The sequence below is a fragment of the Neoarius graeffei genome, chromosome 18, assembly GCF_027579695.1.
Source record: "Neoarius graeffei isolate fNeoGra1 chromosome 18, fNeoGra1.pri, whole genome shotgun sequence".
Classification (NCBI taxonomy): domain Eukaryota; kingdom Metazoa; phylum Chordata; class Actinopteri; order Siluriformes; family Ariidae; genus Neoarius; species Neoarius graeffei.
Window position 1 is genome coordinate 44,873,312 of NC_083586.1, and position 224,847 is coordinate 45,098,158.

The 224,847-nt window shown below is 42.0% G+C and overlaps 3 protein-coding genes and 1 long non-coding RNA gene across 12 annotated transcripts; 2 read left to right on the forward strand and 2 right to left on the reverse strand.

Annotated features, from left to right (window-relative positions):
- Positions 1 to 12,406: 12,406 nt before the first annotated feature.
- pkn1a (protein kinase N1a) lies at positions 12,407 to 133,734 on the reverse strand. 3 transcript variants are annotated; one of them, XM_060898885.1, is made up of 22 exons: positions 132,959 to 133,734; positions 57,043 to 57,343; positions 54,967 to 55,115; positions 52,716 to 52,836; positions 46,007 to 46,152; positions 43,888 to 44,101; positions 43,510 to 43,704; positions 42,220 to 42,329; positions 36,060 to 36,203; positions 35,137 to 35,212; positions 34,334 to 34,466; positions 30,577 to 30,679; positions 29,758 to 29,837; positions 29,521 to 29,596; positions 29,323 to 29,414; positions 26,312 to 26,488; positions 26,149 to 26,211; positions 25,961 to 26,037; positions 25,740 to 25,882; positions 20,054 to 20,161; positions 18,374 to 18,454; positions 12,407 to 15,177 (listed from the first exon to the last, which is right to left on the reverse strand). In XM_060898885.1, exons 1-22 carry the CDS (start codon positions 132,977 to 132,979, stop codon positions 14,974 to 14,976), a joined length of 2,814 nt encoding a protein of 937 aa, XP_060754868.1. In that variant the 5' UTR covers positions 132,980 to 133,734; the 3' UTR covers positions 12,407 to 14,973. The 3 variants fall into 3 exon arrangements, with proteins under 3 accessions (XP_060754868.1, XP_060754866.1, XP_060754867.1); XM_060898883.1 differs by lacking the exon at positions 132,959 to 133,734 and adding an exon at positions 70,573 to 70,844; XM_060898884.1 differs by lacking the exon at positions 132,959 to 133,734 and adding an exon at positions 61,226 to 61,373.
- On the forward strand, positions 75,305 to 77,194 carry LOC132866748 (uncharacterized). The gene is made up of 3 exons (XR_009650620.1): positions 75,305 to 75,442; positions 76,029 to 76,174; positions 76,719 to 77,194. It is a non-coding gene; the product is annotated as an uncharacterized LOC132866748 (long non-coding RNA).
- A 4,176-nt stretch (positions 133,735 to 137,910) lies between the features above and the next one.
- c18h19orf67 (chromosome 18 C19orf67 homolog) lies at positions 137,911 to 168,327 on the forward strand. The gene is made up of 7 exons (XM_060899530.1): positions 137,911 to 138,018; positions 138,118 to 138,295; positions 143,039 to 143,183; positions 143,639 to 143,739; positions 153,453 to 153,713; positions 163,703 to 163,861; positions 168,143 to 168,327. The coding sequence occupies exons 1-7, from the start codon at positions 137,928 to 137,930 to the stop codon at positions 168,291 to 168,293; spliced, it is 1,086 nt and encodes a 361-aa protein (XP_060755513.1). The 5' UTR covers positions 137,911 to 137,927; the 3' UTR covers positions 168,294 to 168,327.
- Positions 168,328 to 168,498: 171 nt separating this feature from the next.
- Positions 168,499 to 209,840, reverse strand: prr36a (proline rich 36a). 7 transcript variants are annotated; one of them, XR_009650554.1, is made up of 8 exons: positions 209,561 to 209,840; positions 183,926 to 184,707; positions 183,763 to 183,844; positions 177,832 to 177,998; positions 175,137 to 177,668; positions 172,165 to 173,181; positions 170,228 to 170,377; positions 168,499 to 169,996 (listed from the first exon to the last, which is right to left on the reverse strand). XR_009650554.1 is itself a non-coding variant. In XM_060898887.1 (7 exons), exons 2-6 carry the CDS (start codon positions 184,608 to 184,610, stop codon positions 172,196 to 172,198), a joined length of 4,452 nt encoding a protein of 1,483 aa, XP_060754870.1. In that variant the 5' UTR covers positions 184,611 to 184,707; positions 209,561 to 209,840; the 3' UTR covers positions 170,128 to 170,377; positions 172,165 to 172,195. The 7 variants fall into 7 exon arrangements, 5 of the variants coding, with proteins under 5 accessions (XP_060754870.1, XP_060754871.1, XP_060754872.1 ...); XR_009650553.1 differs by having other exon boundaries at positions 168,499 to 170,071; XM_060898887.1 differs by lacking the exon at positions 168,499 to 169,996 and having other exon boundaries at positions 170,128 to 170,377.
- Between the last annotated feature and the right edge of the window lie 15,007 nt (positions 209,841 to 224,847).

The following is a 224,847-nucleotide window of genomic DNA, read 5'->3' on the forward strand; positions in this document are numbered from 1 at the left end:
TTTACTGAGACAGAGGAAGAGAAAAAGGAACAGAATTTGGAGCCGAGAACACTTCCTTCTGAGAGAAACCCGTGGTGAATTTCACCGAACATTCTATAATCTGCTTGACAATCCCGATGAAGAACTATTTTTCAATTATCTCATTCTCATCTCATTATCTCTAGCCGCTTTATCCTTCTACAGGGTCGCAGGCAAGCTGGAGCCTATCCCAGCTGACTACGGGCGAAAGGCGGGGTACACCCTGGACAAGTCGCCAGGTCATCACAGGGCTGACACATAGACACAGACAACCATTCACACTCACATTCACACCTACAGTATGGTCAATTTAGAGTCACCAGTTAACCTAACCTGCATGTCTTTGGACTGTGGGGGAAACCGGAGCACCCGGAGGAAACCCACGAGGACACGGGGAGAACATGCAAACTCCGCACAGAAAGGCCCTCGCCGGCCCCGGGGCTCGAACCCAGGACCTTCTTGCTGTGAGGCGACAGCGCTAACCACTACACCACCGTGCCGCCATTTTTCAATTATACCATTCAATTATATTTTTTCTGAAGTTTTCCCCTGAAAGCATAGAGTTATCTCCCTAGACCCGTTCTGATTGGCTGGTGCGGCGGTGACCGCATGCATTGACTGGAATTTCCGTCTTCACGCCTAGAAAAAAGTGTGCATGTTCATTTCACGCTTCACGCGTGAAGTGTGCAGCGTGCAACGTGAACGCCGTTCTATGGCCCAGAGCAAGTCATGCTACGTTTGTCCACTTTTCTTTACACGCGTGTAGCGTGCAGCGTGAACCTTCTATGGCCCAGCTGCCTAACACAATCTAAAAGTAGACATACCATCACACTGCCCTGGCACTGTGTACAGTTTACCTTCTATGGTTTGTGCACTCACTATTTGCCATTACTTTCTCCAACCGTTGTTACAGATTACAGGGAACGGCCTGGATTTAAGAGACAAATACATGTTCCTCTTATTTTGAACACTTATTTGTAGGCAGTGCTTAATTTGTAAAGTGGGAGGTCCCGGAGCGCAGAGGATGAGCGGCTCCGGTGCGGGAAAAAAAGAGGGGGGCGTGGGCGTTGCGCTTCTGGGCATGTTTTGTAATAACACTGCAAATTAAGTTCATCTGCAGATATTTTGTGGATGTCATTTCATGAGAGAAATCACCAACAAGACAGATATCAAAATCAGACATTAACACTAAATAAACTTGCATTTTTTATTTAATTATTTGTTTTTGGGGTTTTTTTGTTACATAGTCAAAAGAGGTGTCGGATCACCGGATCCAGTGTAAATAGCTGCCGGAGCCAACGCCCGAGGTTCCGGAGCGCGCTCCGGCTTGCTCCCCCTCAAATTAAGCGCTGTTTGTAGGACACTGCCTCTGATCTGTCCTACAGTCTACCAACAGCAAAGGAACACAACGCTAGCTAATGTCGTTAGCTAATAGCTACTACAGAAGAACAAAGAGGTTACAATGGGTTATTTTAGCCTATTTGGTTACACACTCGCCGCCACAGAATGTTAACAGCAATGTAATGCCTTTTCTGGCTAATTTTATTCGTCTTACCTCCAACAAAGTGGTCACTACACAAGCGTTGGTATGCCGCTATCCATCTTCTCCGTCGGTCAGCATCTACCGGGATCCGATAAAATGATAACCCTTGCCTTGTTTGTTGATGGTTACTACATCCAGGTGCACAACAATATAGTGGCATGATGGAAGTCTTGCTGAAAATAAACACTTTCTTTGCTGCCGTTCCTCAATGCTGGCTGTGGTAAACTACTGGTAGTACACGTCCAAAATGGCGGCCGCGTTTGTCGTGACATCACGTGAAAAGGGTCTATATGTTTGTTTGCCATTTTAAAAATATGTGACATACTGCCTCACCGTTTTATGAATTTGTCGGAATTTATGTCTTAATTAAAACACTAAAGCACCGGAAGATCGGCTTTTTGCATTGTGAAGGTATAATTAATTTGTTATTGGGGTCCAACCGGACCCCAGAGTAAAGTTTATCTCATCTCATTATCTCTAGCCGCTTTATCCTTCTACAGGGTCGCAGGCAAGCTGGAGCCTATCCCAGCTGACTACGGGCGAAAGGCGGGGTACACCCTGGACAAGTCGCCAGGTCATCACAGGGCTGACACATAGACACAGACAACCATTCACACCTATGCTCAATTTAGAGTCACCAGTTAACCTAACCTGCATGTCTTTGGACTGTGGGGGGAAACCGGAGCACCCGGAGGAAACCCACGCGGACAACATGCAAACTCCGCACAGAAAGGCCCTCGCCTGCCCCGGGGCTCGAACCCAGGACCTTCTTGCTGTGAGGCGACAGCGCTAACCACTACACCACCGTGCCGCCAGTAAAGTTTATCTGTCTTTCATTTTATAATTGAATAGCACACTGAAAGTTAACTTCTTTTATTTCTTTTATGTTCCATAATGAACCTACCAAGGCATTCCTTCTTGGGGTCCGTGTGGACCCCACTGCTGCAATAAGCACAGGCTGCAAAACAAAAGCCCTAAATTATTTTACAATTACTTTTTTGTTTTAAATTCTGTAAGAAAAGACCTAAGTTGTAATCCAGAATGTTTTACAGCTGCATGAGCTGCAAAAATCATGTATATAATGCCAATTTTTTTTGTGGCGCTATAATTTGCTACATGTATGCTACATGTATTATAAATGCAATAACATTGCAATATTATTGCAATGTTATTGCATTTATAATACATCATTGATATTCAGCCATAGTGGATTTTGTTCTTCAATAAAGTTATGTCTGTTTGCTGCATTGAATTGGTTCTTACTGCATTGATTTCAAGGTATTCCCTCCTGGGGTCCATACGGACCCCGCCTGGTAGTTTATGTATGTAAAATTGGCTGGTAGGATGAAGGTTAAGTGTGTTCTTTATGCCTTGGGCCCTTTAGTGTATTGCTGTTATTAATACAAGATGTTCTGAACAAAACTTATCTGGTGATTTTGTCTTTATAAGCTTTAATTTTAAAGAAAAATATTGGGGTCCAAACGGACCCCACATGGTAAGATTAAGGTGTAAAATAGCATGGTAGGATGAGGGTTAAAGTGCCATTCCACCATTGGATGTATTTTTTTGGCATAAAATACAATATATTTTATGACAACATGACTAGACAGAGAAATCTTTTAGCTTCAAAATGATATATCAAACAATTTTTTGACCACGACAAGTACATTAATTTTGCGACCAAAGTCACCTACCCTTTTAATTTCCGCGCGGTAGTGAAACGTGATGTCATCAGCAGGTTCCCCTTCTTGTGCACCACGTCACGTGTGATGTGGCACAGATTATCAGCAATGGCGGATAGAACGCGATTGTCAGCTTCGGAAAAGAAGCGAAGGAAAATAGCAAGTGATGCCCAAAGGAGACGGTCGATGGTGAATATCGGCACAGCAATCGACAAGTGGAAATCGCGTTCTATCCGCCATTGCTGATAATCTGTGCCACGTCACACGTGACGTGGTACACAAGAAGGGGAACCTGCCGATGACATCACGTTTCACTACCGCGCGGAAATTAAAAGGGTAGGTGACTTTGGTCGCAAAATTAATATACTTGTCGTTGTCAAAAAATTATGTTTGATATATCATTTTGAAGCTAAAAGATTTCTCTGTCTAGTCATGTTGTCATAAAATATATTGTATTTTATGCCAAAGAATACATCCAATGGTGGAATGGCACTTTAAAGGTCGATTTTTTTTTTCTTACCAATAATACCGATCGATACTCTGGGAAAAATATGGAGAACATGATTTAAGCTGTGACTTCAGGATAATTTTCATATTGTCATTAAATTTATACCATTAATTCTGTTCACACTGCAACATACTTTCTGGATTGCCACTGTCTTTTCTTAGATAGCTTTAGCTTATATATATATATATATTTTTAAAGTTTATATCTTTTACCAAGGGGCGGCACGGTGGTGTAGTGGTTAGCGCTGTCGCCTCACAGCGAGAAGATCCGGGTTCAAGCCCCGTGGCCGGCGAGGGCCTTTCTGTGCAGAGTTTGCATGTTCTCCCCGTGTCCGCGTGGGTTTCCTCCGGGTGCTCCGGTTTCCCCCACAGTCCAAAGACATGCAGGTTAGGTTAACTGGTGACTCTAAATTGACCGTAGGTGTGAATGTGAGTGTGAATGGTTATGTGTCAGCCCTGTGATGACCTGGCGACTTGTCCAGGGTGTACCCCGCCTTTCGCCCGTAGTCAGCTGGGATAGGCTCCAGCTTGCCTGTGACCCTGTAGAATACGATAAAGCGGCTAGAGATAATGAGATGAGATGAGATGTTTGTTACTGTTTGCACCGCGGACAAGAGGGAAACGCAATTTCAATTCTCTGTATGTCCTGCACATATGGCATTATTGATAATAAGGTTAACTTGAACTTGAATAATAATATGACTTGGCTGCAAAATCGCAATACTGTCTGGAAAGTTGTGATGAACACAAATGAGTGGAAAAAAGATTCATTATTCTTAACTGTAGGCGGCGCGGTGGTGTAGCAAGAAGGTCCTGCGTTCGAGGCCGGCGAAGGCCTTTCTGTGCGGAGTTTGCATGTTCTCCCCGTGTCTGCACGGGTTTCCTCCGGGTGCTCCGGTTTCCCCCACAGTCCAAAGACATGCAGGTTAGGTTAACTGGTGACTCTAAATTGATCGTAGGTGTGAATGGTTGTTTGTCTCTATGTGTCAGCCCTGCGATAACCTGCTGACTTATCCAGGGTGTACCCCACTTCTCACCTATAGTCAGCTGGGATAGGATCCAGCTTGCCTGTGACCCTGTAGAACAGGATAAGCACCTACAGATAATGGATGTATGGATGTTTAACACAGTGTACACTAGCACTGTGCACACTATTGGTAAAAAAAAAATGTCATAGAAGAATCCATCCATCCATCCATTATCTGGAGCTGCTTATCCTGTTCTACAGGGTCACAGGCAAGCTGGAGCCTATCCCAGCTGACTATGGGTGAGAGGCTGGGTACACCCTGGACAAGTCGCCAGGTCATCGCAGGAAGAATCCATCCCATCCATTATCTGTAGCCGTTTATCCTGTTCTACAGGGTCGCAGGCAAGCTGGAGCATATCCCATAGTCAGCTGTCCAAGTCACTACCAAGTCACTACCAAGACATGGCACCTAAACTGACAGAGTGAGCAAGGAGAGCACTGGTCAGAGAAGCAGCCAAGAGGCCCATGATCACTCTGGAGGAGCTGCAGAAATCCACAGCTCAGGTGGGAGAATCTGTGCACAGGACAACTATAAGTCGTACACTCCACAAATCTGGCCTTTTTGGAAGAGTGGCAAGAAGAAAGCCATTGTTGAAAGACAGGCATAAGAAGCCATGTAGGGGACACAGCAAACATGTGGAAGAAGGTGCTTTGGTCAGATGAGACCAAAGTTGAACGTTTTGGCCTAAATGCAAAGCACTATGTGTGGTGGAAAACTAACACTGCTCATCACCCTGCACACACCATCCCCACTGTGAAACATGGTGGTGGCAGCATCATGCTATGGGGATGCTTTTCTTCAGCAGGGACAGGGAAGCTGGTTAGAGTTGATGGGAAGATGGATGGAGCTAAATACAGGGCAATCCTGGAAGAAAACCTGTTGGAGGCTGCAAAAGACTTGAGACTGGGAAGGAGATTCACCTTCCAGCAAGACAATGACCTTAAACATACAGCCAGAGCTACAATGGCATGGTTTAGATCAAAGAATATTCATGTGTTAGAATGGCCCAGTCAAAGTCCAGACCTAAATCCCATTGAGCATCTGTGGCAAGACTTGAATATTGCTGTTCACAGACGCTCTCCATCCAATCTGGCTGAGCTTGAGCTATTTTGCAAAGAAGAATGGGCAAAAATTTCAGTGTCTAGATGTGCAAAGCTGGTAGAGACATACCACAAAAGACTTGCAGCTGTAATTGCAACAAAAGGTGGCTCTACAAAGTATTGACGCAGGGGGGCTGAATACTAATGCACATCACATTTTTCAGATTTTTATTTGTTTAAAATTTTGAAGACCATTTATCATTTTCGTTTCACTTCACAATTATGTGCTACTCTGTGTTGGTCGATCACATAAAATCTCAATAAAAAACTTTTAAGTTTGTGATTGTAAGGTGGAAAAATGTGAAAAAGTTCAAGGGGTATGAATACTTTTGCAAGGCACCGTACACCCTGGACAAGTCACCAGGTCATCACAGGGCTGACACAGACAACCATTCACACTCACATTCACACCTACGGTCAATTTAGGCTACATCCACACGACAACGGCAACGAGATTTTTTTTTTTAAATATCGCGTCCACATGGGCAACGGATCAGTAAAATATCAGGTTCATATGGCAACGCAACGCTTGCTGAAAACGATACAATACACATGCCACACCTCTACGTGCGCTGTAAGACGGTCCCATCGGAGACACCAGAACAATAGAAGTAGACGACGCATGCGCATAAACCCCTTCTTCTGTAGCATTAGCCACATAAAGTTTTGATTATTAATCAGTAGCGTAAAACAAAAGACGCAGAAAGAGGAATGAATGGGGGTAGATGGAAGCTGGTACGCCAACATTCTGATATCCTCCAGAATTCTTTAATGGTCCGGAATAAATTGAATGCTACACATTGATGGATTACTTTGTTCTTCTACGCCCTTTTTGAAGAATGTATTGTCGGACTTAAACCAACATCTGAAGAGGTGAGATCGCTCCTTTTTTTCCCTATTTTTGCTGGCGGGATTGTTTTTGTTTTTGGAAAGCAGTGAAAATATTTTGTAAGCGCGTTTCATGAACCAAGTTATAGGATTTGCTGACAACTCGCATCGAGTTCGTTACACTTCTACCCAGCATGAAGCACTGACAGTCGTGGTTGTGACGTCATCGTAAACAAATCCGTCCTACTCATCCAGACGACTTCGCAACGGTGCCGTTGCCAGATTTTTCCACTCTGGAACCCGTTCTCAAAAGATTTCGTTTTGGGGTACCCAAAACGCCGGTGCCTTGTGGACGCCAGGCCGAAACAATAAACAATTTTATCAGATTCACTTGAATCTGTTGCCGTGTGGACAGGGCCTTGCTCCAGCTTACTAAAAGGAGCAGTGTATGTGTTCTTAACCATATGATGAACATTCATTTTCGGGAGATCCTGCAGACACTGGGTGCTAATGTTGGAGCTGATACTGGAGCCTAAAAAACCTCAAAACCTCAAAAGAAAGAAAAATATCACCGTAAAGGTATATGAATAAGTATGAGCTAAATTTTGCATATTTATAATGTTATAATTTGGCTTTTAAGCAGTTGAATGTCTTGGAGTGCTGATGTACTTGAATATCAGCGTGGCTATGATTCGGTCATAGCTAATCACAGCTGTGCTGATATTTAGTACAACCCCAATTCCAAAAAAGTTGGGACACTGCGTAAACTGTAAATAAAAACAGAATGCGATAATTTGCAAATCATAGAAACCCTATATTTCATTGAAAATAGTACAAAGACAACATATCAAATGTTGAAACTGAGAAATGGTATTGTTTTTTGAAAAGTATATGCTCATTTTGAATTTGATATCAGCAACACGTTTCAAAAAAGTTGGGACAGGGGAATGTTTACCACGGTGTTGCATCACCTCTACATTTAACAACACTCTGTAAATGTTTGGGAACTGAGGAGACCAACTGCTGTAGGTTTGAAAGAGAAATCTTGTCCCGTTCTCGCCTGATATACAATTTCAGTTGTTCAGCAGTTCAGGGTCTCCTGTCATATTTTGTGCTCCATAATGCACCAAATGTTTTAAATGGGAGACAGGTCTGGACTGCAGGCAGGCCAGTTTAGCACCCAGACTCTTACTACGGAGCCATGCAGTTTTAATATGTGCAGAAAGTGGTTTGGCATTGTCTTGCTGAAAGAAGGAAGGCCTTCCCTGAAAAAGATTTTGTCTGGATGGCAGCATATTGCTCTGAAACGTGTATATATCATTCAGCATTAATGATGCCTTCTCAGATGTACAAGCTACCCATGTCATGTGCACTAATGCACCCTCATACCATCACAGGTGCTGGCTTTTGAACTGTGCACTGATGACAAGCCGGATGGTCCCTCTCCTCTTTAGCCTGGAGGACGTAGTGTCCATGATTTCTAAAAATAATTTCTACTTTTGATTCATCAGACCTCGGGACAATTTTCCACTTCGCCTCAGTCCATCATAAAAGAGCTCGGGCCCAGAGAAGGTGGCGGTGTTTCTGGATATTGTTTATATATGATTTTAACTTGCATTTCTGGATGCAGTAATGAACTGTTTTCACAGACGATGGTTTTCTGAAGTGTTCCTGGGCCCATACAGTGATTTCCACTACAGACACGTTTGCTTTTAATGCAGTGTCTCCTGAGGGCCTGAAGATCACAGGCATCCAGTGTCAGTGTTCAGCCTTGTCTCTTGCACACAGAGATTTCTCCAGATTCTCTGAATCTTTTAATGATATTATGGACCATAGATGACGTGATCCCCAAATTCTTTGCAATTTTACACTGAGGAACGTTATTCTTAAACTGTTGCACTGTTTGCCCACGCAGTCTGTTTTTATTTATGTTTTACACAGCATCCCAACTTTTTTGGAATTGGGGTTGTATAACAGCTTTACCTTGATTGCGATATTGCTTTTATACAACAGTTCTATAAACAAGAAATTAACACAACATGGCCAAATGTTCCATTTATTTGTTCTATTCCGTTTCTACAAACGGGAATAGATCCTGAAGAAGCCAGCCTAACTTTACAATACGTTGGACAGCTGACTAGCTAACTCAAATTGATTTGTACATTCCCATTAAAGGTGCTTCTGGTAAAATTGGCGTCTCTTCTTCCTTTTCATCATCTGACCAGCTTTCGTATTTTAAGTCAAGAGGTGTATTCCTGAAAAGTATCATTTGCCATGTCCTCTGATGATGTCACGCCCATAGTATGGTAGGTACACTATGGTAGTAACCATTTCGAAGGAGGAAGCGGAACTTTATGTGGACAAGCGGAGTGATACACATATTGAAACGTCCCAGTCCTGTTATAGTGAAATATCAGTAATCTTGGAATGCAGCTCGACCAAACAGATTCATGGACCAAAACTAACTGTTGTAGAATTCTGGCTGAATTGGCATAGGATCTGGAGCTTTGTGTACATGGGCAGGAAAGTAGGAATGGGGCTCCAGAAGTACAGTAGAAAAATCATTCCAATACAAAAAAAAAAAAACACCTAATAACCCCAAAACAAAACAATAACTAGATAAAATCACACTGAAGTCACAGTAATGTGTGTTAGCTGACCTTTGTCAGTTGAAGGTTAAGGTAAAGGTCATTTTGCTGAAAAAAAAAAACCTGATTGAAAAAAATAATGAAAATTGACAGTTATAAGTGATTGAAAAAAAAAATCCTGTTTTTCATGGATCATTTCGGTTTGGTGATCCAGATCACCACCAAAAGTCATAGCAACGTAATTCAGTCCAGAGGTATTCTTCATGTGAAATTTGGTGATGATTGGTTGAAAACTGAGGGAGAAATAGCGTCCTAAAAAACGTTAGGAGGAGAATAAGAAGAAGAAGAAGAGAAGAATAAAGTAGAAAGATCCTGAGTGAGAGTCACAATTTGCGCTAGCGCTGCTTGCGCAAATTAATAATAATAATAATAATAATAATAATAAACAGTACTGTACAAAAGTCTTAGGCATGCTATTTTTTTAGTGCAAACTTTGTTATAGATTTTTATTTTATGACTTCTACATTATCGAGATTAGATTTCCAAACATGAGTTTTCCAGCACAAAATTACATTACAGAAAAATTATGTCAATAAAGAAAGCAGCATATTATGGAAGAGACACACTTTCAGATCAAGGATATAATGAAGGCTGTTGAGTTTTGCTGCAAAAATAAGCAAGTATGAGTCAAAGTCTCTAGAAGAACCGGGGCTGGTTTTACAAGACACTAATTTCAGCTAATTTCCTCATAAAACTGCAAAAACTGTACCCGAGACAACTATTTTTATGTAGAAACATTTCATTTTATTATTTTTAAAGGCATCTTTGCTCTACAGGATTTCTTTACATGTGCATAAGACTTTTGCACAATATTAGGTATATGCACTCACCGGCCACTTCAATAGGAACTAGTTCTTGACTGGCAGGAGTGGAACCCAATGTGATCTTCTGCTGTTGCGTGCTGAGATGCTTTTCTGCTCAGCACGGTTGTAAAGAGTTGCTATGAGTTGCGGTATCCTTCCTGGCAGCTCGAACCAATCTGGCCATTTTTCCTCTGACCTCTCTTATCAACAAGGCGTTTGTTTCCACCCACAGAACCGTCGCTCACTCATTGAGTGTTTTTTGTTTTTTCGCACCATTCTGTGTAAACTCTAGAGACTGTTGTGTGTGCAAGCCCCAGGAGATCAGCAGCTTCTGAAATACTCAAACCAGTCCATCTGGATCAAACCAACACCCATGCTACAGTGAAAGTCACACTTTGAGATCACATTTTCTCCCATTCTGATGTTTGAAGTGAATATTAAGTGAAGCTCTTGATTTGTATCTGCGTGATTTTATGCATCAAGGGATTGGCTGATTAGAGAACTGCATCAAACGACAGGTGGGTGGGTGTTCCTAATAAAGTAGCCGGCGAGTGTATACGTAAAATTTTTTTTATTATTATTTATATAGACAAGCACAAAGGTTTTGTACAACACATCTTTATAAATAGAGCTCATCTCAAACGTTTACACTGGACAGACAGGATTGATACTGACCTCCAGGTCACTGGAAACCAGAAGCAGAGTGGAGTCTGATGGACTGTCCGAACATTGTGATGGCTGATGCACAGACAGGAAAAAGGTCTACTAAGAAACTGTGCCACAAGTTTGTCACAGTGTATTCATATCTGTGTGCGATGCAAAAGTAACTCCATTTTGCACATAAAAACCTTTACATTACACAAGCCAGTGATTCCAAAACGGGGAAGTACAAAATGGGTTTAAATTTAACAATACAGGATCAGGATTATTTAAAAAAAAAAAGAAGAATTTGCTACATATTCCCAGCTAAAACAAGAACTAAAAACTCATCCTTCATTAAGAAAAAAAAAAACAACAAATATGCCAAGAACTTTGAACAATTTTGGACCCAAACCAGTTCATTCTTTCCTAATAATTTTAGAGGTGTTCTTCTTACTCTGTTTTTTTTAAATCCCAAACTGTTCTTAGATAAAAGTACATTTGTATGTACTAAAGAAATGGGTATAACGATGGGACGATTTGCATCAATGCATCAATTTAAACTCTAAAAACTACTGAAATTAACTGGGGTTACTACCACAAATCAGTAATTCTGAATTTTTAATTGATTATGAATCAGACAGAGAACTAGAGTGAAAAAAAAAATCACTTATTTTTTAAACTAATGTGTACAGTGCCTTGCAAAAGTATTCATCCCCCTTGGTGTTTGTCCTGTTTTGTCGCATTACAAGCTGGAATTAAAATGGATTTTTGGGGGGTTAGCACCATTTGATTTACACAACATGCCTACCACTTTAAAAGGTGTTTTTTTTTTTTTTGGTGACACAAACCATAATGGGGCGGCACGGTGGTGTAGTGGTTAGCGCTGTCGCCTCACAGCAAGAAGGTCCTGGGTTCGAGCCCCGTGGCCGGCGAGGGCCTTTCTGTGTGGAGTTTGCATGTTCTCCCCGTGTCCGCGTGGGTTTCCTCCGGGTGCTCCGGTTTCCCCCACAGTCCAAAGACATGCAGGTTAGGTTAACTGGTGACTCTAAATTGACCGTAGGTGTGAATGTGAGTGTGAATGGTTGTCTGTGTCTATGTGTCAGCCCTGTGATGACCTGGCGACTTGTCCAGGGTGTACCCCGCCTTTCGCCCGTAGTCAGCTGGGATAGACTCCAGCTTGCCTGCGACCCTGTAGAAGGATAAAGCGGCTACAGATAATGAGATGAGAATGAACTAGAGTGAAAAAAAAATCACTTATTTTTTAAACTAATGTGTACAGTGCCTTGCAAAAGTATTCATCCCCCTTGGTGTTTGTCCTGTTTTGTCGCATTACAAGCTGGAATTAAAATGGATTTTTGGGGGGTTAGCACCATTTGATTTACACAACATGCCTACCACTTTAAAAGGTGTTTTTTTTTTTTTGGTGACATAATGGGGCGGCACCGTGGTGTAGTGGTTAGCGCTGTCGCCTCACAGCAAGAAGGTCCTGGGTTCAAGCCCCGTGGCCGGCGAGGGCCTTTCTGTGTGGAGTTTGCATGTTCTCCCCGTGTCCGCGTGGGTTTCCTCCGGGTGCTCCGGTTTCCCCCACAGTCCAAAGACATGCAGGTTAGGTTAACTGGTGACTCTAAATTGACCGTAGGTGTGAATGTGAGTGTGAATGGTTGTCTGTGTCTATGTGTCAGCCCTGTGATGACCTGGTGACTTGTCCAGGGTGTACCCCGCCTTTCGCCCGTAGTCAGCTGGGATAGGCTCCAGCTTGCCTGCGACCCTGTAGAACAGGACAAAGCGGCTACAGATAATGAGATGAGATGAGAGACAAACCATAATTAAGATGAAAAAAAAAACAGAAATCTGGAGTGTGCATAGGCATTCACTCCCTTTTGTATGAAACCCCTAAATAAGAGCTGGTCCAACCAATTCACTTCAATTAGTTGATTAAGATCCACCTGTGTGCAATCAAAGTGTCACATGATCTGTCACATGATGTCTGTATAAATCAACCTGTTCTGGAAGGACCCTGACTCTGCAACACTACTCAGCAAGCAACATGAAAACCACGGAGCCTCCAAACAGGTCAGAGACAAAGTTGTGGAGAAGTATAGATCAGGGAAAACACGTTTGGAGTTCGCCCAACAGCATGTGGCAGACTCTCCAAACACATGGAAGAAGATTCTCTGGTCAGATGAGACTAAAATTGAACTTTTTGGCCATCATGAGAAATGCCATGTGTGGCGCAAACCCAACACTCTGAGAACACCATTCCTACAGTGAAGCATGGTGGTGGCAGCATCATGCTGTGGGGATGCTTTTCATTTGCAGGGACAGGAAAGCTGGTCAGGACTGAAGGAAAGATGGATGGCACTAAATATACAGCAATTCTGGAGGAAAACCTGTTTGAGTCAGCCAGAGGTTTGAGACTGGGATGACCCTAAACATACTGCTAAAGCTACACTGGAATGGTTTAAAAGGGAAACATTTAAATGTCTTGGAATGGCTTCATCAAAGCCCAGATCTCGATCCAATTGAGAATCTGTGGCATAACTTGAAGATTGCTGTACACCAACACAACCCATCTAACTTGAAGGAGTTACAGCAGTTTTGCCTTGAGGAACGGGCAAAAATTCCAGTGGCTAGATGTGCTAAGCTAATAGAGACATACTCCAAGAGACTTGCAGCTGTAACTGCAGCAAAAGGTGGCGCTACAAAGTATTGACTTGGGGGGGGGATGTGAATACCTAGGCACACTCCAGATTTCTGTTTTTTCATCTTTAATTATTGTTTGTGTCTCAATAAAAAAAATTTTCTCGGTTTTAAAGTGGTAGGCATGTTGTGTAAATCAAATGGTGCTCACGCCCCAAAAATCAATTTTAATTCCAGCTTGTAATGTGACAAAACAGGACAAACACTACTTTTGCAAGACACTGTAAATAGGCTTATCAAGTTGATCTTCCCCAAACTCTGATATTTAAGAGTGTCCTTCTCTTATCGTCATCATCATCATCATTATTTGCCAATTAATGTTAGGAGTACCCCAGATCCTCAACAAAGTTTGTGACACATCAGTCGGAGGCTAAACTGAATTGTAGAGTATCGTAGCAGACTCAGGAGTATCGTAAAATATTGTATCAAGAATCTGAATCACATTGAATCATGTGGCAGCCTGAAATCTACAACCCTAGCGAAAGCATCATCGGTTCTGTGATTCTGAGAGGCTTAATAAGCCCTTATTTTAGATTTTTGAATTACATTTAGCTCACGATCAGATTTTGCTGTTAATTTAAACTCGTTTTGGTCTTAAAACCTTTTGTTTTTCAGATATTAGTTAAAAAGGTGTGGGTATAATGCCACGTGCAGGATGTTCTAACTGTAGTACAACATTGAGTTTGATTTATATCTGGAGTAGTTGATGCATTATCCAACACACACTATGCCTTGGTGCTTTACCGTTTACGCTCTTTTCAGCTTTCATGATGTCATATACAGTGTGTAGCATTATATAAAATCGAGTGAACGTCATGATTCTTGCATCACAGTTTCATTTCTTTCAACTAACATTCTTACAAGACATATAGACTAGAAGATTCTAAAGGGACAGCGTACAAAGTTAAGGCATGCCCGTGGTATTTGAGAATGTAAAAGAGTTTCACTGGGTCCAAACACCTTGTCAGGTAAGAAAGGAAGAGGATATTCTGTTCCTGAATGGCTGTGAGGTGAAAGTCAACGATAGAGAGACAATAAAGACTACATTTAACTTGTTTCAAATGGGCAGTGGTAGCTCAGTGGGTAGGACTCTGTACTCGTGGCTGGAAAGTTAGAAGTTCAAATCCCAAGGACTGTCCGAGAGCCACTGCTGTGTCCCCTAACCTTGCTTTAGCTGTGTACTTGGACTGGATTCTTGCTCATTCATTGGTCGCTCTGGATAAAAGCATCTGGCAGATGAATAAATTTTATATTTGAAGAAAAGTCTTGTGCCACTTTCGTTCTCCATCACAGTATAAAACTCCACGCACTCTCTCGAACACACGAGCCATCCTAAACAGCAGCCCTTCATCTTCTCTGAGTCACAGTGTAGTGGTTATGACCGTCTTTTTGTATAATATCACATTGGGGAAAATTAAACAATCCGAGACCACTCTTGTGTGACCTCTGACCTCTCCGAGACTGTAACAGGAGCTCAGCAGAGGTCAGAGACATAGTCAAAGTCACGGAAGCTGTCCTGATCCTTGCGCGAGAGCACGCGGGGTTCTCGCGGTGGCGTGAGGGTGGGTGCCTCCGTTGTGAATTCTTCATCGAAGTTACTCACGTCCTCTCTGTCTCCGATAGTGGGAACAAATGGAGGAGGAAGTTTACGCAGGAGGAGAGCCTCCCAGTCCATATTCTATAAGAAAGAGAGAAGGAAGACCAAAAAAAAATAATAATAATAATCATGTTTACAAACTCTGGGCTGTAGTCAGAAATGAGTTTAGTACATCTAGTGAGGATTTAATTGTGAAATTATGCATATCACACATCAGATATAATTGCAAATTGAATTGCTATTCGGGCGGCACAGTGGTGTAGTGGTTAGCGCTGTCGCCTCACAGCAAGAAGGTCCTGGGTTCGAGCCCCGGGGCCGGCGAGGGCCTTTCTGTGTGGAGTTTGCATGTTCTCCCCGTGTCCGCGTGGGTTTCCTCCGGGTGCTCCGGTTTCCCCCACAGTCCAAAGACATGCAGGTTAGGTTAACTGGTGACTCTAAATTGACCGTAGGTGTGAATGTGAGTGTGAATGGTTGTCTGTGTCTATGTGTCAGCCCTGTGATGACCTGGCGACTTGTCCAGGGTGTACCCCGCCTTTCGCCCGTAGTCAGCTGGGATAGGCTCCAGCTTGCCTGCGACCCTGTAGAAGGATAAAGCGGCTACAGATAATGAGATGAGATGAGATGAATTGCTATTCATGCAAAAACAATAAATAAAATAAGATGCGCTGGATCAAGTGCAGACTTGAAGTTTTCTTCTTAGTTGGGGGGAAAAAAAACGACCGTTTGGATCAATATTATTGACTTGAATTGAATAACATGTTGGGCTGAGTAATCTTTATTGATTCATGGTCAAAATAATTTTGGACGTCATGGCTCGAATCAGTTTGAATGCGAGGAAGGCGACAAACGAAAAACATAAAAGAAAAAGGAGCGAGATGCAGAAAACACCTTCACTATCCAGCGACGTAGGGCATTTACAGGGCGAGCAGAGGGAGAGGTATTTGCAAAAATTGAGGTTAGCAGGCTTAGAGAACGACGTTTACCTGCTTCCACCAGGATTGTTCACTGACGTACGGAAGTACACGAAGCCCTCGTCTTTACCTGACTTCGGCCCACGTGATCTGTATACCTATGTCGTTAAAAACCCATCGCCATACACAGGTATTGACCTGAAAGCGTATAAGAGTTTGGATGCCTACAAATATTTTGTATCAGGCTGGGTAACATGCCTACATCAGCGGGTCGTCCCTGGAGCCGGTGGTCGCCATCTTATTACAGCTAAGGTTTGTTCACATTTTCATTTATTTTCGGTCCTCAGGATAAACAAAATGTTATTAAATGTCATTGAAATAACTTCTTAGTCTGTTGAGACATGGCCCGTTATAAATTTGCTGTTACCAGGCAATGACCAAGAACTGTATTATTAGGGTCGGTGTCTGTGTTGTAGCAGTGTACTAGCAGCTAGCTGTTAGCACTAGCTAATGTCAACAACACAGTAGCTGGTATGTTACTGTAGCAATGTTTACGTTCAGTCATTTGGATGACTGTTAAAACCTTTCAGTCTCAAGTTTTTCCTTTACTATATTTACTAGTTTACTGTAATTATGATCTGGTAGCTATTTACACCGGATCCAGTGTAAATAGTTGCCGGAGCGCGCTCCGGCTTGCTCCCCCTCAAATTAAGCAGCACGCTCTGGCTTGCTCCCGGAGCACGCTGCTTAATTTGAGGGGGAGCAAGCCGGAGCGCGCTGCTTAATTTGAGGGGGAGCAAGCCGGAGCGCGCTCCGGCAGCTATTTACATTGGATCCGGTGTAAATAGCTGCCGGATCATAATTACAGTAAACTAGTAAATCCAGTAAAGGAAAAACTTGAGACTGAAAGGTTTTAACAGTCATCCAAATGACTGAACGTAAACATTGCTACAGTAACATACCAGCTATGATGTTGTTGACATTAGCTAGCTTGACCTTCAAAATGGCGGACACCGGGGCGTCACGTGACCCTGTGACGTCAGGTGAAAAACCTCAATTGTGACATGCAGCAACTGTGGGTTTGAGTGCTTGTTCCTTTAAATGATAATGAGCGACTGCTCACTCCACCCTCTCTTCCGCCCGCCGGCCAACCTGGTCATACTTTCTTCATGAATATTCATTTGAAAAGGCAGTTCGCAAGCTATGAGTGGAGATACTCAGATGAGGGGGCGAGATAATTCTAATGAGCTACTTGTGACATAGAAAGTGGAGTCAAATCTGAACGGCTTGTTGAAGCTCATGTTTTCTGTAACAGGCAGCGCAAAAGAAACTGACGGAGTTGTCTTATTTTATTTTGTAGGTTGGTAGACTCCAGATACCCAAATGTATGTGCACAAGCACTGAAAAGTGAGTTTTTCATCTTATGTACTCTTTAAATGTAAAACATTTGTAATAGATAGACCAGTTATGGGTTGTTTTACAATCAGGGTACAAAGTTTGTGTCACAGGGGTCCAAAATTCAAATTGGTTCTTGTACCAGTTTTTAAGTGAAGGACAAGTTAAAGAACAGATTTCAGGTAATTTTTTGACGTGTGTATGGTAGTTTTGTGTAATCTGCTATAAGATGGGAGAAACAAATGAAGTGATTCTCGGAGAGGACTTTTTTTTTTTGACAATTCAGAATCCACGACTTCCATAGTGCTTTTAAATATAAGCCTGTAAGCTTTGTGTTAGTTGTCTCTAATATTTATGTCCCAATATCTTGACCACATTTTAGGATGAAAATAATCATTTTAGATATGTTATTTTATATTGAAAAACTAGCTGTCTCGGAGAGGACATTTTTTTGACACAATTACGGTACATCCTAATTTGATCAAAATAGTCTGAGAACTTACTGGCATTCAACATTAAAACTTAACTATGTTTCCAATGATATGGAACCATATATTTGTTTTATGGTATAAAGAATGATGCAAGTGCATCCCTTTTGGAGCTACCTGTGGTCAAAAAAGCACTTTTTCTAAATGACACGAGTAATTTTGCTAAATATGACACATATTGCCATACATTCACCAAAAATAACGTTATCACCAAATTTTTTTTTGCATGGTAAATAGAGCGATCACAGGGCTACAATAAACAACCAAGTTTATTTAGTCAAGCCTTTTGATATTGAAGATAAGTGTTAAATGTGATTTTTAGCTTGTGTACCCTGATTGTAAAACAACCCTTATAACAATATGTCCTGAGTGCTTTCTGCTTCAAAAAGGAAATTACATGCATGTGAAATAAAAAGTGTGAAACAGTAGCAACTCCTGTTTCATCGTTTTCACCCTAAAAGGCAAGATCTTTCTCTCACTTACTCTGAAGAAAGGTTGCTTCTTAACTTCTTCAGCATCCTTCTCTCCAGAACCCAGCCTCCTCTCCGGATTCCTCCTCAACAGCTGTCAACCAACACAAAACAAACCTTCAGAATCCAGTCTTCATTCGATCATTCTTACATAGACTATGTTTCAAATATCGCAACAGCAATTTAGCACCAGATGTCATTCATTCACCATGTACATGTCTGCTGTTACTTCTTGTATCTTATAATTTATGGATCTGGTCAAATTCAGAACAGCACAAACAATGTACAAAGCGAGAAATAATCTATTGCCAAAAATATACAAGGAATGTTTAGTGAGAGAGAGGGGGGATATAATCTAAGGGGAGACCCAAATTTTAAAAAAACCAAAGGTTCGAACAAATATGAAAAGCATGTGCATATCGAGCTGTGGGGTGACTTTATGGAACAGGCTGGAGACAGAAATAAAACAAAGTGCAAATATAAATCTGTATAAAAAAGGTACAAAAAATATTTTTAAACAAGTATATGGAAGAGGAAGTATGTTAACGGAGGATGATGAGGGATAAATAGAATAGGGTTGATTGTTATATTAGAACTAACTTAGTATATGGTATATACGGTATATATTTATTTATGGGGATAGTTTATATCTTCATATTTACAGGGATAGGTATGTAGTAGATATTTATTTTTGTAATTATATATTTATATAGATATTTATGAAGTGTATATATGGTGTATATATACACGTGTGTGTGTGTGTGTGTGTAGTAATTATATATTTATATAGATATTTATGAAGTGTATATATGGTGTATATATATATATATATATATGTGTGTGTGTGTGTGTGTGTGTGTGTATATATATATATATATATATATATATATATATAGTAATTATATATTTATATAGATATTTATGAAGTGTATATATGGTATGTAGTATATATTTATTTTTGTAATTATACATTTATATAGATATTTATGAAGTGTGTGTGTGTGTGTGTGTATGTGTGTGTGTGTATATATATAAAAAATTATATATTTATGAAGTGTATATATGGTATATGTAATTATATATTTATATAGATATTTATGAAGTGTATATATGGTATGTAGTATATATTTATTTTTGTAATTATACATTTATATAGATATTTATGAAGTGTGTGTGTGTGTGTGTGTGTGTATAAAATTATATATTTATATAGATATTTATGAAATGTAGTATATATTTATTTTTGTAATTATACATTTATATAGATATTTATGAAGTGTGTGTGTATATAAAATTATATATTTATATAGATATTTATGAAGTGTATATATGTAATTAATGTAATGTAATATGCATTGTAATTATATATTTATATAGATATTCATGAAGTGTATATATGGTATATATTTTTATAGGTGTATTAATGTAGTTAGGATTTCGGGGCAGTTAAAAAGGGGTGGGAAATTAAAAAAGTATTGTACTTCTTCCCACTCCTTTTTCGAACAATGTGCGGTGCTTTGTAATGTCTTAGCTCTTTATGTTATTTTTTTTTTCAATTTCTTGTTTTCTTTCTTTTGTATGTACAAATAGTTACATACATTTTTTTTATACATGTTCGAAATAAAAATAAATTCAATTCAATAATCAGGTTACAAAGTCTGTGTGCTTGTGTTCATGCGTGTAGGGAACCCACCCTCCTCATAATGCCGATCGCTTCTGACGACAGGAATCGTGGGTAACGGACTTCATCATTCACTATGCTGTCAAACACCTCCTCCTCGTCATCTCCTGGAAACGGAGACTAGAAACAGAGGAAGAAAAGAACATATGGCACAGAAGGAAGTAAACCTTATCCCCTTTCACATACGAAATCTGTTCATGTATGAGGTAAAAACAACACGGAAAATATAACAAATTTTCATTCCTGCTCAGTGTATTCCCACCTGAGTGTATTTAACAGAATGCTACGCAGCACCAACCACGCGAGGCCTGATATGACGTATAATACACGAGGTGGCAAGTCCATTGTTGTGAAAAGCCCAAGCTGACATTAGGTAGTTAGCAACATGGCACAAGTAGAGCTGTATCACGTCTCTGCTGAGAGAGTTCTCTTCCTGTTTCACAATGTTGAACATTTGTTGTGTTCAAGCAAAGGCCGTTTACAACATTTTTGATTATACAGTGGGACTGCTGTATCTATTGACTCGCTCAAGCATACAAGCGTGACCTGTTGAACTACGCACCCAGAATGCGATGCACCAGGACGCACACTTACGGTCACTTTTTTTTCCCCCCCACTTATCGCCTTATTCAAACCCCGGCTTCTGTTAGTTTGTCTTGCATTTGTTTTTATTCTCCATACTGATGTGCATCGTGTTCCTCTCTTGCATCCATCTCAGCACCTCAACCAGGATAAAAATATTAAAAGTACACTGCCTTTCAGATTTTTCAAGTGTAGGTCATAAAAAGAATTTTCCTAGACACCCAATTATTTTTGTTTATGGCCCTTTTCCACTACCCTTTTTCAGCTCGCTTCAGCCCGACACGGCTCGCGTTTCGACTACCAAAGAACAGCACGACTCGGCTCGCTTCAGCCCTGCTTAGCCCCTAAAACTCGCACCGTTTTGGAGTGGGGCTGAAGCAAGCCAAACCGAGCCGAGTGAGGCTGGAGGCGTGAGCAGACACTCCCCTGTGCACTGATTGGTGAGGAGGAGTGTCCTCACACGCCCACACACGCCCCGCGAGCACGCTGGGATCTGTAAACACTGTAAACCCGGAAGAATAATAATTACGAATTACGAGAATTTCTGAAGCCTTATGCGCCTCGCCTCATCTATACGCTCTTGCCAGTATCTGTTGGCGTTGTCGGTGACAACAAGCCACAGCACCAAGACCAGCAACACTAACGACTCCATGTTTATTGTTTACTAATCGGGTCGTGAGACTACCGCTTAAAAGGTCACTGATGTCACTGTTTGTGCTGCTTAATGTAACGGTGTAAATAATAAGTTTTCTTTCCCTTGTTTATTTTTTTCTTTTGAAACTTCACCAATTCCTGATTTGTCTCTTTAATGTTGTCTAAATGAATACACTGAGAATGTGAACCTGTACTGCCCCTTTAAGGAAATTATTTTCGTTTTCTTGTTCCCATGGTTTTTCCTCAGTCTGTGATTGCTGTGCTGAGGAAAGGTATGCTTGTTTCGTTGATGAATCATAAAAGTACATATTCTTAGTGTTAAACTCTTACAGTTCGTTTATAAGGTCAAAATTAACATGTAGATAATGATAGTGGACATGCAGCTTAGTATACATACGATGTGAGTTTGTGTTTCTTTTATTTTGTAAGATGGTTTTCAGAAAGTTTTTCTCTGCTACAGGCTACTCCCGTATGAAGATTGCATGTCAGCCTTTTCTTTTCTTTTGCTACGTACAGGTATGGTGAACTCAGTGTATGTTCACTTTACTTAATGTTTACTTTTGTTGACGATGTTTAGCGTATAGCAGCACTCTTATACTGTATGTTGAGTGAAGTTTCCGTCTGTATTTGCATACAGACCTAGTGTGTACAAGCCAGTGAAATATACTGTTGCTCAGTCTGTGATTGCTGTGCTGAGGAAAGGCTACTCCCGTATGAAGATTGCATGTCAGCCTTTTCTTTTCTTTTGCTACGTACAGATACCGTTTTACGCTAAATAAAGCAACCAGTGAGAGAATCAGTGACCGGCCATTCCCTGCCTAGTTCACAGCACAGCCACTACCAGACAGAACACAACGCAACACACAGTCCCGTTACATTAACGACATCACGTGACGTCCACCCACTTTCGCTAACTCCACCCAATGTGTCCACCCACTTCCAGCCAGCACGGTTCAGCGCGGTTGTAGTCGAAATGCAACTCCAACAGCCCCGCTCAGCTCGACTCAGCCCAACTCAGCACGGCACGGCTCAGCCCGACTCAGCCGCGTTTGTAGTGGAAAAGCGGCATTAGTGGACCGAAAGCTACTGAATTCAAATCACAGACTTCCAATTTTATTAGTTTTTTTAATAGAACAATTAATGAATTTAGGGCCACATGGCCCTAAATTCTCCGCTATTTTTTCCTGCTTCACCATGACACAATTCAAAATACTACATCATGCATCACGCGGTGGGCTTTCCCCGTTTGCACAAGGCATCGTGGGATACAAATTTGAAACAGGAGAGAAAAATGAAGGACGCGAGTGTGCGAATGAAACATAAAAGACTGACTACAGTAACGGAAAGCGAGAAGAAAAGAAAACGCAGGACCAAACTAATAAATATCGGCGGTCAGCGAGCACCTCGGTGTGATCAGCTGTTCATTTAGTGACAGAATGATGGAACTGTCAGTGCACGGTCAAAGGTAAAGCTGTAGATGGCAGTAATGCAACACTGTGGATGCCAACTGCCATAAAACCCAAAAGAAGAAGGAGGTAAACCTGAGCACACGGACTTCCTCTGTCTGCCTGACTGTGCGAAGTGAGCAATTTCATGCACATTATTTGCTTGGGAATCCCCTCAAATTAAATAACTTCCCAGCTACAGAATGGCCGGGTTTTTTTTTTTTTGAGATATTACAGAAATAAACATACATCACAATGACCAAATTTCAGATGGAACTAAAGTTCACTGATTTTATGAAATCAAAAGGCCATCTAGCTTTAAGTGGAAATATCAGTATCCAGAGAGAGAGAGAGAGAGAGAGACAGCACATTCACATACCTTTTGTTATAGTATATTGTTTTATTTTATATTAGTTACTGTTGTTTGTCATATTGTGTGTAGTTTATAAATGAAACTTTATCATAGGTATGTATGTCCATGAAAAACAAGCTTTAAATATGGTTCGCGCCTATCCATGGTTTTGGCTATCCGCGTTAGATCTTGGAACGTATTCCTCATGGATATAGCACCCTTACTGTATCTGCTGATGTTTGCTTGTTGGTTTGAGTATGTCAACTGTTCATTCCAAAAACGCTGGGACGGGGGCAATTTAGGGTGAGTAATAAAATAAAACAATTAAATAATGGTGTGATTTGAAACAGGTGATTGTAATCATGATTTGGACAAAATCAGTATCCAGGAAAAGCCTAGTCTTTGAGGAGCAAAGATGGGCTGAGGATCTCCAGTTTGTCAACCGGTGCATGAGAAAAGGATTGAAGTGTTTAAAAACAATGTTCCTCAAAGTTATGAAGGGATTTGGATATATTTCACCCTCTATAGTGCATAATATCATTAAATGGTTCAAGAAATCGGGAGGAATTTTGGTGCAAAAAGGGCAAGGGCCCAAGCCTAAGCTGAACACCATTGATCACCGATCCCTCAGATGGCACTGTATCAAGAACCGTCTTTCATCCATAGCTGATATAACCACATGGGCTCGGGATTAACTTTGGCAAACTTTTTTGTCAAGCACTACAATACAGAGTTACATCCACAAATGCCAGTTAAAACTTTACTGAGCAAAAAGGGGCCTTATGTTAACTGTGTCCAAAAGTGCTGTCAACTTCTTTGGGCTTGGAGGCATCTGGGATGGACCATCACACAGTGGAAATGTGTATTGTGGTCAGACGAATCAGTATTCCAGGTCTTTTTTGGAAGAAATGGATGCTGTTTGCTCTGTATCAAAGACGAAAAAGACCATCCAGACTGTTACCAGCAACAAGTCCAAAAGCTCCAGGGTGTCATGGTATGGGGTTGTGTCAGTGCCCTTGGCAAAGGTAACTTACCCTTCTGTGATGGAGCATTAATGCAGAAAAGTACACTGAGATTTTGGAGCAACATATGCTGCCTTCAAGACATCTTTTCCAGGGATATTTCAACAAGACAATGCAAAACCACATTCTGCGCACATTACAAAGGCATGGCTGAGGAAGAAGAGGGTGCCTGTCCCCTCTGTCTCCAATAGTGAACGTGGAGAATTTTGAAATAAAAAAATATGGCAACAGCGACCCCGTACTGTTACACACCTTAAAGGAACAGTCCACCGTACTTCCATAATGAAATATGCTCTTATCTGAATTGAGACGAGCTGCTCCGTACCTCTCCGAGCTTTGCGCGACCTCCCAGTCAGTCAGACGCAGTCAGACGCGCTGTCACTCCTGTTAGCAATGTAGCTAGGCTCAGCATGGCCAATGGTATTTTTTGGGGCTGTAGTTAGATGCGACCAAACTCTTCCGCGTTTTTCCTGTTTACATAGGTTTATATGACCAGTGATATGAAACAAGTTCAGTTACACAAATTGAAACGTGGCGATTTTCTATGCTGTGGAAAGTCCGCACTATAATGACAGGCGTACTAACACCTTCTGCGCGCTTCGGCAGCGCGTTGATACGGAGCTCAGATATCAATGCGCTGCCGAAGCGCGCAGAAGGTGTTAGTACGCCTGTCATTATAGTGCGGACTTTCCATAGCATAGAAAATCGCTACGTTTCAATTTGTGTAACTGAACTTGTTTCATATCACTGGTCATATAAACCTATGTAAACAGGAAAAACGCGGAAGAGTTTGGTCGCATCTAACTACAGCCCCCAAAAAATACCATTGGCCATACTGAGCCTAGCTACATTGCTAACAGGAGTGACAGCGCGTCTGACTGCGTCTGACTGACTGGGAGGTCGCGCAAAGCTCAGACAGGTACGGAGCAGCTCGTCTCAATTCAGGTAAGAGCATATTTCATTATGGAAGTACGGTGGACTGTTCCTTTAAGATCTGTTTGCGGGAAGAACGGGACAAAATAACACCTGAAACACTTCATCACTTGGTGTCTTCAGTCCCTAAACATCTTTTAAGTGTTGTGAGAAGGAATGGAAACATTATAAAATGGCAAATGCTTTACTGTCTGAACTTTTTGGAAATGTGTTGCAAGAATCAAAATTGAAATGTGTTTATTTTGAAAAAAAAAAAAAAATCATGAGGTAAAACATCAAATAATGTGCCGTTGTATTGTTTTGAGTGCAATACATGTCAAATATTATTTACAAATCATTTCCGGTTTTAATTTCCATTTCAACATACTGCCCCAACTTTTTCTGATTTTGGGGTCGTAAGAATTTTAGCATGCTACCTGTTCTGATAAAAGAACAGAAAAGCTATTTACTCAAAAGCCACTTATAATAGAAGTCTAAAGGCAGTTGTTATGGCCTTTAATAAATACATACAGGAAAATCTCATCTCATTATCTCTAGCCGCTTTATCCTGTTCTACAGGGTCGCAGGCAAGCTGGAGCCTATCCCAGCTGACTACGGGCGAAAGGCGGGGTACACCCTGGACAAGTCGCCAGGTCATCGCACGGCTGAGTCAGAGATATCTACAAGTTAATAATTTACATTTACACAACCACAGAATCTCACTCTCTTACCTCTCCAACAAGCATCTCGTAGATCAGGACTCCGAGTCCCCACCAGTCCACCGCCCGCGTGTAGCACGTGTCTGTCAGAACCTCCGGAGCCAGAAACTCTGGTGTGCCACAGAACGTACTCGTCCTGTCCCCAAAGCCCATACCTGAGAAAAAAAACAAAAGGTTATTGATAAGAAAATGTTTTTTAATCTCAGTTCTAATGCTCATATTACACATCCCACCTTCTTTACACAGTCCAAAGTCAGCTATTTTCACATATCCTTCTGTATCGAGCAGCAGATTGTCCAATTTTAGGTCCCTGAATATTAAAGGAAGGTGAAGGTGAGGTCAATCTCAGATTCCACAGATCTAACAGATAATACTGACAGGATACAAAGAAGAAAGCATACACAAGGGGTAGGTTTCATACCGATATACAATCTTGTTGTTGTGTAAAAACTGAAGGCCAAGGACCACACAAGCAGCATAGAACCTGCAAACAGACACAAGCATCATGATGCACCTTCAATCCCGCCCACCACAAGTCCATCAGGCACATAAGTAACGTACATCAGCACACACGCTCTACATACACAGCCCGCGGTTCGGTGAATACATCGGCGTGGATGTGCATCATGAGATCTCCACCTGCTGTGTACTCCATGACAAAACATACATGCTCTGGTGTCTGGAAACAAGCGAACAGGTTCACCAGGAACGGGTGCTGAGAGCTGTTCACTATCTCAAAGATTCGCTTCTCACACATCAGGCTGACAAAGTGAAGGAGACACAAGCAACAAGAATAATAAGGACGGTTATGCAGTGCATTAAAATTACAATTCCGTTCACTACATCATGTCATCATGCAATTTTGTTTTGTAGATTACAGTCGGGCTTTCACTGGACAGTTCCACACCACACCACCAGGGGTCATCACTGCCTGAATACTAACCACTTCTACATCACCAACACTCTTCTGTAGCTTACTTCTCTTTATTTCCACTGCTATAAAATAGCCATGTTGCGAAGTCTTGCCATCCTTTGAATCGCATTACTAAGCCTTCTTTTAATTTATTTCCCTCAATTTCATCATTTACCAATTCCCACCCTCTATCACACAACAGCTACTAATTGGGGAGGGCATGGATGAGCATATGTTTCCTCCAAGACGTGAAGCTGGCCATAACATTTTTTCAAACTGCTGCATAACATGACAGTGCAACACACTCGGAGTTGGAGGAACGCGCTATCTGCCCTGTTCCACATACATTATAGTTAACTAATGTTGATTATTCTATCCACATTCACTGGATATGAGTAATCGCACACTGATTGACTACTACTAGGATATCAGCTCATATACGGTGAATAGAGAAAAACAAAATGGCAGCGCGATAAAAGAATATATTCCCCCCCCAATATCACCTGTTCCACACTCCAGCCCAGTCAGTGGTAGGGCTGCGTACCGGTACTGTGTACCGGTACTGTACCATGAAAATCGATTCGATACAGGTCCAAAATACCGGATCATGAAGTACCGGTACTGTACCGATACAAATTTACACCAAGTATATGCTTATTTTGTGACTGAAGATGCGTAAATCCTACCACAAAGATGAAAATCTAGCACTGGAAAAGACGTAAAATACCGCGCTGAAACTTGAAATCAGAGCGATCTTTGATTTGAGATCCTCTCGCCACAGTCTCACGAGACATTGCGAGAGCCTGGCTGATCCAGCGTTCTGATTGGTCAAAAAGACTCAAACAGGACACCGAGTGAAGCGGATCGGCAGCTGGTGTACAGATGGACGAGCGCTGACATGTCTGCCAACCACCATAGTTGCCTCCTGAAGCAGTTGGACCAGCAGCGACGCCAGGAGCTGTTCTGTGACTGCAACGTCCTGGTAGGTGGACGCCTTTTCCAAACACACCGCAATGTCCTATTTGGGAGCAGCGGTTACTTCCGCATGCTGCTGTCTCAGGGTGCACGGGACAGCCTGGAACCTGCAAGGGCCTCATTCGACGCCTTCACCCCCGATACCTTCGCCACCATCCTAGACTTTGTGTACTCTGGTCACCTGGCTCTGGGCAGTGCCAACGTGATCGAGGTGATGTCTGCAGCCAGCTACCTGCAGATAGACAATGTCATCGCCTACTGCAAGGCCTTCATCGAGTCCTCGCTGGAGATCAGTGCCAAGGAGGCAACCGAGGACATTCTGCCTCCTCAGAGCATCCTGTGGGAACACCAGGATGACTGCAACGACAAGGACGCGTATGAGACAGAGGTGACGAACGAACAGAGCCCACAGTGCCAGCAGGTTCTGGAGACGGGCTTGAAGGAGGAGCAAATGGGGCAGTTCGAGGCAGTTTCTGAACCCAGGAGGAGAGGAACCAGGTCAGCCATTTTTCCTTTGCTGGCATTGGCGGCCTTTGTTGCTTTGTGTAATTTTGCCGCGTAAGTTAAAGGCCGCGGACTGCGCGTAGTCTGTAGTACTCTAGTGTAGTCACTTCTCGCTGTGAGACAACTTATGACTTTTTGTCCCAAGTTAACTATAGGGTGACTGAGAAGTGAGGCAGGAAACCTAGTTATGTTCGGTTTTCTTTGAATAAAGATACTGACAAGTTGTCAACAGTTTATTAATGTTTCTGTCATTATTGAAGAAGTTCAGAAGAATTTGTCAAATTGTTCGGGTACAGGTCCGGACCTGTACCTAAACCTCTGTACCGGTACCTGATGTTACGTTTAGGTACGCAGCCCTAGTCAGTGGCAGTAATGCACCTTTAAGTTGGTTTGACAACCACCAAAAAAACCCTAAAGAAGGAAAAAAAAAAAAAAAAAAACTGGTGGAGTGTGTCGCTAAACCAATCGAGGAGGAAATAAAAACTCTACTAGAAAACAACCCCCCCCCAAAATACAAAAAAGCAACAAAATATGGAATAAAAGTATTTGATGGTAAGAACGTATCTTTTTTAAATTTTTCAAGAATTATTATTCCAGCATTTTTCACAAATTGCTCCTGTCATTTCGCCAGTTTGTTTACATTCTAAGCAGACATGATTTTGTCGGACGTTTTATATAAAAGTTTTTATTTATCAAAATTTGCAAAAAATAAAAATTAAAAAAACGCTCCGTTTCTCAAAATCCAGTGAATGTGGATAAAATAAAAACAGTTATTCCACTCAATTTCATTGTATATGGCTTATAGCCAACTCGGCATCAGCTCATGTACGACTTGATTTTGTGGAATAACTGTTAAATAAACAGGGAACATGGGCAAGTATCTAGACTCCCAGCCACAGATGGCTACGGCACAATAGGGACTTGAACTTACAAGCTCCTGACAATTGAGTAGACGCTTTTCTGCTGCTATTGAGCCGTGTTTACTCCCATACGTGTCTCTGTTCAACTCTTTAGATCGTTTTCTTAGGTTTTTCACACATCGCCTGCCTAGTCAACTGTCAGTTTTTGGAACTGAATTTTTGATCTTGCCCTTTCGACCTGGCTTATTGATTTCTGATCCTATGATTTATTAAACTCAGCACTGGGATGCAACCAATCGCCATGCTGTGAGTTACACATTACATAACACTGATGCAGACTTGCCTCTCCACTTCATCTCTGGCCACAATGTCTCCTTTCTTCAGTGCTTTGATAGCATACATCGAGCCTGATTTCTTATATTCCGCCAGCAATACCTGGAAAAGCGATTTCCAGAAGTAAATTTACCATAAAACATGCACAAGTCCAGAAAAGGAAAAAAAAAACCACTAAAAAATTGAAAAAATAAGGGACAAAGTTCACCTTGCCAAAATGACCTCTACCCAGCACGGCGATCAACCTGAAATCTTGAAGCCCCAAAGGAGTTTTCTTCTGTTTACTGTAAAAGACCAGACACACACACACACACACACACACACACACAGTAACATAAAGGGCAAAATAGAGCAATTATGTGTAAATCTTTGTGTGCGCGCGTGTGTGTGTGTGTGTGTGTGTGTGTGTGTGTGTGTGTGTGTGTGTGTGTGTGTGTGTGTGTACCTGCTGAGCGAGTGTGTTCTGTTGGGTCGTTGAGGTGTTGAGTCCTGAGGAGAGCAGAGCTCAGTGACATGTGGTCTCTCCTGAAATCATGAAATAAAATAGACAAAGAACACATTCCTGACAAAAGAATGAGGGTAAAGACAGTATATAGCCTTCTAGACTGAAGTTCAGACTGTGAATGTTCTAGAAATAATATCATGATGTGTTAATGTGACATCACCATTCTCATCCACACATTCAGGCCACACCAATTTAATTAGTTGGTTCTCGGAATCGCCGCTTGAAAAAAATGCAAAATGAAAAAAAAAAAAAAATCGAAATCAAACTCCCGCCAACAGAAAAGGTCACGCCGAAAACCAATCAAATCGCCCCTTTCACTTTAGATAAAGACTTGTGGAAGAAACATGCCTGTGGAGGGGAATCCTGCAAAGCCTGTGTTTGTGATTGTTAGGATATTCAGCGAACAGAAGCGTAAAATCTTTGACAGGTATGTTGAAATTCTGTTTACTGGTTTGCCTGTATTGTTTTTTTCTATTTCCACCGCTAATTTTACCATGAGAGCATTTTTTTAATTTTATTTTTATTTCGCCTGCTCGCTTCATATTTTTCCTGAAAAAAATCCGAGAACCAACTAATTAAATTGGTGTGGCCTCAGGTACATATAAAAAAAAAAAAAAAATGAGGGAAAAAAAAAAAACAGTCAACTCATCCTCTGAGAATCTTAGAATGGAGGATGGACACAAATACGTTCTTAGAAAACATCCTCATAAAAGCACGTTGTTCAAAAACAGCTTAAGCAAGATACTTGGAGCCACTGACCTCTGTTTCTCTCAGCGGTGTCTGTCCATCTGTCATGTCTCTCCTGAGTTCCACTTTCATGGGGGAATCGGAGTCCAGGCTCAGTTTCTCGACAGAGATCTCCCTGCATCATACATACATATCCATCCACACACACACACACACACACACACACACACACACACACACACACACACACACACACGTGCATAAAGAGAGAGGCCTACACTTTGATAGACTAGAAACATAAACTTAACACAGGGAGTTAGTTTTAGCAAAGTTTTACAATACAAGCTTGACAAAATAAAAATAATCCCAAACGTGCAGAGCGAGGTGTTTCTGCAGAAAAAAGACGTTTTTTAACCAATAAATATTTCACATTTACAAAAAGAAGGAATGAACATGAAAGCCTGAACACCAGAGAGCTAGAATAGCAACAGTTTCATATCACATTTAAAAATCTGATTGGGAATGTAGTAAATATCAGTATTTATTCTGTCCACGTTCACTAGATATGAGCAATCGCACACTGATTGGCTACTCTACTACTAGGCCATCAGCTCATATACCATGAGGAGAGAAAAACAAAATGGCGGCGCATGTTGCTGAACCAACCGAGGATGAAATAAAAACTCTACTCGAAAACAAAACCCCAAAAAATACAAAAACAAGAAGACAGTGTCATCTATATTCCCCGCCCTATATACCAACTATATACCAAGTTTCAGTATACAGGGTGGGCGGCACGGTGGTGTAGTGGTTAGCGCTGTCTCCTCACAGCAAGAAGGTCCTGGGTTCGAGTCCCGTGGCCGGCGAGGGCCTTTCTGTGCGGAGTTTGCATGTTCTCCCCGTGTCCGCGTGGGTTTCCTCCGGGTGCTCCGGTTTCCCCCACAGTCCAAAGACATGCAGGTTAGGTTAACTGGTGACTCTAAATTGACCGTAGGTGTGAATGTGAGTGTGAATGGTTGTCTGTGTCTATGTGTCAGCCCTGTGATGACCTGGCGACTTGTCCAGGGTGTACCCCGCCTTTCGCCCGTAGTCAGCTGGGATAGGCTCCAGCTTCCTGCGACCCTGTAGAACAGGATAAAGCAGCTAGAGATAATGAGATGAGATCATTTTGACTAACCCTGTATTATTGGTCACATTTTTCAAGCTCCGCTGCAGGAAACCAACCCTACCTCTTTACACTGACCTCAGCAGCCCATGGCATAAACCCACCGGACCTTTGGTCCAGGTGAGCTAAAAATTAAAATTTCTCATATTTCTTAGTATCAAAAGGCACATATACATTACTTAATCAACACATATACCAACTTTCAAGCACACACCACTCAGTTTTCAAGTTCTGCTCCAGAAACAAAACCTACCCCTAAGACTAACCCGAGAGACCAAGTCTGAAATTGTTTCCATGGAAACTTGAAAATTAAAATTTCTCAAATTTCTTAGTGGGGTGGCACGGTGGTGTAGTGGTTAGCGCTGTCGCCTCACAGCAAGAAGGTCCTGGGTTCGAGCCCCGGGGCCGGCGAGGGCCTTTCTGTGCGGAGTTTGCATGTTCTCCCCGTGTCCGCGTGGGTTTCCTCCGGGTGCTCCAGTTTCACCCACAGTCCAAAGACATGCAGGTTAGGTTAACTGGTGACTCTAAATTGACCGTAGGTGTGAATGTGAGTGTGAATGGTTGTCTGTGTCTATGTGTCGGCCCTGTGATGACCTGGCGACTTGTCCAGGGTGTACCCCGCCTTTCGCCCGTAGTCAGCTGGGATAGGCTCCAGCTTGCCTGCGACCCTGTAGAACAGGATAAAGCAGCTACAGATAATGAGATGAGACCTTACCGTCAAATACTTTTATTCCATATTCTGTTGCTTTTTTTTAATGCTTTTATATTATTAGATATAGAAACGGGTTCTGTCTATCCGTCGGTTGCCTTTTCGTTTCCGGGCCATATCTTTAAAACTACTGAAGAGATCTTCATGAAACTTTGCATACATATCAAGCAACATGTGAACTGGTACCTTTTGCTAATTTGGATTTTTAAAAAAAAGTATTTTTCAAATTTTTACATAAAAAATAGATTTTGACTTAGTTTCTAAGAGCAATGTTCGTTTCCGGAGCATATATCCAAAACTATTCATGATACTGTCACGCTTCCAGGCTCACCCTCCATCTGCCCCAACACTCAGGACTCCATTTCCCATAATCCCCCTCACACACCACTCACTACCACGTGCACTCCGTCAGCCAACCCGGAACCACTTCCTAGGAGTGGTTCCCCCAAGTTCTAATCGCCATCACCTGTACCTTTTTGTTTACATCTGTATTTATACCCCTTTGTTTGTTTTGTTCTTTGCACAGTATTGCCTCTACTTTTCGTGAGCCTACTGAGTGTTATTGTACTGATTTGTTTACTCGTGTATGACCCTTTTTGCCTTCTGTTTTTTTTCCCGTTTCGCCTAGCCCTTGTGTTTTGATTGCCCATTTCTCTTGTTTCCCGGTTTCTCGATCCTCACCTATTCTCTAATCACGATTTGCTTAGCCCTTGTGTTTAGATTGCCCGTGTCTACTGATTCCTGGTTCTTGGACTATTGCCTGTTTCCTGACCATGATTTGTCTAGCCCTCGTCACTGTTTTGGATCTCTCGGTATTGACCTGGCCTGGCTTTTGTACATTGTCTTTGATTACACTGTTCTCATTAAAGCCTTGTGTTCACTTATAATCTGCGAGCGTCTGGTCTGTCACAGCCGTATTACAGATACGGATTTGAAACTTGGTATACATGTTAACAAGGTGATGTAGATGTGCCTTTTCATACTAAGAAATTTCTCATTCTCATTTCATTATCTCTAGCCGCTTTATCCTTCTACAGGGTCGCAGGCAAGCTGGAGCCTATCCCAGCTGACTACGGGCGAAAGGCGGGGTACACCCTGGACAAGTCGCCAGGTCATCACAGGGCTGACACATAGACACAGACAACCATTCACACTCACATTCACACCTACGGTCAATTTAGAGTCACCAGTTAACCTAACCTGCATGTCTTTGGACCGTGGGGGAAACCGGAGCACCCGGAGGAAACCCACGCGGACACGGGGAGAACATGCAAACTCCGCACAGAAAGGCCCTTGCCGGCCACGGGGCTCGAACCCGGACCTTCTTGCTGTGAGGCGACAGCGCTAACCACTACACCACCGTGCCGCCCGGTAAGAAGGTATCATTTTTTATTTTTCAACAATCATTATTAGCACATTTTTCACAAATTGCTCCTGTAATTTCGCCAGTTTGTTTGCATTCTAAGCAGAAATGATTTTGTCAGACGTTTTGTACAAAGTTTTTATTTATCAAATTTGCAAAAAATAAAAATAAAAATGTTCTGTTTCTCAAAATTCAGTGAATGTGGATAGAATAAAACAGTTATTCCACTCAATCTCATCGTACATGGCTTATAGCCAACTCGGTGGTATGTGCCTCGTCGGCTATCAGCTCACGTCCGACTCGATTTTGTGGAATAACTTAATTGCTTCTAGAAATTTTACAAGCAGAGTTGCAGGATGTGGGATTTATCTGGGGTTCAATGGTGCCACACACAAAACACTGAGAAACGGTTTTGGGTTTTTTTTCCTGTAGGGAAACCATGTCCATAAAAATTGTTTGTTTTATCTTATATCAATTGCATCATGTGTAAAAATATGATGTAAAATTTCAGCTGTATTACCCACCTCTTCTACATCTGCACTATATTTTGCATAAATGTGTGTATTAGCGTTATTATTAGTGTGTGTATTACCCAGTCTGTATTGTGTGAGCTGCACTGGGACTGTAGGTTCCTGTGTTGTTACCAGTTGGAATGGCATTCCTTAACAGCCGCACCCACGTGCCGATATCCACGTTCATCTGGCGAGCACGCAGGAAAGCTTTACCTGTCGATAAACACACAAGAAATAACATACCCTTAACACACAATACAGCAAAACTTTATTTGCCCACTGTAAGATATTTCTGAGAGCTCTTATTTACTGATATCCATCCAAGCTTGTTTTATTCGTCCCTTTCATCGCCTAATCCTCTTCTCTTTTAGGTTGTGTATTTTTGTACATGGTTATATAAAGTCTACATCCATAAATGACCAAAAGAGAGTGTGAACTGGAGGGGTGTTTGATCAACCATTAGCATATCCAGACAGTCAGACAGATCAAAGCAGATGAGGTGCAGATGTGGAAAATATGCACCTACATGTTTACAACCACACTGTCTCTCACATCAGTAAGTTTGCACAACGATACAGATGAACAAAACGCGGCTAAAGGCACATCTCGATTGAATGTCTACTACATTTAGGGTTAAAGGAAAGCTTTTTTCTGGGCTGATGGATCACTCTCAGAAAATAAAGTGCATTATTGTACCTTTACGGGGACAACAGCTGGTCACTGGGGCCTTTATATACTGCTTGGGAACATATATGCACCTTTGTGGCCTAAAAAGGTCCACATAGTTACCTTGAGGTCCAATAATGAGCCCCAGGGGGTACTTGGGAGACAGAAACAGACCCCTACTGTACCCTTATTTCTGACAGTGTTGTTGTGGCTTTACCCTGTTGCTTAGAGAATACTTTCTTCTGTCTCTTAAGGCGTGGAACCCTTTCGATGACCGGGTTAAAGAATGTCACCTGGAACACACACACACACACACACACACACACAAGTTGAAAGATGGGACTAACAGCAACAACATCTTTATAAATGGGATATATAAGTAGGGCTACGTGTGAGCATGTGTGTGTGTGTGTGTGTGTGTGTGTACACACACACACACACACACACACACACAACCGTTCAAAAGTTTGGGGTCACCCAGACGATTTTGTGTTTTCCATGAAAAGTCACACTTTTATTTACCACCATAAGTTGTAAAATGAATAGGAAATATAGTCAAGACATTTTTCTGAGCATTTAATCGACCCCACAAATGTGATGCTCCAGAAACTCAATCTGCTCAAAGGAAGGTCAGTTTTATAGCTTCTCTAAAGAGCTCAACTGTTTTCAGCTGTGCTAACATGATTGTACAAGGGTTTTCTAATCATCCATTAGCCTTCTGAGGCAATGAGCAAACACATTGTACCATTAGAACACTGGAGTGAGAGTTGCTGGAAATGGGCCTCTATACACCTATGGAGATATTGCACCAAAAACCAGACATTTGCAGCTAGAATAGTCATTTACCACATTAGCAATGTATAGAGTGGATTTCTGATTAGTTTAAAGTGATCTTCATTGAAAAGAACAGTGCTTTTCTTTCAAAAATAAGGACATTTCAAAGTGACCCCAAATGTTTGAACGGTAGTGTGTGTGTGTGTGTGTGTGTGCGCGCGCGTCTGTATGTGCATGTGTGTCTGTGCATGTGTGTGTGTGTGTGTGTGTGTGTGTGTGTGTCTGTGTGCCCGTGCGTGTGTGCGCGTGTGTGTGTGTGTGTGTCTGTGTGCCCGTGCGTGTGTGTGTGTGCATGCGTGTGTGTACCTCAGCCAGCAGCAGGCCCTGTGGTTCCAGCTCCAGCTTAACTGTGTGTTTCTGGTTATCCAGGAAATCCTCCAGCTTCAGGAATTTCAGTGCACACAGAGAGCGATAGTCCTTCCAATACACTGCTATCTCCATTTCTCGAGACTACACACACACACACACAAAAAGGAATGTTTAAAATAATAAGCAACTAAGTTAACATTCTACAAACAGCTTTTTAATTGAAGATTAAAACACATCGGATAGTGCTGTTATCGGAAAATAATCAACGACAGGGCGATGTGATTCATCCTAAAGCAAAGCAAAACTGATTACTTTTCGATAAGAATACATTCCAAAGTGTTTTGTACCTCATATACCAAAACATTTTTTTTTTACTTTATTAAAGAACAATGTGTCATACATAGAATATTGTGGAACATCCATCAAACAAGTTAGTTCCTGTTATCACCGGTTCCTGTCATGTGACAGCTTTAAACAGGTGTTCATTCACCACCCTGTGGTTTTTATTTATTATTTTTTTTTGCTCTACTGAAGCTAATTAAAAAAAAAAAATAGTCTTGTTAGTGAGAAACTGCAAATCACCAGCTTCTCTATCCTGAAGACTTTCCTGTCATGGAAAATTTAAAGTTACAGCTTTACCTGATTGTTACAAAGTGCTGACACTGGGGACTCCTTCTAAAAATGGTAACTAAATGTCTCCTCACAGAAAACCTCACCATATTAACAGTTATTATACATACAGGACACTTTTTCGATGGAATAAAAACATGCAGTCTATGTATTGGTTCGCTAGCATGCAATATTGTTAGCATATCGCTTATCCTACGTGTATTACGTCACTCTACCCAATGGAGAATGAGCGGTGAATATGGTTTACGATATCGCATGGTTATCAAGACAATATGACGTCACACGTCGAAGATATAAAACTTCCGCACTGGTGAGCGACTGTGACAATTTGTCAACAAACATGGCTGCCAGGTTTGCCTCATTAAATACAGAAGATTTTGAGAAAATTTTGACATGTTGAAGACCTGAAAGGAATGTATAATAATAATAATAATAATAATAATAATAGCTTTTTTGTGTTATATCAGATATATTCCATTCAGCTAGCATGATATTAAACTCATCTTCAACTCATTCAGTATCATGCTAGCTGAATGGAATATATCTGATATACCACTCAATGCCAGCCAGTATTATTTAATTATTATACATACAGGCCATTTTTCCATGGAATAAAAACAATTTTTTCGCGGTGCGGTTCCATCAAATCCTGCGCTCTGATTGGCTGGCGAGTGGGTCCGTATCCTACGATACGGACCCCAGTTACGGACCCCGGTTACGGACCTCTGGCGACTTGCTCGTTCACAACAATAACAACAACAAACATAGTAGAATTTTTTTTGTCAACATTTATCTTTTTTTTTTTACAAGATTTATTTATAAGCTTATCAAAAATCTTATAAATTTTTGCCAGCATTTCTCAGGAGAATAGCATTAATTTTATATCATGGATAGCAATAACAACAGTCTTCACAGCGAAAGCGAGTTTTACTACCCTGAGGAAGAAGAAATAAAAGAAAACATTTCAGGAGAAAGCTAAAAACCTCTAACTTGCTAACGCCGAGCAAAAACATGGCTGAATCCTGAATGACTCAATTTTGTATAAATAGGGGACTACATAGGTGGCAAAATGTAGTTTTTTTCCTGCCATGGAAGTGCACTTATATACCAAGAAGGAAGCAATTTGCATTACAGCCATGAATGAGGATTCAAAATGGCGGCTTGCCTCGGTTTTCCCTTTCGGGCGCTCTCGTTTTCTGTTAGAATTTGGTCAAGAAAAAAATAAATATATTATTTACCAGCTTAAGGTCGGTCCATATGGTGAAATACCATGACCTCGGCCTTAAATACTGACCCCGGCCCAGAGGGCCTCGCTCAGTACTTTCAAGACCTCGGTCACGGTATTTCACGATATGGACCTCCCAGCTGGTAAATAACATATGTATTCTATTCCCTTCTAGTGGGTTTACTGATGGCATGCAATGTTGTTATCATATTGCTTATCCTCCATGTATTATGCCACTCTCCCCAATGGAGAACGAGTGTGCAATATTGTTATAATATTGCACGTTGTCAAGACAACACGACGTCACATGTCGGAGCTCATGCGAAGATCCATGACAAAACTTTTCAGCTGCGCATGCACACAATCATTTCTTTATCCACTGGGAAAGAGAGAAGACGAGGCTAATCCAGTGCTACTGCTAGGTTTAAGCACAAAATAAATAAACTGAAAACTGCAACCAAAGATGCGCTGAACACCCGAAAGGCTACCAAAACTTCATTATATATTCTTTATGCAGATTTACAAGAGAAAAACATACCAACTGACATCGAAAAACTGGAAAAGAGACATCAGAAATGTAAAACTTCCACACTAGGGAGTGACTGACAATTCGTAAACAAACATGGCTGGAAGGTTTGTTTTGTTAAAAGCGGAAGATTTTGAGAGGATTTTGCCTGCCAGGTCGCACCGTTGTGGGTAGCTGTCAATGTTGACTTTAAAAGTAACTAAGTAAATTACACAGGGAAAATAATAATAATATTTGGCTTGATTGTGCTAGCATTGGCCTGCGTTAACACTACACCAGCTGGAAGTAACTGCACTGCCGCGCTAACAGCACTGAGTCGTAGGTAAGCTAGCGTTGGCCTTCGCTAACACTACTGCTATGCTGGCTGGAAGGTAACTGGACTGCTGCACTAACAACACCGACTTGCAGGTAAGCTAGCACTGGCCTTCAAGAATGTTGATATGAAGAGTGTGTATGTACAATATAATAATAATAATAATAATAATAATAATAATAATAACTCGTCTTCAACTTGTTCAATATCATGCTAGCTGAATGGAATATATCTGATAGACCACTCAAAGTGAGCCAATATTATTTAAATATTCAAGTGTTTTAATCCGTTAATGTGGAACATCCACCATACAAGTCCCATATCAACACTTTCTGACCAATCAGAATCGAGAATTCAATAGCACTATGGTAAAAAGTAGAATAATGTACATCAGAGTAACAGGAATTAAAATCAGTGCTGTACTCAAAGTCCTTGCTGTACCAGGACCCGGTCTTCCCAGGCAGTCTCCTGTCCTAGTACTAACCAGGCCCTTAAGGCGCATTGGGCGGCACCGATCTCCATTTTTATAGCCTTCAGCCTCTCACCCATTACATAGCCAGGGTTACAATGGGGGGCCAGTTCTTTGGAAGCTCCTCTGAGAACTACATACTTTCAAGGGCGTTTTTTTTTTTCTGTTTGCATTCACACCAGCAATCGGAATGCTTAAGAGACATACGTTAGCGGACAGTTGCTATAGCGATGTCACTAGTTTGTTCTTTTCATATGAATGTGCGCCAATGTTCTTGTTTTGCTGTGAAAACAGCAAACTAGCAACACTAGGATTTAAACTTGTCCACTTTCATGCGTCGTGTTTTGGTCGCACATTTTTATAGAAATGGACCGTTCCACTGCACCATACAATAGGGAAGACCAGTATAGTTAGACAGTTAGTGATTACTTAAAATATGTTTGCTTTAGGCGGCACAGTGGTGTAGTGGTTAGCGCTGTCGCCTCACAGCAAGAAGGTCCGGGTTCGAGGGCCTTTCTGTGTGGAGTTTGCATGTTCTCCCCGTGTCCGCGTGGGTTTCCTCCGGGTGCTCCGATTTCCCCCACAGTCCAAAGACATGCAGGTTAGGTTAACTGGTGACTCTAAATTGAGCGTAGGTGTGAATGTGAGTGTGAATGGTTGTCTGTGTCTATGTGTCAGCCCTGTGATGACCTGGCGACTTGTCCAGGGTGTACCCCGCCTTTCGCCCGTAGTCAGCTGGGATAGGCTCCAGCTTGCCTGCGACCCTGTAGAAGGATAAAGCAGCTAGAGATAATGAGATGCGATGTTTGCTTTATGTCAGTGTGAATTATTATTTTATAGGCTACGGGTTTTCTTACGCGATAGCTAAAATACCAGTGGACAAGAACATTTAGTTTAATTAAGATTTTTATACCGTATTTCACTTAGGGTAGCATGGTGGTCTAGTGGTTAGGACTGTCGCCTCACAGCAAGAAGGTTCTGGGTTCGAGCCCAGTAGCTGGCGAGGGCTTTTCTGTGTGGAGTTTGCATGTTCTCCCTGTGTCTACGTGGGTTTGCTCCGGTTTCCCCCACAGTCCAAAGACATGCAGGTTAGGTTAACTGGTGACTCTAAATTGACCGTAGGTGTGAATGTGAGTGTGAATGGTTGTCTGTGTCTATGTGTCAGCCCTGTGATGACCTGGCGACTTGTCCAGGGTGTACCCCGCCTCTCACCCATACTCAGCTGGGATAGGCTCCAGCTTGCCTGTGACCCTGTAGGGCAGGATAAGTGGCTACAGATAATGGATGGATATTTCACTTAGGTGCATCAAAATTGTTGTATGTCCCCCATCGTATATAGGCGCAATAAAGCCTCGACTTCACTTGCCCATGTTTTTTTTTTTTTTTTTTCCCCATTTTATTAACCCTGACATTTTACATGGATTTTTAAAACTGACGGTTGCTGGTGCTGCATAATGCAGTCTGGATCACTGTATGATGAGTTCCGTCACTCATGGTTCCTAGTGCTGGGAGAGTACGTACCTACCCTGAAGTAGGAGTGAAAAATTCCCTCAAAACAGTGTTCTAAGAACTATGATCGTCCTCATTTCCTGTAGTGCGGACATGCAAAAAAATTCCTCCAACTAAGAACTATGAAAAAGTTCCTCCGGTCCTTAAGGTTTTCAGTTCTTTTCACATGGCAGGGAAACTTGCTCAAAACATTGTCATACATTTAATAATAAAAATCCATAAATCTGCTTTACCCCATCTGTACAATATAGCCAGAAGCTATGATCTGTTAACAGGGCTTTCCCCAGAAAAACAAGACCAACGTATCCCCCCCCACTCTCACTTACATCAGAATGCAAGCAATTGAAGGAATAGGACACTTATTATGAAGGTTGACTTCAGCAAATAATTAACCCTGAAACAAGTAAGTAAAGAGCCGTGTCTCTCCCCAGGGATTTCAAATAGCATCCTGGTAAACTGTGGTTTTGAAACAGCATTTTGTTTCTTGAAATAGCGTCAAAATCCACCCTGTATGTTTCGTAAATACATTCAGTCGGTAAACAGGAAGTCGATGTGCGACAGACCTGAAAATAGTATACATGGTACAGAACCCCAAACTGAAGCTCAGTACCAAATATCAAGCAGTTGTGATTTGTAGTTCCTAAGAAAAGTGTTATGAAAACTGTAAATCCACGCTACATGTTTTGTGAATACATTCAGTCGGTAAACAGGAAGTTGATGTGCAACAGACCTGAAAGCGGTATACACGTTATAGAAGCTGAAGCTTGGTACCAAGTGGCTATGATTTATGGTTGCTGAGAAAAAGGGTGTTTCGGATGGACGGAAATACAGAGATACAGACAGATGGATGGACAGAGGTAAAAAACCAAAAAAAACCCAAACCAGTATTCCCCCCCCCCCTTTGGAGTGAGGGTATAAAAATATCAGAGCAGTGCTACTGATGTGGAGCCCAACCTGTAAGGACTGGTTCAGCCCAGAGGGTCCCGAAGGCTGCTGGGGGGTCTGGGGGCATGCTACCCAAGACAATTTTGAAATTAGACACTTCAAATGGTGCATTCTGGTGGCATCTATGGCGGAGTTAGGCACAATTCAACATTATTAAATTTGCTGTTTTTCACCTTGTCAAATATGCAAGGGGCAAAATTAGATTTGAAATGAAAACACCTCGTAGCACGCCTCTTCATTTTACAGTTCCAGGATGCCAGGAACAGAATCGAGGTCAAATCATGCAACAGTGCCATCTAGCAATCAGCGCCTAGAACGTGGTTTTATGTAAGTTATTGCTCATTTTCAGAGGGCAACAGGATATATTTAGGTGCGGAAAGTACTCTGCATTGTTCAGTTTATGGTATTGATTTTTTTGGTGAGCAAGTGACAGTGCGGCACTGACGTTACACAATGCGGCGGAGCACAGCATATCTGCGCTTTGGGGAAAGCCCTGGTTAATTAGAAAAAAACAGTTGTGTTATTGTTCTTAATGCTCACCCTTTCCAGCTCTATAGTGAACGTCTGGTCCCAGGTATGTTCTCCGACTGTCTTCCACGCTGTCTGACCCACCACAGTATTATCCAGCTTCAGTACAGCACTCACCTCCGCTGTACACACACACACACACATCATATCCAGTTAAATCAATAAAAAAAAAAAAAATCTAACACCTGATGCTACACCATACACCAAATATAGTCTCTTCTGCTGTGAAGAGAAAGTCTGACCCAAAAGTTTTTCTGTAAACCCATGCCAAAATCTTTATAGACTTGCTTCAAACATCATTCTACATATCTAATTATGGTTCAAAGTACAAATGTCATACAAGATCTGACTTTCTAATAAATTATTTTAGAAAATAACAGAGATTCTGTATCAGGGCGGCACGGTGGTGTAGTGGTTAGCACTGTCGCCTCACAGCAAGAAGGTTATGGGTTTGAGCCTAGTGGCCTACAAGGGCCTTTCTGTATGGAGCTTGCATGTTCTCCCCATGTCTGCATGGGTTTCCTCCGGGTGCTCCGGTTTCCCCCACATGCAGGTTAGGTTAACTGGTGACTCTAAATTGACTGTAGGTGTGAATGTGAGTGTGAATGGTTGTTTGTCTCTATGAGTCAGCCCTGCGATGATCTGGCGACTTGTCCAGGGTGTACCCCGCCTCTCACCCAGTCAGCTGGGATAGGCTCCAGCTCGCCTGTGACCCTGCACAGGATAAGCGGTTACGGATAATGGATGGAGTCTGTATCAACAAACTGAAGATTTAAATTCACATCACTTCCAGCTATTTAGTTCAAACCAGTGACTAAAAAACACGGGCGGTGTGGCTCTATGCCCTTCTGTTCTACAAAAATTAAGCCAAAATTCCTCCGCCATTTTCTTGTCAAATTTGGAGCACAGTAGAGAAGACAGCCAAAGTCAGGTACTCATTTGGTAGCCCCGCCTCTTTCTCCTAATACCAAGATCCCGCACAACGCCAAAGCTTTCAATCATTTCATTCCCAAGTGTATCCATGCCTTCTTACGATGTAGTAGAATAACATTTGAAAATGTTTTCTGTAACATTTAATTTTGTGCTGGAAAATGAATGAACGTTTGGAACTCTAAAATGTTTTTGTACTGATTTGATAATGTAGAAATCATAAAATAGAAATCTATAACAAAAGTTTGTATGAAAAAAAAAACCTAGGGTGCCTAAGACTTTTGCACAGTACTGTACAAATGTTACTTTTATTATTAGACCCTATGAGGATACTGTACATATAACGGAACACACACACACACACACACTCACAGGAGAGCTCATCTGTTTTCAGTGTGCTCTTTCCACTGACGCTGCCACTGCGGCTGTAAAGGCCTTTCCCACTGCGCATGAAGGAGCGAGCCTCGCCGGGACTGTGGCACGGTAACACCACAGGGTTGCCACGGCTACGACCCGGAACCACCTCCAACAAGCTCACGCAGCCGAGTAACTTCACCTGTAGCATGCCTGTCTCACACACACACACACACACACACACACACACACACACACACACACACACACACACACGATTAACTGTAACAATATGACACAGTACAGTTATTAGAACCATCTGAACACTTTTCACAGTTTCAATACTATTTGCATTATCATAATATTTATAAAAATCTTTAAGATCTTAAACGTTACCAGTGAGTGGAGAGGGTTTGGACAGTGTGCTGTACTGGTTGTGCAGGTAGGGGGTGCCGTGACGTGAACTGAAAGTGGGTGAGGAGGCCAGAACCAGCTCTTCTTTGATCAGACAGGCTTTGGGATGATCCTCAGGCAGATCGGCCAGGCGCTGGTCTAAAGAGACCTTCAGCAGATCCAGCCTCTGAGAGGACTCGCTCAGACGACATTGAGCCTAGAGAGAGAGAGAGAGAGAGAGAGAGAGAGAGAGAGAGAGAGAAGGGTAAACTTCAACATGAGACGCTCAACAAGTTATTTAAATAATTTGCATAAAAATTTTATTTGTTGTAGCTTTGTTCCCAGGTGATTTTAACTGTTGTGAATTCAAGTACATTGAAATGAATGACAATAAGAGACAAATCATGAAAGGATGATGTCAAAGTAATAGAGAATGGGAGAGAGCAAAAATATGGACACCCTTACAAAAAAGAGAGCTTAAAGCAGATACGCAGAACCTTTATTTTTAAATACATTTCTGAGTGGATAGTATCTCCATCCTTGACTCTTGTATGCTGCATAAATGGGAATAAAAAAAATATATATATATGTTTGAGAGTTAAACTCGACCGCAAAGTTGGCATTCGAGCTGCCCCGCTGAGCCAGCCAGCCCTGAGTGCGTGACGTCACAGCGGGAACCGGTTTTAAGGCCGAGGCCTTTCACAGCTATAGACCAAAGTCATATCAATAAAACATTTGTGGTGAAAGTAAGAAATGGCGTTACTGACTTGCTCAACTAAGACTGATTGGACTGCATTGATTGTGGGTTGACTCTCATTAAAACAGGATAGGCGTTATAACTTGTGCAACATACATGTACATGCATGCATTTTCACTGATAAAACGTAAAAGGCTCATTAAATAATCAGATGAACTGAAACGATCACATTCTGAAGCAAATTAAATAATCTTATACCGGTAACTTAAACACACAATACAAGTTACATGGATTAATCTAAAATGCAGGTAAACAACGTGTTGTTTTGTATCCAAATGAGAGTCGGAGCTTACCCATCTGTGTTCTCACTTCTTGAAGGCCGACCTTGTGGCCGATTACTTTGAAACAATCTGACTTTCAGTTCTTCGTTCAGTTCTCCATTCATTCGCTTCTTCCATGTAAGGGCGAGATGGCAGCAATATCCAGTTTAGAAATAAGACGGCTGCTCCACTCATTCTCTGTTTTCTCCATACTGAGTACTCCGCCATTACTGCTCGGCTCAGGCAATTACTAAAACCCGGGACGGAACGGAACGTCACCGGTTTTAGCAACAACCACGGGGAGGTCACTGCCCGAGCGATATGTCACGTCTCATTCCATCCCAGGTTTTAGAAACAACCCTCGGCTCACTCTGGGAGAACTGGTGCAACTGAACTTTGCTTTTTAAAAAAATAAATCAATAAAATAAATACTTTCCTTTGCTTGTAGTTTTCTTTTCCTTTAATTGTTGGTACTGCACCCTCTTTCAATACGGGCTTATAGCCAACGCTCCTCAACAGATCAGAGGTCTCGTACGAGTCTTCAGTAAAATGTGCAGAGCAGAGGAGAGACCACTTCACAGGCGCCCAAAGTGCCCGTGAACTTCTCGCAAAACGCGTCCAAATCTTTGCAGTTTGAACATTCTTGGGCCATGAATGCAACGTAAATCCACCTTCTGTCATGTTGCTGCACCTGCCAGCAACACATCTACGTGGCATGGTGATAAATTAGCTCAAAATAGAGGATCAGAGTTGCAGTCAGTTCTGTGTTTTAGTATAGCGGAAATGGTGATGAAACTGATAGACTTCCTGCTGTGATGTAACGGATGTCGAGGTCATTCACTCAGACCGCTATCTATATGAATCCCTTTAATCGTAAAAATTACTATATTAGATTTATTGTTAACGCTTAAAACTATTCCTGTGCCATTCTTGAGGTCTCAAGGCATTTATAAACGAAAGTGAGGCCATGGCTCTGCGTATATGCTTTAAGGGTAGATGAAAATAATCAGTGATGCAGAGGAATCCAAGTGAAAATCAAATACAAGCGTGTATGCGTTGCATTATTTTTAATGACTATAATAATTTGGTTGATGGTGCTGTATACCTCTGACATGGCTTTTTTGTCTTGCACTTTGTTGGCTCCTAACAGTCTCAGAACATTTTTGGCTCCCTCTGCAACAGCGTGCTCCACTCGGTAGTGGTGCCTCAGCTCCTCGATCCTCAGCTCTATCCCACACGGGTCAGGCTTCCCTGTCAAACAAACAGTCAAGGTTTTCAGCCACTTTTCACAACCAATTAAATTTCTAACGCTTGCTCCTTTAGATCACATTTTCACACACACACGGGAATTTAACAGCACTCTACTGAGACAACACCTAGTAACTATTCTAAAGAAAAAAAAAATTCAGAAGGTCTCGTGTGAACGGAGAAGGAAGACAAGGTGACGTCTTGATAATCCTTTCCAGTAGGTTGATAAGAAACATTAGCACAGCGAAGCAACAACAAGAGGAAAAACCAAAAAAATTGACAAAAAAAGAACAATAAGAGAAATGTCTGGAAGCTGGAGTGACTCAGAGATGAAATAGCTGATGGAAATTAGATTTGAGACCATAATTCTTTGCCATGGCAATGACAATCAAATACAAGAGAGTGAAAAACCCAAAGCCTACATATAACCACTGAAACTTTGCCAATAATGTCTGATTTTAGTGTAAAAATACTTAAAATACATCAACTGTAATTATGTTCTATGCATATACCTGCAACCATAGACATATAAACATAGACGCCGCCTTCTGCGTAGAATCATACGTCATCCTCGCCGCCATATTGGATGTGGCAAAGTGGAAATTCTTCACCCGTCTCTGGTATAGCGTCTAGACAGTAGCCGAGAATAAAAGATGCCTCATTCACGTGCTGCGTTTAACTGTACCAACAGGTTTACCGTCCAAATGAGATCACATGGGATTACCTTTCACAGGTGAGACTGGAAAAATACTTTTCATTGTATTTGGTCATTATAACGTAATTTTACAAACAGATTTTTCTGACTTTGTGGCTAATATGAAGTCTCGCGCATAATAGCCGCTCGGTGAAACCTGTCTCCAAACAACGAAGTATTTCCTTCGTAACTACGCTGATTGTTGTTAGTTGCTTAGCTAACTTTTCACATACTACGTAGGTTTCCCAAAAATAAAGACATGAAAAAGCAGTGGGAGACAGCTGTGCGACGGGAAGGGTTTTCTGCTACTCCGTCATCCATGCTCTGCAGTGAACACTTCAGAACGGAGGATTTTGACAGAACAGGTCAGACAGTCAGGATCAGAGAGGGAGCTGTTCCTTCAGTCTTCAGTTTCCCAGCTCATCTCCACCGGGTAGGTGTAGAGTTATAAGCAGTGAGAATTAGAGAATACAGTGCCACACTATGATGAACGTTTTTGAATGCATGATGAATGTTTTTAACCTTTCTGAATGTGAAGCAATCACATGGAGCAATCCCATTGTAATATGGTTTAATTGAATTTTTTTCCATATAGCACTGTATATTGCAAAAATTGTTTTTGGAGACATTTTATAGCCTATCTGCACGGCATTTAATGAAAGTGATGCGGAGACGGCACGGCTTCAGCAGCGTAAGCACAGCACATTATTCTACACGGTCCCCGCTGAGCTCCAAAACATGCCTTGATGTGTAGATATCGTTAGTAGCCTACGATAGTAGCAGCGGAATAAAAAATAAAAATAAAAAAAAACAAGTTTCTGATAGCTTGATTCCGGTATAGGCCTGCTGCATGTTGAGGAAATTTAGGTCACACCTCCCACGGAATATTGACGGGTATTTCGCACACTATTTATAACCATCACATTAAAAGTTACAGGTATACATGTTGTTTTGATGCCTGTTTGTTTCCCAAATATATACGTGTGTGTCTTAATGGGTGAATAAAAGGCATCGAGTTAAATATTATCGTAGAAAGGGGCTTTATGAAGTTCAGTCCATTTACTTGCATTGGTTTACGGGGAAGATTTGCCACATCCAATATGGCGGACACTCTGACGTATCCCAGCAACGGGGCCACCAGCTCAATGCGGCGTCTATGTTTATATGTCTATGCCTGCAACTCTGACAATATTATTTTCAGTGATGATAAAATGGTTTTGAAAGTTCCTACTTTTAAGACATTTTTGATATGGTAATTTTCTTTAAGAGATTTCATTTACAACATGTCTCTGACAGCTCAAAATGTATTTCCAGGCATTTAAAAACTCCAGAGCTTCCAGGGGCCTCTGGTGGCCCTTGGACCCCGGCCTTGCTGGGTTGACGCATTCATTTTCCTAGATCCACCCCTGAGAAGGTGTTGATTAAATTCTATAACAGCAGCTCTGACAGTAGTAGTGAGCTGTAAGGCAAGTCACAGGTTTATACAAACATGCTCATTCTATAGTTATCATTTCTTGTATTTTGGATGTGCTACGGGGCGGCACGGTGGTGTAGTGGTTAGCACTGTTGCCTCACAGCAAGAAGGTTCTGGGTTCGAGCCCAGTGGCCGACAGGGGCCTTTCTGTGTGGAGTTTGCCTGCATGGGTTTCCTCCGGGTGCTCCGGTTTCCCCCACAGTCCAAAGACATGCAGGTTAGGCTAACTGGTGACTCTAAATTGACTGTAGGTGTGATTGTGAGTGTGAATGGTTGTTTGTCTCTGTGTATCAGCCCTGTGATGACCTGGCAACTTGTCCAGGGCGTACCCCGCCTCTCGCCCATTGTCAGTTGAGATAGGCTCCAGCTTGCCTGCGACCCTGTACAGGATACAGTAAGTAGTTACGGATAATGGATGGATGGGTAGATGGATGTGCAACATAATCTAGCCTTGTGTCTCAAATTCGAGTATTTCCGTTAGTACACTGCATACACCATGTACTTACCTGCATAGTGCATGAATTTCTCCAGGGTAGTGTTGTCTCAAATCAACCACGACAAGTTCTACACTTTCCGGAACTGATCATTGCAACATTTGACCATGATTGTTGCATCACCCACCAAAAAATATCTACTAACTTTTTTTTGGGTCGCCTCTTAAAATGAACGTATTTTTAATTTTCCTTGCATGTGTTCTCAAATATATCTCGGCCTCAACAACATACATCCAACTGGCCGAAAATAGATTAGTGGTCCCTCCCCTTCTGTTACGTAGCCAAGATGGTGATCACTGAGGGTTAGAAGGGTTGATAAACTTGTGATTTTAACTTGCTATTTAACAAAGGAAATGTATGATCACTAATATCTTGAGATGTTTAACATTTTTGAAGGAGCCAGCACTTTCTAATGGTTAGAGGTAACACTGGAAAGACTTTGCACTTCACAGTTTCTAGGTAACAAGCTGGTAAGGGACCGAATGTTTATTTCTGCGATAATGAAAGTGACAAGAAGAACCAACTTGTTTAGTGGGTGTTCCACAACATTAAAGGGGAACTGAAGGCAAATTTTTTATTATCAAAATTCTATTTATTTATCTCATTTTATTAAATATAGGAATGCATTTCTGACAGCTATTTTGTCACTGCTATAGCAAGTTGAGTGTTTGAAATATGTTCTGTAATATATCAGTCCATATGTCAAAGCAATGGCCGTAAACTAGATTCGTTGAGACCTGTGCGAGACATCGTAGGACGGAAGTAAAACGTACAGCGGAAATCAAAGCGACCAACATCTGCCAACGTCATCAAAAGACGCGCGCGCCCTCTTTCGAATGCTGATGTAATCAAGCCAGAAGTTTTGTTTGTTTTGATAGCAATCAGAAAAGTTTGAAAAAAGTAGGCAGTAATCATTATTTAAACTCGTTTTTGCGCAATATTTCATTTGGAAAACAGTTTTCAAAACGGCGGCACTGACACCTGGCTGACACTTCACGTTTCGAAGTCTCGCACAAGTCTCGTGAAGATCGCGCGGATAAGCGACGCCTGCCGTGGACCAAACGAACTAAATTCAACATGGCTAAAAACCGAATAGGCCGATAAATACAATATTTAATTGCAATTAGTTGCCAATACAAGTCACGATATAAGGTTACTAAAACCGAAAACGTAATTGAATAACACGTTAATTAAGAAATAAAGCAAGTTTAAAAATCACTTCAGTTCTCCTTTAAATCTAACTGTAAATGAATAAAAAGTATAACGTGTCATTATTAAACAAATAAAAATCCAATTGTTGGCAATTTGCCATTGTATAAGAGGAATAAAACACTTGGAGATGTGCTGTTAGAGGAAAATAATCAACTTCAGACTGCTTTCCATTGTTGGTCAGGCCGCATCACAACCCCGTCATTGATTATCTTCCTATTACGTGTTTTTATTTCCTATATACAATATATTCCCAGCACAAGCTGCACAAGAAATCAGGAACAGCTTTGCTTCCACTTCATCATTCTGAAGTGTGAACAAACCAAAATTACGGCTGTTACCCAAAATGTTCTTTCATTGTACGAAAAAAAAAGGCTTGCCTGTTCAACTCTTGAATATTAGTGAACATTTTTGATGTGTCATAATGTTCTGGTATGTAAACACAGATACGTGCTGCATGTATGACAAATTGTGCAAGTGAGAGTTTAGAGTAGACGGCACGGTGGTGTAGTGGTTGGCACTGCCACCTCACAGCAAAAAGGTTCTGGGTTCGAGCCCAGTGTAGAGTTTGCATGTTCTCCCCATGTCTGTGTGGGTTTCCTCCGGGTGCTGAACATGTGAATGTGAGTGTGAATGGTCGTTTGTCTCTGTGTGTCAGCCCTGTGATGACCTGGCGACTTGTCCAGGGTGTACCCCGCCTCTCACCCATAGTCAGCTGGGATAGGCTCCAGCTCGCCCATGACCCTGCACAGGATAAGTGGTTACGGATAATGGATGGATGGAGTTTAGAGTATCTTGGCATATGTCTCTCGCTAAGGACAAATCTGCAGCACGAGGGGGTTGAGACCAAGAGTTTGTGGGGTGTGTGTATGAAAGAGAGAGGAATAGAATGTGTGAGGACTATACAGGGGGTGGAGAGACTGTTCAGTGGGTGAGCAGAGATGCTTTTATGTCCTAATAAGGCATCAGACTCTGGATACCTTGTAGACAGCTATGCAACCAGAAGCACGTCTGTGTGTGTGTGTGTGTGTGTGTGTGTGTGTGTGTGTGTGTGTGTGTGTGTGTGTGTGTGTTGCAGAAGTGTAACTGCATGTGTATACATGCTGAGCTAATAAAACAGCAGTGGATTTTTTCCTCTGTTCTCTGGCAGGTGAGTGATGTAATGCAGTAGAGTGCACATAATAGCATTACACACAAACAGCCTTTTAATACTTTCTACTGTCTCTGAGCTGGACACCCAATTACTGCTGACTGTGTGTGTGTGTGTGTGTGTGTGTGTGTGTGTGTGTGTGTTACCCGTCAAAAGTTTGTACACCCCTTCTCATTCATAGGGTTTTCTGTATTTGGACTATTTTCTACATTGTAGAACAATACTGAAGACATCAACACTATGAAATAACACATGGAACATATATGGAATTACATAGTAAACACAAAGTATTAAACAAACAAAATATGTGTTTCATATTTTAGATTCTTCAAAATAGCCAGCGTTTACCTTGATGACGCTTTTCACACTATTGGCGTTATCTTAACCAGCTTCATGAGGTAGTCACCTGGAATGCTTTTCAATTAATAGGTGCCTCATCAAAAGTTAATTAGTGCAATTTCTTGCCTTCTTAATGTTCTTGAGTTCAAACAGTAAATAATAATAATAATAATAATAATAATAATAATAATACAGTAAATAGCCCTATTCCATCCACAACTGTACTAATCCATATTTTGTCAAGAACTGTTCAACTAAGTAAAGAGAAATGACATCCATCATTACTTTAAGACACGAAGTGTCTTTTAATTAATTAATTAAAAATAAATTTAAAAACACTGAACTGAAGGCGTTTCCAAACTTTTGACTGATACTATATAGTTGTGTATGTTACATTATAATAATTATATTATAATAATAGTTATAATAACTAACAATATAGCCTAATGCCGACACTGGAGACTCCTTCCATAAATGTTAAAAAAAAAAAAAAAACACTTCACCATATCAGTGATTATACAGTATGTTTTTCTCTTGATCTGCTTATTATTAGGTTCAGATTACAAAATACAAATTCCTGTGAATTAGCTGGCACGACAGAACTGATAACCAAATCAGAATCAAGAATTAAACAGCTCTGTTGTATAAATATATTTTAAAAAATGAACAAAGAACATGTCCTAAAAAATTTGATGTTTAACAATTTAAATGAATCTAAATTATTTTGCCCAACAGATGGGCAATTGAGATTTGGTCACGGAAAATATCATACACAATGGAGGTTTGGGGGTGGAGTTTGACAGAAACACACAATACACTAAATATCCATGACAAGACAGTGTTTGTGTGTCAAGAAATAAAAACATAGATAAAATCATTATAGTTTATGATTCACCTTTAGTTTATATATTATATATAAAAGAATGAGCTGAGGTTCATTCTGTCTGTGTGAGGTTATAATCTCATTAAATATTCAAATACATTCAAATACCAAGCTTTTAAAATAAATTAAATTAAAAGTCACATTTTTAAATAACCCTACTTGTAATACGTGCAATGCTTTTCTGATTAAAAAAAAAAAACTGTGGGATTAAAGAGAGACTATTTTTAGGTTGTAAATATAACAGGATAATTTAAATGTACCACTGAGCATGTTTTCCTCCAATATCAACAAACCCATGCTCCACCATAAGTACACACACACACCTTGTACGTCCTCATTGTGTTCGTAAGCCTGTACTGCTTTGCGGATCTGCATACGAATGATGTCGATCTTGGTTTTGCTGTCCTGGAGCATCTGCTGGGCAGTCTGCAACATCTTCTTATCCTGAGACAAACACGTAAACAATCCATCATATACTTTATTTATTATAAATAAGAGAAGGTCTTACAAAGATCTGCCTCACTGTCATCACCGATTTGCTGTTGAATCTATAGGAAAACTGATTATGCCATATTTGGTGGTGGAGCTGTCACTTTTTTGTCAAAAACACAATGCTTAACATAAATTTACCAACAAAAGAAACCTACAGTGCAGCGGAGTCTCTTAATGTGAACATAACGCACATGTTTGTTTGGTATCTTTGATTATAGGGTTGTGGATTATCATTTCCTTGGCAACCGATGTTGACCTCAGATGCTGGCTTCAGTCCAATTTGTGTACCTGTGTTCTAACTAGGATGTTTATATAAATTTTTATACAATTAATGCATTAATTCTGTCTCCCAATTTGACAAAAATGCAGCAACATGCAATAATACAGTGCAATAACAGATACCTGGCCAGATACTCCTATCATTTGTGCTTGTTTAGGAGCGGCAATTTCTTTCTCTCTCTCTTTTTAGAAATGACAGAAATATTGTTTGTTCAGAAAAGGCAGAAACAACCTAAGAAAGAAGAATAAGCCATTATATCAAAGTAGACCATAAAGGTCCACTGGCCACTAGCCATTTATGTTCATGTGTGTAATATTAAGTCCAAGGTCCATAAAATGCTATGCAATTTGAATTCAGTTCTATTCAAGTTCAAAGTCCTGAAATTGCTACTCAAATGAAGTTCAAGTCCAAAATTCTTAAGCTGCTACTCAAGTGAATTTAAGTCCTCAGCTACAGTTGAGTTCAAGACAGGTCCAAAGTCCAAAACCTGCTACTTAAATTGAGTTTAAGTCAAGACCAAAGTCCTTTTAGACTCCTACTCAAATTGAGTTCAAGTCAAGTTCAAATTGAGTTCAAGTCAAGTCCAAAGCCCTTTTAGACTCCTACTCAGATTAAGTCCCTAAGCTGCTACTCAAATTAACTCCTGAATGAGGCCTCAGTGATGGAGAGGCAACTCTCACTGAACAAAACGCATAGGTTGTAGTAGTGTAGTAACCTGAATAGTTATCATAGAAGGAAAACAGATTTAGATCAGGGTTCTTCAACCTTCTCCAGAAAGGGTTGGTGTGGCTGCAGCCTTTCCTTCCAGCCAAACTGGAGGCACACTTGATAGTCAATTGGAAACCAAAATTAACTGCTTTATCAAGTGGAATCGGGTGTGGCTCCTGATTAGTTGGAATAAAAGCCTGCAGTCACACAAGCCGTTTGTGGATAAGACCCAAGACCATGATTTAGATTTACCCATGGAGGATTCTGAAAAATCTTTCCGATCCAAGTCACAGTTTGAACCTCATAAAATGAAGTCCAAGTGGAGTCTCAGGTAATAAATGAATCTATGTTAACCCCTTCAGTGCCCTTGGACGAGTCAGGTACATCATGAAGTTTTTTACTGCTGTGCCTTATGACGTACACTACTCGTCATAAACACCTCCTTTTATGTACCTTACATGGCACATTACTTTTACTTCACAGTGGCACACTACTGCGAGTTGGCCGAGTGATTAGCGTGTCTACCTCTCAATTGGGAGATTGCGAGTTCTATTCACGGTCGGGCCGTACCAAAGACCATCATAAAAATGGTACCCAGTTACTTGGTGTACATTATGTTTTCAAGTACTAGTAATTCATGTTTATGGACAGGTTCTCATTGACAAGACCCATTGTCTTGGATGTTTTTGATTACTAAAGTTATTTTTACTCTACAACAGTGTTTTTTTTGTGATTTTTCTATACAAATATTAAAAAACAAAGTTCTGAACAAGTTAGAGAAAGATTATCAAAAATCCCAATTTTGACCTATTTTTGTCCTATATGCCCGGCACATTACAATTAATTATGGGTGGCAGCCAAGGGGTTAAAGTACAAGTGGTGTCATGACTAAAGTCAAATTTGTTTGTCCTAATGCATTTATTTGTCTGTACAAACTTTTACACTTTTGCAGAATGCTCTACTATACAATATACACCACTACGCTTTTTCTTTGGCACTCAGTACATTTTTTTATTGCATCCTAAACTGGAATGAAAACTCCCAGTCAGTACAGATAGAGAGAGACGGACAGTGTGCACATCAGTGCAGGTTACCTTGGTAGAGCCATTGGCGTAGATTGGGATCATGTTCTCAGCCCCCTGCTTGACTTTGAGCTCTATGTTCAGCTGCCTCTCCAGGGCGGCGATGCGTTCCTGATGGGCCGACGCCCTGCTCTCTGTGCCAGGAGACCGAGGCACATCATCTGGGGGGGGGGGGGGGGGGGGGGGGGGGGCAGAGGTCACAGTTAGGATTTTCCAACTAACTGTCAGAATCTACTGTAACGTGGAGTTAAAGCCTAAGATTTGAGTTGGAATAAATATCAGTAAGCGATTATGCAAAACGTCTAATCCAGGGGTTTTCAAAGTGTGGGAGAGTCAGCCCCCCTTCGGAGAGCAAATAAACAACCGCGCCCCCCCCCTTACAATTTTTGTTGTTGCTATACTTAATGTTCCATTCGTATTTTTAAAAAATGGTTGTTGTACACATCATTTTTTTCTTTTTCACATTTTAAACATCTGTGCTTTTTAAAACATCTTGTTTTACACATTTTAAACATCTCATAGCATCGTTAGCTAGAACCTCTTGGCAGACAACACACTGTGGCAGTGGAGCATCTTCAGATCCAGTCCATGAAAATCCAAACTTTAAATAATCATGGTCATACTTCCTTCTTTTTTCAGTCCCCCCAGGATTTCGCGGGCCTTTTTTGTGATTGTTGAGGGCTAAAATGTCTGATGTTGCAAGGGGTTTCCAAAAAAATTGCGATGAAAGTTGCGGTGTTTTTTAGGTTTTTGTTGCGATTACATTGCGGGAGGAAGTGAAAGTTGCGAGAAATTGTTGCGATTTTCTCTTTTTGTGATTAAAATTGAGTGATATGTTAAATATTAAGTTATTACTGAAAAACTATTGATTAAAAAAAACAAAGACATTGAGAAATGGTCCTATAAACAACTTTACCAATATAAAAGATTACCAGGACTACAAAAATGCAGAAAAATAGGCTTTACTTATCCAAATGCTCCTGTTGGTTCTAAAGTTAAAGTGCAGAGAACCTCACAGCACAACATGAAGTTACCTTAAAATATAATATAAATGCCTCAGCTTTCATATAAGAAAAAAAACTATTAATACTAGTACTGTGTGCAGGCAGTCTCTCCTGAAGACTAAATTAAACAATAATTATAAACTAATTAAATAAATGGCTCAGGCTTCATAGAAGAGAAAAAAAACAATTTGAACAGAATCTCACAGTATGATGCTGAAGCTGCCTAAACAATGGAAAATAAAATACCATTTTGGCAAAAATGTTGGCATCCATTAATTTCTTGTATTAAGTAAAAAAAAAATAAAGTGCACACAGTCCTTCACTGTAAACATAACACACTTTCAGTTGCCAGATACTGCTGACGTTTTCCAGTCCAAAATATGTTCAAAACCCGCCAAAATGCACTTGAAACCTCCCAATCTGGCAACACTGCGCGCATGCTGCTTCTCTTGAACACACGGAAGTAAGGCGGAAGGTAGTTTATCGACGTCACCTCAAGACGACGCCAATGATTGGTCAAATTTGCGGGAAAGTTGCGGTGATTGGATATAATTGCAACACTGCCCTGAATTCGCGGGGATTGGTTGAATTTGCGCTGAAGTTGCAAATCGCAACATCCTGGAGGCTCTGTTTTTTTGCTTGGCCCAGACTTTGTCTCCTCACTCACTGTAGCTTTAGGTACTAAAAATCGATCCATTTTGTCTCTCACGTTGCGCCCCCCCCGAAGAACTCTGGCACCCCCCGGGGGGGCGCGCCCCACACTTTGAAAAGCCCTGGACTAATCAATTTTGAGTCACCACCTGGGTCTTTGTGTGCATTTATCCGAGTTAAATATTCATGCACAATGGATGTGTATCCAACAATGAGCACAATCAAAACTTAAGTGATTACTGGGGTACGAAAGCTTTTAATTTAAACATTTAGCTTCAAAGCAAGTATATTTAGCCAGTTTCACTACAGAAAATCTCCACAGATGGTACTAATGAATGACTCAAAACCCACTGAGGCATGTGTTCCCATTCTGACATTAATATAACATGCAAGATCAACAACTTCTGTTCTGTGCTTTAACTGTTGGACTAACCGCGAGCTTCATCTGTGCCCTTGACAACAATATGGGCGTCAAGCTCCTGAAGCTGGGCATGGAGCGAGTGGAGACGCCGGTTAGAGGAGCGCAGCTGGTTGTCCACTTGCTGGGCATTGCGTTTATCAGTAGTTGCACGTCGCAGGTTCTCTGCTCCTTCCTTAATCTTCAACTCCTTGCGGATTTCACGCCGGATCTTCTCACGCTCCTCATCCAGCCGTTGCTGCACGCTTGAATCTGAAAAGTCCGAGCCGTGGTCCAGACCCAGCTGTTCCAGCACGGACAACCCACCTGGATCACTCTGGAGACAAAAGTGGGAGAGATTTAAAGCATTAATAATGGCAATAAAATTAAGCTCTCTGATTTGTAGATACTGAACCTGAGTTAGGGATGGACACATTCACATTGCCTGCTATACACAATATGGCCAGAAGTATGTGGACACCTGACACCTTCACACCTATATGTGGTTCTTCCCCAAACTGGTGCCACAATTAATAATGGCAATAAAATTAAGCTCTCTGATTTGTAGATACTGAACCTGAGTTAGGGATGGACACATTCACATTGCCTGCTATACACAATATGGCCAGAAGTACAGTATGTGGACACCTGACACCTTCACACCTATGTGGTTCTTCCCCAAACTGGCGCCACAAAGTTGGAAGTACACTATTGTATATGATGTCTTTCTATGCTGTCGTCTTAAGATTTCCCTTCATTGGAACCAAGAGGCCCCAAACTTCTTCCAGCATGACAATGCACCTGTGCACAAAGTAAGACATGGTTTGCCAAGGTTAGAACTCAAATGGCCTGCACAGAGCTTCAACACCACTGAACACCTTTGGGATGAACATTCACTACGCCCCAGGCCTCCTCACCCTACATCAGTGCCTGATCTCACTAATGCTCTGGTGGTAGAATGGGCAAATCACCATGGCACATGTTCAAAAATCTAGTGCAAAGCTTTCCCAGAAGACTGGAGGTTACTATAACAGCAAGGTGATCCTGGAATGTGATGTTCAACAAGCACTTATGGTGTGATTGGGCAGGTGTTTACATACTTTTGGGCATATGCTGTATATCTTAACTTATTTTTGCTCAGGTTTTGGCTAACGTTGCATACATATTACGGCAGTAGGTGGAAGACGCCAACATTAACCCTGTTTTTCAAAGAAGCAGCAACGGAAAACTGTGCCAATGCCAGCAACAACTACACAATACCACAAAGCCCAGTGGAACATTCCATCATGTGTTCAATGTCCCTGACTTCTGCCATCATGTCATCGCAGTAAAACAAACCGGATATCAATTTTATTGAATACATAGTTTAATTTTGGAAAAAAAAAATTAGTTTTGAAAAACTACACAATTATCAAGTCAACATGAAAATACAATATAGATTATACAAGGTGGCTGACCATCATCCTTAACCTACTGTCTCAAAGAACAATCTGCTCATCTATAAATATGCTTATGTTAGATAACTAGATTAGTGAACCATTTAAGCACCAAGAGTGGTCCCCTAGTACAAATCATAACTTATGATAAAAAAAAAAAAAACTGACTTGACGTAACTAGCTGTGCCAATTTGTTATACACCATAACATAAGTAGTGCTCTGCTACATGTGAAATTATTTTCCTGCAGTTGTCATGTTAGTTGTGTGGTATAGGGTGCAAGACATGATACTATCACAATGGCAACATTTACAGTGGTGCTTGAAAGTTTGTGAACCCTTTAGAATTTTCTAGATTTCTTCATAAATATGACCTAAAACATCATCAGATTTTCACACAAGTCCTAAAAGTAGATAAAGAGAACCCAGTTAAACAAATGAGACAAAAATATTATACTTGGTCATTTATTTATTGAGGAAAATGATGCAGTATTACATGTCTGTGAGTGGCAAAAGTATGTGAACCTTTGCTTTCAGTATCTGGTGTGACCCCCTTGTGCAGCAATAACTGCAACTAAACGTTTCCAGTAACTGTTGATCAGTCCTGCACACCGGCTTGGAGGAATTTTAGCCCATTCCTCCGTACAGAACAGCTTGAACTCTGGGATGTTGGTGGGTTTCCTCACATGAACTGCTCGCTTCAGGTCCTTCCACAACATTTCGATTGGATTAAGGTCAGGACTTTGACTTGGCCATTCCAAAACATTAACTTTATTCTTCTTTAACCATTCTTTGGTAGAACAACTTGTGTGCTTAGGGTTGTTGTCTTGCTGCATGACCCACCTTCTCTTGAGATTCAGTTCATGGACGGATGTCCTGACATTTTCCTTTAGAATTCACTGGTATAATTCAGAATTCATTGTTCCATCAATGATGGCAAGCCGTCCTGGCCCAGATGCAGCAAAACAGACCCAAACCATGATACTACCACCACCATGTTTCACAGATGGGATAGGGTTCTTATGCTGGAATGCAGTGTTTTCCTTTCTCCAAACATAACGCTTCTCATTTAAACCAAATAAGTTCTATTTTGGTCTCATTCGTCCACAAAACATTTTTCCAATAGCCTTCTGGCTCGTCCACGTGATCTTTAGCAAACTGCAGACGAGCAGCAATGTTCTTTTTGGACAGTAGCAACCCTGCCATGTACACCATTGTTGTTCAGTGTTCTCCTGATGGTGGACTCATGAACATTAGCCAATGTGAGAGAGGCTTTCAGTTGCTTAGAAGTTACCCTGGGGTCCTTTGTGATCTCGCCGACTATTACACGCCTTGCTCTTGGAATGATCTTTGTTGGGCGACCACTCCTGAGGAGGGTAACAATGGTCTTGAATTTCCTCCATTTGTACACAATCTGTCTGACTGTGTATTGGTGGAGTCCAAACTCTTTAGAGATGGTTTTGTAACCTTTTCCAGCCTGATGAGCATCAACAACACTTTTTCTGAGGTCCTCAGAAATCTCCTTTGTTCATGCCATGATACACTTCCACAAACATGTGTTGTGAAGATCAGACTTTGATAGATCCCTGTTCTTTAAATAAAACAGGGTGCCCACTCACACCTGATTGTCATCCCACTGATTGAAAACGCCTGACTCGAATTTCACCTTTAAATTAACTGCTAATCCTAGAGGTTCACATACTTTTGCCACTCACAGATATGTAATATTGGATCATTTTCCTCAATAAATAAATGACCAAGTATAATATTTTTGTCTCATTTGTTTAACTGGGTTCTCTTGATCTACTTTTAGGACTTGTGTGAAAATCTGATATTGTTTTAGGTCATATTTATGCAGAAATATAGAAAATTCTAAAGGGTTCATAAACTTTCAAGTGCCACTGTATATGGCTACGTGCTGCAATCTCTTGCACACGATTTAATGTATATCGGTTTATCTTAATTCTGCAATGAGGCATGGACATTTTTTTTCCCAATGCAAAATGCCAACAAAATCACTGTTGCTGTAACAAAGAAGAAGTTGCTCCTGATGATGATACACCACTCTTTCAAAAAAACTGAAAATATATTGCCCTATCCCAATTTCAGGATAAAAAGCAGGGGTAGGGTTTTTTTTAAAATCTCTAAACCTTTTTTTTTTTTTTTACTAATTATCTACTCGAAGATTGTACTGTGAATGGAATTTTAACAACGTTCAGGTGACATTTTTCAGCACATGCTTCATATAGACTCAAAAAAGTCGAGAAACTGTTTATAAACCCTTTCCCACAGTGTTTTAATGCTGCTTCAAAGACAGCTTCAAAGTCTTCTGAGGTCAACACAGATCAAATTCTCTCCTAAAAGAGATGCTTTAAAAAGCATAGAAATATAGAAGTGGTTATGACTGAGGTTATGCCCCAAGACCAAACAACCAGCGACACGAAAAAACAACGAACTGCAAAAAGAAAAACAACTGCTAAAGCATAGCAATAATAAATACAACTAGATCAGAGACATAAAATACACAAATCAGCTCGAGAAGACGCTACAGGGTCTTCATTATCATTCAAAACTGGCGGCGCTTAAATCCCTTTGACAAAAAAAATCGAATCGCTGTAGTTCTTGCAAGTCAGGAAGTTGTGCTTGACAGCATTGCAAACCACCTCATTCCACAAAACGCAATGGTATTAGCGCTCCAGTAACCACCGAAGTCAAGTCTGTTAGTCCTACTCACTCTTGCCGTTCAAGACAAAATTCATGCAGAACTACAGCGACGGCACTCCACCTGTGTGTCCAGGTATTCCCAGCGGTCCCAGTGGTCCCATTCCCCCGACCAGCACATGCTGTTTACTCCAGCTCTCCTATCCAACCTCTAACTGAGACATATAGCGAGACGGAGAGAAACGGAGAGACAGAAAGGAAGGGAAAGCCATGGTTAGGGTCGCCCTCCCTGAGCAGGATATCCGGGTGAGCCTCAGCACGGTCACTTCCTGTTTCCTGTGAAGTTGTGCCTGGCCCAAACCAGTGCCTGGATTTCAGTTTGTTTGCTTTCCATAGAAATTTGCAATACTGTCCATAGCTAACGTGTGATCTCTATAACGTCAAACTGCATTTTGCTTTTTTTTTGTATTCTATGAGTGCGCACTTGTATGAATACGGTTCCCTCTGTAAACACAGAGCGCAAAAGAGCAACACTATACTAGCTAGAGACAGAGAGAGAACAGTGACATCACTAGCTCATGTTACAGGATGTGAATAGAAGCTCAGCAGTGGCCCTTCCTGCGCTACATCCAGTTCAGATTCCTTGAATGCAGCACCAGTTAAACAAATACACTGTCAAGAAACGTTTAAAGGAATACACCAGCACTTTCATCCTAATCTCTCGTTACATCTGTCGTGATGTGTGATTACCATACACCAAAAGTTTGACCAAAATGTTCGATTGTACTGATAAAAGAACAGAAAATTCGCAAAATACTCAAAGTTAAATTATAATAAAAGTTGGAGCGGTCAAAATCCTTCATGCAAAGGTATTGTTAAGGTATAATCAGTGATTTTGGGAGAACGCTTTTACAGCTTCAATGTTCCTTCAAAACACATGCCCGAACTTGACTAATAAAGCCATGTCCTAATGGTTAGAGAAGCAGCTTTGGGACCAAAAGGTTGCCAGTTTGATTCCCTGGAACAGCAGGGATGACTGAAGTGCCCTTGAGCAAGGAACCTAACCCCCAGGCTGCTCTGGGTATGCTGTACATCTGATCAGGGCGTCTGATAAATGCCACTAAGGTAATGTAAATGTAATAGTGCAAGATGATGAGCTTTCTGAATTGACAGACATGACTGAGTGATGCCTCCTTGTCATCCAGATCATCTGTCTTTCTCTTAAATACAGAGCCCCTCTGAGCAAATGGCACGGTGGTGTAGTGGTTAGCACGGTCGCCTCACAGCAAGAAGGTTCTGGGTTCAAGCCCAGTGGCCGGCAGGGGCCTTTATGTGTAGAGTTTGCATGTGTCTGCGTGGGTTTCCTCCGGGTGCTCCGGTTTCCCCCACAGTCCAAAGACATGTGGTTAGGCTAATATGGGACGGCCTTGGGCTGAGGTGCCCTTGAGCGAGGCACCTAACTCCCAACTGCTCCCCGGGCGCTGTTAGCATGGCTGCCCACTGCTCTGGGTACGTGTGTGCATGTGTATGTTCACTGCTTCAGATGGGTTAAATGCAGAGAGGAATTTCACAAGTGTGTGATGAATAAAGTTGTGCTTTCTTTCTGTCTGAATGTGACAACACCAAAGTATTTACTGAAGTATTCTGATTTCTAGCTCGAAACCTGTATGATTAGTCCTTTCAGAGGATCTTTATGACTAAATCTTGGGTTTTCCAAGAATTTTGATTTGCTTTAGTTGTATTCTCCGTCCTGTCTTTTAGCTAAGGTTAAACTAAGGTTCACGTATAAATTTCTACCATTAACTCCATCCTTTTGAGCCTAATTACTATATATGCCTCTGAAAACTCCTCTGACTGTAAAATTACTGGTCAATCATACCGGTTCTTGCAGATATTCTTGACAAATCTTCCTTATTTCCGCAGAGCATCTGAGCTTTCCTGCCCATTACTGCAGTTTGTGGTTTGTACCCGCCGTCTGTATTTGAGTCTATTTGAGTCCATTTTAAACCACAGCGACCCTCATCAGGATAAAAGGGCTACTAAACGAATAATAAAAAGTCATCTTTGGAACACATTTTTTTTTAGAAGAAGCCAAGAAGCCTTTATTTGTCACACGTACACTCAAGCACAGAGTGAAATTCCTCCTCTGCATTTAACCCATCTGAAGCAGTGAACACACATGCAAACAATGAGCACACACACCCATATACCCAGAGCAGTGGGCAGCTATGCTACAGTGCCCAGGGAGTAGTTGGGGGTTAGGGGCCTTGCTCAAGGGCACTTCAGCCCAACCTCAGGCCACGGCTGCCCCATTTTCACCTAACTGCATGTCTTTGGACTGTGGGGGAAACCAGAGCACCTGTAGGAAACCCACACAGACATGGGGAGAACGTGCAAACTCCACACAGAAAGGCCCCTATCAGCCACTGGGTTCAAACCCAGAACCTTCTTGCTCTGAGGCAACAGCACTAACCACTACACCACCATGCTGCACCCTTGTGTTCCTCCTCTTTTTTTCTTAAAAATATGTCTCCAGTTTAGTTTCTAGCTTGGATAAATCATCCCCTGGTCATTTAAATCAAATACTAATTAATCTTCCAAGCGACTGACTTCCCTGATTTAACCTGACCTGATTAAGCCTAGCCTACCAAGGATAAGATATAAAATATTGCGATTGCTGTGAATTAGGTTTTGTTTGAGGTTAGTGGAAATCTTTGTGTCTCTTTGTGTCAGTGAGTGACTACATCCGAATACTCAGTATGTACAGTATGGTTAAGTACTTACTACACGACCATAACTGTAGTATGTTCTGTAATTATGCAAGCGAGTATTAAAGGAACAGTCCACCGTACTTCCACAATGAAATATGCTCTTATCTGAATTGAGACGAGCTGCTCCGTACCTGTCCGAGCTTTGCGCGACCTCCCAGTCAGTCAGACGCGCTGTCACTCCTGTTAGCAATGTAGCTAGGCTCAGTATGGCCAATGGTATTTTTTGGGACTGTAGTTAGATGCGACCAAACCCTTCCACGTTTTTCCTGTTTACATAGGTTTATATGACCAGTGACATGAAACAAGTTCAGTTACACAAATTGAAACGTAGCGATTTTCTATGCTATGGAAAGTCCGCACTATAATGACAGGCGTACTAACACCTTCTGTGCGCTTCGGCAGCGCATTGATATCTGAGCTCCGTATCAATGCGCTGCCGAAGCACGCAGAAGGTGTTAGTACGCCTGTCATTATAGTGCGGACTTTCCATAGCATAGAAAATCACTACGTTTCAATTTGTGTAACTGAACTTGTTTCATATCACTGGTCATATAAACCTATGTAAACAGGAAAAACGTGGAAGAGTTTGGTCGCATCTAACTACAGCCCCAAAAAATACAATTGGCCATGCTGAGCCTAGCTTCATTGCTAACAGGAGTGACAGCGCGTCTGACTGACTGGGAGGTCGCGCAAAGCTCGGAGAGGTACGGAGCAGCTCGTCTCAATTCAGATAAGAGCATATTTCATTATGGAAGTACGGTGGACTGTTCCTTTAAGGACGCAATTCAGACGTACTTATCCACCATCTTTCCTGTCCTCGAACCTGGATGTCCACAAATTGCATATACCCATGTATGCTGTAAAATTAAAAAAAATAAAATAAAATACATATACATTTCTTAACAGCAGAAATGTTTAAACGACTCCTTATACCGTTGTATGCTGCTACAACAACTGGCTTTGCTTTGGACAACCATCTTATTTATATTTTTCCAAGTGGAATTTTTCTTATTTGGTTATTCAGAGCCTCCAACTGAATTATGGGATGTCATAGTGAAGCATAGTGTCGTACGTTTGCATACTATGGATGTAGTAGATCATCTAGCTACTGTTCGACTACTATTAAATGCCTACTGAGTATTTAGACGCCTGACATACTGCTTTTTGAGTACTAATAGTATGGAAGTATGAGTATTCAGATGCAGCCAGCGTCATGTCTGACTCCATGTAAAAACGTGTCGTAATTTATTTTTTTTTTTGTTAGGTTTCACAGGTTCTCAGTTCAGCTGTATGAATGAGTGTTACCGGATTTCTCAGGGAACTCACACCAGCTCAGGAGCAGATTTGAATTTGACAAAAAAAATAAAAAAATCTTATGCACCGGGTGGCATGGTGGTGCAGCGTGTAGCGTTGACGCTTCACAGCTCCTGAGCTCGGGTTACTGTCTGGGTGGTGTTGCACATGCTAGCTTCTTGTCCACGTGGGTTTCCTCCAGAGAGTCCGATTTCCTCCCCGTATTAAGTTGCTTATTGAAGGAGTATGCGCATGCGTGTGCGTGTGTGGCCTTCGACAGACCGGAGTCTTATTGAGGGTGTATGATCTTGGGCTGTTTTCCCAAGCTCTAGTATGACTCTGACCAGGAAATAGTGGTCATTGTTGTTGAATGAATGATTCTTGTACATTACACAGGCATGTAACAATTCAGCCAATTCACAGTTCGGTTTGATTCATAATATTTCATTCATGATTCAATTTTCCCATGATATTTTTGGGAAAAAAATAAATGAAGGAAATTTTATTATTTCCTATTCTTTATCAACTTAAATATCAACAATAATAATGTATAAACATTTGTAAAGGTTGGACCAAAATATCGTAGACTATTAAATAAAATATTCCTTTTATTAAAAATGAAAATGTAAATAACAAATAGCACTTTTCTTAGCAACCATTTATAAGCATTTGTGAAGGCTGTAGTCCAGATTAAACATAAAACAGCTACCTCCATTTGCTTCTCTTTTCTTTTGCTTTTGGTGATCTGAAAGAAAGCTCCAATTTTTTGTTAAATCTATTTGTAAAAATCACACAACAGCTCCTTCCTATTTTAGATCTGGGATTTTTTCGTGAGTGTTTTCGTGGCATTTGAGCTGTGTTACTTCCACCTGCGGTGACATCACATGCATCCCCTCTATCAGTGGCGAACTGTTACTACAGTATTAGAGCTGGGACTCCGGCTCAGCCAAAACTTAGCCAGACACACCAAAACAAAAAAGCAACAGGGCAAAGGATTTTGTAAGGGATTAGCGGCAAGCTGCCAGGTAGTGCCGTTGTGTGTAGTTGTCAATGTTGATTTTAAAAGTAACTCAGTAAATTAGACAGGGAAATGAATACTTAAGTCTGAGTGAAAAATACTGTAGCGAGCGTGTGTGGAAGAAGAGTCTGGAGACAGGAATCTTAGTTTCTCGGTCGTTAGTCTGTGCTACTTGCTCTCGATAGAACTGGCTTGACTCCTTTATTAGCATTCGCTAAGACTACTGATGAACGCTACACCGGCTGGAAGGTGACTTCACTGCTGTGCTGATGGCGCCGACTCACGGTTAAGCTAGCGTTGGCCTTTGAGAAGGCCGAGGGCGATACATCTTTGATCACGCCCACTATAAATCAAAACCTGATTGGCTAATTCATCTGTCACTTCCTACATAAACATACACTGCCACGGCCTTCTGTCCTGGCAATGATGTCCTAACCAATGACTGAACCAGCTCTAAACTCTTCTCTGCCAACAAACAAAACAAATCTCTTTGGATAACTCGATTTTAATGTTTTCAAGGCAGTAACCCTTTCATCTCTGAAGCAAATTTGATAGAAAATGAGGCCGAATTAGAATTAGAAGAGAATAATTATAATGAAATTATGAAAGAATGAAAGAAATTAAATATAACATTTGAAATGCTGATATGTTTGGGCCTTCTCTGAAGGCCTAGAAGGCCCTAACGGTTCCCCTCTGCCCTCTATTGTACATTATTTCAACCTGTGCTCTCTAACCAATGCAATAACAGCTAGGAAAAAGAAAAAAGGTTACACAGTCTTATAATAATCTTTTTTTTTCCTTGAACCGAATCATTATAAATTTGTACTGTGGTTTATCATTGCGCAATATATTGTGACATGCCTAGCATTATTAGCTTTAATATTTGTTCATAAAACTGTGTATTTATTGCTCACACTTGGTACGAAGTATAATAGTCAACATTATTATGTGGCGAACAGTTTCTGGTTTGTGTGCTTGTATAGTGCATCTTTTTAAAACTGTACAGTTTCAGTAGACGTAGGTTAACAGTCAAGATGATTATCTTCCATGCTGCAAACGCATGTGTGCATGCGTATGTTTGTTTTTGCTTCCTACAGTGTGTTTCTGTTGACATCGTCAGATCTGCACATCCTGGTAACTAATGAGCAAGTGGTTAAGATTACTGTTACTGTACTCACGCGCGCACACACACACCCTAAACAAGTCATTAGGACTTAAAGCCATTTAGGTTGCATACATATAAAATAATCCTACAAAACAGCAACATGTAATACCTGCTTCAGCCCCTGATTACCTTATACACACACTCACACACCCACACATGCACATGTATACACCAAAACACAAAAGCATGGTAGTGACTAAGCGATAGCTAAGCCATAAACAATGGCGGTAGCTGTAGCCTGTTCAAAAACAGATGAGTCATTTACAGTAAGCGCGGATGAGAGCGCTAGAGAGAGAGAGAGAGAGAGAGAGAGAGAGAGAGAGAGAGAGAGAGAGAGAGAGAGAGCACTAGTGGGGGAATTTACTACGAAAGTGGACTTGTAGGTTGGGAAGCTAAATTCCAGCCCAACTTGTATGCCATTTAATCATAACATTGCCTTTGAGTCCAACCTAATAATTAAGCTTAGCTTCTTAAAATGAAGTCTAGCCTGGTTACACATTCTTAATCTGTGGTCTTATATCTAAACAGATCCAGATGTAAAGGCTGACTTGTGGTTTGTAGTGACGAAGCAAAAATACATGCTTGGTAAACAGTTGCACTTGGTTTCTCCTGCTACTTCTACTACGCATCAAAAATACGTTTAGCGCTTTTCTATCTTTATCATAACTTAGAACAACACTGTTTGAGCAACAAGAGAGAAATCTACATTACAGGCATTTAGCAGACACTCTTATCCACAGTGATGTACAGCATACCCAGAGCAGCCTGGGGAGTAGGTGCCTTGCTCAAGGGCACTTCAGCCATTCCTGCTGGTACAGGGAATCAAACCAGCAATCTTTTGGTCCCAAAGCTGCTTCTCTAACCATTAGGTCATGGCTTCTCCATGTGTACTTCATATGGTAGAAGTAGAAATCTGTACTTCACATGGTTTCTTTAGAGAAAAAAAAAAATCCTAATTCTCCAAGCTGCACAAACTCACAGATGGAGTGACATCAGATCAAAATGTTGTTCACACTGAAGTAAATCCATCCATCCATTATCTGTAGCCACTTATCCTGTGCAGGGTCGCAGGCAAGCTGGAGCCTATCCCAGCTGACTATGGGCGAAAGGCAGGGCTGGACAAGTCACCAGGTCATCACAGGGCTGATACATAGACACAACCATTCATGTTCACACCTATGGACAATTTAGAGCCACCAGTTAGCCTAACCTGCACGTCTTTGGACTGTGGGGGAAACCGGAGCACCCGGAGGAAACCCACACGGACACGGGGAGAACATGCAAACTCCACACAGAAAGGCCCTCGCCGGCCACGGGGCTCGAACCCAGTACCTTCTTGCTGTGAGGCGACAGTGCTAACCACTACACCACTATGCCGCCCCTCATTTAAATCATACTTTTAAATTAGTTTATATCAATATTGCTTTTAGATCAGTTGATATTCAGAGAATACTTGGTTAAATCTACAACATAGACCATACCAATCACTGTTTTGAGAAGGTAATCAACAGCATTCGAGCTACCACTAATGTTACCGTGCTGCAGTTTCAGTCCAAAATGTTGCATGAATGCTTGAAGTTCACCAGAGCAGAAAAGAACCAATGGTAACTCAGGCCTGTAACTGTAAAAGTGCTGATAAAGTAGCTTTTAATGAGCTTTGCATGCAAATGACCACTTACCGGTACAAAACATCAAGAATGCACATTTATTTTCTGCCTTTTCCTACTTTTACCACAAGTAAACCTTCTTTGTTTCTTTGTTAAAGAGCACATTTAACCATTTACAATCATGGTTAATGTTGTTAAATATTCATCCATACTATTACTTTTTATTCTATCCACATTCACTGGATATAAGCAATCGCATGCTCTGATTGGCAACTCTATTCCTAGGCTATCAGCTCATATACCGTGAGTAGAGAAAAACAAAATGGTGGAGCGTGTCATTGAACCAACCGAGGATGAAATAAAAACTCTACTTGAAAACAAAACCTGAAAAAATAATTTTAAAAAAAGCAACAAAATATGGAATGAAAATATTTGATGGTAAGAACATATTTTCTTTTTTTATTTTTCAATAATAATAATAATAATTATTATTATTATAGCATTTTTCACAAATTGCTACTGCCATTTCGCTGGTTTGTTTCCATTTTAAGCGGAAATTATTTTGTCTGACGTTTTGTATAAAGTTTTTATTTATCGAATTTGCAAAAGATAAAAATGCTCCGTTTCTCAAAATCCAGTGAAAGTGGATAGAATAAAACAGTTATTCCACTCAATCTCGTCATACATGGCTTATAGCCAACTCAGCGCTGTGTGCCTCGTCAGTGATCAGCTCATGTACGACTCGATTTCGTGGAGTAACTGTTAAATATAAAGCAACTATAAGCAAAGCAACTATAAACAGCCAACCCCTCACATGAACCACAGAGCATCTAATATCTTTTGTACTCTTTTCTGGTAAAAGTTCTATAGTGTGAAAATGCTTGTGAAAAGAAAAATTCACCAGCTCTATAAACAACCAGAGTGCGAAGAACGCCACTGCTATTTAAAAAAGGCTTGGGGGGAAGGGGGTCATGTAAATCTCATGCAACTCCTACATAACATGTCTCTATTGCTGAGGCATCGGTGTACCTCTCCCCAGGACTGGCCCATGTTCCAACAGGAGAACGCAAACACTCAAACACAAACCTCATACGCCTCGACTTCAAATACCAGCAGCAGAGATGAAAACACGGATGTGCAAGAGTGCAAAAAGAGGCAGAATATATCAAAAAGAGAAGCTCAGAACTGCTCTACTTCCTGTCTGCAAAGGCATGTGAATGTATACTAGAGGAAACATGGATATACCAAAACCTGGTGTATATACTAAACACACAAGCATAGTTTCTCCCAACCTCCATGAATAAAAGGAAATAATGCCATTAGTACCCCAAAAAATGAAGAGATAGAAGACTTGTATGAAAGAATGATGAAAGGAAGAAAGGAACAGGCTTTGTAGAGAAAAGACGATATCTGAGGCAATGTTGCAAAGATGTCAACCATAATGGAAGGGGCCAAAAAGTTAAGACAAACTAAGCCATAACAAAAGAAACACCCCAATTTCTACATAAACAGGGTGAACAAGGACCTCAAAAGTTGAACTTATATGACTGACAGATCTTTAAAACCCATTCGAATCTACACTGGACCATATGGAAATCCATGATGGGTAAAGCCTACCCCTTGAGTGGTGCTGCCCGGTTCTGGGAGGCTGCCCATATCTTGTATCTCCATTAGAGCGTCTCCACCCATTTCTTCTGTGGCCATGATGGCGGTTGAAACAAAACCACTTCTTGCAATATCTTCCCCCATTCAGACTCCTCGACCCCCTGAGTTAAATCCAAATTGTAGGGCTGGATTCTCACTCAAGACACAACAACAACAGCAACACTGAAAAAGCAAACAACTGTCTTTGGACGAAGAAAGATGCAAAAAATAAAAGAGAAAGAAGAAGGAGGCCAGGGCTCCACCCACCAACTTCCTGAAAAGAAGGAGCTCACGAGCATGCAGCATACTGTACACACCATGCATGCATACAGAAGTCGTATGTGTCATATGACTGCTGCTATTGCATGACTTTGTGGAGGAAAGCAGCTGAGATGCTACAGATTACCAAGCCTCAGATAAAGGCAAGAATGATCATGTGCAAGTGACTATGATACTTTTTTCCAGTTCAATTACTGAGATCTAATTACTTGAACATACAGCTTCAAGAAAACTTCTACTAAATTGGAGACTGGAGACTTTCCAGTCATCGTCATTCTCTAGGCTGAGAAGAGTTTAGAGCTGGCTCACTCATTGGTTAGGACTTCAATTCCGGGACAGAAGGCCATGGCAGTGTGCGTGTTTATATAGGAAGTGACAGATGAATCAACCAATCAGATTTTGAGTTATAATGGGAGGGACCAAAAATGTATCACTCTTGGCCTTCTCGAAGGCCAACGTTAGCTTAACCATGAGTCAGCGCCTTCAATGCAGCAGTGAAGCCACCTTCCAGCCGGTGTAGCGTTCATCAGTAGTATTAGCAAATGCTAATAAAGCGGTCAAGCCAGTGCTATCGAGAGAAAGTAGCACAGGCTAACGACCGAGAAACTAAGATTTCTGTCTCCAGACTCTTTTTGCACGCTCACTACAGTATTTTTCACTTGGACTTAAGTATTCATTTCCCTGTGTAATTTACTTAGTTACTTTTAAAATCAACATTGACAACTACACACAACAGAGCGACCTGGCACCCTGCCGCTAATCCCTTACAAAATCATTTGCCCTGTTGCTTTTTTGGTGCATCTGGCTAAGTTTTGGCTGAGCTGAAGTCCCAGATCTAATAGTAACGGTTCATCACTGCTATAGATTTAAAATGTTTTAGAATTTAAGGTTACAAAACATCAAGTACGTTCTCGAGTTTATAGTTACAGCTGTACCTCTGAGTATGATAAAGCACTGATACTGGAGACTCCTTCCATCAAATGAACATCTCTTTACACGAAGTGTCACCATTTCAATTATGTTTTTTCTTTGTTAAATAACATTTTTTTATTAGTTTATTATTAGGTTTATTAATTTGTCATACAAGTCCCTGTGAATTAGCCGTTACTATTGAAATGAAGCTGTATTAGAACCATATTATAAACCTATTATTTGAATTATTACCTTAGAAGTATTATAAAGATTTGCCTTTTAGAAAATGAATCAACAACTTCTGACCAATCAGAATTGAGAATTTAACAGCACTGGGGTATATTCAGTTTATTTCACACCGAGTCTTGGAAATCATTGTACCCATTAGATCCTCATGAGTTGTTTTTGATAGAAAGCACTATAATAAACCCCATTAGGAAATGAAAATGCATTTTCAGTGATTCCAGAGACCGACAGCTTGTCATCATGAGTCCTGAAATGATCCTAGGAAGCAAAGCATTAGCAAGCCGGACTCAAATGAACTGCAGATGGATCAATTCCATCTCACTCATTTTGTCAATAACAGTCTGATTGACAGGTCTATTGTCTCTGGTACTGGGTCCTGTTAGTACCATGTAAACTGCTCAGAATGAAGCAATGCACTCATGTTGGATGATCTGATCATCAGTGGAGCAGTTACTATCTAGGGTTACAACATCTGGGACAGAGTCAGGGAGTGCACATCTGCCTCATAAATGAAGAACAGATTATGACCAGGAGTGTTGTAAAATGTCTGAGGCATCAAGGCGTTGCATTTGAGTGGAAACAGCACACGTTAGCATGGAAGACAGTGGGTGTAGAACTTAATTTATTATCTAGTTCACAAGGCATGTGAAAGCTCCAAGGTACTTGCCAAGTCCCTTGTTTTGTTTGCCAAAAAAATACAGCTAAAAACTAGTCGTCTTCTTGTTTCAGCTGCTCCCGTTAGGGGTTGCCACAGTGGATCTGTTCCACATATTTGATTTGGCATAGGTTTTACACCGGATGCCCTTCCTGATGCAACCGTACCCAGTCTACCCAGGCTTGGGGCTGGCACTAAGTATGCACTGGCTTGTGCAACCCCAGATTTTACCTAATCTGCATGTCTTTGGACTGTGGGGGAAACCGGAACACCCAGAGGAAACCCATACAGACATGGGGAGAACATGTAAACTCCACACAGAAAGGCCCCTGTTGGCTGTGAGGTTCAAACCACTGCACTACTGTGTCACCCATACATATAAACTAATAGCTAACATAATTTAACCCCAAAATATGATAAGCTAGGGCTGTAGGATGCAAATCTGGTTTTAGATTTGAGTCTGGTCAAGATGTTTTCTGTACTGACTTGGACTTGCCTCAGACTTATTGGCTTTTGTAGCTGGACTTTGTCTTGGTCTTTGGTCTGGCTGAATACTGTTTTGGTCTTGACTGCGAGTTTTTAAAATATAAATGTTTATTTAGTCTTTTTTTACATGCACAAATTTTGACAAAATGTAAATCCTTCTTCTAGAAAACAACCTAAACATTGGCACAATGCACAAATCAATCCAACTAGTTGAAGTAAATCTTAACTTGATTCAGTCTCACGTTCATTTGGACTTGATCTTGACTTGGCCTCAGCCCTCCTTGGTCTTGACTCAATCACAGCTAGTCCTGGTCTTGAACTAGACAATGGCGGTCTTGACTATAATCTCATAACCAGCTCGTTAGAGAATCGAGTTAATAAGTGCATTAATACAGACTAAGAAACGAGTACTGAAATTCCCAGGGAGGTGATGATTCTGCAGAGCCATAGTCCTTATTTCATTTTAATAATGAACAGTAAATATTTTTTTTGCGTCCTCAAGAAAATACCAGCAAGTCTTTTGGCTATAAGCTTAAGTTTTCTCTTCTCACATCACACCGTTATTGGAGTCTGGCTACATATGTATTTTCGCTCAACATCGTATCAAAGACATTTGAAGGTTTTAAGCTGCACTGTGGGCAGCACGGTGGTGTAGTGGTTAGCGCTGTTGCCTCACAGCAAGAAGGTCCGGGTTCGAGCCCCGTGGACGGCGAGGGCCTTTCTGTGCGGAGTTTGCATGTTCTCCCCGTGTCCGTGTGGGTTTCCTCCGGGTGCTCCGGTTTCCCCCACAGTCCAAAGACATGCAGGTTAGGTTAACTGGTGACTCTAAATTGACCGTAGGTGTGAATGTGAGTGTGAATGGTTGTCTGTGTCTATGTGTCAGCCCTGTGATGACCTGGCGACTTGTCCAGGGTGTACCCCACCTTTCGCCTGTAGTCAGCTGGGATAGGCTCCAGCTTGCCTGCGACCCTGTAGAACAGGATAAAGCAGCTACAGATAATGAGATGAGATGAGAAGCTGCACTGTTTAGTATTTTGGTCGATTTGATCATTTTACAGGTCTTTCACATTTCTAATTAAAAAAAAAAAATTTGTGTCACAGAGCCATCCATCCATCAACAATACTGCTTATCCTTCAGGGTTACAGAGGAAGCTGAAGCCAATCCCAGCTGACTTCATGTGAGACATCATGGACAGGTCAAAGAAGCCACTTTATTTGACGACTAATCTTATGGCCAGAGTACATCCTCAGTTTTGTGTATTTTCATAGGTGGCAGAATTCATAAAATACATGAACTAACTAGGTAATTTTACATTTAACTGTCCATATCAATTAAAACATGGCTTTGCGAAAGTCCATCCCATCAGGGTCGCGGGCAAGCTGGAGCCTATCCCAGCTGACTACGGGCGAAAGGCGGGGTACACCCTGGACAAGTCGCCAGGTCATCACAGGGCTGACACATAGACACAGACAACCATTCACACTCACATTCACACCTACGCTCAATTTAGAGTCACCAGTTAACCTAACCTGCATGTCTTTGGACTGTGGAGGAAACCAGAGCACCCAGAGGAAACCCATGCAGACAAGGGGAGAACATGCAAAGTCCACACAGAAAGGCCCTCGAACCCAGGACCTTCTTGCTGTGAGGTGACAATGCTAACCACTACACTATCGTGCCGCCCTTTGTATAGCGTTTGTTAGTAAAATAAAAATAAATACATAATTAAAATATTATCTTACACAATGAAATAATGAGGTATGTGAATACTTATGTTCAGATGGGTTCTGTGAAATAAATTTGCAGATAAAGAAGTCTCTAAATGGTGACAAAAGAGAACCACTGGCTTACTGAACCTAGCATGAATAATATCTGAATAAAAGTACAAGTAATAGTCTGCACATGAGACTCAAACACCACTGTTAAGCCAGGTCTAGGTTTAACTTAAAAAAAAAAAAAAAAACCTGTTGCACTTCCCTCATAATACACAAGGGGACGTTTCAGTTAGAATGCTCTCTTGGCCTTTTTGTGGTATCAGCAGGACATTATCACGACATTGTTTTCATTAATAACTGCGTGAGTAAGAACATAACACAAGCAACACACGTCATACAGGAAAGAGGAACATGCAAGAGGAAAAAGTCTGAAAGCAGGAGGTGGTAGAAAACAGGTGCTTTCAAGACCAAATCCATACAAAGAATAAAACTTTCACATGGAGGGAAAAAACAGCCATGTTGGCAGGGATGACAAAACCAGAACAAACAGTGAGTTACTCTGCTTTGACTTGGCATGAGTGTGTTGCAGCTGGGATTTTTGGGTGGGGGTCTATGGGTGTTTTAATGTTCACGCACCCTCTTTGTCCCCAAACTCTCCTAAATCGACCTGAACGAGCACTTACACACACAAACGCGCACACACACATCAGTCAGGTTAAGCGAGTCTGCAGAAAACGCCTCAAAATGCCTGGCTTTAATGAAGATTTAATAGTGCAGTGACGTGGCTGGCTATAAATACCCTGGAACACTATTGACGTGTGTGTGTGTGTGTGTGTGTGTGTGTGTGTGTGTGTAACCAGACATGCAGACCCATTTACACACAAACACACTCATACAGAATGCCTTTCAGAAAAGTTCTCATAAAAAGCTTTTCATGAGAAGTTAAGACTCAAGACATAGTAATCGTATTAAATGTGGTGTATAATAGTGTGAGAAACACAGAGCCAAATATTTAGCATTTAATATTCAGACTTTACGTGGGTTCACCGAGTGTTCATTCCCAGCTCTACGTTACGCAGACGACGGTTCTGTATTCAATTCAGACTTTCTTTATAACTCTGTCTCTTTCTCACAGATGGAGCTCTATTCAGTTACTGTGACTCGTGAGAATGCCAGCGATCCTGGAGTTCGTTTAAACCCCTGGGGGACAAACTGAAGAAGAGGGAAAGAACAGCGGGAGAGCGAAAAAGAAAGAACGCACTGGAGACACATACATGAAAGGTAAAAATAACAGACAAGGAATACGGGATTTTTTTTTTCCCCCCACCGGCGGCACGTAGAAAGGAACGGAGTGGATACAGACAAAAGCTTTCTTAATGCACTAAGAGACACATTTCCATATTGAAATTTCCATATTTATGTTTAAGACAAGATGTTCTACTTTTAGTCTCCTAACACAAGTCTTTTTTTTTTTTATTTAACCTCCTAAGACCCAAGCTGTTTTTTTACATGCATTTTTTATTTCTTTTTGCTATTTGGGCTCATTAGAACCTGATTAGAATAAAAACTAAGCATCATCTTTAATAAGATGTACTTTTTGAGAAAAAGTATGTCCACATATGTGGATTCTTGTTCTGAATTTCTAAAAAGTGCTGTCCACAGATGTGACCGCTAGGCCCTAGGAGGTTAAAGTAGTTTCCAAAATTGACATGCACAGGAATAGGACTTTGAATAAAGGCACATCATTTATAACTTTTTTTCTTTTTTCAAAACATATAAACGTGTCCTAAACGTGACCTTACATGTGAGTACTTTATTTCACCAGAGTCCTTTTTTGTGGCTGAATCTCAAATGGCGTTTTATTGGACATGAAAGGGTGCGTCCTGATACTCCAGTATTAATGCATCTGCCATCTTTGAGCTCAGTTCTTTAAAAGCACTTCGAGAAATCGAGGAAAAAGGAAGTGCGGATGCTTCCAGATCAAGGACACACAGATGCTTCCTACACAGAAGTTATGCCATGTGACACGACTGTGCAACAAGTCATTCTACAACAAACTAGGGCATCTGATGTGATGTATACAGATGTCGTTGATTCCCTGTTTCATTTCCTTGTGTCCTCAGAAAGAGGACTTAAGACATGATGAAGGCCAACAAGGATACATATGGACATGAGTGTTTTACTGGGAAATATGCCACTCATATTTTTCATACCAGCTACATCCGGGACACTGAGAACCAAAACCGTGAAGTATTTCTCTATATGTCACTCATGAGGAAATTGATGAATTGTTTTGATAAATTTTGGTGTACTTTCTGTTTGTGAATTTGTCTATATAATAAAAAGAAAATAACACTTTGTCTTGAAGATATGAAGTTTATCTTCTCATCTCATTATCTCTAGCCGCTTTATCCTTCTACAGGGTCGCAGGCAAGCTGGAGCCTATCCCAGCTGACTACGGGCGAAAGGCGGGGTACACCCTGGACAAGTCGCCAGGTCATCACAGGGCTGACACATAGACACAGACAACCATTCACACTCACATTCACACCTACGCTCAATTTAGAGTCACCAGTTAACCTAACCTGCATGTCTTTGGACTGTGGGGGAAACCGGAGCACCCGGAGGAAACCCACGCGGACACGGGGAGAACATGCAAACTCCACACAGAAAGGCCCTCGTCGGCCACGGGGATCGAACCCGGACCTTCTTGCTGTGAGGCGACAGCGCTAACCACTACACCACCGTGCCACCCCACATCGCGGATCTGAGTGACATAGTTAAATAATATTGGCTGGCTTTTTTCGTGGTATATCAGATATATTCCATTCAGCTACAGTGGTGCTTGAAAGTTTGTGAACCCTTTAGAATTTTCTATGTTTCTGCATAAATATGACCTAAAATATCATCAGATTTTCACACAAGTCCAAAAAGTAGATAAAGAGAACCCGGTTAAACAAATGAGACAAAAATATTATACTTAGTCATTTATTTGAGGAAAATGATCCAATATTACATATCTGTGAGTGGCAAAAGTATGTGAACCTCTAGGATTAGCAGTTAATTTGAAGATGAAATTTGAGTCAGGTGTTTTCAATCAATGGGATGACAATCAGGTGTGAGTGGGCACCCTGTTTTATTTAAAGAACAGGGATCTATCAAAGTCTAATCTTCACAACACATGTTTGTGGAAGTGTGTCATTGCACAAAGGAGATTTCTGAGGACCTCAGAAAAAGCGTTGTTGATGCTCATCAGGCTGGAAAAGGTTACAAAACCATCTCTAAAGAGTTTGGACTCTTTCCAATCTACAGTCAGACAGATTTTGTACAAATGGAGGAAATTCAAGACCATTGTTACCCTCCCCAGGAGTGGTTGACCAACAAAAATCACTCCAAGGGCAAGGCGTGTAATAGTCAGCGAGGTCACAAAGGACCCCAGGGTAACTTCTAAGCAACTGAAGGCCTCTCTCACATTGGCTAATGTTAATGTTCATGAGTCCACCATCAGGAGAACACTGAACAACAATGGACATCTGTCCATGAACTGAATCTCAAGAGAAGGTGGATCATACAGCAAGACGACGACCCTAAGCACACAAGTTGTTCTACCAAAGAATGGTTAAAGAAGAATAAAGTTAATGTTTTGGAATGGCCAAGTCAAAGTCCTGACCTTAATCCAATCAAAATGTTGTGGAAGGACCTGAAGCGAGCAGTTCATGTGAGGAAACCCACCAACATCCCAGAGTTGAAGCTGTTCTGTACGGAGGAATGGGCTAAAATTCCTCCAAGCCGGTGTGCAGGACTGATCAACAGTTACCGCAAACGTTTAGTTGCAGTTATTGCTGCACAAGGGGGTCACACCAGATACTGAAAGCAAACATTCACATACTTTTGCCACTCACAGATATGTAATATTGGATCATTTTACTCAATAAAAATAGATGACCAAGTATAATATTTTTGTCTCATTTCTTTAACTGGGTTCTCTTCATCTACTTTTCGGACTTGTGTGAAAATCAGATGATATTTTAGGTCATATTTATGAAGAAATATAGAAAATTCTAAAGAGTTCACAAACTTTCAAGCACCACTGTAGCTGAATGGAATATATCTGATACACCACGAAAAAGCCATTATTATTATTATTATTATTATTATGCATACACATTCAATGGAACAATAAAAGATTTTACAAAAATTTAAGAACAGGGGGCTTACTTAACAATATCCAATGCTGATTCTGATCCAATGTGTAATATGTATCTTATGGCATTTTCAATGCACTGCAACAGTTTACTGCGGGCACTGCCGGCGAACAAAATGCTTCTGCAAATGTGCAGCAGAAAACTCGCTCATTGAATATTCAGCTCTGACGTGTGAAGTCATGTTGTCTTGACAACCATGCGATATTGTAAACCACATTCAATGCTCATTCTCCATTGGGTAGAGTGACGTAATACACGTAGGATAAGCGATATGCTAACAACACTGCATGCTATCAAACCAAATAAATGAAACCCGCTAGAAGGGAATAGAACACGTTTTTATTCCATTGAAAAAAAAAAAAAAAAAGTGTCCTATATGTACATGATAATTCTCTATATTTCACTCTGACGACGTCACTCCCAGTGTTTTCCGGCTGTTAAAATGATTTTGATTAAACTTGCTTATTTTTGTGTAGATGTGTCCATATAACAAAGAACATTACACGGCTGTGTGAAGATATGAAGTTTATTTTCTCGTGTTGAAAATATTTTCACTCATTCGCTTCGCTCACTCGTGAACATGTCCACCACTTGAAGATAAACTTCACGGATCTCTACAACGTGAAAAGTGTTGGCATGGTGATTACGATTGCATCCATGTGGCTTAAATGTGAAAACACATTTTTCATTTCAATCTCGAATCGTCTACGAAACCACCTCATGCGAACGTGTAAACTCTTTTGCGATATTTGGAGGTGTTTTTTTTTTTCAAAATTCAAGTGTTTCCATTATTCGTTTTTAGTTTGCAATTGAAACCCGCCTTGTGTAGACAGCGTTCACTAATCTGGATGAAAATTTCATACAACTTGAACTCTACACCAATGACAGCAACAGGGATTCCTCTGCCACAAGCTAGTCTAGTCCTTGTTACCGATTTGCATGCCAGAACTAACCTTAAAATATACTTCAAACATGAAGAAAGCTATTGAACAACTCTTTCAGACAACTGATGTGCTGTGACCTTGACTTGGTTTGGATCAATTCTAAAACCTAATCTGTTCATCTGCTGGTTACAATAATCAAATCAAAGTCCTTCCCATGCCATGTGGCGCATAGGGCGGCACCGATCGCCGTTTCCGTAGCCCTCGGCCTCTCGCCTATTACATAGCTAGGGTTACAGTGGGGGGCTAGTCCTCTGGTAACCACGAGAGTTTGACTCCCCATTCACATCTCTATTGCAGTGTGCCTTGCCAGTAGGTACCATTTTTACGACGGTCTTTGGTATGACCTGACCGTGAGTAGAACTCCCGATCTCCCGATCGAGAGGCAGACATGCTAACCACTAGGCCAACTCGCGGTTGGGTACAATGACGTGAGACGTCTGCCATCACTTCAGCGCTGACTTTGTCTATGTATTTTTATGTTACAGTTTATGTAGTGAAAATAGTGACTATAAAGCCTAATTTAAATATAAACTGCCATGTAAGAAATGTAAATCAAGCCACATTTCAGTGATAAAAACCCCACCGTGATAAGCTGTGATAAATTTCTGGAAAAATTGTGACGTTACCTTGTTGCAATCGAATTAATTTCTTTTCTTAAGGAAATTACCACAACTTTGCGTTTTGTGATTCGAAAACATCGTGTGGCACGGCTACAGTATACGACGAGATGCTCATTAATATTCAAATGCATTTGAATACAAGTCATTTAAATTTGAATGAAATTTGAAAGCCATCTTTTGAATACATGCGGGCTGGGGGGCAAGAAAACATTGTCATTGAAATCAACAGCTGAATCTGTTTTTCGGCAAACTGAAAAAGTGGTTGATGGAACTTTGAAAATGAATGAGTCCTTTAGATAAAAGGGGGGAAAAAGAAAGAAAGGGAAAAGCTTCCAGGAAAGGGAACTCCCACTGCTGGCCTCATGTCCTTTTCTGAACATATCCTTCTTTCCACAACACACATGAGAGAGACAGAGAGAGAAACATCTGGAGGATTCTTTACATTCTTGTGTGGTGACAGTAGATGCTGTCCAGTAGGTGGACACACCTCAAACAGGAAACGAGAAGATAGATAGAGGAATATGTTAAATGTTCACATTTATGAGTCACATATATATATATGTAGACACAGAACAACATGGGGGGGGGGGACCCTGGGACATTTGCAAATGAAATTCTACTGGTCAGTATTTTAATATAACCACAGACGCACAGAGACGCACGGATACACAAGCAGACATAAACAAACTGCACTGACCAAGCGTACTAGACAGCAAACAAACGTGTTTTGATCCCGAGTGAAAACACACACAGCATGAGGCTTGTGCATGCTGGTGAAAAGGATCCGTGTGTGTGTGTGTGAAAGCGAGAGAGAGGGTATGGACAGAGTTCATTATAGAGTTCAGTGTGCAAAGAGCCAATTCGACCACTGGTCACCAGAGGCTCTGCAGTGTGTGTGTGTGTGTGTGTGTGTGTGTGTGTAAAATCCTTATGAGTAAAAAATGAATAGTGTCATTGTAGCATAGTCAAAGATAGAGAGAGGTGGGAAGGACTAAGACTTCACTAGCCTCCATTGTTCACATGCAAATGCATGCACACACACACACACACACACACGAATAAACATCACTAGAGTGTGATAATGCACACGCTTAACAATATAAAACTATCAATTTAATCATGTAAATAGTTCACCTCATGGGTAATCTTGGTTTGGTGAACAGCTACTGCTAACACTAGCTAGCCTGTTTTTTTGTTTTTGCAAATGAGACAAATATATTATTTCAGACATAACAGACCACAGCCCATGATTTAAATTGGCTCACATTTCCAAGATTTGGGATGCTTAATTTCATCAATTTTAGAAGATTTTAGTGAAAATGAACAGCTACTCGGAGATGATTCCTTTTTCATGTTTCTTCTTCTCCTGGCTGTTCCCATTCATTCGGAGTCACCAGAGCAGGTCTGTTCCGCATATTTGATTTGGCATAGGTTTTACACCGGATGCCCTTCCTGATTCAACCCTCCCCAATCTATTCAGGTTTGGGACTGGCACTAAGTATGCACTGTCTTGTACAACCCCAGTGGCTGGGTATTCTACCTAATCTTGGAAACCTGAGCACCCGGAGGAAACTCACGCAGACACGGGGAGAACATGCAAACTCCACACAGAAAGGCCTCCGTCGCCCGTGAGGTTTGAACCTGGAACCTTCTTGCGGTGAGGCAACAGTGCTAACCACTACACCACCATGCTGCCCCCTTCTTTCATGTTTCTGTGTGCCTGATGTGAAAAGTCTCCCCCAAATTCATCGCTTCGGACTTCGAGTCAAATGTCAAATGATCTTGACATGAGATTTCAGACACCAGTATATCTCTAGCAGTTAGTATTCTCTACCAATGCTCTTTTAATTTGTACTACAGCACTGTCCTTGGATATCTCATCTCATCATCTGTAGCCGCTTTATCCTGTTCTACAGGGTCGCAGGCAAGCTGGAGCCTATCCCAGCTGACTACGGGCGAAAGGCGGGGTACACCCTGGACAAGTCGCCAGGTCATCACAGGGCTGACACACAGACACAACCATTCACACTCCCATTCACACCTACGGTCAATTTAGAGTCACCAGTTAACCTAACCTGCATGTCTTTGGACTGTGGGGGAAACCGGAGCACCCGGAGGAAACCCACGCGGACACGGGGAGAACATGCAAGCTCCGCACAGAAAGACCCTCGCCAGCCACGGGGCTCGAACCCGGACCTTCTTGCTGTGAGGCGACAGCGCTAACCACTACACCACCGTGCCGCCCCTCCTTGGATATTAATCTCTTAAAAATCTCAGCTTAAGTACCCTTCCTTAATTCATCTTATGAATCAAGCCTGTCATTCTGTAATTACAGTCAAGCTTACAGAAAAACCATAGTTAGGAGAGTAAGGAATGTAAGTCTGGGAGTTGAACAGATTAAATATGATCCCAATTTTATCATTTATTACTCATCCCAAACCAGAATTAATGTGTGTAGGTGGAAAAAGTGGCTTACAGATTCACCGCTATACAGTGTATCCTCCCTGATATACCTGTTCTAACAAAGAGTGTCTGAGAAATAGGGACTCTGTTTCCTGTTTATCAGGAAACTCCAGGTCCACATGGAGCCACAACGATTCTCCTTAATTTACGTCATCTTGCTGATTATAGATGACGTAGGATCAGGGATTAAATGGCGAGAATATCAAATGTGAATGACACAAATTGGACTATTTCTGCTTTATCTCTGGATTCCAGCCGCTACTAAGTAAACTTCAACACTATTGTCATCGACGTCTCCAAAGATTAACCAAAAACACTGTCGCCGTGTACATACACCGTGTTACTCATCATAGTAACAAAACAATTACCCTGGAAATTCAGCTGGAATGTCAGAATGAGTCATTTTCCCATCCGTACGTTTAACAGAAATATTTGTTTTTGCAATGGTTCTACCCTGAGCGCTGGCAGACTTCAAGTAATTCAAGTTTTATGAGGCACTTATGGGAAATAATTGTAATAGCTCTGTGTTCTGTATTCATAGTCATTACACCAAGTCAATATTGATATTGATATTGTGCGTGCATGTGTGTGTATGTGTAATTTGAGATAAGACACACTATAATGGAAAGAACAGCCTGATAATCTACACAGTGTGTTAGTTTTATTCTATTTGTACATCTTTATTTATAGATCACCACAGGATCAGAGCAGTATCTTGGGCTGCGTAGATTCATATAGAAATTCAAGGTATGAGAAGACAATATAGTCGCTACTCTTTTACTATTACAATTCTTCAGCAAGTGCTTTGGGAATAAAGCAGTTATGCTTGTTCAACAGAGTCCTATAATTAGACTAAAATGGTAGTGTCATGAAAATAGCTAACAATTCAAGCCAAGCACTGGTTATGAATAGGGGAGGCGTTATAGAGCAGTGTTTCTCAACCACTGAGCCGTGGCCATCTAGTGGGCTGAGAATTTTTTTCAAGTTTGAAGCCAAATAATAAACAGGTCAGGATGTCGTTGTGTCCCAAATCCGGTAGCTGGTTTGCTGTACACTTTTCAAGTGGAATAAATACATTTGTGGGTAAATTAAGAAGAACAAGCCTTTATTTTGACACATTCCTCCTCTACATTTAACCCATGCTGTGCACACACACAGAGAGAGAGAGAGAGAGAGAGAGAGAGAGAGAGAGAGCGCGCGAGTGCAGTGGGCTGAATAAATAAATATATTTGTGGGCAAATTATATGGTTCTGTGATGCCTGCTGGAAGAGAAGAGCAGGGAGGATTGGGAATCGAACAGCTGTACCTGATCCTAAAACTTGTAGCGTCCTTTACACCTGATCCTAAAACTTGTAGCGTCCTAGCAACCATCGCAAAGACGCAAACAAAAAGCCCAGAAACTCCTATTTACCCAGGCAAAAACAATATAGGATTAATCTTGTAGTGTCCTGATCACCAGATCTTTAACCCAGCCACATATATAAAAAGTTGTTCACCTCCATGCTCTTCCAGGTTTACATCTGTGTGTCCGTGTAGAACGATGTCTGCAGCATCAGGTAGTTTGAGATGTCAGGGAACTCAGTGGATGGATAATTTTTCAACTCATAATGAATGAATGAATGAATGAATGAATAACTTTATTTAAACACGATAAGTTGATCAGCAGAGCTGATGGGGTCGTGTACAGATAAATAATTACAAATACAAAAGACTAAAAATATACACAATCTTTAAAAAAACTTATTTGATTATCTGTTAATTAGCTTCACATTAAAGTTAATTAATAGTATGCATAACTATTGTCTTTGTATTTAGTTACGGCTACAATTGGATCAAAATTTATTCTACTAATGTCAAATTAGCCGGCGGCACGGTGGTGTAGTGGTTAGCACTGTCGCCTCACAGCAAGAAGGTCCGGGTTCGAGCCCCATGGCCGGCGAGGGCCTTTCTGTGTGGAGTTTGCATGTTCTCCCCGTGTCCGCGTGGGTTTCCTCCGGGTGCTCCGGTTTCCCCCACAGTCCAAAGACATGCAGGTTAGGTTAACTGGTGACTCTAAATTGACCGTAGGTGTGAATGTGAGTGTGAATGGTTGTCTGTGTCAGCCCTGTGATGACCTGGCGACTTGTCCAGGGTGTACCCCGCCTTTCACCCGTAGTTGGCTGGGATAGGCTCCAGCTTGCCTGCAACCCTGTAGAACAGGATAAAGCAGCTAGAGATAATGAGATGAGATGTCAAATTAAGCTAGTACATTTTTCTTTCATAGGAAAAATCCTTGGCGGCACGGTGGTGTAGTGGTTAGCGCTGTCGCCTCACAGCAAGAAGGTCCTGGGTTCGAGCCCTGGGGCCGGCGAGGGCCTTTCTGTGTGGAGTTTGCATGTTCTCCCCGTGTCCGCGTGGGTTTCCTCCGGGTGCTCCGGTTTCCCCCACAGTCCAAAGACATGCAGGTTAGGTTAACTGGTGACTCTAAATTGACCGTAGGTGTGAATGTGAGTGTGAATGGTTGTCTGTGTCTATGTGTCAGCCCTGTGATGACCTGGCGACTTGTCCAGGGTGTACCCCGCCTTTCGCCCGTAGTGAGCTGGGATAGGCTCCAGCTTGCCTGCGACCCTGTAGAAGGATAAAGCGGCTAGAGATAATGAGATGAGATGAGGAAAAATCCTTCTTTGTTAGCGTGTAAGGCTCTAATCAATGAGTGGTTTCTATATCCACTTCTTTTGAGTGCACTTCTTGGTTTTAATAACCTGCTTGTTTGCTGAACACAAACATGGCAATAAGTTCTTGTGTTAATGTACCAGACTCCACTTTTGGATAATTAATCCCTTTTGACTGAGAACGCCCTGCATGCATTGTTTGGCTTCTGGCACATCCATACAGTTTTAAATACAATACCTATAATTAAAAAATAGTTTTTATTGCATTTATTTAAGTCCTGGGCTCCCATCTGTAACAGGGAGTGATGTTGCATCCCATTAATACACTTTACAATAGATTATTAGATTCTATTAAAATAAATGAGCCAAAATAATTGGGGATCTTTGTTAATGGGCCCCGACTCGTTACAAGTATGAATAGGTGGGCCTTACAGTAGAAAAGGTTGAGAACCCTTGTTATAGAGAATGAGTGAGTGTTTACACTTGTGTATGGTTAATGAGCAGCTCACAACATCTCAGTCTCAGGTTTCGGCACCACTGTAACACCCTGCAGATGACAGTTACCCCTTTTCCACCAAATCAGTTCCAGGGCTGGTTCAGGGCCAGTGCTGGTGCTGGTTCACAACTCGTTCAACTTGCGAGCCAGCTGAGAACCAGTTTGCTTTTCCATAGCTCACGGTGCTAAGGGAAGCCACGTCATTACGTCGCTGTATACGTCAGTTACGTCGCTGTATACGTCAGTTACGTCGCTACGTTTGCATAAACCTTGGCGCGAATATTGAAGCAAAAACAACATGGAAGAAGCAGCAACAACAACAATAATAATGGATGACTTCGCGTTTGTACAGCTGCTGCTTCTCGTCGCTTAAAAGTGTCGATCTTTCGCGGTCTTGTTATTGTTGTTGGTCTTAACAACTCGGCCCCCCCGCTGACGTAAGCGGTTCTTTCCTCTGGCCCAGCAGAGAGTTGGTGCTAGCCTGGAACCGGTTTTTCTCGCCCCAGAGCCAGTTCTTTGTCAGTGGAAACAGAAAACCTGGTTCCAAACTAAGCACTGGCCCCGAACCAGCCCTGGAACTGCTTTGGTGGAAAAGGGGCAAATGAGAACTGTGGAGGCAGAGTAATTTGAAGAAATGCTTCACTCAAATTGAAATCACTGATTAATACACATGCAGCATTAACACTGTCCAATTTAGGTCATCATTTGAGGAAGCAACAGCAGCTCTTTCTCTCTCTGATAATCGACACCTCACTGAAAACATGAGCATCTAAATAAACTTCTTATTAACCATAGACAGACAGGTGTACCTACTTATTCTGCAAGACTCCTCCTCCTTTTAACAGCCACACCCTCTTACAAGACGGCCACACAAATTTAAATATGAATGTACAGAAGTTCGAATAAATGCAAATAATCTCTTAAAATCTTGCATGAAGAAAGTCAACATTGTTTCAATTAACTGGCTCTCAGCCAGGAAAACCGGATCCACCAACTCTTTGCTGGTCTAGAATCAAGAACCGCTCATGTCAGGGGCTACGGATGCGATTATTGTGACCAACAAGACTAGCTAAAACATTATGACCGCCATTAAAAACAAACAAACAAACAAACAAACAGCTAGTGTAGCGTCTAGTCTGACTAATCCAAATGAATAAGAGATGATGTAGTCTGCCATTGTTGTTGTGCTTGGCTAGTGGTGCTAGTGCAGCAGGCCTAGTGACATTAGCAGCTAGGAAAGCGGAGATGTATATAGTGACAATGGCGTGGCTCTATGGTGGCTCTCTAGTCTGTGGAAAAGCAAACCGGTTCTTACAAGGTTCTCAAGTTGAACCAGCTCCAAACCACCACTAGCATCAGCCCAGAACTACCACTTGGTTTGCGTTGGTGGAAAGGGGGTAAATTATGGGAAGGATGGTGTACTCTCTCTCCCCTGTCAATCACAGCGGCTCTAGCCAATCATGGGTGTTTGTGAGCTCATGTATGAGAAAGAAGGCAGAAAGCACGTTCCTCTGAGTGTGTTAAAGTGCATATTCTGGACCAATTTCGGGGTTTTTTTATATGAAAGTATGTCCCTTTACACACTCATCCAGAAGGGTAATTTTGCACAAGGCCATCTGTCTACAGCAGAAAAAAATAAAATAACAAAACTCGTCTGGAAAAATCCCAAGGGAGTCTGGAGCCAGATTCGTGACGTCACCTGCGGAAGCGCCAGCAGGCTGCGTGAGATTGCACAGTTTCAGTGCACAGCCTGTGTAGGCCAAGCGCTCCCATTTCTCTCTCATTGTTCAGTCTTTTGGAAAACGATGAGTACTAATCCCATCAAGATTGGTGTTGCTACACCCTCCTACGATACATCTGTTAGCCATTTTAATAATTACGTGATAACGTTGAAGAAATTTGCAGAAAACCACCAGGTCGTTTTCTCAAACAAACCAGCGCTGACGTAGGGTTCAGAGGGAGGCGTCCCGCACGCGACGTCACGAAAATCAACGTTTCCCGGGAAATCCAAATGCCAAGTTTTTTCAGAGGCAGACCAATTTGCTTCAAATGGCTTGATTTCAACTGAATTTTTCTGGTATTGTGCAAGGTAAAAAAAATTGCACAAAATGTGACAGATATTTGACCAAAGTTTAATATAAAATAGGAGAATTACATTGATCTTGCTTCTGAATTTACCCGTGATATGCACTTTAAGTTATACTATGAAGTAGCATGAGCAGCAGTGCTGGCAGGTGACCAAATTGAGGAGAAAATGGAGTAAAATAATCCCCCATTCATCTAAATGTAAGCCTGATTTTAATTTACACCAAAGCAAATCAGTTTCTTTAAAAATTCAAATCATATTTCCATATTAAATCATAATCTATTTATAGGCTAACTAATTACGGACTGACTCAAAAGTCAACGATGTCAGGAAGAAGAACAGATTATGTTAGAACCAGCCACCCTGGGGACAGTTCTTCCTAACCATCTCATCCACATTTCCTTATCAGAGTGGCAGAGATAAACTATTTAAACCAGACACTGTTTAAACCAGCATGTTTATCTCACTAATTAAAGAGGGAACGGATCAGCTCTTCCTCCAGGAAAATCATGTTTGACATCATCAAGCAATGATGCCATGGCAACTGTTGTCAAGGACACAAAGCCTGCACACCTGACTCGCCCCATCACAGGTGGCCATGCCTCTGCTTTATCCTAAACAGAACAGCATACAGATATGAGTGATAGCGCAGATGGTATGTAAAAAGTGTGAGTGCATAAGGACGAGTGTCAACATTATGCAAACTGTAACAGCTAAGATCACTACTATCAATATATTTGTGATTGTTTTCATATGTTTATAATAGTTTTCTAATCCAGTCGAGTACAATAACTGGCCACATGAATTGAATCAAGTTTAATGACGCCATTGAAACTAATATGGTTTGGTTAATTTCATAAACTTAATCAAAAGCTTAATAACTTGAACCATAATGTCAGCTTGAGCCAAGCTTATGTAATTTCAGTAAAACTAAGAAAAGTACTGCTTACTGGATATAGTGTCTTGCAAAAGTATTCCCCCCTTGGTGTTTGTCTTGTTTTGTTGCATTACAAGCTGAAATTAAAATGGATTTTTGGAGGGAGGGTTAGCACCAATTAATTTACACAACATGCCTACAACTTTAAAGGTGAAAATTGTTGTTTTATTGTGGCACAAACAATAATTAAGATGAAAAAAACAGAAATCTGGAGTGTGCATAGGTATTCACCCCCTTTCGTATGAAACCCCTAAATAACAGCTGGTCCAACCAATTCACTTCATACTGTAAGTCACATAATTAGTTGATTAAGAGCCACCTGTGTGAAATCAACATGTCACATGATGTCTGTATAAATCAACCTGTTCTGGAAGGACCCTGACTCTACAACACTACTAAGCAAGCAACATGAAAACCAAGGAGCACTCCAAACAGGTCAGAGACAAAAGTTGTGGAGAAGTATAGATCAGGGTTGGGTCATAAAAAATATCCCAAACTTTGAATATCCCAGGGAGCACCATTACATCCATTATAGCAAAATGGAAAGAATATGGCAGCACTACAAACCTGACAAGAGAAGGCCGCCCACCAAAACTCACAGACCAGGCAAGGAGGGCATTAATCAGAGATGCAACAAAGACACCAAAGATAACACTGAAGGAGCTGCAAAGATCCACAGCAGAGATGGGAGTATCTGTCCATAGGACCACTTTAAGCCATACACTCCACAGAGTGGGGATTTATGGAAGAGTGGCCAGAAAAAAGGAATTGCTTAAGAAAACACATTTGGAGTTTGCCCAGCAGCATGTGGCAGACTCCACAAACACATGGAAGAAGATTCTCTGGTCAAATGAGACTAAAATTGATCTTTTTGGCCATCATGGGAAATGCCATGTGTGGTACAAACCCAACACCCTGAGAACACCATTCCTACAGTGAAGCATGGTGGTGGCAGCATCATGCTGTGGGGATATTTTTCATCTGCAGGGACAGGAAAGCTGGTCAGGACTGAAGGAAAGATGGATGGCACTAAATACAGGGTAATTCTGGAGGAAAACCTGTTTTAGTCAGCCAGAGGTTTGCCACTGGCACGAAGGTTCACATTCCAGCAGGACAATGACCCTAAACATACTGCTAAAGCTACACTGGAGTGGTTTAATGGGAAACATTTAAATGTCTTGGAATGGTCTAGTCAAAGCCCAGACCTCAATCCAATTGAGAATCTGTGGCATAACTTGAAGATTGCTGTACACCAACACAACCCATCTAACTTGAAGGAGTTGGAGCAGTTTTGCCTTGAAGAATGGGCAAAAATCCCAGTGGCTAGATGTGCTAAGCTAATAGAGACATACCCCAAGAGACTTGCAGCTGTAATTGCAGCAAAAGGTGGCTCTGCAAAGTACTGATTTTTTTTTTTTTTTGGGGGGGGGATACCTATGCACGCTCCAGATTTCTGTTTTTTCATCTTAATTATTGTTTGTGTCAAAATAAAACAAGTTTCACCTTCAAAGTGGTAGGCATGTTGTATAAATCAAATGGTGCTAACCCTTCCATTACAAGATGGAATTAAAATCCATTTTAATTCCATCTTGTAATGCGACAAAACAGGGCAAACACAAAGGGGGGTGAATACTTTTGCAAGGCACTGTAATACAAAATGCTTCAATTTTTTTAAAATACAGTGGAACTGAGTTTGGTTCAGCAGGCAAAAAGGTCAGGAATGAAAAGCTCAAACCTTCAAAAAGTAACTATGATGATAGATTTGCTCAAGATGATTAGCATTTGAAGAGTTACATTATGCAAATAAAAATGTACTTGGGTACAAATATAAAGCCAAAAACTCTTAGCACCTCCCTAGGAATTTTATTGCTTTTATACCACAGCAATTTGACAGTACTAACAATTTTTAATTTATTGAAGAATGACATTGTACTTTTTTCCATTAATAGTTATGTTTAATATTGCAGAAAGTCCATGAAACAAGTTACACTTATATTACGACTGGGTCCCAAGAGCACGTACAGCTCACTCTGAAGGATCCCCGAATGTAAATACACTTTTTAAGTCTTGGGGAAGGTTAGGCTATGCTGAGCCGCTGTGGTGTTGAGGCTCCCACAAGCATTGGGGACATGGATTCGAGACAAATACATCTCAAGAGCCTCGAGGAAGGTTCCCCAAGCTTTGGGAAGTATTCCCAAACCCATCTGTGAGTATTCGCCGCTTAGTTTGCCAATGAAAACTTCGCCACCAAATTTCAATGCATGCACTGAAATTTTTCACGTTTTTGGCCGCTCACAAGGCGGAGACACACCAAAAAACAACTTGCGCAGCTCGGAGAACATTTGCCGTGCATCGCACAATTGGTGGCGATGCTACCAATTTTTCATCGCAAACCCATCACGAGCTGTCATGTGACCAGGGCCTTATAAAAGCTATTGTATCAGCAGTTATTTTCTAACCAACTCGGTCTTAACAAGACAGAAAATGAATCCTGTCCTGAAAACTTTCCTATGGTAGTTACAAAACGTTGACCCTGGAGACGCCGTCCCAAAATACAAAATTCATCGAAAGCTTCACAATATCGGCGGCATGGTGGTGTAGTGGTTAGCACTGTCGCCTCACAGCAAGAAGGTCCGGGTTCGAGCCCCGTGGCCGGCGAGGGCCTTTCTGTGTGGAGTTTGCATGTTCTCCCCGTGTCCGCGTGGGTTTCCTCCGGGTGCTCCGGTTTCCCCCACAGTCCAAAGACATGCAGGTTAGGTTAACTGGTGACTCTAAATTGACCGTAGGTGTGAATGTGAGTGTGAATGGTTGTCTGTGTCTGTGTGTCAGCCCTGTGATGACCTGGCGACTTGTCCAGGGTGTACCCCGCCTTTCGCCCGTAGTCAGCTGGGATAGGCTCCAGCTTGCCTGCGACCCTGTAGAACAGGATAAAGCGGCTACAGATAATGAGATGACTTCACAATATCAATTATGCACACTTTTAAATTTGATTATTTGGAGTGCTCACCATATACAGTAAAGCTACTATCACACTGTCTCGTATCTTGCCATGTAAGCAGTGTGTGGGTCAAACACCAAGAAAAGAGGCGTATTTTGTCCAAAATTAAAATCCTGTAACGTACACAGCATACGTGTGACGTTGCTGTGGCATTCCTGTGGCGTATCTGGGGTTTGTATGGGGTTCAAGGAACGTAAAGTTATGGCGTACTGAGGCGCATGTGTGCCGTATGATGTGTTGCCGCGGCGTGACCGTTTCGTTGCTTTCGTTGGCGTGGTGTTTCTTATGTGTGACATTGCTGCTGCATACCTGTGGTATATCTGTGGCATTCGCAGGTGGGTATAAAAGGGGGCCTCATGCTGCATTTGTTGTCATTCTTCACAGTCAAGAAAGCATCATGCCAGCAAAGAAGTGAGGACCCAACGCTTTGTACGCCACAGTTACGTCGCATGTCAACTAAAGCGTTCGCACGGCATAATAGGTGTTGAAGCAACGTTCCTACTGTGTCACTGCTGCATAGCTTTTGTTTTCACGGCGTACACATGACGTATCAAAGCTGATACGTACGTGCTACGGATTTTTAAGTGCGGACTTAAAAATACGCCAGACCCTGGCATACAAGGAGATCGTGTTACGCATCCTAGAGTATTAGCTACGTAAGCTGGCGATGCTGTGATGTTCCTTTCATACTGCCATGTATTCTGATACATCGTACAAACGCAAGGCTGAAACGCCAATGTGTGAACCAAACACAAGTCTCCATGTAAGAAATAACGTACTTGATTGAGCGCATTAATATACAGTAATCCTGTGATTTGAATTGCAGCCAAAACTACTGTCAGAGCTGCTGTTATGGAAAATTAATCACCACCTTCTGACCAATCGGAATCAGGAATTCAACAGTGCTGTGCTATAAATGCAATTAATCATCAGCTAAAAGGATATACATAACTAACGGGCCTAGAACAATATGTTAATTGTAGTACGATTGTAGGCGATTATGTTTTAATATGAAATGCCGATTTTATCCGGTTCAAAAGATCAACTGGAGAGAGGAAGAAAGAGTGTATAATCTTTCCATTTCATCATCTAACTCATCTCATCACCTATTTATGAGCAGCGCTATCGCTCTGATCACTGACTGAGCCAAAGAGGAAACTCGGTTCTTCCTGAAGCGGCTCGTTTACACATGGCTTATTTTACTGTGTTATCACCCATCCATCGACAGCTGTGTGAGAATATTTACATTCATTCATACACCCTACCACCCAAAACACACCACACCCTTACACAGTCTGGGGACTACAGTGAGACTGGGGCACACACACACACACACACACACACACACACACACACACAGGCAAACATGCCCCCCCCACCACCCAAAAAAGCTTCTCCTTATTGAGTATACACACACACACACACACATATGCAGCTCACTTCTTAGTAGTTCTTTGGAAGGCCTGCCTTTCTTCTCACACACCAACAAGAACACACGCACACACACACACACAATTTCTTCATCTCTCTCTCACACACATAACTACTTCCTCTTCTCTCACTGTGATGAACAATAGCTAAATCTGCTTAATCCTCTACATGCTTCAGTTCATTTGAACAGTACATCACACCCCCCCACAAACACACACTTTACTGCAAAAGGTCACAGTTATAACATTCAGAAGAACTGAGGTATTTCACCTGACGTCACAGGGTCACGTGACGCCCCGGTGTCCGCCATTTTGAACGTCAAGCTAGCTAATGTCAACAACAGTAGCTAGTATGTTACTGTAGCAATGTTTACGTTCAGTCATTTGGATGACTGTTAAAACCTTTCAGTCTCAAGTTTTTCCTTTACTGGATTTACTAGTTTACTGAGCTAGCGCGCTCGGGCAAGCTGGGAGCTAGCGCGCTCGGGCAAGCTCAGTAAACTAGTAAATCCAGTAAAGGAAAAACTTGAGACTGAAAGGTTTTAACAGTCATCCAAATGACTGAACGTAAACATTGCTACAGTAACATACCAGCTACTGTTGTTGACATTAGCTAGTGCTAACAGCTAGCTGCTAGTGCACTGCTACAACTACACCGACCCTAATAATACAGTTCTTGGTCATTGCCTGGTAACAGCAAATTTATAACGGGCCATGTCTCAACAGACTAAGAAGTTATTTCAATGACATTTAATAACATTTTGTTTATCCTGAGGACCGAAAGTAAATGAAAATGTGAACAAACCTTAGCTGTAATAAGATGGCGACCACCGGCTCCAGGGACGACCCGCTGATGTAGGCATGTTACCCAGCCTGACAAAATATTTGTAGGCATCCAAACTCTTATACGCTTTCAGATCAATACCTGTGTATGGCGATGGGTTTTTAACGACATAGGTATACAGATCATGTGGGCCGAAGTCAGGTAAAGACGAGGGCTTCGTGTACTTCCGTACGTCAGTGAACAATCCTGGTGGAAGCAGGTAAACGTTGTTCTCTAAGCCTGCTAACCTCAATTTTTGCAAATACCTCTCCCTCTGCTCGCCCTGTAAATGCCCTACGTCGCTGGATAGTGAAGGTGTTTTCTGCATCTCGCTCCTTTTTCTTTTATGTTTTTCGTTTGTCGCCTTCCTCGCATTCAAACTGATTCGAGCTGTGCCGTCCAAAATGGCAGCATCACATGACTTGGTCACGTGAGTGAAATACCTCAATAGCAGGAAAAAAGGTGTTGGACCACAACAAGCAGCCCAAAATGCTTTGTCTTTGCTTCTACACTGCTCTGGAACTGTACTGGAGAGATAAATATTCTTCCAAAAAAGTATTCCCTCAGTTACTCTTTTGATAATGGCAGTCTAATATTTGAGGCGAATTGGTGACTGGGAAGACCATGGTACATGATTGACATTTTCATCCTCATCAAACCATTCAGTGAGCTCTCGTACCCTGTGGATGGGTCATCCTGGAAGAAACCACGCCCATCAGGGTAGAAAAGTTTCGTATTGACTTGCCATGAACCTTCCTTACAATGCATACAGAGATGATCACGGTTTTGTGCTTCGCTCACCCTGAAGGTAGTTGTGGCAATGTGTGGATTAGCAGTGTGTGGATTAGCTCCACCCATGTTTGGTTACCGTTGCTAAGTAGTTCAAGCTTCTGAAAAAAAAAAAAAATAGAGTCATTGCGTTAACGCCAATGAGTACCTCAAGCATGACTAATGTCATGCTTGAGGCCACACTGGTGCGTCTGCTTAAGTGATGAAACATTGACCAAAATACAATGCCTTTGAAAAGTATTTACACCCCGACCCCACCCCCTTTGAAGTTCCCTTTATTTTGTTACAATCTGGAACTGAAATGGAATGAACGTGGATTATATTTCATAAATCTGCACAAAATCACTCAAGTTTGCAAATTTATTTACAGATAAAAATGTAAAAGATGTGATTAAGTATTCATCCCTGTTGCTGTGAAATCTATGCATGTATTACTGCAGGGCATTCCCCAAAGCGCAGATATGTGGTACTTTGATGCGCTATGTGACGTCAGCGCTGCGCTGTCACTTCCACACCAAAAAAATAAAAATCAATACCATGAATTGAACAATGCAGAGTACTTTCCACACCTAAATATCGCCTATTCCCCTCTGAAAATGAGTAATAACTATAGAAATAGGAAGGCATTACAAGTTCACAAGTAGTTGTGAACCGAAAAGCAGCTATAGCATCCGTCCTCTCTTGCCAGTCATAACCTCTCCTTACCCAAGACTCCTACATGGCCTCCCTGCTGGCCACCCTGGTAATGTGGGTTTCACGACCCAAAGTTGGCACGTAGGGGATCTCAGAGCAACAAGCGGCCCCAGAGGTGGAGTATGCATGACCCACCACCGTGTGGACACGCTCTGGTACTCACCAACGTTTGTCCCAGCTACAGTATGGGTCAAATAGCCAGGGAGATAACCCGGTTAAAAATCAGGAGTGGAGCCTCACAGGCGGTCGGCTGGCTACGTTTACGGTCAACCTTTTGGCAGTTCCTGCATTCCTGCTCATTCGCAGTTGTCTCGACTCTGTCCTGCCACTGGATCTGGATGAGCAGGGACAAGAGGGTGAGGCTGATGACACATGATTCTTCCTCACCTAAATCAACTATAGCAGCACAAATCATGACTTCAAGAGTCCTGTGACAATGACAGAGTGGCGAACCACCAAGTGCGGATTACACTCAAGCTGCAGTCACAAACCTGCACAGACATGTGGTCGTCTTCTACTGGACCGAGGCAGCAGTGGAACCTGGCAGCCCCCTGAGCGACTGAGCAGCCCTTTTCAGGATCGCTCTGCTTGCCTCCGGGAGATGTTGTAATATATAGGTCTAGACTATCCTGGTGTAGTGGTTAGCACTGTCACCTCACAGCAAGAAGGTTCTGGGTTCGAGCCCAGCGGCTGACAGGGTGCCTTTCTGTGTGGAGCTTGCATGTTCTCCCCGTGTCAGCATGGGTTTCCTCCGGGTGCTCCAGTTTCCCCCACAGTCCAAAGGCATGTAGTTAGGTTAACATGGGGCGACCTTGGGCTGAAGTGCCCTTGAGCAAGGTACTTAATCCCTGACTGCTCCCCGGGTGCTGTAGTATGGCTGCCCACTGCTCTGGGTATGTGTGTGTGCTCACTTGTATGGGAGTGTGTTCACCGCTTCAGATGGGTTAAATGCAGAGGATGAGTTTCACTGTGCTTGAGTGTGCATGTGACAAATAAAGGCTTCTTCTTCTCAACCCAGAAGTGAAAATAAAGGGTTTTGCTGCGTGCACTGACTGCCATTCGCAACCTTACATAAGACCATGTTCTAGGCGCTGGTCGCTACATGGCGCTGTTGCGTGATTTGACCTCGATTCTGTTCCTGGGATTCTGGAATTGGAAAACGAAGAGGCATGCTACGAAGTGTCTCGTCTCATTATCTCTAGCCGCTTTATCCTGTTCTACAGGGTCGCAGGCAAGCTGGAGCCTATCCCAGCTGACTACGGGCGAAAGGCAGGGTACACCCTGGACAAGTCACCAGGTCATCACAGGTTTGACAGACACAGACAACCATTCACACTCACATTTCACACCTACAGTCAATTTAGAGTCACCAGTTAACCTAACCTGCATGTCTTTGGACTGTGGGGGAAACCGGAGCACCCGGAGGAAACCCACGCAGACATGGGGAGAACATGCAAACTCCACACAGAAAGGCCCTCGCCGGCCACGGGGCTTGAACCCGGACCTTCTTGCTGTGAGGCGACAGCGCTAACCACTACACCACTGTGCCACCCGCTACGAAGTGTTTTCATTTCAAATCTAATTTTGCTCTTTAAATTTTGTCCCTTGTATATTTACCAAGGTAAAAAAAACCCCAGCTAATTTAATAATGATGAATTGTGCCTAAATCAGCTCTAGATGCCACCAGAATGCACCATTTGAAGTCTCCAATTTCAAAATTTTCTGGTGGAGCATGTCCCCGGACCCCCCCCCCCAGCAGCTTTCAGGGCCCTCTGAGCCAGGCTCTGCATCAGTAGCACCACTCTGATATTTTTTTTTTCTGGGGAAAGCCTTGACTGTAGTTCTGGTGCAGTCAGTTTGCATCAGAAGTCACATGATTAGTTTAATAGAATCAATCAATCAATCAATCAATCAATGTACAATTAAACAAACTAAACGAACATCATTAAATTCCATCATCACGGAAATTTCTTTTTCAACCAAACCCTGATTTCTACTTTTCCAGAATTTTGTTTCAGACATGTTTTGGTAGCATCTTGCCCTGTGTCCGAAATCACTCCCTACTCACTATATAGTGGACTATATATTGAGTTCGCCATTTTGTAGTGCTGTCCGAATGTATAGTGAGCATTATTACACCCTATACAGTGCACTCAAAGTATCCCACAATGCATCACGAAAAGTAGAATACAAGTAGTGATGGTCACTAACCAAGCAATATATACCATCATGCATTGTGGTTGCGCTGAAAAAGAAAAAAAAAAAAAAAAAGGGCAGATGACCGAGAAGAGCAACCAGTGCAGCAATGAGAGAATATGTATAAATGTAAGTAAATTTCCATTTGGCTTCTGATATGCTGAATATTTTGAATTTTGTTTAACTGTTTTTAAATGTAGTAAACATTACGCTATTATGGCAGAAAGCACAGCTAGTGATCTGGCACGTTTTAATTGTGCGACAGTAATGACGGAAATAAAGGCACGACAGAATAGTGTCCGAAAGTGTTTTTTTCATGAGCTCACTATATAGTCCTCTATATAGTAATTCCCGATATAGTGAGTGATTTCGGACACAGGGTTGGTCTTCATGATGCACTTTGTTTAGGTATGTTCTCTAACAACTCTGGGACCTACCATGAACAGATGTATTACAGCAGCATGGTGGTGTAGTGGTTAGCACGATCACCTCACAGCAAGAAGGTTCCGGGTTCGAACCCAGCGGCTGGCGAGGGCCTTTCTGTGTGGAGTTTGCATGTTCTCCCCGTGTCTGCGTGGGTTTCCTCCAGGTGCTCCGGTTTCCCCCACAATCCAAAGACATGCAGTTAGGTTGACGTGGGGCGGCCTTGGGCTGAGGTGTCCTTGAGCAAGGTACCTGACCCCTGACTGCTCCCCGGGTGCTCTGGTGTGGCTGCCCACTGCTCTGAGTGTGTGTGTGTGTGTGTGTGTGTGTGTGTGTTCACTGCTTCAGATGGGTTAAATGCAGAGGATGAATTTCACTGTGCTTGAAGTGTGCATGTGATAAATAAAGGTTTCTTCTTCTATTTATAATGAGACCACATGACATTTTAATTGTACACAAGTAGACTCCAAGTGGAGTGAATACTTAAGGATATGATGAAGGGTTGATGATATGACAAAAATATCATATCATGATGATTGAAGAGGTTTCTTTGACACATGACATGCATCATAAAAACCTTTTTATAGCCAGAGATATTTTATTTACTCGACATAAATACTTTTTTTTTTTGTATCTCATTATCCATGATATCTCAGGAAAGCGTATGATCACATGGCCCAGCCCTAATGCAATCGCAATCTTTACCTTTTTTTATTTGCATATAATTCTGCAGCCTATATTGTTTTTTCCCCCCTTATCTTCAATATTTTAGGCTATTTTGTGTAGATTCCTGAAAAGTTACAGGGAGTACTGCAAGTATCAATACTTGCAGTAGTGATAGCATCCATCGCTCAGCATTAAAGAACTGAAGTGATTTTTAAACTTGCTTTATTTCTTAATTAACGTGTTATTCAATTACGCTTTCGGTTTTAGTAACCTTATATCGTGACTCATATTGGCAACTAATTGCAATTAAATATTATACTTATCGGCCTATTCGGTTTTTAGCCATGTTGAATTTAGTTCGTTTGGTCCACGGCAGGCGTCGCTTATCCGCGCGATCTTCACGAGACTTGTGCGAGACTTCGAAATGTCAAGTGTCAGCCAGGTGTCAGTGCCGCCATTTTGAAAACTGTTTTCCAAACGAAATCTTGCACAAAAACGAGTTTAAATGACGATTACTGCCTGCTTTTTTCAAACTTTCCTGATTGCCATCAAAACAAACAGAACTTCCGGCTTGATTACATCAGCATTCGAAGGAGGGCGCACGCGTCTTTTGAAAACGTTGGCAGATGTTGGTCACTTTGATTTCCACTGGACATTTTACTTCCATCCTACGATGTCTCGCACAGGTCTCAACGAATCTCGTTTACGGCCATTGCTTTGACATATGGACTGATATATTACAGAGCATATTTCAAACACTCATAACTTGCTATAGCAGTGACAAAATAGCTATCAAAAATGCATTCTTATATATTTAATAAAATGAGAGAAATAGAATTTTGATAATAAAAAAAATTTGCCTTCAGTTCCCCTTTAACTGACCGGCCAGAAACTAATGCAGTGATCGGATTGGTCAAGATGGCTTTTGGCTATCTTTTTCCCCATTACCTTTTATCCCAATCATGAACAGTGAGCTCACTGTCTACAGAGCGAATGCTTCAATCCCAAATTGAGCATGGAAAACTTAGAGCCCAGGGAGTGCAGAAGGAATGGTGTGTGAAAGTGTGTGTGTGTGGAAAGGGAAAGGGAGGGAGATTTAGGGGATTTTTAGAGGGAAGGAAGGGGGTCCCATGGGAGAGGCTGAGCAGGTGGTGACATTACTGAGTAGAGAGAGAGAGAGAGAGAGAGAGAGAGAGAGAGAGAGAGATGGGGAAGTGGAACAGGAGTCAGTGAAGCTCGATGGATCAGTTTACACCACCCAAACTGCTGTTTCTCTCTCAAAGTGCTACACGTTAGCAGAGGAGGGATGCAGAATGGGTCTATGCCTATAGACAAGATACTGACCTGCCTCCATTAAATATTTATTATGTAATGGTTTTGTTAATGGAGTTCAATCAACTCTATGATCAGATTATGCAGCAATCAGCTGTTTAAACTTTTTTTTTTTTTAAGCGCCCACATTACTTTCACTCTCAAAGTGTAGGGACTATTGTATTGCATCAGGCCACCATTATCTTCCACTATCAAATCACTGCACCTGATGTTAGTAAAATATTGTACGCCAGGGCTCTCAAATTTCTTTAAAAATCACAACGTATAATGGTATACTGCCAGAGCGATAGCTGTATATGATAAACCACATTACATAAACCAGATTAACTGAAAATGGCTTCACTTTCTTTCACAAGGAAGAATATGAGGAGACTAAACCCCATGTCCGAAACCGCTCACTGCTCCCTGTATAGGGAATTACTATATAGAGGACTATATCGTGAGCTCATTGGTAAAATGAAAAAAAAAAAAAAAAAACCCCGCTTTCAGACACTAGTCCGTCGCGCTGGTATTTACGTCATTACTGTCGCACAATTAAAACATGCCAGATCAGTCGGCTGGTGGGTTTTCAAAATAATAAATACATGCGTGTTTTTGTGCTAAATCAACATTATACTGAGCACATAATTTCCCCACATTAATCAATACAAAGTAGCTGCATCTTTCAGTTCTTTTAAATCAAGGCTGAATACTTTCTTCTTTGCCGCTGCCTTTTATTAAATCAAATTTGAGACTTTTAATTTGATTTCTTTCAGCGCGACCGCAATGCATGATGGGATATATTGCTTTGGTTAGTGACCATTGGTTGTACACTACTTTTCGTGATGCATTGTGGGATACCTTGAGTGCACTATATAGGGTGTAAATAATCCTCACTAAGGTTTCAGACAGCACTACAAAATGGTGTCCTCACTATATAGTGCCCTATATAGTGAATAGGGAGCGATTTCGGACACAGGGTGTCATTCATTTAACATTCTTTTTCTTGCCTTACAAAAATCTTTATTTTTTTTTTAAGCCTCACCCCAAACGGCTTCCTATCCACTTTGCATGCTCCCTACATAGATGCATTTGAGATTCAGAGTGACTCCAATAATGGCCCTTTTCCACTACCCTTTTTCAGCTCACTTCAGCTCGCTTCAGCTCACTTCAGCCCGACACGGCTCGCGTTTCGACTACCAAAAACCAGCACGACTCCGCTCGCTTCAGCCCTGCTTAGCCCCTAAAACTCGCACCGTTTTGGAGTGGGGCTGAAGCGAGCCAAACTGAGCCGAGTGAGGCTGGGGGCGTGAGCAGACACTCCCCTGTGCACTGATTGGTGAGCAGGAGTGTCCTCACATGCCCACACACGCCCCGCGAGCGCGCTGGGATCTGTAAACACCGCAAACCCGGAAGAAGAATAATTACGAATTACGAGAATTTCTGAAGCCTTATGCGCCTCGCCTCATCTATACGCTCTTGCCAGTATCTGTCCGTGTTGTCGGTGACAACAAGCCACAGCACCAAGACCAGCAACACTAACGACTCCATGTCCTCCATGTTTATTGTTTACTATTCGGGTCGTGAGACTACCGCTTAAAAGCTCACTGATGTCACTGTTTGCGCCGCTTAACGACATCACCTGACGTCCACCCACTTTCGCTAACTCCACCCAATGTGTCCACCCACTTCCAGCCAGCACGGTTCAGCGCGGTTGTAGTCGAAATGCAACTCCAACAGCCCCGCTCAGCCTGACTCAGCACGGCACGGCTCAGCCCGACTCAGCCGCGTTTGTAGTGGAAAAGCGGCATAAGTGTCTGTTGAAAATTATTATATGTGTACGTAATATCACGTTTATAGAACTTCATGTTCATCCAACACAATTGTGGCTGGAACCAAGAAAGCCAATCTAAATACATGCTCCAAGAATAGGCTACTCCAGTGTAGAAATCTGAAGTAGCAGGCTAAAAAAAAAAAAAAAAGTAGTAAGCGGCTAATGCTAATACACTATTGCCGCTTTTCCACTACAAACGCGGCTGAGCCGTGCCGTGCCGAGTCGAGCTGAGTCGAGCTGAGCGGGGCTGTTGGAGTTGCATTTCGACTACAACCGCGCTGAACCGTGCTGGCTGGAAGTGGGTGGACACATTGGGTGGAGTTAGCGAAAGTGGGTGGACGTCACGTGATGTCGTTAAGCAGCGCAAACAGTGACATCAGTGACAGTGGCGGAACAAGTCAGAGCCGGGCCGGGGGCGGGGCAAATGACCGGGCCCTTTATTAAAGCTTATCATAACATCATTTTAGGCTACAAAATGTCCGCAACTGCGGTGTTTACCAATTTCAACACTACCGGGTGCAACTATATGTTATTTAGTACATCAAGTCCTTCAAACGAACATGTAACTCAGAAACAAAAAACATTAGGATACTGTACATGGCTCATAATAAAACATCAATAGCCTATACTGCGCACATTATTTGAAGGGCATACGAATGAGCGCTCAGAGTGGTGACAGGAAGAGTCAGAAATAAAAGGAGGGCGGTGCAAACCTCACTGAATGCACTGTGTTTACCAATTTCAACACTACGGGGTGCAACTATGTTATTTTGTACATTAAGTCCTTCAAACGAACATGTAACTCAGAAACAAAAAAACATTAGGCGACATACTGTACATGGCTCATAATAAAACATCAATAGCCTACTGCGCGCATTATTTGAAGGGCATACGACGAGCCTTGCGCTCCGCGAACTCGTGCACGATGCTCTGTATGTCACTGATTCAGTGAGCTTTTAAGCGGTAGTCTCACGACCCGGATAGTAAACAATAAACATGGAGGACATGGAGTCGTTAGTGTTGCTGGTCTTGGTGCTGTGGCTTGTTGTCACCGACAACGCGGACAGATACTGGCAAGAGCGTATAGATGAGGCGAGGCGCATAAGGCTTCAGAAATTCTCGTAATTCATAATTATTCTCCTTCCGGGTTTGCGGTGTTTACAGATCCCAGCGCGCTCGCGGGGCGTGTGTGGGCATGTGAGGACACGCCTCCTCACCAATCAGTGCACAGGGGAGTGTCTGCTCACGCCCCCAACCTCAGTCGGCACGGTTTGGCTCGCTTCAGCCCCACTCCAAAACGGTGCGAGTTTTAGGGGCTAAGCAGGGCTGAAACGAGCTGAGTCGTGCTGGTTTTTGGTAGTCGAAACGCGAGCCGTGTCGGGCTGAAGTGAGCTGAAGCGAGCTGAAGTGAGCTGAAAAAGGGTAGTGGAAAAGGGCCATAATGCTAGGGGGGCCTGGCGGCACGTGCCCCCCAAAATTTTGAAATTTACATGCCTTCTTGTGGCTTCTGGTGCATTCTAGGCGAATAAATTATTAACCATTCCCCTGTAAAATACTTGCAAAATATGTATGAAATTTCCCTCCAGATGTGTGTGCTTGGCTTTCTCAGTTACCCTCTGTAGTACGCTGCCTGGCTCTGTAACATAACTACATACGCTACGGTTTGGTCACATGGTTCGGCTCAGTCAAGAGACTCGATCAACAAATATGATGTCGCTTCTGGTCTTGCTAGACCCGAATCGAAGACCATTTCATGGTGGAATAATTGGATTTGCAGCAAATTACGGGCAGCGGAGATGATATAAATAAAAGGTGTCAGAACATAAAGCGTGGAAATGACAGACAAAGTGGGACAGAGAGATAAACAGATAAAGAGAAGCAGAATAAAGGATTGTGTGTGGGATGTAAAAAGTCATTTATGGTAAGATTGATCCATGTGGCCTGGAAGTGTGGATGTGGCCTGAAGCAGCACACTAATGAAGACCAGAGTTTTGTTAATGGGTCTGTTTTGCACGTTGTTAGAACATTACTACACAAGGGAGGAGACAAGTACATGCTTTCTGATAGTTCTCTATACCGATACCTACGTAGTATTAAAGGGGACATATGAAAAACTTACATTTTCAGTGCTTGTGCACATACAGTATGTTTGGGTATCTGGAGCTTACCAACAAACAAACTCTGAAATAAGACACTGATACCCCTTTTCCACCAAATCAGTTCCAGGGCTGGTTTGGGGCCAGTGCTGGTGCTGGTTCACAACTCATTCAACTTGCGAGACAGCTGAGAACCAGTTTGCTTTTCCATAGCTCGGGGTGCTAAGGGGAGCCACGTCATTACATTGCTGTATACGTCAGTTACGTCGCTGCGTTTGCATAAACCTTGGTGCGAACATCGAAGCAGCAACAACAACAACACGGAGAAGAAGCAGCAACAACAACAACAATAATGGAGGACTTCGCGTTTGAACAGCTGCTGCTTCTTGTCGCTTAAAAATGGCGACCTTTCGCAGTCTTGCTATTGTTGTTGGTCTTAACAACTCCGGCCCCCCGCTGACGTAAGTGGTTCTTTCCTCTGGCCCAGCAAAGAGTTGGTGCTAGCCTGGAACCGGTTTTTCTGGCCCCAGAGCCAGTTCTTTGTCAGTGGAAACAGAAAACCCGGTTCAAAACTAAGCACTGACCCCGAACCAGCCCTGGAACTGATTTGGTGGAAAAGGGGCACCAGTCAATTTCTTCTGAGCTGCCTATTTCAGAAAACACGTGCTTTAACAAGACGTTCAGATTTGGCTCTACTTTTGATGTCACAAGTGGAGCTCATTAGAATTATCCCGCCCACTCATCTGAGTACCTCTACTCATGGCTCGAGAACTGCCTTTTCGAACTAATATTCATGAAGAAAGCGCTACCTGAGTGGCTGGAAGAAGAGGGGGGTGGGGGTCAGCAGTGGCTCGTTATCATTTAAAGGAACAGGCAATTAAATTGACCATTCTGAACAGGGCTGTTTCAGACAGAGTGAGAAGGGAGCTGTGGTGTTTTATCCTTGAGGTATTTTGACCAAAGCAATGCACAGACATTTTATTAAGACCTCAGGGAACTGTGTTAACTTGTCGAAAAGAAGTATAATGTGTCACCTTTAAGCAAACAAAGATATGCAACATTTAGTCTAGATCTGGTTATGCCAGTTTCTCCACCTGCCTGCAGAATGCATTCGCCGGCTTTCCTGCTGCAATGCTCGCCGCAAGCCACGTCGGAGGCGGCGGGGTAAGCGCGGAGGTTTCCAAGTGAAGGTCAGGGGATGGGCTCGCGCTATCTCAAAGCAATGGCCAGGCCCTCGCTGCTGTCGCCTACTCCATGAAGGACGAGAGGATCTCTTCCTGGCGCGGCGATCCTGGGATCTGAATTACTCCTGCCACATCCCTATAATCCCACAACTATCCTCAGAACTTGCCATTTTCAACCGGCCAAGATTTCGCATCTGCAGCGGTGGGGTAAACCCCGGGAACATTCGGCTGCTAGAATACTCACACTGCTCGCAGGCAGTGACATGCACCAAGGCTAAAGCGGCACTGGTCAACAGCAGATCAGTGTTAAACAAGACCTTCATACTCAATGACCTTTTCTCCCGTCATGAATTGGATTTGTTATTTCTGACTGAGACTTGGATTTCTGCCGGAGTTGGTGAGTCTTCTGCCTTCGGCGAACTATGCCCTGCGAACTGCTTGTTCATCAGCACTCCAAGGCGCGTTGGACGAGGTGGTGGAGTGGCTTTCATTTTTAATAACGCTTTAAAAATCCAGAGGCTTTCCTTGAGCACATATTCCACTTTTGAACTGCAATGTGTGACTGTGGAGTCTAAACAAAGCCCGCTGTTGTGTGCACTAATTTATAGACCCCCCAAACCAGATAAAGACTTTATTTCAGAATTTTCATTTTTTCTATCTCAGACGGTCTCTACATATGACCGTTTACTGCTGGTGGGTGATTTCAATATTCATGTCTGCTGTCCAGATAAACCCATGGTTAAAGAGTTCTGCAATGTATTGGATGCATTTGGTTTCACTCAACATATAGACCAAGCCACTCACATACTGGGCCATACTCTTGATTTAGGTTTTATCCTACTGCTTCTCTGTTGAGAATATATCAATGGACAATGCCACTTTCTCTGATCATAAGCCTATATTTTTTAACATCAGCATTCCAAACCCTGTGCAGACAGCCAAAGCCCCTGGACAGTTTTCCCGTCGCCTGAACCCTGAGACTATTGCTCAGTTTGTAGAGCATTTTTTAAGTAAGGATGTTTTTTCAACCATGTCCACAGCAGGAGCCGCCTCATGCAGTCCTGATGACTTGGTTACTTTATTCAACTCTTCCTGCTCGGGGATTCTTGATGTAGTGGCTCCGCTCCGTTACAAACGTTCTAATTTTAAATCCAAGGTGTGCCTGGATGAAGACACTCGCTCACTCAGGCAGGCCTGCCGCAGAGCTGAACAGAGATGGAAGAAAGATCGCCTCACTGTCTCCTTTGAAATTTTTAAGTCTACCCTGTCATCTTTCCAGTCAGCCGCCAAAGCAGCCAGAGTCAAAGATTTTTCAGATATAATTAACCAGCATTCCAATAGACCCAAAATTCTTTTTAACACTGTAAACTCCATCATAAACCCACCTCTCTCACCAGTTCCCATCACAACTTCGCATACTTGTGAGGAATTCTTGAATTTCTTCACTAATAAAATTGAGAATATCAGAGCTACTTTCCCCTACTTGACTGCCCTAAATGACATTGTCAGGCATATGAAAACCACCTCCTCTCCTGGTGATGATCAAATCAAATCAAGTTTATTTGTATAGCGCTTTTGACAATAAACATTGTCGCAAAGCAGCTTTACAGAATTTGAACGACTTAAAACATGAGCTAATTTTATCCCTAATCTATCCCCAATGAGCAAGCCTGTGGCGACGGTGGCAAGGAAAAACTCCCTCAGACGACATGAGGAAGAAACCTCGAGAGAAACCAGACTCAAAAGGGAACCCATCCTCATTTGGGCAACAACAGACAGCCTGACTATAATATTAACAGTTTTAACAGGTATAACCCTCAACTGTCCTCATGGGGCCGTCCTTCACAGGAGCGGTGCGATAAAACTCCAACCAGACACAGGGCACCAGGACGGACCAAGCAGGTCCGAGGGGCAGAAGAGGCCAGCATCTCAATCCCAGGATCAACATGTAACTCAGAGGGACAGATTGGGGGGGGGGGGGGGGGGGGGGGGGGAGAAAGAAAACACAATGTCCCCACAATGATGATGTCCTCACTCTCATTTTAAAGGAAGCTCTTGATGTTCTAGGCCCTTCCCTACAACTGATTATCAATGCCTGGCTGACATCAGGTGTTGTCCCAGCCTGCTTTAAGCATGCAGTCGTCCAGCCACTGCTTAAAAAACACAACCTGGACCCCAAATGTCTAAACAACTATAGGCCTATTTCTAAGCTGCCCTTTATTTCCAAGGTTCTGGAAAAAGCTGTTCTTGCCCAACTGTTCCCCTACCTGTCCCAAAACACAGTCCCAGAGCCTTTTCAATCCGGTTTTAGATCTTTCCATAGCACTGAGACTGCACTGCTGAAGGTTACAAATGACCTACCTCTCACTCTGGACTCGGGTGAGAATGCAGTCCTGGTTCTGTTGGATCTTAATGCGGCCTTCGACACAGTGGACCACAACATCCTCCTTAACCGCCTCGAGGGGTGGGTGGGCATCCGTGGCACAGCACTACTCTGGTTTAAATCATATCTACTACACAGAACTTTCTCAGTCTCTATCGACCACTCTTCCTCTCCCTCAGCCCCGGTCTCATATGGTGTCCCACAAGGTTCCATTTTGGGCCCAGTGCTCTTCTGTTTATATATGCTCCCCCTAGGTGACATAATTCGCTAACACAATGTTTCATTTCATTTTTATGCAGATGACACTCAGTTATACATACTATTAACATCAAAGGATTCCACCCAGTGTTTGTTGGACTGCCTGACCAAGAACTTTCTCCAACTCAACGATTCTAAGACTGAGGTTATCATTTTTGGTTCCCCCAAATCAATCCCCTCTGTGACTTCTAGTTTATCTACCCTCTCACCTTTTGTGAAACCATACGCCAAAAGCCTCGGGGTCATCTTTGACTCCGAACTTTGTTTTAAGAGACAGATAAACTCTGTCATTAAAAACAGCTATCACCAACTCAGAGTCATTACCCGCCTTAAGCCCTCCCTATCATTCCAGGATTTAGAAACCATTATACATGCCTTTGTAACATCTCGCCTCGACTACTGTAACGCCCTATATTTTGGCCTCCCCCAGTCCCAGATAGCACACTTACAGCTAGTGCAGAATGCTGCTGCTAGACTTTTAACTGGTACTAGGAAGCATGATCACATCACCCCTGTCCTCTCCTCTCTGCACTGGCTCCCCATATGTTTTAGAATCCAATTCAAAATACTTCTTTTAGTTTTTAAGTTTTTACATGGTCAGGCCCCTTCCTACATTTCAGACATGCTGCGACACCACTCTGCACCCAGGTCTCTCAGATCCACTAACCAAGGCCTCCTCCATGTTCCCCGGTCCCGTCTTATACATAAAGGTGACCGAGCCTTTGCAGTGGCAGCCCCACGTCTTTGGAATAGTCTGCCTCCAGACATCAGCATTCCATCGTAAGCTCTTAGAGCTTGATTGGTATTCTTTAACAAACAATGATGATTTCGAAACAGCAGTGGAATCCGTCCATTCTACCATCACGAACTTAATGGATGAATGCTTCCCCGCCAAAACTGTGTGTATGTCCTCGAGAGATCCCCCCTGGATGAGCCCGTTACTAAAATTTATCTCATCTCATCTCATTATCTCTAGCCGCTTTATCCTTCTACAGGGTCGCAGGCAAGCTGGAGCCTATCCCAGCTGACTACGGGCGAAAGGCGGGGTACACCCTGGACAAGTCGCCAGGTTATCACAGGGCTGACACATAGACACAGACAACCATTCACACTCACATTCACACCTACGGTCAATTTAGAGTCACCAGTTAACCTAACCTGCATGTCTTTGGACTGTGGGGGAAACCGGAGCACCCGGAGGAAACCCACGCGGACACGGGGAGAACATGCAAACTCCACACAGAAAGGCCCTCGCCGGACCCGGGGTTCGAACCCAGGACCTTCTTGCTGTGAGGCGACAGCGCTAACCACTACACCACCGTGCCGCCCACTAAAATTTATTTTAAAGAAAAAGGCAAGATCGCAAAGAAATGGAGGAAGGGACTTGGAAAAATGGTCTAGGAAGGCTGCACAATTAATTGCAGAAAATCGCCGCGCTCTGGTCTCAGGCCCCCTTGGATCACGTGCTTGGTGGAGAAAGGTTGATTGTCTTAGCAGTAGAAAGGAAAACAACCACAGCTCAAGTTTAGATCAAGAGTTTGTAAGGGGAATGAATGACTACTTTGGAGAGCTTTGTTCAGATCAGAACTACATCACCCCGATTCCAGCTGAAACGGGTGATGCCTCGATCCCACAGCTTTCAACAAGGCAGGTTTTCCAGGCTCTGTCTAAGATAAAGCGCACAGCCACTGGCCCTGATGGCATCCCCTATTGGGTGTGGCAGGATCATGCGGCAATATTTACACCTGTAGTTGAAGCGCTTTGGAACTCATCCCTTAGTCTGCACTCATGGCCCAAGATATGGAAAGAGGCGGATATTAGCCCTATTCCCAAGGTCGATATCCCAGAGGTAAAGGCGGACTTTAGAGGTATAAATGTTACACCTGTAATTGCTAGGTCTTTTGAAAGAAGTTTACGAGGCTTTTAACAAGAAACATGTGGAGGAATTTTTAAGTGATTCTCAGTTTGCCTACCGTGAAGGTGGCAGTTGTGTAGATGCATTATTGAAGTTGCAATATGTAAGCTTAAAAGCCCTAGATAAGAGGGAAAATGCAGCGGTTAGGCTATTTACTATGGACTTTTCTAAGGCATTCGATAATGTGAGACATGACCTATTGGTTGAAAAACTTAAGCTTTGTCTGCTTAATCCTCACATGATTAATTGGTATATTAGCTTTTTAGCTGATAGGAAACAACGGGTTGCCTATAATAATATAATATGCGAGTGGAAATCGGTAAATAAGGGCACAACACAAGGAAGTGTGAGTGGGCCTTATTTATTTAATTTATTTTTAAATGATTTAGATATAGAGCACCCGGAAATTACTTTAGGGCAATTCCATGTAAATGTCAACCTCACCATGCAAAAATAAAGCAACATGTAATACATCAAAACCACTCCCAGAGATATCACCTAGGCCTGTATTTTACAGATGTGAATAAGTTGAACCAATTTGTAACCAACCTAATATGTCACTGTCAGTCTTTCTTTCTTATAATGTAAAACCCAAGCTAAAACCAACTTTGATCATGTACAATTCTATATTATTGCCACAAGCCACAGAAATGTATGCTAAAATCCACAAAACAGCAAAACAATAGCCATCCTAAATATTATTTAAGAACTTTGATAGTTTTAGCTGATATTTAGAGAGTTTTTCAAAGGGTTATGGTGGTTAAATTGCTGATTTTCTAAACATATGCCATGTCTATTTCAGACGCGTCACATCCATAACGGAATTTCGTCACATCCATAACGCTGACTTTTCCTTTCGAAACTCTGCATGAAATACAAAGTATTTTAAACAAAGATTTTTTAATATCCACCTTGGACCCCTCTATCAAATGGATATCTCCATTTCGACATTAGGTTTACAATTTCACAGAGTTTGATAAAAATGTACAGTCACCCAAGAAAAGTGATACTTTTTCTGTCACATCCATAACGCATCTTTTATTGGCATTTTCTGGCATGCCCTAGATGTACTATGGGAATTGTTCTTGTTCTATCACTTCTCCAGTATGGTACAGCCTTAAAATACGCAACACCTGTTTAAATACTGGGAGACAATAAAACATGCACTGGGTCATTTGTTGCCATTTTGAGTTCAAGTGTCACGTCCATAACGCTGGAATTGCTCTTTAATTAAGTATGCGGACGATACCACAATTGTAGTAGAGGTCCCAAGAGACCAATTAGATAAATCGAATTTAGCTTTGGAACAGTTTTTTAATTGGACTGTAAATAATGGAATGAGCTGTGATACAGCCAAATGCAAAGAGCTGGTTTTTAGGAAAAAAGGCAACAGTGTCTATCCAGCCATTAGCAACATAAAGCGGCATCAGAGTATAAAGCTTTTGGGTGTAACTTTTCAGGAAAATTCTAAATTTAGTGTACACATTGGGTCTAAGTTAAGTGAGGCTAATAAATGCCTGTATGTGATTAGAAGTCTCCGTAAAGAGGGTTACACTCAAGAGGAAGTGGACCATTTTTTTAAGGCCATCGTTATGCCTAAGATTATCTATGGCCTGCCCGTCTACGGAGCTAGTCCATCGGATCTTAATGTAGTACAGCAATTTTTGAGAAGGTGTTTCAAGAGGCGCTACACATCGATACTTTATAACATACATGAATTACTGCAACATCATGATCAGCGCCTCTTTGATAAGATAAGTGTAAATACGCATCCTCTTCATAGATTTCTTACACCTTACTCTATATATTCAACACAGCGCCTCCGCAGTAAACATATTGTAAGACCTATCACCAACACAGAACGTTTTAAGAACTGCTATTTTAATAGGCTTATTTTTAGATATAACTTGGGAGTATGATATATGTAAATAGCCACTTGTATATTTCTTGCCTAGCGCAGATGTTTTTTTTTGTCTTATTAATTTAACTGTTATTTGTAACGCTTGAAATGTATTTTTTATCTTGCGAATAAAGACACAATCAATCAATCAATCAGACTCGCTCCCACTATCACTACTTTTAAATTTAGACTGAAAACACACTTTTACACCTTAGCCTTTGCTTCTTAGTTTTTAGCTTTCTTCTCTCCCTTAAGCCACTGTCCTTTAACACCTTTTATGTATCTAAATTGCTTTTTAACACTTCTCATCTCATCTCATTATCTCTAGCCGCTTTATCCTTCTACAGGGTTGCAGGCAAGCTGGAGCCTATCCCAGCTGACTACGGGCGAAAGGCGGGGTACACCCTGGACAAGTCGCCAGGTCATCACAGGGCTGACACATAGACACAGACAACCATTCACACTCACATTCACACCTACGGTCAATTTAGAGTCACCAGTTAACCTAACCTGCATGTCTTTGGACTGGGGGGGAAACCGGAGCACCCGGAGGAAACCCACGCGGACACGGGGAGAACATGCAAACTCCACACAGAAAGGCCCTCGCCGGCCCCGGGGCTCGAACCCAGGACCTTCTTGCTGTGAGGCGACAGCGCTAACCACTACACCACCGTGCTGCCCCGCTTTTTAACACTTATGTATCATAATTATTTTATGCTTCATTTTCTTTTACTATGTGTTGGTCAATGCTGTCAGTGTTTTGCCACTGTACACTGCGCCCAATTGTCTTTGTCTCTTGGAATGCTGCTGAAATGTTTTCTTACCATATGTTACTAATATGCTTTAATTTTCTTTTATTGTTTTAGCCAGACACTGTACAGCACTTTGGTCAGTTTGCACTGTTTTTAAACGTGCTTTATAAATAAAATTTACTTTATGCCGATTGCTGGCGTGTACTGCTAGCAATTAACTCCTCAGGCTGCTCAGGTTTTGTGTTTAAACAGGACCTTTAACAGAGAACGTGAAGCTGGCCGACATGATCGGACAGAGCAGTGGTCGTTAAAAATGTGTGCAAAGTGCAATAAATTGCACCTTGATTTGCATATTTCAGTGCTCAGTGCTCGCACAACTGAACTGCTCTTACTCTCACCAACATTTCCTTTGCACTCTAGTTTCACAGCTCCATGCTTGGTAATATCTTTGTGTACACACAATTCCAAGCATTGTACACTCATTTTAATCGCCTGCTCACTGATATTGCTCTCTGAGCTCAAGTCAACCGCCCTCACTCTCTCTTAGAGACACTGTTTCAATGTCATAAGATGCTTTATCTGGTAGGAAAATGAGGCAGTTCTTCCTCTTGATATTTCAACAGAGCACTTACAATGTACACTCGGCTTATGTCATACAGAATCATGTGGTAGCAGATGATGGTATCACAGCTTTGTCTGCTAATACAAGGATGAGTAAATGAGCAGAGTATTATATACCAGGTCTGAATGTGGCAGTGGGGCTTGGCCTTGTGAGGTCATGAGAAAACACAGCTGTTTGACACTTGAGGCAGGACCAAATCACAAAAGCCTGTCTTGGCATTAACACAGCTGTTCATTTATTTCGACACAGAAAGAAATACACCATGGGTCAGAAATGCAGTTTGTGTACGAATATCACTTGGATTCGTACAGATAAATAAAAATGGGACAATACTAATGTTATATAGGAAATTAATATACAGGACACTTTTTCCATGGAATAAAAACATGTATTCTATTCCCTTCTAGCGGGTCTCATTCATTTGGTTTGATAGCATACAATATTGTGAGCATATCGCTTATCTTACATATATTACGTCACTCTACCCAATGGAGAATGAGCACTGAATATGGTTTACTATATTGCATGGTTGTCAAGACATCACGTCACGTCGGAGCTGATGCGAATATCCAATGAGAAAGTTTTCTGCTGCGCATGCGCACAAGCATTTCTTTATTCGCCAGGAAAGAGAAAGACACGTTGAACACCCGAAAGGCTACCAAAACTTCATTAGATATTCTTCATGCATATTTACAAGAGAAAAACAAGAGTTTTTGGAGTTGGACTTGTACCATTTTTATTGTTAGAACTTTGACTTTGTACATGTACATTGGATTGACAAAACATTTAATTACATTGGATCAGAATCAGCATTGGATATTGGCAAGTTACCCCCCTGTTCTTAACTTTTTGTAAAATCTACAATTGTCTCATCTCATTATCTGTAGCCGCTTTATCCTGTTCTACAGGGTCGCAGGCAAGCTGGAGCCTATCCCAGCTGACTACGGGTGAAAGGCGGGGTACACCCTGGACAAGTCGCCAGGTCATCACAGGGCTGACACATAGACACAGGCAACCATTCACACTCACATTCACACCTACGGTCAATTTAGAGTCACCAGTTAACCTAACCTGCATGTCTTTGGACTGTGGGGGAAACCGGAGCACCCGGAGGAAACCCACGCGGACACGGGGAGAACATGCAAACTCCACACAGAAAGGCCCTCGTCGGCCACGGGGCTCGAACCCGGACCTTCTCGCTGTGAGGTGACAGCGCTAACCACTACACCACAGTGCCGTCCTTATAATAATAATAATAATAATAATAATAATAATAATAATAATGGCTGTCTTTTTTTTGTGGTATTTCAGATATATTCCATCCAGCTACTCGTCTTCGACTCGTTCAATATCATGCTAGCTGAATGGAATATATATGATATACCATTCAAAGCCAGCCATTATTATTTAAATATCATTGATAAAGGTAATGCCATCTCGAACAACCTTCAAATCTATTGTACATAGCTCGAGGTCACAACTCATTAGTAGAATGAGACCCTTTTTTAAAGGTACGCTGCCTTTCAGATTTTTCAAGTGCAGGTCATAAAAAGAATTTTCCTGACACCCAATTATTTTTGTTTAGTGGACCAAAAGCTACTGAATTTGAATCACAGACTTCCAATTTTATTATTATTATATTTTTTTAATAGAACAATTAATGAATTTAGGGCCACGTGGCCGTAAATTATCTGCTATTTTTTCCTGCTTTACCATGACCCAATACAAGATACTACGTCATGCATCACGTGGTGGGCTTTCCCCGTTCGTGCAAGGCATTGTACAAATTTGAGACAGGAGAGAAAAATGGAGGACGTGAGTGTGCAAACGAAAAGTGAAAAACCGACTACAGTAACGGAAAGTGAGAAGAAAAGATGTTATGTTGTGAAGGAAAGGAAACGCAGGACCAAACTAATAAATATCGGCGGTCAGCGAGCACCTCGGGGTGATCAGCTGTTCGTTTAGCAACAGAATGATGGAACTGTCAGTGTACGGTCAAAGGTAAACCTGTAGATGGCAGTAATGCAACACTGTGGATGCCAGTTGCCGGAAAACCCAAAAGAAGAAGGTAAACCTGCGCATGTGCACACGGACTTCCTCTGTCTGCTTGATTACGCGAACCAAGCGATATCATGCACATTATTTGCTCGGGAATCCCCTCAAATTAAATAACTTCCCAGCTACAGAATGGCCTGGGTTGTTTTTTTTTTTGGAGATATTACAGAAATAAACATGTATCACAATGAGCAAATTTCAGATGGAACTAAATTTCACCAGTTTTATGAAATCGAAAGGCTGTCTAGCTTTAACTGTGGTTATTTTTATGTTAATTTGTAAGTTGTAACGATTCTCTCTCTCTCTCAAATGGTTGTGACCCCTACCATGCCATGAACAAACACACGACAGTGCAAACAAGCATTAAAGTGAAGTACAAACACTCAACCTATCAGTTTTAACATTTTACAAAAAAAAGACTGAATACAAGCATGGCCACTCACATCCCTCTACACACACACGCACACACAGAGGAAACTACCACTTAAACCTAAGCAAATGTGAAAGCTTTGGCAGCCACATCCAGCTAACCCCGGATCCTCAGCACCAGCTCTCTCTGTGTTTTTCTCTCTTACACACACACACACACACACACACACACACTCCCTTGGCTCTTTGCACGGGGTCAGTGAATAGGCCGAGGGTGTGGCGAGACATTAGGGAAGCGATGAATCTGATCTAGTGCAGCACTTACACAAAGAACATCATTGTGCCCTCCATTTAATCTTGTGCCTTACTGATCCCTTTCAAAACTACATTGTCAGCCAGCAAGTGGCAGTCCACTACAAACCTCCTTTTCCCACAGAAACACAACATTCTGTACTAGGATCGCTGGAGCTTACTATTGTAATATAGAACACAACACGAAAGAGAAACCTGCACCAATACCAACAATGGAAATCAGTATCGTTAGAACAAAGTTTACTGAAATTACCCACAACAAGGTCCAATGTGACATTTCAGAAGCCATTCTTGGATTTACTTGGATATGGCCCTTTGGCACTTCGCTCAAAAATCACTCTAATTCAACTCCAGTTCACGCCAACATTTTCAAAGCGCGAATAATATGTGACATAGTAAAGCCATGACTCACTAGTTCCAATGAAGAAGCTGCGAGCTATCTGCATATCTCAATGGAGGACCAGCTATATATTTGCATATATTAATATCCAAAGTTATTTCCCCCATTTTCTCCCAAATTTGGTCATGGGAGACCATTAAAGAATTCCCAGTCACCAGCTGGGTCTCTGCTATCATACAACATCTACCAAACTGCGTGGGTAACACAAGCTTCCTCAGAGACATGCGAAGCCTGGGGATCACATCTTTTTGATTTACTGCTCATGCTGCATCACAGGGCAGTGTAACACATCACATTACATTATATTAATGGCATTTAGCAGAAGCTCTTATCCAGAGCAATGTACAACATACCCAGAGCAGTCTGGGGAGCAGTTAGGGGTTAGGTGCCTTACCCAAGGGCACTTCAGTCATTCTTGCTGGTCCAGAGAGCCAGTACCCTTTTGGTCCCAAAGCTGCTTCTCTAACCTGAAGGCCATGGCTTCCCCCTTGGTGGAAAGTGCTATCTACCCTCTTCCACATACATGAACTCGCAGACAACTATAAATGCCTAATCTTTCTGCGATCCCATTTCTCCCACTCGAAGTGCATGGCCAATTTTGCTCTCTTAGATCTCTGGCCACTGTAAGCTGGCCTAGTGGTTAGCGTGTCCGCCTCTCGATCGGGAGATCATAGTCGGGTCATACCAGAGACCATCATGAAAATGGTACCTAATGCCATCTGGCAAGGCAGGTTGCAATACAGATGCGAGGGGCGTCAAACTCTTGCGGTTACCAGAGGACTAGCCCCCTTGCTGTATAGTTGAGAGGCTGGGGGCTATAGAAACAGAGATTGGTGCTACCCAATGCACTTTAAGGGCCTGGTTAGTACTGGGTCGGGAGACTGCCTGGGAAGACCAGGTGCTGGCATAGAAAGGACTTTGACTCGACTTGGACCCCTAGCCATGGATAACTGTTGCATCATTGGGATTCAAACTCATGATTTCCCAGTCAAAGTTGTTTAATCTAATCTGAAATGCAAATCAAGAAAAAAGTGAAGTGTGGCAAAATGTCAGCGCAGAAACAGGAATATCAGGTTTGTGATATGTCAACAAGGCTGGTCTGTTAGCCAGGTTAGGCAGATGCAAAGACATACAGGATGTCTCATCTCATCTCATTATCTCTAGATGCTTTATCCTGTTCTACAGGGTCGCAGGCAAGCTGGAGCCTATCCCAGCTGACTACGGGCGAAAGGTGGGGTACACCCTGGACAAGTCGCCAGGTCATCACAGGGCTGACACATAGACACAGACAACCATTCACACTCACATTCACACCTACGGTCAATTTAGAGTCACCAGTTAACCTAACCTGCATGTCTTTGGACTGTGGGGGAAACCGGAGCACCCAGAGGAAACCCACGTGGAGAACATGCAAACTCCACACAGAAAGGCCCTCGCTGGCCACGAGGCTCAAACCCGGACCTTCTTGCTGTGAGGCGACAGCGCTAACCACTACACCACCGTGCCGCCCCATTATTATTATTATTATTATTATTATACTAATGAACACTTTGGCTGAATGGCTCTGTATTTCATTATAGGAATTACAGCATGTTTGAAAACTGCTGGAAGCCATCAGGACAGAATCAATGGGAAGTGTTTATATCTGGGGCTCTCAAGGTCTGTGTTTCTTTGTGTCTTGAGTATGCGAAAGAAAAAGGAGGTTGAAGATGGTTTGGAATCTTAGTACCTGAAGAACATGGGGGAAAAAAAAAAAGGAAAGCAGTACAAGAAATATGAATTGTGGCTTGTGTCCAGTGTAATGTGAGCTGAAGCACAGAGCATAAACAATACCCTCCTACATCTACAGTACGATGGCTTCTCCCTGTATTTCTCCTTCAACCTCAGGGAAAGAGCTTCCTATCTCTTTACATTCTTACTGTGCTTAACATGAAATGTAGCAGAAAGACTGTCACTACGTGATAAGTGTGTGGTGCAAGAGACTTTATGCATGTCTCGAAACACATTCCCTGTGCCCGAAATCACTCCCTACTCACTATATAGGGCACTACATAGCGAGGACGCCATTTTATAGTGCTGTCCGAAACCTTAGCGAGGATTATTTACACTCTATATAGTGCACTCAAAGTATCCCACAATGCATCACGAAAAGTAGTGTACAACGATGGTCACTAACCAAAGCAATATATCCCATCATGCATTGCGGTCACGCTGAAAGAAATCAAATTAAAAGTCTCAAATTTGATTTAATAAAAGGCAGCAGCAAAGAAGAAAGTATTCAGCCTTGATTTAAAAGAACTGAAAGATGCAGGTACTTTGTATTGATTAATGTGGGAAATTATACGCTCAGTATAATATGGATTTATCACAAAAATACATGCATGTATTTATTATTTTGAAAACCCACCAGCCGACTGATCTGGCACGTTTTAATTGTGCGACAGTAATGACGTAAATACCAGCGCGACGGACTAGTGTCCAAAAGGGTTTTTTTCATTTTACCAATGAGCTCACGATATAGTCCTCTATATAGTAATTCCCTATATAGGGAGTAGGGAGCAGTGAACGAGTGAGCGAATGCGGACACAGGGATTTTTTCATACGTCACCAATAAATAAGGAATAAAACATGACAGGCCATTATTTGGTTATTTTAAAACAACAAGTCCAGATGTGTTTTATTTCTCTTATACCACAGCAATTTACCAATAATTACCATTTTTTTAAAAGATTTTTGGGGGGGCTTTTTGCACTTTTATTGGATAGGACAGTGTAGAGACAGGAAATGAGCGGGAGAGAGAGACGGGGAGGGATCAGGAAATGACCTCGGGCCGGAATCGAACCCGGGTCCCCGGATTTATGGTATGGCGCCTTATCCACCTGAGCCACAACGCCCCCAATAATTACCATTTTAACTTATTTAAGAACATACTTTTAATCTGCTTATGATTACAATTAACATTAAAGTAAGTGTCCATATAGCGTTTTAATCTTAGCGCCAGCATCTTTTTTTCAATTGTTTCCAATGCAGAGAGAGTGTAAAAGCATGTTTTTCACAGAGCTCCGCTGTTTTAGGTGTTTCTAGTTGAAAATCTAACTTTTCAGAAAGGTGTCACCACTGCCGCTCCTGTTCAGGCAACCAGCCATACAGTGGTTAGAGTGTTGACATGTTTCAAAATATTTTTGTCATAGAAACAAAACCGATGCACAATACGAGAGTGCTTTTTTGGTGAAGCGCTGGGATGAAGTGCTCCCCAGTGTCCTGCTAGCAATTTTCTGTCAGAGAAAAATGCTATATGGACACACACTTTTATGGAACTTCTACAGAACTTGTGTTATGATAGTTATAAAAACACATTTTCTCGTGTCAGAAGACATAAAGTTACAGCTTTACCACTGACTGTTACAAAACACTGACACTGAAGACTCCTTCCAAAAATGTTCAATAAATATTTCATTGCAGAAACGTTCACCATATGAAAATTTCATATTTTTAAAATCTACTTATATTGACCGTTCACCATAGAAGTTCACCATAACTATAGAAATTATAATTTGCTAAAAGAAGCACGTTAATATAAACCTGTAATCTGCCTTGCAACTTAAACTGATTTCTGCTCTGACGTTACAGAAAATGAGTCGACACCTTCCGACCAATCAGAATCGAGAATTCAATGATGTTGTGGGATAAAGTATATTATTATACATACAGGACACTTTTTCGATGGAATAAAAACACGTGTTCTATTCCCTTCTAGTGGGTTTCATTCATTTGGTTTGACAGCATGCAATATTGTTAGCATATTGCTTATCCTATGTGTATTACGTCACTCTACCAAATGGAGAATAAGCGTTGAATATGGTTTACGATATTGCATGGTTATCAAGACAACATGACGTCGCATGACGGAGACATAAAACACGCACGAGCTCACAAGCAACTGTGATAATTTGTAAACAAACATGGCCGCCAGGTTTGCTTCATTAAATATGGAAGATTTTGAGAGAATTTTGAAAGAGAAAGACACATTAAACACCTGAAAGGAATGTGTATGTATAACGAGACCGTCAATGATGGCGTAGCTCATTCCGGCCCTGTCTAGTCCAGAAAGAACAAGCTAAAGCGGGCCACCTTGCGCAATAAATGTTGCAAGCTATATACACTATATACAAGTGATATACAGAAACTATATACACCCTAGGAATACCTACCTATTTGCCAGAAAGAATCCAAAACGGTGAGGAATTGACTAAGAAGAGATTTTTGTTGAACTGCTCATTAAGGCTTAATTAGTCCATAACTTCATTAGTAACTGTAATTAAGCAAATCTGGGTAGAAGTTATATGCACCCTAGGTACCCCTACCTTCATGCCAGAAAATCAAAATCGGTGAAGAATTGAGGGAGAAGAAGCGATTTGTGTGGAAATTGCTCGTTAGGGCTTAATTACTCCATATCTTCATTATTAATTGCAATTATGCAAATTTGGGTAGAAGCTATATGCACCCCAGGCAAACCAACCTTCCTGCCAAAAAGAATTTAAAAAAAAAAAAAAAAACGGTGAAGAATTCAAAGAGAAGTGATTTTTGTGAAATACAGATGACACCAGATGATGGACACCACATGATGGTATAAGGTCATCACCTGTTGGCTGGATGAGATAATAATAATAATAATAATAATAATAATAATAATAATAATAATGGGGCGGCACGGTGGTGTAGTGGTTAGCGCTGTCGCCTCACAGCAAGAAGGTCCGGGTTCGAGCCCCGTGGCCAACGAGGGCCTTTCTGTGCGGAGTTTGCATGTTCTCGCCGTGTCCGCGTGGGTTTCCTCCGGGTGCTCCGGTTTCCCCCACAGTCCAAAGACATGCAGGTTAGGTTAACTGGTGACTCTAAATTGACCGTAGGTGAGAGTGTGAATGGTTGTCTGTGTCTATGTGTCAGCCCTGTGATGACCTGGCGACTTGTCCAGGGTGTACCCCGCCTTTCGCCCGTAGTCAGCTGGGATAGGCTCCAGCTTGCCTGCGACCCTGCAGAACAGGATAAAGTGGCTAGAGATGATGAGATGAGATATCAGATATATTCCATTCACCTAGCTAACTCATCTTCAACTAGTTCAGTATCATGCTAGCTGAATGGAATATATCTGATATATGTACCACTCAATGCCAGCCAATATTATTTAAATATTAAGCAATAATATTATATCTTGTTTCTCTACCCACCCAAAACTCTCTGGTATCATTAAGCAAAAATGTTTCTTCATATCATAGAAGAAAAATTATATTATGATATCAGTTCCACATAGATTTCAAAGAGCCAAAGGATTCACACTGCTCTTTTATCTGTCCTGTCAAGCTTAGCCACTTGATAAAGAGCACCCAAATCCCATAAAATCAGCATCAGCTCAACACAAAAGTGCATTTAAAAATGCTGCCTAGGGAATCAGCCACCAGGCATTCCCATCACTCAACTAGATCCTTCTCTCTTATGCTCTCTGCACTCGCAGTACTCCGTGTCCTCTTTAATCCCACTTTTATCTGGGCTGTTTATCCTTCTTTTTCTATTTCTACTTACATTAATATGGATTGGGTTAACTATGACTGGCTACTCCCAATGCCGAAGTCTTCCACTCCACCACTGGCACTGATGATTAAATCAAACTGGGACCAACACATTAAATTGTCTTGTTGTTGGAAGTCGAAGCAACTGTACTTAAGGGACAATCTACAAGTGAGCTAGAATGAGTAGCAAAACATCTTAAAGATATCCCAAGTCCAATCACTTTGCCTCACGAATCGACATTTCCACCGTTATGGCTGTGACATCTGAACTCATACTGATGAGACAGTTTGTATATCTTGTCATGTGACCTTTCAGGGAACGTGCACACAAATATTCAAATGTAAGCTATTCATTTACATATTAATATTTTGCGCATTTAGTCAAGGTTATGGAGTTGGTTTTGGGAGAGTACAGTGGTGCTTGAAAGTTTGTGTACCCTTTAGAATTTTCTATATTTCTGCATAAATATGACCTAAAACATCAGATTTTCACACAAGTCCTAAAAGTAGATAAACAGAACCCAGTTAAACAAATGAGACAAAAATATTATACTTGGTCATTTATTTATTGAGGAAAATGATCCAATATTACATATCTGTGAGTGGCAAAAGTATGTGAACCTTTGCTTTCAGTATCTGGTGTGACCCCCTTGTGCAGCAATAACTGCAACTAAACGTTTGCGGTAACTGTTGATCAGTCCTGCACACCGGCTTGGAGGAATTTTAGCCCATTCCTCCGTACAGAACAGCTTCAACTCTGGGATGTTGGTGGGTTTCCTCACATGAACTGATCGCTTCAGGTCCTTCCACAACATTTCGATTGGATTAAGGTCAGGACTTTGACTTGGCCATTCCAAAACATTAACTTTATTATTCTTTAACCATTCTTTGGTAGAACGACTTGTGTGCTTAGGATCGTTGTCTTGCTGCATGACCCATCTTCTCTTGAGATTCAGTTCATGGACAGATGTCCTGACATTTTCCTTTAGAATTCGCTGGTATAATTCAGAATTCATTGTTCCATCAATGATGGCAAGCCGTCCTAGCCCAGATGCAGCAAAACAGGCCCAAACCATGATACTACCACCACCATGTTTCACAGATGGGATAAGGTTCTTATGCTGGAATGCAGTGTTTTCCTTGCTCCAAACATAACGCTTCTCATTTAAACCAAAAGTTCTATTTTGGTCTCCTCCGTCCACAAAACATTGTTCCAATAGCCTTCTGGCTTGTGCACGTGCTCTTTAGCAAACTGCAGATGAGCAGCAATGTTCTTTTTGGAGAGCAGTGGCTTTCTCCTTGCAACTCTGTCATGCACACCATTGTTGTTCAGTGTTCTCCGGATGGTGGACTCATGAACATGAACATTAGTCAATGTGAGAGAGGCCTTCAGTTGCTTAGAAGTTACCCCGGGGTCCTTTGTGACCTCGCCGACTATTACACGCCTTACTCTTGGAGTGATCTTTGTTGGTCGACCACTCCTGGGGAGGGTAACAATGGACTTGAATTTCCTCCATTTGTACACAATCTGTCTGACTGTGGATTGGTGGAGTCCAAACTCTTTAGAGATGGTTTTGTAACCTTTTCCAGCCTGATGAGCATCAACAACGCTTTTTCTGAGGTCCTCAGAAATCTCCTTTGTTCGTGCCATGATACACTTCCACAAACGTGTTGTGAAGATCAGACTTTGATAGATCCCTGTTCTTTAAATAAAACAGGGTGCCCACTCACACCTGATTGTCATCCCATTGATTGAAAACACCTGACTCTAATTTCACCTTCAAATTGACTGCTAATCCTAGAGGTTCACATACTTTTGCCACTCACAGATATGTAATATCGGATCATTTTCCTCAATAAATAAATGACCAAGTATAATATTTTTGTCTCATTTGTTTAACTGGGTTCTGTTTATCTACTTTTAGGACTTGTGTGAAAATCTGATGATGTTTTAGGTCATATTTATGCAGAAATATAGAAAATTCTAAAGGGTTCACAAACTTTCAAGCACCACTGTATACTCTGTGAATTTTAAAGAAAACACACGGATCTGAAAATATATGGATCTGAAATTTGTAATAATGAAATAGATTCACTAAGGACAAAAAAAGAAACCGGTGGATGGGTGAAACTGCTCTGCCCTGTATATTATCTAATGATAGTTTCATTTTCTCAAAAGTTCACTTTAAAGCTAGACTGCCTTTCAATTTCATAAAATCGGTGAAATTTCGTTCCCTCTGAAATTTGGTCATTGTGACGTGTTTATTTCTGTAATATCTTTAAAAAAAAAAAAAACCTAGACCATTCTGTGGCTGGGAAGTTATTTAATTTGAGGGGATTCCTGAGCAAATAATGTGCATGAAATCGCTCGTTTCGCGCAGTCAAGCAGACAGAGGAAGTCCGTGTGCGCATGCGCATGTTTACCTTCTTCTTCTTTTGGGTTTTCCGGCAGCTGGCATCCACAGTGTTGCATTACTGCCATCTACAGGTTTACCTTGACCGTGCACTGACAGTTCCATCATTCTGTCGCTAAACGAACAGCTGATCACACCGAGGTGCTCGCTGACCGCCGATATTTATTAGTTTGTTCCTGCGTTTCCTTTCCTTCGCAACATAATGTCTTTTCTCCTCCCTTTCCGTTACTGTAGTTGGTCTTTCACATTTCATTTGCACACTCACATCCTCCATTGCCCTTTCCTGTTTCAAATTTGTATCCCACAATGCCTTGCGCGAACAGGGAAAGCCCACCACATGATGCATGACATAGTATCTTGTATTGGGTCATGGTGAAGCAAAAAAAAAAAAAAAAAAAATAGTGGAGAATTTAGGGCCACATGGCACTAAATTCATTAATTGTTCTATTTAAAAAAAAACTAATAAAATTGGAGGTCTGAGATTTGAATTCAGTAGCTTTCGGTCCACTAAACAAAAATAATTGGGTGTCGGGAAAATTCTTTTTAAGACCTACACTTGAAAAATCGGAAAGGCGGTCTACCTTTAAAGCTGTAATGCATTAGCTATACCGGTATATAAATCCAGAGAATAAAGACGCTATACTAAGTTTGAACAATATTTTTTAAAACAGGTACAGTAGACCACATTACTGGATATAACAGTACAGTATGAGTAAAAGATCACACTCAAAGCGTCCTGATAGCGAGATGCCGACAAAGAATGACAGACATCTCATTTACACCATGACCTCTTACCAGCATGTGTATATGATTTTCCTACTTGTTACTGAATGACACAAACAAATCAAACTTATTGTAAAATGTAATAAATAATTGAGGAAATCAGGTGGTAAAATGGACTGAAGAACAATAAATAGGTCAACATCTGTAACAGATTTGAATCAATGTCCACCTGTTTTTTTTTTTTTTTAGCATTTCACAAGCTCAAACAGGCAAACAGCCTGGGAAATCATTACAATCAAGTTCAAGTTCAATGTTGCTTTTGAAATTTGATAGTGATGTCTGACTTTTTTGTTATGATTACCATTGGTTGTCCTTGACTTCACTGCAGACTGTAAGACATGATGTGGCTGGAGCCTCGTTCAGGATTCTCTAGTGCACAGTTTGGTCTCTCCAAACAAATTAAATAAAGCTGATGTGATATCTGCTCATTGTTATAGTGACACTGCAACTTAGATCCGTAGTACGTATTATATCCCTCATCAAAAAAATCCCGTGCAGGGATTGGCCAAGGATGGCTCACGTGACATAAAATAGTTCCACCATTAATTAAGCAATGTATCTTGTGACGTCAAAAAAAAAAGGGATATGGTGAGAGTCAGTCATGGTATATCCTGGATATACCATGAACTGACGTTTCAATTTCAAGCTATACGACCGACTTGAGTCACAGCTGTGGCTCCGTGAGCATTTTTGAGTGTGTAGATCTATGGATCATGATAATGCCTGGCGAAGTAGGCGAAAGCATGGTACATTGCACATGTGCAGGTCGAAGGTTGCTCTGATGTAAACAACAAACATGGCTGCCTCCATTGAGTTTATGCCGAGGTTCAGTCTTAACACCTAGTTTGGAATTTTTTGATGAGGGATGTAAATCTAATATATCATGCACTGAGAGGCTTTGGGAATTATGGATTCTCTTCAGTGACTGACATAGTACTATTTTTTTTTTAACTTCAGGGCTGCTTCCCTCACAAAATAGTACTATGCCAGTCACCTCAGAGAATCCATAATTTCAACCGGAACCTCTCAATGCATGATATATTTGATTATTATGAGCACCAATTTAGAGAGCCAGCCAGAGAGGAGTACTTTACATGACAGTGGTGTAAGGCAGGGAAACTAGACTAAGGCCCTGTCCACACGGCAACGGATTCAGGTGACTCCGATACAATTGCTTATCGTTTAGGCCTGACGTCCACACGGCACCGGCGTTTTGGGTGCCCAAAACGCAATCTTTTTGAGAACGGGTTCCAGAGTGGAAAGATCTGGCAACGTTGCCGTTGTGAAGTCGTCTGGATGAGTAGAACGGATTTGTTTACGATGATGTCACAACCACATGACTGTGAGTGCTTCACGCCGGGTAGAAGTGTAACGAATATCACCAGGAAAAAGCCTTACAGAGCACTAGTGAGAGTGAAACACGAGCTTGGATATTATTATTATTATGTTCAGTGTTAGTTCACAGTAGTAATGCAAGAAGCAGAATAGTGACTAATAGTGAAGCAAAAACATGCAATTGTACAAACACTGCAGCTCTACAGCAAAATATTCATTTATGAAATGGTCTGATTCTTAACACCAGTAGTGCCAATGATCTCATTGCGATGCGATGCGAGTTGTCAACAAATCCTATAACTTGGTTCATGAAACGCGCTTACAAAATATTTTCACTGTGAATATTTATTGTGTAATAGTGCAAAGTGAGAGAGAGAGAGAGAGAGAGAGACTCTGCCCTTAGGGCAGAGTCAATCCCGCCAGCAAAAATAGGGGAAAAAAAAGGAGCGATCTCACCTCTTCAGATGTTGGTTTTAGTCCTACAATACATTCCTCAAAAAGGGCGTAGAGGAGCAAATTAATCCATCAACGTGTAGCATTCAATTTATTCCGGACCATTAAAGACGCCGCCTTCCGCGTAGAATCATATGTCATCCTCGCCGCCATATTGGATAGGTCAAAGCGGAGAATAAAGATTCATGCGCTGCCTTTAACTGTACCAACAGGTTTACCGTCCAAACGAGATCACATGGGATTACCTTTCACAGGTGAGAAACAACAAATTAATCCATCAACGTGTAGTATTCAATTTATTCCGGACCATTAAAGACGCCGTCTTCCGCGTAGAATCATACGTCATCCTCACCGCCATATTGGATAGGTCAAAGCGGAGAATAAAGATTAGCTGCGTTTAACTGTACCAACAGGTTTGCCGTCCAAACGAGATCACATGGGATTACCTTTCACAGGTGAGACTGGAAAAATACTTTTCATTGTATTTGGTCATTATAATGTAATTTTACGAACAGATTTTCCTGACTTTGTGGCTAATATGAAGTCTCGCGTATAATAGTTTATGCGCATGCGTCCTTACTTCTATTGTTCTGGTGTCTCCGAAGGGACCGTCTTACAGCGCCCCTAGAGGTGTGGCATGTGTATTGCATCGTTTTCAGCAAGCGTTGCGTTGCCATATGGACCTGATATTTTACTGATCGTTGCCCATTTGGACGCGATATATTTTTAAATAACATCTCGTTGCCGTTGTCGTGTGGATGTAGCCTAAAATTTGTAATGTCCAGGGAGATAATAGTCCATGCTTACAAATGTCCAGATAAGCAACTAACATGATTGAATGGCAACAAATTTCCCTTTTAATGCTTAGCCATTAGTTATTAGGTTACGGCTACAGTGGTGCTTGAAAGTTTGTGAACCCTTTAGAATTTTCTATATTTCTGCATAAATATGACCTAAAACATCATCAGATTTTCACACAAGTCCTAAAAGTAGATAAAGAGAACCCAGTTAAACAAATGAGACAAGAATATTATACTTGGTCATTTATTTATTGAGGAAAATGATCCGATATTACATATCTGTGAGTGGCAAAAGTATGTGAACCTCTAGGATTAGCAGTCAATTTGAAGGTGAAATTAGAGTCAGGTGTTTTCAATCAATGGGATGACAATCAGGTGTGAGTGGGCACCCTGTTTTATTTAAAGAACAGGGATCTATCAAAGTCTGATCTTCACAACACGTTTGTGGAAGTGTGTCATGGCACGAACAAAGGAGATTTCTGAGGACCTCAGAAAAAGCGTTGTTGATGCTCATCAGGCTGGAAAAGGTTACAAAACCATCTCTAAAGAGTTTGGACTCCACCAATCCACAGTCAGACAGATTGTGTACAAATGGAGGAAATTCAAGACCATTGTTACCCTCCCCAGGAGTGGTCGACCAACAAAGATCACTCCAAGAGCAAGGCGTGTAATAGTCGGCAAGGTCACAAAGGACCCCAGAGTAACTTCTAAGCAACTGAAGGCCTCTCTCACATTGGCTAATGTTCATGAGTCCACCATCAGGAGAACACTGAACAACAATGGTGTGCATGGCAGGGTTGCAAGGAGAAAGCCACTGCTCTCCAAAAAGAACATTGCTGCTCATCTGCAGTTTGCTAAAGATCACGTGGACAAGCCAGAAGGCTATTGGAAAAATGTTTTGTGGATGGATGAGAGCAAAATAGAACTTTTTGGTTTAAATGAGAAGCGTTATGTTTGGAGAAAGGAAAACACTGCATTCCAGCATAAGAACCTTATCCCATCTGTGAAACATGGTGGTGGTAGTATCATGGCTTGGGCCTGTTTTGCTGCATCTGGGCCAGGACGGCTTGCCATCACTGATGGAACAACGAATTCTGAATTATACCAGCAAATTCTAAAGGAAAATGTCAGGACATCTGTTCATGAACTGAATCTCAAGAGAAGGTGGGTCATGCAGCAAGACAACGACCCTAAGCACACAATTTGTTCTACCAAAGAATGGTTAAAGAAGAATCAAGTTAAATGTTTTGGAATGGCCAAGTCAAAGTCCTGACCTTAATCCAATCGAAATGTCGTGGAAAGACCTGAAGCGAGCAGTTCATGTGAGGAAACCCACCAACATCCCAGAGTTGAAGCTGTTCTGTACAGAGGAATGGGCTAAAATTCCTCCAAGCCGGTGTGCAGGACTGATCAACAGTTACCGCAAACATTTAGTTGCAGTTATTGCTGCACAAGGGGGTCACACCAGATACTGAAAGCAAAGGTTCACATACTTTTGCCACTCACAGATATGTAATATTGGATCATTTTCCTCAATAAATAAATGACCAAGTATAATATTTTTGTCTCATTTGTTTAACTGGGTTCTCTTTATCTCCTTTTTGGACTTGTGTGAAAATCTGATGTTTTAGATCATATATTTGTGCAGAAATCTAGAAAATTCTAAAGGGTTCACAAACTTAAGCACCACTGTGTAAATAAGACAATTCAAGCAAAGCGGTGGTTTTGTTTTGTACTGGTGCTTAACATTACCACTTCAAGGATTTCTGAACAGATGAGATACATCTGTTTTGAAAGTGGCGCAGTGAATACAATACTTCTGTCTTGTTTTTTGTCCACAATTTTAAACAAGCCGTGTACTCAGTTTGCTAATTGAAGCAGAGAGGGTAAATAATAATGAAAAAAAAATTATATATATATATATATATATATATATATATATATAGATAGATAGATAGATAGATAGATAGATAGATAGATAGATAGATAGATAGATGAAAGTTTGTGAAAACTTTCCCCTTTTTGACCGAATGTCTCTCGCCCTGTAGCTAGTCTCTGGTACAATGAGCTGAATTCAGACAAATAATTTATAATAAATGCACGTGATTGGACAAACTGCTATCAGAGGTTCATGCCAAAGAAGCCAAGCTGGTTCATGCTTAGAAAACTAGAGTCGCTGAACTAAAGCCAGGTTTTTTAAAAAAAAAAAATTATATGTTTATCTGTTCTGTTACAGTATTTTACAAGTATTCAGTTCAGTCCACAGAAATACATTCTTGGATCCGCATCCACATTCACTGGATATGAGCAATCACACGCTCTGATTGGCTACTCTACTACTAGGATATCAGCTCATATACCGTGCGTAGAGAAAAACAAAATGCTGGAGTGTGCTGCTAAACCAACCGAGGACTAGCACTACGTTCACACTGCAAGGCTTAATGCTCAATTCCGATTTTTTTGTGAAATCCGATTTTTTTGTGAGGTCGTTCACATTAACAAATATATGCGACTTGTATGTGATCCTCAGTATGAACGAAAAGCGACCTAAAAGTGTTCCGCATGCGCATTGCAGGATACGACGACATCACACGCAGTGAGCATGGCCAGTGTTTACGGAAGTAACCTAAAGTTTCCTGTGTATGACAGTAGCCAGCATGGAGTACCTGGGGATGATGCAGTTGTTGTTGCGACGGAGCCAGAACATGCACAATAGCCTGATGTTAAGGAGGAGGTTGAGAAGGAAGAGGGCAAGGGTTTTGGCTCAGGCGTTCTGCGGGGTAGTGACTGCAACCTCCGTTCAAAGGAACATCAAAGCCATGTTGTTGTAACTTTTTTTGAGAGACCCGCCGCCTACTTCAGCGCAGAATAGTGACGTTTGTGGCTTGCTGATGACGTGTAAGTCGGATGAATGCGACCTGGCGGTTCAGACTGAAGTCACATATGAAAAGAGCGGATAGGAATCGGAATTAGGACCACATATCCAAACAGCCTGGGTCGGATTTGAAAAAAATCGGATCTGTGTCGTTCATATTGTCAATAAAAGATCGGATACAAGTCACATATGGGCGAAAAAATCGGATTTGAGTCACTTCAGCCTGCAGTGTGAACGTAGTGAAAATAAAGACTCTACTCAAAAACAAAACCTCAAAAATTATCAAGTATTTAAAAAAAAAATTGCTAAAAGAATATAGGGTTGTTGTTTTTTTCCCCAATATCGCCTGTTTCACACTCCAGCCCAGTCAGTGGCGGTAATGCACCTTTAAGTTGATTTGTCAACCGCCAAAAAAAAAAACCCTCAAGAAGAAGAAAACTCCCAAAATAAAAAAAGATAAGTTTTTGTCACTGTCACTTTTTCAAAAGTACAACGAAATTGAAGGTGCTGTTGACTCATGAGTTATATATTCCAACAAAATATGGAATAAAAGTATTTCATGGTAAGAACATATCTTTTTTTATTTTTCAAGAATTATTTTTATTGCATTTTTCACAAGTTGCTACTGTCATTGCGCCGGTTTGTTTACATTCTAAGTGGAAATGATTTTGGCCGACGTTTTGTATAAAAGTTTTTATTTATCGAATTTGCAAAAAATAAAAATGCTCTGTTTCTCAAAATCCAGTAAATGTGGACATAATAAAACAGTTATTCCACTCAATCTTGTCATACATGGCTTATGGCCGACTTGGTGCTACGCGCCTCGTCAGCTATCAGCTCATGTACGACTCGATTTCATAGAATAGCAGTATTACCACCTTCATATTTACAACATGATGCAAGTAACCCAAGACAGCTGTAATAATGCAGGATAGAAAGACACTATGTTGTAGAAGGTAATTGGACAATGGAAAATAATGATTTTTCACCAATGGGTAAAAATGGGAAAGTACTTTGGACAGGCTGTGAACTGTTACCATCTTATAAGATCACACAAATAGGTGCTGAGACATAAATATTGGATACAGACAGTACACACACACACACACACACACACACACACAGCTGTGGATCAGTGTCTGGTCCTCTTCAGACCTGAAGAACATCACAAACACAGTTGTGCTTTGATAGTCATGTACAAATGATTGTGCCATGCGTTATGAATCTAGACATGAGACACATGCACTTGGAAAAAGAATATTTTGTTCTTACTTTATTACCTTCACCAACTTTGTTGGAGAAGGTTTTCACCTCTGTTTGTTTGTTCCCAACATAACTCAAAAAGTAGTGAACAGGTTTTGATGAAATTTTGAGGAAAGGTGAGCCATGGGCCAAGGAACAATTGATTAGATTTTGATGTAAATCTGGATATGTCTGTGGATCCAGGATTCTTTTGTCTTTTCCCAGCATAACTCAAAACGTAGGGAACAGATTTTGAAATTTGGTGGACAGCTTTAGTATTATCCCAGGTATGAGTGATTTGATTTTGACGTTGATAATACATTACGTGGCTTGGTGGAGGAGGGACGCACTCTACCGGTTTCCCTTCTAGATATAATAAAAGGCTGCATTTTGTTGAGATAAACCCTGTCCCATTCATAAAGGAAAGACAAGACAGTTTGTGGTTATTTTGGATACCTTTGAAGAAAGATCAGACTAGTGACTGAAGACGCATACTGTGAATACATGATGAACATGTCTGAGTTATCATGAGATGGTAATACTGTATGTCTGAGCAAATGATTCCTCTTCAGACTTTAAATGTAATGTTTCATTCAGTGGATTTGCTTGTCTTAAATGTCCAAAGCAAAAATCTCAGTGACCTACATGTTTTAATGTGCAGCTTGGCCACAGGGCGTTCACAACATTGAGTCACCAGATTATTGGAGCAATTCTGCTTTAACAATAGGATAAATCGGTTATTTTTGAAAACATGTGACGCCAAAAACAAACAAAAACACTTCACTTACTTGAATTGAGTCATTGGCCATTCTGTGCTGGTTGAAAAACAGCGTTAATGAGAATGAAAGCACCACCGGCGTGTCAGCAGCAACAGTTTGTTTCCCTTCTCGCAGATATTTACCGATGGCTAACAACAAAGAGGTCCTGGATGTCCCTTTGTGTACAAAAGTAACACTAACATCCAGAAAACCGTCAGATGAACATATAGAGCAACATCAAAGAGAACGCGTCTCTGCGATCCATCCCAAATGAAAGAAGGATCTTTCCTAAAGAAAGTCACGACAGGACTGTCGGGACGACTTCAAAGCGGAAAATAGTTCAAAAATCATCTTCAAAGGCGAATCATTGACGGTTCTGGGACACCGGTAAAGACCTGCACAAAAACAACAAGGGAAAGATTCCTTCCAGGAAAATAATAAACGGTAAAGCAAAACGAACGATGGTGCGAGTGGTACCGGTTACAGCCAGCTAGAGAGACCGTGGAGAGTTTAGTACCCGTCGTGTCTTTCTTTCCATTCAGTAGCCCACATCTCTCACCGACTCACTCCTTTATTTGTTTGTTCCGCGTCCGAGCGCGGAAATCCGTCCATCCGGCTCACGGTGGGACCCAGAGCCCAGCTCGCTCACGCGCTACACAGCACAACACGACATGCATGTAGAATAATAATAATAATAGTAATAATAATAATAGTAATAATAATAATAAACAGCAGATTTCTTTCTTTTTTGTTTTTCTGGCAGTGAAAAAGCTTGCCCTCGTTCCAGCCTCGGTTCTGTAATGATGGTGATGATGATGGTCCGAGAGGGAGGATCCGACGTGTCCCCGGGTGGTCACGTGACCACACGATTGGCGAGACAATGCATCCCGACCTGGCTCACTTCAAATCCAAGCATTACTGAATTCTCATCAATTTTCTTACTATAATTTTTTTTACTATATATATTTCGATCTAACAGCACGATATTGTATTGTTTTAATTAACATTCCCATTTATGATGATGATGATGATGATGATGATGAATGGTTTTGTGTTGTGGGGTTTTTATTGTTGATGATTCTCTTGTGTCTTTTTCATAACAACAACAACAAATCTAACCCTTTGTAAGCTCTTTAATAATCATGTTTTCTTCTTCCCCTGCCCATAGCCTACCCTTAACAAAGACAGCCCTGAGAATGGTCCTGCCAAGAAGGGGTTTGTTTGTTTGTTTGTAAATAAATAAATAAATAAATAAATAAATGTCCTCATCCAAGCATCCTATTTTTACCTTAAGTCATGTTAGCCAGCCCTGAGCTTTGGTACCCCCAGATAGATAGATAGATAGATAGATAGATCTATCTATCTATCTATCTATCTATCTATCTATCTATCTATCCAGGGCAGTTAGGCTACTGGCCTTTCTTGTGCCTTTTTCACAACAACAACAAATCTAACCCTTTGTAAGCTCTTTAATAATCATGTTTTCTTCTTCCCCTGCCCATAGCCTACCCTTAACAAAGACAGCCCTGAGAATGGTCCTGCCAAGAAGGAAGGAGGTGGGGTTTGTTTGTTTGTATGTAAGTAAGCAAGTAAATAAATAAATAAATAAATAAATGTCCTCATCCAAGCATCCTATTTTTATGTGAAGTCATGTTAGCCAGCCCTGAGCTTTGGTACCCATAGATAGATAGATAGATAGATAGATAGATAGATAGATAGATAGATAGATAGATAGATAGATAGATAGTTTGTCTATCTATCTATCTATCTATCTATCTATCTATCTATCTATCTATCTATCTATCTATCTATCTAGGGCAGTTAGGCTACTGGCCTCATTCTTGTATTTAGAGGAATAAAGGATTATGTACCATCAACTACTGCACCTGTTATTATGTCTTTGTCTTTGTTATTATGTCTATGTGAAAGTCAGAAACTCGTACCAAAATTTCAGTAAGCACTTGAAGGCTGCATGAGCAAGCAATTTAGTGATTTTAATGACAAAATGGGGCGGCACGGTGGTGTAGTGGTTAGCGCTGTCGCCTCACAACAAGAAGGTCCTGGGTTCGAGCCCCGGGGCCGGCGAGGGCCTTTCTGTGTGGAGTTTGCATGTTCTCCCCGTGTCCGTGTGGGTTTCCTCCGGGTGCTCCGGTTTCCCCCACAGTCCAAAGACATGCAGGTTAGGTTAACTGGTGACTCTAAATTGACCGTAGGTGTGAATGGTTGTCTGTGTCTATGTGTCAGCCCTGTGATGACCTGGCAACTTGTCCAGGGTGTACCCCGCCTCTCGCCCGTAGTCAGCTGGGATAGGCTCCAGCTTGCCTGCGACCCTGTAGAAGGATAAAGCGGCTAGAGATAATGAGATGAGATGATAAAATGTCTGTGTAATTGTTTTAAACCCAAAAACATGCACTAGATCTGTTATTAGTAATAATAGCCATTGCCTAGCTGATGTTGAACTATTTCAAACAGGCTGTGGAATAATAACAGTCTTTAAATCTTTATCTGATTTAATTCCCACATAATTTCACCCTATCAAATCATGTCCTCAGAATGGTCCTGATTCTCACTTGCAATACAAGTGCACCGCAAAACATAGCTATTTAGATAACCTGGTCTGTTTTATGGTTTCTTAACAGTTCCCTAACATTACTAATATTTCCATTGTTATGTAAAAATTTTGCATAATGCATCAAATATTTCATATTTAAATATATAAGTCTAGATGTAAGTAAAAAAAAAAAAAGGACCGGCTATGGAAACAGTCCCCTGTTAGGATGAAAGAGTAAAGATCAGTAACAAAGCATCAACACGGGTAGTATAAATAGTTTAAAAAGAGACTTGAATTCAATCTTAAAGTGCCATTCCACCATTGGATGTATTCTTTGGCATAAAATACAATATATTTTATGACAACATGACTAGACAGAGAAATCTTTTAGCTTCAAAATGATATATCAAACTTAATTTTTTGACAATGACAAGTATATTAATTTTGCGACCAAAGTCACCTACCCTTTTAATTTCTGCGCGGTAGTGAAACGTGATGTCATCGGCAGGTTCCCCTTCTTGTGTACCACGTCAGATTATCAGCAATGGCGGATAGAACGCGATTTCCACTTGTCGATTGCTGTGCCGATATTCACCATCGACCGTCTCCTTTGGGCATTACTTGCTATTTTCCTTCGCTTCTTTTCCGAAGCTGACAATCACGTTCTATCCGCCATTGCTGATAATCTGTGCCACGTCACACAAGAAGGGGAACCTGCCGATGACATCACGTTTCACTACCGCGCGGAAATTAAAAGGGTAGGTGACTTTGGTCACAAAATTAAAGGAAAAGGCAACTTTTGTACAAAACCAGGTGTGTAATAGGAGAAAAACATATACGTAATCAATTCCGTTAATTATTTCCATTATATATTGAACATGAAAAAATATTTTTAACTTTGAAATCATGAATTGACACAGAGGAGTCGAAGTTGGAGGAGTCAGCCATTTTGAGATTAAGGGCAACTATAAACCAATCAGAATCTTTCGTTAATGCGCCTCCCTCTGATCTGTGACGTCACTGGGCCCATGAAAACAGTGTTTACAAGCAGATCACTTTGATTAGGAGTCCCGGCGGGTGGCTTGTATTCGGTTCGTTTATATCCCGACCTTGCCAGCTGTCAGATTTATGTTCATGGACCCGGTAAGCTGGTAAATAATATATATATATTTTTTCTTTACCAAATTCTAACAGAAAACGAGAGCGCCCGAAAGGGAAAACCGAGCCGAGCCGCTTCACGCATGCGCAGTAGGCTTGGTAGGACAAATCCAAATAGGAGTCATTCAGGATTCAGCCATGTTTTTGTTCCGTGTTTTCTCATTCATCTCTAGCTGCTTTATCCTGTTCTACAGGGTCGCAGGCAAGCTGGAGCCTATCCCAGCTGACTACGGGCGAAAGGCGGGGTACACCCTGGACAAGTCGCCAGGTCATCACAGGGCTGACACAACAACCATTCACACTCCCATTCACACCTACGGTCAATTTAGAGTCACCAGTTAACCTAACCTGCATGTCTTTGGACTGTGGGGGAAACCGGAGCACCCGGAGGAAACCCACACGGACACGGGGAGAACATGCAAACTCTGCACAGAAAGGCCCTCGCCGGCCACGGGGCTCGAACCCGGACCTTCTTGCTGTGAGGCGACAGCGCTAACCACTACACCACCGTGCCGCCTGTTCCGTGTTTTTCCTCAACCAAAGTTATACAGTATTAGGAGCTTTAAGTTGCATAAATAAAACCATTTGGTGAAACTTTGAAGAAGTGATTGTACTGGTTTTTTACCTTATTACCATGAAGCACTGAAGAGTTCTTTTCAGTGGTGGGCCGCATGACGTCACGCATCTTTGCCGAGCTCAGCGCAAGCCCATATTATTAAAAGTTAAAAGATACTGTTATGCGGTCTGTTCTTTCTCTATAAATTCCATGATCGATTACTTTATATATTTATCTATCTATCTATTTGTGGTGATTTTGTACAAAAGTTGCCTTTTCCTTTAATATACTTGTCGTTGTCAAAAAATTATGTTTGATATATCATTTTGAAGCTAAAAGATTTCTCTGTCTAGTCATGTTGTCATAAAATATATTGTATTTTATGCCAAAAAAATACATCCAATGGTGGAATGGCACTTTAAATGACCGGGCCGGAAACGTTTTTACGACAGTTGCGGCATCACTTGAAGGAAGCATCAATTTTAAAGCCACGCAGATCACGTGATCACTGATGGTCGATGAGGAGCGTTAGCTCGGAAGCTGCTAACACCGCATTTTATCAACATTTCAGCTTTTAATTATTATTTTGTGCAATATTGACAGGCAGATTAGCATCGATTTCTGAACATTTTTACTTGAACTTATATTATTAGTACTTATATTTTCCTTTTCTCTCCTCTCAAGGCCGTGTGTGTTTGTGTTAGCTAACCGGCTAACAGAGCAGTTTTTTAGAAATGGCGACGACTGAGCTCGCGCCTGAGGAGCTTGGAGAGAAGTTGTCATTTACTGAAGATTATAACCTTGAGGCAATTCAGAAAGAAGTCGGTAAGACCAAGGAGAAATTAAAATTTTTTCACTTATTCACTACTACAAACTCGAAATTGGTTTAATTAAATTTAACCCGCCTGCTGCGTTTCGTTATAGACCACAGTGCGATGGCTCCCTCTATCGGTGAAGGAACGAAGTGCATGGAGGCGCAGCTTGCTCCTGGTCCATTTTCCATTGATGTGAAATTAATGGATGATAAATTACACCTCATAGAACAACAACTTCAATATCTACTCCTTAAGACCGAGGAGTTTCAGAAGTGCCTCGGCTACAGGTGCGGGGGGAAGTGTATTTAATTCACTCATATTTGCCTGTAAAAGCTTGAAACCTCTGCTTAATGTTCCACAACTGACAAGATTTGGTCATACTAAAGCTCATAGGCAAAGGTTTTAAATTTATGCACATTGGAAACTTTATACACTACCGTTCAAAAGTTTGGGGTCACTTTGAAACTTCCTTATTTTTGAAAGAAAAGCACTGTTCTTTTCAATGAAGATCACTTTAAACTAATCAGAAATCCACTCTATACATTGCTAATGTGCTAAATGACTATTCTAGCTGCAAATGTCTGGTTTTTGGTGCAATATCTCCATAATGGATGATTAGAAAACCCTTGTACAATCATGTTAGCACAGCTGAAAACAGTTGAGCTCTTTAGAGAAGCTATAAAACTGACCTTCCTTTGAGCTGATTGAGTTTCTGGAGCATCACATTTGTGGGGTCGATTAAATGCTTTTATTTACAACATGGTGGTAAATAAAAGTGTGACTTTTCATGGAAAACACAAAATTGTCTGGGTGACCCCAAACTTTTGAACGGTAGTGCATCTCATCTCATTATCTGTAGCCGCTTTATCCTGTTCTACAGGGTCGCAGGCAAGCTGGAGCCTATCCCAGCTGACTACGGGTGAAAGGCGGGGTACACCCTGGACAAGTCGCCAGGTCATCACAGGGCTGACACATAGACACAGACAACCATTCACACTCACATTCACACCTACGGTCAATTTAGAGTCACCAGTTAACCTAACCTGCATGTCTTTGGACTGTGGGGGAAACCGGAGCACCCGGAGGAAACCCACGCGGACACGGGGAGAACATGCAAACTCCACACAAAAAGGCCCTCGCCGGCCACGGGGCTCGAACCTGGACCTTTTTGCTGTGAGGTGACAGCGCTAACCACTACACCACCGTGCCGCCCGGAAACCTTATATGTTAAAAAAAAAAACTCTAATTTTCTTCTGGTCCCAAGAAGTATTGTTAAGAAGTAAGAATTAAAATAAGTTAGTGCGGATCGCGGCAGATTTCTGCTCAGTGATTGTTGCGACCACTCGGCGTGTGATGTCATTCAAAACAAACAAATCGCTTGAGTTGAGTCCGCTTCCATTTATTTGCATTGCTGTTTGGCTTGAGTGCAGACGTGCATTTGGGAATTTCCAAAGAAAAACCATGCGTGCAGTGAACTGTAACAACGGGACCGGTTCAGGAAGAAGTTTTTACCTTTTTCCGAGAGAGGAGAAGAGGCGGAAAGAGTGGATTGTGCGCATGAAGCGAGAGGGTTGGCAGCCGGGTAAATCTGCCACTCTGTGCTCCGATCATTTTTTGAAGAATCCCCATCTGTTGGAGAGTTTAGGTGTCAGTGTCGGATAGAGAAGGCTCAAACCTGACGCTGTTCCGACAAAATCCGAACACAAAATCAAGTAGAGAAGAAACGGACCAGCAATGCTCAAGTAAAAAGGAGAAGATTGGAGGTAAACATTTTTACTTTTGCTTGCAATTGACAGGTCAAGAATCCTGAGGGATCCTGTACAATCATTGTGGAAATGAGACAAAAGGGATATTTCCTCGCTTAGAGTAGACTATAAATAGTATAATGCCGCGGATGGCAGGCTAATGTGGCCTACCGACGCACTGTCCAGTAATAGTTACCTATATCCACTAGGGAGGGCGGTTTAGTTATTCTTCAAAAGGGCTCTTATTTAGTATTATGACAAAAGTAAGAATTTATCGTAACTACCAGGATAAATCGTTTGGACGCGAGTCTTGTTGAGGTCCAGGGTCACCGTGATCAGAGTCGGCTGAGTTGCTGTCCGATTCCGAGGCTGCATGGTCAAACCAGTGAGCCACATTCACTGATTGCTTCGCAATGACCATAGGTTCATACATATATATGAACCTTTCACCTCTCGATATTCAATTCGGAGAGTTCCTACTTCAAAATCGCTATCGCTTTCAGACATTTTACACAACCTCTCACGACCAAAGTCCGTACACGTGTGCTTGGTTCGCAAGTAAACACAGAACTGCTTATTCACTTAATGTTTCACTTAATTCACTTAATGTCTGTTTGCCTTGAATGACGTTACGACGACGGTCCCCTGGTGGTAAAAGTGCGCATAAGTGAGATGTAAACAAACCTTCGGGACTTGCACAAGCCAGTATATTTTAACCATTTTATTCAATTTTAGAATTCGCTTTTTGGGTCGTTCTTCTAGAAAATAAAGTTGATATTCTACGTTCCACCTTCGACCCTTGCCTATGACCTTTAAGTTGATTGATTTATCTTCAGTAACCTCTTGATAACCTTTTTACTGTGAGCTGGCCAAATGGTTAGTGTGTCCGCCTCTCGACCGGGAGATCGCGAGTTCTACTCGCAGTTAGGTCATACCAAAGACCATCATAAAAATGGTACCTACTGCCATCTGGCAAGACACGCTGCATTATAGATATGATTAGGGAGTCAAACTCTTGTGGTTATCAGAGGATTAGCTAGTGTAACCCTAGCTATATAATATAATGAAACCCAGATTGGTTTCAAACAACTCGGACATAACTCAGTAAAAAACCCAACAAGGAGCAGCATGCACGATATATCCTGAAAGAACAGAAAAGATTAAGAGCAGAGCGCGCTGAAGCTTTCTTTCTGTTATCAGATGATCCCGGTCCTGTGCAAATTATCACCATGGAGCCAGAGTGTAGTAATGAACCTACAGTTCGAGAGAGTTCTACACAAACACACTGAACTTTATAACAGCTGCATGCATGTGAAATGGAAATAAGGCAGGAAAAACTATTTTGGATAAAATCATTACCGTCTGTTACACACATCAACCTGTGTGACTCAGTCGTGCCTTTTGAATAGAGAATAAATGAAGCGGAAACTGAACATTAACCATTTATTGAAATTATTATTATTATTATTATTATTATTACAAGAATGATTATAGTTACCATATGACGACAGCTACAACTGGAATGTGCTGATGCTGTTAGCATTTGTAATTATTGTACCATCCACTATTAGATAAAATTTAAATAAAATCTTACAATGTTGTTTGAAGGTCTAGAGCAAGATATTTTGTTATTTTACAAATCTCATCTCATTATCTCTAGCCGCTTTATGCTTCTACAGGGTCGCAGGCAAGCTGGAGCCTATCCCAGCTGACTGCGGGCGAAAGGCGGGGTACACCCTGGACAAGTCGCCAGGTCATCACAGGGCTGACACATAGACACAGACAACCATTCACACTCACATTCACACCTACGCTCAATTTAGAGTCACCAGTTAACCTAACCTGCATGTCTTTGGACTGTGGGGGAAACCGGAGCACCCGGAGGAAACCCACGCGAACACGGGGAGAACATGCAAACTCCACACAGAAAGGCTCTCGCCGGCCACGGGGCTCGAACCCGGACCTTCTTGCTGTGAGGCAACAGCGCTAACCACTACACCACCATGCCACCCCTATTTTACAAATAACACTTCAGATATTGTTTGAACAATAATAAGCATCACTGTGTAAACATAGAGTGCAAATAGCTGTGTAACTAGATGTCAGTGGAATTGCTGAGTCATGGAGGGCTGGGAATACGGTATATCATCTAGCCCACAGTTCAGGTAGGAGTCCTTTGAGAGTTGAATGCTTTGGCTTTCGCAACATACTGTTCCCAAAAGCTGATTTCGGGAAAAAGGTCTTTACACAAAGAAGGTTTACTTGCTTTTGTAGTTAGTTTTTTTAACTACTGTTCCATGTCGGGACTCTTCAGGAAAAAGAAGGTATATTCCAATGTGTAGCTAATGCACTAGTCCACAAATCTGCACCTTCAGTCCAGTCCTTTTGAGAAATTTTGTACGGGTCATAACCGCCAATAAACTCTCATTTCTGCGTATATCTATCCTTTGCTTTTTTTCTGACTAAGAATATCCAAGTAATCCAGTAGTACAGCTTTTTTAGCTGTAGTTTTCTTCGGACAACAGCAACAGATGCCGGACATCTTCGCTTGGCTTTAGTATGTGAACAAAGTTCGCTTGTCCCCTAGGCATAGGGTAGCGACGGTTGCTAAGGTAAATGTGACGTCAGTGCAAGGGGTCTATAGAAACAGAGATTGGTGCCACACCCGTGCACCTCAAAGAGCTGGGTAGTACTGGGACAGGAGACTGCCTGGGAAGACCAGATCCTGGCATGGTAGGGACTTTGACTTTTAACCTCTTGATTCTGGTGAGTTTAGCAGTGGATCCAGAGCCTATCCTGGAAACACTTTGTGCGAGGAGAGAATTAATTCTGAATGGGACTTTAGTACATCACAGGGCACCATACACACATTCACATACACTTATTCACACTTAAAGGCAATTTACCATCGCCAGTTCACTACTGGCATGCTTGGAGGCAGGAGGAACCTGAAGAACCCAGAGAACACCCACATGCACATAGAAAACTCCATACAAACAGTAACCCAAGCTCAGGATCAAACCAGAGACCCTGGAGCTGCGTACACATGCGCTATAGATGCAGTGAAAAGAGGTTCCTTGGATACCTAAATGTTATGTAGCTTCTTGTTGTAGGGATTTGCATAGAACCTTTGATGGTTTACCCCAGCGGGACAAACCAGGGATCTCTTAGGAGTTAGAAATTGAACCTTTTTTTTTGTTTTTTTATTTTGAGAGTGTACAGTATTCTGTTATCACTAATTTACAATGCAAACTAAAAAACAAATCCTTTGCATGGTCTTTGTAGGAAAGATAATGCCCAGAACGAGGATTTCACTCATGTAGTCCTAACGTTCCTGAAGACGTGTCAGCCATATTTCAACTACCTGGAGTCTACCGCCCGCAGCACGTCACCTGGCCGATCTCCACTGCCCCTCTACATACGCACCCAGGTGAGATCATATCAGACAGAAAGAATGCCCTTCCAGGAAATTTTTTTAAGCTAAAGTGAAAAAATATGTGGTGTATTAGCTTAGTATGAGAAAAGTCAAACCTTTAATCGAAGTTAAATTCTAAGAAAACAAACCCTATCCAAACCACCTATCACAGTTATTAGCTCTGGATTTAGTGCTTTGACAGCATAACAGCATTGCATCTTCTCTTAAAATGCACGAGACTGGAGATTACAGAGCAATGCAACATTAGGACATTATTTTATAACCTTACTGAGGGTGCCAATAATTCTGGAGCAAACTGTACATATTAAGGAGTCCATGGTGATTGCAGAGGTCCTTGTTTTCTCCTTGGAATCCAAACACTGTAAAGTACAGCACTGTTCTTTGGAGGTGATGTATTCACGTATCTCCAAATGAAACTTTCACTGTCTCTCGTCTGCCATTAAATGCAGCTGTTGCAGTTCTCTCAGCAACTGTGCAGACAGCTGGAGCAGCTGGTATTAATGTATGCTTCATACGGTTACGTCTCTCTGGCCGAGACTGACCCAATGTGGTAAGACACTGTTCCCTTCTGCTTAGTTGTCAGTATAAGTTTAGATTATATTGAAAATGTGGATCATGAAGCTTAGAAAAAAAATTCAGCTTTTGTTATACACAGAATTATTTAACACTACCTGTAGTGCCAGGATCAGACTACATGAGACATTTGTCTTTCACTATGGTCAGATTAGGTAATCTTATACCCTGTCCACACTAGGGATTTTGTACCGATACGAAACTACTTTCGTACCGCAACACCTGTCCACACTAGCAACTATACCGGTACTGTAGCGGTATAACTGTATCGGTACAAAACCCACAAATGTATGGGTTTCGTACCGGTACAGTATCGGTACTGTAGCGCTTCGCATAGTGTGGACAGATGAAGCGACTCTGTATCGATACAAATATAATGCGCAAAGTCACACATCTCAATCGATGTCTTCGCTGAATAAAATAGTGAAGAACGGGAGATTCGTTTGTTTCTTTCTCAACTGCCTTGCGCGTTTTATACGATTCGACTGAATAAGTGACCACCAGAAATACAGACTGTACATTGACAACAAAAAGCACACACACGTTGTTTCATCCGTACGGAAGCCAAGAGAGGCCCTTCATATAATCCTTTTTTTTTTTAATTCACCTTGTTATCCCAAGATAACGACATAATTAATTCAGGATGTCGAGAAAACAACACAACTAATTCGAGATCTCGAGAAAACAAAACCGTTATTTCAAGATCTCGAGAAAACAAAACAATTATTCCGTGATCTTGAGTAAACAGCTGAGAAATGGTTCATTCAGGTGCGCCAAGAGACTTGTGATGTGCTGACTTTGGGGCTATTTCTCATTCTGTATAGACGCAACTTTGGTCATTAGAATGTCTGGAATAATCGATCACCTAATAAGGCAATATTTTGATCAGGGGTTGACACGGAGAGATTGCATTAAGTCTTTTAATAAGGGATAATTTCAAAATTAGTCCGCGGCACCTCCGCAGAAGACTGGCCCGGCTTCGTCTCTACCGACGGAGATACAGTGATCCAGCTGAGATCATGAAATAATTGTTTTGTTTTCTCGAGATCACGGAATAATTGTTTTGTTTTCTCGAGATCTCGAAATAACGGATGACATATATTCTCGGAAGGAAGTTACTCGGTAACCACAGAAACATTTCGCGCACGCGCATTTCAACTACCCTGAAAGAAAACCGCAAACATTTCTCGCTAGTGTGGACAGATGCATTAAACTGTACCGGTATACTTTGTATCGATACAGTTATACCACTTTCGTACCAGTATAAGTGTGAACACAGCAATAGTGTCATATAATCTTGCTGTGTCTTGGTCAGGAGACTGGCAGCACTACAAGTTTCACCCCCGACCAATCATCGTTCACATCTTTGCATGTCTTCGGGGAGGAGGGTCAAGAAAGTTTCAATCATGATTACAGAAGGAGCATCAAGGAACATGTAGGATTTAGAAAATACATAGAGGGTATTACACGGTGATGCGAAGATATGAAGTTTACCTTTGAGTGTATATATCACGAGTGAGCAAAGTGAATGAGTGGAAATATTTTCAACACGAAAAGATAAACTTCATATCTTCAAGCCAACGTGTAATGTTTATATTATATGGACACATCCACAAAAAAAAAATGCAAGTTTGAATCAGTTCACTATTTTGGCAACATGCGTCTAGTCAGCAGGAAAACACTGGGAGTGACGTCGTTGGAGTGAAATATCGGGAATTATTATACACACAGGACACTTTTTTTCCATGGAATAAAAACATGTATTCTATTCCCTTCTAGCAGACGTCATTCATTTTGTTTGATAGCATGCAATATTGTTCGCATATCGCTTATCTTATGTAGGGCTGTGCGATGTCCCCTTAATTGGCATCGACGATGTTTACAGTGCAAACATTGTGATGGACGATCATATCGTGGGGGGGGATTTTAATACCACATTATTAAATATATTATTATTAAAAGTATTAGATACTCATCCGAGGCTTTGGCACGTAAAGAAAAAAAAGCGCTAGGTGATGTGGAATATTTGGCCTTGATAATGGATATGTGGTCCAGCTGCAACATGATGCCCTACATGTCAGCTACCGTACATTATGTGGACCGAGAGTGGGCAATGCAGTCCAAATGCCTGCAGACGAGTTTCATGCCAGAGACACATTCAGCGGACAATTTAGAAGACGCATTGCCCGAGACACTTGCCGAATGGAAAATAGAGGAGAAAAAGATCGCCTGTATAACAACGGGGCGAATATTGTCGCAGCCATCAGGCAATTGAAATGGCCGTGGTTAAGTTGTTTTGGGCACAATTTGAACCTGGCCATAACCAACTCGCTTGCGCAACAGAGGGCCAGTACAGACCGAGCGTTTGGAGTTTGCCGAGCAGTCAACACTGCGTTTGCGCACAGCTGGCTTCGGAGAAATGAGCTGCGCAAAGCGCAGGTGGAAACGAACCTCCCCGAGCACTCACTGATCACGGCAAGATATTAATCTGCTCTAGCAATGAAAGACTAGTATTCAAACTATGAGAAGAAACTACACTTAAGCTATTACTCATTGTTTATTTACACCATATCAATTGAAGATGCGTTTCAGCCTTTAGTGCGCACTTGAACGCGGTAATTTTTCCAATTTATTAGTGTTTGAATTATTGCACCAGCTTTTAAAATCATGATTTAAAAAAAAATTATATATATATATATATATATATATATATATATATATATATATACTGTCTTTACATTTATCAGAATCACCTTCATTCTTCCCTTTGGTTTGACATTATGGCTTAGAGTGGACCATTTTGAGTCTGAAAGTAGGCCTATTTACCAGATTAAAGTTATTTGACTTCTGCCGAAGTCTGCGCTTCACTGCCGTTTGGGGTGCAATATTTCCCGACTGAAGTCGTTAATAGTGGCTGTTTGTTTGAACAACATGACAAATTTTACATTAAAAGTATAGTGTAGGCTAAAAAATGAAGTCAAAATTTATTAGTAGTAGCATACTGTATTTTTTGTAACCACATGTTATGTTCACTAGCACGTCCCTGCACCATAGCCTACGTGAACAAGCGGTAATAGGATATTACTTTATAATGATTCATATAATTATGTATTTATAATTGTGTTATATAATATATTTATATATTAAACAAAACTAACAAAAAACTAACTTTTTAGGTTAAATAGGCCCAGATGATACCGTATATGCATGATTATGACAGGAGGGGGCGTGGTATCACGCTGGTGGCTCTCCATCGTGATGGATGACCACCATCGTCGATGGACGATGGCATCGTCTATCGGTACAGCCCTAATCTTATGTGTATTACGTCACTCTATCCAATGGCGAATGAGCGTTTAATATGGTTTACGATATTGCATGATTGTCAAGACAACGTGATGTCACGTCGGAGCTGATGCGAATAATCAATGAGAGAGTTTTCTGCTGCGCATGTGCAGAAGCATTCCTTTGTTCGCCAGGAAAGAGAAAGGTGCGTTTAAAGCCCAAAAGGCTACCAGAACTTCATTAGATATTCTTCACGCATATTTACAAGTGGTGAACTGTTACTATTAGAGCTGGGACTTCAGCTCAACCAAACCTTAGCCAGACACACCAAAACAGCAACAGGGCAAAGGATTTTGCAAGGGATTAGCGGCAGGGTGCCAGGTCGCTCCGTTGTGTGTAGTTTTCGATGCTGATTTTAAAAGTAACTAAGTAAATGACATTGGAAAATGAATACTTAAGTCTGAGTGAAAAATACTGTTGTGAGCGTGTGTGGAAGAAGAGTCTGGAAACATAAATCTTAGTTTCTTGGTTGTTAGCCTGTGCTACTTGCTCTCGATAGCACTGGCTTGACCGCTTTATTAGCATTTGCTAACACTACTGATGAACGCTACACCGGCTAGAAGGTGACTTCACTGCTGTGCTGATGGCACTGACTTGCAGTTAAGCTAGCGTTGCCTTCAAGAAGGCCGAGGGTGATAAATTTTTTGTCCCTCTCACTATAAATGAAAATCTGATTGGTTAATTCATCTGTCACTTCCTACATAAACAGACATTGCCATGGCTTTCTGTCCCGGCAGTGAAGTCCTAACAAATGAGTGAGCCAGCTTTAAACTCTTCTCCGCCTAGAGACAACAAACAAAAAAAATCTCATTGGATAACTCTATTTTAATGTTTTCAGGACAGTAACCCTTTCATTTTTGAAGCAAATTTGATAGAAAATGAGACCATATTAGAATTAGAAGAGAATAATTATCATGAAAGAATGAAAGTAATTAAAGAATGAAAGAAATTGAATATAACATTTGAAATGCCGATATGTTTGGGCCTTCTCTGAATGCCTAGAAGGCCCTGACGGTTCTCCTCTGCTTACAAGAGAAAAACATATCAACAGACATCGAAAAACTGGAAAAGTGAGTGTGTATAATAATAATGGCATTTTTTTTTTCACAGTATATCAGATATATTCCATTCAGCTAGCATGATGCTGAACTCGTCTTTCGACTCATTCAATATCATGTTGGCTGAATGGAATATATCTGATCTACCACTCAACGCCAGCTATCCATCCATCCGTTATCTGTAGCCGCTTATCCTGTTCTACAGGGTCGCAGGCAAGCTGGAGCCTATCCCAGCTGACTACGGGCGAAAGGCGGGGTACACCCTGGACAAGTCGCCAGGTCATCACAGGGCTGCCACAGAGACACAGACAACCATTCACACTCACATTCACACCTACGCTCAATTTAGAGTCACCAGTTAACCTAACCTGCATGTCTTTGGACTGTGGGGGAAACCGGAGCACCCAGAGGAAACCCACGCGGACGCGGGGAGAACATGCAAACTCCGCACAGAAAGGCCCCTCGTCGGCCACTGGGCTCGAACCCAGGACCTTCAACGCCAGCCAATATTATTTAAATATGTCACGGTTTTGGTTCTTCATGTCCCAGATGTAGTTTGTATGAAAAATACGAGTGGTGTACAGTATTTCCCAGTAAAACACGTGTATCCATATAATATAAAAGTTTCTGACACACCAGATGTTTTGTTCAGGGTGTCGTTGGGCGTCCTGGGCATGACATCGCTGTTGTTCGATTATGTCACACTTCAAAGCCTGTTCATTGTTCCTGAGGTTGGAAATGCTGGAAATGTTTGGCCACAACAAAATCAGGTCAGAATTGGGCTGAATTCGTGTCGTCTGATCCCCGCATTAGATCTTAAGCTCTGTCCTTGTTCTCTGCTGTTGAGGCTAATGATACATGCTGAAAAGTTTGTAGTAAAATTTTGACTTTGCGTGATCACTTTTTCCTATTTGTTTATTACATGAAGGCAGAGTATCACTACAGACTGAAGATGAATGTTAATAATATCCAGGCATATACTGTGCAAAAAAAAAATAGGATCCTTTGCTGTTCGTGCTCATAATGTGTTTTTTATATAGCAATATATTTATTTTAGTTAGATTTATTTTTTCTCTGGTGTTTTCCCCCAACATTATAATAATTATCTGTTACCTGTGTGATCATTTAAAGGTGCAGTTTGTAATGTTTCTGCTTTTGCAGCACTTCTTAAAAAAAGTAATAAAGTTATGCTCATTATCTTCCATCCATCCATTATCTGTAACCGCTTATCCTGTACAGGGTCACAGGCAAGCTGGAGCCTATCCCAGCTGACTATGGGTGAGAGGCGGGGTACACCCTGGACAAGTCGCCAGGTCATCAAGGGCTGCTCATTATCTTATTTCTCTCTTTGGTTTCCATCTCATTCTCACTTTCTCAATTCTGGTTTAGTTTATGCGACACTGCTCCCTAGTGAACATACTCCCCTTAACTCAGAATTCCTACTAGTGATGATCAACTCTCAGTTCAAGTGATGTTCAATCAACATGGCTGCTCACAGCATCAGCAGTAAACAGGATAGCACTTTTTACCATTAAATGTGTTAATTCTGTATATACTATTACTGTATTTGCTACGGATCCATCAACATACAGACATCTCATCTCATTATCTCTAGCCGCTTTATCCTGTTCTACAGGGTCGCAGGCAAGCTGGAGCCTATCCCAGCTGACTACGGGTGAAAGGCGGGGTACACCCTGGACAAGTCTCCAGGTCATCACAGGGCTGACACATAGACACAGACAACCATTCACACTCGCATTCACACCTACGGTCAATTTAGAGTCACCAGTTAACCTAACCTGCATGCCTTTGGACTGTGGGGGAAACCAGAGCACCCGGAGGAAACCCACGCGGACACGGGGAGAACATGCAAACTCCACACAGAAAGGCCCTCGCCGGCCACGGGGCTCAAACCCGGACCTTCTTGCTGTGAGGCGACAGCGCTAACCACTACACCACCATGCTGCCCCACATACAGACATTCATTTGTTAAATCTACAGTATGACACTGATTATGCAGTTCGTTGCTTGGACCAGGGAAAATACACATCACAGTAAGTAAGTAAAGTATGTTGAATGGAAGGAAAAAGGGGCAGGACTGAGCAGCTCTGTCTCAAACTGAAGGTGGACCTAATTCTTGGGTTTCACGTGACGTCACATCCGCCTCATTATTTATTCAAAACTTTAGCTGGTGGTCTACCAAAGCTCAGTTGACAAAGCGTTTGTACGGACAAGGTGCATTGCTCGCATGAAAAATGCCTTACGCTTATGTTGTTTAAGGTTTTTCGAATCGATCAAACCATGAAACTGATAAAAGTTTCTTCAAGGTTCCCCGTGAACGAATAAAAAAGGGTGAACGAACACAGGATTTCACAAAAAGACATTGAGAAAGGTGGCTTTTGAACCTCTGACTGAAATCGAAGGGAGCCGAGTCGAAACCTGCTCGAGTTTGCAGTGATCACTTGGTGAAAGGTTTGTCTCCCTCTCAGCTATGTGTTTTCCAAGTACTTTTCTTGCTATGCGTCATTATTTTATGGTACTTTTTTTAGTCACGAAATGCTAAAGTCCCCAGCTGTTTCTTTGTTTACTCCTCACAAAGTCCGAAGGTCGCGACAAAATTCTTCCCCAGCCACACAGTTACAATGCGCCGTGATCACTTCTCCGTCTTGTTTAACTAAGATCCAGGTCTTTAAAGGGGTTTCTGATGATCTTTGTGAATGATTTACCTGAGAGATAAGAGCCAACACAAGTGAGAATCAAGCGAACTGTTGTTTGTTTACACTTCAACTTGCAGCGCTTCGTTGTAAAGACGCAAACGAAAAGCTTAAAAAAAAAAAAGCATATTTGCACGGGCGAAAACAATACAGGATTCATTCGGCAGCAACTTGATCCCGAGGTCCTTTCCCGGCCACATACAAAAAAGTTGTAAGCCTCCGTACTCTTCCACGCTTTCATCTGTTTTGCGGTGTAGAAGGATGTCTGCAACACCAGATAGTTCGAGATGTCGGGGAACTCGACTGAAGGGTAGTTGACAAATCCTTCTTTCCCAGACTGTAGGAGTCTATTCCATTACTATCAGTTACTATCCTTCAGGGGCGATTTCTCAGAGACAACAAGGGAAGCCGAGCTTCCCCTAAAATTCTCTCCCCAAACTGCGGCGTCTACGACGTTGAATTCTTATTAAAACAATAACTTGCATAACATAATATATGCCCAAGATTGTATTTATGTTCATAACTATCCTGTAACTTATTTGAGTGATGTCTGACGAACGCAGTTCGCTACGAGAATCACCTTTGCTGCCAGGCTGTAACCTTTATCTCAATGGGCTCTATGGACTGGCAGCAGTGTTGCCAGATTGGGCGGTTTTAAGTGCATTTTGGTGGGTTTTGAACATATTTTGGGATGGAAAACGTCAGCAGTATCTGGCAACACTGACTGGCAGCCGGGTATCCGTTGCAGTCTATGAGACGGCTCTGAACAGCCAATTTCGGCTAGTTGTTATTGGTTAAAATCAACAAAATCGTCACTTCCAGAGAAGCCGGGCTTCTCTGGGACTAAACGAGACAGTGGGAGGGACAAGAAGCCGGGCTGATAAAGGATTATTGGAGGTAGTGTTTGAAAGACATGAGGAGGGCGGTACTTCGGCGAGGAACACGGAAGTATGATCAGTCAGTCCCTAGCGGATGTCGAGAAAGTGTAGTCGTGTGCCAAAGTGCTGTCCGAATTTCTTTTCATATAAACGGTTCTTCTCATTGATGTCTCTGTACATTACTCTGTAAATAAATGTAAATATTACTCGTTGTGCTCCGTTAACTTTCATCCATTCTATCAGTTTGATCATTCGTGAATTCACTCGTTTATTTCATTTGTAGTTCAATCTGGTTGTAGGCTAGCTTGAGCCTTATTGGGATCTGCAGTGCTAGCTGCTAACAGAAATTGGTGAAGTCTCTGGAAAGCACAACCAGCTGGTATGACAGGGTCACAGACCATTTTCTGGAAAAGGAGCGGAGGGCAGAATTTGTGTATAAATAGTGTTCATGTTCATGAATCTGAAGTGTGTATATTGTTCAATAAAGTTAAGAGAATGGTGGGCTCTGTGTTATAGGTTATACCTGGGTATAATATTCAAGGTTCTGTGTGTTGCATAGCCTACCTGGTTATGAATTTCCAGACTGTGTTGCAGAAGATGTTCAAGGATGTGTTGCACAGCTGGGTGTTGTGTTAAAGACTCTGTGTTGCATATCAGGGTATGATGTTCAAGGCTCTTCGTTGAATAGCCAGTGATTTTTGGATGTTTGATATTTTTGATTAAGGATATGAGGCACTAGCCTGGCAAGCCAGACTATAACATGAAATGTACAAGCAAAAATACTTTCTGCCACTAGGTAGGGTTGTCTAGTTTACTATGCTAATGGGGCACACCTTTCTATGCTTTGATATCCGGCCTACAGGTTTTACGATGAATGCGTAAAATGGGCTTCCCCTGTTTTAAAAACCAGCAGCCGCCACTGCTATTCTTCCATTGTCATTGCCCAATGTACAACGAAATTCTATTTCTCTAGTGGATCATATAAAAAACATAAATAGGTCATAAAAAAACCAGACATAAAAATACATAAATGGATGATAAAACACCATAAGACAATAAAGGGTGAGGTAAAAGCTATAAAAAGAGGACAATCACAAGAAGAGTAAATAAAGTGCATATTTCACAGGACTGATCATATTGCACACTCCAAAGGATCAGTTCTTAGTGTTTAATTCTCTAATAGCATTTGGATAAAAACTGTTCTTAAGTCTGGAGGTGCGAGTTTATAACGACCTGAAGCGCCTCCCAGAGGGCAACAGAATGAAAAGATGATGACTTTGCACATAGCAATCTTCTGAATATATCTAAAGCGAGCAGTGGCTTCTGGATTACGAGCATACTCTGATAAATTATCGCTAGTTATTTGCACTACTGCAGCCGTTTTGGTTTGCTCGACCACCAGCTGTTTTACCAGAAATGAAATCGCTAAGAAAAGTCACGTGACTGAAACCCAAGAATTTCCAGTCCAGAAAAAAAAAAAAAACTGAAAACCACACAGCAATATTAGAAATCACAGTATCTTCAATAGTATTTTATTATTTTGGGTTTAATCACATTTTTATACTTTGCAGATTGCACCTTTATATGCTTTTGATTGCTTTGAGACATGGAGACACGTCTCTATTTGCAGTCTGTAATTTGGGTCTGAATTATCCTGAGCTTATAGATTTTCTTTTCCTTTTCTTTCTCTCTCAGTATCTCTCATTTCTACATTGGCCAGTGTCAGGTGGATAACATCAAGCTGTTGATCTTCCATTACTGTCAACCCATCCCCTTTCTGGGCTTGACCAGGAAAGGACTGTACAAACGCATGCGCTGGAATGTGGAGCGAACAAAAGGGCCAGAGGTGGGAGGGGAAGAGGAAAAGAAAGACAGCAGGACAGAAGAAGTGACACAAGTGATAGAAGGACAGGAGGCAAAGACAGAAAGAGGGATGGAAGACAACAGTACAGAGTAGTGAGTGAGCCTACGAGAGGAGAAAATTGCTTTACTAAAGTGTTTTCTATTTAATAACACAGGAAAGAGTGTTTTGCAGAAGTGTGCTGTAAACAAGTGTTTCAAATATATGCCATAATGCCCTACACTGGGCTGAAAATCCACTACTTGTTTACAGTGAACAGCTCTTTCATACAAGGAATATGAAGAAGTAAAAAAAAAAAAAGTTAAAGCATATACGCAGAACCATGGCCTCACTTTTGTTCATAAATGCCTTGAGACCTCAAGAATGGCATAAGAATAGTTTTAAGCGTTAACAATAAATCTAATATAATAATTTTTACGATTAAAGTGATTTATATAGGTAGCGGTCTGAGTGAATGGCCTTGATGTCTGTAACGTCACAGCAGGAAGTCTATCGGTCTCATCGCCATTTGCGCTAGACTAAAACACAGAGCTGACTGCAATGCCGATCCTCCATTTTGAGCTAATTTATCGCCATGCTACGTAGATGTGTTGCTGACTGGTGCAGCAACACGACAGAAGGTGGATTTATGTTGCATTCATGGCCCAAGAATGTTCAAACTAGGGATGGCGAAAACTAAAAAAAATCTTGACCGACCACCGAGCCTCATTAGCCGATTAAAGTCGGTTAACCTATGAGTTTAAACAGGGATGCAAACGGCGCGCCTTTTGGCGGATGCCGCCTTTTTCATGGCTGAATCGTGCAGATCCGATTTTTTTTTTTAGGGGGGGCGTTGGAGTGTCTGAATAATTTCATCAGAGTAAATTCTGTATTAAAATTACTAAATAAGCAAATGCCGTTACAGTCCATGAAACATAGGAAGTATGAGAAGAAAACAGTAAATCAGAAAGCTGCGCACGTTTGCGCGGAAGCTGCGCAAATGTGTGCAGCTTTCTGATTTACTGTTTTCTTCTCATACTTCCTGTGTTTCATGGACTGTAACGGCATTTGCTTATTTAGTAATTTTAATACAGAATTTACTCTGATGAAATTATTCAGACACTCCAACGCCCCCCCCTTAAAAAAAAAAAAAAAATCGGATCTGCACGATTCAGCCGTGAAAAAGGCGACATCTGCGCCTTTAGTTTGTGTTGAGAGATATGATCTGCAATAACATGCATTGTTGGCTACAGACCGAAACACACTTTCAGAATGCACTGGCCAAGGCAGGACTAAACTCGATGTGCCTTCTAATAATAATTAAAAAAAACCCAGAATAGTAATTTGTAAGCTAAAAAGCCTGTGTCTACACTTTTTTTTTTTTCTTTCGCCGAGTGGCAGCTGTCTTCAACTGGGGCGGGACGGCGGGACATGAATGAATGGGTGTTTCTGATTTGTCAGCTGTCGTCCTTACACCGCATGGCGTGCCCCAAGCGTTTACAACACAGAATTCCAGGTTCTCCACTCCAAAATCGGCAGCTTCAAAACGATTGACTTTTTTTTTTTTTTTTTTTAACCGACAACCAAAAAAAAAATTAACCGGTTGACGTTGATTCGGTCAACCATCGGTCAAACGGTCATCGGTTAACATCTCTAGTTCAAACTGCAAAGATTTGGACGCATTTTGCGAGAAGTTCACAGGCACGTTGGGTGCCTGTGAAGTGGTCTCTCCTCTGCTCTGCACATTTTACTGAAGACTCGTACGAGACCTCTGATCTGTTGAGGAGCGTTGGCTATAAGCCCGTATTGAAAGAGGGTGCAGTACCAACAGTTAAAGAAAACTACAAGAAAAGGAAAGTATTTCTTTTATTTATTTATTTTATTTTATTTTTTTTAAAGGAAAGTGAGTTTAGTTGCACCAGTCCTCCCAGAGCGTGAGACGAGGGTTGTTGGTAAAACTTGGGATGGGACGGGACATATCGCTTGGGCAGTGACCGCCCCGCGGTTGTTGCTAAAACCGGTGACATCCCGTTCCGTCCCAGGTTTTAGTAATTGCCTGAGCCCAGCAGTAATGGTGGAGTACTCAGTATGGAGAATGAGTGGAGCAGCCATCTGATTTTCTCCATTGGATATCGCTGCCATCTCGCCCTTACGTGGAAGAAGCGAATGAATGGGGAACTGACCAAACAGCTGAAAGTCAGATTGTTTCAAAACAATCGGCCACAAGGTTGGCCTTCAAGAAGCGAGAACACAGACGGGTAAGCTCCGACTCTCATTTGGATAAAAAAACACGTTGTTTACCTGCATTTACATTAATCCCTGTAACTTGTATTGTGTGTTTAAGTTCCCGGTATAAGATTATTTAATTTGCTTCAGAATGTGATTGTCTCAGTTCATCTGATTATTTAATGAGCCTTTTATGTTCTGTCGGTGAAAATGCATGCATGTACATGTATGTTGCATAAGTTATAACACCCTATCCTGTTTTAATGAGAGTCAACCCACAATCAATGCAGTCAAATCAGTCTTAGTTGAGCAAGTCGGTAACGCTATTTCTTACTTTCACCATAAATGTTTTATTTGTATAACTTTGGTCTAGGGCGGCACGGTGGTGTAGTGGTTAGCGCTGTCGCCTCACAGCGAGAAGGTCCAGGTTCGAGCCCCGTGGCCGGCGAGGGCCTTTCTGTGCAGAGTTTGCATGTTCTCCCCGTGTCCGCGTGGGTTTCCTCCGGGTGCTCCGGTTTCCCCCACAGTCCAAAGACATGCAGGTTAGGTTAACTGGTGACTCTAAATTGACCGTAGGTGTGAATGTGAGTGTGAATGGTTGTCTGTGTCTATGTGTCAGCCCTGTGATGACCTGGCGACTTGTCCAGGGTGTACCCTGCCTTTCGCCCGTAGTCAGCTGGGATAGGCTCCAGCTTGCCTGCGACCCTGTAGAACAGGATAAAGCGGCTACAGATAATGAGATGAGATGAGACTTTGGTCTATAGTTGTAAAAGGCCTCGGCCTTAAAACCGGTTACCGCAGTGACGTCACGCACTCAGGGCTGGCTGGCTCAGCGGGGCAGCTCGAATGCCAACTTTGCGGTTGATTTTAACTCTCAAAAATATACATATTTTTTAAATTTCCATTTATGCAGCATACAAGAGTCAAGGATGGAGATACTATCCACTCAGAAATGTATTTAAAAATAAAGGGTTTGCGTATATCCTTTAAGCTTTGAACCTCGTTATTCAGCATGTTGTTTTTTTTTTTTACCAGTCTAATCCCTATCTACATAATTTATAGCAAATTCTTGTCAGTGGTAATCACACATTCTCTGTAGATCTGAAAGACAAAGATTAGGCTGAACAAAACATTTGTTTTTAATTACTAATACATCTCAAACAATTAGATTATAATGAAAAAGTTAAATATTTTCCATCAGTTATTGAAGAAAGCAAAAATGTAATATATCCTAGACTCATTACACGTAAACTAAAATGTTTCAAGCAGTTTCTCTTTTAACTTTGATAATTATGGCCTATAGCACAAAAAATGGGGAAAAAAAACCCTCAAAATATTAGACTATTTCATTTTGAGTTTGAGTAAAACAGTATAAATACCATGTATCTCTCGGTCTAGTTCAGTACACGCAACCACAATCATGGGGAAGACTGCTGACTTGACAGTTGTCCAGAAGATGATCATCGAGATCCTCCACAAGGAGGGTAAGCCACAGAAGGTCATTGCTGAAAAGGCTGGCTGGAAAAGGTGCACAAGCCACTGGGAGGACTGCAGCCTTGAGAGAATTGTCAAAGTCGATTCAAGAACTTGGGAGAGCCTCACAAGGAGTGGACTGAGGCTGGTATCAAGAGCCACTACACACAGACGTCTTCAGGAAAGGGGCTACAACTGTCACATTCCTGATATCAAACCACCCCTGAACCAGAGACAAGGTCAGAAGCGTCTTACCTGCACTAAGGAGAGAAAGAACTGGACTGTTGCTCAGTGGTCCAAAGTCCGCTTTTCACATAAGTAAATTTTGCAGTTCATAATGGAAATCAATGTCTGAGAGTCTGGAGGAAGAGTGGAGAGGCACAGAACCCAAGGTGTTTGAAGTCCAGTATGAAGTTTCTGCAATCTGTGATGATTTGGGGTGCCATGCCATTTGCTGGTGTTGGTCCACTACAGGGGTCAGCAACCCTAGGCACGCGTGCCACAACTGGCACGCCAAGGAATTTCCAGTGGCACACTGACGATGATGCACAAACCTAATTATTCAACACATTAAAAATGTTCAAACGTTATCTTGAACTGTCATTGGCTGTTGCATGGCGAGCCTGCTCTTTTAGCATGACTACACAACCATATAGCGCCCCCCTCCCAGTGTTGCCAGATACTGTTGATGTTTTCCAGCAAACCTGCCAAAATGCACTTAAAACTGCCCAATCTGGCAACACTGCCCCCTCCCCATATTTCTCACGAGATAGGCCCACTTGATGCAGCAGTTGCACTAAGATGGCAAAGAAGCCAACAGTTCGGGCTTTCCTCTCCTCGTGGACCAAAGAATATGGGTTCGTTTCTCAGAGGGACCGTGCTGCATGCACGTTGTGTTTTGAAAGTGTTGTGTGTCGAACATCCAGTGTTAAACGTCATTTCGAGGCAAAGCACGAAAAGACTTTCAAAGATCAGGCAGATAGGGACGAATCAATCTCACGTGCAGTGTGCGGATATGGGAAGCAAGCCCACACTTTAACAGTCTTTGCCTCAGTTAAAAACAATGCCACTGAAGCTAGCTATATAATTTCTCACTGCATAGCTAAACATGGAAAGCTATTCACAGACGGTGAATACATTGAAGGTGCCCTTCCACCAAAAACGTTTAATACTGGCTCTTTTTGAAATACCATAGTTCACGCCGAGTTGCATATGCATGCTGCATGTGAAAATGTAATTCTACTCCCATTCCCTGTATTAGCTTATGAAAGAAAATAGTTGGAAAAACGAGCGAATCTGAAAAAGCCCTACGAACTTGCGTCACTTCGAAAATTAGTATTCATGGCCTCGCCCACCTTGGCTTGCGACCGCCCACGGGAAGAAAGTTCGGATTTAAGCACGAGGAGAGATAGCAGAGCCCATCTCGTCAGTAGCTAATGAAGAGGACCTAACAGCAAGCTGAAAACATGTCTGAACAAGCTCGTGCCTGTGTTATTTGTGGCAGTAACACATCAACGTTGCATGTTTGGGGAGGCTGGGACCTCTCCTGCGCGAGTTACGAGTGTTCAAAGTCGGGCTGGAGTCACCGATAGAAACGAAACCTAAGCGGAGCGCCGCGGCTCGCCTCGGGGTGAATTACGTCCCAAGGCGTGGGGCTAGCCCGCCCTGGCAGCACTGGTTCGTTGGGGAGAGGGCAGAGGTCGCTGGCTGCCAAGTTTGGGGAGGCTGGGACCTCCCCTGCCCGAGTTACGAGCGTCCAAAGTTGGGCTGGAGCCGCCGACAGAAACGAAACCTAAGCGGAGCAACATTGCAAGATAGAAGAGGTGAAGAAGCAATGGTTGGAATTTATCTTTGGAACGCCACCAGCGAAGTATAATGCAGCATTAGTACTGTGTTCTGATCATTTCAACCACAGTGACTTTTCAAACTTCCGTGCCTTCAGTAAGTAGTGGTTTTGCTTCGAGGTTGTTTTTAATCCCTGGATCTGTACCGTCAAGACAATCGACCACCAGCTCACAAGCTGTAAGTAAAACATGAACTTTTTGTTCGAAGGTTTTTGTTACAAAATAGCATGTTCATATTCTCCACGTTAGCATGCATGACATGGTCACAAGCTAGGCAGGGATGAGAGTTTTCCGCTTTTTCTGAGTAAAAAACGACTTTTTGATATTATGCCAAATCCGTTGAGAATTTTTTTAAATTAATTTCGGGGGGTTGGGGTATGTTCCTTCATGCTGTTTGAACTTTATTAACTCCAACAATGTTTACACATTATTTGTAAGTCGCCATCTTTAGTCTCGTTTTAATCTTGTTGAATGTGATGTAAAATTCGTGTTATCTACATTGTTATTTGTCAAAACATCAATGTCAAGACCATAATAGCCAATCAAAACAGTTTTTACAAAGACACCCACATCCATTTGTTCTGACCCACTGGAGGTCAGTGCTGTTAGCCAATCAGAGGTAACACATTTACATGTCATGAATATTAATGAGTAAGAGCTGAAATCCTGTCGTTCTCCCGCCACCTACTCTTCCACCAAACTAGAACAGCCTGAAACAGGAGAACCACAGCATTTTTTTTCACCAAAACCGGCTCACAGGGCATTCATTCATACTAGAGACCACTGCACAATTAATGAAAAAAACGATGCAATGAGACCTTTAAGGAGGCCTTTCTCTCCAGCTCAGATAGTCTTTTTGAGGGGCTGCCAAATAAAGAGACAATAAAATCAAGAATAAAAGACATGCCCGTATCAGCCAGAACTGTTGCGCGACGAATTGGTGAAATGGCAGAAAACGTAAGGGTGCAGCAAACAACTGGCATAAAGTGGGTTAAAGTGTGTGAGGTTAATGGCATAAAACAAGTGCAGTGGTGTTTTTACATTTGCTCAATGCATTAAATACCTATATCTGTCTAAAATGTATGGTGTCTAATTACACATAGTTAACAACACCTATTTGAATGGCACACTAACTAACAAAATTTCTAATTGGCACTACATGGCAAAAAGGTTGCCGACCCCGGTCCACTATGATTTATCAAGTCCAAAGTCAATGGAGAAGTCTACCGGGAGGTTTTAGAGCACTTCATGCTTCCATCTGCTGACAAGTTTTATGGAGACGCTAATTTCCTCTTCCAGCAGGACCTAGCACCTGCCCACAGTGCCAAAACTACTACCAAATGGTTTGTTGACCATATTACTGTGCTTGATTGGCCAGTCAACTCACCTGACCTGAACTCCAGAGAGAATCTATGAGCTGTTGTCAAGAGGAAGATGAGAAACACCCGACCGAAAAATACAGACGAGCTGAAGGCCGCTATCAATAGAACCTGGGCTTCAATAACACCTCAGTAGTGACACAGGCTGATCGGCTCCACGCCACACCGCATTGCAATAATTTGTGGTAAAGGAGCCCCAACCAAGTATTGAGTGTATACTAAATGAACATACAACCCCGATTCCAAAAAAAGTTGGGACAAAGTACAAATTGTAAATAAAAACGGAATGCAATGATGTGGAAGTTTCAAAATTCCATATTTTATTCAGAATAGAACACAGATGACATATCAAATGTTTAAACTGAGAAAATGTATCATTTAAAGAGAAAAATTAGGTGATTTTAAATTTCATGACAACAACACATCTCAAAGTTGGGACAAGGCCATGTTTACCACTGTGAGACATCCCCTTTTCTCTTTACAACAGTCTGTAAACGTCTGGGGACTGAGGAGACAAGTTGCTCAAGTTTAGGGGTAGGAATGTTAACCCATTCTTGTCTAATGTAGGATTCTAGTTGCTCAACTGCCTTAGGTCTTTTTTTATCGTATCTTCCGTTTTATGATGCGCCAAATGTTTTCTATGGGTGAAAGACCTGGACTGCAGGCTGGCCAGTTCAGTACCCGGACCCTTCTTCTACGCAGCCATGATGCTGTAATTGATGCAGTATGTGGTTTGGCATTGTCATGTTGGAAAATGCAAGGTCTTCCCTGAAAGAGACGTCGTCTGGATGGGAGCATATGTTGCTCTAGAACCTGGATATACCTTTCAGCATTGATGGTGTCTTTCCAGATGTGTAAGCTGCCCGTGCCACTAATGCAACCCCATACCATCAGAGATGCAGGCTTCTGAACTGAGCGCTGATAACAACTTGGGTCGTCCTTCTCCTCTTTAGTCCGAATGGCACGGCGTCCCTGATTTCCATAAAGAACTTCAAATTTTGATTCGTCTGACCACAGAACAGTTTTCCACTTTGCCACAGTCCATTTTAAATGAGCCTTGGCCCAGAGAAGACGTCTGCGCTTCTGGATCATGTTTAGATACGGCTTCTTCTTTGAACTATAGAGTTTTAGCTGGCAACGGCGGATGGTACGGTGAATTGTGTTCACAGATAATGTTCTCTGGAAATATTCCTGAGCCCATTTTGTGATTTCCAATACAGAAGCATGCCTGTATGTGATGCAGTGCCGTCTAAGGGCCCGAAGATCACGGGCACCCAGTATGGTTTTCCGGCCTTGACCCTTACGCACAGAGATTCTTCCAGATTCTCTGAATCTTTTGATGATATTATGCACTGTAGATGATGATATGTTCAAACTCTTTGCAATTTTACACTGTCGAACTCCTTTCTGATATTGCTCCACTATTTGTCGGCGCAGAATTAGGGGGATTGGTGATCCTCTTCCCATCTTTACTTCTGAGAGCCGCTGCCACTCCAAGATGCTCTTTTTATACCCAGTCATGTTAATGACCTATTGCCAGTTGACCTAATGAGTTGCAGTTTGGTCCTCCAGCTGTTCCTTTTTTGTACCTTTAACTTTTCCAGCCTCTTATTGCCCCTGTCCCAACTTTCTTGAGATGTGTTGCTGTCATGAAATTTCAAATGAGCCAATATTTGGCATGAAATTTCAAAATGTCTCACTTTCGACATTTGATATGTTGTCTATGTTCTATTGTGAATACAATATCAGTTTTTGAGATTTGTAAATTATTGCATTCCATTTTTATTTACAATTTGTACTTTGTCCCAACTTTTTTGGAATCGGGGTTGTACTTTTCAGAAGTTGGATATTTCAGTATTGTAAATCCTTTTTTGATTGATCTTAGGAAATATTCTAATAATTTGAGATACTGGATTTCTGGTTTTAATGAGCTATAAGCCATGAGCATCAAAGTTAACAAAAAAAAAAGGCTTGAAATATTTCACTTAATATTTCATGTATATATGAAAGTTTACCTTTTTGAATTAAATTACAACACCCACCCCACCCCACCCCCCTTATGCCTCCTCCACCGTAAGGTGCAGGGGGCATTATGTTTTCGGGTTGTGCGTGCGTCCGTCCCGAAACCTTTTGAACGCAATATCTCAAAGGCTAATGAAAGGAATTTCACCAAACTTTCACCATTTGTGCGCTTTGGGACAAACATGAACTGATTAGATTTTGAGATCAAAAGGTCTAAGGTCAAGGTCACTGTGAGGTCAAATGTCTGTCCGAGAACCTTGTGAACACAATATCTTCAAGGCAAATCAAAGGAATTTCACCAAACTTTCACCCTTTGTGCATTTGGGGACAAAGATAAACTGATTAGATTTTGAGATTAAAAAGTCTAAGGTCAAGGTCACTGTGGTCAAATGTCGTCTGTCCGAAAACCTTGTGAACACTGTCTCCAAGGCAAATACAAGTAATTTCACCAGGTCAAGATTACTGTGAGGTCAAATGTCCATCCCCAAATCACAACTTAATAAGGCGTGTAGTCTACCGGGCGGAGGCATCCCCATCGACACCGTTGGCATCGAGTTCTATCTAGTTTCCACAATATTCTAATTGAGATGCACTAGTATAAGCAAAAATGATATAGCAAGGTGCTATTCTTGAATACTCAAAGTAAAAATAGCATTAAAAATATCACAACTCTCTTCCTCGACATCTATTTTCATACAGAAAAACTAGATAGAACTCGACGCCAACGGTGTCGACGGGGATGCCTCCGCCCGGTAGACTACATGCCTTAAGTTGTGATTTGGGGATGGACATTTGACCTCACAGTAATCATGACCTGGTGAAATTACTTGTATCAGCCTTGGAGATATTGTGTTCACAAGGTTTTCGGACAGACATTTGACCTCAGTGACCTTGACCTTAGACCTTTTGATCTCAAAATCTAATCAGTTCATGTTTGTCCCAAAGCGCACAAATGGTGAAAGTTTGGTGAAATTCCTTTCATTAGCCTTTGAGATATCGCGCTCACAAGGTTTCGGGACGGATGCACGGACAGACGGACAACCCAAAAACATAATGCCTCCTGCACCTTACGGTGGCGGAGGCATAACGAGCTTGCTTTGCAATAACACGTATGCAATTCTTGGAAATTCCTCTTCACTAGTGCCTTCTGTCCTGTTGTAGTTACTTCCTCTGTCACGAGGACATCCACTTAGTGGAGGGAGAGACACTGAGTGAAGAGACAGACAGAAGGCCAGGCAAGGAAGCAGTACTGAGGATGTGGTCTATAGGGAAGTGGGTACAGATGTATCCAGACCCAAACTCTGAAGACATCAATGACTGGTAACAGGCTCGCCACACAAAACATCTCTTTGTAAGGACAGCGAAGGAATTCATGACTAATTCTGAAACTCTTTTCATACAGAGGGTCACTTGTGCATATCTAACGATTCAGGGCTGAGGTTGCCATGTTCACAAAGCAGTGTTGTTGAGAATTAGCATGATGGATTTTTAGTCTCACAGTATGCAAAGCTTTCCAAAACAATCAGATATAGATCTTCATCTGACTCTGAAATGACCCCATGAATTGATCCCTGTATAAATTGCATGTTTTATTACCTCCACCGGGCGGCACGGTGGTGTAGTGGTTAGCGCTGTCGCCTCACAGCAAGAAGGTCCGGGTTCGAGCCCCGTGGCCGGCGAGGGCCTTTCTGTGTGGAGTTTGCATGTTCTCCCCGTGTCCGCGTGGGTTTCCTCCGGGTGCTCCGGTTTCCCCCACAGTCCAAAGACATGCAGGTTAGGTTAACTGGTGACTCTAAATTGACCGTAGGTGTGAATGTGAGTGTGAATGGTTGTATGTGTCAGCCCTGTGATGACCTGGCGACTTGTCCAGGGTGTACCCCGCCTTTCGCCCGTAGTCAGCTGGGATAGGCTCCAGCTTGCCTGCGACCCTGTAGAACAGGATAAAGCGGCTAGAGATAATGAGATGAGATTACCTCCACCAAGGTGGTCATGTTTCCGCTGTTTTTTTTACCTGATTTCCATGAAACTTGATGGAAGGGTGTAGCTTGGGCCAAAGAAGAACTCGTTGCATTTTGGAGCGGAACCATTTGGCTTTGGCAAAAGCCTGCACTCAACAGTGCCGTACATCTTAAGAGCCAGTAGATGGCAATAAAGTTCAATGGTGGCAAAACATAGCCAATGTAGAAATAAGACGTCTCCATATCACAGTCCACATTCACGGGTACCAGTAATCCTCTGTAATACACATGTAGGCACATAATTCTAATAGTTTTGGAAATGTATCCAGACATACAGTACCAGTCAAAAGTTCAGACACCTATTTCAGTGGGTTTCCTTTATTTATTTATTAAAAGACACTTCATGGCTTAAAGTAACAATGGACTGTCATCTCTCTTTACTTGAGTGGTTCTTGACATAACATCTCATCTCATTATCTCTAGCCGCTTTATCCTTCTACAGGGTCGCAGGCAAGCTGGAGCCTATCCCAGCTGACTACGGGCGAAAGGCGGAGTACACCCTGGACAAGTCGCCAGGTCATCACAGGGCTGACACATAGGCTACGTTTACATTACGTCGAATCAGCGGATCATCAGATTAACGTTCTTAAAACGATTCGCGTTTACACTAAAACCGTTAGCCGTGCACACAGCAACACCAATACGCGGATACGCTCGGCTCCGCAGGCATCCTGCGCTCCAAATCACTCCGCCCTGAACAGCGAGTGCCCTCTGGAGGGTGCGCACTCCGGCCCTGCGCAGCTCACAGAGCGCGCGAGTGAAGTGAACAAGCCACGATTCGGGACTGAGCCGCTGTGTGTGAGATCCCAGCGCATATCACTTATTACTTGCAAGTGGAAGGATGGCAAGCCTAAAGACAATCATAACTACACAATGGGCAGTATTTGCATCAGTATTTGCAGTATTTTCATACTTTTATACTCTTTAATGAAAGGTGATACAAGGCGGAAGTCTGCGCCGTTTTTCAGCAGTCGCGTCACATGACCAACGCCAGCGAATCAGGAAGGTGGATGTCACAGTGACGTTGTCCAATGAGACGCCAGCTAGAGCTCAGCACAGCGTATTCGCGTATTCTCAATGTTTACACAGCACCGGAGCTGATACGATCTAGATTGAATACGTGGACGCTGGCGGATTCCCGTTTCCCCGCTTTTTCAGGGGGGTTAATGTAAACGGACAGTGCATCCGCGAAGAAAACGAGACAGATACGGTCTAGTGTAAACGTAGCCTTAGACACAGACAACCATTCACACTCACATTCACACCTACGCTCAATTTAGAGTCACCAGTTAACCTAACCTGCATGTCTTTGGACTGTGGGGGAAACCGGAGCACCCGGAGGAAACCCACGCGGACACGGGGAGAACATGCAAACTCCACACAGAAAGGCCCTCGCCGGCCCCGGGGCTCGAACCCAGGACCTTCTTGCTGTGAGGCGACAGCGCTAACCACTACACCACCGTGCCGCCCTTGACATAACATATAGATTACTATAGTCGTGGAATAGGGCCATTTACTGTTTGATGATCTCAGAAACATCAAGTCGTCAAGAAATTGCACTAATTAACTTTTGACGAGGCACACTTGTTAATTGAAAAGCATTCCAGGTGACCACCTCATGAAGCTGGTTTTTAATTTAACAATTATTCGCTGAAGGTGAACCAGAGATGAAGTCGAGGTTATTATTCACCAAGCCTGAGGTGGATAATTTTAGTATAAACATGGATCCCAGACTTCCACTATTTAGCGGAATTCCGCTATTTTTCTAGCCAAAGTGTTTTTTTTTTTTAATCTCTTGTATATCCATTAAAAATATGTTTAAGTAAAATGACCAGCAGAATACATCCTGATTTGGTTTGCTTGTTTAGCGATGTTTTCGTCGGCTTCGTTTGTTCTCGTTGACATTCGGGAACACTCGGAAGTTAAATTGATGTAAATCCCGCAAGACTGTACGTGATAGAACGAGAAAATAATATGGCTGCGCCCATTTGCTAGAAAATGTGTTTTAACTCCGTTCGTGCTTTTGTTTCTAATGCGTTGAACTTAATTCAATATGTCGTGGAAAGCGTAGTTGTGCTTAGCCAGAGAGGAAGTTGAATCCAAGAAGAGATTAATGAATGTGGTGAATACAGAACTTGAAACAAGAGCTCATGCGAACAGAGTAGCCAAGAAACGATCCAAAAGAGCACTGCAGGAACATCAGAAAAAGCAGAAGGAAAGATCAGAGAAACAAAAGCAGAGAAAACTGGAGGAAAGATCACAGAATGCACCCCAGAAAAGAGCATTAAACTCCTCTGCAGTGAAACCTTTCAAAAAGAGAGAGGTTTAAATCAAATCTCCAATATTTGCTGTACATATGTATATATCTAATATTACTGAATCATTGATTTCTGCTCATATTCATGGTTTTTCAAAAATGAATGTGGCTTATATTAGACTAGTATTGACATTAACTCGAAACAAAAAAAACAGATGAACTATGGATACTATTGTTAACACAATCAGTGGAATATTTAGGCAAGTATATTCTTCAAAGCTACATTTTCGTCTAATTTTTATAAATTTTTTTTTTGCCACTTATGTCATAGATTACAAAATATGGCATCAAATAGATGCACATTATTGTTGAGTTCTCTTGCTTCTCTATGTTAAATCTATGTAAAAAAAAATGTGTTCTGTAGCATCTTTAAATGTTAAAATCTCAACAGCTTCAGGGGGCTTCGCCGCCTGTATCCCGCAAAGGGCTTGCAGCCCCCTTGACCTCTGCTGATAGTTTCTTACATTCCTCTATTTTTTTCAATTACTGCTGGGATCCCTGTATAAATACACAGGTAATTATTTAATAAAAAAAAAAATTCAGACTTCCAAAGCAGCATGCAACCGTAATAAAGGTGTGGTGCAGACTTGGATCACTTTTATGTGACTCAGCCTAGATAATACTTTTTTTTTTGAAATAGATAAAATAAATCTTTCACCCGTGGTCAGCTGGGATAGGCTCCAGCTTGCCTGCGACCCTGTAGAACAGGATAAAGCGGCTACAGATAACAAGAAATCAGAATTCCACCTTACTTTTGAATAGTTTTAGATCAAACTCTGTAGCATCTTTAGCGATTTTAGTAACAGCATTTTGTTTCATAATTTGCAATTCTTCCTCACTTACACCGCCAAAGTGATTGGCCACCATTTTGCCGGGGCACTCAAGGTGATTATCGAGAAATGGTCCAAATTTCTTGACTAATCTGCAGGCGATTATAGAAAAGTCACCTGCATATTTATACTAAAATGCCAAGTGTGTAAAGGACCATCAAGGTAAACAGCAACTACTTCGAAGACTCAAATATGAACATTTTACTGCATAATTTCATGTAACTTTATAGTTTTGATGTCTTCACTGGTTTTATACATTGTAGAACAATCAGAAAAACAGTTGTCCATATTTTGACTGGTGCTGTATAAAGTGGTTGCATATGCAACAACTGATTGTTGCCCTTGGTGTAGGTGTGCATTCTGCGTGCCCTTCTAGTTTGTGGTGTTTACTGTATGAAAAGATAGCTCATTTATGTGTCAAATAATTGTGTCGTAGGGTATTGTGCACAATTCCTCAGGGCCAGTACAAGCCACTGGTATATCTGGGTGAGGAGGAGCCATCATCCTGCAGCGCCACCGACTGCATGCTGGGGCTGCTGCTGTCTCCGCCTGATCAGAGCATTTCATATACCATCACAGCAAGTTAGTGGAGGTCAGCCAGGCAGTCGTGAGTCAGTCAGTTAGTCAGTCAGTCTTACAAATTCAGTAAGAATCTATTTTATTTTTACTGTAGGATTGTTTCTTAATCTCTATTGTTCATGTATTTTCTATTGTATTGAGGCAGTGTTTTATAGAGGAAAAAAAAAAAGTTACACTTAAAATTAAGAGACAACACATCCTTTTTACCATCTACCCATCCAGGTTTATTTTCATTTCAGCATTGAAACAGTAATTTGCACAGTCTGAAAAATAAATCGAGCTGCCATGGTTTGATAACGTACAAACTAAATACAAAAATACATTCCTTCATTTGAAAATAAATTACAAAAATATACAAAAAGTAGTACAGAACAAAACTAAGTTACATTTCCATTTGTTGTGCATGTGATCACAGTTCATGAGTTTTTGGGTTTCCTTTTAATAGTTCTGATCCCTTTGTTTTTCTTTGCTCCCTGATTGTTATTTACAGTGAATTATTAAAACATGAGCAAGTCCAGTGGGTCTGGCCTACACTAATCCTGATGTACGCTGGCACCAAGACATGAAATTTTCATTCCACAGTGAAGACCGCAACAGTTGTACTGGTCTGAATATACCTGGAGACTTAATTCCCTGATTTTAGTGTTCAGTGACTAAACTATTAATGGAATCTTGACTATAAACTTAAAAAAAAAAAGGGCTTAAAACAAGACAATGAAAGACGGATTGACAAAATACCTAGACTTGGTGAAGTCTACACTTCAATTTAAATCTACTTTTATGGGCATCTACACAGTTATGACCATTTAATCAAGCATGCAATATCAAGGGCTACAATGATCCATCTGCACCCTTATGTTTATCCAAAATTAAGAAGCATTCCCTTTGGGCACGATTATAGTTCTTCAATTAGACTAACCAGAGAAAATGCATCTCCATTACACAAGATGATGTGCCACGTCTATACAGAGCTAAACAACGACCACAAGTGCTGGAAAACAAGCCACAATACATGCAAATAAGGACATTTCACAGGAAAGGGTTAGTATAACATTACAAGACCACTTATAGAATTTTACTTGTACACTTTAGGTCAGTCACAGTGTAGAGTAATATACAAAGATGGCAAAACCCATTCACAGAATCTAAAAATGACGGTCACGAAATACAGCTTTGACAGTGTCGGCTACCATTAAGGGTTTAATGCATCACCGCACCTGAACAGCTGAAGGTGAATACTTTGAGTAATAAACAGGTCATCATCAAATTGTGCTCATCACTAAAAACATTTACCATAATAAATTTAAATCTAGAAATATTAAATAGCACCAGTTTCTCCCAGTGTGAGCCAGTTTTGCTGATCCTTCATTAATGCCCATTTTAGTGATCCCACTTTATTCTTAAACTGGAAAAGAAAAAAAAAATCCTTAACATTTAATCTGACCGCTCAATTTCCTGAAAATGACTTTTCCCATTAGTATCAACATTCTAAAAATGCTCTCATGTGCATTACTAAGGCTTTTCATTCCTTCATATTGTGAACAGTTAACTGGTATGTTGACCTCAACCTCAAGACTATTCCTTTAGTCAAGTTTTTAACAAAGTGTGCACATTAATGCCTTAAAACTTATTGCCAACATTAGTCAATTCTACAACCCCTGGCAAAAAGTATGGAATCACCAGTCTTGGATGAGCACTCAGACGTTTTATTCTGTAGAACAAACAGATCACAAACATGATACAATAATAGTCATTCCAAAGTGCACCTTCTTGGCCTTCAGAAACACTAAAACAAAGAAAATACATTGTGATAGTCAGCAAATGTTACTTTTATAGACCAAGCACAGGGAAAAAAAAATTAAAATAAAAAATGGAATCACTCAATTCTGAGGAAAAAAATATGGAAATCACTCAATTTTCAGGTAGAAAATAAAGGACTCACCCAGTCAATTTCCTTTCCCTAAATTGACACCTGCCTCAGGTTAGATCTGCTCGTTAGTCTGCAGTTAGAAACAGCGCAGTTATCACACCTTGGAGGGCTGCTGGACCAAGTGGATTGGCAAGAATCATGGCTCCAACAAGAGAGATGTCTCTTGAAACAAGAGAGAGGATTGTCAAACTTCTTAAAGAAGGTAACTCTTCACGCATGGTTGCCAAAGATGTGGGCTGTTCACAGTCAGCTGTATCGAAGATATGGACCAAGTACAAACAGCATGGGAAGGTTTTTAAAGCCAAGCGTACTGGTAGACCAAGGAAGACATCAAAGCGTCAAGACAAAAAAAAAAAAAAAAAACCTTAAGGCCATATGTCTTGAAAACCGAAAAAGTACAACAAAACAAATGAAGCATAAATGGGAGGAAGCTGGAGTCAATGTACAAGTATGTGACCGAACCGTGAGAAACCGCCTAAAGGAAATGGGATTTTCATATAGGAAAGCTAAAAGAAAACCATCATTGACACCTAAACAGAAAAGAACAAGACTACAATGGGCTAAGGAGAAGCAATCATGGACTGTGGATGAAAGTTATCTTCAGTGATGAGTCACGAATCTGCATTGGACAAGGTGATGCTGGAACTTTTGTTTGGTGCCGTTCCAGTGAGATTTATGAAGAGGACTGCCTGAAGAAAACATCCAAATTTCCACAATCCTTGATGATATGGGGCTGCATGTCAGGCAAAGGCACTGGGGAGATGGCTGTGGTTACTTCTTCAATAAATGCACAGGTTTACATTGACATTGGACAGTGTTCTTATCCCTTCAATTGAAAAGATGTTTGGGGATGATGAAATAATTTTCCAAGATGACAATGCATCGTGCCATAGAGCAAAAACCGTGAAAGCATTCCTTGGTGAAAGACACATCCAGTCAATGTCATGGCCTGCAAATAGTCCAGATCTCAACCCAATAGAAAACTTGTGGTGGAAATTGAAAAAGAAAAAAAAAAAAAGGTCCACGACAAGGCTCCGGCCTGCAAAGCCAATCTGGCAACTGCAATCAAAGAGAGTTGGCACCAGATGGATGAAGAATACTGTTCGTCACTCATCAAGTCCACGCCTAAGAGACTGCAAGCCGTTATAAAAGCCAGAGGTGGTGCAACTAAGTACTAGTGATGTGTTTTGAATGTTCTCGTGTCTCTGTTTTTCACGATTCCATATTTTTTTCCTCAGAATTGAGTGATTCCACATTTTTTTTTCCCTGTGCTTGGTCTATAAAAGTAACATTTACTGACTTCCACAATGCTTTTTCTTCATTTCTTTTAGTGTTTCTGAAGGCCAAGGTGGTGCACTTTGGAATGACTATTATTGTATCATGTTTGTGATCTGAGTTTGTTCTACAGAATAAAACGTGTGAATGAGTGCTCATTCAAGACTGGTGATTCCATACTTTTTGCCAGGGGTTGTAGATCAAATCAATGCTTAAAATATTGCCACCTTACATGCAAGCCATCAAGAACATCGTCTGCAAAGGAGGCAAGAAGTGCATTCTACTCTGATTTACCCAGCTAAATGATAATGTATGAGGGAAAGACAGCCAGCCAGACTACTTGCAATAAACCAATCAAGTAAATAGCTTACTGACAGAGATGGTGCAATATGGTATGGCTGTTTGGCAGAAGCAGAATGGCATACAAAATGAATTACCATAAACTGAATCAGTGCACTCAATTTCTGGCTATCCATTAGGATTGAGATATGGGGGTAGGGTACACAGGAGGAAATTACAGCATAGTTGCAACCGACACCAATAGATCTTACATTAATAACCTTGGGTGTGATAATTTATGCTGGGGGGGGGGGGGACAGAAAATTGTTGCTTGCAAAGTCAAAACATTCCTGTAGATGTGCCTCATTCCTACCCTCTATGGCTGTAGTTGTTACCTTTTCAATCCATCCACTCCAACAGTAGGCCTTAATGATGAGTCTCGAGCTCCACGACTGTCCACTCCCCTTGTGGAGAGCTGCCAGAAATCTCAGCTGAGAAGCTGCTCACAGAAGTCACTGTGGCAGAAGGTGGAGTAAGTGGGGAGAGGTTGGGCCACAGGTTCGTCTCCAGTGGGTTCAGTGTCCCAGCAGCCCCACCAGGGAGGAGCAAAAGTGGCGAGCAGTTGTCACCATTTAGTAATAGCGTCTGGTTAATCAGCTGTTGGACAATGTCGGCTTTCTTGCTCCAGTCAAGTTCCAGAGGACAAGGCTGCTGGGGAGAGTTGGATCTAGAAAGAGGAGGGCTGTCTGAGGTTACAGAGTTAGCTAGCCCTTCATGATCCTGAATAAGAGTTGGAGATGGTGATGTGCCCTGTGATTGTGGAGAGTCTGGGTTATCGGAACAGAAGCTTATCTCTAGGATACTTCTTTCTTTGGGGGAGCATTCATATTCTTCCATTACCCTGTCTCTCCCTTTCATTTTGTCTTCAAAGTCTTCCTCTGCATCACTGGTCTCTAGTGCCTCATAGATGGTGCAAAGACCAGACGGTGACAGAAGAACTGGAGTTAGTGTCTTCTGGTGCTTACTTTGTTGCTGTTGTTCCAGCTCTTGTTGCCACTGCATGATCTGCTGCCTCTGTTTCAGCTCCTGCTGTTGAATTTTCAGGTGGAGTAGATCCCTCCTCTGTTCCTCCAGCTCCTCCCGGTTCTCTTCAAGCTCTTCCTCCACTTGGTTTGGGTCTTTTCTCTCCCCTTCTCGTTCCTCCATTCGTCTCTCAGCCCTTCGGCTCTGTTGCTCCCGCCGCTGTTCAATCTCCTCAAGCTGCTGCTGATGACATTCTAGCCGACGGAGCTGAGTGTTACAACCCACATTTGGCACCCTGGGAGGAAGATCATTAGGGAGACGGGTCACATGATCCACACGTAGTCCAGAATATTGCTTGGGTGACCTTGTGTGGACTGTGGTCACAATTCCTGTGAACAAGGTAAATAGTCCAAGTAGGTGTTGGGGGAAGAGAGAAAGTGGGATAAGATGGTATAGTATAAAAGGAGTAAAACATCAAGCAGTAAATGAAAGATGGAAAAAATAAATAGAGTTGGTAGTGAAGGACTACAGAAAACAGGGTACAAAGTATATTCAGTATAAAAACATTCATTCATCAGAATAAGAATTCTTGGTGAGATTTGTGCAATGAAAGCGGCCACGCCCTGTATATGCATTAACCACAGACTATTGTGAAGAGTAAAAATTAATAAAGCTTGTGTTTAAAATGAATAAATTAAAAACAAAACAAAACCCACACCTGTCAAACAAGGCAACTGGATGAACACATGCAAGCACCATGCATTTTACCACAAGGTAGCGATATGTGCAAATAGGAAGGAGTGCGCACGCATACACACAAGCATGTCTCAAGCAACAACCTTAGTGAACAGCAAGATCAGTGAACAGATCACGGTGCTTTGTGAAAGATGATTCAGCTTGGGGGTGCATGTAATTAGGCATCTCAAACTGGACAGATTTAAAGCTATTTCCTCTCCAAGTCAGTGCGAGTCCTCCATTTTTTAAAAAAGTGCCAACAGAACTGAACTTCGGTTGGTGGTCAAAGCACAGCATTCAGTCAGCCCCGAATGGTGGGTCAGATGAACAGAAGAACCAAACCAAATGGAGATGAGAAGTATTTATATATTAAAAAAAAAAAAAGTCAAGAGGTAAAAAGTACAACTAAGCACCTTGGTAACAAGAGATCCAGAAGCCTTGTAGATCTCATGCTTTCTCCTTCCTTCTGGGTGGTGGGATTCAAGTAGGAGTCATAGTAGGTGGGAAAAAAAAAAAAAAGGCAGGGAGGGGTACACCAAAATAGAAGTGGAAGCAGACTGGAATAGGAGCGCAAAGTCCTAATCCCGGTTTTCAATAAATGTAACATTGAGAGATGTGTTTTTGTGGTCTATGCATGTTAAAGGTGGCAAAGTTATCAGCATAGAATATATGCCACTTTTAGAAATAAACAAGAATAAAAATCAATTGTGGTATACTGGAAAAAACAAGAACATTGTGTGCATGTCAGCAGTTATGTTTAACTGTGGTTTTCAAACCATCATAAAGGCTTATAGTATGCATTTATTTAACCTGTAGTGTATGCATCAACCATAAAATGCATGTGCGGTGGGGAAACAATTCAATCCATTTTCAGGATAATGGCTCATTAGCTATGTGTACCATGCTTCTGCGCAATAAACAATGTTTTCATTCCAGGTAAACTTCCACTTTGAGTGTAATATCGCCCTTCATCAATTAACAAAAAATATATACTGGAAGAAGAATCGTGTTAAAGGTCAAACCTTTATTTAAAGCCAGGACAATAAGTAGTCAAAAGGAATATGTATATATTTTTTCACAACATTAAGGGAACGGGTTAACTAGACCCAGTAGTGCAAAGGCGAAAAAGGCATGTGTGGAAGGAGAGACAAGAGTAAAAGTCAAGACAAAAGAAGACTTACAAATTCAATGAGAAGAGTAAACAAAATACAAAAACAATTAGTATTTGCATTTTTAAAAAAATGCCATGATAAACACACACAAAAAGATACCAAGCCCATCCCACAGTTCTTGTCTTGAATAATTCATTTGTCATCTTCTGTAAACTCTACAATTCATGCCAGTCCATGGCAACAACACTTTAAAAGAGAAACAATAGTTTTTATAATTGTAAATAGTAGTTATTGCACATACAGGACTTATAAGCCATATACTGATAGGATAGTGTACTATTTAGTGTTGGAGTGTCACTACCATTTTGAATGATCAGCCTCCTTTCCTCCACCTCTTAAAATCTTCCTTTTTTGGCATTAAGACAAACCTGGGAAGACCCTGACAGACAGCAAACAACACTGAATGGTGCATTGGCAAGGTGTAGTCTATACGTTACCTGTCGAGAAGCTATTAGTCTTTTCGCATACTGTGGAGTAGTAGGAATGTGGTGCATCAAGAGCCAAGTCTTCTTGGTGCTCTGAGGAAGAGCTATCCAAGCCTGTCTCAGTGGGGACAGTGCCTCCTTGGGAGCAAGGTTCTGGTAACACTGAAGTGACCTCCCCACAAAGCATGTACTGCTGCTCGGAATTCAACAGAAGCTCCCCTTGCTGGTCAAGGAGATCAGCATCTGCAGCATCACCAGCAGGTACAAAGTTCAGCTCCTTAATAAGTGACGGGTCTTTGGCTTCATCTGGAAGCTGTTCTTCATTTTCAAGAGAAAAAATGCCTGGGCTTTTGATACAGCTCTCTGTGGTAGACTGGGCATTAGAATTCGAGGTGGTACACTCAAAACCATAAGATGCGGCTGAAGTGGCAGACTGAGGAGTGTCACTACCACCCCCTCCCTCCATTTCAACACCGATCTTCTCACATTCTTCCACCAAGGTGGACATGCTGTGGACAACTTGTGTGCCGTCAAAGCATTCATTTCCGGTGGAACCAGGTTCAGTAGGATCACTGATCTGCATGTCCCCTTCTGTGTCGCTAGCCTCACCTCCTGTGGCAGTAGAATGGGAGGATTGTGCAAAAGTCTTCACAGTTGATTGACCAGGCAACACATCATCTGCAGGCAGAGTCTCAGGCTCTTCCTCTTCATGTTCAGATCCTGCACGATCAAATGTACAGATGCCTAGATCCTGCACGTCTGGTAAAGCAACAGGAATCAGGTTGACTGGCAAGTGCCGTTTTTGGTTCTCTAGTCCAGGGCTTGTACTATAGTCTTTTAGCTCCTCAGGTGTGCTTGCATCACTGCAAGTATGGATGGCAAGATCTGGGTCAAGCTGAGTGCTAGACTGAGAAATGTGTAGGGAATGGGATGTCAAGCCTTGATTGAGGCCCATATTCATCTCTGCAGCAAGCCCCAAAGAAAGCTGGGGTAAACTTGGAACAGGATCCATAACAGCTGGAGACCAAGGTGAAGAAAGATCTGATTTGACACTTCCAATATCCAGACAAGCTTGAGCAGCAGGTTGGTTTGGCAATTCTAAGTACGTTTGTCCAGGGTTGGAAGGAAGACTAGAAACAAGGGTAGGATCAGGTTGTAGTGACTGCATCCAGGCATCAGCAAAAGGATTTGCTACAGAAAGGCCAGCAGGAACAATGGATAAAGGCTGCATACGGTTTAGGTTGTCCAATCTGTAATCTTCTGCCAAGTCATCTTCATCTGCATTTCCATAACTTTCAAGGCCACTCTCTGTAACACCCTCACTTGCCATCTCCACATCTTCATCTTCATCCTCGTTGTCATTGTACTGCCTGTGTGGGTCTTCGGTCATTTCTGATCCTACTTCCATATCATCAACACGATCTTCATCATCATATTCATCATCTTCATCGTCATCTTCATTGACTGGAATATCAGGGAACTTCTCAAAGTCTGGAGATCCAGCTGATGCACCTTCACCATCAGCACCTTTCAGGCTAGCCTCACCTAGATCATCCATACTTTCAGTGCCCTCTAAAACACCAGGAGCACTAAGCTCTGAGGCCCCCTGCTGGCTACAGCTTACATCTTCCGAGTCAAATTCTGAGGGCAGGCCTCCTGCTCGCCATACTGAACCAGCCAGGCCAGCTGATCCAGGCCTAGACTCTTCAGTAGGCTGTGTACCACTCATGTCAGACACAGACACCTGCTGACTGCCCTCTTTTTCTTCTTCCTCATCATCTTCAAAATTGCGAATCATTTGCTCTTGCTTCTCAACAACCTCCAAGTCCTTTGGGGACACTTGGACAGTAATTGGGACCTCAGATCGTGAAGCAGTTACAGGTTCTTGCTCAGTCATTTCTTGGGCCATTGGTGCCACGACCAAAATTTGGTCATTAACTTTTTCAGATTCTCGTACAACAGGCACATTAGTTGTTGACTGTATAGCTAATGGCTCAGCATCTGTTGTCTCTTGGGTGGAAACGGTGTCCACATTTGTAGGCTCTGAGGCAGGTACTTGCACACCACCTCCCTGATCAAGTGTACTGGTCTGCTGATCAGGCTGTACTAGCTCTACTGAAGTAGGTTGTGCTTCAATCACAGATTCTACTGGTGTTATAGCTGCAGTTGGTACAGGAGCAGTCGTTTCCAAAGTTGCAGAGGGTTCCACAGGCTCTGACTGTTGTCTGACTAACGGCACAACAGATTGCACTGGTTTGGTTGTTTGATGCTTCACAGAGACTAGGTTACTACTTGCTCCTCCCTGCTTGTGGTTACCTGAAGGAGGACGTGAGGAAACGTTTCGGGGACTTGGAGGGAACTTCCGTATTGGTACTTGTCTAGTTTCATCCATTTTTGGTTGAGATGTTTTAGTGTCCGTAGGTAATCGTTTGGCAGGTATACCAGGTTTGGGGGGTTCATTTTTATAGGCCTTTGTAGCTGGAGAGCGTGTAGTAGGACAGACTAACGGTTTTCTGGCCGCTGCGCTGGTGGTAGTTTTAATATCTAGAATGCAGAAGATATCCATGTGAATGATTATTAACAAGCATCGAACAAAGCAGCTACAAACCGTGGTAAAAATCCTACACATAGGACACCACTAATTATTTAAGAAATGGAGTTCTCAATAAGCAGCCTATATTGGAAAAAATACCATCGTTTTATCTACCTCTTTTAGCTGCTACATTAGTGGAGCTCTTGGAAGGCTGTGATGATGCAGAGTGGGCAGCAGAGGGAGCAGAGAGAGTTCTTAAGGCTGCAGATTTACTAGCCGTGGTTGTTGGTCTAACTGGCGTTGAGGAAGTGGCCGGACGAGAAACAGTTGCTACAGTAGGCCTAAAGCACACAAAAAGCAGATAATTTTAAAAATAACTTTATTAAAAAACATTGAAAAGGGAGCAGAAAAGCTCTTATTGTCTGGGAATAACAACCCTTAAAACCAAAGTGGTATTAAATGTTATATTTATATTTAAAAAAAAAAAATATTCATGGACACTTGCATCATACTCCAGCTCTAACAGACAAAAGTACTGAACACACTACTACATGTTCATGGTGCACAACATGTTTAAATGCCGAAGCCCCACATGCTTGAACTGTTCTCCCCCACAAAAATTATTCTGCCACAATGGCCAATTGTTCTGCAATGAGGACAAAAGACCTGGACCTTCCCATCAGATTACATCAATCAATTTAAAGGCATAGACATGACCAACTAATTCATTATAGGTTAAAGAAGAGGGAAATGAACAGGACATTTGGTAAATACAAGGGGGGAAATAAATTAGTCTAGGGGGATATTACAGGCATTAAAGAAATACAGGTAGTCGTCGACTTACAACCTATGCGACTTTACGACCGTCTGGTTATGACTGGCAAGTGTTTCCCAGCTGAGCTAGCGGCGCGTATGACAGTTTCCGCCCCAGCTTCCGGCAGCGCCTCTCGCCACATACAACAGTTTCCGCCCCAGCTCCAGGCACAGTCTCGCTCACGCTCCCTCATGTACTCTGTCATACAGTTTCCGCCCCAGCTCTTGGTTTATGAAACGAGCAAATGCTCCTGTCAGCCCGAGCGCTGCACCAGCTGACGACGTAGACGACCCACAGCCAAGCACCAGTGATGCCAGCGGTCACTAAATTTTGTATTTTGCCATGTTTCAAACTAAAATGTCTATTTTTCACACCTGTATTTTGTATTTTTTGTTTTGCACATATTAAACGAATTGTACTGTACACAGTGTAGTATGCAGTGTGACTTAAACCAAGGTAATGAAATAAGAAAATACATGTTGATAAAATAAGACTAAGATGATTACAATATCATTACACATCACAATATACTTGCGTTCATTTAACATAGGCCGACTTACGACCAGATCAGTTTACGACCGGTCAGTCGTAACCAAACGCAGTCGCAAGTTGATGACTACCTGTAAGTCATGCAGCCAATTAAAAAAAAATAAAAAATACACTTTAAAAAGTGGATGACACAGGACTACTGCTCAACATCAATTATTGTAACAGGTGAGAAAATTTCAACAAAAGCAAACTGTACTGGACAACCATAAACAGCGATGACGTGCGGAAACATTCCCATCCCCTCATAACTCCAACCTGGTCAGCATTACTACAAGTTTTACAGTATAACCTTGCATGTAAATGACATGACTGGAAGTCTTGTGAAACTTTCTTCAAAACCATGAACAAAAACATATGACAACGAAAACCTCAGGCTGAGGTAAACAAAGAACAAACGTTAGGGGCTGAACCACTTAAACTAGTCCTACGATTCAGTTGCTTTACTGAGGGGGCGCTACATGACCTGAGAGAGCACCCTGCATCCCTGAGCAAGAAATTATGACAAATGGAAATAACCTCCCCCGAAGACTTGTTTTATGTACATCATCGCACACCTGAGCTGGAATACTTCCACACTAATGTACACGACTCTATACATCTGTGTTCTGGGATTTATAGGGGAAAATGACTTCAGTACATTCAATACATAATGTGTTGGGTAAATATTAGTCATGTTTGAATGGGTAATTTTTCAACCACACAGCATTTATTTCCATCATGCATGGCTTGAAAAATGGCACCTCTTTACCCTTCCTCAAAGGAATTAAAGCGGCATTAAACATTTGTCAGTTGCACCGTTTACAACTTAAGCCTAGCATTTAGATGGAGACAAGACAGCCCCCCCTTTGTGGAACAGTCACACAGGAATGTTTGTTAATCTGAACCAAAGCAGGAATAAAACTCCTCTCCCTCTTAACTTGGTTTATGGAGTCTGTCAGACTTACCAATGAGGGGCATAAACCAGAAGGATGGTGGTGGGTTTAAAATGACCAAAACATTAAGAAGCCTCTATTAATACATTTTAGAGCCATTCTTACAAGTATTTAACAAGTGCGCTCTGATGCTGCCCCTTTTCCACCAAAGCAGTTCCAGGGCTGGTTCGGGGCCAGTGCTTAGTTTGGAACCGGGTTTTCTGTTTCCACTGACAAAGAACTGGCTCTGGAGCCAGAAAAACCAGTTCCAGGCTAGCACCAACTCTCTGCTGGGCCAGAGGAAAGAACCACTTACATCAGCGGGGGGGGGGGGGGGGGGGCAGAGTTGTTAAGACCAACAACAATAAGACCGCGAAAGATCGCCATTAAGCGACGAGAAGCAGCAGCTGTACAAACATGAAGTCATCCATCATTATTATTATTATTGTTGCTGCTGCTGCTTGTTCCGTGTTGTTTTTGCTTCGATATTCATGCCACGGTTTATGCAAACGTAGCAACGTAATGACGTGGCTTCCCTTAGCACCGCGAGCTATGGAAAAGCAAACTGGTTCTCAGCTGGCTTGCAAGTTGAACGAGTTGTGAACCAGCACCAGCCCCAAACCAGCCCTGGAACTGATTTGGTGGAAAAGGGGTATGAGAGCACAATATCCCCTGCTGGCAACTAGGCCATAACTCGTAAAATGCGACCAAATGGAACAAAATTGCAATATGCGCATTACCAACATATAACAAGGAATCCTGTCAAGTTTCGTGAAGTCCCTCCAAAAATTCTGAGAGGAGTTGATTTCAGAAGGAGAGTACCCTTCCCAGGACAGACATCGCCACGACATAACCGGACCTTTCAGCTAGTGGGGGATTTATTAAAAAAAAAAAGTAGAAAAAAAGTAGTAACCTACGGGACCGTAATAACCATCCATCCATTATCTGTAACCATTTATCCTGTGCAGGGTTGTGGGCAAGAGGCAGGGTATACCCTGGACAAGTCACCAGATCACTGTAGGGCTGACAGAGAGAAACCACCATTCACACCTACGGTCAATTTAAGCCACTAATTAGCCTAACCTGCACGTCTTTGGACTGTAGGGGAAACACACACACACACACACAGAGAGAGAGAGAGAGAGAGAGAGAGAGAGAGAGAGAACACAAACTCCAGACAGAAAGGCCCCCCACTGGTCACTGGGCTCGAACCCAGAGCCTTCTTGCTGTGAGGCAACAGTGCTAACCACCACACCACCGTGCCGCCACAATAATAACCATTTAATGTGAAATTGAAGTAGTAGAAACTCTCCTCAGTTAAACATTTCAGTCTATCCAACTTACTTGGTCTATAGACTAATTTGTTTGCTGATCTGCAAACATTTTTGGACTGGCTATTCCTCGATAGTTCGTGTAGGTAGGGTCATCGTAATATCAGGATTTTGACTTGTACAGATACAAAGTACAGTATAGACTGCAAACAATATTAGAAAAATGTGTTAAGTCCCTGTTACTACTTAAAACAAAAAAATAAGGTCACTTGTACGTTATAGGAGCTCCTAATGGCCCTGAAAATTTATTGGCAGTGAAGGATGGCATGAACCAAAGTTAAGTTCTGTTGTTCATAGTCTTTAAATGAAACATTAGAACACAATCCCCCAACAGTCTCAATGTGACTACCCTGGTTAAATAAAGGAGAATAATAAAACACACAGGCTGCAGGTAAATTAGGCAATAAACAATTCACATTAGCACTTTTCAACTATTTGCAATGACAGCCCTATACAAGGGAAAACATGACTTCTGTGCAGGATCCAAATCAGCACAAACACTTGAATTAGGTATAGGCATAATAAAACAATCTGACATGGGGAAGGGTGATTATAGAACCGGACTAATGCAGATTTTTAGAAAATTTCTCAAGGGTTATATGGATATTTAGGGATGAAGCCGTTTAGGAAGTTAAAAACCGTTCACGATCTAAAGAACCTTTCAGAAACTCTCACCTCATCTCATTATCTCTAGCCGCTTTATCCTGTTCTACAGGGTCGCAGGCAAGCTGGAGCCTATCCCAGCTGACTACGGGCGAAAGGCGGGGTACACCCTGGACAAGTCGCCAGGTCATCACAGGGCTGACACAGACAACCATTCACACTCACATTCACACCTACGGTCAATTTAGAGTCACCAGTTAACCTAACCTGCATGTCTTTGGACTGTGGGGGAAACCGGAGCACCCGGAGGAAACCCACGCGGACACGGGGAGAACATGCAAACTCCGCACAGAAAGGCCCTCGCCGGCCACAGGGCTCAAACCCGGACCTTCTTGCTGTGAGGCGACAGCGCTAACCACTACACCACCGTGCCGCCAGAAACTTTTTTTTAATATATAAACAGTAGCGCAGGGGCTTTCAAAGTGTGGGAGAGTCAGCCCCCCCTCAGAGAGCAAATAAACAGTGCCCCCCCCCCCCCCTACAATTTTTGTTGTTGCTATACTTAATGTTCCATTCATATTTTAAGAAAATGGTTGTACACATTTTTATTTTTTTCTTTTACACATTTTAAAACATCTCATAACATCGTTAGCTAGCACCTCTTGGTAGACAACACACTGTGGCAGTGGAGCATCTTCAGATCCAGTCCATGAAAATCCAAACTTTAAATAATCGTGGTCATACTTCCTTCTTTTTTTGCTTCGTCCAGACTGTCTCCTCACTCACTGTAGCTTTAGGTACTAAAAATCGATCCATTTTGTGTCTGGCAAAGGCTAGCTGAAGTTCGCTAAATGTCCGCAATTGTAACTTATTCTGGTTTATTTTTCCTCATGTTGTGCCCCCCCGAAGAACTCTGGCACCCCCTAGGGGAGGCGCGCCCCACACTTTGAAAAGCCCTGGTGTAGCACATCTCTCTCTCACACACACACACACACACACACACACACACAACAGCTCTTAAGTGCTCTGAAGATAAAATGCACTAAATGGGCTTCATGTTTGTACACTTATGTTGCTTGTGGGTGTGTTGGATTTATGCTGATGGGGTTTTTGATTCAATAAAGCATTAGGGAGGAAGTAAACAGTTTCTACAGTGATGGTTCACCATTTTACGCAAATCCAAATGGTGACTTAAACTACAGATTAAAGGAGTCTCTTCAAAGGAACTTTAAGAGATTTTTTTACACTGAAAAACTAGAACTAGCCACAAAAATGGTCACAATTTAGTAACAAAATGTTCCACTTGGACATTTCTATACCCACAAAAGTTGTAACAACCCAACAGGAATTAGGGAACCAAGCAACACCCAGCCCTGACAGACCAAGCATACCACACCACAACCTGTAACACCATTAACAGAAAATGGAGACGAGAAATTGAAATCATGTCATCACTGTGCCTTTTGTCTTCTCATGGAACATTTAAAAACCATTTGGTATTAAGCCCATGTCAATTACTCAAGACAGCCTGATAAACCAAACAGGAGCCCAGACAGAGTTAATGTAAACGCCTCTTCAGATGTTAATGGAAGAACTGGAAGGGTATGAACAATAGAATGCACACCACGTGCTGCAAATTCATCCTTCTGTGGGGACGTTAAATATTCACTATGACTGGTGGCTCTCAAACATCCAAAGACGACCACTTCACTGGATGTATTCATGCCAATATTGTGAGCCAATGCAAAATGCCCAACCGTTCTCTTCTATGTGTAAAGCCATGGCTGCCAGTTTATGTGGTCTACTGATTTGCTCATTCAGTAGCAGACAAATTATTCATTTGAATCAAGGCTTAAAAATCCCATTCCAACCAACACTACATAACCGTTAGGCTTACCTGGTTGTCTTGGGACTAGGGGCAGGTTTGGAGGCAGCCGAAACACTGGCTTTGGCAGCAGGTGCAGTAGGAGGCCTTGGGGCTGCAGAACAGATAACAAATGGGTTGAGTAAAGCTGTTAGAAATAAGAGAACTGGTGCAGAGTATTTCTGCTGAGCTGTACCTGTGGTCTTGGGTTTGACTGCAGCATTACTGCCTTCCGTGACTGGCTTTTTGCTCAGTGCTGACGAGGTTGCTACTGGTGTTTTTCTTGTCCTGCTACTTGCGGAGGGTACTGGCCTGGCAGACCCAAGAGCGTTACGTTCAGCTGCCTTCACTTGTGTTCTTGGAACTCCAGTTGCAGCGGTGGGCACTTTCTTGACTTGAGATCCTCCAACTGGGGCACTTTTCTTCATCTCTGAGGTCATACTCGCAGGTTTCTTGCTTGCACCATTTAAGGCCTTCAGAACACCATTGGTCACTCGGCTTTGTGCAGCAGCAGGGCGAGACGCAGTACCTGTTGTGGTTGTTGCTTTGGTGCCTGTTGTACCAGGCTTGGTCTTTACTGGTGCTTTAGTCTTTTCTTTAGGTTTTGAAGATTTCCCATTAACATCTTTTCCAGGAGGAGGCAGTGTTGCGTTTGAGCCTTGTTGCTCACCTTCGTTTTTAGGGACAGCAGGCTGTAGACACGATGGACTCGAGTCTTGTTGGACCTGATCCTCATTTGCAGCTTCTTCAGAGACAGTAGGCTGTGGACATGATGGACTCGAGTCTTGTTGGACCTGATCATTTGCAGCTTCTTCGGGGACAGCCTCCACCACATCATCTGCTGGCTCAGGAGGAGTTGGAGCAACCCCATCAGGTTTCATCTCCGCTGTTGCTTGGTAACTTTTTTGAATGCTCCGGTTGTCAGTCTGGATTCAGTACTATACACACAACCCAGGATCAGCTGTTTGATAGCCAACTCTACTTTCCAAATAAAAATAAAACTCATTAAACACTTTGAAGTTCAAGAAAAAGGCATTTATATTGTGTCAAACAGGAAAATAAATTAATTTTGTAAATATACAACAATTCCAAGTCAAATAAATAACGGAAGACGTGTTGTAGTGTTTCTCAAAGTTTAGTAAGATTCTCGTTTTTAAATGAAGCAGTACTAAGGTTTTATTCGCTAGTTCTCTTAAAAGGTTCATGAAAAGAATGCATACCAGTAGTATTGCGTAGGAGGTGGTTTGACTTTGGCAATAAGGTGCTGAGTGACCAAAAACTTTTGGATCTTGTTCCACAACCTCACAGTGAGGCCAAAAATCAAGTTACATTTTTTAGGAACGCTGCCATTTAAAAATCACTAATGCTCAATTTCCACTAGTTGTTAAAACTAACTTTTCCATTATGTAGTAACGGCATCATGTAGAAACGGGAGCAAAACAGCAAGTCAGAGCTTTAATCTCCCCCCTCTTGACCTAATAACATTTACAGAAATCTTTTGTTCTGGCTCCAGCAGGAATCGGAACCGTCAGATTTAAGTGTTGTGACCAGTCATGACATGGCTGGTGGTGACAACGCCGCGATATTACGACAGCAGTACTCCTGTTGCCTCAGTGTAAAGCAACAGTCAAGAAACTCAAACAAGCAAACCACAGCAGATCCAGTGGGACTGCTGTATCCGTAGGGGATACGTTCTAAGATCTAACGTGAATAGCCGAAACACGGATAGGAGCGAACCACATATAAACTTGTGTACATACATGCCTATGATGTGTTTCATTTAGAAGTTACACACTCAGTGCGTTTACATGCACATAGAGAAAATCGAATTTCTGCCGTTGCTCGACTGAAATCGAAGTTCTAAATGCCATGGAAACACCTTAGCTAGGCTGAAATCGAACCAAACTTGATTTCTCGTAATCGAGCTACACGACCTAGATTATGCGATTTTACCCGAGCTACTTAGTGCATGTAAACCCTGTCAAGCTACGTAGTCGAGCTACTTACTTCAGCACTGCCCCTTCCGGAAGTGACGAGACCACAAGCGGGAAACACAACAGCCTCGGTCGGCATGACAACGAATCGTGACAACGGCATGAATCTTTTCTTTTTGTGGCATTGTTTGCACTGTTAAAATTTAGCTCACTTACTGTATCACCAAATACATCTGTACAGCTGTTGCATAGCTGTGAATTGTGTACATAAACAAGTCATTGTATATATATTATATATATATAAAAAAGTGCTGTCAAAAATGTCGCGTTATTAACGCGTTAACTTGACTCAATTTTAACGGCGATAATTTTTTTATCACGAGATTAACACACTGACATGATGCCACGCCCCGCACAGCCAGAGTCCTCTGCCCTCCCCCGAAGAGCCACAGTGCTCGGCTTAAGTTTTTCGTTTTCCCATCGGCGGCTCCAGCCCCACTTTGCAGTGGCTGTGACAAGACGTGTTATGCTCTGCAATTAAAAAAAAAAAAAAAAAAAAACATTGGTACAACCAGTGTTCAAACTATGCCGATATTTTCGGGGGGTCCCTTATTTTCCCTTGGGGGGGGGGGGGGGGGGGCTTGCGCTTGTCTCAGAGTGCGGATCTCCATCGCGTGCTCACTTCAGATGCAAATGCTTCCCGTTACACACGATTGCTATGTCAATAAACATCATTTTGCCAATATTTTAGAGACCCCCCAACATTTCCCAAATCATGTTTTCAAGGGATCTCATGTCTGTTTCAGGGGATCTCGGATCCCCCGTGTACCCCCGTAGTTCGAACGGTGAGCAAGCCCATTCACTTTATGCTGATAAGAGAATTACAATGGTTTTTCATGTGACAAAAATGTGCGATTAAATTGCGATTAATCGCGAGTTAACTATGACAGTCACGACATTAATCGCGATTAAATATTTTAATCGCTTGACAGCACTAAAATATATATATATAAAAATAAAAAATGTCCAACATCTGAAGAATGTCAAAAAAAAAAAAAAAAACACAATTGAACTTGTGTGTTTAAGACAAGTTAAATTGTAAGCAAAAAAAAAAAAAATTTTGTAAGCAAAAAATGGACTTAAAAATGTACAATTGTGCAAAATAAGTTGTCTTACAAAACAGTGGTCTGCGCAGGACAGTTTGCAGACATACAGTCTGTTAGAGCAAGCCTAACAGCTTGAGCACGGAACTTGTGAACACAGAACTGCCAGTGTTGCCAGATTGGGCGGTTTTAAGTGCATTTTGGCGGATTTGAACACGTTTTGGGCTGGAAAACGTCAGCAGTATCTGGCAACACTGCTAATAACTTTGTTTATACTCTTGAATAGCTCTTCATGACGACAACCGGAAGTGTACCAACATGATGGGGCGTGTAGCGCCACCTGTGGCTTGGGTGCACAATGTACCTCACACAATAGCTCGATTTCCTTGTGTGCATGTAGGATTGGATTTCTCTGGCACCCCTGCTGGGACCCTTAGCTCGATTACCGACAGTAGCTCGATTTGGATGTGCATGTAAACGCACTGACTGACAACAGCAGCTAATAAAACAATTCCATAATAAAATGATGTGAATGTGGTCTCGTGAATGAACAGGATTAATTCCAATAATACTAAATCATGGTTGAGGTGCAGGAAGAATGCAAGTGTGAAAACCTTATTTATGCAGGATAGTCAAAGCAACAAAAGACACCAGATATGAAATGAAATGAAATGGGGGGGGGGGGATTACATGACAAACTAAAAAGACACCAGGGTCTAAATAAGGAAAGTGATGAGCGAAAGTAAAAGCAGGTGTGGTTAAGAGTTAATAAGCAGGATGTGTGGGAATTGTAGTTCAAGGGGTCATGCTTGTAGGCAGAAACCACAGTTACAGAGTCAGCAGATATGATGGTCCCACTGTACAAGCAAAAATGTTATAAATAGCCTTCGCTTGAACAAAAATATTCAGAAACAGGAAAACTCAGACATAAATGCAGCTCGACTCATGCCATGTTGCTCATGAGCAAATCTCTCAGCTTGGGCTTTTTACAACAATGGACTTGCTGCCTCATGAATTAGTGTGTGCATCACACCAGGTTTTGCATGGTTTGTGCTCTGTAGCATTCTGTTAAAACAGTCAGGTGGGAATATGCGATATCTGTAACTTTTCCATTATGGAAGACTGAATAGGAACAAATCTGTTATCCATTCCATGTTTTGACCTCATACAGTAATGGATGCTTAAAAGGAATCCATAAGGGACTAGAGAAACGTACATGGTATTCTACCAAACCTGATAGAAACCAAAACGACTCAATTTTTTTGGTCAAGATTGTGAAGCTCTCCCTTTCGACTCCCATATTTCCCTAATTTGTTCGGTTCCTTTCTACATGTCTTACCACAGTAAGAAAACTGAACCTATAACCATGTGCTGTTCTGAGACAAATGCAAATGTGGGCTGTGAGTGCAACCAAAATGAGGGACTAAAAGTTAAATTGGAGCTTAGAAACCGTAATAAATAAATAAATAAATAAATAAATAGGCAATGAACCCACTGACCCATTTCTACTTTTCTTTAGCAGTGCTGCCCTTTAAACTATGGCTTTTCTTTCTCTAAACCTCTACTCCCCTCCGCCCTCTTTTCTTCCACCTCCCCCAAACTCACCCTTATACAAGACCTATTCCCTGCTAGCAGATGGCCTGGGCAACAGAGCTATTGTGCAGGTTTAAAAACTGGCTTGACCAGCAAGCAAGAGGCTGAATAAAATGTGTGGGTGTGTCCTGGGGAAGGTGGGGGATGTAATACAAGAAAAACAGAAGCAGTGACGTTCAATTTGTACTCCATTACTGGACAGAAGGAACAGACAAAAGGATAACATTAAGGCATATGAACAAGTGCTGTACAAGTACGAAGGGTGAAACTGTGGTTATACATAGTACTGGTACAGCCATTTGTATAATTTGTAAGGCATGGAGGAGACAACCAGAACACCAAGGATGTAGTAGCTCATCTGGCCAGCCATCAAAGCCACCGTGACCACCAAAACAGAACTGAAATGTGAGAGAGGACCAACCTCTACGACAAATTGCTGACAACAGGAACGTCAACAAAGGACTAAATTTCATTCCTCAAGGGAAGATCTATCCAAAACATCGATCAGGACTGAAGTCACATGATAAATGAGAAGGGAGATACAATTGTAGAAGAAAAATTTGTTCAGCTGACCCAATTACCAATTTGTTCGCAAAAAGATTGACAATACAATAATCAAGTTACGATTTAATTGAAAACATACCTGGCAGATTCTACCATAACAGAGGCCAGTTAAGTCCCATCTCCTTAAATTGCTGAATTGATTATTTTGATCATTCTATTAAGTTTTTCTCGTAGCATTTGGGGTCTTGGAGATTCACAGTAAATTTTAGGACAGTAGTCCTGGTAACTAATTAATAAGCCTGACATGACAGACATGCTAAATGACAATAGAAACACATCGGTTTCTATCATCAAAATCTGACAGACAAACTAACGTCTACCATCATATTCTGACAGGCACTCTAGATGACAATAGCAACAAAACTGTTTCTTACATTATTAATCTGACAAATTTAGTAATAATATTAAATACCTCATCACTAGAACCAAATAAAATAAAATATTGAAATAAAGATAAAATTTATTTTCAAAATTGAAATAAACAATAATTGTCAGAACAGTGACGATAGACACGACTGTGTCACTTTCGCGGGGAAATAACACATTGAAATGGCCTGTCGGCTGAAAGGGTCACAAGTGGCTCTGATTCATCTCAACTTGCGATAGTTTTCCTCCAGAAAATTTTAAATATGAATGCACAAATATATTCTCAATGTTTCTATCGTCAGGATAGCTGACTGAAAATCTTACCTCGATTTATTTGATGAAATCTAGCTGTCAGAACTCCAAGTCTTGCCCGGAAGTAAATGTCTGCTGTCACAAAAATCATGCGCAGTAGAATTTCCTCTTTGCGTCAGTCAACATGTGCGTGGTGAGGGCTTGAATTTTGCTATCGTCAGGTGCATTAGACTGACAGACTGACGATAGCATTTTTTTAAAATAACTGTGGGCTTCTCTCGTGAACGAAATAGTTTTTTCGCTGTTAATCCATTTCAACTCTATCTGTTGACACCCAAAAATGATAAAGCCTGCTTCCACACGATAACTACCAAAGATCCATAATGGCTGAGTCTATCGTCAGGTCATCTGACAGAAATTCACTGACGATAGCAACAGGGATAATGAAAGGGATTTTTAAAGGGGTCCAAAATATAACACGTACGGTTGCTGATGTGACAAAGTAACGTATTCATAAGTATTCTATCAAATTTATGTACTAGAAAACAACGAAATATCTTGGTAATTGTAAATATAATAGTCGGTACGCTAAACCGCACAAGAGTCGCCATTTTTAAAAGACCGTGATGTCAGCCCTACCCACTGCACTAGTGGAACTCGTGTAATCATGGCGTCGGGCGCATCAAGTGAAAGCGACAGCTCTGTCGAATCGTATGAAGAGATCCCGCAAGACACACTGCAAGCAGGCTATGGCTTAGAAGGGTACCAGTTTGAACCTAGGAGAGGTACTCTCGACTCCGGTGATGACGAAATAAGAGTAGAAAGCTCGGATGACGGCGAGGATGAGACTGATGCTGAGCATGGGGCAGAGCGTCTGCGTGCAGGTGACACAGCGTGGTGCTCGTGCGGAAAATGTAACGGAGTTGCTCACGAGTCCAGCAGAATTTATTTGCTGCAATGAGATAGGTGCCAGGGGCGGCACGGTGGCGTAGTGGTTAGCGCTGTCGCCTCACAGCAAGAAGGTCCGGGTTCGAGCCCCATGGCCGGCAAGGGCCTTTCTGTGTGGAGTTTGCATGTTCTCCCCATGGGTTTCCTCCGGGTGCTCCGGTTTCCCCCACAGTCCAAAGACATGCAGGTTAGGTTAACTGGTGACTCTAAATTGACCGTAGGTGTGAATGTGAGTGTGAATGGTTGTCTGTGTGTCAGCCCTGTGATGACCTGGCGACTTGTCCAGGGTGTACCCCGCCTTTCGCCCGTAGTCAGCTGGGATAGGCTCCAGCTTGCCTGCGACCCTGTAGAACAGGATAAAGCGGCTACAGATAATGAGATGAGATGAGATAGGTGCCACCCGTGGACTTGCGAAATCGTCGCAAGAGGCAGAAACAGGTATTTCCAACCTCAATGAGACATATTGTTTATTTACAACTGGGCACATACACGTCATAAGTGTTACACAGAGAAAATTAAGGTGCATTCTGATGGGATAAAATTAATATCATGGCGGGCTGTTCAAACTGCGAAAATAGTTTGCTCGAGCTACTTTCAAAACACTAACTTTCCAACCTTAGAACAAAAAACTTTTGTAAGTCTTGAATAAGGTTCGTCATTGTGTGTTTTATGGTTATATTTACTCTGTATATTGCCCTCTGTTCCCCTTTAAAATGGGAGTTATGTCTGTCAGATGTGTCAAAGAAATAGAACTTTATTCTTTAAAAATCTTTTATTGATCTACTCAGTGTATTTTTAAATGACATGTGCTGTTTTAGAACCAAATACCATATTTTTAAGATTGAAAATATTACCTCACTGAAAAAGGACAAGAAAAATTATTTTGTGGGCAAGTGGTTAATGGATGGCGGCACGGTGGTGTAGTGGTTAGCGCTGTCGCCTCACAGCAAGAAGGTCCGGGTTCGAGCCCCGTGGCCGGCGAGGGCCTTTCTGTGTGGAGTTTGCATGTTCTCCCCGTGTCCGCGTGGGTTTCCTCCGGGTGCTCCGGTTTCCCCCACAGTCCAAAGACATGCAGGTTAGGCTAACTGGTGACTCTAAATTGACCGTAGGTGTGAATGTGAATGGTTGTCTGTGTCTATTGCCGCTTTTCCACTACAAACGCGGCTGAGTTGTGCCGTGCCGAGTCGAGCTGAGCGGGGCTGTTGAAGTTGCATTTCGACTACAACCGCGCTGAACCGTGCTGGCTGGAAGTGGGTGGACACATTGGGTGGAGTTAGCGAAAGTGGGTGGACGTCACGTGATGTCGTTAAGCAGCGCAAACAGTGACATCAGTGACAGTGGCGGAACAAGTCAGAGCCGGGCCGGGGGCGGGGCAAATGACCGGGCATTTTATTAAAGCTTATCATAACATCATTTTAGGCTACAAAATGTCCGCAACTGCGGTGTTTACCAATTTCAACACTACCGGGTGCAACTATGTTATTTAGTACATCAAGTCCTTCAAACGAACATGTAACTCAGAAACAAAAAACATTAGGATACTGTACATGGCTCATAATAAAACATCAATAGCCTATACTGCGCACATTATTTGAAGGGCATACGAATGAGCGCTCAGAGGTTGCAACGGTGACAGGAAGAGTCAGAAATAAAAGGAGGGCGGTGCAAACCTCACTGAATGCACTGTGTTTACCAATTTCAACACTACGGGGTGCAACTATGTTATTTTGTACATTAAGTCCTTCAAACGAACATGTAACTCAGAAACAAAAAAACATTAGGCGACATACTGTACATGGCTCATAATAAAACATCAATAGCCTACTGCGCGCATTATTTGAAGGGCATACGACGAGCCTTGCGCTCCGCGAACTCGTTCACGATGCTCTGTATGTGTCACTGATTCAGTGAGCTTTTCAGCGGTAGTCTCACGACCCGGATAGTAAACAATAAACATGGAGGACATGGTGTCGTTAGTGTTGCTGGTCTTGGTGCTGTGGCTTGTTGTCACCGACAACGCCAACAGATACTGGCAAGAGCGTATAGATGAGGCGAGGCGCATAAGGCTTCAGAAATTCTCGTAATTCGTAATTATTCTTCTTCCGGGTTTGCGGTGTTTACAGATCCCAGCGCGCTCGCGGGGCGTGTGTGGGCATGTGAGGACACGCCTCCTCACCAATCAGTGCACAGGGGAGTGTCTGCTCACGCCTCCAGCCTCACTCGGCACGGCTTGGCTCGCTTCAGCCCCACTCCAAAACGGTGCGAGTTTTAGGGGCTAAGCAGGGCTGAAACGAGCTGAGTCGTGCTGGTTTTTGGTAGTCGAAACGCGAGCCGTGTCGGGCTGAAGTGAGCTGAAGCGAGCTGAAGTGAGCTGAAAAAGGGTAGTGGAAAAGGGCCATATGTGTCAGCCCTGTGATGACCTGGCGACTTGTCCAGGGTGTACCCCGCCTTTCACCCGTAGTCAGCTGGGATAGGCTTCAGCTTGCCTGCGACCCTGTAGAAGGATAAAGCGGCTAGAGATAATTGAGATGAGATGGTTAATGGATCCAGTTACGGTAGAATCTGCCACCTGTAAAAAAAGGGTTTACAACAGGAAAATCAACCAAATGACTAAGTCTTGTTCCTCAAAGACAGATCTACCCAAAACACTGATCAGAACTATCAATATTCAGCAGTAGTGTAGAAATATTTAATGACACTTTTCCCATCCAACAATAACCCTGGTTTAGATTAGAGAAATTTTTTTTGGGGGGGGGACCCCCCCAAAACAACCCTAGCTTCCTGAGATACTTCACAGAATCATAACTGGGGAAACAAGTATAGTCCTCACCAAAACATAATCCACCTACATATTAAAAACCCTCACTGGAAAATTACCACTACCTTACAGAACCATCTCAGAACCATCTTTACTACTCAAATAGCAAATTACATCTTGCTTACAGTCCTTTCAAAACCATCCATTGTTGCATTTATCCAAACTGGCTCACCAGTTACAGCATTTCCACAATTCTCATCTTGTTTAATGGTTTTGGAGCATCAGTTAAAAAAAAATGTTTTTTTTTCCTTCCAAGAAAGCTCACATTTATTAAAATGTTCAGAAGCTGGTCAGTCAAGACTGGTGACAAAGATCATATGAACCATACATCCTGAACAGGTCTCCTTGGCAACATCAGCACGTTTCTTGCCAGCCAACTCTCACAAATGATTAGAACAACCCGTTCCTTGTTCTTATTCAAGTAGAGAACAGGGCATCAGCTTTCAGAAGCCATAGGCTGTAAGGTAATCTCATTTTAGCATTTAAGCCATTCCTTTCCAATTATGACTCCAGTCTTCTCTCCATAGTGCTCCACCCATTCCTCGGAGAAGGGATCTCTTAGCTGGAAGACAGCATGTTTGTTTCATTCATAAATCCTGCACCCTCTCATGCAGTACTTTCACACGCTTTTTCCATCTTAGACAGATGAGGATTAGGTCTGGCAAGAGAGACTTGGTTTTAAAGAGGCCAGACCAACCAGTTTCATCCTTTATGTTAAGCACCTCTTAAAGATGATTTGATGGGGGTGGGGGGACTGGCCGGATCAGACAATCCCATTCATCTTTGTTCCATCTCCCCTCCCAGAAGAGATGAACCCAAAAAACGACTGTCTAGTTTACGAAACACGAACATGCCCCCATCCCTCCCACCCATTCATCATTCTAGCCAGCATATTCTATGCTGGCTAGTGTTCTGCTCTCCTCTGTTTATTAGAGCAAAGCCATTAAATATGGCCTACTAACCGAGACTGCAGGAAGCTTTTAAAGCTGCAGCATGGAATGGGGAATGACGAATTGTAACCTCTCTGTAAATGCATGCAACGACGCACTTTTATTGAAGCCATAAAGTATCCAGTAAGGCTCTAAGCAGAGGACAAGCTTGAACTGCAGGACTACTAGAGGGCGTGAGTGGGTTTACGGTAGCTTGATAACCACATGCATGTTTGAGTGGTCAGTAGCCATGAGATACTTTGCACGTTTTACATGTTAGAAATGCTCACAAAACTACTATACAACAGCTCTGCCAAACGAAGCTAGAGAGCGAGTGTGTGTACTGTGTTCCTGTGCAGCTGCAAGCTGGCCACATCCTGCATTCTTGACATGAGAGCCAGCACGATGACCAAATCCAGCTTTCATTTTCAGCGAAGAAAAGAGAGGCATTTAAACATCGACCAGTAAATGCCTGGAGAAAAACAGCTGCAGCTTGAAAAACTGGAGTTTCAAAAGCTTTCCAGCAGCATAACTAAAAAGGGAGCATATAGAAAATGAGACCGTCAGTGACGGCGTAGCTCACTCTGGTCCCGTCTAGTCCAGAAGCAACGATCTGAAGTGGGTCACCTTACACAACAAGTGTTGCAAGCTACATACACACGCTAAAATATATAAAAGCAAGCTAAATACACCCTAGGAATACCGACCCATTTGCCAGAAAGAATCCAAAACAGTGAGGAATTGACCGAGAAGCGATTTTTGTTGAACTGCTCATTAAGGCTTAGTCCATAACTTCATTAATAATTGTAATTAAGCAAATATGGGTACCCCTACTTCCATGCCAGAAAAATCAAACTCTGAAGAATTGAGGGAGAAGAAACGATTTGTGTGGAAACTGCTCGTTAGGGCTTAATTACTCCATATCATTATTAATTGCAATTATGCAAATTTGGGTAGAAGCTACTGTATATGCACCCCAGGCAGACCCACCTTCCTGCCAAAGAATAAGGCTACATCCACACGACAACGGCAACGAGATTTAAAAAAAAATATATATATATATATATATATATATATATATATATATATATATATATATATATATATATATATATATATATATATATATATATATATATCGCGTCCACATGGGCAACGGATCAGTAAAACATCAGGTACATATGGCAACGCAACGCTTGCTGAAAACGATGCAATACACATGCCACACCTCTAGGTGTGCTGTAAGACGGTCCCATCGGAGACACCAGAATAATAGAAGTAGTAAGGACGCATGCGCATAAACTATTATGCACCAGACTTCATATTAGCCACAGTCAGAAAAATCTGTTCGTAAAATTACATTATAATGACCAAATACAATGAAAAGTATTTTTCCAGTCTCACCTGTGAAAGGTAATCCCATGTGATCTCGTTTGAACGGCAAACCTGTTGGTACAGTTAAATGCAGCACATGAATGAGGCATCTTTATTCTCCGCTTTGACCTATCCAATATGGCGGCGAGGATGACGCATGATTCTACGCGGAAGGCGGCGTCTTTAATGGTCCGGAATAAATTGAATGCTACACGTTGATGGATTAATTTGTTGTTCTACGCCCTTTTTGAGGAATGTATTGTAGGACTTAAACCAACATCTGAAGAGGTGAGATCGTTCCTTTTTTTTCCCTATTTTTGCTGGCGGGATTGACTCTGCCCTAACTCTCTCTCTCACTTTGCACCATTACACAATAAATATTCACAGTGAAAATATTTTGTAAGCGCGTTTCATGAACCAAGTTATAGGATTTGTTGACAACTCGCATCGAGTTCGTTACACTTCTACCCGGCGTGAAGCACATGTGGTTGTGACATCATTGTAAAATCCGTTCTACTCATCCAGACGACTTCGCAACGGCGCCGTTGCCAGATCTTTCCACTCTGGAACCCGTTCTCAAAAGATTTCGTTTTGGGGCACCCAAAACGCCGGTGCCATGTGGACGCCAGGCCGAAACGATAAACAATTTTATCAGATTCACCTGAATCCGTTGCCGTGTGGACAGGGCCTTAGTCAGTGAAGAATTGATATGAGAGAGAAGGCACGATTTTTATGAAGTATAGATGACTGACAACACATGATCGCATAAGCTCATTGCCTGTCAGCCAGATGAGCTAAACTTCTAACAGAGGATGGATACAGGCAACGAAAGGGTCAAAAGCTAGAGAATACACAGCTCACACCATCTACCATAAAAGGCTGGACTCTCACCATGCCCATTGGTGCACACACAGCTGCAAACTCCTGCTGAAACATTATTTCTCCTTCATAGCCTTCACACTGCTCATCCTCCTCTCCCTCACCATACTACTTCAACGCCCCGACTACCAACGAGAGTGCTGGCGGTTTGCCCGTTTCTAAGACTTCTTAATGGGGCCCTCAAGTGCATCAGCATGCCAAGTAGGATGAGGCCACTGCACGGTGATTTGAGGCTCTTTGGAGTCACTGAAAGGCCACACAACATCGACTGTATTGCTGTTTGTAATTGACAGCTGGTGTTGGTTTTCTTCCTAGTTTGATGGTAATGGGATACAAAGGTGTAGAATGTCCGTGGAAAGGGTTCAGCGAGAATGATTAAGGATTGCACATGTACTAATGAACGGCAGAACCACGACTTGGTAGATATCTTGATACCTCTGAACAGTCAAAAAGGTCACCCGTCACAGTGTCCTATCCATCATTATGGATTTCGAAACACTTGTTCTTCCAGCTGCTGCAGTCTTCCATCAGTAAACTGTTTCCAGTGGCCAACTCGCACAGCTTGTAACCCCACCAGCAATTTGATGCTGTGATGAAGATGACGATCTTGTGCTGTTAGGATTTTTTATCCCCTCTTATGCTGCTATATGACTGCACTGTCTGTGTATTTTTAACTTTTTATTTATGTACTTATTTATTTAGTCGATTAGTAATAACACTTACTTTCATAACATCCCCCCCCCTCTTGTATTTATCTTGTATATATCCTTTTAGTTTTAACTTTGGTCCTGTGTTTGTACGCATGTTGTCTATCCTTGGATACATGTTGATTGTGTGATGTACTGCTGCGACACATGAATTTCCCCATTGTGGGATAATAAAGGGCATACTTACTTACTTAATTTCCTCATACCTTTGTGGCCTATAGCAAGTTACTGTACCCTCAATAGAGGACTTGCAACGTCACGAGCATCGGCCACGATGGTGGATATACAAAGCAACAAGGACGGCAGCCGCTGAAAGCGTGTCTAAACAATGCTGAATTCACTCATTACAATGATTTGAGTACCCAGATATTGCATTCTATCTGGTTTGACTGCCAAAGAATTAAGTCTGACCTTGGACAAAACAGCCCATTTTCTGAGTGGGTGCCCAGTCTGGATTGTTTCTATCATACAATTTTGCTGGCGCTCCTACAGTAGAAGCGAAATGGTAATACATGTGTTAAAATTAACAACGACCAAGTGAACCACAAACCCCCCACCCCCTGCTCATTTTATAGCAAAATTCTAGCAACACGAAATAAAATTCTTCCATGATATTATGGAGAAAGCCTTTGAATCTCACATGAGAAAAGGATTTACTGCAAACACGAGCTGTTTTGGTTTTAGCCTCTGTTAGATCAGCCCTGCCGATGTTGTTCAGCCGTGCTCATCTCCTCTCTGTACCAAGCTTCAGAGTTTCCTCGCCCTCTTTCCAAATCATGGGCAGAATTCTTTATTAAAAAAAAAAAAAAAAAGACCCATGCCATGGTCACAAGTACTGTTGTGACCACAACCATATACAAACACATATGGCATAGCTAAAAGAACACTTAAAGCAGTGGAAAAAAAGAGCAAACAGTTGCACGTGTGACCATGTTTTGTATGGACTGTATCTTGACCCCACATTTGTATATCCACCAACATGGCCAACGTCCAGGTTTCTATTTTGCTTTGACAACACTTGCAAGTCAAGGATACACCCACCCCCATTACCAAGCCAAAACCACAGAAATGTCTTCTTTTCAGTGGGTGTTTATTTACTTCTGATGCAGTTGTCCATTAACTACATCATGAGAAAACCAAGAGGCTTGAGAGAGTAGGCTGAGAGGGTTAATAGGTCATGATGGCGCAGATAAACAGGAAAGTCCTGACATAACAGCCGGTATCAGTCTCATCCAGCTGGATTAGTATTGGCCACGCATGAGTGCCTGGCATTCAAATGTGGTAAAATGATGCTGCAGAGCTCGAATATTGGGTTTGTACGAGTGTGCGCGCGCGTGTACCGTTAGGGTTAAACAAGAAAGTGCCAAACTAGCAGGGGGGGTTGGGAAGGAGCAGGACCGAAGCATTTGGTAAGCCACCACAACAGAGAGACAATGTCAGGTGGCAGGCGTACCCCTTTTTCCACACACTGGAAGAAAGCCAGACTACATTCTTACATGGAGACCATTTACACTGGGGGAGAGAGTTCAACACCGAGTGGTGCAGATGGTGAATGGTGGCGTGACAGGATGAGTCACTTGGCATGATGCAGCGTGGATTCAGCAGACAGTCGAGTTTAGTAACGGATAGACGTTATGCTTAAATGGATTAGCATGAGGCTGGCTGCTTTTGCGCCAGCCAGTATATCGGGAGCAGAATGCAAGTCAGTCAGTCAGTTGCTAAGCCACTTGTGACCACTAATGAACTCACTTCAAAAGCATTGCAATGGCCACAGAATAATATTCATTACTGAACTGGAAACACTCCAATGCCAACATTAAACTCTTGATCCATTTGCAAAGTCGCTGGTATTGAAAGACGTGCACTCAGCTTCTTAGCAAATGTTTAGCTCCCAAAGCTCTAGTCTTCAAAGAGAATACCTATACAAACTACACAATAACAAAAGTACTAGTGCACACATTTAACCATTGATGCACTATCCCCTTTTTACTGGACACATGCTTCAAAACCAATATAGTGACAACCTGGGTTGGGCAGCTTGCTCCAAGATCAATATAAAAGGACGGCTACTGCAAACAAAGCTACGCCACAGATGATGAAATCATTAGCTCACTGCATGCAATATAACATCAAAGCCAAAGGACTGGATGTACAAAGAGGTGCAGGCATCAGAGGCTACATCCATACTAATACATTACTCTTAAAACCAATGACTTCCATCCAGATGAGCGTTTTGGCTTTGCATCAGAAAATCAGCCTCCATACTAACGCACCTGAAAACACATCAAATGACCATGGACATACCATGGACACGCATGTGTGGGTACTAACAGTCAATCCCTTTTGTTTTCTTCTGGAAAAGGGTCCTGGTATAGGAGCGTGACAAATCCGGGAAGGGTACATAAGTAATAAGACCCAATCAGGAAGTGAACGGTGGTGTCTGCATCACTGTTTCCAAACGTCTCCATTTTCACCTGTCTACCAAAACACTACCCTGGAATTTTCAAACAAAAAAAGAAGCCAGCAGCATTTCCAAAAGTCTTTTTTTTTTTTTTTGGAGCGTAAACTCTGGAGTAGCATGGACGCTAGACGTAAAGGTAACAAAGTGATACGTTTTAGTTTTAAAACGCATTAGTGTTGATGTAGTCTGAATCTACCCTACTCAGGAGACTCGCCCTCCAAAGTAAATCTGACCCGGAAACAGCACTGTTTACTTATAGCCTGCCTAATGACAAATGTTGGAAACAATTCTTGGAGCTAAGCCATAGGCCCTTACTGAAACAGGTGTCCAAAATAACCTGAGACAGCTGAACTAGTACACAAAGTGTCGAGCATAACGAGAGAGAGCACGCAATATAAAAATCACAAGACAGACAGGAAGCCACCAAAGGCCAGAGGTCTGGCTTTGCTAAACTCTGGGGTGTCATGGATGTAAATAAGCGTGTTCAAGCACCATCTACTTTCACAGAAAGGGGCAATTTGATCAACATGGCAGATAAAATGCAGACCTGTTCCTGCAGCCCAGAGGTTCCCATCCCCCTGTTCTTCACATCTTTTCCCTGCTCGAATACACTCGATTCAACTAATTAACAGCCCTTCCAGAATTGAAGTGGGTGCATCAGCACAAAGGAAACACTAAGGCTACATCCACACGACAACGGCAACGAGATTTTATTAAAAAAAAATATCGTGTCCACATGGGCAACGGATCAGTAAAATATCAGGTGAGCAATTCCAGCGTTATGGACACGACACGAACTCAAAATGGCAACAAATGACCCAGTGCATGTTTTATTGTCTCCCAGTATTTAAACAGGTGTTGCATATTTTAAGGCTGTACCATACTGGAGAAGTGATAGAACAAGAACAATTCCCATAGTACATCTAGGGCATGCCAGAAAACGCCAATAAAAGATGCGTTATGGATGTGACAGAAAAAGTATCACTTTTCTTGGGTGACTGTACATTTTTATCAAACTCTGTGAAATCGTAAACCTAATGTTGAAATGGAGATATCCATTTGATAGAGGGGTCCAAGGTGAATATTAAAAAATCTTTGTTTAAAATATTTTGTATTTGATGCAGAGTTTCGGAAGGAAAAGTCAGCGTTATGGATGTGACGAAATTCTATTATGGATGTGACGCGTCTGAAATAGACATGGCATATGTTTAGAAAATCAGCAATTTAACCACCTCTCTAAATATCAGCTAAAACTATCAAAGTTCTTAAATAATATTTAGGATGGCTATTGTTTTGCTGTTTTGTGGATTTTAGCATACATTTCTGTGGCTTGTGGCAATAACATAGAATTGTACATGATCAAAGTTATTCGTGTCATTAGCTAAAGTAGTGAAGGCGAAGGGAACAATTCTTGTGACAAATTGGTTCAACTTATTCACATCTGTAAAATACAGGCCTAGGTGATATCTCTGGGAGTGGTTTTGATGTATTACATGTTGCTTTATTTTTGCATGGTGAGGTTGACATTTACATGGAATTGCCCAGGTACATATGGCAACGCAACGCTTGCTGAAAACGATGCAATACACATGCCACACCTCTACATGCGCTGTAAGACGGCCCCATCAGAGACACCAGAACAATAGAAGTAGGACGCATGCGCATAAACCCCTTCTTCTACCCGGTGTGAAGCACTCACAGGAACAAGCACACAACAACAAGATGGCTGCGACTACGCGAGGAAATCGTGCCTTCTGTGTGTACAAATTAGTTTTATTAGTGTGCATAGTTTTATATAACTTAATTTTCTTATTGTGTGTAAACATTTTGAAAAGCATTTTTATACAACTTTTTATATTGTGTGTGAACATTTTGAAAAGCAGTCTTATCCAATAAAAAAAAATAAAAAAATTCAAGAAATGGTTCAGTTACTTATTTAAAAGAAAAGCTGTATACAAAAGTGAATGCAATGCAGTGGTTCATACAAAACAGCAAGAGTGCTGCTTGTTCTAGTCATGTGGTTGTGACGTCATCGTAAACAAATCTGTTCTACTTATCCAGACGACTTCGCAATGGCGCCGTTGCCAGATTTTTCCACTCTGGAACCCGTTCTCGTTTTGGGGCACCAGACCGAAACGATAAACAATTTTTATCAGATTCACCTGAATCCGTTGCCGTGTGGACAGCCTCTATATCTTGCGATTCTCCAGGACCATAGTCCATCGACAAACACATCAGATTTCCACTTACTTGCTGATAACATCTTGCTCAGTGTTGCAGCCATTGGAAATCAACACACACACACACACACACACACACACACACACACACACACACACAAGTGCAAAGAACCAATCTGATTACAGCCTTTATCACTTGGAAGGTTGCACCAGAAAAGGTGTGCAAAAGGTATCAGATGCTCAGTATGACATGGGTGGAGCATCTGAAGCTATAAATAACAGTACTGCCTTCAACTACTAGAATGGTTTGGTCTAGTTATCAACGACCTCTAGAAATTTCTGGCTAGAATGGGTGTTTCAGAAAGGAAAGGTGTTCAACCCTACTGGATACGGTCATCTTAAATTTCAACATGTTTCACCGTACTGAGAAAAAGGTGAAAAACTGCTGACTAGAAACACCTATATAACGGAAGTCTGGACCTTTACACATTCAAAATATTTGAGGAATGCTTCATGGATGTCATGTAAACAAGTTCTAAATCTGTGAAATGAATCCTTTCATGGATGGGACTAGGGCTGGGGCAATACGACATCATTTACAAAAAAAAAAAAAAAAAAGCAACTACTGGTTTGTATATTGTGATGCACCATGTAGTACAAGTGTCTTCAGATATCATGTAATATTTTCTTCACTAAATGGGACTATATCAGAAGGTTGGATCGACAACTCCCATTAGACGTACATTATAAGCCAAATGCATGTCAACAGGTTTCCGGGTCTCTTCTCATGTTGAAACACTTGTCTTTGGCAAGCGCATGGTGGATAAGGATCAAGATGACAATCAGTGGAGCGTTCCTTTAAATGGTCTAGCTAACATCATGGAAATCAATCCATGGCGAACCTGGACCAAACTGGGTGGGTGCATGATATCCTAAACTACGATAATGGACATACAACAGCACGTTCACACAAGCAGCTTAGAGCAGTTGCCACTTCTAAATGGACCATTTGTTAATATGTCTTGCAAATCAGTTCAGGAAGTGTAAACTGGACCAGGAGCACTGCAGCTGCTCTTGGGCAACAGATGGGTTTATAAACAATTCAACTCCTTTGAATGCAAACAAGGTTCATGAACTTAAGCCTCTACAGACACCATGTGAATTAGCGATTTTATATTTTACCTGCAGACCTGAAGGAAAGTCTAGTGTTCCTAAAATCAGGGAAGTCATGGAGGCAAACAGCTCCTTGTCTAACCACCAGGCTTTGATTGGATGTTTACAGATCAAGTCAATCAAAGCATGTATTACACTATCGATTTGATGTGCCAGTTAGTAAACATGCCCAGTGAATGATAAGGGATCAGATAACACTGGATACGGATTCAATTTGTGTTCTTTGACCAGATTGAGGTCCTTTAAGAAGAAAAAACCCCACAAACCTCAGCTTGATCTACTGACAAAGGCGATTTAAATGAAACGAAGACACCCGATCCAAACACACCCATACCCTCACCATACCAATATACTCATAGGTTCATTGTCCATGTCTACAACCTCCGACAGGGAATAAGATATGTTTTATCTGCAGACCTGAAGGAAAGTCTGGTGTTCCTAAAATCAGGGACGTCATGGAGGCAAACAGCTCCTTGTCTAACCACCAGGCTTTGACTGACTTGATCTGTAAACATCCAATCAAAGCGTGTATTACACTATTGATTTGATGTGCCAGTTAGTAAACATGCCCAGTAAATAAGGGATCAGATGACATTGGATCCAGATCCAATTTGTGTTCTTTGACCAGATTGACATCCTTTAAGAAAAAAACCCCCACAAACTTCAGCTTGATCTACTGACAAAGGCGATTTAAATGAAATAAATAAAGACGGGCAGCACGGTGGTGTAGTGGTTAGCACTGTCGCCTCACAGCAAGAAGGTCCGGGCTCGAGCCCCGTGGCCGGCGAGGGCCTTTCTGTGTGGAGTTTGCATGTTCTCCCCGTGTCCGCGTGGGTTTCCTCCGGGTGCTCCGGTTTCCCCCACAGTCCAAAGACATGCAGGTTAGGTTAACTGGTGACTCTAAATTGACCGTAGGTGTGAATGTGAGTGTGAATGGTTGTCTGTGTCAGCCCTGTGAATACCTGGCGACTTGTCCAGGGTGTACCCCGCCTTTCGCCCGTAGTCAGCTGGGATAGGCTCCAGCTTGCCTGCGACCCTGTAGAACAGGATAAAGCGGCTAGAGATAATGAGACAAATAAATTAAAAAAATAAAAAAAATAAAAAAAAAGACACCCGATCCAAACACACCCATACCAATATACTCATAGGTTCATTGTCCATGTCTACAACTTCCTACAGGGAATAAGATCTTATATTTTATCTGCAGACCTGAAGGAAAGTCTGGTGTTCCTAAAATCAGGGACGTCATGGAGGCAAACAGCTCCTTGTCTAACCACCAGCCTTTGACTGACTTGATCTGTAAACATCCAATCAAAGCATGTATTACACTATCGATCTGATGTGCCAGTTAGTAAACATGCCCAGTAAATGATAAGGGATCAGAGAACATTGGATCAGGGGCGTCACTAGGCCTTTTTTACTGGGGCACGTGCCCCAGTAAAAAAATCATCTGTGCCCCAGTAAGAAAATGTTGAAAGATTTTCGTAACAAACTAGTTTCTTTGGCAGATCATTTAATCTACCTCAAGTTGTAGGACAGAGTACGTTTCAAACTTCTATCGCCTCTTCTTTCCAACTAATTTTCTGATTGGTCTGGGAGATTCTCACTGTAAACATAGCGTACGTGCGGCATTTAGCCTACTGGAGAGATGAGTCTACTCTTTGGATGAGTCAGAGAACGGGCTCTGGATGAGTTAAGGTAGCGTGAAGTTTTTGCAACAAAACTAAGCAAACTATATTCTAACAAACCCATTAAACTACATTGAATTAAAACGATATTAAATTACTTTTCCAGATGGATATCAGACAATTCTTCTCATGAAGCAGACACAGGGGCAGGGAAACCGTGACCGATGAGGAGGAGGGTGAGAGAGGCAACATTAAGGTTGTAGGCTATGTGCTAGTCAGTCATAACTAACCAGCCAAGTTCGTGAATCGTGAGAGTTGAGGTTGCATAATAGAAAACTTGAATCAAATACATAAAATTAGTTAGGGGTTGTTTTACAATCAGGGTACACAAGTGAAAAATCACATTTAACACTTATTATCTTCAATATCAAAAGGCTTGACTAAATAAACTTGGTTGTTTATTGTAGCCCTGTGATAGCTCTATTTACCATGCAAAAAAAAATTGTGATAACGTTATTTTTGGTGAATGTATGGCAATGTGTGTCATATTTAGCAAAATTACTCGTGTCATTTAGAAAAAGTGCTTTTTTGACCACAGGTAGCTCCAAAAGGGATGCACTTAAATCATTCTTTATACCATTAAACACATATTTGGTTCAGTATCATCGGAAACATAGTTAAGTTTTAATGTTGAATGCCAGTAAGTTTTCAGACTATTTTGATCAAATTAGTATGCAATTGTGTAAAAAAAAAATGCCCTCTCCGAGACAGCTAGTTTTTCAATATAAAATAACATATCTAAAATGATTATTTTCATCCTAAAATGTGGTCAAGCTATTGGGACATAAATATGAGAGACAACTAACACAAAGCTTACAGCCTTATATTTAAAAGCACTATGGAAGTAGTGGATTCTGAATTGTCAAAAAAAAAAGTCCTCTCCGAAAATCACTTCATTTGTTTCTCCCATCTTATAGCAGATTACACAAAACTACCATACACACGTCAAAAAATTACCTGAAATCTGTTCTTTAACTTGTCCTTCACTTAAAAACTGGTACAAGAACCAGTTTGAATTTTGGACCCCTGTGACACAAACTTTGTACCCTGATTGTAAGACAACCCTTAGGTTATTCAGCTGTTCCATGAAATGTTTGGCAGGTTTACTGGACAATAGAGTATGTTTAAATAAACCTCAATGCATTCTTGAACAGACTCTCCCTTTTTAACTTTACCAGTAGATGTACACTACTGTTCAAAAGTTTGGGGTCACTTTGAAATGTCCTTATTTTTGAAAGAAAAGCACTGTTCTTTTCAATGAAGATCACTTTAAACTAATCAGAAATCCACTCTATACATTGCTAATGTGGTAAATGACTATTCTAGCTGCAAATGTCTGGTTTTTGGTGCAATATCTCCATAGGAGTATAGAGGCCCATTTCCAGCAACTCTCACTCCAGTGTTCTAATGGTACAATGTGTTTGCTCATTGCCTCAGAAGGCTAATGGATGATTAGAAAACCCTTGTACAATCATGTTAGCACAGCTGAAAACAGTTGAGCTCTTTAGAGAAGCTATAAAACTGACCTTCCTTTGAGCAGATTGAGTTTCTGGAGCATCACATTTGTGGGGTCGATTAAATGCTCAAAATGGCCAGAAAAATGTCTTGACTATATTTTCTATTCATTTTACAACTTATGGTGGTAAATAAAAGTGTGACTTTTCATGGAAAACACAAACGTTAAGGTGCATTGTGGGCGGGGGCCCCAGTAAAGCTTAATTCCTAGTGACACCCCTGCATTGGATCCGGATCCTTTAAAGTGCCATTCCACCATTGGATGTATTCTTTGGCATAAAATACAATATATTTTATGACAACATGACTAGACAGAGAAATCTTTTAGCTTCAAAATGATAAACAATTTTTTGACAACGACAAGTATATTAATTTTGCGACCAAAGTCACCTACCCTTTTAATTTCCACACGGTAGTGAAACGTGATGTCATCGGCAGGTTCCCCTTCTTGTGTACCACATGTCGGTCTATTTTTAGACCAGGAAACCCCCAAAGTGAGAGAGTCATTTCTCCTCGTATATGGGGGCCAAAAAAATTGCAAAAAATTTTGAGTTAATCTTTCAGTTAGCTAGATTTATTGGTACACTGACAATGTCCAGGTGACATTTATGAAAATAATTGTATTCATAAGCTATGAAATCATGTACTAGAAGCTTACAGATCAATATACTGACATTTAACTCGAGATGAATAAACAAAAAAATCACAATTGTTGTGAGCTTTGATAATGTACAGTCCGAACAAAATGGATACCCTGTAATTGGAAAGTTGCAGCTTCAGTACCGAGTATTGTCCCCACCAACAGCAATACAAGCCGTCAGTCTGCAACGCATACTGCGTATCAAACGGCGAATCCTGTCTTGTGGAATGGCCTGCCACTACTCTTGAAGAGCCTGGATCAGTTGACCTCTGTTCATGGGACGAGGAACACGGTTCTGGATCTGAACACCAAGGTGATCCCATAAATGCTCAATGGGATTGAGATCAGGTGAATACGCAGGCCATGGCAGGGTTTGGACATTCAATCGACGCCCAACTTCTGAAAAACTTAGGCCGGCTTGCACCATGCCGAGGGCCCGCCATCTGTCATCTGGATTTAACCGTGGCATCTTGGACGTAAGGAATACAAAAGTCGGCTTTTTCATGGCCTTAATAAAGGCTATCCAACCCATCCTTTCAACCGTGTACAAATTTTTGTTTTTCTCCAAAACAGCACTTTGAGCTGATTCCTAAAGACCACTCCCTGAAGACTATTGAAAAATGTTTGGATTGAGGAGAACTCATTAATGACTTCTGTGCACGCTATTCAATAGAAACATCTCAAAACAAACATTTCCCCAACTCCGTATTGCATAATATGTTGAATTATTGACCTGGACTTTTTCATTGACTGCCGGTGTATTAGCTAGATTTATTGGTATTATTTTTATCGCGTTCTATCCGCCATTGCTGAGAATATGTGCCACGTCACACGGTACACAAGAAGGGGAACCTGCCAATGACATCATGCGCGGAAATTAAAAGGGTAGGTGACTTGGGTCGCAAAATTAATATACTAGTCGTTGTCAAAAAATGATGTTTGATATATCATTTTGAAGCTAAAAGATTTCTCTATCTAGTGATACCATTTATATATGTTGTCAAAATATATTGTATTTTATGCCAAAGAATACATCCAGGGTGGCATGGTGGTGTAGTGGTTAGCGCTGTCGCCTCACAGCAAGAAGGTTCTGGGTTCGAGCCCCGTGGCCGGCGAGGGCCTTTCTGTGCGGAGTTTGCATGTTCTCCCCGTGTCCGCGTGGGTTTCCTCCGGGTGCTCCAGTTTCCCCCACAGTCCAAAGACATGCAGGTTAGGTTAACTGGTGTCTCTAAATTGACCGTAGGTGTGAATGAGAGTGTGAATGGTTGTCTCGGTCTATTGCCGCTTTTCCACTACAAACGCGGCTGAGGCGGGCTGAGCCGTGCCGTGCTGAGTCGGGCTGAGCGGGGCTGTTGGAGTTGCATTTCGACTACAACCGCGCTGAACCGTGCTGACTGGAAGTGGGTGGACACATTGGGTGGAGTTAGCGAAAGTGGGTGGACGTCAGGTGATGTCGTTAAACAGCGCAAACAGTGACATCAGTGAGCTTTTAAGCGGTAGTCTCACAACCCGAATAGTAAACAATAAACATGGAGGACATGGAGTCGTTAGTGTTGCTGGTCTTGGTGCTGTGGCTTGTTGTCACTGACAACGCGGACAGATACTGGCAAGAGCGTATAGATGAGGCGAGGCGCATAAGGCTTCAGAAATTCTCGTAATTCGTAATTCTTCTCCTTCCGGGTTTGCAGTGTTTACAGATCCCAGCGCGCTCGCGGGGCGTGTGTGGGCATGTGAGGACACTCCTCCTCACCAATCAGTGCACAGGGGAGTGTCTGCTCACGCCCCCAGCCTCACTCAGCTCGGTTTGGCTCGCTTCAGCCCCACTCCAAAACGGTGCGAGTTTTAGGGGCTAAGCAGGGCTGAAGCGAGCTGAGTCGTGCTGGTTTTTGGTAGTCGAAACGCAAGCCGTGTCGGGCTGAAGTGAGCTGAAAAAGGGTAGTGGAAAAGGGCCTTGTGCGTCAGTGCTGTGATGACCTGGCGACTTGTCCAGGGTGTACCCCGCCTTTCGCCCGTAGTCAGCTGGGATAGGCTCCAGCTTGCCTGCGACCCTGTAGAAGGATAAAGCGGCTAGAGATGATATGAGATGAGAATACATCCAATGGTGGAATGGCACTTTAAGAACCCCCCCACACACACACAAACTTCAGCTTGATCTACTGACAAAGGCGATTTAAATGAAATAAATAAAAGACACCTGATCCAAACACACCCATACCAGTATACTCACAGGCTCATTGTCCAGGTCTACAACCTCAGACAAGCTCGAATTATTTTTACACACACACACTCTGCATTTATTTAACATAAAAACAAACACGTTCTACCATGAACAGTGACTCAAGGCGCCTGAATCAGACAATAGTTGCATTTAAAGCCCTGTTATTTGAAGATGAGCGGCTGAGGGGTCTGAAAGGCGTCTGGCCACAAAATGTTTCGTTTCCAGGACGACCACGATTTCGAGCGCGCGCGACAGGACTAGAACAGCTGCGAATAACCTTTATGGAGGTTTATTTATACAAACTCAAGCAGACCGACAGAAAACGAATGCACGACGTGCACTAAGATCAATTAAAAAAAAATCAATCAATCAATCAATACACACAATAATAATAAGAAGAAAGGTAGACTGGAGGAAGCCTAAGCAGCTCCATTCTCTAAGCAAGATTCGCGAGGAATAAAAACCAAACCAAACGCATCATGTTCCTACCTCCAGACGAGCTCGGCTGTGCGGAGACCCTCAGCGCGTTTACAGAATGAAGGGGAGGTGCGGACTCACCGCAGGCCGCTTTCTCCTCCTCACACGTCAAAGGAGCGCGCGCGAGACTTCTAAACGCCTGTTACCTTGTGTAGCGCGCATGCGTGTGTGTGTTGCTACCGTCAGCTCAGAGGATAGCTATAGTGTGTGTGTTTACACTAGAGGAAACAAAGGATTTAAACACTAAACATGGCCTGCGCAGTAATATTTTCGAGCCTAGACACACACAAACCGCCCCGCTGTCCCTATTTATAAAGCAGCGCCCCTCCCTGCCTCGCGTTTGCTTATGCAAATGAGCCGCGCCGGACAGCCACGCCTACTTTCCCCCGTCCAGGATGCGCACGCGCTCCTAAATCCTGAACGTGGTAGATGTTTGCATAATGGTAGTAACCTGCTTCAAAAATATCTGTCGGAGGAGAGCTTAGTGATGCGTTTGGAGTCTCTTCTGGATCAATATGCAAAATGTTTGTGGTCAAAATTGCTGTTAGTGTGAACAGTTCAGCAAGTTGAGGATGAAATGATCTCCAAAAGGCATAAAGTTAAAGATGACTCTATATTTATATATCAAGAAGGTCCGGGTTCGAGCCCCGTGGCCGGCGAGGGCCTTTCTGTGCGGAGTTTTCTGTGTTCCGGTTTCCTCCACAGTCCAAAGACATGCAGGTTAGGTTAACTGGTGACTCTGTGTCTATGTGTCAGCCCTGTGATGACCTGGTGACTTGTCCAGGGTGTACCCCGCCTTTCACCCGTAGTCAGCTGGGATAGGCTCCGGCTTGCCTGCGACCCTGTAGAACAGGATAAAGCGGCTAGAGATGATGAGATGAGATGAGATGAGACATTTTCAAAATGGGCGGCACAGTGGTGTAGTGGTTAGCGCTGTCGCCTCACAGCAAGAAGGTCCGGGTTCGAGCCCCGTGGCCGGCGAGGGCCTTTCTGTGTGGAGTTTGCATGTTCTCCCCGTGTCCGCGTGGGTTTCCTCCGGGTGCTCCGTTTTCCCCCACAGTCCAAAGACATGCAGGTTAGGTTAACTGGTGACTCTAAATTGACCGTAGGTGTGAATGTGAGTGTGAATGGTTGTCTGTGTCTATGTGTCAGCCCTGTGATGACCTGGCGACTTGTCCAGGGTGTACCCCGCCTTTCGCCCGTAGTCAGCTGGGATAGGCTCCAGCTTGCCTGCGACCCTGTAGAACAGGATAAAGCGGCTAGAGATAATGAGATGAGATGAGATGAGATGAGACATTTTCAAAATGGGCGGCACGGTGGTGTAGTGGTTAGCGCTGTCGCCTCACAGCAAGAAGGTCCGGGTTCGAGCCCCGTGGCCGGCGAGGGCCTTTCTGTGCGGAGTTTGCATGTTGTCTGTGTGGGTTTCCTCCGGGTGCTCCGGTTTCCCCCACAGTCCAAAGACATGCAGGTTAGGTTAACTGATGACTCTAAATTGTGAATGGTTGTCTGTGTCCATGTGTCAGCCCTGTGATGACCTGGCGACTTGTCCAGGGTGTACCCCGCCTCTCGCCCGTAGTCAGCTGGGATAGGCTCCAGCTTGCCTGCGACCTTGTAGAACAGGATAAAGCAGCTAGAGATAATGAGATTAGATGAGATGAGATGAGCAAAAGGGCCTGAAGCAAAATTTGGGCACCCTGCATGGTTAGTACTTAGTAACACTCACTTTGGCAAGTATCACAGCTTGTAAACACTTTTTGTAGCCAGCTAATAATCTTTCAGTTCTTACCTGGGGGATTTTCACACATTCGTCCTTGCAAAAGGCTTCCAGTTCTACAAGTTTCTTGGGCTGTCTTGCATGCACTGCTCTTTTGAGATCTATCCACAGATTTTCAATGATGTTTAGGCCAGGGGACTGTGAGGGCCAGGGCAAAACCTTCAGCTTGTGCCTCTTGAGGTATTCCATTGTAGATTTTGAGGTGCGTTTTGGATCATCGTCTTATTGTAGGACCCATCCTCTTTTTAACTTCAACTTTTTTACAGATGGTGTGATGTTTGCTTCCAGAGTTTGCTGGTATTTATTCAAATCCATGCGTCCCTCGACCAATGAAATGTGCCCTGTACCACTGGCTGCAACACAACCCCAAAGCATGATCGATCCACACCCATGTTTCAGAGTTGGAGAGGTGTTCTTTTCCTGGAATTTGGCACCCTTTTTTCTCCAAACATACCTTTGCACATTGTGGCCAAAAAGTTCTATTTTGATTTCATCAGTCCACAGGACTTGATTCCAAAATGCATCAGGCTTATTTAGATGTTCATTTCCAAGGACGCAGGAACAGTTTTCTTCTGATGACTCTTCCATGAAGATCATATATGTTCAGGTGTCGCTGCATAGTAGAACAGTGCACCACCACTCCAGGGTCTGCTAAATCTTTCTGAAGGTCTTTTGCAGTCAAACAGGGGTTTTTATTTGCCTTTCTAGCAATCCAACGAGCAGTTCTTTCAGAAAGTTTTCTTCATCTTCCAGACCTCACCTTGAGCTCCACTGTTTCTGTGAACTGCCATTTCTTAATAACATTACAATCTGAGGACACAGCTACCTGAAAACACTTTGCTCCGTTCTTGTAGCCTTCTCCTGCTTTGTGAGCATCAATTATTTTATTATTCAGAATGTGAGGGAGTTGCTTAGAGGAGCCCATGGCTGTTGATTTGAGGGACAAGTTTGAGGAGTCAGAGAATTTATACAGCTTTGAAATCTGCATCATCTAACCTTTCCTAATGAAGAATTTGAACAAGCCACAGCTCAATAAGATAATTAAGGTCTGGAACCTTGGTAAAAGTTACCTGAGAACTCAAATGTATTGGGGTGCCCAAACTTTTGCATGGTGTTCCTTTTCTTTTTTTCACTCTCCAATTGTACAAAACAAAAATAATACACAAATCTTGCAGAAAACGCTGAAAAGAAATGTCATCTTTACCTTTATGCCTTTTGGTGATCAGTTCATCTTCTGCTCACTTAACTATTCACAGTAACAGATGTTTTCAGTAAGGGTGCCCAAACTTTTGCATGCCACTGTATCTTGGCCCCTGCGCTTTTCTTCTCCTATGTTCTCCGCAAGGCTCACCAGTCAATGCCAGACTTTGGAGTTGATATACAGTACGTCACAAGCAAAATGGCAAGCTGTTCAATCTACACCGTCTGAAGACCAAGTCAGCCACAACAACCCAACTAAGTGACTTTCTCTATGCTGATGACGCTGCATTGGCAACTAAGACTCAGGAGTCACTCCAAAATGGTGCAACTGCACTAAGAAAGAAAGCAAGAAAGCACAACTTTATTCATCAGACACTTGTGAAATTCCTCTCTGCATTTAACCCATCTGAAGCAGTGAACACACGCATGCACAAAGAGCACACAAACATACCCAGAGCAGTGGGCAGCCATGCTAACAGCGCCCGGGGAGCAGTTGGGAGTTGGGTGCCTCGATCAAGGGCACCTCAGCCCAAGGCCATCCCATATTAACCTAACTGCATGTCTTTGGACTGTGGGGGAAACCGGAGCACCCACGTGGGAGGAAACCCACGCAGACATGGTGGGCTCAAACCCAGAACCTTCTTGCTGTGAGGTGACCGTGCTAACCACTTACACCACCATGCCGCCCCAAAATGACACATGCAGAGACTGGGGTCTCACCGTTAACCAACCCAAGACTGAAGTTATGCATGTTCGGTGCCAAGACCCTGCTGACACCACCATAGATAACTTCACTCTGAAGAAATCCCACAAGTTCACTTACCTGGGAGGAGACCTGACTGACGACAGTGACCTAGAGCCCGAGATAAAGAAGAGGATAAGCAGAGCAGCCAGTACCTTTCGCTCTCTTGCTACCAGATGTTTTGACAGAAAAGGTCTATCAATTAACACCAAGCTGGCAGTCTACAAAGCCATCATACTGCCAACACTCCTCTACGACAGCGAAACATGGCCCACCCTAGACCACCACCTACATAAATACTGGAAATGTACCACCAAAGATCACTACAGCCAGCGCATACTCAAAATCAGTTGGTGGCAACATATCACAAACATGGAGGTTCTAAGAAGAGCTAGTTGCACCACCATAGAGACCACCATCAGAACCAACTGCCTACGTTGGCTTGGCCATGTCTGTTGCATGGATGACAACCGAATTCCTAAACAGCTCCTATTCGGTGAATTAGCCAGTGGAACCAGGTCCAGAGGGCACCCAAGAAAAAGGTGGAAAGACTGTGCCAAAGAGGATCTGAACATCTGTGGTTTTGGCAAAGACTGGTATGAGGAAACATCAAACCATGATGCATGGCGAAACAAACTAAGACGGGGCAAAGCACTGGCTGAGACAGAGCTTGCAGAAAGACCTGAGGCCAGACGCCACAGACAACACAACCGACAAGCCGACAGGATTACCAATTGTCACCGGTGACAAGGACAGCAATGAGTGAGTGAGTGGATGGTGGTAACAGACTTCTGTTACAAGGAAGAGCATGTCGGATGCAATTTTTGCTTTAAGAATGTTAATGGAGAAGTACAGGGAAGGCCAGAGAAAGCTACATTGTGTATTTGTAGACCTGGAGAAGACATACGATAGAGTGCTGAGAGATGAGTTATGGTATTGTATGAGAAAATGTGGCATGAATGAGAAGTATACTAGAGTGGTGCAAGACATGTATGAGAACAGTGAAACAGCAGTGAGGTGTGCAGTTGGAACGACTGAATGGTTCAAGGTGAAGGTGGGACTCCATCAAGGATCTGCTTTGAGTCCTTTCTTGTTTGCCATAGTGATGGATAGCTTGACGGACGAAGCGAGGCAAGACTCACCATGGAACATGATGTTTGCGGGTGATATTGTGATATGTGGTGAAAGTAGAAAGGAGGTTGAGCTGGGATTGGAGAGATGGAGGTACTGTATTGGAACGAAGAGGAATGAAGGTGAGCAGGAGCAAAACAGAATACATGTGCATCAGTGAGAATGGGGATGAGAGTGTAGTGAAGATGCAAGGAGCAGACGTAAAGAAAGTTGGTGAATTCAAGTACCTGGGGTCAACTGTGCAGGAAAATGGGGGCTGCGATAGTGAGGTGAGAAAGAGAGTGCAGGCAGGGTGGAGCAGTTGGAGAAGAATTTCAGGAGTGATAGGAAAGTCCCAGCAAAAGTGAAAGGTAAGATGTATAAGACAGTAGTGAGAGCAGCTGTGATGTATGGATTGGAGACCGTACCCTTAACGGAGAGGCAGGAGGCAAAGTTGGAGGTGGCGGAGTTGAGGATGTTAAGGTTTGCGATGGGAGGTTGGACAGGATAAGGAACGAGCACATCAGAGGGACAGCACATGTGGAGAGCTTGGGAATTAAGCTAAGAGAGATGAGACTGAGATGGTATGGGCACATCCTGAGAAGATGCAGAGCATGTTGGAAGGAGAATGTTGAGGATGGAGCTGCCAGGCACACGAAAACGAGGAAGGCCAAAGAGGAGATACATGCATGTGGTGAGGGAGGACATGAAAGTGGCAGGTGTGGTAGAGGATGCGGAAGACAGGGAGCAATGGAGACGAAAGATTCGCTGTGGCGACCCCTAATCGGGAGCAGCCAAAAGAAGAGGAAGATGATGATGGTGGTAACAGACTTCTAATATTTAAACACCTCCCTGTTCCCATATGAAACTCGTCGTGTTTCTTTCTCTGTCTTTTTTTTTTAGACAGCTTTATGCTAATTTGTAAAGTAAAACGTGACCTGTTGTTGATCATTAATACAAACCGGAGCTGTTTAGCTCTATTTAAATAATGAGTACAGAGCTGCCTTTTGTTATCTAAGCTTGCAGCTGTTTACTGTCTACTGAATGTAAGGTTTAACATGAACTTTTGTTCGAAGTCATAAAGGAAGAAAAGGATGGGCCAGCCAGGGAATGAAATAAGCATTCAGAGAGCAAGGCCTCCAAACAAACTGCAAGTCATGGTAGAGAGACTCCAAAGCATGCAAATCTCACTACAGGAAAAAAAAAATACATTTACTACCTATATATGTCTGCAAAACATCTTTATTTATCTTAATACCATTTCATTTTTGAGTCCAAAGTCTCAGATTGCTTAACATACATCAATAATTCAATCTACAAATATTAACAATGTGAATACAAATTCATGTAAATTGACAACAAATCATTACAATATTTTGATTTGATTATAAAAGACCCAAGTTATATGAGTAAATAACACATGAAACCAAGGTTCTCACCCTCATTATAAGCAATGACAAAGACGTGTCTGTCTCTGGACAAATATCTATATTTGTGTGTGTAATGTGCCGTAGTGTACATGAGCCCTGCTTGTGGGACTGCTCAAGTTACACGTTCCTGCAGCACACATGCCGGTTAATTCTTTTAATTTTTCAGTATCGCTGTTGTGGATGGACTCAGAAGAATCTTCCAGGCCATTCTCCTGCCCCAAAGTGCAAGTCGATATCTATTAGTGGGCCATATTACTAACAGGAATCAAGACTTCCAATCTAATGTAGACTTTGATAAGCCTCTTAGATTTTTGATGAGTTTATGTGATCCTCAGATTAAAGTAAACTATATTTCATAGAGAGGTGGAGCCACATGGGTGGTACAGGGTAGCAGCTGCCACCCCAAATCTAACTTTAAGACACATTTGAAAGATGTTACCTTTTTTTTTGCACTTCTTGCAGACTTAATGAACCATATGTAGGTCATGTTCATTTAAATAATTTTTATACCGTTGTATTTGTCCATACCAGTCATTTGTCTAGACCAGATATTTGTCTATAATGTCTTGAGCAAATGTCATTGTTTGGCCTTCATTTTGTACAAACGAAACAAGTTATGCAAATGGTCCTTACACAATTAGGTGGCACCACCTGTTTGCCACCCCATGTCGAAAAACATGGCTTCCTTTTGAATTTTAAGAATGACCAACTGGGAATTAAAAATATATGATATTGAACAATGAAAAACACTTTTCTCTCACATGGTAAAAGGGTAAAAGTTAATAACAAGTCAGAAACTCAGCTATGAAAATTGTTTCCCAAGCCAAATATTTGTAATTTCAACTTGAAGGGACATTAATGTGCAGTTTTTAGATGGCAAACTTGCATTTATGATAATTCTGATAACATGGTTGTGCAGCAGATAGCACTGCTGCCCTCCAGTGGGTTTCCTCTAGGTTCTCCAGTTTCCTCCCACCTCCCAAAATCATGATTGGTTTTGCTAAATTACCCCTAGGTGTGAATGTACGCAGTGGTGTGCACAGATAGACACGAGGTGGTGCTCAAGCACCTGCCCCTCTGCCCTCTATCCAAAAAAGTGCCCTTTTGAATTTTATTTTTTTTTACAGTTTACTGAGGCCAATGTCGACATGATCTTTTAGAAAAGCCGCGGCATTAAAAGCGTGTGTGAAAATAATGTCCCGATGTGTGCCCCTTCCGCACACACACCGGACCTCTGTCTCTCTTGCTCTGTCACGTGAACAAGCGTGCAGTGCCTTCAATGTGAGGTTGCAGCAGCATAGCGTCCTGGAAGCCACGGCCTTGTCGTAGCGCAGACAACACATCGGGCAGTCAGTCAGCTCTTCCCCTGCCCCACCAGCCAGGTAACACGTGAATCGAGTGAAAATGTATTGTTTGCCCTCTAAGCCCAAGCTGTAATTATTTTGTCGTGAAGTAGCCCGTCGCATACAGAAACAGCTGCACATAAGTATTATATTTTTTGCTAGACCATTTTCAGATTTAGGAAAACAAAAATTTCTTTTTCTATTTTGTTCAACTAGAGATTCCTGGCAAAGTCAAAAAGCCTTGATGTAATAAATTAACATTAAGTGGTTGTTTTACACCTTTAAAAACTAAAACGGGTCAGTGGCGACCCAAACACAAGAGGAGGGTTAAATCTCAGACTTTTATAATGTGTTCCACATGTGCAAAAAAGTGCCCTTTTTTCCCCCCAGAGCACTTGCCCCCCAAAATGTCTGTGCACGCCACTGAATGTACGTGTACATCCAGGGTATCTTTCCACCTCATGCCCAGTGTTCCTGTGATAGGCTCTGAATATGCTAAAGCAGCTACTGAAGATGAATTAATCAGTTTGGTTCAAAGGGGCTGACTTACCCTTCCCAGAAGTCTCTGCGCTAATTAACCAGTCACCATTTTCAAGGGCATCAATATCCCACTGTGTTAAATTTGAAAAACAATCCTCAACAACACAGTGACATCCTAGGCCTTAGATCATAAATTAGAACATGAAATTGAAGATATTTTGTCGAAATACTTATATATTAAATTCTTTTGACCAATGGGTGGTAGAAGAGAGCAACTGGACTTGTTTGAAGATTCTTGAAAACGTTTCACCTCTCATCCGAAAGGCTTCCTCAGTTCTGTCTGACTAGTAGGGAGTATCAGGTATTTATCCTCTTATGGATCATAGAGGGCGGCACGGTGGTGTAGTGGTTAGCGCTGTCGCCTCACAGCAAGAAGGTCCTGGGTTCGAGCCCCGGGGCCAGCGAGGGCCTTTCTGTATGGAGTTTGCATGTTCTCCCCGTGTCCGTGTGGGTTTCCTCCGGGTGCTCCGGTTTCCCCCACAGTCCAAAGACATGCAGGTTAGGTTAACTGGTGACTCTAAATTGACCGTAGGTGTGAATGTGAGTGTGAATGGTTGTCTGTGTCTATGTGTCAGCCCTGTGATGACCTGGCGACTTGTCCAGGGTGTACCCCGCCTCTCGCCCGTAGTCAGCTGGGATAGGCTCCAGCTTGCCTGCGACCTTGTAGAAGGATAAAGCGGCTAGAGATAATGAAATGGATCATAGAATCAGAATTCTGATGGCTGCATAGTAGGTGGCTGATAAATGATGTCTTAGACCCCCACCTCTGTTCAGTGATGGCCGTTCCAGGTTGACAAAAAAGAACGATCCTCTCTGGCTAAAATGTCTGCCAGTTTTCTGGAAGAGGTGAAACGTTTTCAAGAATCTTCAAACAAGTCCAGTTGCTCTCTTCTACCACCCACAGTTTACTATGACCTGGATGACTGAGAATCTTCACAGACATCTTTTGACCAATCCATTCTGTTTTTGTATGGTTATTTTGTTGTAATGGACCAGAACCAGCCTCAGTCATCTCATAGGTGACCATGAAGGAAAGAAAATATCAGCCATAGTGGTTAAAACTCTCATGTATGACACATGGATGAAGAAAAAAGTTTGAGAAGGGTTAGTGATCCCTGACAACGCAGTCCTCGCAGATGGTGTCGCAGATGGCATCTGCGTAGCCCCCCCCCTTCACAGACGCTCTGCGCGCACCTCCCAAAAATTGTGACCACCGCAGAAGCCTCGCAGACAGCGTCGCAGACAAGAGGGCTCTGATTGGTCCACTCTACATCCGCTGTACACGCACTTCCGCTTCCCTACTTTCCCGGTTTGGTTTGTTTTCACGACCGCCATTTTTAAAAACACGAGCGAAGATGGAGCAGCACGAAGAGCGGTTGATCGAGGAAGTGAGGAAGTACATACATCTATACGACTCCAGTTCTAGTCATTATAAGTAACCGGAGGATAAACACTCCACTAACCACACCCACCAACTACTCCTAGCGATTTCGCGACTTCGCGCCCCCTTGTGTTGTGGCGGTGAATAGCATCGCGCACGCCTATTACTCCCCGCTCAACGATAAATTACAACTGTCTGCGAAAAGCTATCTGCGAAAGCCTTGTCGCAAGAGCATGCAGAGGCCCTAACAGTGAACTAGCAGAAGTTTTGCTGCACAGAGAGCTTGCAGGGTAGTGGTCACATGTTTTGAAAATGAAATGGCACATACAGCGTCTTGCAAAAGCAAAAGTTTGTTGTTTGTCACATTACAAGCTGGAATTAAAATGGATTTTTGGGGGGTTAGCACCATTTACACAACATGCCTACCACTTTAAAGGTACATATTGTTTTTTTTTTATTGTGACACAAACAATAATTAAGATGAAAAAACAGAAATCTAGAGTGTGCACAGGTATTCACCCCCCTCAAAGTCAATACTTTGCAGAGCCACCTTTTACTACAATTACAGCTGCAAGTCTCTTGAAGTATGTCTCTATTAGCTTAGCACATCTAGCCACTGGGATTTTTGCCCATTTCTCAAGGCAAAACTGCTCTAACTCCAAGTTAGATGGGTTGTGTTGGTGTACAGCAGTCTTCAAGTTATGCCACAGATTCCCGATTGGACTGAGGTCTGGGTTTTGACAAGGCCATTCCAAGACATTTAAATGTTTCCCTTTAAAGCACTCCAGTGTCACTTTAGCAGTATGTTTCGGGTCATTGTCCTGCTGGACCGTGAACCTTCATCCCAGTCTCAAACCTCTGGCTGACTCAAACAGGTTTTCCTCCAGAATTGCCCTGTATTTAGTGCCATCCATCTTTCCTTCAGTCCTGACCAGCTTTCCTGTCCCTGCAGATGAAAAACATCCACACAGCATGATGCTGCCACCACCATGCTTCACTGTAGGAATGGTGTTCTCAGGGTGTTGGGTTTGCGCCACACATGGCGTTTCCCATGATGGCCAAAAAGTTCAATTTTAGTTTCATTTGACCAGAGAATCTTCTTCCATATGTTTGGGGAGTCTCCCACATGCTGTTGGGCAAACTCCAAACATGTTTTCTTCAGCAATGGCTTTTTTCTGGCCACTCTTCCATAAAGCCCCACTCTGTGGGGTGTACAGCTTAAAGTGGTCCTGTGGACAGATACTCCCATCTCTGCTGTGGATCTTTGCAGCTCCTTCAGTGTTATCTTTGGTGTCTTTGTTGCATCTCTGATTAATGCCCTCCTTGCCCGGTCTGAGAGTTTTGGTGGGCGGCCTTCTCTTGTCAGGTTTGTAGTGCTGCCATATTCTTTCCATTTTGCTATAATGGATTTAATGGTGCTCCCTGGGATATTCAAAGTTTGGGATATTTTTTTATAACCCAACCCTGATCTATACTTCTCCACAACTTTGTCTCTGACCTGTTTGGAGGCTCCTTGGTTTTCATGTTGCTTGCTTAGTAGTGTTGCAGAGTCAGGGTCCTTCCAGAACAGGTTGATTTATACAGACATCATGAGATCGATCATGTGACACTTTGATTGCACACAGGCGGATCTTATGCTGCGTTCATGTGCTATGGGAAGATGATATTTTCCAGTTGGGAAGTGGTATTTACCAGTGTGTTGTGTTCACATGCTTTTGTTGTTGTTGACAAATTAAAGATGGTGGACCAGATTCAAGTTAGCAATAGTTAGTTAGCTATCGTTAGCAATAGCGTCTGCTCTGGATAGGTAAAAACAAACCATAACAACACATTTTTAAAGGAAACGGATTTCTAACGTATTATATTACACTTGTTAATGACGCAACATTGCATAGACACAAAAAACTACCCACTAGTACTAGTAAAAAAAACCTTTAGTAGCGTACAATGCTTACCATTCAAGTGTCTTGTACCGCTCGCCGCCATGTTGAAAAGGTTAAAGTTCATCTCATCTCGGCAACTCGTATATCAAAATTTTCTACGAGTTGCCCAGTGGAAAATACCACAAGAGGGGGCGTTCATGTGTGCTTTCCATGTCGGCGTTTGGTATTTACCATAATTCCCATAGCACATGAACGCAGCATTAATCAAATAATTATGTGAGTTATGAAGTGAATTGGTTGCACCAGCTCTTAGGGGTTTCATATGAAAGGGGGTGAATACCTATGCACACTCCAGATTTCTGTTTATTTCATCTTACTGTTTGTGTCACAATAAAAAAAAAAGTGCACCTTTAAAGTGGTAGGCATGTTGTGTAAATCAAATGGTGCTAAGCCCCCAAAAATCCATTTTAATTTCAGCTTGTAATGTGACAAAACAGGACAAACACCAAGGGGGATGAATACTTTTGCAAGGCACTGTAACACAATAATGAATTGGATTCTGGGAAGGGTGAGCTAGCCCTTTTAAGTTCCAGGATGTGAAATTGGCAAAAAAAAAAAATCTTAATGTGCAGTCTGTCTGAACAGGCATACCATAATACTCTTTGTTGAATAACAGCAAATCAATCGCTTCCTGCCTATTCAGTGTTTGAGCAGCAGGGTGTGTTTTACATCAAATGGCTGATAGATACTAAAGCTATCTAAAAAAAATATGGCTTGATGCTATAACTGGCAACAGATATTAAATCAGCTATAGGTTTAATTAGTAAAACATATCTGACAGGGTTGGTGCAGTGGTGCATGCATGAATTATGAGCATCTGTTCCTCGCTACATTCTCCTTCCTCACATGCTTCCTTACTCTCTGCTATATTCTCCCTAATAAAGCTAATGAGTAATTCCGGTCTATAGGTGTGACATTTAAAGCTAGATGGCCTTTCGATTTCATAAAATCGGTGAAATTTAGTTCCCTGTGAAACTTGGTCATTGTGATACATGTTATTTCTGTAATATCTCAAAAACAACAGGCCATGGTGTGCCTGGGACATTTGAGGGGATTCACGAGCAAATAATGTGCATGAAATCGCTCGCTTCGCACAGTCAAGCAGACAGAGGAAGTCCATGTGCGCATGCGTAGGTTTACCTCCTTCTTCTTCTTTTGGGTTTTACGCCAGCTGGCATCCACAGTGTTGCATTACTGCCATCTACAGGTTTACCTTTGACCGTGCACTGACAGTTCCATCATTCTGTCGCTAAATGAACAGCTGATCACACCGAGGTGCTCGCTGACCGCCAATATTTATTAGTTTGGTCCTGCGTTTCCTTTCCTTCGCAACATAACGCCTTTTCTTCTCACTTTCCGTTACTGTAGTCGGTCTTTCATGTTTCATTCACACACTCACGTCCTCCGTTTTTCTCTCCTGTTTCAAATTTGTATCCCACAATGCCTTGCACGGATGGGGAAAGCCCACCACGTGATGCATGATGTAGTATCTTGTATTGGGTCATGGTGAAGCAGGAAAAAATAGCAGCAAATTTAGGGCCACATGGCCCTAAATTCATTAACTGTTCTACAACCCCGATTCCAAAAAAGTTGGGACAAAGTACCAATTGTAAATAAAAATGGAATGCAATGATGTGGAAGTTTCAAAATTCCATATTTTATTCAGAATAGAACATAGATGACATATCAAATGTTTAAACTGAGAAAATGTATCATTTAAAGAGAAAAATTAGGTGATTTTAAATTTCATGACAACAACACATCTCAAAAAAGTTGGGACAAGGCCATGTTTACCACTGTGAGACATCCCCTTTTCTCTTTACAACAGTCTGTAAACGTCTGGGGACTGAGGAGACAAGTTGCTCAAGTTTAGGGATAGGAATGTTAACCCATTCTTGTCTAATATAGGATTCTAGTTGCTCAACTGTCTTAGGTCTTTTTTTGTCGTATCTTCCGTTTTATGATACGCCAAATGTTTTCTATGGGTGAAAGTTCTGGACTGCAGGCTGGCCAGTTCAGTACTTGGACCCTTCTTCTACGCAGCCATGATGCTGTAATTGCTGCAGTATGTGGTTTGGCATTGTCATGTTGGAAAATGCAAGGTCTTCCCTGAAAGAGACGTCGTCTGGATGGGAGCATATGTTGCTCTAGAACCTGGATATACCTTTCAGCATTGATGGTGTCTTTCCAGATATGTAAGCTGCCCATGCCACATGCACTAATGCAACCCCATACCATCAGAGATGCAGGCTTCTGAACTGAGCGCTGATAACAACTTGGGTCGTCCTTCTCCTCTTTAGTCCGAATGACACGGCGTCCCTGATTTCCATAAAGAACTTCAAATTTTGATTCGTCTGACCACAGAACAGTTTTCCACTTTGCCACAGTCCATTTTAAATGAGCCTTGGCCCAGAGAAGACGTCTGCGCTTCTGGATCGTGTTTAGATACGGCTTCTTCTTTGAACTATAGAGTTTTAGCTGGCAACGGTGGATGGCACGGTGAATTGTGTTCACAGATAATGTTCTCTGGAAATATTCCTGAGCCCATTTTGTGATTTCCAATACAGAAGCATGCCTGTATGTGATGCAGTGCCGTCTAAGGGCCCGAAGATCACGGGCACCCAGTATGATTTTCCGGCCTTGACCCTTACGCACAGAGATTCTTCCAGATTCTCTGAATCTTTTGATGATATTATGCACTGTAGATGATGATATATTCAAACTCTTTGCAATTTTACACTGTCGAACTCCTTTCTGATATTGCTCCACTATTTGTCGGCGCAGAATTAGGGGGATTGGTGATCCTCTTCCCATCTTTACTTCTGAGAGCCGCTGCCACTCCAAGATGCTCTTTTTATACCCAGTCATGTTAATGACCTATTGCCAATTGACCTAATGAGTTGCAGTTTGGTCCTCCAGCTGTTCCTTTTTTGTACCTTTTAACTTTTCCAGCCTCTTATTGCCCCTGTCCCAACTTTTTTGAGATGTGTTGCTGTCATGAAATTTCAAATGAGCCAATATTTGGCATGAAATTTCAAAATGTCTCACTTTCGACATTTGATATGTTGTCTATGTTCTATTGTGAATACAATATCAGTTTTTGAGATTTGTAAATTATTTCATTCCATTTTTATTTACAATTTGTACTTTGTCCCAACTTTTTTGGAATCGGGGTTGTATTAAAAAAAAAAACTAATAAAATTGGAAGTCTCTGATTTGAATTCAGTAGCTTTTGGTCCACTAAACAAAAATAATTGGGTGTCAGGGAAAATTTTTTTATGACCTGCACTTGAAAAATCTGAAAGGCAGTCTACCTTTAAACTCATATTGATTCATATGGCCTGCACAAGCTTAGGATCAGTGAGACAGTGTGCATATTTGGTCAGTCAGACTGAACACAGACTAATAAATATTCAAAAGTATGATACTGATTTACATAGTGCAGATAAGATTAGCCCCCCCAGTCTATCCAGTTTTGGTGAGCCTGTGACCACTGAAGTTTCAGATTCCAGTTCTTGATTAAACCCGATGTGCGCTTTTCCGATATTGTAGCACATCCATGTCAAGATTCAGTGTGTTGTGTGATGCTTTTCTGTTCACTACAGCTGCAGTGAGTGGTCATTTGAGTTACTGCAGCTTTCCTGTTAGCTCGAATCAGTCTTCTCTCATTAACAAAGTATTTCTGCACACAGAGTTGTTGCTCACTGGATGTTTTTTGTCTTTCGCACCATTCTGTGTAAACTCGAGTGATTGTTCTCATAAACATCAGTTTCTGAAATATTCAAAATGTCTGTTCGGTACCAACAATCACACCACAGTAAATCACATTTCCCTCA

What these genes read in the sequence shown, in the direction of transcription:
- prr36a (XM_060898887.1), bottom strand. Translation starts at nt 184,610, where the DNA reads ATGAAACCTGATGGGGTTGCTCCAACTCCTCCTGAGCCAGCAGATGAT. An exon ending in AGTCAAACCCAAGACCACAG is followed by an intron (nt 183,845 to 183,925) that starts GTACAGCTCAGC and finishes TCTGTTCTGCAG; the next exon opens with CCCCAAGGCCTCCTACTGCA. An exon ending in GACTAATAGCTTCTCGACAG is followed by an intron (nt 173,182 to 175,136) that starts GTAACGTATAGA and finishes CCTTGTTCACAG; the next exon opens with GAATTGTGACCACAGTCCAC.
- pkn1a (XM_060898883.1), bottom strand. Translation starts at nt 70,704, where the DNA reads ATGGGGGAAGATATTGCAAGAAGTGGTTTTGTTTCAACCGCCATCATG. An exon ending in GGGCACAGATGAAGCTCGCG is followed by an intron (nt 55,116 to 57,042) that starts GTTAGTCCAACA and finishes CCCCCCCCCCAG; the next exon opens with ATGATGTGCCTCGGTCTCCT. An exon ending in GAAAACAGATGAGCTCTCCT is followed by an intron (nt 42,330 to 43,509) that starts GTGAGTGTGTGT and finishes GTGTGTGTACAG; the next exon opens with CGGAGGTGAGTGCTGTACTG.
- c18h19orf67 (XM_060899530.1), top strand. Translation starts at nt 137,928, where the DNA reads ATGGCGACGACTGAGCTCGCGCCTGAGGAGCTTGGAGAGAAGTTGTCA. An exon ending in GCCGAGACTGACCCAATGTG is followed by an intron (nt 143,740 to 153,452) that starts GTAAGACACTGT and finishes TTTCTCTCTCAG; the next exon opens with TATCTCTCATTTCTACATTG. An exon ending in TCTGAAGACATCAATGACTG is followed by an intron (nt 163,862 to 168,142) that starts GTAACAGGCTCG and finishes ATTGTGTCGTAG; the next exon opens with GGTATTGTGCACAATTCCTC.